At 37.1% G+C, this 248,464-nt stretch overlaps 1 protein-coding gene and 1 non-coding gene across 4 annotated transcripts; both read left to right on the plus strand.

Moving 5' to 3' along the window:
• The first annotated feature begins 26,075 nt into the window (after positions 1-26,075).
• Positions 26,076-161,641, plus strand: TRAPPC8 (trafficking protein particle complex subunit 8). 3 transcript variants are annotated; one of them, XM_020992550.2, is made up of 30 exons: positions 26,076-26,544; positions 48,264-48,458; positions 52,038-52,121; positions 57,212-57,301; positions 61,295-61,469; positions 62,259-62,412; positions 64,200-64,293; positions 64,896-65,152; positions 69,461-69,576; positions 76,302-76,452; positions 79,228-79,328; positions 80,646-80,751; positions 89,110-89,241; positions 98,226-98,450; positions 99,524-99,632; positions 99,878-100,072; positions 100,281-100,411; positions 103,138-103,212; positions 103,837-103,963; positions 105,700-105,857; positions 115,202-115,638; positions 122,202-122,349; positions 136,384-136,480; positions 139,701-139,769; positions 139,856-139,914; positions 148,782-148,967; positions 153,610-153,711; positions 157,094-157,239; positions 159,783-159,872; positions 160,570-161,641. In XM_020992550.2, exons 1-30 carry the CDS (start codon positions 26,388-26,390, stop codon positions 160,802-160,804), a joined length of 4,401 nt encoding a protein of 1,466 aa, XP_020848209.1. In that variant the 5' UTR covers positions 26,076-26,387; the 3' UTR covers positions 160,805-161,641. The 3 variants fall into 3 exon arrangements, with proteins under 3 accessions (XP_020848209.1, XP_020848210.1, XP_078009571.1); XM_078153445.1 differs by lacking the exon at positions 26,076-26,544 and adding an exon at positions 27,795-27,897; XM_020992551.2 differs by lacking the exon at positions 52,038-52,121 and having other exon boundaries at positions 26,077-26,544.
• On the plus strand, positions 71,311-71,443 carry LOC144457309 (small nucleolar RNA SNORA70). The gene has a single exon (XR_013486622.1). It is a non-coding gene; the product is annotated as a small nucleolar RNA SNORA70 (small nucleolar RNA).
• Positions 161,642-248,464: the final 86,823 nt, after the last annotated feature.

The raw sequence follows: 248,464 nt of genomic DNA on the forward strand, positions 1-248,464 counted from the left end.
GAAATGATGAAGGGGCCGCTAAGTGGCGCAGTGGATAGAGCACCAGCCCTGGATTCAGGAGGACCTGAGTTCAAATCCGGCCTCAGACATGTAACACTTACTAGCTGTGTGACCCTGGGCAAGTCACTTAATGCCATTGCCTAGCCAAAACAAAACAAAACAAAACAAAAAAAGAAATGATGAGCAGGCCAACTTCAAAAAGCCTGGAAAGACTTGTATGAACTGATGCTGAGTGAAGTGAGCAGAACCAGGAGAACATTGTACACAGTAACAGTCACGTTGTATGATAACTAACTTTCATGGACTTGGCTCTTCTCAGCAGTTTTGTTTCTTCTTTCTCATGGTTCCTCCCATTGGTTCTAATTCCTCTTTACAACATGTTTAATGTGAAAATATGTTTCATATGAATGTATAGGTAGAACCTATATCAGATTGCATACCATACTATTGGCTCTTTTTTTGTTGTTTTGTTTTGTTTCTTGTTTCTTGTGGTTCCTCCCATTGGTTCTAATTCTTCTTTACAATATGACTAACGTGAAAATATGTTTCATATGAATGTATAGGTAGAGCCTATATCAGATTGCATGCCATCTTGGGAAGGGGGAAGGGGAAGAAGGGAGAGGGAAAAATTTAAAACTCAAAAGCTTATGGAAGTGAATGTTGAAAACTAAAAATAAATAAAAGAAATTAAAAAAAGAAATTATAGAATGCTATTGTACTATAAGAAATGATGAAGATACTCTCAGAAAAACCTGGAAAGACTTCCATGGGCTAATGCAAAGTGAAATGTACTGTGTACAAAGGTACAGCAATACTGTAAGATGATCAATTGTGAATGACTTAGCTATTCTTAGCAATACAACAATCCAAGACAACTCTGAAGGACTTATGATGAAAAACACTATTTATCCCCAGAGAAAGAATTGATGGTGTCTGAATACAGATTGAAGCGTACTTTTTAAAAAAAACTTTCTTTGTTTTTCTTGAGGTTTTTTTGGTCTATGCTTTCTTTCACAACATGACTATTATGGATACGTTTTGCATGACTACATATGTATAACCTATATCGAATTGTTTGCCTTCTCAATGGGGGGGGTGGAGAGGAAAGAAGGGAAAAATTTTGGAACTCAAAGTTTTAAAAATGAATGTTAAAATTGTTTTTACATGTAACTGGGGAAAAATAAATACTAAATTTAAAAAAAAGGAACCATCATAAAATACATGAATTTATAAACATAACATCAGATTGAGAAAGCAGGAATAGACTACTATTGCTAAGAGTTAGTGAAGGCTCCTTTTTGGTAGCAAAGAATAACATATTGAAGTAAAATAGTGTTAGTTGCTTTGATTATATGTGTAATGGGACTGGCCAATGAGCCAAGGCCTTATGAGCATGTGCAGTGAACTTTGCTGATACTATCTTCATATGCACTTGATAATGTGTAGACATCTGAAACTGGTTCCAGTGCACTAACTATGTGTTGCCTCTTTGATGAATTATAAAGCTGGTACATTCAAAAAGCACCCATCAACTTTAAAGTACTATGTAAGCTAAACCTTTTGTATTAATATTATCACAATGAATAATGTTTGTTGATTGATTGAATTATTGATTGATGCCTTATTCAGGTAGTGTAGAGCCAATCAATAAACATTTATTAAGCATAAGTGTGCTAAGCACTGGGGATACAAAGAAAGGCATGAGATAGTCCCTTCTCTCAAAAAGTTCATATTCTAATGGGGGAGACAACATATAAAAATAATCTGAAAAGGAGGGGATAAGTTACCTGATACAGAGTGGAAAGGTATAATAAAGTCATGTGTCTGGGGGTGGTAAATGATCTGAGGAGGTGAGAGATTCAGAGTTGATTTCATCTTGCAGAATGATGAGTGGATATAGTTTTATCACTTGAAATGACATTAAAGGTACATTAGCATCTACTTTGCTAATATACTCAAAGGACCAGGTAGCATTTTTTGGAAAGAGGGTCAGCAGTAATCATGTGACTAGACTCAATCCCATTCTACAAGCTTTTAGTATGTATCTACTACATGACATAGTCTGTGGCGGGGTTAAGGAAGCAATTTTCTTTTCTTTTCTTTTCTTTTTTATTTAATTTAATTTAATTTAATTTTTAAATTTTTTTTTCCATATGCTTTTGAGTTGAAAATTTTTTCTCCCTTTTTCTCCCCCCCTCACCCTCCCCAAGACGGCGCACAATCTGACATAGGCTTTACATTTACATACCCATTAAACATATTTTCACATTAGTGAAGTTGTAAGTAAAAATTAAAACCAATAGGAGGAACCATCAGAAAGATGAAACAAAATTCAACTTAAGGTAAAAATAAGTGAGAGCAATTCGACTTCCATAGTTCTTTCTTTGGATGTGGACAGCATTTTCCATCCCGAGGCCTCTGGAGATGTCTTAGATCCTCGTAATGCTGAGAAGGGTTTAGTTTAACATTCTTAGTCACTGCATTACGAGGCTGCTATTGTATACAAAGTCCTCTGGGTTCTGCTCACAAGGAAGCAATTTTCTTTTGATAAAATGGCAGGACTTTTTCCTCTGAAAAACTAGCCCTAAATTTACAAACTCTGATCAATGTAATAACCAACCCATGATTCCTTGCTATTCATCTCCTGAGAGAGAGGTGATGGATTGAAGGTACAGAATGAAACATAGCCAATGTGAGAATTTGTTTTGATTGACTGTACATATTTGTTAACAAGAGCTTTGTTTTGGGGGCAGCTAGGTGGCGCAGTGGATAGAGCACTGGCCCTGAAGTCAGGAGGACCTGAGTTCAAATCCAGCCTCAGACCAAACACTTGACACTAGCTGTGACCCTGGACAAGTCACTTAACCCCAATTGCCTAAAAGTAAAACAAACAAACAAAGAAAACCCCCAAGAGCTTTGTTTTTCTTTTCTTTCAACCCTGGGTGGGGGGGAGATGGGGGGGGAGAAGAAAGGGCTGGTGATAGGGTTTCCAAAAAGGAAAAAACATATCCATAAAAGTAAAAGTTAGCTGTATACAATAGAGTTTCGCAGTTTTGTGTGCAATCCTCTTTTCTGTTCTACTTTGTATATGGAAACACTAATTTTATTTTATGTTTATTAAGTTCAAAACAAATACAAATAATTTTTTTAAAAAAAAACAGATTTTTAAAGTACATTATACCTGAGGACCTTGAAATTCTAAAGTTTATAAATCATTTTCTTCGTGGCAATCCTATGAGGTAGATCATGTGAATATTAGTATACCTTATTACAGATGAGGAATTAATATTCCTTTTTAAATGAGAAACCTTAGATTAAGTGAATTGTTTATGTTGACATAGTAGTCAGTAAGTTTCAGAGCTAGAGTCCAAATTAATGCCCTCTGACTCTAAACCCAGCAGAACATGTTGCTTCCAAGGACATAGTAGGAAGAGCATAGGAAAAGCAGACACAAACAAGACTTCCCCTCCATTTTCCTGTAACTAGACCAAAGGCTGCATCTTACCCTAACTTGTTTTTAATTTTTTTTTCTGGTAAGTGGAAAAACATGCTAGATGTAGTTTTTCTCCTTTCTTTCTGATTTCCTGCCAGATCTCAGGAAGGAAGAAAAAAACATTTATTAAGCACTTACTATGTGCAAAGCACTGTGCTTAGTGCTGGGAATAGAAATAGCAAAATAAGACACTGTTTTTCAAGAGCTCCTGTTACATTGCGGGGAGAGAACATATACAGAAGATTTCAGCTGAAGTCAGACAGAAAGCTCCCTGGTCCTTTGAGTACATCAGCAAAGTAGATGGTAATGCATCTTTAACGTCATTTCCACTGACAAAACCATATCCATTTCTGATGTTGAACCATTTGACTGTGCCAAGGATTTTGGTGAAGAGAACTCTCTTTCCTGGGCGTTCAGTAGCTGTGACTACTCCATTATAATATCTCAAGAGGGGTGGGGGTGGGCAACTGCTCAAAGACAAGGGCTACACAAAATATATACAAAATATAAATACAGCAATTTCTGGGAAGGAATGTGATAGGTCTCTTATAAAAAAATGACACAAGCTGAGCTTTGAAAGAAGCTAGGCATTCCAGGCATGGGGCATACTCTGTACAAAAGATGAGAGACAGAAGTCAAGTAAGAGAATAGCAAAGAGGTCACTTTGGCAGGAGTTTGAATTCATGAGGAGAATAATGTACGGGAATCCCGTAAAAGTAGACTGAAAGAAGATTGTGAAAGATTTGGAAAGCCAAACTAAGGAGATTATATTTTACCCTATAGGCAAGAGGGAGTCCCTGGAGCTTCTTGAGCAGAAGGGTAATATGACAGAGTGCTGCAGAATCAGTCTTTCTAGTCCTAGTCATTTTGTTTCTAAATGCAGCCTAAGGTTGCATTTTTTGGGGGGTGTTGCCATATCATGCTGTTGACTCATATTGACTTCTTGGTTAACTAGAACTCTCAGATATTGTTTCAAATAAACTTATATTTAGAGCTTAAGTTTTGATCCAAGCTTAAGATTTTATATTTACCTCTATTAGGTGTCATTTTATTTGTTTCATCCAAACCTTCCATCCTATCAAGATTTTTTGGATTCTAGTTTTGCTATCAATGTGTTAGCTCTCTCTTCTAGCTTTGTGTCATTTGATAAATTTGCCATATGTGCCCATGTGCAAGTCACTGACAAAAATGTTGAACAGTACAAGGCCAAGCCGAGGCTCCAGGAGCATACTACTAGAGACCCCCTCTAAGTGGACATTGAACCATTAATGACTATTTTTAGGTCCACTAATTTATTTAGTTCCAAATCCAACTAATTGTGCATAGTTAGTCCACATCTAGTCCACATCTCTCCATCTTTTACACAAGAAAACATAAGAGATTTTGTGAAATGTTTACTAAAATCTGGGTAAAGTGTATCTAAAACATTCTTAAGATCCACTTACTAAAAAAAAAAAGATCCACTATACTAATCCTGTCAAAAAAGGAAATGAGGGTAGTCTGGCATGGCCTGTAAGTTCAAAAAACAAAGTAGAAAGCTTTATTGATGCTGCTTATTTTTTTACATAACTCATTTCCCAATGTAGGCTAACCTTCACTGAACCTTCATTTGTAATAAGGAAAAACCTATGAAGAACATGACTGCAAGTGAGAGAATATGCAACATTCTGCCCCAGACGTCCACATCTCTTCCGTGGAAGATCATCAAGCTGATGAGCAATTATTAAACTCTTACTCTGTTCCAGATACTATTATGAGCTCTGGGAATATAAATTCTATATTTATATAATCTATATTTATATAAATATAAAATATAAATGAGCAAAAGGAAAGACCTGATCTTAAGAAGCTTAGATGATAATGAGGGAAGACAACATATAACAGAAAACTGAAAGGCAATGGAGTTGGGGGTGATGAGGGAGGGAGGCACTTACGTGAAGGAATGGTGGCAAAGTCTGAAAAGTCAGAAGATTGACTAGAAGAAAAAAGGAAGGCTATCCTGGGCCCTTCATTGAAATAATGGTTCTAGGTGGAACTTACCAATGGAAGAAGTGGGTCAAAGGTATGGAAGGATGTTCCACAGACCCCAGGTACCCCAGGTATATACAAAAGCTCTTCCTGGGTGAGAAGACAGCTGAGACATGGTGGTAAAGTTCAGAGAGTCAGAATCAGAGCTGGTGGAGGAAAAGAAATGAAAAGAGACTAAAGTCAACTCTTTCCTCCCTCTTTTAGAAATATTAAGAAAGATTTTTTAAAAAATTATCCTATTCTAAAAACCTAACTACTTTCTTTTCAGGAGGTAAATTAAAGATTAAGAATAAAAGATAAAGTCCAAGAAAATAAATTGTGTGGTAGCTAGGCTTTAAACAAGATATGCCTTATTCTAATTCCAGAAAAAACACCTACTTCTACTTCATTAACTACACTAAAGCCTTTAACTATGTGGATCACAACAAAATGTGGCAAGTCCTCAAAGAGATGTGAGTACCAGGTCATCATAATTGTCTCCTGAAGAATCTGTATGCAGATCAAGAAGCAACAATGAGAACTGAACATGAAACAATTGATTGGTTTAAGATTGGAAAAGGAGTACAACAAAGCTGCACATCATCATCTTTTTTATTTAACTTATGTGCAGAGTACATCATGTGAAATGCCAGACTGGATGGATCAAAAGCCAGAATTAAGGTTGCCTGGAGAAATGCAAACAATTTCAGATATGCAGACAATACTGTCCTGATAGCAGAGAGTGAAAAAGAATTAAGAAGCCTCTTGATGTGTGTAAAAGAGGAGAGTGTAAAAGCTGGCTTGAAGCTTAACATAAAAAAAAAAAACCAAACACCTAAGATCTTGACAACTGGTCCCATCACTCCCTGGCAAATAGTGGGAGAAGAAATGGAAGTAGTGTCAGATTTTATATTTCTAGTCTCAAAGATCACTGTAGATGGCAACTGCAGCCATGAAATTAAAAGACACTCCTTAAAAAGAAAGCTATGGCAAATTTGGACGGCATACTAAAAAGTAGAGACATCACCTTACCAACAAAGATCTAAATAGTCAAAGCTATGATTTTTCCAATAGCAATATATGGCTGTGAGAGTTGGACTCTTAAGGAAAGCTGAGTCCTGCAGAATTGACACTTCTGAATTGTAGCACTGGAGAAGACTTTTGACAGTCCCTTGGAGAGCAAGGAGATCAAATGAGTCAATACTTAAAAGAATTAATTTGGATTATTCACTGGAAGGCCAAATATTGAAACTGAAGCTTAAATACTTTGGCCACATAACGAGAACACAGGACTCATCGGAAAATGATGTTGGGAAATATTGAAGGTAAAAGGAAAAGGGGATAGCAGAGAATGAGATGGATATATAGTGTCTTAGAAACAATGAACACGAACTTAGATTCCAAGAGATAGTGGAGGATAGAAGGGCTTGGTGTGCTATGGTCCATAGGGTCAAGAAGAGCTGGACACAATTGAACAGCAACGAAAGTTGAGATTATTGCATATCCCTCAAGTCTTGACCAGAGATCAATTTAATGATTTAAGAAAAGGAAATAGTCTTAGATTACTTAATTAACGGAAATATCTGTGTAGTTCAAATGATTTTCCAGAGTTGTGACAAGTTAAATGGCTGTTGTTCTGTTAGAAAATTGACACTGACATAAACACTAAGAAACATTGATGTATGGATGAAGCAAAATGAATTTTATCTCGAGTGTTATAACTATGTTTTATTTCATGGTAGAATTTGGTTTATTAACTAGGATGTGCTGGAGCCAGATCTAACTAACTTGTGAGAGCCAGTTGTAAAATTTTCAGTGTAAGCGTTTATATCTCAGAAATCAGCAATAAGTACAAATCAGGGCTTGATTTATTGTTTTGCTGATTATTTAAACTTAAGAAAGTGTTAATAATGTAGACTGAACTTAAAAGTGTGTACACACACACCACATACACACACATTTTTCTAGCTAAGCCTGGTTGTTAAACATTTAGCAGCCCATCTCTGTATTGTTCTATAAACATTGCTTAAGTTCAGCAAGAGTGCAACAGAAGGCTCAGGGAATAAAATTTCATCAGACTGGAGAACTGGTTACTGGAAGCTAATAATGATGGTGATAACTGATCATTCTGGGGTGATTTCTGTCAAAGAGATTTGTCTTCATAGGGGAGGGGTAATCTGCCCACCACCACTCCCAAACAAATACTTAGATACGCATAATGAAAATGAATAAAAACTGTTCCTGGCAGGTTTGTACTTAAAAGATTTAAAGTACAGAACTTTCTTCCACATTACTGAAAACAAGGAAATAAATTTCATCTTCTATTTCCCAAGACAAGCATTGGTCAATACAAGTAACCTAGCTTTCTTTTATTGTTGCTTTTGTTTACATGGGTTTATTAATTCTTTCTCTTTCCCTTGTTCTTTTAAAATATTTATTTCACTTAAAATATATTTTTTTTGTTGTTTGGGACTTGACAAACACTAACAACATTAACCCATATACGAATAAGAACACAAAAAAGGATTACATGGGAAAACACAACTTTATTACATAAGGCTTCTTTTATTGAGTATGTGATAAATTTAATAAGTTTGTTTCAAAGCTGTCCTGCTTATTTGTGAGTCCTTCCAAACTTCCTTTCATTCTCTTATGTGCATCTTTTAAAAATGGTTTAATAGCCCTCTCTATTTTTCTTTTCTTCTTTTTCTTTACATCACTTTTACACTGCACCTTGACCTCAGCATAGTGATGTCATTTTGGTCTGCTTCCAGCTCAAAGTACAACAACCAACTACCATAGTCATTGTATAAATTGTTCTTCTGGGTCCACTTGTTCAATATTAGGTTCCTCAGAATCTGTCACTTTATCATTTTACATTGTACAATAATATTCCATTATATTTACATACCATAATTTGTTTATCCATTTCCCATCTGATTGGCACTTGTTAGTTTCTAGTTCTTTACTACAACAAAAAATGCTACTATGTGTATTTTTGTACATAAGGTTTGTTTTCATTTTTGTTATTGACCTCTTGGGGTATATGCCTAGCAGTGGATTCTCTGGGTCAAAGAGTTTAGATATTTTAGTTACTCTCTTCACAGAATTCTAAACTGTTTTCCACAATAGTTGTACTGACTCAGTTCCAGTAACAACGCATTAGTGTGTGTATTTTCACATTGCCCTTCCAATGTGGATTCTTCCCATTTTTTTGTCATCCTTTGTCTATTTGCTAAGTGCAGATGGAACTTCTGAGTTGTTTTGATTTGCATTCAACTATTAGTGATTTGGATAATCTTGTGGTTTTTTTTTAAATGAAAATGGACAGAAAATAGATTAAAGGGTATTTATAATATTGGCTATTGAACTTCCTATGAAGCCTAACAATGGAGCCTTGTCTTTCTTTGCTATAACTTCCAGGTTAAGCTCAGGTGAATCAATGTTTCATCTCAGAAAGGAAAACTCCCCTTTTATCTCTTATCTATATACCTGAGCACTAAGCAAAATATATCAAACTCAATTAACTCTAAGTTAAATATGAGTTTTTGTTGGCCAATAGTTTTTTTAATCACATTTAATGGTTTTGAAGAATAAGTGAATGTTTGCAAAAAAAAAAAAAAAGACTAAACTAACTCCCATCCTCACCCCATCTCAGCTGCTTTTCAAACAATTTTGCAGGGATGAAACGAAGCAGGGAGTCCATCAGTTGAAAATAGAAGTGTCAAGTTTGGAACAGTCTAGAAATCAACAAATTGTTATTAAGTGCCTATCATGTTAAGTGCTAGGAACTCAAGATAACTAAGATAAAAGTGAATTAGCTTTTGCCCTTGAAGAGCTTACAATTTAGCCAGGGGACATATATAGGAATAGACCTCCCCCAAAATACCATGGTAATTTTGCAGGGAGGGAAAAAAGGTGATTGCAGAGGCGGGAAGTCCAAGGTAAGGTATATTGCATATATGTTCAGATTTTTCTTTTCTTTTAGTTGGGCAATGGGGGTTAAATGATGACTTGCACAGGGTCACACAGCTGGTAAGTGTTATGTGTCCACCTGGCTGTCTCTAGACTTTTCTGATATAGTAATAAGTTTTGTGTGTTTTCTTGTCTCTATTTCCTCTCTTTCTTTTTTTTTTCCTTAAAAATGTTATTTGTTATATGGGATTCTTGTCTCTTTTTGTATCCCCATGAGTAGCATGGTGCCTGGCACATACTAGATGCTTACTAAATGTTTATTGATTGGTTGATTAGATAGTGCTCTGGGAAGGGAAGGGAAAGAATATGAGGAGAAATTCGGGTGATGCAAAAAAATCCATAACATATATATTTTTAAAAGGATGCTCTTGTGATAGTACCAGTGAAGGGTGTTGAAAGCCTGAACTAGTGTTATGGCTTTATGAGTAGAGAAGGCAACAGATGCTACAGTTGTTGTTGAAGTCAAAACAACAAGATTTGGCACCTAATTGGATATGTGGGATGAGTAAGAGTGAGGAGTCAAGGATGATGTTTAACATGAGTGATTAGAAAGTTGATGGTATCCTCTATAAAAAGATACATTGAGAAGAATGATGTGTTTGGGTGGAAAGATAATTAATTCTCTTTTGGACATTTTGAATTTGGGCATCAAGTTAAAAATGTGCCACATACAATTCATAATATGGTACTGGAGCTCAGGAGAGAGACCAAGGCTGGATAAATAGATCTGGGAAGCATCCAAATAGAGCTAATAATTGAATCTAGGCAAGCTGATGAGATCCAAAGGAGAGCCAAGAGGGAGGAGAAAAGAGGGTTTAGTACACAGTCTTAGAATTTGCCTGCAGTTAGGAGTTGGGATATGCATGATGAAACAATCAAAGAAAATGGAAAAGAAACAGGGGAAGATGGAGAAATAAGGCAGAAATAAGTGTCATTAACAACAACAACAAAAACCTCAAACATGGAAGAGAGAATACTGAGGAGCAGAAAGTATTTAATAGTGACTAATACTATAAAAAGGTAAAAAACAAGCATTGTGAAAAAGCCATCAGATTTGGCAAATTAGAGATCATTGGTAACTTCAGAAAGATGTTTTAGTTCAGTGATTAGTCTAGAACATGGGTGGGGAACCTGAGGTCTTGAGCCCACCTGTGGCCTTCTAGCTCCTTGGGTGCAGCCTTTTGACTGAGTCCAAGTTTTACAGAACAAATACTTTTATTAAGGGGATTTGTTCTGTAAAGTTTGGATTCAAAGGGCTGCACTTGAGGACCTAGAGGGCCACATGTGGCCTTGAGGCCACAGGTTCCTCACCCCTAGTCCAGCAGCTAGATTGCAATGAGTTGAAAAGTAAAAGGAAAGGAAATAGAGGCAATGAGTATAGATAGCTTTATCTCAGAGTTTGTCCAAGAAAAAGAGGTATAGGATGATAAGTTGAGGGGATGGTGGAGTCTCATGGTTGGTTTGTTTTTTTAAAGGATGAGGATGATTTGAGAATGTTAGGAGGTAGCAGGGGAAAGCCAAGAGAGAGGGAGAGATTGAAGATTTCAGAAGGGTAATGATGGTGGGGGCAATCTGAGAAAGAATGTAATAAAGCAGGGTTGGTCTTGGTGAATAGAAAGGCTAATTTCCTCAGAGACGAAAGAAGAAGATGAGGGACGGTGTGAAGAGGTTTTGAGAAGCAGAGAAATGGAGAAAGAGGTAACTAAGAGTGAATGATCATTTAACGTCTCTGAACTTATGTTTTGTTACCTATGAAAGGGGTATTGCCGGTCTATAGATACAATAGTTTCAAAACAAAAGCTGCTTCCCTGGTTGCTTTTGATAAGGAGGGTTGCCCCAAGCTTATATCACCTTGCCCCTTTCCACCAAACATAAGTTATTCAAAGGACCATCACAAATAGTGAATAGCCACTAAACCTATTTATATAAGCCAAACAACAAAGACAAATTGCAGATTATAAAGATTATAATAGATGATAAAATATACAGAGTGAATCAACGTTTCAAATGGGAGTAAGAGAACTCAGTTGAACCAAGAGAGAGGCTTCATTTCATATGAGGAGAAATTTCCCCAAATCTCCAGGGATGCAAGATGGAAATCAGGAATAGGTTGAGGAACCAATTAGCCCTTCAAGTTGGCAGCTTCTAAAGTCTGCCTCTCTCCTTCTCTCTTCATGTGTCTGGAGTTGGCCCTGAAGAGAGTCTACATCCATATGTGTTTCTCTCTTGAAAAATATTTTTAGTTTCGAAAGGTCTTGTAGCAACTCTGTTACATAGCATAAAGGAGCTCAGCATTCTCTCTACCAATCTAGTGTCATACATATTAAGCATATAATATGCCTTAGGCTTATTTGAAGCCCAGGTTGCATGTTAATGAACTACCTTATTGCCCTCTATTAAAATAAAACTTTAGTAAAGAAATATGACAATATAATCAATATAAATTACACTTGAATAAGTTAAAAATATCAACAGAAATAAAAGCCTGGGCGGGACCTTGTTAGTAGGAACACTGGCATATCTAAACCTCATTTCTGTCACACCACTTTCCAGTTTTCCATGCAGTTCTTGTCACATAGGGCATTATGCCCCTATCCCAGAGCGAAACTATGGGGGGAAATTTTCTCTTTTTAAAAAATTACTTTCTCTTAAACTCTGAATTTAATGAACACACATGTAATATTTCCAAATGTAATGTCCCAATTTAGGGCTCACTTGCCCAACTCATACCATCACCACTAGCAGAGTACTCCCAGGGTACTAGCAGTAACCCTGTGTGCTTCATGTTATCAAACTAGTGGACTAAGTTCTTTTGCAAAGGCATTTACTTACCTGACATAACAATAGTAGTAGTTACAAAGTACTTCCAAACATCAAGTGCACACTCTCCCACAAGGGCTCTTAGAGTCTAGGAGGAAGAAAAAGTGAGCATAAAGTAGAGGATATTTGTGCCCCAGCAACTTACAACTGTAGAACTACAGGGCCTCAATATCCTGTCTCTCTCCAGATGGTTTTCATGAAGTTCCTAAGTGTCCTCCACTATTCAGCTGGGCTGACCCTTTTCAAGGCAGAGTCTCTGCTAGACCAGTAATTGGGCTGGGGCTTGCTTCTCCTAGGGTGTGGTGTCTTAATTGGATAGGCCAATCTGCTGCCTGCTTACTTCAAGCTAACTGAGCATTTATTAAGCCTCTACTATGTTCTTACCTGCATTGTGCTAAGCACAGGACCTGAAAGAAACCAGGAGGTAGAAACAAGAAGGGAGAATTGCAGATAAAGGAGACAATCAGGAGAGAATGCCTCAAACTGGGAGATGGAGTGTCTTGTTTGAGAAAGTCTAGTGTCACTAGATTTAAGAGTATATAAGACTGAGTAAGGTATAAGAAGACTGGAAAGATGGGGAGGGGGATTTAAATGCCAATTTAATCCTGGTGATGATAGAGAGCCATAGAAGTTTGATGATTGGGGTGCAGTGGGGTTACATGGTCATACTTATGTTTTAGGATGATCAATCTGACAGCTGAATATCATATGTATTGCAGTGAGAAGAGACAAGGCAGAGAGATCAATCATCAAGCTATTGTAATAGTCCCAATTTAAGATGATGAAGGATTGTGCCAGAGTGATGGCAGTATCAGAAGAAAAAGGGATATACATGAGATACAGGAAGGTAGAAACAATAGACTTGGTGACTATATAAGAGTTGGGGGAATAGGAATGAGAGAGAAAAGTTGAGGATGACACCTAGATTTTGAGCCTGGGTGACTAGGAGAGGGTGGTGTAGTAGACACTAATGAGGAAGTTAGGAAGAGGAGAAGCGGGGGAAAGATAATGAGTTTAGTCTTGGACATGTTGAGTTTAAGATGTCTATGGGACAGCCAGTTCAGTTCAGCCAGATATCCTATAGGTCATGGAAATGGAAGGTTATGCTGTTGCTGCCCAGGCAGGCTGCTTCCTATGCTCTCTCAAAACATTCAGCTGCATTTTCAGTGGGTTGGAGTCGGTTAATAAACATCTATTAAGGGTCTTTAAGTGACTGAAAGTTAACAAAAGGTGGATTAAAGCAAGTTTTCTCTGAGCAATATAATAGTTTATTAACAAGGCATGAACTTATTAATAAAGCAGGTCTAATGACTGCCTCATTTTAGCCAAAAAACAAAGAATGGAAGATGCAATTCCTTTTTATAGGCAGAGAACAAAGAACAGAACAAAACAGGTGAGGAATCACAATTTGTCATGGGGTAGGCAGGATCATGGGAATGAGGTATCATAATTGGTTACATTAAGGGAAGGGGTTTACACACCCATGTTGGACCTCTCTTTGTCTTAGAGGAATGCTTTATGGATTTATGGGACCCAGCTGCATCCTGAGGCTATTGATAACGGACTAACGATAGTAGAGTCACTGGTGCCTGGGAATGAGATAAGACCACCTTTAACTGGATAAGGATAAGCAAAGATTAGGTCAGCTTGTGTGCTCCCAAGGATAACATACAAATGTCATGGAGTTCCTCAGGAGATGAAATTAGGAGGGATAACAAGCTTCCTCAGCACAAAATGACTTTCATGTGGTGCTGAGATAACGATTCCCTTAGAGTGAGAGTGTTTTTTGAGAGTGTTGAACTTCTAAACTTAGCTCAGAGTTTTTCTTTAACTAAAAGTGATCAATAAGAAGAATAAACTTTGGGATGTAACTGTGAGACAGAAAGAGTAAACTTTTGAGCTCACGAGCTTCTCTCAGAGACAAGAATTGACTTTGGTGTGTTACATAGAATACAGAATAAGGTTACAGAGTAGCATCCATTACAAGAGAAATAAAATATAAAATAAAGGACCAATATTTAATTTTCATACCTACTATGTGCCAGGTACTTGCTAAGCAATGTAGATACAAAAAAAAAAGGCAAAAGAGCCCCTGCCCTCAAGGGACTCATTATCTAAAGGGGAGAACATATAAAAAGAAGCTGAAAAGGGAGAGCAGAAAGAGGAGAGTGAGATACCTGGGGGAGAGGGAATGAAGTTCTATTGCCTGGTAGAGAATGATGAAATGTCTGCCCCCTTCCTTAAGTAAAGGATCTGGGATGTCTCAGGAATGTCCATTCTCCATCTTTTTCAATCAAAAGGAATGAATGGTCCCAGGAGCAGGAAGTACTGAGGAGATGTGTTTCTGATTTAATTCCACCTTGCAGGAAGATGAGTTTCTGGAGACAATGAGAGTAGCCAGGTGGAAAATGATGAGGTAGCTGACCTGGGGCCCCTACATAAACAAAGGATCTGGGAGGAAATTCTCCCATGTCAACTCTCCACCCTTTCTAGTCCTCTCTTCGGTTGGAATGCCACTGAGTTCTTCAGCTAGAGTGATGCCTCCTAGCTTTTCCATAAATTCTGGTGCTTGGTAACATAGCATATAGACCTGGAATCAGAAAGAGTCCAAATCTGGCCTCAGATGTACTAGCTGTGTGACTGCAGGCAAGTCACTTAACCTCTCTGTCTACCTCAGCTTCCTCAACTGTAAGATGGAGATAATAGTAGCACCTAACTTCCAAAGTTGGTATGAGGATCCAATGAGATATTTGTATAAGTTTTAGCATGGTATCTGGTATGTAGTAGGCCTTATTAAATGTTTGACTTTTTTTTTTTAACAAAGGAAACAACTTATATCCTTTACCTCCACAAGCACTCTATGTAGTCTCAGGGTGATTTGTTTATTTTTACCTCCTGGTGGGCAACCAGCACTCAATTCTGCAGCTCCCAAAAAAACTGAACTCATAAAGTAGCTGCTGTGTTCCAGGAAAGAAATGCGAAACAGAAAAAGGCATTCAAGGACTTGATGTCTAGGCAAAAATATGTAATTTCTGCCACATGCTTGTAGCTGCCACAGCCTTCTCTGGAGGAGGAGACAAATCCCCTTCCTCCCATCACCATAAATCTAAGGAATAGTTGTTGGAGTCCTAAGCCACAAGTTCAAAAGAGAAGTGATTGCAGAAGTTGTTTCTCCTTTAAAAGTCCATTAAGTGGATAGCTCTTACTGCTCATTGTGGTAGTATATTTAAATTTTCCTTCTCAAATTTTCTTTAGAATTATCAAGAAATATTTTCCCAGCCTAAACTTTTCTTTAGAAATAATAAGAAATAATATTTCTCCAGTCTAAAATTCTCTAGAGATTTTTCCCTTGAGGAAAGTGGGCAGAACAAAAGTTAAGGCCTTTCTCAATGAAACTGACTAAAGGCAGTGAGAAAAGAATGCTGGGCCTTAGGAATGCCTAAGTTTAAATTTGGCCTCAGACACTTGCTAGCTATTCAACTTTTGGGAAGTCACTTAACTTGTTTGCCTCAGTTTCTTCAACTCTAAAATGGGGATAATAATAGCACTTACCTCCCAGAGCTATTGTGAGGATCCAGTGATTGAGGGAGGAACGGAATAAGTACCTACAGTGTTCCAGGCACTGTGCTAAGTGCTTTTTACAAATATTATCTATTAGCTATTATACTATTAGCTTAGTATCTGGAACATAGTAGGCAATATATAAATGCTAGCTATTATCATTTTAGAAGTCTATATCAAATTGGTGCCTTCTCTTTCCTTGAAAAGACTGGCACTAGAACCTAGTCAAGGGTAGTAGCCTCTTCCATTGAAAGGGAGGCTCTCTCTCCACCTCCTATTTAGAAAAGATTCTGAATCTTTGAAAAAAGATACTAATCTCTGGCATAGTCCCTTTGATCTCTCAAGAGGAGTGGTCTACCACATGTACAAAAATATTTATAAGGGGCAGCTAGGTGGTGCAGTGGATAGAGCACCGGCCCTGGATTCAGGAGGACCTGAGTTCAAACCCATCCTCAGACACATAACACTTAACTAGCTGTGTGACCCTGGGCAAGTCACTTAACCCCATTGCCTAGCCAAAATATATATGTATATATATATATATATTTATAGCAGTTCTTTTTGTGGTGGCCAAGAATTGGAAATTGAGAGGATGCCCATCAACTGGGGAATGGCTGAACAAGTTGTGGTAAATGAATGTAACGGGATACTATTGTGCTATAAAAAATGATGGGAGCAGGTAGGTGGTACAGTGGATAGAGTGCTGGCCCTGGAATCAGGAGGACCTAAGTTCAAATCTGCCTCAGATACATACTAACTGTGTGATCTTGGGCAAGTCACTTAACTACCTCAAAAAAAAAACTAAAAAAAAAAAGAAAGAAAGAAATGATGAGCAGGCAGACTTCAGAAAAACCTGGAAAGCCTTACACAAACTGATGTTGAGTGAAGTGAGCAGAACCAGGAGAATGTTGTACATAGTAACATTGTCCGATGACTAACTTTGTAAGACAGTAATGCAAGGTTCTAAGACAACTCCAAAAGTCTCATGATGGAAAATGCTATCCACATCCAGAAAAAGAACTATGGAGTCTGAATGCAGAGTGAAGAGTACTATTTACTCTCTCTCTTTTTTGTTTTGTTTCTTCTTTCTCATGGTTCCTCCCATTGGTTCTAACTCTTCTTTATAATATGACTAATATGAAAAACAAAACAAAACAAGAGGAGTGGTCCAAGAGAAAATGGGATGGTGACTTGGTTTGACTATTATGGAATGTTAAGCCAAACTATGTTTTAACATACCTTTTCCTTGTTCAAGATTCCTATAAGAGATACCTCAAAAATTATCTTAGGATAAACAGTGACATAAAAAGGCATGGGAGTTTAGACATTTCTTTCTCCAAATGAGAAATACTTGAGTATCATATTATTGTTAAATTTAATAAAATTGTTTCTGGCAGACTTGAGCCTAAATGCAAAGTACATCATTAATATTAATTATTTTGTCTTTGACTTTAGTTTCCCCAAACAAGACTACCAGGAACTGCTGGGAAAATTGAAAAGCAGTTTGACCTGTTTTTGACACAGCCCTCAATTATAGGAGTGGGGAAAAGTATAAGGGGACCACCTAAAAGCTTCTTATTGTATATGTCCTTTAGCAAGGGGCTAAGCATATGTGTCATTGAAAATGGCCCCTGTATGTGCTTAGCTCCAGCACAACTCTTATCTTCTTCCCCAAAGGGTCCACCCCCATGGAGCCAGAGTGCATGCCCAGTATGCTCATTTCTTTTATGTATTGAATAATTTTGTGTCTAAAAGTGATGTTCTTTCTTCCTTACTGTTTTTTCACATTATTTCCTTTGAAATCCTAGACCTTTTGTGCCTCCAAATGAGTTTTGTTATCACATCTAGCTCTATAAAGTAATACTGGCAATTTAAATGATTGTTAGAAATTAAAAGTGAGAAGTTGAAGCTGATACCTAGGTTGTAAACTTTTTTTTTTGGTCAGGCAATAGGGGTTAAGTGACTTGTCCAGGGTCATACAGCCAGTAAGTATCAAGTACCTGAATCCAGATTTGAACTGGGGTCCTCCTGACTCCAAGTCTGGGGCTCTATCCACTGTGCCACCTAGCTGCCCCTAGGTTATAAACTTGAGTGACTGGGAGGATGGTGATAGCCTTGATAGTAGTTATGAAAATTTTGGAAAGAAAGGTGTTTTTGGGAGAAACAGAAACTACAGAAAGTTCAGAGGTTTTAGGAGAGATATAGATTGAAAGGGAAAAGAATATACCATCTTTTGAGGAAGCCTTCCTACCCAAAAGCTCAAACCAGTTTTTAATGATATGTTAGCTGCCATAGAGTTGCATTTAGTGCTGGCTCATTTCCCCATCCCATCTTCCCTCTGAGGAACTGCTTATCCCTTACAGCTTTTAGAGAACTTCTGAGTCATTCTAGCATTTGTTTGTGGACAGATTTCCCTCCCCAACCCTTGGACTTCATTAACCATATCAGGTAAATTTACTCAAATTGGAAGGTTTACCTTTATGCTTTCAGACATCCTGCAATTTGATCTTACAAAGACAGATTTGTACTGATACTTGGCCACAACAACAACAAAATCTTTACATATGGCTTGCTAAATTTAGACAGAACATTAGTAAAATTTTAGGGCTTGTTTTTAATTTTCTAATATTTTAGTATTAGTTGTAGTGCTTTTCATCTCTTATTGTTTTTGAAAATTCAAGTGTTTGACCCAGATTCTTGAGTTTTTATAACTTTGCATCTGGGACCATTTCTCCATCTTTAAAAGAACAAGACTTGAAATTCCCTGGACGAGTTCCACATCCTGAGTCTTTGTTGCCCGGCTGATGAAATCTTTTGTTCTGGTACTGAGGATAGCTTCTAGATAAAGTGTGACTTTACCTTGCCCTGAGTACTTCTGGGCCTACTGACACCATAATCACTGAATTTCAGATTTGTAAGATGTCTTGGCAGATGGCCAAAATCTATCTCCCTTCTCCCCCCCAACCAACACCCAACACACACACACACACACACACACACACACACACACACACACACACACACACACACACCCTTGGTCCATGTATTGGGTTCTAGGAATTTGTGATATTTGACTATTGGAACATACTTATGGTTGGCTTTCTTACATAGACTTTATTGAAGGATGGGTAGATACAAGGAGAAGTAAACAGTCTCTTGATGGCTCTAAATAGTCATAACTACTATCTTAAGTGCCATTTTGCCCAGGCTTTGGGCTGTAAGTCAACTAGCATTTAAATATCTATTATATTCCAGGCACTGTGCTAAGTACTAGGGATACAAAGAAGGGCAAAAAGCTAACAGTCCCTGCTCTCAAGGAGCTCACATTCTATTAGGGTCACAAAATTCAAACAGCTGTGTATAAACAAGACATTTTCAGGATAAATTGGGGGTAGTCTCAAGGGGAAGGCACTAAGATTAAGGATGACTAAGAAAGACTTCTTACGGTAGATGGAACATTAGCCGAGAAGGAAGCCAGGGAAACAAAAAGATGAGGAGAGAGAGAATTCTAGGTGTGGGGAACAGCCTGTGAAAATGCTTAGAGTAGGGAGATTGAGTGTTCTATGCCAAGATTAGCAAGGAGGACAGTTTCACTGGATCATAGACTATGTGGAGGGGTGTAAGGTGTAAGAAAACTGGAAAGGTAGGAAGGGACCAGGTTATACAGGGCTTCGAGAGCCTAAAAGAGGCAATATAGAGTCCCTGTGATGGGGTGAGCTCAAGCAGAGATCTCCCCCCCCTTTACTCCAAAGGGAATCTGGCTCCCATTTGTCTACAAACCCCAGCTCCTCTTCTCCCCTTGGAAGCCTTAGCCTTCACCTTTTGACCTTACTAAGATGCCTTCCAACTCCCTCCCTTACAGGTCCCATAAAACACTTAAACTACTCCCCTTATCTCCCTTTGACCTATGCCTTCCTGTTCCTTCCATTAGCTATTCCCATTGTCTATTCAATCTCTCAGACCTCCCCAATTAGAATTCTTACCTAGACCCTTTTCCTAGCCCTCTTCTCTGGCCACTCAAAGTTACTTTAGTATTTAAGATCCACCCCGGCCCCCGTTCAGATGCTGAGAATCTCATGCCCAAAAGGCTGAGACCTTCTCTTGGCTGCTTGTTCTTGTGGGCATCACCTGGCCTAAGTGTTTTATCACTAATAAACTTTTCTTCTGGCTGAAGAAGATTTGAGTTGAATTCATTCAGGCAGGGCCCAGTACCTCGATCTTGGGGTTGCAGCACCCCAAAAGTCCTAGACCTCTTCACCTGGAGTTTATTGAAGGGGGGGTTGATAGGATCAGACTTGCATTGTAAGAAAATAATTTTGTTATCTGAGTATAGAATGGATTACAGTGGGGAGAGACTTGAGGCAGGGAGACCAACCAGCTATTGCAATATTCAGATGTGAGGTGATGAGAGCTGCACCAGGATAATGGTTGTGTCAAAAGAGAGAAGAGGATATATGTGAGAGCTGTTACTGAGATGTAAATGAAGGTAGACAGGATAGAACTTGATAACTGATTGGATATGGGGAGTGAGAGTGAGGAAGTTAAAGCTGACACATAGGTTGTGAACCTGAGTGAGTAGTAGGATGGTGGTATCCTTTATAGTAACTAGGCAAGGTTTAGACATGGCAAGTTTAAGATGTTTATGGGACATCCAATTCAAAATGTCTAATAGGCAGCTGAAAATTCATTTCTGGAGGTTGGGAAAGAAGTTAGGGCTAGACAAGTAGATCTGAGAGTCATCTGCATATAGATGATGACTCTATACGTGGAAATGTATGAAATTACCAAGTGAAATAATATAGAAGGAGAATATAAGATGGTCTAGTATAGAATTTTGGGGGACCATCATGGTTAGTGGATGTGACCTAGGTCAAGACTGAGTAAAGGACACAGAAAAGGAGCAGACAGGTAGGAGAACCAGGAAAGAGCAGTGATACAAAAACCTAGAGAGAAGAGAGTATCAAGGAGAATAGGGTGACCAACAGTGTCAAAGGTTGCCGAGAAGTAAAGAAGGATGAATTCATTAGTAACTTCGAGAGAGTAGTTTCTGTTGAATGATGAGGTCAAAGTCAGATGGTAAAGAATTAAGAGAGAGGAAGAGAAGTGGGCATTTAATAGAAATAGCCTTTTCAAGGAGTTTCACTATAAAAGGCAGGAGATATAAATACTGATATCTATTGGGGATAGAGTTCAAGTGAGATTTTTTTGAAGATGGGGGAGACATAGGCATGTTTATAGATAGTAGAGAAGTAGTCAGCAGATAAGGTAAGAAGATTGAAAATTAGTGGGAGTATGGACCATAGAGGGGTAAATCTGCTAGAAAGAATGGGATGAAATGGGATTATTTGTGTATGTGGAGGGGTTTGTCTTGGCAAATTCAAGGGCCACTTCTTTGGGTGAAACAAGTGAAGGAGCAAATAGTGGCTGAAGACATCTAAGTGATATGAGATGAGGGACAGGGAAAAGAAGAGTTGATTAGGGCGGCATAGTGTTAATGACTTAAAGGACATGCTTAATCCTTCATTGTGGAGACTGGAACAATGGTAGGCTAAATGCCTTAAAGATGTGCTTCTTAGAGAACCTTATATAAACTAGTATCAAGAAGGGAAGGTAGCTCTGTGGGTTGGATGAAATGTTTATTCTGGAATGGGCTATCATTGTTAATGTCCTAGAAGCATCCCATTCATAAAAGTCCTATAAAGTTACATCTGTATTATCTTTAATGTGTATTTATATTTAGTAAAAGTGTTTTTTTTAATGTGAGTAATTGATCCAAACTCTCCAGACTGAGGACTGCTTTTGGGGCCAGCACCTAGTCTAGGATAGCTCCACAAAATTTAGCAGTTTTATTGTAGCTGAGGAGCCCAAACTTTCAGAGGCCTAGGGGAATTTTGGCTAAATTTGGATCTTCTCTCCAGGACTGACTAAAAACAAGACTTAATTTTGGGCTCAACCTGATCTTGGTTCCTCCACCCTGAAGTAACATATTGGGCATGTTCCCAAGCCTGGATGATATGTGCAGGTTGGTAGAAGCTTCTGGCTAGGACTAATTTACACAAAAGAAAGGACCTCAGTGACCATATCCCAAAAATAATCCCTTCCACACCATACCTAAAAAGGGGTCATCCAGCCTTTGCTTGAATGCCTCTAACAAAAGGGAACTCTCTACTTCTCATGACAATCTGTTCCATTTTTGGATTATTGTTGTTTGTCCTTCATTTTTGAAGAAGACCAATGACATCATGATATTGAGGTGACAAAATAGTGGATGATGAGTGATGTATTGACTAGCATATGAGTTGGATTTAAGTGAGGCAGGGTTGCTCAAAATTGACAGCCTCAATCTCTCTTCCAGAGTGGCAAGAAAAAGTCAGGATGACCAGTGACAGTTCAGGATGCAGTGGAAGAACTTGGCTTCTTTGATGTTTTACCAAGCCCTAAGTGGTCCACAGAGTTTGCTTCAGCTGCCTTCATGACCACTGGAACAAATTGTTCTTGTCTACCCATTCTGCCGGAAGAAGTCTACTTATGCTTGTTATCTCCCATAACTCACCAATGGGTTTGAAGCCTGTTAGCTGCTCTCAACCCTTCTGGTTTAGCCTTTCTGCCATGGTGGTTTTCTTGGGGTGTGGTCGATGAGCATGCTATGGCTTCTTGGAGTCACAGGTGAGAATTGGGTAACAGGAGGACAAGCAGCCCTAAAAAGGGCTTGGCTAGCCCTCTCACCAGAGGTGCTAGTCATCTCGAACTCCCCACATACCCCAATTTTTGGATAGCTCCCAAGTGAGTGGGAGTAGCTACTTTCCATTGGGTGCATAGATGAAAACAGGCTCTGTCTCTAAAACTATCAGACCAGGATATCTTTCTCTCTTTCCGGCAGTGTCCAAAATGTGAAAATCTTGTTCATCCAAAGCTTAGGCATCATACACTGAACCGGGCATGGAGGAAGAGCTACCTCTCCCCCGCACCCTGACTTTAGGCCATGTGGCCATAAAATTAGGTTTGGGGTCCTTTTTTGTTACAGGTATTGGTAGAATATTATACTTCTAGGTGTTGGGTATGTGTGTGTTTGTTCTTGGTATACTTTTTTAAAAAATTATTTATTTTGTTGGAGAAGATGTGGGAAAATTGGAACACTAATGCATTGTTGGTGGAGTTGTGAACTGATCCAACCATTCTGGAGAGCAATTTGGAACTATTCCCAAAGGGCTATAAAAATGTGCATACCCTTTGACCCATCAATAGCACTTCTAGGTCTGTATCCCAAAGAGATCATAAAAATGGGGAAAGGACCCACATGTAGAAAACTATTTATAGCAGCTCTTTTTGTGGTGGCAAAGACTTAGAAATTAAGGGGATGCCCATCAATTGGGGAATGGCTGAACAAGTTGTGGTATATGAATGTCATGGAATGCTATTGTGCTATAAGAAATGATGAGCAAGTAGACTTCAGAAAAACCTAGAAAGACTTGTACAGACTGATGCTGAGTGAAGTGAGCAGAACCAGGAGAATGTTGTATGCCACGTTGTATGATGACTAACTTTGATAGACTTAGCTCTTCTTAGCAATGCAAGGATCTAAGATATCTCCAAAAGTTGCATGATGGAAAATATTATCTATATCCAGAGAAAGAACTATGGAATTGGAATGCAGATCTAAGCATACTATTTGCTCTCTTTTCTTTTTTTCTCTTCTGTTTTGTTTTGTTTCTTCTTTCTTGTGGTTCCTCCTATTGGTTCTAATTCTTCTTTACATCATGACTAATGTGAAAATATGTTTAATAGGAATGCATATGTAGAACTTATATCAGATTGCATGACATCTTGGGAAGGGGGGAGGGGAGGACTGGGGGAGAAAATTTAAAACTCAAAAACTTATGGAAGTGAATATTGAAAATTAAAAATAAATTAATTAAAAAATAATTTTGCCATAGGTTGGGCACAAATAATCCATGTGAATATTTGGGGTAGATTTTCTAAATTTGAGCATCTCGAGTTTCTTTTGAACTGCTTCAGTTATGCTTTGCTCATAAGGATAAGCCATTCTGGGTGATACTGTACCAGTGTTTCCCATGTCCCACAATCAATTCCATACTTCTTATGACAAAGTTCCACTTTGCTCAGATACACATATGGCCAGTTCTGCTACAATGAGTGTTTTTAAAATGCAAATTTGTTCCAAAATAATTAATATATTAGCAAATATTCTGAACATAATGAGAATTTTGAATTTACTTCTGTGAGATTTCTTCTGAGAAATAGTGAGAATTCAGAAAACTACACCATTTCACAATAACTCATGAGCTACAAGCAACCCTTCTGAAGACCACTTCCATAAGTAAATTTCAGGTCTTTTTGAAGGTAAAGTGCCAGATTTACTGTATATCTCCTTATACAGGAGAAGCTATGACCAGAGAAGAGCTGGTCTTGATCACCTCCCACGCCTTTCCCCTTCTACCATGGTCCCAAAGCCTGGATACCTAGCTTGCAGCTACTATTTATTATAGTATTTATTAACCATTTAAAATTGTGCTGTTTTTAAAATTAGATTCTATCTTTTTTTTCAATGTATTCTTGATATTTTTGAGAGTCGTATCCCTAAGCTCTGTGGTTTTTAATTGAGTGATTTTGCACACCATCGATGCTATTGGGAACATATGTCAAGTTATGGCAGAACTGACTCAATAGAAAGCTAGTTCTGATCTGACTCTACAATGGATCTTCTCCACTAGGAATATTTCAGAAGGAGGCTGGAATCTTTCAGGTCTATCTTTGTCAGGACTACAACTCCCTCAGTGCTGGGCCAAAAACAACCTCTGTAGGTCCACATAATTATTATTTTATAGGGGTAAGGCAACATTTACCTGGGTTTTCACTTCAGTGAATTCATTGCTTCAACTGTTTATATTGGAATTGGAGCCAAAATATCTCCACTATTCTCACATTTTTTCAAATAGATGAGGGGGATGAGAATTCTTAATGTTCAGCTACCCTGATTAAAAAGTGGCAGCCATCAAGATTTTCTTCCTTCCAAGATTTCAGTCATTGCTGATGCAAATTCTATTCACAGCTCAAAATTATTATAATTTGAAAGTCTTGGTAAATTGAAATGCGTTGTGGGTTGGTCAGCAAGTATTCACCTTGTGTCTTTATGCCGTGTATTTAAGCTCCTTAAGGATAGAGACTGTCTTTTTTTTTTGCTTTTATTTTTATTCCCTGCACTTAGCACAGTGGTTGGCACATAGTAAGTGTTTAATAAATACTCTATATTTCCTTGTGTTATGGAGCATGCTCTTCAGCAGGGAGAATAACACAGTCTGAGAGTTGTTTTATCCTGTTCCCCAGAACCAGCCTTGCTTCAGTCTCGTTTTGGCATTTATGTCCCTATTTTGTAGAAATGTGAGAAGTGACTAATTTCCGTAAACTAAAAGCTCTTTGGAAACCAGAGATTTATATCCATTTCTAGCACTGTATCCTGCATATTACTAATCTCCAAAATACTAAATGGATGAATGAGACTTTATCATTAGGTAACCCCAAGCACAATCTTAAATGGAAAAGGAGGTAGGTATATCTGTGACTTTAAAACATTCTTCAGCTGTTGAAGAAAAGTTGAGCATCTCCGTTCAATACACTACTACCCTAAATACCTACTCTGTTCCAGTTCACCCTTGTATTTTAAGCAAACATCATAAATTCTCGCTCTCTGGTGGTCAGAGTGGAACTTGCCCTAGTTCCTCCTAAGCAAAACTCAAAGCTAGGTGAAATCTGCATAGCTTGGATCACTTTCAGATAAACTGGATCAAACTCTTTGTAAGTGACAGGCTGTAAACCGTGGGGCCACAGAGTAAGAAGTCAGGAAAGAATGCAAACAGTTGCAAAACAGCTGCAGAGGAAGAATGCAAGTAGCTGCCCCTGGGACGCTCGGTGCGTTTGCGTCACCAGACAGCTGGACCTCAAGGGAGCGCGCGCTCCTCCCCTTAAGCTCTCGCTCCTGGAGTCCAGCTGGGGCAGGTGTTCGAAGAACTCCGAATGTGACAGCCTCGCCACAAGGCGCATGCCCACACTGCTTTCTTCTCCTCTTCCCCCTCCCCACCTCACAACAGCCCCACCCGCCCGGCTCTCATTCTCCCCGGTCCCCACTCAGCTTCCGGCTCCCCTCCCAGTCCATCCCTCCCACTTCTCTTTCCTCCGTCTTTGACCCAGTCACGTGAGGGGCGAGCGCGGGGGCTGCCGGGACTGGTACTGCCGGTCGATCAGGGTTCGGCCTCAACATGGAGGCTCCTGTCGGGCGGTGACCGAGGGCCGCGGGGAGGAGGACTGAGCGGCGATTGTCGGGGTCCCGCTTGACCCGCGGGGGATGTGAGGGGCGGCGGCGCCGACGCGGGGGTCGCGACATTCTGGGCGGCGGCGGCGGAGGTCGGGGCGACTCCTTCCTCTCCGGGCTCGGGTGAGCGGCCCCGCCCGGCTGGGCCCGGGCGGAGGCGGTCGCGGGGATCGCTGTCAGCCGCAGCGGGGCGGCGCGGCCGCGATGGCCCAGTGCGTGCAGTCGGTGCAGGAGCTGATCCCGGACTCGTTCGTGCCGTGCGTGGCCGCGCTGTGCAGCGAGGAGGCCGAGCGGCTCACCCGGCGCAACCACCTCAGCTTCGCCGAGCTCCTCAAGCCTTTCTCCCGCCTTACCTCCGAGGGTACGTGTCCGCGGCGGCCGGGCCGAGGAGCCTGGGGGAGGCGGGGAGGCACTGTTTACATCTCGGGCCAAGGCCCCTCGGGGGTTGCCAGGCTTGGAGCTGTCCCGGCTCTCGGGGCCCCCTCGACCGCCTCAGCATCCTCATGAGGCTGCACTCTCCCCGTCCGCGTCGCGCTGAAGTGTCAGCTTCCTGGCTGTAGGAGAAACGTGAGCTCAGGAGAAGGGCTTTTGGGCTGTCATCTTTCCCCCTTGCGGGTCGCCAGCTGTGCAGGGAGGAGGAGGGCTGGAATGCAGCCATTGCACCTGAGAGGCGAACAGGAAGTTGCTAAGCGAATTTGGGGGCGGGGTGGGGGGGATTGGGGTGAGATAATGTCACCTGAGAGACCACGTTATTTGTCTCTAAGCTCTGGTAGTTTGGCTCCACTTAGAGGGGTATGGTAAAGAAGGTATTTGTTATCTTGAGCTTCCTATTTAAGCAAACTTTCGTGAGGTGTATGTAGTCCCGTACGTTTGTTTGGTTTTTATCTGTTTTAGTCCACTTCCTCCTTTAAGTCTACTGTTTTACATCTGTTATGCACTCTATCTTTTAAACTTTAATCTAGCAATTTTAAGAATTCCAGCATGAGTGATGAACCCTGCAATAAGCCCTTCTTGTCAGGGCTGAATTGCTTTATGTAATATGAATGAGCACAGCAAGTCAGTTGTCACATTGTTAGCCATTCTAAAACTTTTTTGATCTCAGGACCCCTTTACACGATTCAGAATTATTGAGGACCTCCCTCCCCAAGAGCTTTTGTTTGTATGGATTCTATTAATATTTACTATATTGGAAATTAAACCATCCTAGTAGTATGAAAATCATTTTGACCTTGTGAACCCTCTGAAAGGGCCTGGGGAGGAGTTGCACTTTAAGTACAGCTGTATAAAAACAACCATTGACTGATGTTAATCATGGGTTGACTAGGTTATCTAGAAATAAAGAATTGGAAGGGACCTAAAGAGCATCTAGTCCATCTTTCTCTCCTCAGGCAGGTAAATGACTTTACTGAACCATTCAGGAAAGTTAGAATCACCTTGTTGGAAGAGATCTCAGAGGCCAACTAGTCCAAGGAGTACCTAAGAAGAATTCCTTCTATACTGTATCTGACAATTGGTTATCCAGCCTAGCTGGATACCTAGCTGTCTCTTCTTTTACTGAAGAGACTGCATCTGTTCTCCAGTTTTAGGTACTTTAATTGGGAGGAGCAAAAGAACTGAATTTCAAGATTGTAGTTGCAAAAAATCCTAAAGGATAGAAGTTACAGATCACAACTCCAGGTATAATGTAACCAGCATCGTGCAACAGACTAACAAGGTACATGTGAAATCCTATTACAGTGTCTTTAAGCAACACTATTTCTGTGGCCAGAGAGTGGCCAAATGTTAGCTGTACCGTTTGATTTGTTTACCAGGAATTCAACACAACTGTGATCTATTAACAATGTGCACACCACATATGCATGCAATACTCTATGGTAAAATGTGCTAGAATGAAAGGGAAAAGGAGGAGAGCTGAGTTGTAGTTGGCCTCTTGGAAAATTACTGTTGTGCCATCAAGAAGCAACAGTCCTTCAACTTTTATTTTTCCCACTTTAAATTTGCCAATCTCATCCTTTCTTAAATTATTCTGGGGGGTAACCCAAATTAACCCCCCCCAAACATTGATCACTTTAACACATAAGATCTAAAAAGGGGAAGTGGAAACATTTGGTATATGTGTGACTTTTCCCACTTCTTCTAGATTTAAAGCTGTTTCATTGCAGAACAGTTGAACTTCAAATTTTTTTTGGTATTTGCCCCCTCCCCTTTTTTCTTTTGGTCCTGAATTCTGATTTAATTGGTGTGTGAATACACCTGATCTTGGGTAAAACAGATCTCTGGATGCAGATTGGCAACTCATACAATTGGAATGGTGCCTGGGGGAGGGGGGTGGTTACTCAGAGATTAAGTGATTTGCACATTTTCTTGATGCCAGTATGTGTCAGAGGTAGGACTTAAACACAACTCTCCCTGATTTCAAGGCTGACCCTTTATTTGTTATACCATGTTTTCAGTTTATGAAAACAAAGGCTGTAACAGTCCCAAATCAGGAAAATTTTGTGCCAGAATTCTATGACATTTCCAGATGGCTAGGCAGTGTACTTATTATAACAAAATCTCAATGCATATTAAATTTCTTTTAGAGTAAAATCCATCCTTCCTTCCTTCCTCCTTTCTTTCCTTCCTTCTTTGTTGAATATTTATTTAGCACTTGCTTTGTGTGAGATTCTGTGGATACAAAGACAAAAACAACAGTTCCTGTTCTCTGGGAATTTACCTTTTACTGGGAGGGATGAAACAGGTATACCACTAATAAATTCTTATGGCTTGATTTATTTAGGTGTCTGCTTTATGCTAGGCACCACTCTGTGAGGTACTGGGGATACAAACCAAAAATGAAACTCTCTTTGCTCTCAAGGAGCTTACATGTCTTTGAGGAAGACAATAGCTAGCATTTATACATGTACACTTTAAAGTTTGCAGAGGGCTTTATTTTAACTCATTTGATGCTCACAGCAATCCTGTGAAGTAAATACTATTATCCTTTTTCAAAAGAGGCAAGTAAGGCTGAGAGAGGTTAAATACTTGCCTAGTTTCACACAGCATAGCAAGTATCTAAAGCAGGATTTGAAGTCAGATCTTCCTGACTCCAGGTCCATGCTCTATCCACTAAACCACCTAGCTAGTATAATGTGTGCATAGGTTTATTTGACCATAGAAGAAATAGTGAACAACTGGGATTTATTGAGTAGTCAGATCTGTACTTTAAAAAAAAACATTTTAGCAGCCATGTGGGGAATGGAGTAGAGTGGGAAGAAACTAAAGACAGGGGAATCAGTTAGAATGTTGTTTCAGTAGTACTTTTGAGAGGTGATAAGGGTCTAAACTAGAGTGATGACCATGTGAGTAGAGTGAAGGGGATGGATATGAGAGATTTTGTGAAGCTAGAAACATCAAGATTTGGCAAGTGATTGGATATTAAAAATGAGGAAGAGTGAGGAGTTGAGGGTGAATTTGAATTTGGGAACCTGAGGAACTAGAATGATGATGTACCCTCAACAGAAATGGGAAAGTTTGGAAGAGGGGTAGGTTTGAAGGCAACGCTAAGTGACATATTGAAATCAAGAAGTATGTGGAATATTCATTTCAAAGTGTCCAATAAGGAACTGATGTTGTGAGAGTGGATTTAGGATCGACTGGGACGGGATATATATATACATACATACATACATACATACATACATACACACACACACAAACACATACATACATCTCCTTCCCCTCCCTCCAACTTATTTGTATAGATGTGATAATTCATTCCATCGGAGCTGATGAAATCACTGAGAAGGTAGAGAAGAGGGCTCAGCACTGAACCTTGGGGTACACATACAATTAGTTGGTAAGAGATGATGATCTAGCTCAAACTTGACAACTGGTTATTCTCTGAACTCTATATTCCATCTCTGCTTCCCGATATCTGTTGCCTTGAATATGCTTCTTCATCTTTAAGCCTTGAATCCTTATCTTCCAGTAAGGAGATTAAACCTCCTCATCCAGAAAGTGTTTTATGAACTCCCCCTCTTTTTTCTATTTTTCCATAGCATAATCACTTTTTATCACAATACCTTTTCTGCTTTCTTTAAATGTCTTACCGTATCCTTATCCCTTTCACTTATAGGAAATGACTTGGTCTTCTGTTTCACTAAGAAGATTGAGGCCATATGATAGGAACTCTTCTTCACTACTCAGTTTTTTTGCATTATAATTTGTCTTTGCTGAAGATGAAGTATCATTCTTTCATTTGGCTAATCTCACTATCTGAGCTCCTTATTCTGATTCTTCTCATTGTTTTTAGAACTTTGCACGAGCAGGCAACTCTTCTTTGTCTGATAGCTTCAGTTTCAATTTCTTCTTTGCCACTGGATCCTTTTCATCTGCCCACAAATATGTTTAGATCTTCCTAATTCTAAAAAAAAAAGCCTTCCCTCAAACCATCTACATCAACTAGATGCTGCTTTTCTCTTCACTTCACTGTCATATTCTTTGAAAAATTGCCTATATGTAGTGCTTTCCATTTCTTTAATGATTTATATTTAATTCATTGCAGTTCATCTTTTATTCTTCTGCTTGACTGAAACTTCTTCGTCAAAGATCACTGATAAACTCTTAGAAAAGGCTATCAATGTTTGTTGCCCCCTTCCCTCCCCTCCCCTCCTCTCTCTGGAGCCCTTGTACTTGCAGTATGACTTTTGACCTCACCATCGCTGAAACTGACCTCCCCAAGGTTATTAATGGTCCTTTAATTGTCTTATTTGATGTCCTTTTCTCAGTCTTTATCCTCTTGAACCCTCTGAAGCATTTGCCACACTCTCTGCTTCTACATTTTCCCATCTAATCGTCCTTGGAATCTTCATATTTTTCTCTCTTGGTTTTTTTCTATTTGTCTGCCCTGTTTCTTCTCAGTCACAGTTGCTGGATTATCATTTCTGTCCTACTCCCTATTTTCAGGTACATCCCTAAAGCATATACCTTGAGCCCTATACCTGGGCTTAGTTCTGGACCCTCTTTCTTTACACACACACTTTCTTTGTGATCTCATCAGCTCCCGTGGATTCAGCTTATCTCCTTTATGCCAATGGCTCCTAGATCTGTATATTTCAGAACTCTAGTCTTGCATACCCAACTGTCTGTTGGACATCTCCAACTAGATATTCCATAGGCATCTGAAAATCACCATGTCTAAAACAGAGCTCATTATCTCCACCAGCCAAACAAAACAAAACACCCTTTTCTCAATTATCATCACTATGCAGATGACTCTCAGATCTGCTGATCCAGCCCTAACCTCTCTCCTTTCCTCCTAGTCACCCAGACTGGAAACATAGCATTTTCAACTTCTCTCTCACCCTGCCATATCCAGTCAGTTGCCAAATCCTGTCCTTTCTACTTTCATTTCTACCTTTGAAGCATCTTTCATATACACTCCCTTCTTTCCTCTGACACTTCCTTCATCCTAGTGCAGGGCTTTATCACCTCATACCTAAAATTGAAGTTGTCTGCCAATTGATCTCCCTACATTAATTTCTCTTTGCTTCAATCTGTCCTCTACTCAGCTGTCAAATTGATCTTTCTAAAGTGGAACTAACTACGTCAACCCCTATTTAACAAACTCTATTGACTCCTGTCACCTCCAGGGTCAAATATAAAATTCTCTGTTTAGTGTTCAAAGCCCTTTAAAACTTGACCTCTACTCTACCCTTTCAGTTTTCTGGAAAGCTTGTACCTTACTGCCTTCTATGGATTCTGTGATCCAGTGACACTGGCCTCTTGCTATTCTGTGCATAGCATGCCTCATCTCCCTACTCTGAGCATTTTCACTGGCTATCCCTCATGCCTAGAGCTCTCTTACTTATCTTTATTTCCTAGCTTCCCTGGCTTTCTTTCTAGTCTCAACTCAACTTCTGCTTTCTGTAAGGAGACTTTCCTAGTCTTCCTTAATTTTAGTGCTTTTTCTCTGAGAGTACCTCCAGTTCATCTTCTGTCTAGCTTGTTTTTATATGATTCTTTTTATGTTTTCTCCCATTAGACTGTGGGCTCTTTGAGAGCAAGATCTACTGTTTGCTTTTCTTTGTATCTATGTTTAGCATAGAGAGTGGCAGATATTATGTGTTTGATAAATGCTAGATGACTTACTGTCTTGCTAACATCCTATTTCTTTTGAGAGCACCGCCATCCTGCCCCTTATCTATGTTTGTAACCTTAAAGTAAGTCATTCTTGACTCTTCCTTTACCACTCAAGACCACTGTATTCAGTTGCCCATTCTTGTTGATTCTGTTTCCACAATATCTCTTGCATCCAGCCCCTTCTCTCCACTTACACAGACATCATCCTAGTTCAAGCCCTCTTTACCTGTAGTATTACTCTGATAGCTCTCCCTGCCTCCCATTTCTCTCCTCTCCCGTTCAGCCTTCACTTAGCTGTTGATTATGTATACCCAAAGCACATATCTGACTATGTTGCTGTCCTGTTCAAGAGGTTCCAGTGCCTCCCTCTTACCATTAGGATCTGATATTTTTATTTTTAAAGCTATTTACAATTTAACTGTAGCCTGTCTTTCCTGGTTTATTTCATGTTACTAGCCTTTATTCACTCTTTTTTCCAGTCAAACTGGCATCTACTCGATATTCTTTTTACATGACATTATATCACTTGTACCTCTTCTTTTATACAAGATATTCATTCCTTCATCTATGCCTTATAGAATCCCTAGCTTCCTTCAAAGCTCAGCCCTGCCTCTATTACCCTGTTATGTGTATAGGTGTATATTCACATGCACGTGCGCGCGCACACACACGCAAAACAGCTATATAAAGACAAGCTATTGACAGGATAAATAGGAAATAATTAACAGAGGGATTTTTTTTAAGCTGGAATTTGAAGGAAACCAGGAGGCAGAGATGGGGAGGGAAAGCATTCTAAGAATTGGGCTGATAGCCACTAAAATGCTTGGAGTCAGGAGATGGAGTTTTTTGTTCTAGGAACATCAACAAGACCAATGTCTCTGGCTTAGAGTCCATAATAGGACTCTATGTAAAAGGACTGGAAAGGAGGGAGCAGGTTATGAAGAACTTTGAACCCCAAACAGTGTTTTATATCTGATCCTGGAGGTAATGGAGAGCCACTGAAGATTATTGAATTAGGGGGTGGGAGGAGAGGAAGGGAACATGATTGGACCTATACTTTAAGAATATCATTGACAGCAGAATGGAGGATAGATAGACTGAAGTGGAGAAAGACTTGAAAGAAGGGAGACAAATCAGCAGACTTTCCGTACTGGTGTGAGGTAAAGGCCTGCACCTGGGTAGTGGCAGTATCAGAGAGAAGGAAGCATTTTTGAGTGATGTTACAAAGATAACAATCAACAGGCCTTGGCAACAGATTGAATATGGGGGTGGTGGTAAGAGAGACTGAAGGATTGAAGATAACAGCTAGGTTGTAAGTGTGGGTAACTGGGAGGGTGGTAGTAGCCATGACAGTAATAAGGAAGTTAAGAAGAGGGGAGGGTTTGGGGGAAAAGATGATGAGTTCACTTTTGGACATGTTAAGTTTAAGATGTCTATGGGGCATCTAGTTCAAGATGTCTAATAGACAAGGAGATGCAAGTCAAGAGGTTGGAAAAGAGATTAAACCTGGCTAAGTAGATTTGAGAATCATCATCAGTAAAGAGATGATAACTACATCAATCCATGGAAACTGATGAGATCACCAAGTAAAATAGTATATTGAGAGAAAAGGGCCCAGGACAGATCCCTGGGGACACCAACTGTTAGCTGCAAGACCTAGATTAAGATCTTGCAAAGGAGACTGAGAAGGAGCAGTAAGTTTTTCTTTAAAACTACAAATCTAAATTTGTCTCATTGCAACTTTTACCCATTGCTTCTAGTTCTCTGTGGGGCTAAGCAGGACAAGTCTTTTCCATCTTCAGCATGTCATCCCTTTAAATACTTGACATAAATATCATGTCCCCCCTTTTCCAGGATAAATGTCTTAGTTCATTCAACTGGTCCTCATATTACATGATCTGAAGGCATTTCATTATCCTGGCTGCCTTCCTCTGAATGCTGTCCAGTTTATCAATATTATTCCTAAAATGTGGATTCAGTACTTCAGACGTAGTTTGACCAAGGCTAGAGTAAAGTGTCCTTCAGATGGTATGTGTTTAATGTTTTGTTTTCCTGATATTATATTTGAAGTATTTTCATTTTAGTTATGTTTTACCCTTTCTTGCTTTGTTTCCAGAAAATTGAAATCTGATTTTTTTCCCCTTTCCTCGGTTATTCCCCAGTTTGTTTTTAATACCGTGTTTAGTAGGAATTCAGTGAGATTTTGATTGCTCTGCATTGGTCTTAGAATTAGAAGTACTGAGTTTGACTTCTTTTATCAGCATTTAGTAACTTGGGAAACTCATTTAAATTATCTGAGCCTCAGTTCCTAAGCAGTAAAATAAGGATAATCACTAAAGTATGTATAACTCATGATGGTGTGAGGAAAGCACTCAAATATATTTTTATTTACAAAATTAAGAAAATACATATTCATGTAGAGAATGATAGTAAGCACTGAAAACAAAATAACCCATTAAAAGTAATTTAAAATCTTTATTTTACTAGTGGTAACTTGATAAGGGCAGCATAGTGTAAAGAGAGCCAATTTTGAACAATGAAGAGTTGGAATCAGGTCGTGCCTCTGACACATACTGGCCATATGGCCTTGGGCAAGTCATTTGACTTCTTAATGCTCTAAGTGAGTATTTAAGATGATAACTTACAGAGAAATTTCTAACCTACATTGTTAAAGGGAGTTTCCTCACTTGGGAATTTCCTATACTGATGAAATTATAGGTTTGGTCCCTGTCTAACTTGGAAAAAATGGATACTTGTAAGGGCATTTTTGTATGCTCCTGGGAATAGGAATAATACAACTACTTAATAGTGTTTGAAGTGGGTGATATAACTATAATTTAAAGATCACAGAACTGGGAGGGACTTTATACACCATATAAAATTAAGCACTCCCAAGCCTGACCACGTCATTTTTTTCCTCCCCCCCACCTGCCCCTCCCCTAAATTCCCTTTTTCTATTGAAGGTAAATACTAGCTTGTCAGTCATCCAAAATTAAAATTTTGGAGTCTTTTTTGACTTTTTCTTCTTTATCTGTCAATGCACAATTAGTTGCCAAGCTGAACTGACTACTGTTTGAACAGTCTACAAGTAACAGAGTGGGGATTTGAACTAAGTCCTTTGACTCCAAGTTTAGTGGTCTTTCCACTAAACTAAATTGTTCTTTCTGCCTTTAGTCTCTTGACCTCTCTGATCTGTCCTTAACAAAGTTTCATTCATATCTTAATATGATAAAAAATGCAACAAAGTTGCAGTAGGTACCTCTTGTCTATACATTTAAAGCCCTCCAGAATCAAGCTTCAACTTAACCTTTTCATCCTTAGCTCACTAGTGTTTTGAATGATTGCATATACTTTGAGCTTTAACCATACTGTTCTTCATGCCTGGAATGGACTCCTCTTTTCTAACTTCCCATTTTGCCTTTTGAAATCTCTTACTTTCTTTCAGGATCCAGTTGAGGTACCAGCTCCTCCATGAAGTCTTCCTAGGATTAATCTCTCTCTCTCATATTTCTCATACACTTTGGACCTCTCCTATGTATTTATCATAGGGTCATAGATTTAGAGCTGGAAGGAACCTCGGAGTCCAGCCAGTCGAATTTCTCATTTTATAAACGTGGTTAAGTGACATGTATACAAGTCATAAAACATCAGAGATGATGTTTAAACCCAGGTCTTTTGATTCCAGAGTCAGTGCTTTTTCCACCATATCACAATGCCTTAAGAGGGTGGTTCCCCCCCCCCCTTATATGTCTTCCCTTTTTTTCTGTTTTAGATTCAATTTCCTAAACATTTATTAAGCATGTACTATGTTGCAAGATGTGCTAGGGATACAAAAAAGAAAAACTCCCATCTCTCAAGTAATGGGCCTTCTACTTTTTTATGGCATGTACTCAGAAAAGTGGTTGGTGAAGGCATGAGAGAAAATTGAAAACTTTGAGGAGAGAGTAAGATATAAGCTTTTGGGATAAGAATTCACTATTTGGTAAAAATTGTTGGGAAAACTGGAAAGCAGCTGGCAGATGATAGGTATAGGCCAATATCTTACACCATTTACCAAGATAAGGTTAGAATGGACATATGACCTAGATATAAAGGGAGGTAACACAAGTAAATTAGAAGAACATGGAACATATTACCTAGCAGACTTGAATTTATAAATAAACAAGAGATAGCACTGTGAGATAGAAAATAGATAATTTTGATTCCATTAAATTAAAAATGGTTTTGTATAAATAAAACCAGTGTAGCCAAGATTAGAAGGAAAGCAGAAAGCTGAGGAAAATTTTATAGACAGTTTCTTGGATATAGGTCTCATCTCAGATATAAAGAGAAATTTGTCAAATTTATAAGAATATGAGTCATTCCCCAGTTGATAAATGGTCAAAAGATATGAACTGGAGTTTTTTGATGGAGAAATCAAAACTATATGTAGTCATATGAAAAAATGCTCCAAATCATTATTGATTAGGGAAAGGTAGATTAAGACTGTTTTGAGATATCATCTCACACCTATCAAAATGGCTAAAATGATAGAAAAGGAAAATGACAAATGTTGGCAGGGATTTGGAAAAATTGTGACACTCATGTTGTTGGTGGAACTGTGAACTCATCCAATCATTTTGGAGAGCAATGTGGAATTATGCCCCAAAAGTTATAAAACTGTGTATGTAACCTTTGGCCCAGCAATACCACTATTACATCTATTTCTCAAGGTGACCAGGGAAAAAGGAAAAGAACCTATATGTTCTAAAATATTTATATCATCCCTCTTTGCGGTGGCAAAGAACTGGAAATTGATAGGCTGACTGTAAGTTGGGGAATGGCTCAACAAATTGTGGTATATGATTATGATGGAATACTAATGTACTTTAAGAAATGATGAGCAAGTGTTTTTAGAAAAACATGGAAAACTTGCATGAAATAATAAAGAGTGAAATGAGGAAAACCAAGATAATGTTGTATACAGTAACAGCAATATTGTTTGAAGAACAGTGGTGAACAACCAAGCTCTTTTGAGTATTATGCATATTCAAATCAACTACAAAGGACCTATGAAGGAAGATGCTACCCGCCTCCAAAGAAAGAACTGATAAGTAGAAGTATGTATAGTCTGCTTTTACACATACACCCCCCATATATACATACGTGTGTGTGTATACACATACACATATGTGTGTGTGTGTGTGTGTGTGTATATATATATATATATATATATACACACACACACGCACACATACACATATCTGTCAAATGGTGGTCTTTTCTAGTGTAGGGTGGGGAGGGAGGGAGGGAGGGATTCAGTTCAGAATTTAAAATGTAACAAAAATAAATAAAATTTAATTAAAAAAATGTTTAAGTGGCTTGCCTACAGTCTTACCACTAGGAAGTGTCAGAATGAGGTCTTGAAAGCAAGTCTGAAGACATGCCAAGAGTAGTTTTTAAAATTCTGTAGCTATGGACAAGTAGGTTAGACAAAATACCCTGGAAACAACTAACTTACTCTGAGAAGTAGCTTTAAAAGTAGCCTAAAATATAACCAATTAACCCCATCTTCTGGTTTCCTTAATATGAGGAAGTCTTATGTCTGAAATTGGTGAGGTTCTTCTTGTAGTCATGAGATATGCTATTATTTGTGCCACTAAATGAGAGAGGGGTTTAGTAGGAAGATAGCTGGAATAGGAGTCAGATTCATTAACTAGCTGTATGACTATGTACAAATGATGGCTTTCAGAGTTTCGTTTCCACATCTGTGAAAGGAAGTTAGACTAAAGTGTTTCTTAAGGTTTCTTTCAGCTCTGAAAAACAAATCTCATCTTAAATCCATTCAGGAATTTTGTTATTTAGATTTCACTTACTAAGATGAAGTAGAAACTGAAGAACAATCATGGTAAAAGCATGGATTAAATCTGAAGAATGTGGTAAATGTAGTAAGGGATAAAATCTTACAGACCAGACCTCTCCTGCTTTACATATCCCTTTGCTACATGCAAAAAGAGACCTCTTCCTATGAGGAATAATGCTCCTGCATTTCTTCATATTTTGTATAATATTTGTATAATAATCTTATTACTCATTAGCCTGTGAATTTTTGGGAGAGAGGTAGAATAACAAGAGAGTGAGAAGAAAGTTGCAAAAGATTTATTGACTAGAGTTAATTCCTGTTGTTACGACAGTGAGGAACAAAGTTTACTAAGTTTCCAGAGTTCATCTTTAGGATTTACAGGTGGATGAGAATGCTTTTATAAAATATTGGTACTGAAGTAAGGTCTAAGGTAATGGATGGATGATAATGTATAGATGAGAATTTTTCCTTATTGATAGAATTGATAGAAAAATTTGGGATCCTGTTGATTTTTAAGAATGGGTTTGCGGTGGTCTGTGTTTCTTCCAGTCACGAACCATATGCACTTAGTGCATGTAAGGGAATTGGTTGGGACTTTTTTGTGACGAAGGGCTTAGTGATGAGAGGTAGGAAAAAACTGTCCAGTGACAGTTTCTGTTTCAGAAAGTTACTTGGCTAAACTATCCTTGGGGAGCCTGTTTGGCTCAGCAGAGCTGTGTCCTGAGAGAGCTACTTAGTACTTGAGAAGTAACATTGAGATTGACTCCCAAAACTTGAGGAACATGTGACTTGAGTCACAAGCCATTTGCAGATTTTTCTTTGTTCAACTTTTTGTGTTTTTTGTAGTCATGCTATTTTCTAATTTTAAAAAAGCAAAATCAAAATAACCTCTGGATAGCTTTCCCCTTTGTCAAATGTCTGCTTGTATTTAGACCCTCACTGCTTCCCCTGACCCAAGCGCCCAGTGTGTGGCTCAGAACCTTAAGGCCAAAACAAACCTTGGAGTAAACTAAGACAGAATTTCTCCTTTTACAGATGATGAAACTGGGACACAGAAATGTTAATTGCCCTGCCTAAGACCATATAGCTATTAAATTCTGGTATTATAAGAGTCCTGTGCTTCACATTGCCCATCTAGTTTTAAAAGGCTTTGGAAGGAATACTTCATTTGGAATGAAAGAACGTGAGTTCAGATTCGGCTGTTCCACTCTGTGGCCTGGTGCAAGTCATTTTACCTTTCTGGATCTCAGTCTGCATTTTATCCCCATGTTGCCCAGGAAGCAAGGCATAGTGGGGAGAGCACTGGACTTGGAGTAAGAGTTCTGGAGTTTGAATTTTGCCTCAGGCTTCTAATGCTGGGGAATCCTGATCAAGTCATGTAAGGTCTCTCAGCTTCAGCTTTCTGACTGCAGGGAAGGGAGGGAGACATGCCATTCCATTGTACTGACATTCTGTCTTGCACTGATCACCTCCTTCCCTTGCTTCTTCATGCCAGTTCTTTTCGTGCCTGCAGGGTAATGAGAAAAGTATCATTCTCCTACATCAATCTATCTCTTGGCTCAGCCTGACTTGTTTTGCCTGACTAGAAGGAGAGAAATGTCATCCTGTTGTGCTCTTTCCACTGGTCTCCCAGCCTGGTTTGCCTGTAGGAGGTGAAAAATACTATTCTATCACCTCTTCTTAGTCCCCTCCTTGAGCTGTCTAATGCCCTGAGAGGATGCCACCCTGAGACCAAATCCCTAGGGGTGCTGATAACTTAACTGAACTCATCCCTAAATGATTAACAGACTCCCACCTTTGAGTGTCATACCATATTCATCCCAGTGATTATAAACACACACAGATACAACCCCCCATCCCTCTCCCTCACACCACATTTCCTCATCCCCCACTTCTTCCTCCTTTATTCCCATCCTTATCAACTCAGTCCTACTTTGCAGTACCCCTCTCATCCATTCTTTACTCTTAAGCTACCCACCTCTTCTACTCTGCTTTTTGGAATTCCTTCTCCATAGGTAACAAACCTGCTTTCTGTCTTCAGTATTTTCTTTTTCCACTCCTTCCAACTTCTGGCTCCCACTGAGACTTGGCTCCCTCCTGATGACACAGCCTCCCTTTTCAATACTGGTTTTACTTTCACTTATTCCCCTTGATTCACTGGTCTAGGCAGGGGAATTGGAATATTCTTTGCTCTCTGTTGCCACTTCCAAGTTTTCTTTCTGCCATGATCCTTTAAGGTTCATTTATTCCATATGTATGAATAACTGAAATTCTGGTGGCTCTTTTTTTCTCCTTTTTCCTCAGGGAGTTCAGTGCTTGGCTTATAGTCTTTCTCTCTTCCCCACCTTCTGTCCTCATATTGTCTTTCTCTCTTCCCAACTCCTGCCTTCATTTTAAGAGTCTTTAGTGTACATATCAATATTCCCTCAAACATCCTAAGCTAGCAGTTTCTCAACGTACTCATTTCCCATGATTTATTCCTTCACCTCAACCTTAGCTATACACCTTTGATCTTATCACCTGTGAATGCACCACTTCTATGTTCTTGAACTTCACAGTTTCATTGTCTTATCACAATCTGTTGTCTTTTTATCTCACCTTCCTTGCAGCACCAAACCCTGTTCTTTGTCCTCCATGACCTCTAATTCTTCAACCTCTCAGTTCTTTTTTACTTTTTCACCCCTGCTTTAACTATATTTTCCTCTGTTCTTCATAGTGACCTTTTAGTCAACCAGTTCAATTCTAAATCATCCTCTTCTTTCAAGTTCTTTGCCTCTTATCCTAACATTATCTTGCTCTGCCAATCTTCAGCCTTGGATTACTCCCATCATCTGCTGCCTTTGTTCATATTCATATGCTACTGAATGAAGCTAGAGAAAATCATGGAACTGTGCGAATTGGGTCTGCTACAAATTTGTTACGTGGTCTCAACTGGGCTTTCGGTACCAAGATAATTCTTTTACACCTCCTTAATGGACTCACTCTCTTGTCTCTTATTTCACTGAAAGAATTGAGGCCATTCACTGAGAGCTACCTTTTCTCCCTTCTACCTTATCTCACATCCCTAAGATGCCTTATGCTATTATCTCCTTCACTCCTGTCTCACCTGAAAAGGTGGCTCTTCTCCTTTCCTGCTTAAACTCATTGTGTGCACAAGTGAACCTGTTCCATCCTGTCTTCTCCAGCAGATTATCCCCTTTATTATCCCCACTCATTTCACTAATAATATTAATCTTTCCCTATCTGCTGGCTGCTTCACCACTGCTTGTAAACATTCCCATGACTCTCCAGTTCTCAAAATCCCTAACTTGATCCATCTATCACTACTAGCTATCAACCTATATGTTGTTGTTCAGTCATTTTCAATCATGTCCGACTCTTCATGACCTTGTTGGGGGTTTTCTTGGCAAAGATACTGGAGTGGTTTGCCATTTCCTTCTCCAGCTTATTTTGTGGATGAGAAAACTAAGGCAAACAGGATTAAATGATTTGCCCAGGGTCACATACCTACTAAGTGTCTGAGGCTGGAATTGAACTCAGGCAGGGCTTCCTGACTGCAGGCCCAGTACTCTGTCCACTGTCCCTCATTAACCTATCTCTCTGTCTCTCTCTCTCTCTGTCTCTCTCTCCCCTTTTGTGACTAAATTCCTTGAGAAGGCTGCCTGTAATAGGTGCTTCCACTTCTCTTTCACTCTTTAACTCTCTACAGTCTAGTCTCTAATCTTTCAACTAAACCTGTTCTATCCATAGTGATCTTTTAATTGCCAAATCTTTTCTTTTGGGGGGGGGTTTAGGCAATTGGGTTAAGTGACTTGCCCAGAGTCACACAGTTGGTAAGTGTCAAGTGTTTGGTCTGAGGCTGGATTTGAACTCAGGTCCTGACTTCAGGGCCAGCACTCTATCCACTGCACTACCTAGCTGCCCCTTAATTGCCAAATCTTAATTACCAAATGCCCTTTTCTCAATCCCTAGCCTTCTTGACCGTACTTTCATTTACTTCTACCTGTCCTTTTTGTCTCCTTTGCTGGATCTTAATACCAGGTTACTCTAGTTAATAGTGGGTGTCCCCAGGGATCTGTTCTGGCCTCTCTTCTTTTGATTTCACTTGGTGATCTCATTAGCTCCTAAGGATTCAGTTGTCATCTCCTTGCTGATGATGATTCTCAAATCTTTTTATCCAACTTTAACACTTTTTTCTAACCTTCTGACCTGCATCTTTCTATTAGACATCTTGAATTAGATGCTCTATTGACATCTTAAACTCAACTCATTATCTTTTCCTCCCAAACCTCCCTTCTTCATAACTTCCCTGTTACTGTCAAGGCTACTGTCATCCTCCCAAGTCACCCAGGCTCACAACCTAGTTGTTATCCAGGACTCCTCAGTCTTTCTCACTGCCCCCCCCCCCAATATCCAGTCTGTTGCCAAAGCCTGTTGATTTTACCTAACATCACTCAAATGCACCCTCTTCACTCCTGATATTGCCACTACCCTGGTAGAGGCACCTCTTCTCACTGGGTCCAGTGCCTGCTGGTTGGTCTGCCTGCCTCAAGTCTTACTTCACTTTGGTCCATCCTTCACTCAGCTATCAAATTGATTTTCCTAAGTGCAGGTCCAACCATGTCACATACCTCTCTTCTTTCGCCCTCCATTTAACAAATTCCAGTGGCTCTCTGTGGCCTTCAGAATCAAATATAAAATCTTTTTTTGGAGTTCATAGCCCTTCATTACTTGGCCTGTCCCAACTTTCCAGTCTTCTTACACCTATTTTTTATCATGTACTGTATTCTCTAATCCAGTGACACTGGCCTCCTTGCTATTTTTTTTAACAAGATAATCTATCCCCTAACTCCAAGCATTTTCACTGGAATACCCCTGTGTCTGTAATTCTTTCTGCTTTTGGCTTCTCTGACTTGCAGCTAAATAGAATCTTACCTTTTACAGGAAGGCTTTTCTGATCTCTCTTAATTCTAGTGCTTTTGTTGCTTCTCTCCAACTTATCCTGTTAGCTAGCTTATTTGTACAGTTATTTGCTTTTTATCTCCCCTGTTAAATTGTGAGCTTCTTCAGGATAGGGATTGTCTTTTGTTTTTCTTTGTATCCCCAGTGCTTACCTCAGTCATGACATACAGTATGTGCTTAATAAATGTTGACTGAAAATAAGATAATAGCTCCTATCTTAAAGGGATATTTTAAGGATCAAGTGAGATAATATATATAAAGTGAATTGCAAATGTTAATGTGCTATATAAATGTAAGTTTTTAAAAAAAATTTCTTAGGGGTTTGAATAGAAGACCTTTTAAGGTCCCTTCTAGTGCTAAATCTATTATCCTGTGACTTGTTATAATTTGTTTTTAGCAGTTGTTCATTACCTTGACTTCATCTTTGATTACTTTATGTATTTTATAGATTTGTCTCTTTAACTGGACAAGACTGTGGTTCAAGGATCATTCAGCATGGTACAATGAAAAGAACATGGGATTTAAAGTCAAGGGACATGAATTTGAATACTAGCTTTACTAATTACATGACTATAAATGTTTAGGTCTCAATTTCTTCATCATTTTTGGTGAGGCAATTGGGGTTAAGTGATTTGCCCAGAGTCACACAGCTAGGGAGTGTTATTTATCTGAGACCAGATTTGAACTCAGGTCCTCCTGACTCCAGGGCTGGTGCTGTATCCACTGTGCTACCTAGCTGCCCCCAAGATGGTTTTTAAAGTTCCTTCTAGCTCACCAACTACTTTGAATTAGCATAGGATAGGAATTAGGAGATAGCAGATATTAAAACTAAGGAAGTGGCTTTGACATTTAATGATTGCACAACCAGGGGTGGGGAACCTGCCCCCTCATGGCCACATGTGACCCTCTAGGTCCTCAAATGGGGCCCTTTGACTGAATCCAAACTTCACATTACAAATTCCCTTAAACTGTAAAGCTTGGGCTCAGTCAAAAGGCTGCAGGTTCCCCACCCTTGGATAACCATTAGTAAATCAGTCTTTCTGAGTTTCAAGTCTCCTTGTGCAAGTGTTATCCCTATCTCACAGTGTTCTTGGGAGGAGAGTGCTTTGTAAACCTTGATGTACTACATAAATGTTTGTTGTTATTATTATTATTATTATTATTATTAGATCATCTGAGAAGGAAGAGAAAAGCAAGGACTTCAGGAGTCAGAAAAGACTTTGTGAAGAATATGGGATTTGATTTAGGCCTTGAAGAATGGCTATTGTTTTTAGAAGTAGAGAAGAGTTGAGGGAGTGAAGGCTATGAAAATGTGAAACATCATGGGCAAAGATAGAAAGTCTGGAATAAGCATGGCTTGAGCATGTTTGGAAACCATAAAGAGACTAGTTTGTTTCCAGCTGAACAGTATGTGTGTTGGGAGAATAGGAGAAAATATAGAATCAGATGGGACCAATTATGAGAGGTCATTTTAGTCCAATTGGATGTTAGCTCCTTGAGGGTAGGGACTGTTTTCATTTTTGTCTTTATATCTCAATGATCCCAGTACCTTAAACATAGTAGGTGCTTAGTGAGTGCTTGTTGAATTGAATTTTTAGAAAGAGAAGGATGCAAAGCTGTGACTAAAAATGTCTTCATTCTGTCCTTTTCCCTTCATTCCCCTATTCTTAAGTCTCCTCCTTCAAACTTTTGTATTGCTGTTGAGCACACGACTTTACCCTTAGTAACCCAGGTTTACAACCTTATAATCATCCTAAGATAGGCATTGTGGTATAGTGGAGTCACAGGAGCTGGGTTCGGGTCAAGCCTCTAAAATACTAGTTGTGTGATCTTGAACGAGTTACTTAACTTCTCAGTGCTGTAGGCAATACTCTAAAATTGTGCATTAAGACCAGTTGTGGATCTATGTTGTTCGAGAGAATTTCCTATCAAGAATTTACCCCTATCTTAAATCCAATTATTTGCCAAGCCATGTAGATTTTACCTGGTATAATATCTCACATTTCTCCCACATTTTCCCACTCATTGCTACTGTAATAGAGCAGCTTGGTGTACAAGGTTCTGGATTTTGTTTCAGAGGACTTAGGTTTGAATTCTGGCTCTACCACTTCCTAGGTATCTGACCTTAGATATATCTAATTCCTAGGGCTCGGTTTCCTCTTATGAAAATGATGGCATTGATTAGATGACCTTTCAGGTCCTTTTTACTTTTAAATCTGGATCCTGTTGGCCTCTCTAGCCTTATTTGACATTATCTCCATTGGTGTATGCTGTTCCAGCCAAATTGTATTACTAGCAGTTCCCTAAATTTGATATTCTGCTTCCTAACTCTTTGTTAATTGTACAAATTGTCCGTTCCCTTTGCCACTGAGGTATACCCTCATCTTTGCATTTCATAATCCTTAACTTGCTTCAAAGGCTCATTTCAGATGTGGAGCTTTTCCTTATCTCTTTGTCCATTGCCTTCAAAATACTTTGTATTTATTTGCCTCTATATGTAACATCCTCAATAGAATATAAGATCCTTGAGGTTAAGATCTGTCTAATTTTTGTCTTTTTTCCCATGACTACTCCAGTGTCCTTTGCATAATAGATACATATTAAGGTATTTCTTGACTTGATTCTTTGAATGAATGCATTTAGGAAGGGTAAATAATTAGACTTGGAAAATACCCTTACAATGCCATTTAGTACCTTTAGGTTTTCTGAAATCTGGTAATGATTAATAGTACTTCATTTTTCTTAATTGCGCTAGTGGTACATAGCTGAAAAAGTTTTCTCTAAGGGTTGCCAAACCTTAGACTTTGAAAATAAATCGCAACTCATAGGCAAATAATGTATTCTATTTGCCACACTTTTTTCTTAAGTAGGTTGTTGCATTCTTGTGTATATAAAGTTTACTTTTAGTAGAGAAGTTTTCATACGCTAGTCTAAAATAACATTCGCAGTATTAAAAAATCCAATTTTAAACTTTTTTTGATGTGAGAAGAGTATAAAAAAAGTCAAGTAATGGTAAATGTAAATATCATTTTTATTGAAAGTATCTTTATGAACTCATTCTTTTGGATAATATTTAAGCTACAGTCTAAGTTTAGGATTCTGTGCTGTGTCTAATTTAAAATGACTTACCATTTTAACAGTTCTTTGCTTTAATTTCCCTGTTTTTCTAAAGTCATTTAATTATCCAGTTATGCATTAATAATATGATGGATAAGCCCATCACATGGGTTTAATATCCCTATGTGATATTCTGTCAAGTATTTAAATGCTTTCTAGTTGTCAGGGCCCATGTTAGATCCTGTGTGGAGAGAGAGCCCTTACCAAAAAATGAGATAATCCTTATTCTCCATCACCTTATTTCTCTATTGGTGGGTGGGAATGGGGGGAAAGAAACACACACACACACATATATATATATATATATATATATATTTATGCAAATGCAAAATATATGTAATTTTGAGGGAAAAGTGCCAGTATCTTAGATGATGAGTAAGGGTGGGACTTAAGCTGTATCTTGAAGGGGAAGTTTGAGATCTCAGGAGATGGAGGTGAGGAGGATCTTGTGGGACAGCCTTCACAAAGACATGACGACAGAAGATGGAATGAATGCCGTGTACTGGGAAAAGCAAGTAGGCCAACTTGGCTGGAACATGGGATTGTAAAATCCATTTAGAATGATAGGTTGCAGTTAAATTGTGAAGGGCTTTAAATACCAGAGAAGCTTCTTTTTTTTTTTCCCCACTAAAGGTAATAGGGAACCATTGAAGATCTTAAACTTTGAGCTGGGGAATGATAAATTGAATGAAAATACCCCTTGGCCCTATATTCAATTCAGCATTTTCGGATGAGTTTTATCCATTAATAGGTACTTGGATTAGTTTATGGTGTTAGTACAAAGCATATAACTAGGTTGGTTTTTTTTTGACTATGCATATATGATACAGAGATTCTATATTTCTTTTCAGTGGGTAGGCAGAGGTGAGAGTTAGAAAAAATAATGCTTGATTTTTTTTAAATCCTAAGAGTAAAGTTATCATAAAGATGAGAAAATGACACTTATACACTATGTCCTTAATGATCACAAATCAACAAATGTCAGAAATGTTAAATCATATTTTTACAGCTCACAATTCCTATATTACATAGCAAGGCCAAGTGCTTCAGTTGAAAAATTTAAAAGGATCTGGAAAATGTATATATAGGGAAATGTAGTGGATAGAATCAGGCAGATTGCAAATCCTGTTACTAGCCATGGAACTCTGTGAAAGTCACTTAAATTTGGGATGCTGCAGAATAGGATTTATCTACCAAGTGGGTTATGATGTTTTAGTGAAATGAGTTCTCACATCTAATGCCCCAGCTACTCTACAGATCTTTTATTTTTTATTGTAAATTTAAAATACTTTCTGGCACACTCCTATAATTCCATCTACCAAGGAGGTTGAGCCTCCTGGATCTCTCGAGCTCAGGAATTATGGGCTTCAATTATCAGCTTCAGTGTGCCAGTTGGCTCTCTAGCCATATTGTTCAGCATCATTATGGTGAAACCCTGGGTTAGGGTTGATCGTACCAGGTTGTTTAAGGAGGGGCAAACTAGCCCTGCCCTGAAACACTTTTGCTCAGGTGTGATGGGGCTGTGAGTGGCCACTGTGCTTTCAGCCTGGGACAGATAGGGAAACCCAGTGCTTTAAAAAACAAAAAACAAGGGCAGCTAGATGGCACAGTGGATAGAGCACCAGCCCTGGAGTCTGAAGGACTGAGTTCAAATATGGCCTCAAACACTGGACACTTACTACCTGTGTGACCCTGGGCAAGTCAGTCACTTCACACCATTGCCTCGCTAAAAAAAATAAAATAAAAAAAAATATATATATATATGTACACACACATACTCACAAACATATGCAACATCTCCTCCCCTTCTGACACAGAGAATTAAAATACACAAATATTTGAACTGCTCCCATTTATACCAGGCTACCTTTTAGTCTAGCAAGTATTTAGAATTCTAAGAGGATCCTATTTGGAACTTTTACATTTTAGGTTTGAGCGCTTTATTTTGTGAAAAGTAATTTTTAACTTAATTTTAAATAAAAACATTGGGGTTTACACAGCACTTTTAAAGCATTTTTTGTTTTTTTCTTATATAGTTCATATGCGAGATCCTAATAATCAGCTTCACATAATTAAAAACTTGAAAATATCAGTAAGCAACATTGTCACCCAGCCACCTCTTCCTGGAGCCATTCGGAAGCATTTGAGTGATGTAGTGTCCATCAGCCAACCTGCAGAAGGATTAGTAGCTAATGTGATTACAGCTGGAGATTATGATCTCAATATCAGTGGTAAGTAACAAGATTTATTGTGTCATTTTTATTTATTTTTCATTTTTTTATTTTTATTTTTAAAATTTTTTTGCTTTTTAGGCAATTGGGATTAAGTGACTTGCTCAGGGTCACACAGCTAGTAAGTGTCAAGTATTTGGTCTGAGGCCGGATTTGAACTCAGGTCTTCCTGACGTCAGGGCCGGTGTTCTATCCACTGTGCCACCTAGCTGCCCCCCATTGTGTCATTTTTAAAAAGCACAAAACAACCTTAAACTAGTTCATTTAAAACTATTCAGTGGTTTAAAATTCATTGTTAATTATGTCATTAAAGACATCAATTGATATTTGGAAAAATATTGTCTTTCAGTACTAACTGAATATAAATAAAATATATTTTTTAGAACTGGCTTATCCAGATTTTTAGATTCCGTAGTTTTCTTATTAAGGGTAGTATTAAGTTAGCCTCTATACTGGGGAGGAGGGGGCATCAGCAGAAAAGCTGGTTCTGTTCAAAGCTTTGCCACTAACTTGCAAATGATATTTGGCAACTGACTGTTGTTTAGAGGTTTATATTTATTATTTGTATCAATCTAATCATTTAAAAATATTTAAAAGGTGAAGAGGCATTATTAAATATTTTATTATTTAAATCTCTCACATTAAAGATGAGAAAATTGAAGTTTAGAGGGGTTAAATGATAGTACAGAGGGGCAGCTAGGTGGCGCAATTAATAGAGCACTGGCCCTGGATTCAGGAGGACCTCAGTTCAAATCCAGCCTCAGACACATAACACTTACTGTGTGACCCTGGGCAAGTCACTTAACCCCATTGCCTAACCAAAAATAAACAAACAAACAAATAAATAAATAAAATACAGGGTGTCCCAAAAATGTCAGTGCAGTTTAAAATTACTAAAATTTGAGACAGCACTAAAAATTTTGGGACACTCTGTGCCTTAGATTTGTATTTTTTTTCAAAGTACTTTTATGTTGTGACTTGCTAACATTAACATACATAGTTTCATGCCCATGATTAAAAAATATATAGCTTTTAGTATTGTTAAATTATAAAGTTGAATGAAAACCTTCCAAACTTTAGAATCTTTTAAAATTTGCATTTCCATAATATTTAGTATACAAATATAGTATTAAGGTGACTGAATTAATTAGAGTGAGTGGAATCTAATTATGTTAAGTCTATTATCTAAAAGCTTTTAAATGCTAATAAGCTAGTTTATGAATTGTATTCCAGATTGTATACCCAATTTTTTATGTACATTGGTTAACAGATATTTATTAAGTGCATACTGTGTGCCAGACACTGTTTGAAACTTATTTTAATTACAGCTATGTTTAAATTGATGAATTTTAATTTTACGATGCTGCCAACATATTTTACATTTTCAGTTAGATGATGAGTTTTTGTGCATGTAGTTGTTTTTTTTTTTGTTTTTTGTTTTTTGTCAATGAACAGTAACTTCATAAAAGTTCGATGTCGTTGATTAGCATAGTAGTTGTTTTGACCTTTCCCTGAGGGAAATATACTTTTCATCTTCCCTAAATGCGTAGGAATATTGTGATACATAGATGGTGAAGGGGTAGATTTGGGATTTTGTGGCTACCACAACCATGGTGAGTTTAGGTAGTTTGGCTGGTGGACAAGCAATTGCAGGCCACATTCCCACTGGAAATGTTCATTTACTTTGGAGGGAGATTCTGACATTTCCACATCCTTGCTTCAGACATTATGAGATATAGGGAGGGTTGCTTTATGTTGGCTAATGCCTCCTTTGATGACTCGGCAAAATTTTCAAGATTTACTGGCTCTATGCAATTGATTATTGGAGAGTTCTGGGCTAGAATACTGGATTTTAGTTCTTTCAGTCAATCTCAGTACTATGATAGCATGTAGCTTTAAAGAATTGTTATTTTTAGACTGATGATAAAGTAAGATTTCTTTAGGGTTGAACATTTTTTTAAAGGAAAAAATTTCATTTTAAGGAGACTTCTATGTATCAAACTCATGTATATATTCCAGTTTGTTGCCAACTAGATGAGCTTATGTAGTGTTTTTAAAGTGGCTAATTTTAATAGAGATGAATTACAGTAAAATTTTTATATCTTTCTAATTTTTAAAAAGTTGAAGCTGAGATGGAGACAGTAGCAAGTCTGGAAATTAGCAAAGTTGTATAATGGGTAGTGTAATGTAAAGGATGTAGCAATTATGGAGATAATGGACATGTTGATATCTTATCCATGCACACTGCAGAAGTATCAGATTGGAATTGCTTTTGTTGTCTATGGTTTTTGTGTCAAGTCATATTTCTTAGCCATGGGGTACAGGTATGCTTAACCTACAGACCTGGGCCTAATGAGTCCTAACTTTAATATCTTCTTCACTACTTGACCCTAAGGGTCTGTTGACTGAGGTTTGGGGAGTGATAAAATGGCTGCTGACTGCTTTTGTTTGTGGAGAAATACTCTGGGGGGAAATGGTGGATTGTTCCAATATTGTCAGTGTGGTGAAAGCAAGGACAATCTTTGAAAGCAAGGACATTTCATTAAGGTCTGAAGGAAATAGCTTTGGAGTTGAAGAATATGAGGGATTTAAAAAATAAATTACTTGAACTGAATTTTGGTAGATCAAGTAAGCTACTTTAATGCTTTTTCTGATCTGAAAGGCACTTAAATGTTTAGTATCTGACTTTGATGTTAGGTTTTGTTTGTGGATATCTGAAGAGTAAAAGTTTAATTTTTTCATAGAGTTTTTTTTTAAATTTCAGCCTGACTGCCAAGTTAAGAAGGCCTAAAATTTTTTGTTCAATAGAAAAATAGTGATGCTTTTTTTTTAAATAAAGGTTTAAAACAAAAAAAGCCTTTTCAAGCTACTAGTGAAATACAGTTATGGCCAATTCTTTTATAAAGAATTCTTTATAACAAAGCTGTTCATTCTTTTGAATGAATGAACTAGTTGATAACCTATGGAAGCAGTGTGTTGCTGAGCTAATTATAATTAATTCTGTGATCTAATTATAGCAAATAATCTGGTATAATGTTTTTTTCTTTCATCCCTGACCTTGTAACAGTACTTTTTGCTAATGAGATAATTTGACATGGTGCTGTTCATATACAGGAAGCGAAAGGATTTAAGCTGTAGGTGAGTGCTTTATCCTGAAAACTTATCCAGACTCCCAGGCATTTCAACAAAACAATAAATAAAAATGTAAGAGCTAATAAAAGGAAAGAGACAAGGTCTGTATTGTAATATTCTGTTTTTCACTAGTATCACTACTTTTCACTGGTGATCTGATTTATTTCATTTTTGAATTCTGTAGACTGTAAATCTTTATCTTTCTAGGAGAATTATCAGACACAGAGTAGTCTATGGAGTTTGTTATGCGTTTTTGCCAGAACTAAATAATTTAATAATAATGCTGTGAATTAACAAGGCAAATTTCTTTTCTCTTCCACTGATATTGTTGGACACACATGTACCCTTCAGCCCCTTTACCCTACCCACCCACTCATTAAAAGGAAATAATTGGTATCTGTTCATGTAAATTGGCTTAGTTTAACAATGCCATATTTTTTCTATCAGATCGATCAGTTAAAGCTAGTGTTCCTTGGTACAATAATTGGAAAGACACACTGATGGAACTGAAAGAATCCACGTTATATTCAGGTATTTCTTGTGGTGGATTTGAGTTTTCCATATCGCCCTTAGTCTTCTTGTTGGTGTACTGCATCAACCTTGGCTTATTCTGCTCTTCTATTTAACCATCTCCCTTACTTGAAACACCCTTGCAATATTTCCAAAAATACGTAGCATTGGTGATGGCTGTTGGCTTCTTTCCTTTTAATTTTTTCTTTGGTCTTTAATTAGAACATTAATTTTACAAATTATAGACATTGCTCTTTAATAGAATAATTTGAACTTCACTTTATTCTGGATAGTAGAGAAACAGAATGACCATGTTGTTTCTAAATATATAATTTACTTTAAAAACATTTTAAATGTCTTCCATGTTATTATTGATTACATTGCTGTAAATGTCATAATACTGTATTTACACTAAAAAAATTTTCTGATGATAAATAGTATTTTAGGAGAGGGATGTCTAATGTGATTCATTAAATTGCTGTCATTTTCCTAAATGTAGGTTTTTCCAGTATAAAAGACCATGATTAACACTTCTTTATTTTGAAAGCTTTCTTTTAAGTGTTGCGTATAGGAAACTACAGGATTAACTTCTTATTTGAAATTTCTTAAGATACTTGTTAGTCTGTTGCTTTGTGTTAGCCACATGTAGTTATAAAATAACTTGTAACTTTTAAATGAAATATAACTTTTGGCAGTGACTAGAGTTATACATTTTGTACTCTTTGCAGTTTTATTACTTCATTGTATAGTGTACTAGTCAATGTGTATATAATGCTAAACACATATATACTTAATAGATAACTTGCTGGTTGATTAGAACAGGTTTTCTTTAACGTTTTGTGTCATGAACCCCTTAGGCAGTCAGGTGAAGCCTATGGATTCCTCAGAATGTTTTAAAATGCATAAAATACGTAGAATTACAAAAGAAACAAATAATATTGAAATACAGTTATAAATTTTTTTAAGAGTTTACAGACCCCTGGTTAAGAAGCCTTGATTTAGAAATTGATTTCATGTTGTTGGTTTTTTAAAAGTATATTTAATAATCAGGCAGCTCTAGTTTTTGTTAAATTTAAGTAAAATTAAACCTATTGTTTTTATATCATCTACATTTCCCAATATATCCCTCCACCCACTTCAGTCCCACTTTGTATCCTACTTCAGTCAGCCTTTATAAGGAAAAATTTTAAAAATTAAGCAAAATTAATTCATTGAGAATGCTTGACATTATCTGTAGTCTTGTACACCCAAACTTCCCCACCTCTGAAAAAAAAAAAGAAAAAAAGAGGGAGAGATGCCTTTTCTTGGGAGGGGCTTTCTGTCTCTGTCTCTTTGTCTTTGTCACAACTTTTATTGATAACTGTTTTGTGCATCACCTACATTTTTACAACGTGTCCCTACCCCTCCCAGAGAACCATTCTTTATAACAAAAAAAAAAGTAGTTCAGTGAAACTAACCAATAGAAGACGTGATATCTGCAGTGTTCCATGCCCATAATTATTCTCCTTCCTGCCCCCCCACCCCCACCCCGCCAAGAAATCAGGAAGTTGATTTCTTATATTTCTTCTTTGGAACCAAGCATGGTCATTACCATTTTATGTCATTCACTTTCAAATATTTTGTTACTATTCTGGTATAGTTATTGTGTATATTGTTTTGCAATTGTAGTTTGTTATAGCTAGTGGAATTTTTTAGGTGATATGTTTACAGAGCATTTTGTATACAGCATCTCATTTGATTTCTTAACAGTATTTCCTCACTAGTATATATAGTTATACCCCAAAGCAGTATCAACTGTGATTCCAGCATAAGGGGAATTATTTTATTTGGCAAGGAACTTTAGAGATGCTCAAGTCCAACCTCCAGTCCTACCTTTTAAACAGGCTCAGGAGATCCCATCAGGCTGGACCTGGCTGGTGGTGGGAGAAGTTTCTACATAAGAGAGGATGGATAGCAGCCAGGGGGTTGCCTAAGCCTGAGCCAGCTTTTACCAGCAGAAATGTACCAGGAGCTTTTAGGACAGTGCCTAGCCGAGGTGACATGTGAAATGTTTTAGTTAGCAGCAGTTTGGCAGACTGTTTTGTTCTTCTGAGGTTCAGTTCTACCCTACCAGCAGGTTGTAACAGTAGTTATGCTGCTGGATTCTGTTCAAATTGTTCCACTTATGTCTACTCTGGTTCTTTCATGCTTAGAATGCCTTTGTGTGTAGAAATAAACTGTTTGTTCCCTAAAAAAAAACAAACAAAACAGATGAGGCAAAGAGGTTGAAGGATTTGCTCAAAGATGCCTTGTCTTTGAATCCTGAAGTAAAAAGGAAGATACTTGAGGCCTGGTTGACTTTAGGACATTTATTACACTTTTTTATGTTTTACTGTTGAACAAGTATTCTGAAGTTTTAGTACTAAAATGAGAAGGATAGGTTGGAGCCAGTCTGTAGAAATCCTTTAAAGCAGATTAAAAAAAAAATCCTTGAATCACTGGAGTGTTTTGCAATATGAGTAAAAATAGTGCTTAGTAGTAACTTAAATATTTTACTATGGACTTTGGTTATAGATTTTCAGAAAAATAGAATTTCATGGAAGATTTTGAAGCTATATCCAAATCACAAGGTAGAAAGATTCACAAATCTTAGTCATTATGCTGGGAACAATTTTCTTAATATCATTAGATATAAACTATATGGTTTCCATTTAGTTTACTTCCTGACCTTAGAAGTTTTTTCTTTGTCACACTCAGGACTAGTTAATGTTATTGGGAAAAAAAATGCCACATTAACTACTGTTTAATTTTGGTAGGATTTTTAATTGAAAGGAAGTAGTTTGCTTTCTGGTACAAATCCCTGCTATTTCTAATTTCCTTTATACATTTTAACTGTATTATTATCATTAGTGGTAGTAGGGATATAAAAGAATGTAGGTTTTTAATTTATGTTAGAATTTTAAAGCAAGTGTTGGTATTTTGAATGTTCTACATCACTCATGACTATTGTGTTCAAAGTTCCAAAATATAATTGTGTACATCTACCATATAATTTAGTATTAGAAGCCTCTGGTACTCAAAATACAGAGACTTTTTTAGACTGAAAGTTAAGAAAATATTTAAATTTTCATTTATACTATTTTTGTTCATCAAATATATGGTCAGTTTTGGTGCTTAAATTATATTGTCAATAAAGTAAAATATATTCTTTATATTATTGGCCTTTAAAAAATATTTCTAGAAAATTTTTAGGTTAACCGCAGTGGGACATACCTATCTAAATGAGGTTCAGCAGTCTGTATAGGACTAAGTAAAGAATTTGTACTGTCTTCTCTTTCAGTTTTTCTTTAAGAACCACGATTGTCCCATGGATCCTTGCTTGAGTTTCCAGTTCTCTTCCACCGTAAATATTTAGAATCTAATGAGCTGAATTTAGGGACATGTATTTTCAAGTATCTTTTTTGTTCACTTTAGCCAGCATAGTTGATTATTTCTTTCCCCTTACTTTTTATGTTTTACTATATGCCTGGAAATGAAATGAAGAAACTGAATGAATTCTATAATTTTGAGATATATTGAAGGGGGAGGGGGAGGAGAAAGGGGAAGGGGAAGAAAAGATAATCAAAAGTAAAAATAAATTAACCCTTGGCTTTCTTCTTTGGATATCCTTTGTGTTCAACCAGATTTTTTTATTGCCCTTTTTTTTAATTTCATTACTAGGGATGCTAACTTTAAATGTGTACATATTATGAACATAGACTATAATTTCTTAGGCTCATGTGATATATATATATATATATATATGTTGGTTGAAGAGAAGATTACTGTGTCAATAGTTACTAGCCTATCATCTACTTTGCTTTCTTTTATTATCTTTTGAAAATAAATTGCAGAATATCTAAGATACTTTCTTTTCTGCTTTGTGGTAATAATGCTGTTGCTCAACTGTGTATAATTATTTATAGTTTGCCAAATATTTTCTCATCTATTATTTTATATAAGTATCAAGACAGCTTCATGAAGTAGTGGTAGTGCAAATACCATTCCCATTTTACCCTAAAGGTCAGAGAGAAAAGTAACTTGCTCAAGGTTATACAATTTGTGTATGGTAAAATTTAGGTCTCCTCACTCCAAGGCCATTGTTTATTATTTTTATTAGCTAGTTTCCTGACAGAATAATGGAATTTATGTACACAAAAGGCAAATTAGGGGAATTTTATCCTAATTTTAGTAGATTTGGTTAAATTACTCTTTGTTTCTTTTTAAAAATATATTTTTATTGATATCTTATGTCCTGGATTTACCCCTGTATTCTGCCCACCCCTCTGCAAGAAAGTCTGTTCTTTATTTCTTGTTAAGATAGATTATTATTCAGCTATTTAGGAGGCCTTTCCAGTATTTTGTGTAGTATTTTTTAAGTTGTAAGGGAATATTCAGCATGTTGTCATTGAGAAAAGTTTGTTTGATTATATTGTTAGATAAGACCAGATTCAGTTCTAGTGAATGTTTTGTGTTGTTTGTACAGAAAACCATGGCTTTTTTCTGGTTATTAGAACAAATTCAAATAAAAGAAAATAGTACAGTCAGCATGTAGTAGGTTTAATAATTGAGTTAGTTACTTTGATATTTTATGACTAGATACATATTCCCACAAGAGGAAATATATCTCTCACTAATATGTGATCTATTCTGTTATGATTCATTTTGAGATACATTCATCTTTGATTCTATTTGATAGATATTGTTTAATGGAATACTGTAAGATTATTGTTAATAATATAGTCTCATCTATAATTTAAAACCATGGTATGGTACTCTGTTTTAATTGTATAGTGCCTTTTTGTCTTATAGCTAAAATTTAGTGGTCTCTTATGTGGACTTGTGACAGGCAAGTTGAAAGAAATGTGGGTTTGTATGAGTTTCAGACAACTTACTTCCAGTTTTAATTTCTTAAAACATGCTTTTTTCTTTTAAGAAAAATATTTTGGGAGGTGGGGGAAACAACTCTTGTCACATTATTTTCTGAAGTTTGAATTTGCATGTTCTAATTACACCTTCTACATTTATTAATTTTAATTGTAAATATTTCCTTATGAAGAATTTTACCTTTGTAAATATTTTCTCAATTTCAGCTACTACTCCATGGTTTGAATCTTACCGAGAAAGTTTTCTTCAGTCCATGCCAGCATCAGATCATGAATTTCTAAACCACTATTTGGCATGTATCCTTTAAACTTAAAGATAGAGGTTATTAGTTTTGAAAGCATTTTCAGGCAGGAAAAATTATGGAAATTGCATGGAAATTTTCTTTAATGATTGTCTCAAGTGCTAATCTGTCATTGTTACCCTTTGTCTAGGTAACTCTTTAGCAAAAAGAAAACCAAAAGCATCTATTAAATGCTTGCTATATGCTAAGCACTGTGCTAAGTACTGGGGTTACAGAGAAAGGCAAAAACTAGTCCATGTTTTGGAGGAGCTTATAATCTAATGGGGGAGACAACCTGCAAACAACTATATAGAAACAAGATATAAACAGGATAAACTGGAGGTAATCTTAAGGGGGAAAGTACTACTAGCATTAAGGAAGTGGGAGGGTGCAACAGAAAAATAAAAACAGTCCCAGTCCTCAAGGAGCTTGCATTCTAAAGGTGGAGATAACATATAAATAACAGGTGTGTGTAAGATATATACAGAATATATAGAAAGTAATCTGAGAGGGAAAGGCATTATCAGCTAGGAACATCAAGAAAGGCCTCTTGCAGAAGGTGGAATTTGTGACTTAAAGGAAACCATAGAAACTAAGGTGAGGAGAGAAAGTGTACTAGGCGCAGGGATAGCCAATGCAAAGGCACAGAGACAGGAGAAAGGAGTGTTTTGTGGGAGCATAGCAAATAGAATATAATAATTATGTGGTAGAGTGTGGGGAGGAGAGTAAAGAAGTAAAGACTAAGTAAAGAAGTAAAGACAAAGGGGCCAGGTTTTGAAGAGCTTTAAATGCCAAACAGAGGAGTTTATCACTGATCCTGCAGGGAACCATTAGAATTTATTGAGTAGGGGAGTTGTATGGTCAGATTTTTGCTTTAGGGAAATCATTTTGACAGTTGAATAAAAGATAGATAATCGGGGAGACTTGAGTCAAGGAAACAAATTAAAAGGCTCTGCAATAGTCCAGGTGATATGTATTGAGGGTCTTACATAGGTTGGTGGTTTTATGAGAAAAGATGTATATGAAAGATGAATATAAGAGCAGGGAGAAAAGACAAGATTTGGCAGTAGATTTATTTATGTGAGGTGAGGAAGTTGAGGGTGACAAAAAGATTAGGAGACTAGGTAACTATGAGGATGATGGTACCCTTGACTGAAATAGTGAGGTTAAGAGGAAAGTATTGGGGGGGGGAATCATTTTTGAAAAAATATCTTGATTTTAAGATACCTATGGGAGCTCTCCAAAAAGCAGTTGTTGATGTAGAGCTGTAACTAAGGAGCAAGCCTAGTTCTCAATATAGATCTAGGAATCATCTATATAGAAATGATAATTGAATAAACCTACAGGAGATGATGAGATTACCAAGGGACAGATACTGTAGAGGAGAAAAAAAAAAGAAATGAGCTCAGGAAAGTCTTGGGGAACACTCAGATTTAGTGGGCATGACTTGGATAAAGACCTAGCAAAGAAGATTGAGAAAGCAGTGTTATGAAAACCTAGAGAAGAGATGGTGATTAATAGTGTCATAGGCTGAAGAGAGGTCAAGAAAGGTAAGGATGGAGAAAAGACCATTAGATTTGGTAATAGAGATCTTTGGTAGTTATGGAGAGAGCAGTCTCATTTGAATGATGAAGCTGAAGTCAAATTTCAGAGGGTTTAGAAAAGAATAAGAAGGGAGGTGGAAGCACCTACTGGAGATGGCCTTCTTAAGGAGTTTAGCTGAGAAGTAGAACGGAGATACAGTATAACAGCTAGTGGGGATAATTGGATCAAGTGAAGATCCTTCAAAGATGGAGGAAACATAAGCATGTTTGTAGGCAGCAAGGAAGGAGCCAATTCAGTCTCTCTAGTGGAGAGATTAAGAAAGAGAATGGGAATGATAGAGGCAGTTTGCTGGAAAAGACAAGAGGGGATAGGATGAAGAGTGCATTTAGAAGGGTTCCTTTGGCAAGGCAAAAGGCTACCACTTCATGTGAGATGGGTGCAAAGGGAAATAATTAGAAAAAATGTCTGAGTCACCTGAAATGAGGCAGAGGGGAGAAGAGGGAACTTTTGGCAAATGGGCCTCATTTTTCAGTGAAGTATGTGGTGAGGTCCTCAGACTAGTGAGAATGTCATAAAAGCTTAAGGAGAGACACAAAGGTTGGAAGTAGCTACTGTGGAAAGTGGGATAATGAATTGGTTAGGGAGGACTTTGAGAATTGAAAGAGTTCAGGAAAAAGTTGTCCATTCACCTTCCCTTCAAAAGATATGGTTTTCAAAAAAAGAAAACCCAAACTCATAATAGTAATTGTGATCTTGTTTTCATATGATCCTAATGCTTTAAAAATTAGAAATCCAAGAGAAATTATCCATAAATTAATTAGCCTTATGTTCTATTACAGGGGTGGGGAACCTGCAGCCTTGAGACCACATGTGGCCTTCTAGGTCCTTGAGTGTGGCCTTTAAAAAAAATGATTTTATTTCTTTCTTTCTAGTTTTTAGCATTCGAGTTCATAAGCTTTTGAGTTTTCAATTCTCCCCCCTCCCCAAGAAGGCATGCAAACTGATACAGGCTCTACATATACACTCATATTAAACATATGAACAGGCAGTTTTCAGAGGAAGAAATTAAAGATATCTATAGTCATGTGAAAAAATTGTCTAAATCACTATTGATAAGAGAAATGCAAATCAAAACAACTCTGAGGTCCCACATCATACCTATCAGGTTGATTAACATGACAAAACAGGAAAATGGTGTGTTGGAGAAGATGTGGGAAAATTGGAACACTAATGCATTATTGGTGGCATTGTGAACTGATCCAACCATTCTGGAGAGCAATTGGGAACTATGCCCAAAGGGCTATAAAACTGTGCATATCCTTTGATCTAGCAATAGCACTTCTAGGTCTGTATCCCAAAGAGATCATAAAAATGGGAAAAGGACCCACATGTACAAAAATATTTATAGCAGCTCTTTCTGTGGTGGCCAAGAATTGGAAATTGAGGGGATGCCCATAAATTGGGGCATGGCTGAACAAACTGTAATATATAAATGAAATGGAATACTGTTGTGCTATAAGAAACAGTGAGCAGGCCAACTTCAGAAAAACCTGGAACAACTTATATGAACTGATGCTGAGTAAAGTGATCAGAACCAGGAGAACATTGTACACAGTAACAGCTACACTGTGCAATGACTGACTTTGATAGACTTGGCTCTTCAAGCAATGCAAGGATCTAAGACAACTCCAAAGGACTCATGATGGAAAAAGCTGTCCACATCCAGAGAAAGACCTATGGAATCTGTTTTTTTTTGGTTTGTTTTTTGCTTTTTAGGCAGTTGGGGTTAAGTGACTTGCCCAGGGTCACACAGCTAGTAAGTGTCAAATGTTTTGGTCTAAGGCCGGATTTGAACTCAGGTCCTTCTGACTTCAGGGCCGGTGCTCTATCCACTGTGCCACCTAGCTGCCCTGAGACCTATGGAATCTGAATGCAGATGGAAGCATACTATTTGCTTTCCTTTTCTTTTGTTGTTTCGTTTTGATTCTTCTTTCTTGGGGCAGCTAGGTGGCACAGTGAATAGAACTCTGGCCTTGGAGTCAGGAGGACCTGAGTTCAAATCCAGCCCCAGACACTTAACACTTACTAGCTGTGTGACCCTGGACAAGCCACTTAACCCCAATCACCTCACCAAAAAGCAAAAAAAAAAAATTTCTTTCTCGTGGTTCCTCCCATTGGTTCTAATTCTTCTTTACATCATGACTAAGGCGAAAATGTTCTTAATGTGAACATATAGGTAGAGCCTATGGCAGATTCCATGCCGTCTTGGGGAGGGGAAAGGGGGGAGGGAAAGGAGGGAGGGGAAGAAAATTTAAAACTCAATCTTATGGAAGTGGATGTTGAAAACTAAAAATTAATAAAATTGTTTAATTAAAAAAACAAAAAAAGGAAATAATTTATTACAGTAAAATACTTAAGTGTCATTATGTATTGTGATAGTTACCTTAATAATATGCTTTGTAAGGTATGTTGGTAGCATCTTCTAGTGAACCTGAACCTGTGGAACAGTTTTTGAAATTGTCCCAAGAGCAGCATCGAATTCAGCATAGTAGTGACTATTCCTACCCCAAGTGGTTTATACCAAATACACTCAAGTATTACGTCCTGTTGCATGATGTAAGTGCAGGAGATGAACAAAGGTAGGCTTCTTGTTATGTTAGTTAAAATGTTGTTGATCTGAATTTTGAATTTTTATTTGATCTAAGAAAGTAAAATTCTTTGGTATCTTGAGTCTGTTAATAATCGCAGTCTTTTTACTCTGGTGTTTTTTTAAATTGCCAGATTTTATTACTTTGGCCAAGTAACATCATCCAAACCAACCCCTTCTGTTTTTACTATTAAAGATCCTTGTTTAATATATACTAGATTGTACTGAGAGTTTGTTTTTGAGGGTAACTTTTTATTTAGTAACTGGTCAGTTACGGTAACAAACAGTTTTAAATCTTTTTACCTAGTAGAAAGGATTGTGTATTTGATAAATTAGAGGTAGTTCAGATTACCACTCATTAAAGACTCTGCAACTGGAAGGGAACACGTTAACTTAAACAATTCCTTCTGCACCTTCAGTTTCTTCTTTCATCTTCCTTTCTTCTTTTCCTTCTCCTTCCAAACTTTTTGAAGGGAATGGTAGTAATAAACATAACTTTTGCAAATGCCAACCTGTTATATTCTTAATTATCCTGTGGTAGTCTGCTAGTACAGGTTCTTCAACCCTCATGAGATGTTCAAATTCAGATAAATTTTTAGTCAGGCTGGTGTGAGTTTTAATTATGCGTTGCTGTTAGATAAATTGCAGTATTTAATTTTTGGTTTGTCAGAAAGTTTAGTTTTTCAGGATTTGTTTTAAAGATATGAATAATCTCTTAACATTGCATGAAGATTGCCATTTGACATGTGGTTTTTCTTTTTCTTTTTAAAAAAAATTGCAGAGCTGATTCAATTTATGAGGAAATGAAGCAGAGATATGGAACTCAGGGTTGCTATTTACTTAAAATTAATTCTCGAACATCTAATCGATCATCAGATGAACAGATACCAGATCCTTGGAGTCAGTATCTTCAGAAAAATAGTATTCAAAACCAGGTATATGTAAAAATAAGTAAATAAAACACACACACAAATTCTCCAAACCTACTTATGATGATTTTAGAATAACTTTTTTTTCTTCTCTGTAGGACCTTGACCTAACTATAATGGTTCTACAGTAGTTAATTTGGAATGGGATTAATTAAACTGAGTCATCAGCAGACTAGCACTAGAACAAGTAGTTTGAATTTATTTTAACCACTGGTGACAAATCTTTCCTTATAAGTCTGTGCTGTTTCCAGATAAGAAAAATAAAAGTCAGCTGGTCATTTCTCGATGAACTGAAAAATTTGAACTGGTTGTAAGTTTATTAGGAATGTGGAAGATAGAATTTAGATTTTGTAAAATTATTGTCTTATGAATGATTATAGCAAATTCTTGATTAGCCACCCATTGTTGGTGGTAGTAGTCCCTTTCTCTGACAAGCTCATCCATCACCCTGCCACCTTCTCTAGCTTATATTATTTAGATTCATGGAATTTTCTTCCTGACCTATCATAATTTCTTTATTCGTTCTAAGATCTTGTTCATTTTTTTTTCTACTCCTTTCATTGTTCTCAAGTAGTAAAGGAGCCATTTTGCCGGGGGGAAAGCACTGAGGTGGGAGAGCAGTGAGAGTTTTTCCAAATCCTTCTCTGATTTGTAAGACTTACATTCCATTTTAGACTATACCAATGAGTGTTTTCCTTTTGGTATGTTAAATATTTTGGTATGTTGACTGTACTTTCCTGTTAGGAAAAGCTTCTTTTAAGGAAGCAAAAGATATTTTGATATGCTGTACAATATTACTTCATTAACCTTTTGTGTTAGTGTATTGCTTGTTTAAGATACTGAATATGACATGAAAATCTCAATTGTAGAGAATTTGTATTTTATTTCCTCTGAGTTTTTAATATGACTGCTAGTAACCAATTTATATATTTCTTTTTATGTACAAACTTATCCATACGTAGTGAATTTTCACTTATGTAGAAGTCATCTCAGAGCTGATATTTAAGTTAAACTAAGAGATTGTTCCAGATCTGTTTATTGCTAACTGTTCTTATATGGTGCTAAAGCAAAGACAGTGGGATAAAAAATTGATCATTTGGATGTGAGAGAATCTAAAACTTAAAAAAAAGAAAGCAAAACCAACTAAATATTCCCCTTCAGGGCTACATTTATATAGGAAGAATGCCAAGAACTTGAAAGAAGCTGGGGTGGGAAGGAGAACAGAAGGTAAGCTGTCCAGATTGAGAACCACTGGCAGACAGGACTCAACTAAGCATTCGCTAATATACCCACGATTCCACTGGACACTGATGTACATCTTGTGTGAAATGCCCTGATATACTTAACCTTCAGCATAGAGACCACTACAGTCTTTTTAAATATATCCTTCTTACTTGAACATATACACTTCAATTTTCTGTGACATTCTTCATCATGTTTTCCCCTCCATGCCTAATTAGCTGTTTAATGATTTGTTCTTTTTCTCAGACATCCTACTTTTTCATAGACATATGCATGAGCATCTCTAAATTTAAGGAAACATATGCAGAAATATACATACTTAGGTACAATGAATAAACATACAGGTGAAATAAATGCCATTTGAAACAATTAGCATAGCTGAGTTGTAAATAGGTAAGTAGATGAAATTTCTGGTTAGGTAGTAAATATTGTTTTGTTAGAAAGTACACTTGTCAGGAACAATCAGCAAAGCAACCGTACTGTGTTACTGGGTTTAGTGATTTTGTATTACTGTCTAAGTATAGTTTCTAATCTTTTTTTTCTTTTAATAGGAATTGTATGAAGATGGTTCTTACACCATAGCTTCAAATAAGAATGCTGATAGTAGCATGCTTTCATTGGATGGATTAGATAATGAAGTCAAAGGTCTTTATTCTTTAATTTTTTTGATTTTTGCCAATTTTTCCACTATGAAAGAGTATATTAAGTTGCTAAAATAGGTCCACTTTTATAAACAAAGATAATTCCATTTTGAACTGTTAATTTCTATTCCAGAGAATTAAATGAATATATTTGTTTTGTGTAAAAATAATTCTTTTTAATAGTCATATAAATTAATTTTAAAAAATTCTTTAGAGAGTAGTAACATCATTAAGAGTAATTTTAAATGCTATTTGAAATTTTTAATAATTTGAGAATTTCACTGTTAATGTATTTAATATGTTTTGGTTTTGGTAAGAACTTCATTATGACAATTTCTTTTAATTTAATTTTCAGTCTTTTAAAAATATTCTAATATCTCCCTAAGTAGATTTCAGTTTTAGATTTCTTAATTTAAGATGAATTTTGAGTCATTTTGCATTGCAAAATTTGAGATTTTGTGGGCATAAATCTTTATATTATCTCTAGATTTTACATCTTAAGGTTAATTACAAGTATAAATTTGAGAATTACAGTTTTCTGTCTAATCAAGACTATAATTTTCTGTTACATAATGTTAACAAAGAAAACTTCCATTTTTTAAATAGATGGTTTACCAAATAACTTCAAATCTCACCCACTTCAATTGGACCAATCCAGTGACCCTGCCAGCAACTTTGATGGAACTGATCACATAAAATCTGTGTTGTCATTACATGAAACAAAAAAAATGAACACAGGAATACTTCATGGTGCATGTTTAACCCTCACTGATCATGATCGAATTAGACAGTTCATACAAGAATTCACATTTCGAGGTCTTTTGCCACATATAGAGAAAACAATTCGGCAACTAAATGATCAGGTAAAATTTTAGTAAATTATAAATATTGAAAAAAGAATGTTCCAATTTGCTGTTTGCCAAAGAGGCAGTATGGTATAATAGAATGAAGTCTGTAGTTAGTAGACCTGGGTTCTAGTTCTGGCTCTGGCACTAGTTAATGTGAACATAGTTAAGTCACTTAAACTTTTAAAATTTCAATTTCCTCATCAGTTCAGTGAAAAGATTGATCTACAATAATCTTTTCACTGGATACCTCACAGGATCTTGGTTAAGACCCTTGTAAACTATTAAAGCACTGCAGAAAAATAACTTGTATTTGAAGGCATGTTAATGTTCTTCTAAAGCTAGCTCTGCCTAAGTCTTTGTTAATAGTGTATTAATATACAGGAAATAACCCCATAAGTATGTGTGAATAAATATGCATGACATTTACATAAAATATTATGCAACTGCCTGAAATTGGTGAGGTTTTATGCATTTCTAAACTTTAAATTTCATTATGGGCAGAGGAGTCTCCACATACAGACAGTTCTTTATGTAAATTCACTTTATGCAAATTTAACCTTATGTAAAGAATTCTGAAAGAAATCTTCACACCTATGTTAACTTTACATTACTGTGCATACTTTATTATTAACTTTACCTTTCATTTCATAATTTCGTTTATTTTCATGGTATAGTATTTAATATGACTGAATTTTAGAGGTATATTTTGTGAGGTATTATTTTGTGTATGCCTTTGTTATATTGGGGCAAATTCAAATTACGTAAAAATCACTTTATGTAGAAGTCTGTGGAATGGTCCACTTAAAGCAAGAATTGTTTGTAGGTACATACCCAAAGACAATATCCATGCATATGGAAAAGATAAGATTCTCAAAGGCACGTGTATTTGTATGATTGGACATACTTTCACTGAACAAACTGAATTGTTTAAATTCCCCAGGTTTCTACTTTGAAATATAGAAGAGTTTCTTGATAATATTTTCAAGCTATAACAAGCTTGGCCTTCCTTGTTAGTGAGAATTGATCTTTTTTTTTTTGGTTGTTATTGTTCCATTTTGGGAATAGTAAATCCCTCCAGTTTAATGTTCAGTCATTGAAACTATTATTTTAAAAATAATCTTTTGTTGGAATGGAATTGAACATTTGGCTCTTGCTCTATCAGGCTTTTTGAATTTTAGAATTCTGTTCGTAATAGTAGCAAGTATACAAATAATTATGTTTATGAGAGTATTAGGCTATGAACATAACTGTGTTATGAATAGATTTCTCAAATTTGCTGTTGTAAAAATTAAAAATTGCTATTGTAAAAATCTTACCAAAAATCAAATACTAGGAATATTATTACTTTTAACTCTATTAGAACTAGATTTTTTTTTTTGAGAATGTTTTTTGAGAAACTAAACTGAGATTCTGGTAGAAGAAAACTGCTCATTAGACTTGAGGCTTTTAATGGACTGTGAGCTCAATATGAGTTATCAGTGTAACATGGTAGCCAAAAAAAAAAAGATATTAGTATTCTAGATTTCCTTGAGAGATAAAGAATCCAGAATGAAGGTTGTGGTAATTCTACTATACTTTGCCCTGATCAGACCACATTAGAGTATTTTACATGGTTCTGGTCACTATATTTTAAGGAAGACTTTGACTCACTTTATTGCTTAAAGGGGTGGGAGGGAGGAGGGAGCACTGTACGTGGTTAAGAGACTAGAAGCTATACCAGATGAAGATGGGGTGGGAGTGGGGAGAGAAAGGAAAGCAAAATACAATAGTTATGTAGTTGTATAAGGAGGATTAGATTTGTTCAATCTTTTGACTAAGGGGGCAGAATTAGGAGAAACCAATGGAAGGTGATAAAGATTTAGGTTTTGTATTAAAAATCCAGATTTAGGCTTGATGTTGGGAAGTTTAAGTGGGAATGGTGACCTGTGGAAATAATCTGTCTTTCTTATGATAGAAGCCTTTAAACAAAACCTGAATGATTACTTATCAGGGATGTTATAAACATGCTATGTCAGGTTGGCCTCTGGCCTCTGAAGAGCCTCTTTTAAGCTTCTGTTACTGTGTGAAGAAAGTTTTCTACTTCTTTATTAAACCTGTACCTGTGCTTTCATTAGCTTGGAGAACTTTTGGTGTAAAAACTCCATCCATCTCGTCTATAATAAAGTCTTAGAGAGATTTCTAGGGTATGAAGAAGTTAAGTGACCTGCTCATAGGCACATTGCTAATATGTGTCAAAGGCAGAACTTGAATCCATGTCTTTCTTACTCCACAACTAGATTCTCTATCCACTGTGGACTACTATTGCTCTAATTATATAAATAAGACAGCTTTTAATACTGAGCTGCTTGGCTCATTTGTCACTATTCTTTAAGCATCCTGTAACTATTTCCTAAATGAGTGACTGTCATAGATGACAGCTGACTGATGAGCTGACTAATGCTTGCCTTCACTATTTCAGAGGAGCCCTAGTCATTTTTCATGGCCATCTTTTTACCAGCCACCCAGCTGGACCTCACCATGCTTTCCCCTTCGTAGTTCTAGAACCATAATCAAATAAGTTCTTCCATTTCTCCTGAAGAGAGTATGTCAGGCCACTCCTCTATAGTTCCATGCTGCATCCCTGTACACACACTTTACACAACACACACACACACACACACACACACACACACACACAGTCTCCCCTTTTCAAATGTAAGTTCTGTGAGGGCTGCCTTTGCTTTTGTATTTGTATCCCCAACATTTAGCACTGTGGTTGGCACATAGTAAGTGCTTAATAAATTTGTTTTGTTTCATTCATTCACCTATATATATAGAATATATACAAAATGAATAAGAGGTAATTTTTGGAGGAAGGAAATAAGAAGCTGGAGGTATTAGAAAAGGCTTCATGTAGGCACTTGAGCTGAGTTTTGAAGGATACTGGGAAAGTCTGGATAGCAGTAAGGAAGAACATTCCAGGCATGGAGATTGACAGTATAAAGTCACTATTATGGAAGAATGGAATGTTGTGTATGAAGAACAGCAAATGGCCAGTATGGTTGGACCATAAAGTAGGTGGAAGGGAGTAATGTCTTCAGAGGCCTAGAAAAACAGGGAGGGGCCAGATTGTAGAGTTTTAAATGACAGAGGAGTTTATATTTGATTCCAGAGGTAATAGCCACTGGAATTTGAGAGATGTATTTGGGTGACATGGTCAGACCTGTACTTTAGATGAATCACTTTGGCAGCTGTGTGGAGGTTGAATTAACCCTTAGGTGTTTATTGCAGTAGTCCAGGTGGAAGGTGATAAGGGCCTGAACTAGGCTAGGGCCTGTGTGGGTAGGTAGAAGGGAATGTGTAGGAGAGATGTTGTGGAGATAGAAATGATAAGATTTGAAAAATGGTTGGATAAATGGAGTGAGAGTGAGGAATTGTGTAAGGTGATAAGGTTGCAAACCTGAGTAACTAACTGGAAGAATGGTGACGCCCTTGACAGTGATAGGGAAGTTTAGGAGGTGAGTTTGGGCAGAAAGTTAATGTGTTTTGTTTTGGGACATGCTGTGTTTCAGATGTCTGTGGGACATCCATTTCAGAATGTCCAAAAGATATTTGTTGATGTGAGATTGGAGCTCAGATGACATATAAGTGGATAAATAGATAAATGGATCTGGGAGTCATTTCTGTAGAGAAGATAATTGATCAGGAGAAAGTTGCAGATTCAGTTTTCCTAAATTTTAACAAGCCCATTTGATAAAGTTTCATTTAATTCTATAAAAAAGATGGAGAAATATTGGGCTAGACAGTAGGAATTGGTTGAAGTAATTGAGGATTTTTAGTCTTTATTTTGTAGCAGAGAAGGCTTAATGGGTAACACCTGCAAGTATTTGAAATACTATTAATGTGAAATTTGGAATAGACTTATTCCTAGGATCATGAGATGGAAGGTATTTAAGTTTGAGATTCAGGAAAACTACCTAATATCTAGAGCTATTAAAAGCAAAATAGGCTGCCTTGAGAGGCTATGGGTTCCCCCTCATTAGAGGTCTTCAAACAAAAACTGATAGACGACTTGTTCAGTATGTTGTGGAGTTGATTGTCTTTCATGTATAGATTAAGTTCTGAGGTCTCTTCTTAACTCTTATTCTGGGAATAAGATTTTATTGCACATTACTGATATTTTTAGTATTTTTTTTGTCAGCACTTTTATAGTTCTGCACAGTTTTCCCACAAATGCCATGCTATTGGTTGAATACTTAATAACTAATATCAGATTTCTTAAATGTACAAGAAAAATACTAGTTTTATTCTCATTTATTCAGATGTTTAAACTTTGCTTTCTAGCTGATATCAAGAAAAGGATTGAGTCGATCATTATTTTCTGCAACTAAAAAATGGTTCAGTGGCAGTAAAGTTCCAGAAAAGAGCATCAATGAGCTAAAGAATACATCTGGACTGCTGTGAGTAAAATTTTAATCTCATATTGAATGACTATGTGTAACTTCATTGTCTCAAAAAAATCCTAGAATTTTGGTAGACAGATTTAAAATATTTCATTTAACAGCAAGCAACATGAATATTTAAATTCATGGTATATTTCAGAAAGCTTTTAAGTATGTTAATATCTAAAGATAGCTGGTGATGTGATTTTAGGTTAGCTGTTTGCTGTATTTATTCAAATACATGCTCTTCCTCTGAAATCTGACTTGTATAAAATGTTGTGTTTCACAATGTTATTTTTCGTGTGTGTGTGTGTGTGTGTGTGTGTGTGTGTAATTTCATTCTAAAAATATCTTGTTATAGAATCAGCCAGTAAACATTTATTAAGCACCTATTGTGTGCCAAGTACTGTGCTAAGCACTGGGGATACAAAAAGAGGCAAAAGACAGTTCCTGCTGTTAAACAGCTCATAATGCAATGGGGAAAGGGGAGGGGTTGAGAGATAGCATTTTTTCCCAGATTACCCAGCATACCTCTTCCAGAAGAATCTAGAAAACATGTCCGACCAAATTCTGAATGGGAAAGCTAAGAAAAAATCACAGTGAATCATTTTTCCAGCTCAGGGCAGTTTAGGAAGGCAGAGAGGCCTATGTGTACTAGGGTGGGGCTGCCCAGGATTTCAACACGGTGGAGATAGAGGTGGCATCTAGTGCATTCCAAGCCCTGAGATAGAGCACCAGAGCAGGAAGTACTGGGGCAGAAAGAGATCCCAGAGAACTCTTGAACTAGTGCTAGGAGCAGAAACAGATGACATCTGGCATCTTTGTCACCCATTCACCAGTTCCAGAGGAGTAGCCTCGACCAAGTGTAGATTCTTAGGTGAGCACTATCACAAGACAAATTCCAGAAATTTGGCATCTTTGTCACCCATTCACCAGTTCCAGAGGAGTAGCCTCGACCAAGTGTAGATTCTTAGGTGAGCACTATCACAAGACAAATTCCAGAAATTTAACCATGTGTCTCTGAGCACAGGAACAAAGTGGTGAATCAGTTCTAACCTTTAGCCCAGCACACAGGTCTACAGTGGAGAGCTAGTCATTCAGTTGCTATGAACCTGCAAAACTTTTAGCAAGCTAACAATGACTGATTTCAGCAACAGTATACAGAAACTCAATTACACACAAGCCAGCAGCCCCAAACCTGGGTCAGGAACTTTCAGAGCTCATACCAGGAGGGCAGCGTACAGACCTTTATCTGGATCAAATGACTTTGGAATCACTGAACACTTGAAATCTCCTAGACACCAAGCTTTTGAAAGCAGCAGAAGCCCAAGCTAGACATTTGACCCAGAAGCAAGCAGTGTCCAACACTAACATAAAGTAAAAACTCAAGACATAGGCTGAAAGAATGAGAAACAAAAAAAGCGCCTGATTATAAAGAGCTACTATGGTGACAGGGAAGCTCAAGAAGCAAACAGAAGAAAATAGTGACTTGAAAACATCTACAAGCAAAGCCTCAAAGAAAAATGCAGATTGAACACAAGCACAACAATTACCACAAGAGTTAAAGAGAGAGAGAAAAAAAAAAGTAACCAAAAAAGTTATTTTAGAAACCAAATAAGAGTTGTAGAGAAAAAAATGGGAAAAGAAATGAGAGGTATACATAAAGTTATGAAGAGAGAATTGACAGCTTGGTTAAAAACAGGAACAAAAGCTTACTGAAGAAAACAACTCATTAAAAATTAATGGAAGCTTCCGCAACCAATTAAGCCAACCAACCCAATTCTCTGTGTGGAGCTGGTGTGCAATGGTTGCAGACTACATTTCTGTGGTTGTGTATGTACATTGTCCTTAATACAGGGCATTCTAAGGGACCTCGGAGACATTTTGTATTAGCTAAAGCAACTTTGCTAAGAATAAGCAAGCACCTACTTCACAGAATTTGAAATGTGAGCTTCTTAATCCTTTATTTTTCCTAGGCTCCAGACTGGCATGTGGGGAGCCTTTGGGAAGCCCCAAGGCACTGTAGCCCATGTACACATTGGCCAAATTATCATGTCAATTTGAACCAGGATCCAGAATAAAGAACATGTGATTGAAGCTTTGCATAGAGCCAAGTTCAAGTTCCCTGGGCTGCCAGAAGATCCACATCGCCAAGAAATGGGGTTTCACCAAGTTCAGTGCTGATGAGTTTGAGGGTATGGTAGCTGAGAAGTGTCTCATTCCTGATGGTTGTAGGGTTAAGTACATCCCCAGCCAGGGCCCCTTGGACATATGGCAGGCACTGCACTCATGAGAGGTGTGTGCTGTGACATCTAACTTTCGCAGGCATAAATAAACTAGATACCGCTAAAAAAAAATTAACTGAAGCTAATGACTCCATAAGACGTCAGGAAATAATAAAATAAAGTCAAAAGGCTGAACAAAATAGAAGTAAATATGAAACATCTTGTAGATGGAATAATTGATTTGGAAAGTAGGTCAAGAAGAGATAATTTAAGAATCATTGGTCTCCTCGAAAGCCATGAGAAAAAAAAAAGAGCCTAAATATCGTATTTCAAGAATTTGTAAAAGAAGATTGCCCAGATATTTTAGAACCAGAAAACAAAGTAGAAATTGAAAGAATCCACTAGTCACCTCCTGAAAAATACCCCAAAATGGAAATTCCCAGGATTATTTTAGCCAAAATCCAGAACTCCCAAGTCAAAGAAGACAAATGTAAGCAGACAGAAAGAAAGAATTCAAGTGCCATAGACTAGCAGTAAAAATCACACACATAAATAGCCACCACTGTAAAAGAATGGAGGTTTGGGAATATCATATTCTGGAAGCCAAAGAATTGAGGATTGCAACCAAAAATAATATGCCCAGCAAAACTGAATGTATTCCTACAGTGGAAAAAGTAGATATTTAATGAAATAGAGAATTTTCAAGTAATGTACTAGGAAAGACAGCAAGAAAACAAACATGTACAACCAAGCTGTATACAAGATAAAAAGGAAATAATTACCAAAGAGAAGGCACTAGAATTAAGAGGGGTTGGGAAAGATTTTCTGTAGAAGATGGAATTTTAGTTCAAACTTAAAGTACTCCAGTATGCAGAGTTGAGAAGGGAGAGTATTCCAGGCATGAGGGCTGTTAGAGAAAATGCTCTGAAATGAAAGATGAAATACCTGGTACATGGAACATCAAGAAGGCCAGTGTCACTGGATCGAAGAGTATGTGATGGGGAGTAAGGTTCAAGAATACTTGAAAGGTAGGATGGGGCAGGTTTTGAAGGGCTTTGCCAAACAGAGCATTTTGTATTTGATCCTGATTGTGATTCAGGGAGCCATTGGAGCTTATTGAGTAGGGAAGTGACACAGCCAGACTTGCACTTTAGGAGAATTGTTTTGGTAGCTCAGTGAATGATAGGCTAGAACAAAGAGAGGCTTGAGGCAGGCCAGTCTACTAACAGGCAATTGTAATAGTTAAGGCATGAGATGATGGCAGCCTGCCCTATAGTGACGGCAACGTCAGAGGAAAGGGAATGTATTCAAGAAATGTTACAAAGGTGAAATCCACAGGTCTTGGCAACAGATTGGATATTGTGTGTGTGTTGGGGGGGGGGTTGGGGGAGAAGGGAAGTGAGAGATAATGAACAGTCCAGGATGAATTCTAGGTTGTGAGCATGAGGGGCTGGGAGAATGATATTGCCTTCTACAGTAATACGGAATGTAGGAGGAGGGAAGATTTAGGGGGAAAGGTCATGAGTTCAGTTTTAAGCATGTGGAGTTTAAGATGTCTAATGAAATTCCAGTCTGCAATATGTGAAAGGCAATGGAGATGCACGGTTGGAAGGTAAGTAGAGAAGTTATAGCAGAATAGATAGATTTGAGAATTATCAGTATAGAGATGGATGGTAATTAAATCCATGGGAGCTGATGAGATCACCAAGTGAAATGGTAGAGAGGGGAAAGAGAAGAGGGCTTTGGATAGAACCCTGTGGAACATCTCTGGAAAGAGGGTGGGATATATGTGAGCGTCTGACAAAGGAAAATGAAAAGGAGCTGTCTGATAGGTAAGAGTAGAACCAGGAGAGAGTAGTGTCCTAGAAACATAGAAGAGAGTATCAAGGAGAGGAGAGGTGATCAACAGTGTTGGAAGCTGCAGAGATGTTGAAAATGAGGATTTAGAAAAGGCCATTACCAATTAAGAGATCATTGGTAACTTTTGAGAGATGCATTATAGTGGAATGATAAGGTCAGAAGCTGGATTATAAAGGGTTAAGAAGAGAATGAGAAGAAAGAAAGTGGAGGCACCTATTGTAGACAACCTTTTCAAGAAGAAAGAGGTAGGCTACCCTTTCAAAGGTAGAAGAGACATAGGATGACCATTAACAGGGATGAAAGGATCAAGTGAGGATTTTTCAGGATTGAGGAGCCATGGGAATGTTAGAAGGTAGTAGGGAATGAATCAATAGAGAGGTTGAAAATGAGTGGTAGAATGGGGATAATGGTGAGCAATCTGTTAGAAAAGATGGGATGGAATGGGATCATTTGTGCAGGCAGAAGGGTCAGCTTTGGAAAAGAGTAAGGCCACTTCTTCATGTGAGACAAGAATAAAGAAGATAGAGGTAGAAGGTATCCAAATAATAGGAAATGAAGAAGAGGGGATAAGAGAGAACTCAGAGCAAATGACCTCAATTTTTTTTTTTTTGTAAAATGTGAGGCAAAAAGCTCAGTTGAATGGGTGGAGAAGAGGGGAAGCCATGAGAGGTTTGAGGAGAAATGAAAAGGTGTGAGAGAGCTTCTATGTAGAGTGGGATACTGAGTTAATAAATGAGACATTGTAGGGTTGTTTAGCAGCATTGAGGACACAGTTGAAGTTGTGTAACATAAATTTGTAGTAGACCCAGTCAGAACAATTGTGTCATTTTCTCTACCTTAGTTTAGCAGTATGTATATAGGAGCTAAGGCAGAGGATTGTGGGATTGATCCAAAGCTGAGGCTTGGGGAGGGTGCGATTGTCTGTGGGTTTTTTTGTTTTTGTTTTTGGTTTTTTTTTTTTTTTGGTTAGGCAGTGGTTTAAGTGACTTGCCCGGGGTCACACAACTAGTAAGTGTTATGTGTCTGTGGCCGGATTTGAAGTCAGGTCCTCCTGACTCTAGTCGGTGCTCTATCTGCTGTGTCACCTAGCTGCCCCCCTCCCTTTTTTTTTGTGATTGTCAATATGATAAAAGGGTAGTGACTTGAGAGGACAATGAAGAGTTGAACTAGTTCACCAAGAAATCAAGATGGGGAAAGAATAGAGTATGGCAAGTACAGGAGAGATGACCTGGAAGAGGACTGAAAGGCGGCTGGATTAGAAATGATGGGTATGGATGAAGAGTTTTGGTAAGGGATAGGGCGATAGTCAGATGAAGAGGTGGAAAGCTAATGGATTATGGTTAGCTAAAAGGATTTTAAAATTCTTGAACGTGGAAGTGGTACATTTGTGAGTGTTGGCAAGAAGGGTATGGTCTTCTTCATGTGTAGCTGAGGTCAGTTGCAGGAATAAATCATAGGAAGTGAGTAGGTTGAGGAACTGAGTGGTCAGAATGTTTGAGAAACAGTCAGTGTGTATGTTGAAGTTCTCAAGTGAGAAGCCAGGAATTGAGCAGAAGAGAAAAATTGTGAGCCAGCTACTGAACTTATTGAGAAAGGAAAGGAAATGTCTTACAGGTCTGTAGACAGCAGCTATCAGGATTTTGATTAGGTGGTAGATATGAGTGCATGAACCTCAAAGGAGGAGAGGTTGCTGGGTTGTGAAGGTAAGGGGAGAACCTTCTAATATGACTAAGTGTGATAATGTTCATCATTGAGTAGAAGGTGATACTCCTCTTCCCAGAGGGAACTGGAAATTGGGTTAGATACAAGTGCAACACGAGATAGAAGGCACAGAATCCGATATATTTTATTCTTGGTAGCATCCTATATTGGATCAGTGCCGTGACCTTTTTTTTTCTTTTGTTTTCTTTTTACTTTATTTTTAGTCAGTTGGGGTTAAGTGACTTGCCCTGAGTCACACAGCTAGTAATTGTCACGTATTTGGTCTGAGGCCACATTTGAACTCAGGTCCTCCTGACTTCAGGGTCGGTGCTTTATCCACTGTGCCATCTAGCTGCCCCTAGTGCTGTGACTTTTCATAGTCAACCTCCTCTTTTTGTAGCTGAGAAAAACTAAAGTACCTTCAAGCACTAGGATGCTATGGTTTATAAATATCATAAAAGTTCTTAAATGATCTCTGATATTTTAAAACCTAGAAATTGTTTGACATTTTTATGCTTACTGTGAAATTTTTGATCTAATATTTAAGAAGTTTACATGAAAAATAGAGTTAGTAATAATTTTTCAGTTTTATCAGTTGAATTTATTAATATAAAAATATAATCCCTTCTGGCTTTTCTCTGCAGTGTTTAAGATTATATAATACTTGAGTGTTCCTGAATTAAGCCAAGATTCCCAGATGCTCATAATTTGGCCACAGAGAAAACCCTCATGCTGTGGAGGAATTCCTAATGTGGGGCTATATACTAATTAAATATGGAATCAACCTTCTGTTTCTAACAGTCTTGGAGAAATGAGACTATCCCTTTGGTGGTGGGTGCCTTGTGACAGGAAGCATTTCAATGATATGAGTGACTTTATGAACATTTTGTGATGGTTTATATTTTGGAGGGAAGAGCATAAATGGTAAATATTTTTTCTTCATATATATATTTACAGATATCCACCAGAAGCACCAGAACTTCAAATCAGGAAAATGGCTGACCTGTGTTTTTTAGTGCAACATTATGATTTGGCATACAGTTGTTATCATACTGCGAAGAAAGATTTTCTGAATGATCAAGCAATGCTGTATGCAGCAGGTGCCTTGGTTGGTATATAATAGTGATAAAATTTATGATTCCTAGATCATTAAATTAAAGGCTTTAGGCTACAAAGTATAACAAAATACTTTAGGGACAGCAAAAGAAAATTCTTTAGGACTATAAAGGTATTAGTTAAATAGCTTCTTTTAATTTTGTGCTTTGTCCTGGCATGATGGAGCCTCACCTATAATTCTTGCTACTGGGGATGCTTCAGTTGGTAGATCACTTAAATTCAGGGGTTCTGAGCTTCAGTAGGACTAAAGGTGATGAAATATTACTTCTAAATTTGGCACCAACATGATGAACCTCCAGGGTCGAGGGTGAGGGAGGAAGGGGAGCAGCGTTTACCAGGCTGCCCAAGGCAAGGAGAGGTCGAGCCAGCCCAGGCTGGAAACAACAGGTCAAAGTTTCCATGCTGATCAGTAATAGGATTGGGTCTGTAAGTGGCTGCTACACTTCAGCATGGGTGAGATAGAGAGGAACAGTCTCATTTTTTTAAGAAAATAATGTAGTTGAACTTTATAGGCTTAAAGTTATCCAAGGATATTCCCTTTGTTGTTAAGTGGTAGAATTGTGAATTTAAAGTTGGTCGATATTTTAGATTTGATTTCCTAAAGTTTTTTATTTATCACATGATATCTGCTGTTTGTATTAATTTTGATCTTTTTTTTTTTTGTGAAGCAGTTGGGGTTAAGTGACTTGCCCAGTCACAGGGCTAGTAGTAAAGTGTTATGTGTCCGAGGCTGGATTTGAACTTGGGTCTTCCAGAATCCAGGAACGGTGCTCTATCTACTGTGCCATCTAGCCGCCCCAGTATTAATTTTAATGTTTAGTTGCTGAGTGCAAATAGAACTGCTCTGACTGAATTTTTCTATATGTTGATAATTTCTCAAGGGTTTTTTTCCCCCCTCTTTTTGAGGGGACTAGATTTCCCTCTTTCATTCAGGCTAGAAATGCAGTCTACTCATTGGGCTAAATTTCTGTACTGATCAGTGTAGGGTCTGTGACCTACCTAGTTTCTGACTTAAACTGGTTGGTCTCTCATTAGACAATATGGTGACCCCTGCTCCACAGGCTTACTATATTAATGCTGGACTTAGTTCAAAAATGTTTGTTCTGGGACTTAGTGCAGTCACTTGCACTAAGGTAGCTCACTGTAGATCAGACTCCCAAATTCAAGAAATCCCTAGAAGCAGGAGTTACTGGCATATACCACCAATCTCACTTCCCAAGTATTTTTTAAAAGATGTTTTTTATCTCCCAATTTTTGGATCATGGTAGATAAAAGGAAAATTCCTTTACTATTACTTTTCAGAAGTAGTAACATTTCAGGAAATATTATGTGAATATGTGAATACTGTTCTGATGGCCTGACACTGATTGTAAGAATATTGTTTCCACTTGGTGTTTTGACAGCTTAATTCACACAAAAGGATCCATTGTAAAGGCTTGTTGTTGTTCAGTTGTTTCAGTGATGCCTGACTCTTCCTGACCCATTTTGAGGGGTTTTCTTGGCAGAGATACTGGAGTAATTTCCTTCTCCAAATCATTTTACAGTTGAGGAACTGAGGCAAACAGGGTTAAGTGACTTTCCCAGGGTCACACAGCTACTAAATATCTGAGTCTGAATTTGAACTCATGAAGGTGAGTCTTTCTGATTTCAAGTCCAAGGCTCTATCCACTGCAACACCTAGCTGCCCTAGTGTGCAGTCTACATCCCTAAATACTTCAAATTGAATTCCATGATTATGTAGAATTATTTTGTTAGTGGATTAGATCTTAGTACTGTCGACTGGATTTGCTTTAGACTTGGCCATATATTTTTCCTTGAAAGACAATTAATTCATATAAACTCTAAGGTTCTTAGAGTATCTTCTTCTTGATGTTTGAATTCCATTTATTTTTAGTTTAAAATAAAGCTAATTTAATTTTTTATTTTCTATTGCATTTTTTTTGGGGGGGGGTCAGCTAATACTTTTTACTTCATTTAAAAAGTTAAATGAAGTTGATACTTAGACCAAAGATTGTTGAGCAGGATTAAGGTGGCATGTTTAAATTTTGTAGGTACTTTCCATGTCATGTGAGCCATTGACCATTAATCCTGTCTAGTTTTGGAAATTTTAGTTTATTAGGTATAATGTAGTATACCTTTCATGTTCATTATTTTCTCTAAAATTGTTATTTTGCAAAGGAAAAAATGGAGTCAAAGAGATGAAGTTCCCTATTTATGTACAGCAGAACTAAGACCAGAACTGATCTCCTGATTTCTAATCCAGTACTTTTTTTAAGTACTCCTCAAGCCTGATGCTTTTTATTTTCAGCCTCTTTTGGAAATCTTTCAAGAAATACTTAAAGCAAACAAACAACCTTTGTTTGAAAAATGAAATTCTCCCTTTTGTATGATACACAAAACGTAATTTACTGTTTTTTAACAATCATTCAAGGTGGGGCAGCTAGGTGGCACAGTGGATAGAGCACCGGCCCTGAAGTCATGAGGACTCGAGTTCAAATTTGGCCTCAGACCAAACACTTGACACTTACTAGCTGTATGACCCTGGGCAAGTCACTTAATCCCAGTTGCCTAAAAAAAAAAAAATCAGTGCTTTTTTTAAAGTTTTGCATTAAGCAAAGAAATTTTAAAGAAGTAGAAATTTGTGTAATTACATAGGTATACATCTGTGTACAATCTACTTCAAGTATTTAAAGTTTCTGATTTAGTAAATAACATGGGTATTTCCTCTGAAATAGCACAAAACCATATATATTCTTTTTTCCTTTAGGAAATGGCAGCAGTATCAGCTTTTCTTCAGCCTGGAGCACCTAGGCCTTACCCTGCTCATTACATGGATACAGCAATTCAAACATATAGGGATATATGCAAGTAGGTGACTTTGAAATTTCTTCTATCCATTTTTGGATAAAGATTATTTTTTATAATATTGCTGAATTTTAAAATGAAATATCTAAATGTTTTCTCATACCTAGAATGCTTGAGATAGTTACCTAAATCAGGTAACAGGAATGAAAGCTGGTTGAGACAGGTTTCCCACTAGTTTTGTATTTTAAATGAGATTTCTTGGGATATAATTTGCTCACTTAAGAAAATTACAGTATTTTTAAGAACTTACAACATTATAGTCAAATGAATGCTAAAATTAGGGGTGATTCTTAGAGTTTCATGAAAATAAACTTTTTCACTATTCTCCATATGAACTCCTCCTTTAAGTTGGTTTCAGGATACAATAGGTACCAAGAGGTAATAAACTATACTTATTAAGAATTAGTTAATAATAAAAAGTAGTGAAGGTTTTATAAATTTGAAATCATGGGATTCTTTCATGGTACTATTATAAAGTTTATGGTGTAATGGAAATTTAAAAATTATTATTGCTGTTTTCACATAAAATAATGCGATCTTGTAATTTGTTACTAAAAATAGGTAAAATTTTATAACAGAGAGTCAGAACTTAGTGTAATTGTGTTTGTGAGTATTTCATCAAGTTTTATTTTTTATATTTCAGTATTGAGGGGCAGTGTGGTACAGTGGGTAGAAAGCTAGCCTTGGAGCCCAAAAGACTTGAATTCAAGTCCTACCTCTAAAATACTAGCTTCTCTTAGTAGTCTTAGGCAGTTCTTTGAGACTACAAGTTTCAAGAAGGTACCAGTCTTCATTGGTAAAGACAGTATTCTCTAATTTTAATGAATATAGTAATTCCACAAAACCAATGATCACACACTGGTAACATAAGCAGTCCTCACTTGCTACTTCACTTTCAGTTCACTAGAGAGCCTAACTCTTAATGTCCTTTTTTCTAACTTCACCTCAAAATTCTAACCATGCTTGCCAGGAAAAAAAAAATTCAAACTCTTTTCAAACACTTAATCAAAATCAAACTCACACTTCTTAGAAGAGGAAGAAAAGTGAATGAACACAGATGATGCCACAGCAATTTTCATTTCCTCATTAGCTATTAACTTAGTTATCTGGGCTTACCCACTTTATGTAGATTGAAAATGTGATTTCTAGCAATGTATTATCACCACAAAATCTTTTTCCAGCAAAACATTTGTTTTCCCTGTGCAGTTCTTTGTGACATGTTTTTACTTGTATATACTTTATGCTAGAAAGCTAGAATTTAAAATTAGGTTATATTTGTGTTTTAATGTGATTTTTTAATATTTTTAATTTCCTTCTTAGGAATATGGTGTTAGCAGAAAGATGTGTATTGCTTAGTGCTGAAATATTAAAAAGCCAAAGCAAATATTCAGAGGCTGCTGCTCTTCTGATACGGTTGACCAGTGAGGTATTGACCATTTGACTTACGCTAGCTTTATTATATCTGACTAATTTACTTTTGTAAAAAGGAGCAATATCTTTGTAATGGAATTTGGTGTGGTCCATTTTATGCAAACATAATAAAATCTTACTATACAGCAAATTAGGTGGTATTTATCACAAAGAGATTACTCTTTCTTTAAGGAAATGTAACACAAGATTACTTAAGCCACTTGTAAATGAAGAAGATTTGGTTTACAACAATTAGATTTATATTCAGCTTTTCAGGAATGTACCTCATTATCTTTGATACTTTGGACTTATGATCTTAGAAATGTGGGTGCTTTCTACATTGCTGTAGATCAGATCTATCCGTGCCTTCTGATCTTGAGTGATTCTTTTTTTTTTTTATCTTAGTGATTCTTGTCCATGTTCCCTTAGAAATCTTCCACGGAGTATCCATGCCACATGCAGAGTACTACCTCATTCTCTTGACCTTGTGTGGGAGCCAGTAGTCATGAAAGCTATTCATTGGTTACCCTTTACTCTTACTACATGACTGACTCATTTTCTTTTCTGGTAGCAAATCTCTTTGAAGACGTTGATTTTTTAAAAATTCTGAATTTAGTGAGCCCCCTCACTAAATTCCCCCCAAGGTAACATTTCCATATAGAATGTAGAAAAGAAAAAGCATTATATTTGAAATTGAATTTTTTTTCCTACATACAGCTTAAAACACATACACACACATTCAACATGTTACTTTCTAGGCTGTCTTGCTTGTCTTTATTTCCTTCTGTTCTTTTCTGTGCACTTAAAAAATGTTTCAATGGCTATCTTTTGTACGTGGCAAATGTATGGATTTGTTTTTCTTGACTGTGCTTATTTGTTGGTAGGATTATTTTAGTTTTCTTTTTCTTTCACTGGGGGGTAGAATAGGGAGGGAGTTAAATCATTATTGAATAGTATTCAGCACCCATATGTTCAATATATCCAATTCTAGTTTCTAGACAAATTAGTCAAATATACATCCTTTGATTTTTAAAAGCACATATTCTAAACATTTCACTTCATAATTTGTTATATTTTTGTGTTGATAGTCTATACAATAAACAACCATACCTAAATTTTCTAATTTTACATTAATAAAAGCTTTCTAAAGGCTCAGTTTCTCAGACCTTCTGTTTCCCTAATTTTCACACTCTTTTTATCAGTTATTTACTTCTGTACTCTATATAAACATTCCTAGATCTTCCCTATCCTTTAAAAACCTTCACTTGATCTAATCATTCCCTCAAACTATCATCCTGTATATCCTCTTTTTGTAGCCAAACTCCTAGAAAAAAACAAAAGCTGTATTTTTTGCTGCCAATTTCTCATTTCCCACTCACTTCACACTCTTGTAATCTGAATTCTGTTTCCCTCACTCAAGTGAAACTGCTCTTTGAAAGGTCAAAGATCTCTTTATTGTTTATTCCAATCACTTTTTCTCAGTCTTTGTCCTTTTTGACCTCTCTGTAGCATTTGATATTGTTGGATAACCCCTCCTCTTCAATACCTCTGAAACACACGGGTATGTATCATAGGACTTTATCTTGGGACTTCATCAGTGTAATTCCTGGTAATGTACACAGTACTCTAGGTGTGTTATGGTCAGAGAAACTATGACTTTAAGACTTTCTGTTTCTTATAACACAGATTATTGGATGCCAGGATAAACTATTGACTCATTTGGTTTTTCTTGTTGTTGTTGTTGTTTTTTTTTGGCTAGGCAATGGGGTTGAGTGACTTGCCCAGGGTCATACAGCTAGTAAGTATCAAGTGTCTGAGGCCGGATTTGAACTCAGATGCTCCTGACTCCAGGGCCAGTGCTCTATCCACTTTGCCACCTAGCTGCCCCATCATATTTGGTTTACAACCAAACTCCCTAGATCTTTTTTTAGATGAATCACTTATGTAGCAGTGCCTTTCATATCTAATGTCTGGGAAGTTGGATTTTTTTTTTAATCTAAGTGTAAAACTTTACGTTTGTCTCTCTGAAATTTCATTTTAACCAACTTCAGCCGTTTTCTAGCTTGTCAAGATCTTTTTGAATCCTGAATGTGCTATCTAGTACAGTAGTTATTTTTCCCTGTTTTGTCTCATCTGAAAATTTGGTAAATATGCCATCCATTCATTTATCCAATTCACTGACAAAACAACTGTGTTAAACAACATAAGACTTAGCTGAAATCCCAGGGGCAATTTATTGGTGACATCCTTCCAACTCGGGATAGAAATATTAATGACTGCTTGAGTCCAATTATTTAATCACTTCTGAATCCGTATAATCATGCTATCATCTTTACCATCTCTCTTCATATTTTCTACAACAATAGCATAAGACCTTATCAAATGCTTTGCTAAAAGTGTAGTTAAGTCTGGCATGACCTATTCTTGAAGAAGCCATACTGGATTTTTGAGATTATTGCTTCTAGGTGAAAGAGCTGAAAAGGAAGAGTACAAGATAATGCTAATGGGATTAACAGAGAAAGAAGGAGTTAGCGTTTATTGGCTTCCTGACCTTTGAATCTTCTGGAACTCTGATGATCTTTAGTTTCATTTCAGTTTAATTCCTTTCAGTAAACATTTAAAAACTACCCACTTTGTTCCAGAAACTGTGGTAGCCAATAGGGGTGCAGAGACAGAAAATAAAAAACCCAATGTCTTTTCTTCTGTCTTACAACTTCAAAGCCTTCGTCCTCACTTCAATGTCTAATTCCTCCATCACGCCATTCTCTCCCAGGCCATCGCTCCTTCACTTGCTACACTGTCCTCCTTTCCCCATTTTGACCCCTTGAACTGGTTGAACCAGTTCAACTCTACACTGTTTTTTTGAATCCCTGGCTTGTTTATGTTATCGAAGATCTTGTTCATCCAAATCCCAGCTTTGTATTTTTCCCACCATCTATTGCCTTAATTTCTACTCATATGTTACTGAATGAAGCTGGGAGGAAATCATGAAACTGTGCTGACTGGATCCATTATAAGTTTATGTTACATAATCTCAACTGGGCCTTCACAGTGTCAAAACAATCCTTTTATGTGTCCCTAATTGATTCACTATTTCATACACCATAGCAGTTTCTCAAAACCTTTTCAAACCTCCCGCATCCTACCTCATCCCTTTCTGAGAAACTTGTCTCACCTAAAAAACTGAAGCCATTCACTGAGAGCTCCATCTGCTTTCCTTCACCTCATTTCATATCACTCAGATATTTTCTGCCACTATTTTCTCCTTCGTCCCTGTTTCACATGAAAAGGTGTCCCTTTTTTGTCAAGGCAAACTTCTCTTCATACACAAGTGATCCCATTCCGTCTCATCTCTGGAAGTTTGTTCCCTCCATCATCCCTACTCTCTTACTAATCTTCGTCTCTCTGTGTCTAGACTGTTTGCTTCCCTGTTGCCTATAAACATATCCATGTCTCCCCCATCCTCAAAAAACTTTCACTTGATCCATCCATCCCTCCTAGCTGTATCTTCCCTTTTGTTACTAAACTCCTTGAGAAGGCCATCCAATTCTTTTCCTGTTACCCACTGCGTAGCTCTTTGCAGTCTGATTTCTAGCCCCTTCATTCAACTGGAATATTTCTCTTCAAAGACATTAATGATTTCTTAATTTTTTAAATCCAATGGCCTTTCGTTCATAATTATCTTTCTTGACCTGAGTGCAGCCTTCACATTCTGGATCAGTGATGTCAGATTCAGTTAGAAAGCCCTGAGGCTGTCATATTGACTCAGAAAATTACAAATAACATTGTTTATATTGTATTATGTTTTTTATTTATTTTGTTAAACGTTTCCCAATTACATTTTAATCTGGTTTGGCCAAAAGTGGCCCGTGAATCTGAGTTTGGTACCTCTGCTGTGGATTACCCTTTTCACTTTGAAATTCTCTTCCCTCTAGGTTTTAATGACACTGCTCTTACTGGTTTTCCTCCTACCTGTTTGACCATCCTCTATCCTCTTTGTTGGATCTTTATTTCTATAGCTTCTCTTCAGGCCCTTTGCTGGGCCTTCTTTTCTTCTCCCAATTTTACTTGGTGATCTTATCAGCTCCGATGATTTCAGTTATCTCTATGGAGATGACTTTCAGATCTACTTATCCTGTCCTAACCTCCAGTCTTGCATTTTCTATTAGATATCTGAAACTTGATGTCCTGTAGATACCTAAATTCAGCATGACCAAAATTGAATTCATTATCTTTTCCCCTTTCTTCTCTTCTTAACTTCCTAGTACTGTGAAGGATACTGCCATTCTACCAGTCACCTGTGCTCCCAACCTAGGTGTCATCCTTGATCACTCATTCTGTCTCACCTCCCCCTTTACCCCAATCCAAATAGTTATTGAATCCATTTTTTCTACTTTCCTGTATGCTCCCTTTTCTCGTCTGATGGCCACGACCACCCTGGTAAAGGGAGGCCCTCATCTCCTCAGTCTTGGACTGTTCTGGTAGCCCACTGGTTGATCTCTCTGCCTGAAGTCTTTCCTCACTCCAATCCATCCAATCCTCAGCTGTCAAGTTGATCTTCCTAAAATGCAGGTCTGACCATGCTGACCACATTACACAATCCTTCCTGCTTTGGCTCACTCCATTATAAACTCCTGTGTCTACCTATTGCCTCCAGGATCAAATGTAGAATCTTCTCTTTAACTTATAAAGCCCTTCATTACCTGGCCACTTTCTACCTTTCCAGTCTTCTTATGCCTTAACCGCCTCTCACACCCCCAATATCCTAAGATCCAGTGACATTGGTCCCTTTGCTGTTTGTCATTCAAGACACTTCACCTCTGAACTTGGAATATTTTTGCTAGCTGTTTCTACACTTGGAACTCTCCCTTCTCATCTTCAGTTCCTAGCTTTTCTGGCTTCCTTCAAATTTTGAAGTCCCATCTCTTCCAAGAAACCTTTCTTAGTCTTCCTTAATCTTCCCTGTGAGACTACCACCATTTGTTCTGCATTTATCTTGTTTGTTCATAGTTGTTTATGGGTTGCCTCCCCTATTAGACAGTGACTACTCCTTGAGAGCAGGGATTGTTTTTTTTTTATTTTAAAAATATATTTATTCTGAACTTAAGAAATAAAACAAGCATTTCCATAACAAAGTGGGATAGAAAAACAGAGGATTGCACCTGAAATTGCAGATCTGTTATGTACAACTTTCTATTCCTTTCAGATATACAAGTTATTATGTGACATTTTTCTTCTTCCTCCCATCCCAAACTTTGAGATGGCTATTATTAGACACAAATCTGTGTATATACACATACACACACATACGTGGTGTGTGTGTGTGTGTGTGTGTGTGTGTGTGTGAAGGAATTCTTTTTCCGGATTTAAACAGCATCTTCCTTCGTAGGATCTTTGTGGTTAATTTGGGTATTTATAATAGTCTGAATGACTTGGTTGCTCCAAGTTGTTTTTAAAACCATACTGCTGTTACTATATACAATATTCTCTTGGTTCTCATTTCACTCTTCATTATTTCATGGAGGGCAGGGATTTTCTTTTGCCTTTTTTTTTTAATCCCCAGCACTTAGCACAGTGCCTGGCACATAGCAAGGGCTTAATAAATCCTATCTGACTGACTGTCAGTACCCACCCTCAACAAGTTTACTTTCTAGAGGAAAACAATATGTATGCAGATGTGTGAATACAAAATTGGTGCAAAATAAATACAGACTAATTGAGAGGGAGGTATGGGGAGCACTAACAGTTGGAAAAATTAAGAAAGCTCTTTTTAAGAAGTGGCACTTGAGTGAGCTAGAGATTCTAAAAAAGCAGAAAAGAGGAAGGAGGACATTTCAGGTCTGTGCAAGGTCACAGAGGTGAGAGGGAGTGTTATATGAAGCAGATAGGTCAATTTGTCTGGCATATAGGTTATGTAAGAGGATATTGTATAATCATACTGTAGAAATGGGCTAGAGATATTGCAAAGAACTTTGGATGACAAAGTGGTTTGTGTTTCATCCTACAGGCAAGAGTAGCCCCTGAATCTTGAGCAGGGGAATAATGTTGTCAGATCAAGCAGGGAAGTGACATAGTCAGACTCATACTTTAGGAATATCAATTTATCAGCTATGTGAAGGGTCAATTGAAGAGGTCTGGATGTAGGGACACCATTTAGGCTATTTGTAATAGCTTTGGCAAGAGGTGGTGAGGGCCTGAAGGGCGTTTATGTTATATATTATGGACATAAAATCAACAAAACTTTGAAACTGAGTGGATATGGGGAGTGAACACGAGTGAAAAGTCAAGGATGATGATCCCTTTTTTGTGAACCTGGACGATTGAAAGAATGGTAGTTCCCTTGGTAGAAATAAGGAAGCTAGGTAAATTCTGGTTTTAGTTTTTGACCTGAGGTTATTTTTTAACAGGGGGTATGTTCCAGATTGTTGTTTTACACCACCTGTTATCTTCAAAGTTAAGGAAAAAAGTTATGTACATGAAGTATATTTCATAATAAGCATATAATATAGTGAATCCTTACGACAAAGATGTGAAGGATCTGTGGTATTTTTGTCAAAATAGGGAACCTCTGGTGTGGTACTTTAGCAACTATGATCTCAACTCATCTGTGACTTAGTAGATCAAGTTCTAGGGAGTTGATTAAGTACATGGAAGTTGTGACTTGTCCAGAGTCACTAAGCTATTAAGTGTTCGAGGCAGTATTTCAGTATAAATCTTCTTGACTTCAAGTCCTGCATTCTATCTGTTTTGCCTTGCCAAACATGTTTGTGAGGAATATTATGAATCATGTTATTCAGTAGTATGATGCAATGTTTTTGGATTTTTTTTTAGTGTAGTTTGGATTTGTCCAGTTAGTATGTAACTATCCTGTCTTAGTGTCTTCTTTTAGATACTTTTTTTGAAAAGGTTATTTGAACCACAGAATATAGTGCATAAATTAGAGTGTGAAAAAATTAATTCTGCCTAATTGAGTCGAATATTCTATCTAGTTCAGTTGATTTTCAATATGTATTTCGGCATGCTACCTTAGTGTTCTCCTTCATCTTAAGATATTTTTATTGTAGGAGATGAAGATATTAGTACATTAAAGTACTCATTTGCAAATTTCATTTCTCTTTTGTGAAAGAAAAAAATGAATGGAATGTAGAGGCTTCTGTTCATAAAATACATAATTTGTCAAGCCTTGTTATTAACGTATGTAAATATATACCTACCCAGGTTAAAATAATTGGTGTTAATCTCTGATCTGTTAAACACTTACTAGTGTAAGATGCATAAAACATAAACTTAGTGCCTTTGAAGTTGATATTTTTTCTGTTTTTAACATCTTGGGAGAAAATGTTGGCAGCAGAACAGTTGGAAGGGTATATAAGTTCAGCTTACATATAGTTAAAGACCTAGAGAAAGTTTGAGAAAGAAGTTGCTGATGCTTAACCAGCAACCTTTAGTGCTTTCTCAGTAAATACTAATATGTGAGTGTTTCAAATGAAATGAATCTTGAAGGATGTTAAATTCACTTCTGTGATTATTAAAGAAATACCATTCATATTAGAGTGAGTTGAAGGGGCAAATAAATTTCGAGTTGTACTATTCTTTGCTTATTATCCTAGTAGCAGAGGAAAATAAAATCCTTTTATGATTTCACTCCTAAAATTTCTTATATCTAATAGTCATATCTGGCCTTTAAATCAGTACTTTGGTTGATTTTCTTGAAAAATGTAAAAATTGGGGCAGCTTGGTGGTGCAGTGGATAGAGCACCGGCCCTAAAGTCAGGAGGACCTAAGTTCAAATCCAGCCTCGGACACCTAAAACTCACTAGCTGTGTGCTTCTGGGCAAGTCACCTAACTCTAATTGCCTCACCAAAAAGAAAAAAAGAAATATGTAAAAATTATAATGAAAAATCTCTGAGTAAAATTTTCAAATAGCCAAGAAAGAAATGCATTGTAATATTTTTCAGGTTTTTTTAAGAGAAGGGAAATGAACCTAATTAGTCATAGGAGGAATTATACCACTGTGGAACCGTCAGTTTCACTTCCTCTTTTCAAATTTAGTTTTGCTGTCTACCTGTCTATACTAAATTTCTAGTCAAAGTAGTTATTTGCTATATGCAAAAATGGATCATATGATCTGTTCAGATTTCTTCAGAAATTTGTCATTGGATCAAAAAGTAATCAGATCAGTTATTTCATCAGATATACGTCTGAAATCACAAGCCAGTTGGATTTCCCCCTTCATCTCTGCTCAGTATAAACTAAGATTGGCTGTTGATATGGACTATTTAGTTTTTTTTAAGTTGATCATAACCAGTTCTTTTTTTTTGTTTTAGATTGTGATGACACTAATATTTTTATTTTTCTTTAAACATTAAATAGGATTCTGATCTTCGAAGTGCTCTTCTGTTAGAACAGGCAGCACATTGCTTTATAAACATGAAGAGCCCCATGGTTAGAAAATTTGCCTTTCACATGATATTGGCTGGCCATCGATTCAGTAAAGCAGGACAGGTAAGTGGATTTGCTTTATTTAAAAATATAGGTAGTCTAGGTTATTTCAAGCATTGTCTATTTCTGCACATATGCTGTTGTAACAAATCATTCAACTTCTTAAGGTTTAAAGAAATTGCCTTAAATGATTGATGATGTTTGCTTAGCACTCTAAGGTTTGGAAAGTCCTTTGAGTAAGTTACATTATTTGACTCATAACTTGTGAGGTAGATACTCCTTACTTCTCCCTGCTTTAAACCATCTCCCACAAACTTGACAGAATAGGCTTCCAAAAGCATAAGGATTACCGTATCATTTCTCTACTGTAAAACCTTCAGTGGCTTCCTTTTGCCTTCAGGGTAAAGTATAACTTTCTAATTTGGACCTTAAAGCCCATCAAAACTTGGCTTCTGCTTAACTTTTCAGGATTATTGCACATTATCCCACTTCATATACTTTCTATGCCAACTACACTGACCATCTTAGTGTTTTCCATCTCTCATCTCTGTGCTTTTGTGCAAGCTGTTCTCAGTGTGTGAAACACATCCTTTTCTGGACTCTTTCAGTTGTCTCCTAATTGGTCTCTCTGCCTCAGGTCTCTCCCCTTGCTAATCTGTGTAATACATGGCGACCAGAATGTTATTCCTAAAGCAGAAGGTTGTTCATATGACTCCCTTCTCAATGAGCTCCAATAGACTCCCTATTGCCTCTGTGCAGTTTTCTTTGGAATTTTAAGTTCACAATCTGGCTCTAGCCTACTTTTGCAGTTTTACTATATATTACTTTCTTCCATGTACTCTTTGGTCCTTGCCATATGATTTTTCTCACTTTTATTCACATACAACATTCCAACTCCCTTTTTCTTATATAGCCATTATTTTGTCTGTACCTATATGAATACACGTTGGAATGCAAGGTCCTCAAACCAAGGACTATTCCATTTCTGTCTCATATTCCTAGCAATTAGCATAGTCCCTTATGCATAATAGGTGGTTAATATGTGCTTGTTGATTGATGTTTCATTCCTTCTACTTTTTGGAATCTTTGGCTTAGATCTTGGTTTTGCTCATAGCTTGCTTCCGAAGGAAAGCCTTTCAAGATTCTTTCTAGTTTCTTATGCTCCTTTTCTTCCTCAAATTATCATGATTTTACTTTCGGTTAACATTTTGTGCCCCTATTATACTAAAAGCTCCTTGATTGACTGTTTTGTTTTCTTTTTGTATCCAAAGTGCCTTGTACATAGTAAGCATTTAGTAAATGGTTATTGGATTAGATTCTTACAGATGTGGAGACTGAGGCTCAGGGAAGTTATATCATTTATGATTGGTCTCATTATTGGGAAGTATAGAAAAAATGATCTAACACTTTAGAGATATTGTGTGTATTAAGGAATGGTGACAGAACTGGCAGAAAAATGTTTTTTTCCTTTTGGCATTTACAACTTTATAAGGACCCAAATGATTATATACCTCTCATATCAATATTAGGTTTGAATTTTTAATCTCAGTTAATAGAGATATGAGCCATAGTGCAATTGCATTATTTACCAAGTGGCAAATGAGGTAATGGTTTGGAGCTCACAAAACTCATATACTCTGAAGAATTAAACTCATTTCCAAAATTTTCAGTCCAAATTTTCAGAGAATTCCTTTATAGATGACTTTCCTGTGTTGAAAGTCTTTTACTATATCATGGTATTAGTGTAAGACTTGGGCCATCCATTTGTTATCCTTTGCTTTTGCTATATGACTGTCCTCTCTTTTCCAGTCTTATTTTGTTTATGTCTTTTATATCACTTCTTGCAAATAAGTCCTCATTGCCTACTTATCTACCATATTATCTCCATTGCCTTTTGTATGACCCACCATTTTAGGTCTTTATGGTTCATGGTATTCTGTGATTCATACATAACCTTATAGTGTTAATAGGGGATTTGGAGGTTAAAAGATGAGTTTTTTGTATCAAGAAACAACTGGAATCAATGAAAGCTTTGTATACAGCCTCCCAAATGGAACCCAATCTACTTGCTCCTTTTTGGTTTAGTTCTCAGCCTGTTGTCCATTTTCGGTGCCTTTTCAGGATATTTATACTGATGGACTAACTAATATTTGATCATCCAGTTGCATGTTGTAAATATGTCTTTATTCACTTAGTTCTCTGGTGTGGATTGCTAGGCTTATCTTTTTTTTTTTTAAGTGGCCTTACCCTGTTACAGTCTTTTGGCACCTGATAGAATCAGCACAATATTATCTGTAAGCAGAAGTATGTGGAGGATGTCATCATCTAAAGGCAATCTCTTTTCCATTTAGACTCCTATAGGTCATCCCTGAAGCATCCTCTAGGTTGTTCAGCACCTTTTAGGGAGCATTTGTTAGCTTCTTTTAAGTACCTTCGAAATGGAAATTTAGAACTCTTGAATTCTAATCTATCAGGGAATCTTGTATGATCTTGAAATATTCATGGAAGGAAATTTGTTAGAGAACCTTTAATACTCTGCTAAATTGAAGCCTTTTTTTCCCCCCATCCCAACTATCAAAAAACAACAGCTCTTTTATTCTCTTCAACTTTTTCAGATTTGTAAATTTGAAGGTGTAATCAGCTGTGAAAAATCATCTGCCAAAAGTTTCTCTTTTCTTTTCATATTTCTGTCAAGGATAGAATTCTCATAAATGTTTTATAGAGTTGAGAAATTAGAAATATGGTTTGGTAGTTTTTGATATCTTTTAAAGATCTAGCTTGGACCCAGATGCACCATGCTACTTCCTGGCCATTTTCAAATTGTAGTGCTCCTCCTCTCCACCCTCTACCCCAAAACTTAAGCTCCTACCTGGAATCCCATCATTCCAATGGGTAAATATTTACCATTTCTAACCCGGACCCAGAGCCACGACACAATTTCTGGAATATTTTTATGTTGCTATACTTCTCCTGTGCTCCAGGCTCTGTCTCTAACCCAGAACTCAACATTTCTAGCTTGGACTCAGACCCACCACACTATCTCTCAGCCGTCTTTATGCTAAAATATTTAAAATAGAAAGAAAAGAAAAGAAAACTTGGAAACTCTGATCAACACAATAATCAGCTGCAATTCCTGAGGACTCATGATGACACATACTGCCAGATTCCTAACAAGACGTGATAGACACAGAGTTCATATTGAGTATAATTTTTAGACCTAGGTTGTGTGAAAATTGTTTTGCTTGAACTATCTATGCATGTTTCTTAAAGGGTTTAGTCTTTTCTCTCCTTTTCTTTTTTTTTTCTTCCTTTCTCATTGGGGGCAGGGAGAAGAAAGAGGAGGATAATTTTTGTTTAAAAATAAAATAAAATTTAATTTAAAAAAAATAAGGTTCGTCTGATGTTCACTTCCCTTCATCCCTTTCTCTACATTTTTATATTCTTCTCATACTTTTCCCCAGTTATAAGAAATAGCAAATTCTATCCCTTCGTTTTTTTCTATACTAGTACATTTCTTTTGTTATTCTTTTGTTTTCTCTTTTCAAACCGTGACAACAGAACCAGTCTGCCTTTAGCTCCTTGGTTTTTCTTAGTACTCTTTGAAAACAGTAACATTCTGAAGGGATACTTGTTTCTTCGTCCCCTATTAGAATATTAGTATCACATCCTCATAGGGTGACCTTTCTTCCCTCACCCCACCTCGTAGGACTTTGCTTAGCTTTGAAGGGTAAATTGTTCTTGGTCATAAGCCTATAACTTTGCCTATAACTTTTGGTCTTGTGTGATTCTGAGGTCTGGTATTTTAATGGCTTCCTTCTGAGTGACTGCAGGATATTTCTTTCACATGGTAGCTCTGGATTTTGGCTGGTATTACTGGGATTTTCCTTTTTGGGGCTCCTTTCAGGAGGTGATTGGTAGATTCTGTCTTCACATAGCCCTTTGCTTTTAATAATCCAGGCAATTTTTCTTTGACTTCTTGAAATATACTGTGATGGTCATTTTTAAAATTTTCTTGGGGTGTAGTGTTACTTAAATATATCTACCTGACCTGTTTTCCAGTCCATTTGTTTTTAACATTAGGTATCTGACATTTCCTTGTATTTTTTCAGTCTTTTGATTTTTGTTCTGATACTTCTTATTGTCTCTATAAAGTCATTGATTCTCTTTTGGGAATCTGTTACTTCGGTAAGATTTACTACTTTCTCTTCTAAACTATTTTCCTTCCAATTCTTTGAGTATTTGCAGTTGTTATGGAATTTTTCTCCATTTTGGGGGACCTCTAGATTTGTAATAATTTTTAATACTAGACTTATGCTTCACTCATCTCTGCAGATTTAGTTCTTGAATTGGGACTTTATATCAGGGTCAGGCTATACCCCCTGCTGTGCTTTTGGATGAAAGTAGTTGGCCCTGCTTGTTCTCATCCTGGTTTTCTGGATTCCTTTATTGACCTTCTCCTGGGGTTAAGCCCACCCATATCTTTGAGGTTCAGAGTGCTGGATCTTCAGGGTCTTTCATCTATGGCATCTCAAAATAGGGTGCTAGTAATCTTGGAGTCCTGGGCTAGCCTAATCCAAACCATGCTCACACTGGTTGCTGCCATGCCCACAAAGATCATCACTGTTCCCCAAGACTTCTAAGTGTCTAGCTATGAATACGCAATCTTCTATGGACTTTTTTGAGGGACTCCATTCCTGTAGTCTCTGGACAGAGAGCCCTGCAGGCTACAAGCATCTCTGGCTTATCTCTGGTCATGATAGTAAGGTTATAGGCTTTTTTGCCCACATTGGCACTGGTATTCCTGTTGGCTCCCTTTCTTATTTCCCGTGGGTTATTGGCTGGGGTTTAAAAAGGCACTTACTGGGGCAGCTAGGTGGTGCAGTGGATAGAACACTGGCCCTGGATTCAGGAGGACCTGAGTTCAAATCTGGCCTCAAACACATAACACTTGCTAGCTGTGTGACCCTAGGCAAGTCACTTAACGTCATTGCCTAGCTAAAAAAAAAAAACTCATTCAAATTTCTCATTGAATTTATTGGTCATTATTTGGTCTAGTATGAATTTCGGGTTTTTGTTGGAGTACCCAGTATGAGGTAGCTGGCATTATACCTCTGTTCAAGCAAATATTGGCCAGAAAAGAATCTACAATTCTTGGAAATATTTCTTTAAGCTATCTATAAGCATTTGGTGTCTTTTACTTCTTCTTGAGCCATAATTTCAAATAGTACTCTTATTAGTCTTGGTATTGAATTCAGTGAGTACCAAGGTAAAAATTTCTGTACTTTTAAACCCTTACAACAGATGTTGGTTCACTAAATGTCTCATGAAATAATGTTCCTTAGTGAGTTTGTACTCACAATGATACTATTTCTACCACTTCTTTTATTTGCCTCTCTGAAGAAAAACTGGGAGCCATACTTTCATATGGCTGCAACTTCTTTGTTTTCAGTTTTTATTTATAGCAAGATGTCAATATTGATGTAATGAAGTTCTTTCAGTAGTGAATTACCTTATTTGTCATTGGACTGAGATCTCTTATCTAGAATATTCACTATTAAGTTAATGTTTATAAACTTTCTATAAACTTTGTGACTTGTAGCATTCTTTGCCCTCCTTTCTTATCATAACTGTGGAAAGTAGAAAGGGGCTGAATAAGATTGAGGGCTATATTTTATTTTTCATTGTTTTAGTAGTCTTTGTGGCCAAAGAATTCATCACCTAATGGCTGATGTATTAGCTGTATGCCTTTGCATATGTTGCTAGTCTGGTCTTTGGATAACAAACAGTCTTTCACTAGGATGGAACTCAAATACTTATCTGCATAATATAGAACCTGCCATCATATATACCCTCCTGGCATATGTATCCTGTCTTTGAGTACTGAGGTTCAGCTTCCATACCACAGTCAGGCATTGGAGTAGGACTTCTATGGAGGTGTAGAAATGGAACCTTAAAAAGAATTTCCTTTGTTATCCGAGTATTAATAGTAATAATTTACTAGTACTTTTTTGGGGGGGTGGGGATTAGGCAGCTGTCTCTTATACCATTTCATAAGAATGAGATTCAATATGACCTAGCTTTTTCCTTTGAAAATAAACTTTTACAAAATCACCATCCTCGTTGGTAGATATAAAGAACAAATGAACTCTAAAATAGCCTTAACTGGGGCAGCTAGGTGGTGCAGTGGATAGAGCACCAGCCCTGAAGTCAGGAGGACCTCATTTCAAATCTGGCCTCACACCAAACACTTGACACTTTATTAGCTGTGTGACCCTGGTCAAGTCACTTAACCCTAATTGCCTAAAAAATAAAGAAAAGGAAAAAAATAGCCTTTACTGATCAGTTTTGTACCATTTTAATGTGCCATGTGTAATTTATGTGTAATTTCATTGTCTGTGTATGTAGCCCATTCCTTTCTGTCCTTCAGATGTCAAGGACCATGCTTTATCAAAACTTTGTATCTTCTTTAGCACCCACATGCTTTATGCAATGAAGAGGGTTTATTGAATTGAGTGACAGATCTCATATTGACAAAAGAAGTTGGCTCACCTCTGCTGAGGTTAGGAATTGGAGACTATGCAGCTATTTTTTGGATATGTTATTGTGGGGATTACTTTTATGTATGGGTTGGACTATGTCTACTGAGGTCCCTTTCTAACTCTCCTTTTGTGATTTTGTGAGAAGCTTTGTCACAGTGTACTAGTTTTGGAGTCAGGAATATCTTGGTTCAAATTCTGCCTCTGACACTTGATATCTATGTGGCTATAGGCAAGTCGCTTAACCATTCCAAAACTTTTTCCTCACTTGTAAAATGGGGTTGGTAATATCTAACTCCCTTGCTCACAGGGCTCTATGATGGTTGAATATCCAAAGTGTTTTACAAACTAAAGTGTGCTATAAATGTCAGTTAATTATTAATCAACCTTTCATATTATGTATATTTTCTTAAGAATAATTTGAATCATGCAGTATATGAAGTATAACTTATTAGAGTCCATTTTTTCTGATAGCTTTGGTCTTATATCATAGTAAATTTGCAAATTGTATTGGTATACTGGACTCTTGATTTTTAATCATTCAGGTAGCAGTAACCTTCTGTTTTATTTTGCCAATACACATCAGGGGTCATGCCAGACACAATTAGGAAACAGCATTAGAAAAAGATATTACATTTGTAAATATTTAGGAAATCTTTCTGAAAAAGCATGCTTCTTACATTGCTCTTACCAAGCCATGCAAGTTTAAAAAGGGAAGGCTGGCTTCTTGCAGAAAATCATATTAACTGACATTTGTAGAGCACTTTATGGTTTGCAAAGCAATTTGCATTCATTATCTCATTTTATCCTTACAATAAGTCTTCTAGGTCAGGGCTATAGTTATTATTCTCTCTATTGTAAGTATTTATATAGTGCCTACTATGTGCCAGACACCGTGTTAAGCATTTTACAAATATATCATGTGACCCTGTGAGAAAGGTACTATTATTGTACCCATTGCTCACTTGAGGAAACTGAAGCAAACAGATGTTAAGTGACTTTCCCAGAGTCACATAGATTGTATGTGTCTGAGGTCACATTTGAACTCAGGTCTTCCTGACTATAGGCCAGCAATCTATTCACTGGCCCACCTAGCTGCTGAGATTAATTGGCTGTTGTTCAGACTATAGGCTTATCCTGTGCAGTGAAATTCTCTCATCTGTCAGACTGCAAGGCTGCCCCTCTTAAGGATTACTGTACTCTGAGGAGGCTGTGACTACGTAACTTGGTAGAGAGACAAGCAGGTCCTCCTAATAGATGCAGGTCCCCTGAGGATTGCTCTATTGTTAGCACATATATCCAATAATAGTTTTAAAATAAGCCTTAAAATTATAGTTACAAAATGTAAAATCAGATGGTCTCATATCCTTAATGTACTTATGTTGGGTAGTGCATTTCATTACTGAGATGGTTTTTATGTCTTCAGTGTATAGCAACATAGTGATAGATTACTATAACCATATTAATTTTGACATTTATTTAAAATAAATGACCATAATTCTAATGATGTCTTGTTTATATAGTTCTGGTATTTTCCACTCACAAATAAATATTTATCTCTTTTATTTAAGTCTAATAAAATATTTCTGTAAGCATATTTATGCCCCACTATCTTCTTTTTCCTGTAAAATTAAAGAAGATCTGAGCAAGTTCTGTTAAAATTATACAAATGATCACTAAGGCAACAAAAGTTTAGGTTATAAATTAGAAGAGTTAGAATAAATAATTTTTCCAAGGTCTCATTAAGGTTTATAAAAATATCATAGATTCAGGTCTGGAAGGAACCTTAGAGGCCATTCACTTCAACCCCCTCATTTTACAGATACAGAAACTGAGACCCAGAAAGGCTACATGCCTTTTACAAGGTCACACAGAGATTAAGTTTCAGGTCTGAGATTCTAGCCCAGATCCTTTGTGTCTACATCTCATCTTCTTTTTACTATACTGTATTGGAAATGGGCTTATCCTGTTTTACTTAAAAAGGTTTGTATGTATTTCCTGTGTTGAATTTTAGAAGTTTTTTGGATTAAAAAAAATAGAATTATTATTGAATGCAATCAGGGAAATTCTTTTTGTTTGGGGGACTAGGGAGAAAAACTTATGAATTATTATAGTAAATCTTAATTAGTAAATATTCTGAGGAACAAGGATCTGTAGATTGGATAACAATATTTGAATGCCTTTATTGTTGTAGATTACCTTAATGCTAATTCTTTTCTTTTCTTTGGTTAACTGGAACTTTTTTTGCTCTTTATGGATAAATATTATAATGAAAGGTAACATAATGGAAAGAACATTGTATTTAACATTGTAGGACCCAGATTCAGGCCCTGGTTCTGCCATTAACCATGTGACATAGGGTCAGTTATCTCTAAGATCCTTTTCTAACCTAACATTGCTATGATTTTATATTTTTCACACTATTGATTTTAAAACTTAAATCTATTTCAGTTTAAGAAAAACTTAGAAAAAGATATTACACTTGTAAAAATTAATGAAATTTTCTTTCAGAAAAAGCATGCTTTACGTTGCTATTGCCAAGCCATGCAAGTTTACAAAGGGAAAGGCTGGTCCCTTGCAGAGGATCACATTAATTTCACTATTGGTCGTCAGTCATTTACACTTCGACAGCTTGACAATGCAGTGTCTGCCTTTAAACACATTTTGATCAATGAGAGCAAACAACCTGCTGCTCAGCAAGGAGCCTTCCTCAGAGAATATCTTTATGTTTACAAGGTGAGTACTTCCTTATAGTAGGTGTTAAAAGAGTGTTGATACTTCGATTTAAGTTGAAACCAATTTTAATAATATATCCAAATAAAAAGCCCTTTATAACCATTTATAAGGTTGAATTTTAAGTGAAAGGAGGAAAATAAGTGTTCTTTTTCCACAGCTGTATTTCTTAATCATTTAACCTTTTACTTCATGCATATGGAAAAGGAACCTGCACTAGCCATGACTGTGGTTTTGACTGCCCCTATTTTAAATAGCTTGGTATCTTTGAATATTTCTGGGACATTCTTGTGCCAGCAAAATGCAAGCTTCCTGAATGATTTTTCTGGTGGTCATGGCTAACCTTCACAACTTCTACCTTGCTCTTGAGCTATCTACCTTTCTTTTCTCACACCTTTCTTCCCTCAATACTACTATTACACAAAAGCAAGGGAGGGTACATGTTAGTAGAAGAATGTACTCATTAGTGTTTCTCCTTATCCTCTGCTTGTGATTAGTTGTGGAATAACTCAGAAAAGCTTTTAGAAAGGGCAGCAATTTTGTTGAGGTTTATTGGTAGGAAAGTTATAATTTATTGTCATGCCTAAGTTGGTAGTTTCTGAAGTATGGTAAATGGAATTAATAATTAAATATAACAGTATTTAAACTGTCTATGATTTCATTGATATGGCTACTACTTTGACTGATATAGATTGAATCCTGTTCATATTTTAGTTTGAAGTGTGATGTTGCTCAAAAAACTCATTATCTGGTAAGCAGCTTTCTGATTATGAGCCAAATTGAACTTAGACAAGGTAACCTTCAGATCATGCAACCTTTTTTTTGACCTGCAGTCAAAGCCTTTCCAGCTCGGTAAGGACCTGCCAGAAATTATATTTGGTTCATATTAAGAACCCTGTGTTATCACTTTTACACAATGAGGCTTAGTGTAGGATCTGAGTGGTACAAGTATTTTAATATCCCTGTTTAATATGTATTTTATTTTCTTTAGTATTTTCAAGATAGTAATAGTAATGAGTGAACATGTTTTCTTAAAAGTTGTTCTTTTCCCCTTTTAAAATTTTTTCCTCTTCTAGAATGTAAGTCAGTTATCTCCAGATGGCCCTTTACCACAGCTTCCTTTACCATATATTAACAGCTTGGCAACACGGGTTTTCTTTGGCCATGACAGACGACCAGCAGAAGGTAAGTGGAATTATTATTTTTAACTATATTATATCTTAGATGTAACCTGAATATAAACACTTTGCACCAAATCTCGGCTTTTCTTGGATTGTCCCTAGTTTTCTTGCACAAACATGTTTAAGTCAATAAAAATCTCATAAAGTGATTAAAACTTTTTAAAAACAAAATCACATCAGCATCAGTCAACATTCATTTGTTTTGAGTAGTCATGTTCGTATGCTCAATTTGGGGTCTTTTTTTTTTAGGTGAAAAGCAAGCAGCTACTCATGTAAGTCTTGATCAGGAATATGATTCTGAGTCTTCTCAGCAGTGGAGGGAACTTGAAGAGCAAGTTGTAGCTGTAATTAACAAAGGAATAATTCCATCAAATTTCCATCCAACACAATACTGTTTGAACAGCTATACAGATAACTCAAGGTTTCCACTTGCAGTAGTAGAAGGTGATGTATTTGAATTTTGCATTCTATATTTTTTTAAACCTAAAGTTGACAAGTGGTTTTTTTCATATGTGGGATTAGGAAACTAGCAGTTTTGAGGGTAAAATTATTGCTTTATTTTAATGGTGAAGAATTGAACCAAATCAGACCTGAATTGGTAAACTATTCACTGTTTATTCACTGTTCTTCAATGTTGGCTTTTCTTTAATAGAACCAATAACTGTGGAAGTGGCTTTTAGAAACCCCTTGAAGGTTCCACTTTTGTTGACAGAATTGTCTTTGCTTTGGAAATTCCAACCTAAAGGTTCAAATTCAAAGGATAATGAAGAAACAAAAGAACTAGTAAGTTATTAAAAGGTATTTGTAGTGAATGTTTCCACAATTATAACTTAGTAGATAGTCTAATAATATTCAAAAGTTTGGATTTCTCATTGAATGGTACATATTTATTCTTAAGGGAAGTACTTAAAATATGTTGTTGTTGAGTTGTTTTTCAGTTGTATCTGACTCTTCGTGATCCCATTTGTGATTTTCTTGGCAAAGATGCGGGAATGTTTGCCATATCCTTCTCCTGCTCATTTTATAGATGAGGAACTGAGGCAAACAGGGTTAAGTGATGTACCCAGGGTCACACAGCTAGTAAGTGTCTGAGGCCAGATTTGAACTCAGGAAGATGAGTCTTCCTGACTCCAGGCCCAGTACTATATCCATTGTGCCACCTAGCTACACTTAAAATATGTTTTTGAGGATGATATTGTTACAGTGGCTACTCATTCTGATTTAAATGGTTTACTTAAATGCTTTCTGCTCAGTCTTTCATGCAAAATTATGCTCCATTCCAAACCTAAATATGTTAAAATAATGTAATAGAAGAAATTAGTTTCAATCAGAAAAGCATTCCACTTTTGTAATGCTGCCAGTGTTCAAGAAAAAGTTGAATTATTTTTCGTGTAATTCTCTTAAAAAGGTCAATAAGTTGCTAAACGATTTTGAAAAATTTCTGTATAGTTGAAATAAAAACATTGGTGTTTTTAAGAGATGAATTTAATTTAGTTGTATTATTAATTTATGTGAAACTCTTAATCAGCATTTATTAAGCATCAGGCACTATACTAAGCACTGGGAATATAAAGAAAGGTAAAAGGCAGTCCTTGCTCTCAGAATGCTTACTGTCTAATGAGAGAGACCATATGTAAACAACTATGTACAGACAAGATTTCAATCCCTCACAATAAGGGAGATTGGTAATGGCTTCCTGTAGAAGATGGGATTTTAGCTAGGATTTGAAGGAAGCCTAGAAAGCTAGTAAGCGGTGATGAGGAGAGTGACAGTTCCAGACATAAAGGATAGCCGGTGAAAAAGCTCTGACTTGAGAGATGGAGTGTCTTGGTCAAGAAACAGCAAGAAGGCCAGTGTCACTGTGTCTTTAAATGAATGGTGGCAGGAGTGGGGGCAGGGTGGTGGAGGAAGTGTAAAGTATAAGAAAACTGGGAAAGTACAAGGGACCAGGTTATGAAGTGCTTTATAATCCCCCAAAAGGATTTTACGTTTGATCCGGGATCTCTTGGAGTTTATTGAATTGAGGTGGGGGAGAGAGTTAAGAGGAGAGAGGGACATGAACAAACTTGTACTTTATTGAAAGATTACTTTGACAGCTGAGTGGAGGGGGTACTAGAGTGGGAAGAGACCAACCAGCTGACTATTGCAGTAGTGTAGGTATGAAGTGAAGAAGGTCTGCCCTATGTTGGTATAAGAGTCAGAGAAAAGTAGGGGGTGTATATGAGAGATGTTCCAAAGGCAGAATTGATAGTCTTTAGCAACTTATTAGATATGGGGTGATTGAGTGTGAAGAATTAAGGTTGACACCTGCGTTGGAAACCTGGGTGACTGGGAAGATGGTAGTACCTTAATAATAGGGAAGTTTGGAAGAGGAGAAGTTTTTTTGGGAAAGTTAATGAGTTCGGTTTTGGATATTTAAGATATCTGGAGTCATCTCTAATGATGACTGATTAAATGAAGCCATTTAGTAAGTCCTTTAAACATCCCGTAATAGAATTTTCTTTAGTCATGAAATACCATTAGTAATAGATTATAATTGTATATTTCCATGTTTTCTTATATTTCTTCAACTTTTCCACTGCATGCTAGACAGTTTTCCTACAGTGGCCTGTGTTCTTTCACACATATTGTTAAGGAAATTAGCATTCTGTCACATACTGACCACATTCTGAGAGGGTCAGAAGTCAGGTTCTACAGTGTCAGTGTCCTAATGTATGCTACTTTCACAAAAGCCTTTCATGCCTGTGATATTTTGTTTCATTAGAATGTTTCTATTAAATATTATGGTTGTCATTCTGGGGAACAGTTTGGAACTATGCCCAAAGAGCTATAAAGCTCTGCATACCCTTTGACCCAGCAATACCACTGTTTCCCAAAGAGATTTTTAAAAAGGTGATGGTGGGGTGGAGAGGGAGAGGACCTATTTGTACAAAAATATTTATATCAGCTTTTTTTGTGGTGGCAAAGAATTGGAAATTGAAGAGATGCCCCTCAATTTGGAATGGCTGAACAAGTTGTGGTATATGATTGTGATTAAGTACTATTGTGGTATAAGAAATGACAAGCAGGATGATTTCAGAAAAGCCTGTAAACACTTGCATGAAGTGATGCAAAGAGAAGTGAGCAGAATTAGGAGAACATTGTACACAGTAACAGCAATATTGTATGATGATCAACTGTGAGTGACGTAGCTCTTCTCAGCAATACAAAGATCCAAGAGAAATCTGAAGGACTTATGATGAAAAACACTGTCCACCTCCAGGGAATGAATGTAGGGAGTCTGAATGCAGATTGAAGCATCCTACTCTTCACTTTATTTGGGGGGGGTGTCCTGTTTTCTTTCACAACATGACTAATATGGAAATATGTTCTGCGTGATTACACATGTATAACCTATGTCAAATTGTTTGGAACTCAAATTAAAAAAAATTAATGTTAAAAATTGTTTTTATATGCAATTGGGAAAAATAAAATATCATTAAAAAATAAATATTATGGTTGTTTTTCAGGTGACCTGTGGACATGAAATGATTGGAACTGAAGTTATATCAGAATTCTTAATTAATAGTGAGGAAACAAAAGTGGTAAATATTTGTCACATTTTCTGACATTTTATATTTTGTGTCTTACTGAAAGTAAAACTGGATATAAAAATAATCTGAACAAAGTAGCTTATTTTGGATGGCTAATTTTTATGCTGTATTATATTTTCCTTATTTATACATGCTTATTGTTATAATTCCTCACTGCATTGCTAGTAATATGTTAAAACTGAAACTCTGGAGATAGAAAAAAAAAAGAATTCTGTCTTATAGTAGAACCAGAATTGCTGAAGAGAACAAGTTTGTGATATTTTTGTTTGATAATTTCAAAATTACCCAGGTAAAGGGAATTTTGGACTTTTTCTTGTGTGAATATATTTTCATGTCTGTATCTGATTATGGTTGAAGAAGATACGCTTCTTGTCTTGAATGAAAAGCAAAAATGAATTACAGAATGAAATTGCAGAAAATTATTATTAAGACAGTAAAAATTATGCTTTTCTATAGTAAAAATTATTTGGTCTTAGAGTTTGTTTTCTTTCTTACTCCCCCCAAATTAAACTGGCCAGCGTTGTATTTTTGCAGCATGATTATATATTTATTTGATAATTTTAACTGAGAAATTATAAGAGCAAACAATAATAATAACTTGACATATCTCCACAGGCAAGGCTAAAGCTCTTTCCCCATCATATAGGGGAACTTCATATTCTGGGAGTCGTTTATAATCTCGGCACTATTCAGAGTTCAGTGGGGCTGGATGGTATTGGCTCTATTCCTGGATGTCATACAGGTAATAAAACGTTATCCTAATGAAAATAGCCAAGTAAACATGTCTCATCTCATAGAATTTAGGTATGCCCCACATATCTTCCATTCATATCCAGATAAAGACATTTATTCAAATATGTGAAAAAAGGCAAATTGAATTTTAGTATATTCTAACCCTTTAGTATAATCCAACCTTAATTTTTATTATTTTTTTAAAAATACACATCATCTCTTTTTTAATTTTTTCCCTTCTTAGGTTTATTTTATCTCTTTTCAGAACTCTCATTTATCTTTATTTTATGTCCTTTTCGTTTACGTGGTCTACTACAGGCAAATTCTACTATTGAGCATTTCCATTGTTGTCAAATTCAGTTGATTCTGATTGAGAATTAAAACATGGTTTACTCTTTTTAACAAAAATAAAACATTCAATATAAAGGAGCAAATAGTTCTAGATGTGATTGTTTTTCAGCATTTCAAGTGGTGTGATTTCATCTCACTGTGGGTATTCCTTCTTCTAACACTTAATTTCTGCCTTTTTGTGCCTTAGCACCTGGGCAAGTTACTTTACTTGTCTCACTCTATTTCCTCATTTGTAGAATGGGAATAATAATAGAACCTGTCTTACTAGGTTGTTGTGAAGAACAAATGAGATAACATATAAAGCATTTTGCAAACCTTAAAGTTATATATAAATGCTCTGGGTTCCTCAGATATTTGCCTTCCACCTAACCTGGCTTGTCTTTGTTCATATCTTCCATAGGATTTTGGAAGGTGTTTTTTTTTGTGCAATCTTGGACTCTGTGGAAGACCTTATAGCTATTTTTCTTTGCTTTTCTTTAGCATTGTCCCTCCTAGGGTACTGTTAGAGCTTTACTGCTGTGTGAATGGGGATTCTGAACTCCTCTAGGTCCTATCATATGCTGCCATCTTCTCACAATTTCATGTATTTATATTTGATTTTAGCAGAAATCATCTGAATATTTAATTCAAATGTGATTTCATAATTTTTTGATAGGTTTTACTTCCAGGGAATCTGAAACTCACTACTTTGCCTTTTCTTTTGAAACCTTCTACACAATAAGGATATACTTAAAGGCTGACTCAAACAGAAAAAATATATACACATTACTGTATTACTGTATATACTGCGTCTTAACATCATGCTCTACAAAGATACTTTTTCCCCCTTAAGTATGATTTAAATATGTGGTTGTCAGAGGACTTCTAGTTAGAAGCTATAAGGAGTCAAGGATCTGAGTTCAGATTCCTGCTCTGATACTTACATAGATTTATGCTGGTAATTTAATTTCTGGGCCTCAGTTTTCTCATCTGTAAAATGAGGACAATCAGATTATGTGATTGCTGATGTCCCTTGTAGCTCCATAGTTATCAGTAATCCAAAGTAATCGAAGAGCAGTAGTGAAATATATAATCATTAAAATGTATTTTCCTTGATGTCCTTTGCCTTTGTTTCGTATTTGTTTTGTACGTATTTTCCTTCCCCTTTCCTTGTAGCAGATTAAAATAAAGAGAAAAATACAGTTTAAACAAAACTAACCAACACATTGACTGTATTTGACTGTTTCATAGAATAGTTCTCTCCCATTCTCCCTCCTAATCCCCATGAAGGCATATAAGACAAATAATTAAGCAGCATACTATTATTGGTAATAGTAGACTTAAAAATAAGACATGCTAAATGAATGCCAATTAATCTATACTCTTTGATTTCAGTGTTGATTTGTTTTTTTTCAGGGAAGCATCCTTCTAACATAATGTCAGTAAGAGGCCGGCAGGATTTAGAAATTCAAGGGCCTCGACTTAATAACACAAAAGAAGAGAAAACATCTATTAAATATGGTCCTGATCGCCGTTTAGATCCCATTATCACTGAGGAAATGCCATTATTGGAGGTATGGATTGATTATTCAGTGATGAGTATTAAAAACATTACTACTTACAAAGGGTTGATTTGTTAAAATAAGCATGCAGAATGACCCTAGTGATATCTGGGGCTCACAATGTTGTGTTTGAATTATTAACAGAAATTGAATATATAGCTAGTGGTAAGCTATTGATGTTCATGTCAGGTTTACCATTTCTTTGAGACAAATAAGTATGGGAAAAGCTGAGTTGAAGTTTTCTAGGTCAGTTAAAAAAGTTGATAAGTGATGTACAATTATTTTTCTTTTGGTCTTGAACCTTCCCACTGATTGCTTCGGTTTCTTTGGTTTTGATCCTTAGTTCTATCCATTCCTTTTTTGATTTCTCAGTTTTTCAACTTAGTTTATACAAGTGACTCAAACTGCATGTTTCTTTCAGTGAGTGATGAATCTCCATTATAGCTGAGTTGAGCTTTACTTTTGTTATCTGTAGAACAGAGTTTACTTTCTAGCCTAGCTGCATATCGTATCCATGTTCTGTGTAACATAAGCCTTGAAATAAGAACGTTGAAAAACTTTGTCTCCTAAGCTTTAATAAATTTGATTTTAAATGCCATTTATGGATTGTTTCTACCTTAACTGTGAAAGCTTGAATTCATGAAGAATATGTGAAGAATACCTTATGTAAAAATTAAGCATCCCTGATAGGTATTATATAGAATAGAATTCTAAAATTGTATGGACTTAATTTCCTCACTTAGAAGTTACATATGTAAATGAAATCACAGGCCTAGGCCTAATTTTTGTTCCTTATTAGGGTGTACAAATTCTAAGAAATTGGGTACTATATTGTGATTTATCATTTTGGCAAGTTAGCTATGGTAAAATGTACCTGATATGTAGAAGATAGAGATTGGGACTAGACTTCTAATTTCATGTGAAGAGAATGGCTAGATGAGGAAACTCTCTGCTAATGCAAGTTGGCACCTCTTCAACTTGTAGCTTTAGAGTGCTGCCTAGAGCATTAAAATGTTAAGTTACTTGTCCAGGGCTACTTGTCATAGGCAAAACTTGAAACTAGGACTCCTGGGCTCATGCTCTTTCTGGAATGCTGCACTGAGTATAAGCAAAGGATATATTTTTTTCCCCTCCATTTTTTTCTATATAACTTGTAATTGAGGAAACATCTATTCTTTTCAGTTATAACATAAAAAGAATCAAAAATCTTTAACTACAAAGCCATTTAAAGTATGGAAATACTGGTAAAAATGAAAGAAAGTAATTTTTGTATTAGAAGCAAATATTTTCTGCTAATACCTCCCAGTCCCCCCCCTTACTTACTTTATTTGTTAGATGAATGTAATGTTGATCTTTTCATCTCCATTTTAATTTGGATACTTTAAATTCTAAGTGTACTCTATATAGCTTCCCTATCAGAGACATTTAGAAACTTTGAAAAATTTGCAAATGTTGAAAGAGAGCTCAAGACACAGTGTATAGGAAAACATTCTTTTGTGTGGTTAATTTTAAGTTACATATCCATTAAGAGGATAGATTTTTTAAAAATCTCCCACATCTTAATTTTAAATTAAATCTTAAATTTTAGTCATCCAGATAATATTGAAAATAGAGGAAAAATTATTAAAACTGAAACTCAATATCTGTGAGAAACGGGGAGAGGAGTTTGCAGTGCCCCATTCCTGTCCCTATTTTGAAAACAATGAAAGATATAATGACACATTTCTGGATGAAATTGGTTCCTCCAGAGATTAGTATCCAGATTGACCTCATTTGTCATTGTGTTAAATGATTCTGGACAGTGATTACACAGGGAATTCTCTAAATTTGTTATCGTTAAATTATGGTAGTGAAATACCAAGCTTCTGAGAACAAACTGTAAGACAATCTAATAAAGTTTTGTGAGTAAACCAAAAAAAAAAGGCAGATGAACTATAGTTCAAGGTTAAGGAAATATGCTCAAAGAAAATAGTATGGAAGTGTAATTATTTAACAGTAGAATCTCTCTGAAAAGGGCTTCGTTTCAGGACCTTGATAAAAGCTATGAGAAATTTTATGGACTCTAAAAGACACTGATTCAATGACCATATGGGCCAGGAAGACCAAAATTCTGAGTACCATTAAACAGGGGTAATAAAATTCATATAGAAAAAATACATTGCATCTATATCTGAACTATTGTTATGGGCTTCTAGTTACTTTACATCTATAAAGGTCATAAAGCTATGAAAGTCCAGAGAAAGTTCACAAAAATAGTCAAGCTGAGGATCCTATATTAGCAGTCTCTAAGTCAGTATTCTTCAGGTTGTAAAGATTACATTTCAGATGGAATACAGATAAAATTTATAAACATGATGAGGAGCAGTGAAGCATAGGGAAGAGAATGCTGGCACAGCATCAGAAAGACCTGAGTATCTAGGCAAGTTACGTAACCTCTTGGTGACTCAACTTTATAGAAGACTCTAAGGTACAGACATTTATATCTGTGGTAAGAATATCCACATAGGAAGTTCTTAACACCAGTGAAATCACCAGACTGGACTACATCCATAAAAAAATCAGTGGGATAGGGTAAAAAGGTCTCATTCACCATATCTTAAAATACATGAGATTTGGTTCTTAAAAACAAAAAGGAAGCTGGGCTTGGGGGCACATGCCTGTAATCCCAGCTCCCAGGGAGGCTGAGAGATCTGTTGAGCTTGGGAGTTTCTAGCTGTATTGGGCTACTTCAGGAAAGAAATGCCCCCCCCCCATCCCCGGAATATGGGGCCACCAGGTTGCCTAAGGAGGGAGCCAGCCCAGGTCAGAAATAGAAAAGGTCAAAGCAATGGGGCTGTGAGTGGCCCCTGCCTTTCCAGTATGGGCAAGGTAGGCAAACATCCTGTTGGAAGGAAAGAGGGAAGAAGGATGAAAGGGAGAACTAAAGAAGGTCAGGAGGGAGGGGGTGAAAGAGGGAAGAAGAAAGGAGGTTCGTTTAAGACAAATCAAAGAAGTAGTTATGCAGAAGACCTTTTCTATCTGTAATTCAAGGTGTCACGACCATGTTATTGGAAGGCCTAGAATATTTCAGAATGAATTAGTTAAGAATAAATATGACACAGCTGTTAGTCTTTAAAGAGCAACATTTCTATAATTTGCTTAAGGTTGATAACTGATAACAAAGAGAATGCTGAGCTGCTCACTTGTTACTTTGCATGTTTTTTTCTGCCATGTAGAACAAATCTTGTACCAGAGACACAAAAGAAATAAATAGGGAGTTGATGACAAATGTGAGTAAGGGAATAGAAGTGAGCACCTAGCTGCCCATGATGAATTTAAGTCATTTGGCTCAGATGAATTACATCATTTGGTACTGCAAGATCTGAAAGCTGTGATCGTTGGGCGACTTGCAGTGATATTTGAAAGATCATGGAAAATGAGAGAGGCACCACAAGATTGGAGAAGGGCAAATATTGTCCTGATTTTCAAAAAGGGGAAGATAATACTTCTTGCTCTAGGCCAGTGACCTTGACTTCACTGTCTGGGCATATTGTAGAACTGATCATGAAAGAGATGGTTGGCAAACTTTGAGAAAAGAAAGTGGTGATTACAAAAAACCAGTTTGACTTTATCCAGAATGCAGATTGGCAGGCTAACCTCATTCCCTTTTTTGACAAGATTACTAAAATAGAAGATGAGGGAAATGCTGTGGTGTAGTTTACCTAGATTTTAGCAAAGCTTTTTAATAAAATAGGCCATACTACTCTTTTGGAGGTATAGATTAGACAAGAATACAGTTAATTCATGTAAGAACTGGTTAGATGGGCTCAAAAAATAGCTAATGGTTCAGTGCTAACCTGGCAGTTCTCCAGTAGAAGAGGCCATCTGTCTGTGGCACTGTGATATTCAACTTTTAAAAGCATTTTATCTGTTTTGTATTCTGCATTTAACAAACACCAAATAAAATGGGCATTTCCATATACCTGGTATAACAAAAAGATGCTTGTATATAAAATTGCAGATCTCTATTGTGTACAGTTTGCTTTTCTTTTAAATATGTAAATAAATTCAGTATGTAACTTTTAAGTCTCACTTATCTGTGATTCTTTCTGGCCTTCTCTTTCTCTTTTCCACCAATTATCAAGCATTTTCCCTCCCTCTTACCTCTCCCTATTCACTGAAAAGAAATATTGAAATAAAGAAGAAATACAGACTCCTTGGATCATAAGCAGGTTGTGACTAAATAAATTCTCACTTTGGCCATGTCCAAAAATGCGTTTTTTATTCTGCATATTATTCCATCAACTCTCCTTCATGAGGTAGGCAGCATTCTTTTCAGTTCTCTGCAGTTGTGGTTGATCATTGCATTGATCAAAATTCTTAAATCTTTCAGAACCATTCATTTTTACAATATTGATGTTCTCCAGTGTAAATTTTTCTTCTGGTTCTGCTCACTTCACACTGTATCAGTTCATAAAAGTCATTCCGGGTCTCTTTGAAACCATCCTTTTCTCTGTTTCTTACAGCATAATAATAATTTCATTATACTCACATACCACAATTTGTTCAGCCATTCTCCAATTAGTGTATACTCTATTAGTTTCCTTTTTTTTTTTGCCACTGCAAAAAGAGCTGCTATAAATATTTTTGTACGTATAGGACATTTTCTTCTTTATTTAATCTCTTTGGAATATAAGCCTAGCACTGGTTTTCCTGGATTAAAGGGCTTATTCTGTCTAGTAATTTTCTGGTCATGCTTCCAAATTGCTTTCCAGAATGTTTAGACTTATTGTGGCCACATCAATAGTGCACCAATGTGCCTATTTTCCCTTAGCTCTTCCAATATTTGAGGGGTTTTTGGTCAGCTTTGCCAGTTTGATGGGTGTGAGGTGGAACATCAGAATTAGTTTAATTTGCATTTCTCTGTTAGTGATTTGGAGCATTTTTATATAGCTGTAGTTTGAGTTTCTTTGTTTGAGAGCTGCCTGTTCAAATCTTTTGACCATTTATCAAGTGGGAAATGGCTCTTATACATTTAAATCAGTTCCTTATATATCTTGGGAATGAGACTTGCTGTATCAGAGAAACTTGCTGTAAACATTTTTCCCAGTTAAATATTTTCTTTTAATCTTAGCTATATTGAATTTATTTGTGCAAAAAACTTTTAAATTTTATTTAATCAGTCTTATACCAATTAAATTGGCTTTTTAGACTTCTGAGATCCTTTGTATTATTTTTTTGGTCATGAACTCTTCCCCTGTTCATAGATTGGAAAGGTAATTTCTTCCATGTTCCTCTAATTTATTTATGATGTAACTTTTTATATCTAGGTCATTTATCCATTTGGAGTTTATTTTGGAATAAGCTGTAAAGTGTTGGTTTAAGCCTAATTTCTGTCATACTGCTGTCTGGTTTTCCTAGAAGTATTTATCAAATGATGAGTCTTTATTCCAGTAGTTGGGTTCTTTTGGTTTCTTGAACATTAGGCTGCCTGGATAAAGGTATAAGTGGAATGCTCACCAATTTTTCAGGGGACAGATATAAAACTAAGACTGACAGATAGATAGCATGCTGTATGACAGTCAGTATCCAAAAGTATCTTGACAGGGTCAAGCAGGGGTGGGGAACCTGTGGTTTCATGTCCACGTGGGGCCCTTTAGGTCCTCAAGTGCGGCCCTTTGAATCCAAACTTCACAGAACAAATCCCCTTAATAAAAGGATTTGTTCTATAAAACTTGGATTCAGTCAAAAGGCTGAATCCCAAGGACCTAGAAGGTCACATGTGGTCTCAAGGTTGCAGGTTCCCCACCCCTGGGGTAGAACATTGGGCTGAATGTAATAAGTTGAAATTCAGTAGGTATAAATTTAAAGTCTTACACTTGGGTACCAAAAAATTCATCTTCACAGTCCTTTATGTGGGATATATTGTTAGACAGCAGTTAGGAAAAATATGCTGGGGACTCAGGTGACTTGGGAGCTTACATATTGGCAGTATAGTGTTGCCACCCAAAAAAATTATACTCTTTGGCTATATTAGGAGGGATAACAGGGGCAGCTAGATGGTGCAGTGGATAGAGCACCAGCCCTGAAGTCAGGAGGACCTGAGTTCAAATCCAGCCCCAGGCCAGACACTTGACACTTACTGGCTGTGTGATCCTGGGCAAGTCACTTAACCCCAATTGCCCCCCCCCAAAAAAAGGAGGCATAACTTCCAGGAATAGGAAATACTTATCTAGAGTATTGTTTTCAGTTTTGGGTGTCAGAAGGTTTATGATAAAAGTGGAAAATATCCAGAGGAGGGTAGTCATGCTGAAGGACCTTGAGTCCATGTCACATGAGGACCAGTTGAAGGAATTGGACGTGGTTAGCCTGGAGAAGAGAAGATGTAAGGGACAGGAAGGAGAAGACTGGAGGATATGAAAGCTATGGCTATAAGGCAGCTAGCTGGTGGCACAGTGGATAAGTACTGGGCCTGGAGTCAGGAAACCTGAGTTCATATTCATCCTCAGACACTTACTGTGTGACGCTGGGTAAGTCACTTGATTTCTCTTATCTTTAGTTTCCTTAGTTGTAAAATGGGAATAATGATAATAGTACCTACCTCACAGGGTTATTGTGAGGATCAAATGAGATATTTGTAAAAAGTGCTTAGTATAGAACCTCACATCTAATAGGTATTATAGAAATGTTTATTCTTCCCTCTGTTCAAGTATGTGGAGGCCTATCGTGTGGAGGTGGGATTTGATTTGTTCTGCTTGGCTACTGAGGGCTGAACTAGAAGCAAGGGGTAGAAGTTGTGAAGATGCCAATTTAGGCATGATAACAAGAAAAATTTCCTAACAATTAGAGCTGTCCATGCCTTGAGAAATAGTAGATTCCCCACTTTGGAGATATTCAGGTAGAGGTTGGATGACTATTTGCTGGTTGTATTGGAGTAGAGGCAGCCAGATAAACAATGGATAGAATACTGGGCCTGGAGTCCAAAAGATCTAGGTTCATATCCAGCCTCAGACTTTTAATAGCTGTGTGACCCTGGACAAGTCACTTAACCTCTGTCTTACTTTGCTTAATTGTAAAAGGGATAGCACCCTTCAGAACAAGAGTAGCACCTACCTCATGGAGTCATTGTGAAGATCAAGTGAGAACATTTGAAAAGTGCTTAGCACAATGCCTAGAAGTAGTAGACACTTAATAAATGCTTATCTCCCTACACACACCACACCCTCCCCCCACACCTCCCCCCCCCACCTCGAAGTAGGTGGGCCACTGAAGTCTCTTACCACTCCTCAAATTCTGTGATTTGATGACCTATTCACACCACCCCTGTCATCTTATCCTTCCCTCTTTTGTCTAACAATCCATTTCCTTAATGCTTGCCAAAGTGTCTTTATTTCTGATTTACTTTTGAGCCACCTCCATTTTAGTTGGTGCAGTTATTAAGAACACCCAGACTACTGAATTAGAGATCTTAATAAATATGTTGATTGATTGACAGGTTTACCTCATTTGGAGACTCATGAGGAGGATCTACTTTCTTGGAAGGAGCCTAATTACTTTATTTATTACTGATTTTTTGATGAGATTAATGGAGGGATCACTAGGGGGGGACATTGGAACTCTAGCTTTATAAATGTCCAGAATGGCTATTACACTAAATTATTGCATAACTGTGTTCTGTAATAATGCTGATCATTCTTAATTTTTAAAAAATGCAGTCTCAAACATAAAGGCATTTTAAAACTTTCAGGAGTAATTCCACTGGAGGTTTCAGAAATCATTCAAGAATAGAAGTGTCTACAGAGAGTTTTACCAAAACTACTTTTCCTTTTAACTTTGTTCCTCTGCTAGTTTTCCTCTTTGGTTCTCTGCCTTTCCTTGCTATAACAGTTGAGTACCTTCTGAAAGTCCCTTATTAGTAGGTCATTATGATATTCTGAGTTTTTACATACGTGTATACATATTCGTACACACAAACATATTCATATAAAAACATACTTTTCCCTTCTCCCTTGTGATAAAATAAAGGAAACATTATCTTGCCCACCATCTCCATATTACCAATGTGCAAATAATAAATATTTGAAGTATTTTTTTCTTTTCAGTTGAGGTGTGATATAGGATGAGAAATTGGAATTTGTTGAGTAAATACATCACTAGTTTTTACATACAGTGGAATAACTATTCTTGCACTGACTAGAGGTCAAGGTATTGATTATAATTTATAAAGTTCCAAAAAGACACATGGCCCATAGGCTGCATACTGCCTACCACACTCTGGAGGGAGGCCTGAACTGGATTAAAATGCATGTGGGAAATATTTAAGAAATAAAAATACAGTAAAACAAAGATGATGTTAAATACGTGGTTTTCTAAGATAATATGTGACCCACAGGGATCCTTATATATGGTTTAGTGGTTGTTGTTTCTATTTGGGTTAGGCACCACTGCTATAGAATTCCCTCTTATTATCCCTTTCTTGCCAGCCTGTCAGACTGTACCTGTTGTTAGGGTAGTCAGAATTATCATTTTCTTGAGACTTATCCTAAACAAAGTATCCCTAAATATGCCACTGAATTGTAGATATAACTTTATAATTAATTTGCCTGCAAAGACAGTTTCCTTGTTTTGATTATGATTAATGAACTGCTTATAAAAATGTCTTGCTAAACCTATTTTTGTTAAAGAGTACAGACTCAAAAAAAAAGTAGACTCAAACGAAAAACAGGAAAACTATTCTATATGTCAGCCATAGTAATCAATATTGTTTTAGACTATTTAAATAACTAGACAATATAAGGGTGGAATATTGTTATGGTGTAGGAAATGGTGAATTGATGGACTTAGAAAAATGTGGAAAGACTTGGATTTATGAAAGAAGATGTCGTCCATCCTCAGAGAAACAGAAGACAGACAAGTATAGTACAGTCTTATGTAGATGCATATGAATGCATGTGTCTATATATGAGTATGATTATAGATACTTCTGTGTGTGTGTGTGTGTGTGTGTGTGTGTGTGTGTGTGTGTGTGTTTAATTGTAGCCTTTGGGGTTGGGAGGGGAGAGAAAGGGGAGAAAAAGAACAAAGTAAAAAGTACACAGCAAAGAATAAAAGAAAATTTACAAGGAAGCAAAGGAGAGATGGACAGCTCTCAACACAATGTGTAGTATTTATAGGCTTTCTTGAAGTGGAAATTTATTGCTGTATATTTTGAATCCTCTCTTATGTTCTGCCATGCACATGGCGATGCTTTTTTTCTTTTCTTATTTTGTTTTTAAGTTTATATTTTTTTTTATTGTATACTTAAAAAAAGTAGAGACTCAGCTGTAGAAAGAAGTTCAAGATAGCCAAAATAATAATTTTTTCCTCCCCCAATGCAGGTGTTCTTTATAAATTTTCCTACAGGACTTCTTTGTGGGGAAATCCGAAAAGCATATGTTGAATTTGTCAACGTCAGCAAGTGTCCTCTTACTGGATTGAAGGTTGTTTCTAAACGTCCAGAGTTTTTTACTTTTGGTGGTAATACTGCGGCTCTAACACCTCTGAGCCCCTCGGCTTCTGAGAATTGTAGTGCTTACAAGACTGTTGTGGCAGATTCTACCTCTGGGGCTACTGCCCTCACATCATCAGCTTCCTCGGTAGACTTTGGCTTAGGAAGTCAGCCAGAAGTTATTCATGTGCCCCTTCCTGACTCTGTTCTTCTCCCTGGGGATTCAGTCCAGCTGCCTATGTGGTTACGTGGACCAGATGAAGAAGGCGTTCATGAAATAAACTTTTTGTTTTATTATGAAAGTATTAAAAAGCAGTCTAACATCTGGTGAGTATTTTTAAATTTTTCTAAGATAAACTTCCATTTTTAATGTGTTTTTTAAAATATGCACATTATTAATATACTACCATTTTCAAAAGGAAAACAATCACCCCTCTTCTTTACTGTACATAATGTTTATGCCTCAGGTTGTTCCTAATATCTCTGAACTGGCTGCAAGATTTGACAGAGGTGGACTCTAATCTCTAAGACCACTTCCAGCTCCAAAATGCAATGATTCTGATATGGCCAAAGGTTCCATAAATTTCCAGGTGACCACTGTGTCAACCCGGTGTAACTGGATATCGTTCATACTTGAAGAAGCTATCTAACCCATCATCAGGAGGGTGTGTGCTTTGACATTATTTTCTTCCTTTAGTGGATTTAATTATATGCCTGTCCATTCACTCTATTTCACACAGGACCCTTTGTAACCAGTATATACATTTCCAAAACTGCTGGCTTGTATTGCAGTTTAATTTATGTCATGGGACAGAATGAAACTAATTAATTAGCTCACGTGGAGGATTGCTTATCTTGGTCATAATTCAACATATGGCATAGCAGAATCCTATTTATGTAATGGTTGTTTCAGGAAAATAGTTGGAAATGACTTTCTTTTCTATGTTTACTTTAATAGAGCTTTTGAAATAGTTTGTAGGGCAGTTTCAGACCATAAAAAAAAAACTGGTTTGTTTTAGTCAACACTGCCAATTAAATGTCAAACAAGACACTTATTCAGTGGCCACTTTTTACCAGTGCTCATCATAAACACCTTAGCAAATTAGGGTAGGCAGTGTGTAGCATGAATGAAATTATAACAGATTTGGGGCAGAAATGATGGTCCAAATATCAGGATAATTCACAAAGCTGAATTAAAAATTGACTTTCTTGGGTTATTTCAAAATATAACCACATGACTCATAGAACTAATTTTTCAGTAGAAATAAACATCTGACATATAAGTGGACTTTTAGAATAGACCTAAAAGACATAACTTATTTGAACAATCAATTCCTGAAATGATAGTAATTTTTACATTTTACTAGTAAAAAATTTTTTTGGTCAAGAGTGTCACCATTTGAAAAAATTGACTCAGTTCTCCTTTTGGAAGTGAATGAGTTTAAATGTTAACAAGAAAACATAAGTCAGTCTACTTTTGAAATACCAAAACTTCTGTTTAAGAGCCATTAGTAGTATATGACTTTTTTAATTAGTTAGAAATAAGCAGAATTAAAAATTAAAATATAAACATATATTCCTCCAAAGTTTGCAAAGCACTTTTACATAAATCTCAGTTCTTCAGATAACTGTGTGAAATCAGTCCTGTTGGTGTCCCCCATTTTCCAAGGAGGAAATTGACAAGTAACTTGCTCAGAGGTCACAAAACTGTTTAGAGTCTGAGGTCATTCTTCTCTGCTCTACCATCTCAGTGAGCCTGTGTTACTTAGGGTTTTTTCAGGGTTTGGTGACCAAAGGGAATAGAAACTTTAATTAGCAACCAAGATTTCATTCATAAAGAATTTTTTAAAATTAATTTATTTTGAATTGTAAACAATCACTTCCATAAGCTTTTGAGTTTTAAATTTTTCTCTCCCTCCCTCCCCACCTCCTTCTCCAAGATGACATGAAATCTGATATAAGCTATACATATACATTCCTATTAAACGTATTTTCACATTAGTGATGTTGTAAATAAGAATTAGAACCGATAGGAGGAACCACCAGAAAGAGGAAACAAAACACAAGAGAAGAAAAAAAATAGCAAATAGTATGCTTCGATCTGCATTCAAACTCCATAGTTTTTTCTTCTTTGTGGATAGCATTTTCCATCACAAGGCCTGTGGAGATGTCTTAGATCCTTCTATTGCTGAGAAGGGTTAAGTTTATCACTATTAGTCATCGGACAATGTGGCTGTTATTGTATACAACATTCTCCTGGTTCTGCTCACTTCACTCAGAATCAGACCATACAAGTCTTTCCAGGTTTTTCTGAAGTCAGCCTGTTCATCATTTCTTATAAAGAATTTATTTAAAAAAAAAAGAATTTATATTTAAGGTTAACTATTCAGAACTGTAGTTAACCTGTCAATTTATACTGAGAAATATTCCTTCTATAATTTCTTCATCCTTCTTCAAAGAAACAAAACACTTGAAGTGATCTTAATTGCTGATTGTTGCCTTACCCTTATTTAGAAGTAAAAATAACTGTTTATTGTCAGCAGATTTACTCAGACCTAGGTGGGCAATTCTCTGGACCTCTGGAATATTTAGTTACCTGTTTTCAGGATGATTTAGGAACAAATCACATTTTCTGACTAAGATATGAATGATTATTAAATCATACATAGCATGTATTCATATATATTAAATTCATTTCTTCAAACATTTTTATGCCAGACACTGTACTAGGTTCTGGAGATTCAGAGAATAGTTTTTACGCTCAAGGAAGTTACATTCTTTTAAGGGAGATAGCATGTATATATGTAAATATAAACAGAGTGAATACTAACAAAATACAAGATATAATTAGGGGAGGGAGAGTGGTAGAGAGTTGAGATCAGGAATGTTTTATGTGGCAGGTTGTACTTGATCGGAGTCTTGAAGGAATTATAGAAAATTCTTTTGGGAAGCAATTAATTGTAATGGATAAAGAAGATAGTAGTTTTACATGAAGGAGAAAATACAGGTCAAGAATTTCAAAAGGAGAGGACTGCATGTGGGGAATTATTTTAAAAAAATTGGCTTCCTCCTAGCAAAAGGTATATAATTTTTTTGTATCTAGAGAGTTTAGAAGAGTGACAATTGGTGTGTAGGTCTCAAAAGCCATGCTTAGAAGTCTAAAGTTTGATGTGGTAGCCATTTTAGAATAAGGATTAATATGGGGGTGTGGGGAGATATAGATGATATTAGAACAATATATCTGAACAGGTATATGTGGATGCTAATTGTGTACAGGTTAGTTGTCTAAGCTAAAGGATTACAATAGGGAAGTTTTAAATGTATAGGAAGGAACCATCAACCACTGAGTTAAAATCCAGTTGTGAAAGGAAATCATCAGATGTAGGATCATACTTCTAGAACCCGTGGAGACCTCAGAGGCCACCAAGTTCAACTCTCTTATTTTTCAGATGAGGAAAATGAGACAGGAATTCAAAGTGATTTTCCCAAAGTTATACAGGTAATAGTGGAGGTGGGATTCAAAGTTGGCTTCTGACTGCAGAGCGTTGCTCACACCAGGAGGAGCTTTTTGGAATAGGTTGAACACTTGGTCTGAGAAGTCTTCTGGTATCATTATTTTCACCACTCATTTGGCGTTTGCTACATGCTGTTTTTATTTTATTTTATTTTTTATGTGACTGGATAATAGGACCCTAGATTTAGAGATGGAAGGGAACTTAGGGATCATGTAAGGCCCAGAAAGGGGACATGACTTGTGAAAGTTCACACAAATAGAAAAGGGCAGAGTAAGGAATTGATCTCACGTGTGTCTGACTCTAAATCCAGAACTCTTTATCCTCTCTGACTGTATTTATTTCAACCAGTATTGATTACATGACCTCCATATTACAAAGCATTGTGCTGGTTGCTGTAGCAGATGCAAGAATAACTAAGGCTTGTTTCCTATCCTCAAGGAGCTCATAATTTTATAAGGAAAATAATAAATCACATATTGCCTTATGTTAGTTATTTGTATATAAGCACCATACAAATAGAAAAAGAGAACTATAGAAAAAAGAGAGAGGATGGTATGATTAGGGAAGGCTTCCTGGAGGTGATATTTAATCTGGACTCTTAAGACTGAGTAGAGTTTCTCTGTCTCTCTCTTTTTAAAGTTTCATTGATGTCTTTTGTTTTACTGTCATAGTCATTTCTAGATTGGAAATATACCTTAAACTGAACCTTTAAACTAAAATTTAAAAATATATACATTAAACCCATACCCTCTTCAGTGAACTTTCCCTTAAGAAAAAGAAGTTAAGCAAAACTAACTGACCAGTTAATCAAGTAGACTTTCAATATATAGGGAGGGATACAAGGACAGCGCATTGCAGGTAAAGACACCTGCATGTGCTAAAGCTTAGAGAAGAAAAATCAGGGAAAGCCCATGGCATACTCGAGAGACTGATGGTTGTACTGTAGTGCTTAAGGAGAGAGGAATGGAATGAGACCTGTGGCCTGGCAGGGAGGTGAAGTCAAGATAACAGACAACCTTCAAGCCGGACTAATTTGGGTTTTATTCATTAAGCATTTGGTAGCCTTTAGATATTTGTTTTTTTAAGTAGGGAAGTGATATGATCAAAGCAGTGCTGTAGGAAAATGAATCTTGAGGTACTGCAATCAGAATTGATCAGAAGAAAAACAGGTGACTAGGAGACTAGTTAGAATGTTAGAGCATCATTATAATATTCTAGGTGCAAGGTAATAATAGCTGGCACTTGTATTTTAAGGTGTGCAAAATACTTTATATATCTGTGTGTGTATGTGTGTATCACTTTCTGAGGAAGGTGCTATTATTTGTGTTTCATACATGAGGAAACAGTTTCCTCAGTTTATAGATGAGGAAATAGTTAAGCGATGTGATAGGGTCAAAGAGTATCTGAGGCAGGATTCAAATGTATTTCTTTCTGACTGCAGTGCCACCTAGCTGCTTCTATTAATAAGGGTCTGAACTTTTGGCATTCAAGACTATAAACACACACACACACACACACACACACACACACACACACACGTCTTCCTATACCTTATATTACCTCCCACTCTACCCTCCCATCCCACTCCCTACTCCCTATCACTCTGTGATACAGTAACACTGACCTTGCTCTTCCTTGAGTTCATCTGCCAATTTGGGGCATATTCACTGTTCTCCAGGGCTCCTTCCTCATCTCTATTTCCTGGCTTGCTTCAGTTTGCTGCTAAAAATCCCACCTTCTGCATGAAGCTTTTTCTGCTTCCCTGTAATCTAGTGCCTTCCTCTATTTATTATCTTCAGTTTATTCAATATACATCTTGTTTGTACGTAGTTGTTTGCATGTTGTCTCCTCCATTAGATTGTAGCCTCCTTGAGAGTGGTGACTTTCTTTGACCTTTCTTTGTATCCCCCCAGTGGTGCCTGGCTCATGGTAGGTGGTTAATAGTGTATATTGGCTGTGGAGGAAAAAAACAAAGGAACCGAGTTGAGAGACTCTGAAGGAACAAGCCATAGAACTTGTAACTAGATGTGGGTGATACGGAAAAGGAACAGCCAGTAAAACGCTGAAGTTTTAAGCCAGAATGACTGAGATAGGGGGTAGGGGTGGGTAACACTAACAAAAATAGAAAAATCAGGAGAAGGTCCTCTTTTAAAAAGGGAGAAAAAAGGAAGATAAGTACAGTGTGACATTTCCATTTAAAAGTATTGGTAAATCCTTATGAGCATTTTTAGTAGGTAGTAGTAAATTCAGAACTGGGACAGGGTGGTGGTGGTAATGACATTTGGGAGTCATTCTTGGTGGTGATAATAGCTGAAACTTTGGGAATGAATGAGGTTGCTGAGGGTTTAGGAGGGTGAAATTTGATTTTTTCAGTTAAATCCTGTCCCTGTCCAATGTGGCTGAAAGATTAAGACCAATCTGTAAAGCTTTAAAAGCTAGACAGAAAAGTTTCATCATACTTGATTTTATAGTTCATATTTGAACCTAGACACACTAGGGAACCACTGATGCTGATTGATTAAGGAAGTGATTGTTATGTGCATAAGAAAAATCACTTTCTCAGCAGGGTTTAGGATGGACTGGAGTTGGGGTAAGTCTTGAGGCAGAGACATCAGTTAGGAGACTGTAACAATAATCTAGTCAAGAGCTGATGGGGGCCTGAACTGTGGTAGTGCATGTTGGCTATTAACCTGAAAGGCTGCTGGTTTTGATTTTCCTGCTCATGTGAAATACTTTGAGATCAATAGCTTACAGTGACTGGAGCAATATTAGGCCTTTCAAAGGATCAATCAAAATTGTATTAAACCAGTGGAAAGGTTTTTTTGTTTGTTTCCATGGGATGGCAAACCTCACTAGTCTAATTAAATATGAAATAATTGAATAAAGACTTAATTTTCGAGTGTTAAGCTGAAGTATTAGAAATATTTTTCTTTGTGATATTCTGATTATTGTCAAATATGTGGTACCAAGTAATAACCACTATTGCAACTTCATAATTTTCATTTTTGATATTTATTAATCTTTTATTTTTATATATGATTAATTTCCAAAGATATCCCTCCTTCTTCCATGCCTAGAAAGCAATCCTTTGTAACAAAGAATAAAAGAACAAGGAAAAAACTCAGCACATTAACCACATGTCACAGTATATGTAATGTTTCACATCTATAATTTACTAGTGGAGGGAAGTGACTTCTCTAAATTCTGGGCCCAAGCTTGTTCATTATAATTATATAGCATTCAATTTCAGTTTTTTATTTTTTCCATTTACATTGTTGCAGTCATTGCATATTTTTTTTTCTTGCTTCTGCTTATTTCACTTTGCATCAGTTCATGTGTTCCCATACTTTAGAGTTTACATTTATTTTTCTTCAGTCACAGGGTATTAAGACATACAGCAGTTATTTGTACTAGCCGATCTTTGAATGTTCGAGCTACAGTCTGCAGAAGTAATACTCTTGAAGGTGAAGAAGGCAGAGGAGGCAATATGCTTGTCTTTGTGGATGTGGAAAATATCAATACTGTAAGTTTTAGTTTTCTCTTGTAAAATTAGTTTTTTGTTTTAACTACACACTTAACTCAAGTTTCAGTTGAGTAGATTTTTTTCCTTTGTAGACTTTGTAATCTATTGGTATAATTGTAGAAATAATTATATAATAACTCATTATATTAACTATCCAGTGGAATGTAGGATACAGGAATCACTATACCCAGGTCTGGACCTCAAAGCTCTCTTAGCTTCTTAACGTTAATTAAGTGTTAATACCTCATTTAGCTACATAAATTTGACCCTGAGCATTCCTTCTTATTTTTTGGGTACATATGGCAAATTCATGTGTCATATAAACTGTTAATCTAAACAAAAAGAAACATCAGTAAATCTTGAAAAAGGAAACATCAGATAAAGAATGTTATAATTTGGTCATTAAGGGCAAGTTGATAAAGTTAAATTTGTAGAATTCTCATGGGTTTTCAGTAACTCTCAGTGTTGCAATGTTATTCCTTTCAGCAGACCTCCATGAGTTCTGAGGACGTAATCTTAATAGATTTGTAATAGTTTCACTTTTCCTGTTTAGAGTACTTGAGGATTTCTTGGTACGTTAGCCCCTTAATATAGAGGAAATTCTCTCTAGGCAAATTATGATCACATTAAGAAGACACAGATAGGGTTTTTAAAGGATTTATTCTTAGTTTAATCATTCATTGTAATGTAACTGGCTGTAGCATTTGAACACACCACTTTGTAGGATATTTTGAGAATTGATGCACTGATTTTTTTTTAAAGATTCCAAAACATGAAGTATCTTTATTTTTTTAATCAACAAAAGTTAGCCTTCTCTTCCTCTCCTTCCTTACTCCCAGTCCTCATCAGGTGAGAAGGAAAGAAAAACAAAATCCCTGTTGAAAACATGTACAGTCAGGCAAAACAAATTCCCACCTTGGCCATGTCCAAACAAAATATATCTTGGTTTGTAGTGAGTCTATCACTTTTCTGTTAGAAGGTAGGTAGCCTGCTTTATCATCTGGAATTGTGTTTGGTCATTATGTTGATCAGAGTTCCTAAGACTCTTCGTCAGTTCACGCAAGTCTTCTTAGGCCTCTCTCCAAAACCATGCTCTTCATCATTTCCTACAGTACAACAATATTCTATCACATTCATGTACTATAACTTGTTCCAACATTCCCCAGTTGGTGGAAACCCCATTAATTTCCAGTTCTTTGCCACTATAAAAGGAACTACTGTAAATATTTTTGCACAGCCTTAGAGTTTGCTTTGCTTAGGACTAATCCTTTCCTTAATATACCCTTGCTCTTATAACCCCCTTCTGTTTCCTACCCAGTTCCTTGTGAGCAAAATGTATTTCTGTACCCAACTCTGTGTGTGTGTGTGTGTGTGTCTGTGTCTGTGTGTGTGCGCGTGTGTGTATGTGTGTATGTGTTCTCTCCTTTCACCAGTTCAGATGAGATGGAGGTTCCAGCATCATTTGTTCCCCTCATCCTTTTTTCCTTGTTAGTATAAACTTGTACACCTGATTATGTGAATTTTCCTCATCCTTCCATTCTTTTTTTCTCCTAGTTAATTCCTCCTTCCTACTTCCCTTTCCATTCTTTTAGGATGACCAAAGCATAACAGAACCACTCCCAGATCCTCTGTTTAGACTCCTTTCCATGACCCCTAATGGTGATAGGGTTGTCAGAAATTCTGGGATGTCTTCTATTTCAGTAAAGGCTCATTTTTCCCCCTTGTAGTATTACATTCAGTTTTGCTGAATAAATTATTCTTGGTTGTAAATCTATGTCTCTTGCCTTCTGGAATTTCATTTCTCAAGCTCTCTGCTCCTTTATAGTGTTGGCTGCTAAATCATTTTTGATCCCGATTGTGGCTCCTCAGTGCTTGAATTCTTTCTTTCTGACTGCTTGCAATATTTTTTCTTTAACCTAGAACCTCTGGCTTTTGGCTATAATATCTTCATAGTTTTCCTTTTGGGGTTTCTTTCAGCAAATTGTTGGTGGATTCTTTCTGTTTCCACATTGCTCTCTGATTCCAAGAGATCTGGTCATTTTTCTTTTGTGATTTTTAAAATTATGATATTGAGGCTTTTTTATTTGGTTGTGGTTTTCAGGTAGTCCAGTGATTCTTAAATTATCTCTTTTTAATCTGTTTTCAAGTTGGTGCAGTAGATAGAACATTAGGCCTCAGGAAGACCTAAGTTCAAATTCAATCTCCAAATCTTAGTAGTTTTGTGACCCTAGGCAAGTCACTCAACCTTTGTTTACCTTGGTTTCCTCAGGGGTAAAATGGGCATAATCATAGTAAACCTACCTGCCAAGGTTGTCATAAGGATCAAATGAAATAATAATTTAAACTGCTTAGCACAGTCCCTGGCACATAGTAAACACTACATAAATGTAAGTTATCATCATCAGTAGTAGTAGTAGTAGTAGTAGTAGTAGTAGTAGTAGTAGTAGTAGTAGTAGTAGTAGTAGTAGTAGTAGTAATTTTTGCAAAGAGACAGCTGGGTGATGTAGTGCATAGGATGCTGGGCTTGGAGTCAGGGAGACCTGAGTTAAAATGTGGCCTCAGATATTAGCTTTGAAACTCTAGACAAGTCACTTTACCTCTGTCTGCCTCAGTTTCCTCTACTGCAAAATGGGGATAATAATAACATTTACCTCACAGGGTTATTGTGGGGATCGAATGAGATAATATTTGTAAATTTCTTAGCTCATTGCCTGGCACATAGTAGGTGCTTAACAAATGCTTATTCCCTTCCCTTACTGCCTCCCCATTTTCCTATTTTATATTAATTTCCCCTTACATTTTCTTCTTTTTTCTTAGTCATTTGAGTTTATTTTAATATTTCTTATTTTTTCATAAAATCATGTCATTAGCTTTTATTTGGTCCATTTTAATTTTCAGAGTTTTGTTCCTTGAGCAAAGTTTAGAACTTCTTGCACCAAACTTCACTCCTTTTCTAGTTCTTTCTTCCACAACTCTGACTTTTCTAATTTTTTCGTCTAGTGCTCTCATTTAATTTCATTTTTAAAAAGACTTTAAATTTTTTTCTTATTTCCTCTAGTAATCCTATTTGAACTTTTGCTCAAGGTGTTACTTTTGAGGCTTTGCTTGTAGATATTTTGGATTCTTTCACTTCTTTTAGATTTGTTTTCATGGAATTTTGAGGACACTTAAGGATCATTACTTACCAATTCATTATATACCAATTTGGGTTCTTGAGGTTGGAGTCAGATGACATCAGTAAAGAGTGAATTAAGAGTGAAGCAAGTAGCCATTTTATTCAGCTTGGTGGATAGCATCTACAATGGTCTAATATGAGAAGTTTCTAATATACAAATATTGGGGGCAACATTCATAAGCTAAACATTATTCCAAATAATATTGTATGAAGCAAAGAAAAGAAAGATAGCTATTCATAAAACACAGATGATTACACAAAAAAGAATAGTGTACTAGTTGAAGAAAAATTGATATTATTAGTAAAAAGAGATAGATAAGGGAATTATCCTCTCAGTAAAACTCGTTTCTCTAAATCCAAGGAATCTGATAGGTGGGCTAGACAGGGAGGAAAATGTTCCCAGGACTCTGGAAACCTCCTATAGCAACAAGTCGTTTTGAACCAATACGAGGTGAGGAGACACTGCTGCAGTTGGTACTGCAGTTCACTAGGGGTCATTTACAGCAAAATGGCTGTCTCAGAATAAGTAGAGGTAGCATGTCTTGAGGTGGGACTGTTTCTAAGGAGAGGAAGGTCTGTGTGTCACACAAACATGTCAGGGTAGTTCATGGTACAATAATAGGAGGTTTCGTAAAGGTATTAAGACAAGGGAGGAGAAGAAGGCTCATTGGAAGCTGCCAACCTTTGGAAACTTGTTGAAGACAGACTCTGAGCTTCATCTGGGAGTATAATTTTATCTACTTCCCCCACAGCATGTTGTTGCCAAAATAACTTTTTTGATTTGCTCATCTTTCTACCTTACTTCCTGGACTTGGACTTAATATCAGGGCCAGACTGCGTACTTATCAAGGGAATATCTAGGTAAAGCATGAAGGTTCCCTCTGGAATGGCTCAGGCTCAGAACTTACAAGTTGTACTGTTTCTCAGTGTTAGAATTGTAGGCTTTTCTTTGACCATTGGCCTTGGTTATTCCCTTTGCAGGCTTCAGAGTGGGCTGGAAACTGGAATGGGGACTCTGTTCCAGTCCTGGAGTCTGAACACATAGCTGCTATTTATTTCTGAGCTTACTGCTGCTTCCCCATCTTGACTCTGACCATTGATTATCTTTTTTGTTATAGCTGATATAGGGGTGTATATTTTCATATGACAAATAATGACCTCCACAGTATCCACCACAGGGGTGGTCACACCCTTGATCTCAGATATATAACTTATTCTACTTTCATAATCCGTATTAAGAGTCAGCCTGCTATAGCCCGCCAAAACCAGCTGCTGCTTCTTTTTGTATGACCAGTGAGCTAAGAACAGTTTTTTTTGCATTTTTAGTGAAGTTTTTATATTTAAAAATGTAAGAAACTGTTCTTAGCTCTTGGCCATGACAAAAAAGAAAAAGGCAACATGCATCAGACTACAGTTTGCCAACCCCTGATCTATATGACCAGGCTCAGGTTGGCAGGGTATGTAATTTAAAGTTACATCTTTGGGGCAGCTAGGTGGCGCAGTAGATAGAGCATCGGCCCTGAAGTCAGGAGGACCTGAGTTCAAATCTGGCCTCAGACGAAAAACTTGAGACTTACTAGCTGTGTGACCCTGGGCAAGTCACTTAACCCCTATAGCCTAAAAAAAAAAAGTTGCATCTTCAATTCCTTTGCTTTTGGGCATATATTACTTCCTTTCTGTGGTTTTAGTGGGTGAAGAATAGTCCTGCTTTATTTGAAATTTCCTTTCCTTTATATTTGAAGGCCTTTTCTGCTCTTTTGCAAAATTTATTGTTTTTTATTGGAATGGCATAATTTCACCACTGTCTTGGAATTTGAAACATTTATTTATTTTTCTAGGGCTGATGTGTGGATTTTTTTTCTTGGTAGTTTATTTTCTGTATTTAGAAGTTCTGGATAGTTTTTCTTGTATTATTTCTTGCATTGTAGCACTCAGAGGTTTCAACTTGTCATAATATTCTTCTGAGGTGCCTGTGATCCATAATTTGCTTCTACACAACTTGTTTTCAGGATCAGTTTATTTTGCTTGTACAGAAATCATATTGCTTTAGCATTACTGCTTTTTGCTTCTTCTCTTCTTCCATATTATTCTGTACTGTATTTGTATTCTCAAGTTCTTCTTTCACTTCTTTAGAAAAAACTCATCATCTTAGATTTAAGTTTTTCTGTTCTGCTAATTATTTCTCTTTTGCAAGCCATACACTTTACCAATATTACCATCAATTTAGAAATTTAGAAAATTTAGAAAATTTTTGTTCTATTCCAAATCCTTTTTTCAGAATTGTTTTGTCTCTAACAGTAACCATTCTGGAACATCCTGCAATAGTTCCATGCTTTCTTGGGAATCCATAAGACTGTTTCATTAGCAGTTCCTTCACTTTCATGTGTCTTAAAGTATTTAGAGACATTTCCAATCTTTACGAAGTCTTGATACTTATTTTCTGTTTTAATTTAATATCTTCCCTATTGATTTATCTGCTTGTGCTCATGGTTTTGAAGTTTCCATATTCCCAAGGTTTTAGTGGTTTTATTTTTTTTTTCTTTAATTTCCCTTGTATTTACTTTCTGACCCCATTCATTTTTGAATGTGGGTTTACCTCCAGGGCTGGACTTTAGTTGTCTTAGCCTCTTTTCACTTTGGCTACTTTGCTTTTTACTGGCTTTTGTCCCTTCCCCAGGTGACTTCTGGGAAGCCAGTACTGGCCTTAATTGGATGCTAGTCCCCTTCCCTTTAAGCTCTGTGAAGTTCCACATTCTAGTCCCTTGCCTCAATTTCCTACATTCTGTCTGGCCTGAGTCAATGTTGCTTTTTGCAGATTTTAGGGATAGAGGGGGTATTATCAGCAGAGTTTCTGCTAGTAGGGGCCTGCTCCAGGAAAAATGATTAATCAATTAACAAGCATTTTTTTTTCAATTTTACTTTATATTCAATTCTAAATCCTCCCCCTGCACCCTGCCCTGCCCCGCCCCAGAAGGCAAGGAAAACAAAACCTATTACAGATACGTAGTTATGCAAAACAAATTATCATATTAGCGATATAGAGAGAAAAGAAGAGAAAATATAATTTATTTTTCATTCAGTCTGTCAGCTCTCTATCTAAAGGTGGATAGCATATTTCATCATGACTCCTTTAAAATTGTGGCTGGTCATTCACCAAGCATTTATTAAGCGCCTACCATGTACAGACACTATAGGAAGCACTGAGGACACCAAAAAGGATAAAAAAATATCCCTGCTCTCACCTCTCACTTTAATGGAAAGCAAACATGTAGACAACCATGTAACAAACAAGATATATATAGGAAAGGCACTGGTATTAAGGGGGACTAGGAAAGACTCCTTGAAGAAGGTGGGCTTTTAGCTGGGATTTGAAGGAAACTAGGAGGTGGTAGTGAGGAGAGAGAAAATTCCAGAGATTAGAGACAACATTGAAAATGCCTGAAGTCAAGAGATGGAGTGACTTCTTCAAGGAACAGGAAGGAGGCCTGCAGAATATATGAAGGGAGGATGGGGTGGGAGTATAAGAATGCTGGAAAGGTAGGAAGGAGTCAGGTTGTGGAGGGCTTCCGCTGTTTGTCATTTTTCTTTTGATGAACTTTGTCGGTATGACAGGTTATGAGGTGAAGCGTCATAGTTGTTTTCATATGCATTTCTCTATTTGTGATTTGAAGCTTTTTTTTTTATATGGCTATTGATAACTTGGGTTTCTTCCTTAGAAAATGGCCTGTTTATTTCTTTGACCTTCATCAGTTGGGGAATGAATCTTAGTCTTATAAATTTAAGTCAGTTCTTTGTGTTTCTTAGAAATCAGACCTTTAGGGGCAGCTAGGTGGTGCAGTGAATAGAGCACCAACCCTGAAGTCAGGAGGACCTGAGTTCAAATCCGTCCTCAGACCAAAACACTTGAACACTAGCTGTGTGACCCTGGGCAAGTCACTTAACCCCAATTGCCAAAAAAAAAAAAAGAAAAGAGAAAAAAAAAGAAATCAGACCTTTATCAAGAAATCTGCTGTATATATTGAATTGGTTTTATTTGTAATAAAACTTTTAAATGTTATATAATCCAGTTGTCCATTTTGATCCTTTCTATCACTTGTTTGGTCATGAACTATTTTTCTTTCCATAGAGTGAGCTGAAAGGTAATTTCTTTCTTGTTCCTCTCATTAGTTCATCTGAGTCTTCCATGCTCATCCGTTTTCGTTGTGTTATTATTTCTTATAGCACAGTCATATTCCATTAGATTCATGTACCACAACTTATTGAGCCATTCCCCAGTTGACAGGCAACTTGTTTCCAATTCTTATATGCTACAAAAAAACGTTCTTATAAATACTTTGTTATATAAGGAGTCTTTCTTTTTGTCATTGACCTCCCTGTGGTATATGCTTAGCAGTGGGATCTCTGGATCAAAATGTCAGGACATTTGAATCACTCTATTTGAATCATTCCACGTTTCTTTCCAGAATGGTTAAACCAATTCAAAGCTCTATCAAGAGTGCATTAGTGTGTCCTTAGACAATCTCCCCAATATAGACTACTCCCATCTTTTGTCATCTTTGATAATTTGCTATGTATGAAATATATCCTCAAGAGTTGTTTAGATTTGCATTTCTCTTGTTTTAATGCTTTGGAGCATTCTTTCATATGGCTGTTAATAGTTTGTAATTCAAGAACTATTTTTCTTCTCCTTTGACCACTTATCTCTTCAAGAATGGCTTTTTATCCCCTTCATTTTTACTTTTTTTTTTATCAGTTCCTTTAAGATTTTTGACCTTTTGTTTCTTCGATGAGTTTTGTTATTTTGCATAATTCTATAAAATAACCCATTGGTAGTTTTGCATGGCTCTAAAACTGTAATTTAATTTAAGTAGTATCACCATAGCTCAGTTATGAAGTATTAAAAATTTTTTCAATTAAGTATCTTTTTAAAGAGTTATTATTGTTTGCTGCTTTCATCAGAGTTCTAAGGTCTTTCAAGATTGTTTTTCTTCTTCTTACTGTTATCATCATATAAATTTTTCTCCCAGTTCTGCACATTTCATTCTGCATCAGTTCATACAGATCTTTCCCTATTTCTCTGAAACTGTCAGTCATCATTTCTTATGGTCCAGTAATATTCTATTACATTCATATGCTACAATTTGTTCAGCCATTCTCCAATTGATGAACATCTATATTGTTCCCTTTTTAAACCTGTTCTCCATCCCTTACCATGATTGCTAGTCCCATCACTCTTTCCTGTTCTTCCTATTCTACTCTAGTTTCATTTTCCTACCTTCATATTCTTAATCATGTGTTGAACAATTTGCTTTCTTCTGTGCGTTAGTCATTTGCCTACTTCTTTTATTCTCACTCATGCTTTACCAAAATCCCAATTCTGGTTTATCTCAATCATCCTTCTCCACTTCTACTTATGTCCTGGAGAAAGTAACTAAATTATATTGACTGGGCTTACAACACATTGGTTATAAATTCTCACCTAGGTCTCCAATTCTGCACAGAACTCCTTTTATTCTTTTCTAATTGACCATTACATTCTTCATAACAATATTCCAAACCTTCTTCTTTTCTCTCAAGTGAAATTAAGTAAATTAGGATTTTTTTAAACATGTGCTAAACACTAGGGGTACAAAGAAAGGCAAATAGAGCCACTGTCCATAAGAGGTTCCTGTTCTAATAAGAAAGATAATATGTAAATAACAAAGTACTTGAAGTAATGTACATAACAAAGTACTTGAAGTAATCTCAAAGCAGAAAGCATTAGTAGCTAGCAACTGGGAAAAACCTGCAGAAGGTGAGATTTGAACTGAGACTTAAAAGAAGATAGAAAGATACGAAGAAGTAGAGATTATAAGGGTGAGCATTCCTGTGGACTCAAAATCAGGAAGACATGAGTTCAAATCCTGCCTCACTTACTAGCTGCGTGTTCTTGGGTCAGTTTCCTTATCTGCAAAAGTGGGATAATAATAGCACCTACCTCACAGGGTTGTCGCAAGGATCAAATGAGAAGATATATATAAAACTCTTAGACCAGTGCCAGGTATATAGTAGGTAATATGTAAGTGTTAGCTTTACTGTTGTTGTTATTCTTCACCAATATAGAGGACCCTGAGAAAGCATGTGGAATATTGTGTTTGAGGAAGAGCATTTAGACCAATGTCACTCAATAGTAGAGTGAAAGGAGAGAAGTAGAAGATTGGAAATATAGGAAGGAACCATATTATAAAGGTTTAATGCCAAGCCAAGGACTTTATAATTTATTTTGGAGGCAACAGTGAACCACTGTAACTTATTGAGTGACATGATCAAACCTAAGCTTTAGAAAAATCTCCTTGGTAAGCTAGTGAAGAATGGATTGGATGAGGGGAGACAGTGCAGGAAGAAGGATTTTATAATAGTCCAGATGACAAGGTGATGAGGGCCTGATCTATAGTGGTAGCCATAGATATGAAAAGAAAGGAAAATATGTTGTGAAGACTGAAACAATAAAGTTTGGCAACTAATTTGGATACATAGATAAGAGTGAAGAGTTGATGCTGACACCAAGGTTGGGAGCCTGGTGGGTACAGTGAGAGGAAATTCCTTGGAGGGGCAGGTTGGGGGGTGAGGAAAGATAATGAGCTCTGTTTGGGGCATTCCAAGTTTGAGGTGATTATGAGACATTTATCTCAAGATATCCAAAAGTCAGTTGGTGATATAGGACTGTAGCTCAGAAAAAAGAGTAGGACTAGATGTATAGAACTATAAATCATCTACATAGAAATAATAACTGAACCTATGAAAGTTGCTGAAATCAAATGAGATAATAGAGAAAAGAAAAGGCCCAGGACAGAGCATTAGGGTCTGAGGTTGGGGGAAGTGTGAGATATAGTTGTGCAAAAGAGATTCTTTAACAACAGTCAGAAAGATAGGAAGAGAACAAGAAAAGAACAGTATCCTGAAAACCTAGAGCAGGGTCAGAGGCAGCAGAGAAGTCAGGAAGGATGAAGATTGAGACAAGGCCATTATATTTGGCTGTTAAGAGCTCATTCACAATTTTGGATGGAGAAGTTTTATGATGAGGTCAGAAGCCAGGTTGGAGGGTGTTTAGAAGAGAGTGAAAAGAGAGGAAGTGAAGGCACCAAATGTCGATGGCTTTCTCAAGGAGTTTAGCCATGAAGGAAAGGAGAAATATAGAATGACTGCTGTCATGGATGGTAGGACCATTGAGGATTTTTAAAGGATGAGGAGGTAGTCATGGGCACATTTACAGAAGCAGGTAAGGTGCCAGTAGGATAGGGAAAGGCTAGAGCCAAGAGAGAGGAGATGATACTTAAGACAGTCTGCTGAGGAATACATGTAGAGAAGTTGGCAGGAAGGGCCACCTTTTCATATGAGTCTGGAGAAAAGGGAAGAAATAAGGAGAAGCTAGGTGGTGCAGTGGATAGAGCACCGGCCCTGAAGTCAGGAAGACCTAATTCAAGTCTGGCCTCAGACCAAACACTTGACACTTACTAGTCGTGTGACCCTGGGCAAGTCACTTAACCCCAATTGGCTAAAAAAAAAAGGGAAGAAATAATAGAGAAAGATTTGTGTGAGGAAGAGAGGGTAAGGGGAAATCATGATGAATGGCCTCAGTATTTTTTGGTGAAGTCTAAGGCAAGCATTTCAGCTGGCCTCTTACAGCATGTCCTTTCCCATTACTCTCAACAGAAAATAGCGTTCTATGTTACTGAGAAAAGGAGGCAATTATTGGAGAGCTCCTCTTGTCTCCTATTCCATGTCGCATAGCTCCTCTTCCTCACTCCCTGTTTGTTCCCTCTTTGCTCTTTTCTTGGATAATGATGCGGTCATCATCATTCTTTGCCAAGGCTAACCCCTCTTTGTGCATCCTTGATCATGTGCTCTTAGTCTCATTCCCTCCTTTCTTCTCTGGGAGCTTGCCTCCTCATTCTTTTTCTCATGTTCAGTCTGTCTTCATCCACTGGCTTCTTCCCTATCACATGCAAACATGCTAACTTCCTTGACTGTCATCCATTAAGCTCCATTTTCTTACGTTTCTGCCTTTTATAGCCAATATCATAGGCAGGATCATCTACATCCTTGTTAGCTGCTTTTTTATTTTTTTAATTTTATTTTTTTGGCAATTGGGGTTAAGTGACTTGCCCAGGGTCACACAGCTAGCAAGTGTCAAGTGATTGGTCTGAGGCCAGATTTGAACCCAGGTACTCCCGACTTCAGGGCCGATGCTCTATCCACTGCGCCACCTAGCTGTCCCTTGGCTGCTCCTTTTTTGGCCTCTTACAATTTGAAATTCATTTCTTCCCACTCATCTAAAACTGATCTAAGATTGCAATGTTGAAGCATGTGGAATAGGCCTCAAACTTTGGTCAGTCTTCATTGTATATATGGCTGTAGAGATTGGAAGAGAACTATTGAATAGAGACTAAAACTGTTAGCATGGAAAATAAGACCATTTCTTCAGAATTTGAAACTGCTGATGTCACAGAATATCCTTGAAATGATGTGCTATGTCTTGTTATAGTGACACTACAAAGTATCCTTGAGATAACAATTCTGTCTTGGTCTGTAGCAATTTATGCATAGTTATTTAACCAGAAATAAATGCCTCTGTTAATCTTGAGAGTATGTTAAAGCTGCTTCATCTAGTTTGTTTTTCAAAAGTTCTTGGGACTACTTGGGCTTCTTGTATTTGCATGGAAAAAAATGTGACTAGCAAATTTGGTTCTAAATAAAACATGAGCCTTTGTTTTTTCAACAGTAGTGTTCTCTTAACTAAATGTAGTGGCCTTTTCTCTGTCTTCATTTTCTTTTATCTTCAAGTAGCATTTGACACCATGGACCATCTCTTCCTACTGAATAATTTCTTATTCCTTGGCTTTCATGAAGCTGTTCTCACTTTGTTCCCCTTCTGCTTGTTTGGTCACCGATCATTGAACTTTGTTAGATCATCATCTGTCTCTCATCTAAACTCTGGTTAGGCATTCCTTAAACTTATGTCATCGTGAAAAGGGAGAGGGAAGAGAAATAATTTTTATAGTGCTTATCATGTACCAGAGCACTGTGTTAAGTGCTCTATAAATATTATTTCATTTGGTAATAATAATGGCTCTCTCCTCTTTCTCTCTTTTGTTGATCTCATCTCCCATGGGTTCAGTTAACATCTCTAGTAGATAGATGTCTGTCCAGCCTGATTTTTCTAATGAGCTCTCCAGACTTACTTATAACCATCAACTGCTGAATGCTGAACATCTCCACCTGGATATCCTCTTGGCATCTAAAACCTTACATGGCTAAAATGGAATTCATTATAATGCCTGAAAATCCACCTCCTTCAGGCTACCTGATTTATTTATTGAGAGTACAGTAATGTTCCTTTTTTCGTTCGTCTGGTCTCACCTTAGTGTAATTCTCAGTTCTTCCCTGTCCTTCTCTCCTCCTCATACAGTTGGTTGTCAAGTCTCATCATTCCGCTTCTGCAATATCTCTTACATATGTCCCCTTCTTTCCATTTGCACAGTGCAACCCTAGGTCCAGCCCTATTTATCTCTTGTCTGGACTAGTGTAGTAGATTTCTGATTGGTCTCTGCTACTGTTTTCTCCCCTATCCAAGCCAGTCATCACACAGCTGCCCCATCAGTATTCCTAAAGTATAGCTCTAACTATTTCACTTTCTTACTCATCTGCCTTTAGTAGTACCCCGCTGCCTCTGGGATAAAATAGAAAATCCTTAGCCTGGTGTTTAAAGCCCTATGCCTTTCTAATCTTGTTTCATGTTATTCCCCCTTGTGCACTCTACATTCAAGATAAATTGGCCTACTACCTGTTCTACATAGGAAGCTAGGAGGTGAAGTGAATAGAGCAGAATGCTGGGCCTGGAGTCAGGAAGATCTGAGTTCAAATCCAGCATCAGACACTTAATAGCTGTGTTACTCTGAGAAAGTCACTTAACTTCTGTCTGCCTCAATTTCCTCACCGCTAAAATGGAGATAATAATAGCACCTATTTTTGGTTGAAAAGAATTGTTGGAAAGTATTTAGCACAAGTACTTGGCCCATAGTAGACAATAAGTGCTTATTCCTTTCCCTTTTCCACATCTATGGCATTCTATCTACCACCTCTCTGCCTTTGCATAGACTTGCTTTCCACATTTCCTCACCTCATCTTTGCCTTTTAGAACCCCTAGTTTATTTCAAAGACCAGCTCCAATGCTACCTCCTTTTTCTGATCCTCCCAGTTAGAAAGGTAAAAGGTAATATGTTCTGCCTTTTAAAGTTACTTTGTATTTATTTATCTGCATGCATATTATGCTCCCTAATAGAATGCAGGACAGTAGAAAGCATGTGACCACTTATTGAATATGGGGGATGAAGGAGAATAAAAAGTCCAGGATGTCTTCAGGAATGTATTTTGGACATGTTGAGTTTGAAATACCTACTGGACATTCAGTTTAAAATGCCCAACAGACAGTTAATGATGCAGGGCACATGCTCAGGAAAGAAACTTTGGCTGGATATATTTTATCTAGGAGTCATCTGCATTAGAGCTGATAATTTAATCCAGTGAACCTAGAGAGGCAGGAGGAGAACCAGAAGAGGGTAGTTCATGGAAACCCAGAATGTCAAGAGTAACTAGTAAGAGGAGAAGGCTGTTAATAGTGTCAAATATTACAGAGAGATCAAGAAGGATGAGAATTGAGAAAAAGCAGTTGGATTGTACAAATACAGTCAATTGGTCTGGGCAAGAAGAGCCACCTATTCATCAACCAGTATCTCAGTATTTTTGTTCAGAACCAAATACTACAATTTGATACCCTGATTCTGAATGACTACATCTTCCCTCTTTTTTTTTTTTGACAGAGTGAAGCAGGTGTTAAGGAATTTCATATAGTGCAAGTTTCAAGTAATAGCAAGCATTGGAAGTTACAGAAATCTGTCAATCTCTCTGAAAACAAAGGTTTGTAATTTTTTTCCTTTATGGTAAATTCATTCATTTTTCCTGATTCTTTTTTTTAGAATCCTAAGAATTTATCGTTTTATAAAGGATTAAGTCATACTTTTATGGGGAATAAATGACTGCAAATGTCCCTAATCCCTCACCTTTATTTTGTCTAGATTCTCTCTTACTTCCCTACTTTTCACATATTTTTTCCATTTCCCTCATTTCTCTAACTTGTAGCTTTCCTTTTACTTTATATGTGCTGTTTTCTCATTGCCTTCCTGACTCCTCCTTCTGTTGCTCTAACTGGAGCTTGACATTGATTTTGGCTGTGGGTGCATTTAGGGAAATATGGTAGCCCTTTTCTCTGACCTGACACCCCTGGATAGTGTACAGGTGGAGGTGGGGATTGGGTAGGGAAAAGTTTTATGCTATAATGGAGGTGTCTTTCCAGGGACTACAGAGCAGGCCAACTACTATGAAGTAATGCAATTCAAACCAGACTTTGTGTTCTCACTATTAATGATGGGTGCAGGGAGCCTCAAACAAAATTACTTGGTCCCAGAGTTCAAATAGAACCAGAACCTTTGTGTAGCATGAAGAATTTAGTTACTAGGTGATGCAGTGGATAGAGCACTGGCCCTGGACTCAGGAGGACCTGAGTTCAAATCTGTCCTCAGACACATAATACTTCCTAGCCTTGTGACTCTGGGCAAGTCACTTAACCCCAATTGCCTCACTTTAAAAAAAAGAAGAATTTAATTACTAAAACCAGTGATCTTATTTTGGTTCATTGTAATAAATTCAGCAGCCATTCATTAAATGCCTGTTATATGCAAAGCTCATCATGGTTCTGGAAGATGGAGAATGAAAAATGGCCTGGTCCCCACCCTCTGAGACTATGGCCTGGGGGTGGGGAGTGTGCATAACATGTGTACAACAAGTGTAAGACAAGATAACATGTGATTGGGATAAAGGAAAAGTCAGGCAAAGTGCACTAGGAAAAATTAAGGGACAGAATATCTTAGCTGTGAGATTGGGTGTCCACAAAAATCAGGGAATCCTCCTAATGAAGGTGGAATTTGAGCTCAGCCTTGTAGGAAGAAGATTTTGACGTGTAGAGATGAGAATGGAAGATAATTCAGGAAATGAGAAAGATTTGCCGGAGTTGTGCAGATCTGTGGATGTGAAGGTACAACTACTTAGATTGGAACGTAGAATTTGTGAAGTGAGGCAATAAGAAATGAGCCTATTAGGTAGGTTGCAGCCAAGTTGTGGAGAGCCTTAAGTGCCTAGCTTGGAAGTTAGTGTTGTATCCTGTAGGCAATAGGAAACCACTGGAGTTTTAGGAAGTGGAGAACGACAGGAAAATTTTGTTTGGGATCACTTTGGCAGCTATTTGAAGGCTAGGTTGGTAAAAATGAAGACTGATGGTTAGGGGACCAATTAGGAGACTATAACAATAGTCCAGATCAGCAGTAAGAGGATGAGCTAGACTGGTGGCTGTATGAGTCAAGAGAGTAGAATAGCTATAAGAGATAGAGATAGCAGCTCTTTGGTTTGAAGGAGGAAAAAAGTCAAAGATGATAGTTTGGAACCCAAGCGCCTGGGAGGATACTGCCTTCCACTCAAGTTAGGGAGAAAGTTTAGAGTTAAAGTGGAGAAGGTGAAGAATTCAAGTTGGGAGTTTTGAATACACATTCAGTCATTGGAGAATGTTTTCTGTTGCCTCCTAAATCTACTTTCCTCCCTTGGCTTTTAAAATTTTGAAATCGGTATTTTTGATTCTCTTTCAGCCTCCCTAACCCTTTCTTCTTTCTCTTTTTCATTAATTCCTCATTTTTTTTTCTGACACTTTTAAGATGAGCTCCATGTCTTCAGTAGTTTGGCTATACATGGACCTACCCCGCCTCCCCCATACTTATGGTTTCACCTAATTAATTAATCATCTCTATGCAAGAGATTCTAAAATCTTTCTAATCTGGATGTCACTCCTGAATTGTATGCCTGCATTTCCAATTCATTGTAGGCGGTCACTGTTTTGGTGTTTTACCAGAAACTTAAATTCAAATATATATGTATAAAATTGTATGTATTTAACTTTTACCAAAGCTTGTTTCTCTTTTTTACCTTGCTAGCTCTATCAGAAGTGCCACTATTCTCTATCAGAAGTGCCACTATTCACCTGGGGTCCCATTGTCAAATTTCATACTGTTCCCCTCCATGTACTTGGTGTCCAATCAAAATGTGTGAATGATTTTTTTATCTGCTGAGTGCATCCTGTGTTTTCCTGTCTCTGCCTTTGCTTATACTATTTAAAATTCTTTGAATATTTTTAATTTCTACCTATATTTCTTTTACATACTTCCATTATCAATCCCACCAAGTGGTAATAATGACCCTTCTCCCAATTTAACTTTACATCACATTTTATTTTTCTGCTGTTCTACGCTTATATAGTATTTTCTGTTGCAGCTGCTTATCTGTCTCCCTCTAATAGACTTGTCAGTTTTGTGAGGGCTGTGTGGGTAGTGTCTGAATTTTGTCCCTTTAGTACCTTGCTGATAGTACTGTGCAGTGAGTAGCTAATGAATGCTGAATTACATTGAGCAAGCAAGATTGCTTAGATTAGAATAGCCTCTGAATTCCCACACTATCTGTGTAAATTGCGTGTATTGCCTAATATGAGAAGTAGAAATAAATTATTCTGTCACCCTTTCATTTCAGAGTTTATTGTTCCCATAAAAGGATTTTTTTGTCACCCTTTTTCTCTGGGTCTCTCTACTATATGTAACTATTGATTCAGTTAAAAAGTTTGGTTTTCAGACTTTTAATTCTTGAATATTAAAGTCCTTCCTTAAATGATTTTTCATGGCCTGGCACCAAAGAGATAATGTTTTAAGAATTAAATATTTTTTAAATGACTCGTGTTCCAAGGGGAAGCTAGGTGGCGCAGTGGATAGAGCACCAGCCCTGAAGTCAGGAGGACCTGAGTTCAAATCCAGCCTCAGACCAAACACTTGACACTTACTAGCTGTGTGACCCTGGGCAAGTCACTTAACCCCAACTGCCTAAAAAGAAAAAAAAAACTGCAAAAAAAAGAATGACTCATGTTCCAGTTCAGCCAAAGACATCTGAATACTAAAATAGACTTTTACCAAAAAGAGATTGTTGTATTTCTTTTTTTAGCAAAGCTGATATATATACCTTTGAAAAAAAAATTTCCTTTGTCTTCTAGATTCAAAACTTGCTAGTAGAGAGAAGGGAAAGTTGTGCTTTAAGGCAGTAAGATGTAAAAATTTTGAAGGTAAGTTAATTTTACTTAGTGGCACATTTTTCAAATGAGGCTTTATATTCATGGCTCTGAGATGATATTTGTCTTCTATTCTTCAGCTGCTGCACAGTCATCAGAAAAATACACATTTGCAGACATCATCTTTGGCAATGAGCAGGTAAGTAAAGTAACAATATAGAATTATTTGACTTTAAAACAGTCATTGTCAAAATATACTTTGTTATTCTGGCCTAGGCAAGCTATTTATTTAGTGCATTGATTTCTTTGCTGTTTGGAGTTCAAATACCCTATCATCATTTGATTTTTCAGAAACTTCCCTTCCCTACAAACTTCTCTACACCTTTCCCTCTCCCACATCCCTTTCCATTTGAGTAATTGTAAATGGATGGATAACAAAAAATAACATCTCATCCATTTGGTATGAATTAGCTTACATGAACTAATGGGGTTATGACCACAAGAAAAGTGGAAATGGTGAAATGCTTCTAATGTAGAATATTGAGGAGGACTTTGGTCTGAAGCTTCAGACCATTCTGAAGAATTGGGACCATGATTACATTTCCTGTTACGAAACAACAAAATAGCTAAACAAGAAGGCAGCACAGGAAAACTTAAACCTGACTTTCCTTATATAGGGTATCCCAAAAGTCTTCGTGTGGTTTATATCTTTAACAGCTTAAAACTGCACTGTATACACCCTGTATGCAAAATAAGAGGATTGGAAAATAGAGAACTAATAGAATCATTAGTTATTAACTAATTTAACTAATTAAATCAACACCATACATTTCTCTACTTTCCAAGCAGCCTGAAAAACAAAGAAAAGAACTGTGCAAAATGTAGGTGTGGTTTCCATGAGTTTTGGAGGATTGTTGTAAACTATTGAAGAACATCTTTTCAGTAGTTCATATGCCTAGGTTTTTAAAACAATAATACTTGACTTTGTGTATCCTGGCCTTTAAACAGGAAGGCATTATTAGAAATTTTGTAATTTTTAAATCACTGTGACTAACTAGTACAAAACAAGTATAGTCAGAGGAAAAAATAGTTTTGTTCATGTTTAAATGCATGTATAATGTCATTTCACTTTTTAATATATAAGATATTAAAATTGATTATAAGATTGTTTTAAATAGTAAAATACTTTTTAGAAATTTTAATTTTGAGGTTCATGCAATGATATAATTAAACCTAACAACAGACTAATTTGCTATACTGTCCCATTAGTTTGTCATCGGGGGTCAGTTGTTATATTGACTATTGACTTTATTATCCTATGTGAGAAGAACTTAATGAACTTAATTTTGCTAGGATTGAATCCTCATAATCTAAAAAATTTTCTTTGGGGAATTAAAAAAAAAGTGGGAAAACTTTAACATATACATGCAAAAAATATACATGTTCCGGGAGAAAGCATTCTTCCTGTTAAATGGCTTAGAAATGGAAGTAAGAATAACAGAGTTGGTTGGTAGTAGACAACAGTCCTGAGCTGGGAATGGAACTAAAACAAAGGTGAATAGATCATCTGAGTTACCCCAGACACTGGCTTTTTACCTATTTAGATGATTATTAGTCACAATCAATATGTATGTATGTATGTATTAAGTTCTGCTGTAATTCTAAATATGTGTTAGAGTATGAGTGATTTCTTTAATGTTGCACTTAGGTCTTTCTTACTTCTAAATTCCCACTTTGTCAATCCTGTTAATTCTTGTTTTACGGTAACCCCTAAGATCTAATTTCTTTTCTCCCTATTCTCTGATTATTCCTAGAAATCATGAAACGAAACTATTTCATTTACTAGAAGTTACCAAAGACCACATAGTTACCAAAAACAACATTCTCTTTTCTAGTCCTTATCCTTCTTTTCTTCTCTTCATCGTTTGATATTTTGCCACCCTTTCCTACTGGAAAATTTTTTTTCTTGGCTTCAGAGACACACTTCCTGAGTTTTCCTCCTAATCCCCCCCCCCCAAATTTTCTAACTACTTCTCTGTCAACTTTGCTGGATAATCTTCTTCCTGACCCTTTAAGATGCATGGTCTCCAACATTCTGTCCATGTCTATCTTCCTCCTTTTGATGACTTCCTTTCTTGGTGAGTTGGCACTGCCTTGGCCTCCACTAATGACTCTTAAATCTCTATGTCCAGGCCTGGCCTCCTGAGTTCCAAATCTGTATCTCCAACTGCCTATAGGACACACCTCCACCAGGATGTACTACCAGCATCACTAATTTAATACAGCCAAAATTGAATTTATTATCATCCTCTCTAAATATGCTTCCTCTTTGACTTCCCTGTATTTATCAATGGTACTACCATCCTGCTCCCATAGTACCTTGCAATAGAGATTCATATTTTTCAGGTTAGAGGTCACTAAAATTCTGAATTTGGCTGCCTTTAATGTTTTTGTCTATGTTTTTGTAGTCACTCTATATCATTCTGATTTTGCTTATATCACTCTTTATTAGTTCACAGAAGTATTGCTATGTTTCTCTGAATTCCTTATATTTGTAATTTCTTATGGCACAGTAGGTTTCCATTACATTGATAAACCATAGTTTGTTCAGCCCTTTGTCAATCAATAATACCTTGTTTTTAGTTTTTTGCTACTATAAAAAAGTGCTGCTCTGAATAGAGTATAGGAACTAAGCCTGTGATTCCATGGATTTTAGAGACCTCCCAGCTATGAAAACTCATTTCTGCCAATGTAGGTCAACACTTCCTCTGCAGCTTAGTTTTAGGGAGTTGCCTAGAACATTTGAGAGGTTAAGTGACTTGCCCCAGTGTCACATAGCCAGTAAGTGTAAGAAGTGGGACTTAAATCAAAATCCTCCTGGTTTGGAGGCTGGCTCTATCCATCTTGTCACACTGCCTTTATATACTCTGCCATGTTGCTTCTATTACTACATCATGCTTAATGGTTTGGTTTATGTTAGTCCTTTCTGTCTTTGATCTCTTTTGTGTATATTTCTAGTACTGGGATAATTAGGTCAAAGTGTTTAAATAGTTCAGTGACTTTTTCTTGCACAATTCCAAATTGCTTTCCAGAATAGTTTAACCAATTGATAGCTTTGCTACCAGTGTTTTATTGTGCTTGTCTCCTCACAGCTCCTCCCACATTAATCTCCATTTTCTATCACCCTTGTTAATTTTCAGGGTATGAAGTGAAGCCTCAGGGTAGTATTATATTTGCATTTCTTATTTTAGTAGCGATTTGGAGCATTTTTATGCGGTTGTTGATCATTTGCCTTTCTTCTTCTGAAAACTCTTTATTCATATATTTGAACACTTATCTCTTGAGTACTGGCACTTGTTCTTATATATTTTTTGATACAAATTTTTTTCCTCAGTTTCTCTTCTAACTGCATTGATTTTGCTTGTATAAAAGCTTTTGTATTTCATGTAATTTAAATGGTCTCATTTAACTTTTATGATCCCTTTTATTCCTTGTTTGGTAAGAAAGCTTACTCTAACAAATCTCCATTCTCCTCTAATGTTTTTTTAATTGATTTTTTTTGTAAAACTGGTTTTCCTAGTATTTGTTTTTGAATAGGAACTTCTTCCCCTTGTAGTTTGTGTACTTAGGTTTATCAAACACTAGGCTACTGAGTTTGATTGCTTCTGAGTATTACTTATTTAGTCTGTTCCACTGATCTACTTTTTATTTTGTAACTAGTTCCAAATAGTTTTGATGATTATAGCTTTGCAATATAGTTTGAGAACTGTTCATGCTATATCCCTTTATTCTTATTATTTTTGGTTATTTTTCTTGAGATTCTACACCTTTTGTTCTTCCAAATGAATGTTATTATTTGACTGGTTCTTTGGCCTCGTATTACTTTGCAAATTAATTTAGGTGGAGGGGTGTGTGTGTGTACAGCTCAAGCTTCAATCATGAACCATGAAAATCCATTCAATTAGGGGCAGCTAATTGGTGCAGTGGATAGAGCACTGACCCTGAAGTCAGGAGGACCTGAGTTCAAATCCAGCCTCAGATGCATAACACTTACTACCTGTGTGACTCTGAGCAAGTCACTTAACCCCAATTGCCTCACAGAGAAAAAAAAATCCCTTCAGTTAATTTTGTAATTGTATCTGTATAAGTCCCAGAAGTTCACCTTGGTAGGTTTATCTGTACTTTCTCCTGATTTCCCTCTGCTCTGGCTTTCTTACTGCTTTCAGAATAATGTTCCTTATGCGTTAATATGATGACTCCTCAACTCAAACTTTTCAGTGGTTCTCCATGGCCTCTTAAGTAAAAGTTCAAACTCCTTTGCCTGATGATGATACTATACTTTTTCACTTTTATTTCATATAATATTAACACACATTTTCCTTTCCAAGTTACCTATACTACTCTTTCACCCCTGAATAAACCCTGTACTTCAGTGCTTCTGTCCTTTGTACTTCAGTTGTTAAATTTCAGCCTGTCCTTCAAGGCCCTATTCACATGTGGCTGCCTCTGTGAATCCTCTGATTCCTATAGTTCTTACTAACCTTCTTGCACTCCAGCGACACTGGTGTTGTTGCTGTGCTGTTATTCACACAGGAAACTATCTCTAGTCTCCAGGCATTTTCACTGGGTATTTGCCATGCCTGGAATACTCTCCCTCTCCATCTCTGCCTCCTGTCTTTTCTGGCTTCCTTTAAGTCCCAGCTAAAATCCTATCCTCTGTGAGAATCCCTTTCTGATCCCCTTTCATCCTTCAGGCTAGTTCCTTCGTTCTGTTGATATCTCCATTTACCTTGGACATATCTTGTTTGTACATACTTGTTGTCTCCTCCATTAGACTGTGAGCTCTTTGAGAGCATAGACTGTCTTTGTATCCTCGGTTCTTAGCACATTGCCTGGCATGTAGTAGATGCTTAATAAATATTATTAACTAACTGAAACCTAAACCTCATATACACTTTGCTTTGTACTTCAGGTGTACTTATTATATTTTATTGTATATCATAGTTACCTTTGTGTGTCTTATTCTTGTACTGTAAGCCCCCCAAAAGAAACCGACTGCCCTTGCCTGAACTTTCTTCAATCTCTAGTACAATGCTGTGTACATGATAAGTGCTTAATAAGTTTTTGTTGAAGGGCAGCGAGGTGGCGCAGTGGATAGAGTACTGGCCCTCGAGTCAGGAGGATCTGAGTTCAAATTTGACCTCAGACCAAACACTTAATACTTAGTAGCTGTGTGGCCCTGGGCAAGTCATTTAACCCCAATTGCCAATAAATAAATGAATGAATGAATGAATGAATAAATAAATGTTTGTTGAATTTCAATTCGGATATTAGAGTTCATATAATTGTGGCTTATCATAAGTTCCCTAGCCATTATTTTCATTCTTCCTCCCTCAGTCTACTCTCTAATTCCTTACCATTATGTATCTCATCTCTCTTATTACCCATTTCCATCTGATTACCTCTGTACTGGCTTTCTTCTGGTTGTTCCAGGTGGCACGTAGATAATTTTTGTTTCTATAGCTTCAGAGCCCTGCCCTGGTAAATGGGAAGGAGGAAGAAATGAAGGAAACTATCATTTACTAAGTACCTATGTGCCAGGCACTGTGCTAAGCACTTTACAAACATTTTTTCATTTGATCTCATAATAACCCTAGGAGATAGATGCTGTTATTACCCCCATCTTACAGTTTAGGGAATTGAGGCAGAGATTAAGTGACTTGCCCAAAGTCACATAGCTAGTAAGTATCTTAGGCCAAATTTGAACTCAAGTCTTCCTGACTCCAGGCCTGATGCTTCATCTCCTGCTCTACTTAGCTGTCTCTATAAAGAATCAAACCTTTTAATTAGGCCTGCTTTACTGATTCTGAGGTTAACACTGAACTTGTTACTGTTTTTTAGGTATCTGAGATACTTTCAGCCCAGGAAGCTTAGAAATAGAAAGGTTAGGGGTCAGAATTGTTGCCCAGGACGCACAACTGTCATGTGTCTATAATTTCAATCCATTCGCTCAACAGAGGTATACATCCTAGGCATTACACTGAGCATTGGGGTTGCAAGTACAAAGTAAAAAATCAGTGTTCACAAGAAGCTTAGATTCTGATGGGGGAGACAACAAATACATATGCAGTATAAATATAAAATGAATAAATAAAATATATACATAGTAATTAAATACAGGATAATTTGCAAGGAAAAACATTAGTTGTTGGGAGAATTAAGAAAAACTTCCTTCAGAAAATGGTGTTGAGCTGTATCTTAAAGAAAGAGAGGAGCTATGGAAGGAGGGAGTGCATTCCATATATCTGGAACAGCCAATTCAAAGGCCTGGAGACAGGAAATAGAGTCTTGTGTAGAAACCCCCCCCCCATCAGATTTCACATTTAAAAGACAATTTAGAATAATTTCATTTGAGTGATGAAGTGGGAAGTCATTTGCACAGAATTGAGTTGTTAGAGAAGAGGAAGTGGAGGCAGCAGTTATAGACACCTTTTTCTAGGAGTTTGCCTAAGAAGAAGATAATAGGGAGATGGCTTGAGACTGTGATGAGGTCTAGTGAAGGTTGTTTTAGTTAATGATTGGGAAGACTTGGACGTGTTTGAAGACAGTAAGGAAGAAACCAGTAGATAGAGAGGCTTTGAAGATGACAGAGGTTAAAGGAGGATGATTGAGATTTCATTCATCTGGAGAAAGGGGCAGGATTAAATTTGCATGTAAGTTGGTTGGCCTTAGCAAGGAGAAAGACATTTTATTGTTATAGTCTGGGGGAAAGGAAGAGACAGTGGGAGATGTCAAGAGGTTTGAGATGAAAGTAAAAGGGAAAGAGAGAGCTCATGTTGATAGGCCTAAGTTTTCTCAATAAAGTAAGAGTTGAGCTCCTCAGCTTAACAGACGGAAGGGTGAGATGTGAGAGGCTTGGGGAGGGAAGAAAAGGTTTGTAGTATTTTCTGTGGGAGTAAAGGGATTGATTGCCTTGATGAAATTGAAGTCTAATTGAAGTTGGATAATATGTATTTGTAGTTATCCTCTCACACTGTTTATATGACTTTCACCAGCTCCACTTAGTGTTGGGGCTTGGCATGGGATGAATGGCATTAGGACAAGGGACCAATTGATTTGAAAGTAGCTGGCATTGTAAAAGGGGAACTGATTAATTAGAGGGTTAATATTGGGAAGAGAGAAAGTGACATGAGAGCAGGGGTTGGAACCTGAGAAAGTATTGAGGGGTAAAGGGATTAGAGCAGATCTAGGAAGAATTAGGTATAGGGGAAAAGTAAAAATGGTATTTTGAGAAAGGTTATACTAAAGTGTTACAGTTGTCTAGGCATGAGTTGATAAGGTGATATTGATAAGGTTATGAATTAGAGCGGAAATAGTGAAAATGGAAAGACAAGTTAAAAGTTAGAGCAAGGTAAATGAGAGAGAATGTTCAAAATTTTATATGGAAAGTGAATTGCATTTTTTATTTTTGGAACAAATCTCCCAACGATGTGAAACTGAGAGATTAAAGAGAATAGAAGAGCTGTTGATAGTAACAAGGAATTTCAGAAGAGGTATCAATTTTAAGGATTGGTAATAAAATCAGTTTGCAACCTGTTAGGCTATAAGTATAAGTAGAACATCTACGTACTTATAGCCTGTATTGATCTGGAAAGAGCTTAAAGCAGAAGACAGATTTAGAGTCACCTATCTAAGATGGAACTCAAAACTATATGAATATATAAGCTCACAGAAAACAGAGAAACTTAACCTTTTTTTGTGTGTGTCGTCCACTTTGGCAATCCGGTTTAATAGCTGGAGCTGGAGCCCTTCTCAGAATAATATTTTTAAATGCATAAAAGAAAATACATAGAATTATAAAGGAAACCAATGACATTTACCAGTTATCTACTTGTCTATCTATCTGTCTGTCTATCTGTCTATCTATCTATTTATCTGTTTTTTTTTTTTTGGTGAGACAGTTGGGATTAAGTAACTTGCCTAGGGTCACACAGCTAGTAAGTATCATGTGTCAGGTCAGATTTGAATTCAGGTCCTCCTGACTCCAGGGTTGGTGCTGTATCCACTGCACCACCTAGCTGCCCCATTATCAAAATATTTTTTTAAAAAAGGAAAGTTTACAGGCCTGCCAGGTTAAAAGCTCCTACTATAGAAGTTGCTAGACATAAATATTACATGGCTTTAGGGAAGGTAAGGGGTTAGAGGTTCAGTGAAACAGAACACACTAAGTTAAACCTTGTGCATTTTTAGTACACAAGAGTCAACATATCTGTCATTGTTAGTATATGATCTTTTTCTACTTTTTTAGTCAAAAGAATAAAAACACAATTAAACTATAATCTCATATGGGGAAAAAAGGAAATTTTAGGGATTTTAAAAATTGCCTAGATTTTTTTTATACGGAATAAGACTTGTAGAATGTTAACAAGAGAAACAGAACATTATTTAACATAGTTATTATTCATGAGTTTGTTCTTTCATGTCTAAAATAAATGACCTGTAGCTTCTTCCAGTTGTAGACCTATGATTGTGTAAAAAGATAAGATAAATGAATGGGCCTTTGTTCCATTTGTGTGCTATTCCATTAGCTGTTGCTTGATATTGTAATTATAATTGAACATTATTTGCCCCACATATAATATTAAGCAACACAAAACTATTCTATATATTGTTTTTGTTAATTGTCTTAAAAATACGTGTTTATCCTCCTTGGATACATGAAAATGGAGTAAGGTAGATGTGTGGAATTGGAGGGAAGAGTGAAGTTTAGGGATTGAAAGTAATTGGTTTCAAATCCACATGGAAGAATTCCATGTTGCTAGTTTCTTGGGCCTATGACTACCTACCAACTATACAGAGAGCTAGCATGTAGTGCCACCTATGAGATTTCCAGCCTCAGATTGCCTACCAGCATTCAAACTGTTTGTGATATTGTTTTCAAGAAGCTGTTTGTGAATGTTTTTCCTGTGTAAATATAAATTCTAAGAAATGTACATTTTTATTCCATTTAGATTTTAATAAATAAGTTAATAACATTTATTAAACTCTGTTGCTTTTTTAAAACAGATAATAAGTTCAGCAAGTCCATGTGCTGACTTCTTTTTTCGAAGTTTATCATCTGAATTGAAAAAAACACATGCCCAATCATCCATGTATAATTCTCTGGCAACTGAAAAACAGTCCTCTGATGATGCGGTGAGATTAATTCAAAAATGCAGTGAGGTGGATTTGAATATTGTTGTATTATGGAAGGTATGTGTCATTACTTTTCTTGAATAAGTATGTTTTTTAAATAAAATATGCTTATTTTTGTATTTTGTGCATTGGATATCTAAGTTGAATAACAAATATTGGCTTTTCTATGTATAATTTTCTAAAGAGTTCCAATTTTAACTTTTGTTTTGTTTTTTGATATAATGCCCCTCAGGGTGACTAGTTTGCTTTTTTCCTAAGCTCAGTAACCTATGTTGCTTCTTTTAGATGTGGGTGTTTTTTCCCCTTCCTCAATATTTAGAGGTAAACAGACAAGACAAAAGATTTTGAAACAGTTCACCTGAGGAGTGGACCACAAATGGTACCATCAAGAATGACAGAGGAGTGGGGGCAGCTAGGTGGCATGGTGAATAGAGCTCTGGTCTTGGAGTCAGGAGGACCTGAGTTCAAATCCAGCCTCAGACACTTTACACTTACTAGCTGTGTGACCCTGGGCAAGTCACTTAACCCTCATTGCCCAAACCGTCGTCCCCCCCCAAAAAAAACCCCAAGAAAAAAAAAAAAAGAAGAAAAAGAATGACAGAGGACTAAGGATCTTGCTTTCAGCAAGTAAGGAAGTCAACAGAAATTTTCCATTGACTTACATGCAGGTCTTTCTGCCATAACTGTGTTATTTCAGTTGGTTTAGAAAATACAGGCCAGTTGCCCTCCTAAAAGAAAGACATTTCAGGTCATCTTCAAGAATGAGGTTTTGCTTGAAAAACAAGCAAAAAAGAGACCCTGAAGAGTCATAGCAGAATTTGGCCCATGTCAGGTGCTAGGATATTTCACAGAAGAAAAAGGAACACAGAATACTTGAAGCAACTGGTGATGGGAACCTAGGCTTTATTAAAAGAAAGCAACTTCTGTGCTACAAAGAATGATGATGTGGATCTTCAGATAGGGTCACGAGAGAGATCATCCAGCAAGAATCAGAAGAGGATGAGACCAAGGAGTTGCTGGTAATCAACTTTTCCTTCTGAGGTATACCAAAATCGCTATTTTTTTTTTACCTAATGTTAACAATAAAGAAGTCTGTTGTTGTCACGTGTCCAGAACCTGCCTGAGAGCCTTCCAGGACTTGTTAAACCTGATGACTGTTGATGATCCGCTATTGACTTCTTCTGCATGAGGAAAAATAAACTTCCAAAAAGAGTCCTATACTCATTGCTAGGGTTTTCAGAGTTGACAAGGTGGGCCTAAGAGACCTAAAGAAAGAACTAAGGGAAAGCATAGGTCTTACTTTATTACTACTGCCAGTTGAAGGCAGTGTAAGTTACTCTTCTGGTTTTGCTTACCTCATTTTGCATCAATTTATACAAGTCTTGTCCAGTTTCTCCAAATTCTTCAGATTTGGCTTTTATTATAACATGGTAATAGTCCATTATAATTACATCACAGTTTGTTCAATCATTCTCAAATGACTGGACACCAATTTTTCTTCCAGTTCTTTGTTACTAAAACAAAAAACAAAAGTAACATAAAAAAACTTAGGTTTTTAAAGACATGATAGAAGATAAAAGCAAAGGCATGTAATAGAGGTTGAATACAAAAGGTTGTCGTCATTTTATAGGTATAATTCTAGGAGTGGCTGGACATAATTGCTAAGGACATCAACAAGAAGCCTTTTCAAAGCTATTTTGGGCTAACAACGTGGGAAAAACCAAGTGGATGGGAGCTTGAGCCAATATGGTGGAATAAGAGGAAACAGTGCAGCCCAGCTTCCCTAATAACTGCTCCAACAGTGATCTAAGAATTTCAAATCACTTAGTGATTGGAAAATAGATAATGGGTTCCTCTTCCAGCCCAAGATCATAAATGCAACCTACAAGCAAGTGCCTAGGGTAGAAAATATGTGGAACATGGGTAGGCTGTGATCATAGATTCTGCAACAACTTCAGAACAAGCAGGGTTGATCTTGGACTCAGCCCCTGGCCCAAACCAATAACTAGGGGTCTGCCAGCTGGCCTTGGATCACAGACTCAGCCCTCAGCAAGTTGCCCCAAGCAGGTTTCTGAAACAATGAATAAACAAAAAAGATTAAGAGCTATTATGATTCCAGAGATGGTTAAGACACAAAACCAGAAGAGGAAAATAACTCCAAAACAATGAAAAACAAAGCCTCAAAGAAAAACCTAATTTACTCACAACATCAATTAGAATTCTTAAATGATGTAAGAGTTAGAATTAAGTTTAAAAAGGATATGGAATGAGAATGAAAAATTGGAAAAGAAATGAGAGCTATGGAAGAGAGACTTGGAAAGAATATAAACAACGTAGCGCAAGAGTTACAAAACAAGTAACAGACTGAAAATTAGAACACACGTTAGTTAATGACAACACAAGACAACAAGAAACATGAAAAAAAAAAGGCCAAAGGTTGACGAAAAATAGAGGAAAATTTCAAGTATCTCATATCAAAAACTGATCTAGAAAGATTGAGGGGAGATTAATAGTTGTTGGACTACATTAAATCACAATCAAAGAAAGAGCCTAGACATCATATTTAAAGAAGACTGCCCAGATCTCTTAGAGCCAGAAGACAAAGTAGAAATAGAATCCACCAGTTACTGTCTAGGGGCGAGGGGAACAACTTTAAAGGAAAACTGCCATAAACTTTATAGCCAAAATCCAGAGACTCTGGGTCAAACTAAAAATACTACAAGTAGCCAAAAATAAAGAGTTCAACTGCTAAAGAACCAGAGTCAAGATCACACAAGATTTGACATCTACCAGTATAAAGGATCAGTTTGTCAACAACAGACAGCAGGCATAATAGGCATTTATTAAGTGCTTAGGTGCCACACACTGTGCTGGGAATGCAAAAACAAGCAATAAAAGAGATCATTCTTGCTCTTAAGGATCTTTCTAATTCTAATGGGAAGATAGTACAGAAGAAGCAGCTGAAAAGGGGTTGTAGGGAGGAAAGTGCCAAATGAACAAGTATGATGGAAGAGTTTAGTTTGCAGCCTGTTGAGAAATGAAGAGATGGCTGGCCTGGGCACCACCAGCCTGTTGAAAAATGAAGACATGACTGGCCTGCACAACCTCAAGGAAAGAAGGAAAAAGGAAAGAGCTCTTCCTAGTTGCCATGTACAAAGTACATATGTCCTAAGTGCTTGCTTGGGATGTTATCTCCAAAATGCAAAAATTGAAACAGTCCCTGTTCTGAAAGAGCTCATGGTCTAATGACAGGGCCAACATGCAAGCAACCATATTCAAACAAAATATATATTGGAAAAATGGGAAGTAATATCAGGGGGAAGGCAAGAATGCTAAAAGAGGACTATAAAAGACTTCTAAGACTTGTAGGGACAGAGGTGAAGGGGCATAAGGTTCCAGACATGGAGGCTAGCCAGTGAAAAGGTCTGGAGTCAGGAGATGCAGTATCCTATGAGGAACATCAAAGAAGCCATTGTCACTTGGTTGTAGATTTTGGAGGAGAATTAAGTCTGGAAATATAGAAAGAGAGAGGTTATGAAAAGCTTTAAAAGCCAAACAGAGGATTTTATGTTTAATCCTGGATGTAATAGGAAGCTGCTGGAATCAGTTGAAAGGAGGGATAATATGATCAGTCTTACACACTTTAGGAAGGTCAATTTGACAAATGAGTGACGCATGTAAAGTAGTAGGGAGAGATTTGAAGTAGGAAGACTAACCAGCATGACTTTGCAATTGCCCAGGCATGAAATGATGAGGGCCTGCTCCTGGGATCCTAGGTGATGGTAATGTCAGAGGAGAGAAGGGGGTATGCGTGAGAGAGGATATGAGGATAGAAGGAAGAGGATATAGCAGTTGAATGGATATAGGGTGAAGTGTGAGTGAGGAGTCAAGGATAATACTTAGGTTATGAATCTGGATGATATTACCTTCAATTATTTTAGGGAAATTTGGATGAGGGTAGGGCACAGGAGGAACGAAATTAGTTCAGTTTTAAATGTGTTAACTTTAAGATGTCTATGGGACCTCCAGTCCCAGATGTCCAATAGGAAGTTGGGGGTTAGAGGTCAACAGAGAGCTGGACAAATAGATCTGAGAATCCTCTACATAAAACTGATAGTAAAATAGCATAGAAAGAGAAGAGAAGAGGTACTGGAAAGAGCCTTGGGGGATACCCATGGTAGTAGGCTTGACCTGAATGAAGATACAGGAAAGGAGACTGAGGGGGAAGCAATCAGACAGGAGTAGAATGAGGAGAGAGCAGAGTCTTTAAAATGTAGAGAGAAACATAGTCCTATAATTGCTCTATAAACACTGCTTGAACTCATCAGGAATACAGTAGAAGGAAGGCTTGGGGAATGAAGTCATTACCAAACTGGAAGCTGATAACAATTGGCATTTATATAATGCTTTTAGATTTGCAAAGTGCTTTACATTCATTGTCTCATTTGAGACTTACAGCACCTCTAAACATATTTCTTTGCAAATTTCAACGACAATGTTTTGATCTTTTGACTGATAAGGATAGAAGTCTATCAGTTAAATTATTTTGAGAATAGAAATGCCAACACAGACACATTTTCTAGTTTTCTGATGATTGATGAAATTAGCTATAATGTCTTTGTCATTTTGTCAAGTATTTTGTCATTCTTGATCTTGTAAAAAAAATTTAGGGAGTTCTTTTGTGTGTTATGTCTTATAGGCCTATGTTGTGGAAGACAATAAACAGCTTATTTTGGAAGGCCAACATCATGTTATTCTTCGAACTCTTGGAAGAGAGGCTTTTTCATTTTCTCAAAAGCAGGTAATAATTTTTCAAGTGAACTGACCAGACTGACTTGACATAAGAATTTCTGGCTATTAGTTTCCAACCATACTTTTTCTATTTAAAAACATATAATCAGCATTCATTACATTTTGTCTTAAGCACAGATATAGTGTAAAATGATAAAATGTCTGTTTCTATGATGCATGAGCATACTGAATTAGGTGTCTTGCCAATAGGTTAAAAATGAAAGTTAACAGCCAACTTGTGTTTATCACACAAACTCACTAATTAATGCTTATTTCATCTTTGCCTAGCAGTACTTAAATTTTTTTGTTGGCAACAAGCTAAGAGAAAAATTTTTTTTTTTGCCATTGAAATGTACTTAGTTCACAACTAAATATTGTTGTATTTCAACAACAACAACAAAACAAAACTTCTAATAGATCCAGCTTAAATTATTTTTTTTTAATGTTTTAAACATGTAAGGGCATATGAAACCAGTTCAAGTTGGGCAGTAGCCACGAGCTGAAAATGATTCACATTCAGGAAAGATCTTGAGCCTCACAGAACCAGAGACACTAGAGGACCTAAACCATTTGAGACTCAGATCCGTTAAAGGTCATAAACAGATTCAGTAGAAGTCATGAGCCACAGTATGTCAAAGTGGGTTTACCCCCACCATCCAGTATTTTGCTCCTACTTGACTGCTGAATGTTACTAAGGAAGATCTTAGACGTATGCTAACTTTGTCCATCACAGATTTTTGTTAATTTCAACTAGCTTTCTTGTTGCATGGCATTCCATTTACTCGTTGAGTCTCTATCACATTCCCTTACAGTGATTATTTCAGACCTTCTCTTCTTTTCTCAGCCCCCATATACCCTTTGTTTCATCAGTGAGTAAAAAAAACATTTATTAAGCACCAACTATATTCTAGGCACTGTGCTAGACACTGGGGATAAAAGTACATACAAAGAATGAAACAATCCTTATTCTTGTCAACCCTATATTATCTCTAGGGAGAAAAGAGGTACATATATAAGTATATACAGGATAAATAAAAAACGTTAAATTCAAACTAGTTAAACACAAGGTAGTTTAGGAGGGATAGCATTAGGCATAGGGATGGTCAAGAAAGGCTTCGTATAGGAGGTAACATTTGAACTTCATTTTCAAGGAAGAGAGGAATCCTATGAACTAGAGGCGAGTAGGGATTACCCTTCTAGATGTGGGGCACAGTCAGTGCAAAGGCATGGAGATGGAGGTGGGAGTTTTATGTGAGGAACAGAGAGATCAATTTGGCTGAATCTTAGAATACAGGAAAAGGAATAATGTAAATGAAAGATAGGTTGGGCTTTTGTATATATGAAAGCTTAGGAACTTAGGAACTGTTCAGCAGGAAGGCAACTCATTCCTATACTTTTAATATATATGTTTGTTATAATGTCCATGTAAACATATGTCCTATGTTGTACCTTTTTAATTAGTTTGTCTCAATAAACAAAATGTAAAGAAAAGGAAAAAAAAAGAGATAGGTTGGAGCCAGGATGTGAAGGGTCTCAAAAGTCAATTAGTGGATTTCATATTTTATCCTAGACGCAATAGTGGCCTTTGGAATCAATTGAGTAGGGGATTGACAAAATCTGATCTACACTTAAGAGTCATACTGGCATACTGTGTTTAGGGTGCACTTGCGGTAAGGAAGTCATTGCAATCATACAGGTAAAAGGTAATGAGGATTTAAGCCAAATTCATGGTTGTATGGGTAGAAAAGTCAGATGTAAGACATATGGAAGGAGAAATGGCAAGATTTGACAGTTTATTGGATATGTAAGGCAAAGAAAACTTGAGGATATTACTAGGATTGTTGTTCAGTCATTTAATTCATATCTGACTCTTCATCACCCCATTTGGGATTTTCTTGGCAAAGACACTAGAGTGGTTTGTCTTTCCTTCTCCAATTCATTTTAAAGATGAAGAACTGAGGCAAACAAGGTTAAGTGACTTGCGAAGGGTCACACAGCTAGTAAGTGTCTGAGACCAGATTTGAACTCAGATGAATTTTGCTGACTTTGGGCCTGGCACTCTATCCACTGCATCACCTACCTGCCCCATTAATAGGGGTATGAACCTGGAAAACTGAAGGAAAAAATGATAGTTTCTTTGACAGATATAGGGAAATTTGGAAGAGGGATCAGCTTGATGAGAAAAATAATGAATGAGCTCTCTTCTGCCACTTGACCTTGAGATGCCTCTGGAATATCCAGTTTGAAAACTTCAATAGGTGTCTTGGTATTATGGAGATAAGGCTCAGTGTGAGTCTTGAGTATCGCTTGCTGAAAATACTTTCCCTTACGTGTGCCATCCCCTCAAACTCTTGCATCTCTGCTCAGTTCCAACTTATTCTCCAGTTCTCACTTTTATAGACAAACTCCTAGGAAAAATTTATCTGTAGTCATTACCTTCATTTCCTTACCCATTTTTCACTGCTCTACCAGTTGCAGTCTGGTCTCTGACCTCACCACACCACTTCAACTATGTTTTCCATTTTGCAGTGATGTTAGTCTCTCAACTGATGGCCTTTCTTAGTCCTCATCCCCTGTGTGCTCTGCAGTTTTTGGTGCTGTCTATCTTTCCTTTTCCCTTGAAGGCAGTGAGTTGGGATAATCTATGCTGGAGTAGAGAGAGGGCTAGACTTGGAGGCAATGATACCTCTGTTTAAATTCTCTGACACTTCATGTTGTGTGACTGGGGCCAAGTCACTTAACCTCTCTGATATTTGAAGTCCATTATAATCTGCCTGTCATCTGCCTTCCTAGACTTATTTCATATTACTCTTTAATGCACTCCTAAATTCTAGCCAAATTGCCATGCTAACTGTTTCCCAGACCAAACACTCCATCTTTCACTAATGTGTTTATTAGTAGCTCAGGTCCTACTTTCTACAGGACCCTTTCCTGAAATCATCCCAGGTGTTAATGCTTTCTCTTTCCTCAAACTATATCTTCTTTTTACTTAATCTGTGTATATACATGCTCTGTCCCTTCCACAGAATATCAGCTTGAGGACAAGAACTATTTTATTTTTTAATGTTATTTCAAACATTCCCTCTGCTAACTGGGAAATAAGATATACAGGCAATGGAGTATAGAAATCTGTCCCGCCCTACAGGAAAATAGAAGGGGAAGGGGATAAGAGAAGGAGAAGGGTGATAGAAAGGAGGGCAGATTATGGGAAGGGGGTATTCAGAATGCATGCTGTTTTGGGGTGGCGGGGGGAGAGATGGGGAGAAAATATAGAACTCAAAATCTTGTGGAAATGAATGTTGAAAACTAAAATAAATAATTTTGAAGAAAATTTCCCTCTGCTATTGGTATTTTTAATTAGCTAAAGGCTTTGTTTTGTTTTCCTTCCCTAGGAACCACCAGAGATGGGACTTTTAAAATTTACTCGGCCAGAAAACACTGTGGTTCCCACAAAACCTACAGTAGAACAACTGTCAAGTCTTATAAAAACTAGTCTTCAGTATCCAGAGTCCTTTAATCATCCATTTCATCAGAAAAGGTCTGAAATGTGTTCATTTTTGATAGTTGAAATTTTGCTACAGTTTTTTGTATTGTTTTTTAAATTTTTATTTACTGATTTTTGAAATGATGAAGTAATAAAGTTTGTCCAAACATCAATGAGAAATTTGAATATTTAAATATTTAAAACTTTATAAATAAATGTCTCAAAAGCATTTGACATTACCTACATTAATGTTATGGGTATGGTGCCTTACACAAAAATGCCACCCAGGGGGCAGCAAAGTGGCACAGTGGATAGAGCACTGGACCTGCAGTCAGGAGGACCTGAGTTCAAATGTGGCCTCAGACAGGTAACACTAGCTGTGTGATCCTGGGCAAGTCACTTAACCCTGTTGCCTAGCCAAAAAAAAAAAAAACATACTAAAATACCACCCAGAAGTCCCTACATTGAAAAGAGTAAAAAGAAAGCAAACTGTTTGACCTAGGGACTTATTTCATTTGTAGTTAGTAAAGAATAAGTAGAACCTTTAAATTTTGAGTTCTAAGAATCTTCCAACAGCTGAATTTAGAAAACCAGTGACATTTATTTAAGATATATTTAACAATAGTCAGCAAACATTTATTAAGCACCTACTATGTGCCAAGCACTGTGCTAAACTCTGGGGATACAAATAAGAAAACAGTCCCTGTCCTCAAAGAACTTATAATCTAGTGGGGAAAGATATTATACAAAAAGTAGCTGAAAGGGGAGCGGGGGTGGGGATGGAGTGGTAGTCAAGACCAGGCAGAGCAGCTGATGGATAATGAAGTTAGCTGGAAAATTCTGAGCTTCCCTTTATGGGAGCCTTTGGGAGGAGTTTATTACTGTTCCGTCCAGTCAGAGGGGAGAGGTCCCTGAGGGTGCTGAGCAGGTAGCGGAGTATCAAAGCTGAATTAGTCTCCACGATTAGGTTTCAGGGGATGACCTTTTCCTGGGGGAGGCATGATTTTTGTGGAGTCCAAACCAAGCAGAATTTCTGATGGGGAAACATTAAGAGTAACTAAAAGCAAATTTAGATTATGAATTTTTAGTTTTCCTTCTGTAGCTTATATCTAGAAGGTCAACAAAGGACTCCAAAGGTCAGAAATCAGATCCAAGAAAGTATCAGGTGTGATGTAAAAACGACAGTTGTATCAGATATCAAGATATTTGTTGTCATACCTTTATCTTTGTTGTCCCATGTAAACACTAATTATAAAATCATTAAAGCATGAGATCTTTAAGTTACTTTTTAACAAATTGGTTTTTGGTTTTGTTTTGTTTTTTTCAAATTGGTATGGTTTGTCTATATGCTGTCTGTATTTGTATTTTACTTATACTTTGTGAAAGTATTTAAAGATTTTATAAAATAATTTTAAAATTTTTTGAAGCTTTTTGCTCAATGAAATAATTCCTTGAAAAGAGTCTCAAGGGATGAGTGTTTATAGTCCTAAGGAAATGCTTTTTTATAAGATTAAGGAAAATGTTTATAATTGAGAGGTTATAAGACTCCTTAAAAACATAGGAATATAGTGTATTTAGCAGAATTTCAAACTTGATAAGACAACTTCACATAAAATGATTATTTTCCCCTCAGTACAACTTACTTTATTTAACAAACCCCTATTGAACATCTATTATGTTCAGAAAGCAACTTCAGGCCACCCTGCCTGACCTAGCAGTAACCTCATTCAGTCACCCAGAAATTTTCTTAGCCCTAGGCTTTGGGAAGACTTAACTCAGCCGTTAAGCATCAGATGATAAGTGGGTTTTTTTTTTTTTGGCTATTGCTACTCACTGTAAAGGAATTGGGATCTGCCTTTGTTAGTGAAAGGAAAATATCCCTGTGAATTACATTGTAGATTTTTGAGTAGGAAGAATCCTCCCACTGAGGGCTGGTTTTATTATGCCACAGTTGTATCTCTTATCTGAAAGGAACATAACTATTTGCACACAGTCTGTATTCACATATTCTCTTCATGATTAGGCTTTCCATAATTGAACATTTCATTTGTACCCTGCCCTCCCCCTCTTCCTCCTTCCCTCATTCCCTAATGACATTTAATTAGCCCCAAACCTTTTCTACCTGGCAAGGGTTTTGTAAATGTATATTGAACTGAATTAACAAAGAGAACAGAAATAGTTGTACATTCCCACAGAATTTTCCAGCTGAAGATTTTTTTCTTCTAAGCTTTTTGGGTAGTTATTGTTTACCTTTGTTCTGTTTTGGGGGTTTGGAGGTGGAGAAGAGCAGGAAATACCTTGGAAGTTCTTACATTTTTATTTTTAAGATTATTAAGTATAGCAATTAATTGAATGGACACATTCCATTAATTAGATGTACTAATGTATGTGTTGTTTTCTTCAGTAATATTTCTCATCAAAAAGGCTTGTTTTGAGTGACTTTACAGCTGACATTGTTTGAACATAGATTATTTTAAGATCTCTACCTATCTTTATAGTAGGTATTTTAAAAATACAAGTTCTTTTTTCAATTATTAAATACTACCTCTATTTCAAAAACAAAAACATGTTCAATCCTTTTTCTTCCTCTCTCACAGCCTTTGTTTAGTACCAGTTACCCTCTTACTTTCCAATTGTTCTCAGACGGATGTAGATGTAATAATCGATCTGCGACATAAAGCAACAAGGTAATGGTTTTGAAGTGTAGAAAGAGATAGCCTCTTTTATATAGGGTGTCCCAAAAGTCTTGGTGTAGTTTTAAATTAAAGCTAAGGGTGGTGGTGGAGTTGGGGGGGGGGTGGCAGAGCAGAACCACTCTATTACCCCTCCTTACTGTGCATTTCATTTTGGTTAAATAGTGTGGTAAGATAAAAAATACTGGACCTAGGAGTCAGGAAACTTCAGTTTCAGTTCTGGTCCTGGTATTTCCTAGCTGTTGCTTGAGACAGTACTTATAAAATCTCTGTTTCAGAAAATTTATAGAATCTATTTAACACTATCCTTATCTGTATAACGGCTGAGTTGTGAGTAATTCTGTGAAGGGTGCTTTAAAACACTGTATAAATGTGAGCTTCTCATAAGACTTCTTTAACTTCCATTGTTATAGAGCAATAAATGAGTTGTCCTCTAGACAGATGAATTTTAACAAAAGTCTCAAAAATGATAGACTTTTTTGTTAAAAATTATACTTTAAATAAAGCTATCATTCAAAGTACCTAGCCACTGGTATTTTCAGAAGTAAAGCTTGCTTTGCACTGTTGTGCTAAGCTTAAAAATGGAAAATTAGGAAACAAAAGATTTAGGATCAGTTGTTGAAACTTGCTGTTAATCTTTTAAAAACATAAAACAAATGGAGTTGTCAGCTCTCCTTTTCTTCTCTTTCAGCCCAGATGCACTGGAAGTCCATGGTTCATTCACATGGCTTGGGCAGACCCAATACAAACTACAGCTTAAGAGCCAGGAAATCTACAATTTGCAGCTGAAAGCTTGCTTTGTTCATGCAGGTGTCTATAATCTTGGAACTCCTAGGGTATTTGCCAAGTTATCGGACCAAGTGACATTGTTTGAAACAAGTCAGCAGAGCTCTATGCCAGCACTGATCATCATCAGTAATGTGTGACCACTTGCAAATTTGTACTGGAAACCAAAAGAATCACTTTTATCTTATTTTGCTGAATGAATCTTAACAGCAGTTTTGGGGACATCTACCATATTACAAAAGATGGTATAGGATCACAATAGCAAATATTCAAACCTCTTGTCAGTTTATGTTTATCGATGCAAAGCACGTTGGACTGAGAATGCATAGATTCTTTTTGTATTTTTTTTCAACTCTGGTAATAATTTAAATATTCAAAATACAGATTTTGAACATATCCATGCACCTTAGGCCCTGTCTCTAAAAAATTAATGATTGACTGCTGTAACAGCTTCCAGGATTGGTGCATATTAGTGGCCGTATTAGGAGATAATTTCAGAAAAATGGCCTTTGTTGGCTATGCTGTTCTTAAGCCATTAGTCCCTATAAATTCCAGCTTTACTGTGAAGTTTACTATAGAGTGTTAAATACAAATTCTGCTGTTCTCACTTTTCACAGTTCTCAAAAATCGGTTTTGGCCCTATGTTATAAAAGTCTTCATGTTTAAGTATCCAGTGGACCTTTTTACTTATACATAACTGTACAAATTAAGTTTCATCTGATACTTTGAGTATAATTTTAGAACCAATTTGACCTTTTTTTCGTCATTCATCTCAGTACAGAATGCACTATTTCACAACCATGAGATTTTTGTCATTTAAATTGTCATTCACTTTATTATGTAATTTAACAACCTGGGTTGATCTGTTTAAAATATAAATCTACTCAAGTTAATTAAAAGTAAGCTTTTCAAGAAATGTATTATATTTATAACAAATGTATTGTAAATAGAATAAAGCGTACATCATATTCACTGTATAGGCTCTATTGAGTTATTTTATTGTATTTATAGGAGGAATTACTGTGTGCTACATCTATATAAATGACATATGTATGTATAAGCCAGTCATTTTAGTATTGTCACCTCCTAGAGAGCCAATTTCATTGTAAGAGCAAGCACTATTCAATTAGATGTTCCAATATAGATTAGATGTTAGTCTTCAGGAAGAAGTAAACTCTTAAGAATAATTTCAGGTTGCCCTAGTATTTATAGTTTTTGAGCCTGAATATTTATTGAGAGACGTTCTTCTTTCTGTAGGATAGGAAAACACAATGTGTGCCTTAACAGTAATAAAAAAAAATAATAGTGATACTTTCTTTAACAAATATACTTAAATTCACACATCCAAATAATGGGTGTTGTCTCCTTTGAAGTATTCATTTTGAGAGACTTATTCCAGCAATTCTGACCTTGCCTAAGACATGGGCTGGGATTTTTTTAATTTCCTCTTTTGGAGTTATCTACGATACATTCTTTTAAGTTTTTTCAGTAGTGGCAAATGAATCCTTTTACAATGGATTTTATTTTTTGGGGGAGAAAAAAGCAAAAGGCATGAAGGGAATAATGTGGTCCAACTTGCACATTAGGAAGATCAATTTGACAACTCAGTAGAAAGTAGATTGAAGTGAGGAGAGACTGGATGGGAGTGGGGAACCTGCAGCCTTGAGGCCTATGTGGCCCTTTCCTCAAGTGCTGCATTTTGACAGAATCTAAACTTCACAAAACAAACTGCCTTAATAAAAGGATTTGTTCTGTAAAACTTGGACTTAGTCAAAAGGCCACACTTAAGGAGGTCACATGTGGCCTTAAGGCCACAGGTTCCCTGCCCGTGGTGTAGGAACTAGCAAGCTACTGCAACAGTCCATGTGTGAAATGATGAGGGCCAGCGTGCAGGTAATGGCAGTGTCAGAGGAGAGAAGGAGGTGTAAACGGCAATGAACAGATACAGGACAAAGTAAAGGAGTGATGAATTGAGGGTGACACCTAGGTTGGGAGCCTAGATGAGTGGGAAGATGGTGGTACCTTCTACAGCAATAGGAAAGTTAGGCAGTCAAGGGCAGAGGGGGAGGGGGAGATAATGAATTTTGTTTTGGACATGTTGAGTTTAAGATGTCTCAGACATCCAGTTTGAAATGTCCAATAGGCAGTTGGAGATAGAAAATTGGAGGTTGGGAAAGAGGGGAGTTTAGGGATTGCCAAATAGATTTGTCAGTCATCTGAACAAAGATAATAATTCAATCTATGAGAGCTGATGAGATCACCAATCAAAATAATATAGTGGGAGAAGATCCAAGACAGAGCCTTGGGAGCAGGGATATATTGGTAACTAACGACCAGTTCTCTGGGAAAAAATGATGTATATAGAACACTTAACATATAATCTGCATTATTAATATTATTACCATCATTTTCTTAAACCTAGATAATAAACCAATAAATGAATCCCCAATTTTGTAGCATGCCAATGTCCAAGGTGTAAATGCTCTCCTAAAAATGTAACAGTCCGTGGCTCAGCAGAGTGTTCTGGTGTTCCTTTCACCTGGATTGTCAGGGTGCTCTCTTTAGCTAGGGCAACAATACGTAGCCTGGGATTGGCAGAAGCCTCTACCCTCTGACTCCCTGAGAACACAGACTCTGAGGTTTCTTGTTAGGGCCCACTGTTCTGGGCTGGTCACGAATATGTCCATGGTGTGATACTCGCTCTCCTAACGGAATGAGGGTACGCATATTATATGGGTTGAGCAGACGTAGTCGAGGCGGTGGAGTACTGTACTCCAGCCACGTCTCCATCGACACGCCCACTCCGTGTCCCTTGAGGCGGCTAGACCTATGGGTTCTAGTCTAGTCATCAGCCGCCTATGCATTGTGATTGCTCTTCATTGGTATGGAGGCGGGATTGGACTATGGAGTATAAGTGGCTCGGTCTGGTTACAGTTTCTGACTTCCAGTCAGGAGGTGGGAGAGATTAAGCCTTTGTTGTTTGACAATTCATCCTGGTTCATCATAAGTTTGCAGCATGAATACCACTCCTACTTATCATGTTCAACCACTTACATTTCCGTTTTCTTGTGGAGCTTTATGCTGTGGAATAGAACTGCCTAGGTAAGCAGGCAGTTGATGCTCTAAGGTCTTTTAATATGCAGTTGAGCTATTCCAGCCGAGCCTCAGATCCTTTCTAAGGCTTGAAGTGCTTCCTTTACATTTGAAAAGGTTTCCCCCTTTTACCTCAATGACTCGCTTTTGTCCCTTCCAACCTTTAGTTTTGCTGAAGTCTAAAGCGTACCCCCTTAAATGCAATATAGAAAGTAGAATATGCAATAATTCTTTTCTCACTGTCGCATTAAACAACAAAATAATTTCTGTCCAGAGCATATTGGATTATCATGCTAAACCAACCTGAGATGGAACTTTACAGCTCAAATCAGGAAAGTAATATCTGATATTTATATAGTGCATTAAGGTTTACACGATCTCATTTGATCCTTAACACAATTCTGTGAAATAGGTGCTATTATTATCCCCATTTTACAGACAGGAAAATGAGGCTCAAAGAGGTTAAATAATCTACTACGGATCATACGGCTCATGTGTCTGAAGTATAAATTTAACCTGCATTTTTCCCCCAATCCCAAATCTAACTATCTATTGCTTCTCAAAATAAAATACAAAACTAATGCAGGGTTAGATTCTGGGAACATACGTTTTTGGTAAGCCTGCTCTGGAAGTCTGTGATGATGTGGAATAAAGGAGCCCAGCTCTTGGCTTCAGCGCATATAGGGGCATTTGGTAACTTTCTTTTCCACTTACCATTTGGTAAAGAAAAAGGATTTTGGCTTGGAAATAGTGCCTCAGCTGCTAGATATGAATAGCCATTGGACTATGTACCAAAGGTTACAATTATAACCAATTCCCAGCATAGATTCCTGTCACTGGACCTTTTAGTTATTCTGTGGCCCTTATGAGATCTTAACAAGATTTTGTTGTTCAGTTGTTTTTCAGTGTGTCTGACTCTTCCTGACCCTATTTGAGTTTTTCTTGGCAGAGATTCTTGAGGGGTTTGCCATTTCCATGTCCGGCTTATTTCATAGATGAAGCAACAGGGTTAAGGGACTTGTCCAGGGTCACACAGCTATATCTGAGGCCAAATTTGAACTCAGGAAGATGAATCATCCCGGCGCTCTGTCTACTGCACCACCTAGCTGTCCCAAATAAAGCCATAAGTCTAGTCCATTTGAAGAGGTCTAGAGGTTTGGGATACTGAAACCCCAAGATCACAACTCGGGCCCTGCCTGAATGAATTCAACTCAAATCTTCTTCCAGCCAGAGAAAAAGTTTATTAGAGAGAAACCGCACAGGCCAGACTCTTAAGGAATCTGAACATTAGTAATGCCCGTGGAGACAGGCATGAGAAAGTCTCAGCCTTTTGGGCATGAGAGAATCTCAGTCTTTGAATGGGGGCCAGGGTGGATCTTATATACACTGAAGTAACTTTGGGTGGCCAGAGGAGGGGGCTGGGAAAAGGGTCTAGGTAAGAATACCGATTGGAATGTCTAAGAGATTGAATAGACAATGGGAATAGATAATGAAAAGAACTGAGAGGCATCTGAATAAGATCAAAAGGTGGAGCTAGGGCTTTCACAGGGAGATAAGGGAGTTGATAAGGAACCATTTGAGACAAGAGTAAGGAAAGTTTAAGGGTTTTCTGGGGTCTGTGGACAAATGGGAGCCAGATTCTTTGCAGTGCAAGGGGCCAAGGCGCATCAGAATAAGATCAAAAAGTAGGGCTAAGGCTTTCAAAGGGAGGTGAGGAGCTGGGGCCATAGAGCCAGAATCCCTTTAGAGCAAGGGGCAAAGATCTCGGCTTGGGCCCATACCCCATCACATTCTATTTCCAGAACTCATTCACTTTGGAGCAGAAAAGAAAAAATGCAAAGAAACAATAGTGCCATATTCACAGCCATGTGTTAGGCCAGGGGTGGGGGTGGGATAGGAGCTGGCAGGAGGAGGCTCCTGCTGCTGCCATTGCTGCTACCATCCTCCTCACCTAGAAGCTTACGGTAATCCTTCCCTTGCTTATCGGTACAAAGAAAGGACCTATTTTGGCCAGCCAGTTGGTACCCTTTTGAATGCACACTCAGTTCTACCCCAGCAGCTGACCAAAAGTCTTTTTTTTCCCTTTTCTTCCAGGACAGGACCAAAATCAGTTATCAAATACCTAAAGTGGAGAGCCAGGACCCACTATTCCAAATCATCATACACCTCCAGAAACAGTTTCACCAAATACTTGTTCTGGACTGGGCCTGAGTCAGTCCAGTCCCTCCTGTAGTTTAGGTTTAATACTAGAGCAAAGTGAAGACACCTAGATGTCATTCAATAGTTAACAAAAGAAGGTTTACTTAGCTACATCAGGAGAAGATTATTTAACAAGGAGAGACATTGATTCAGCAGAGTGAAGCTCTCTTGCATGCCCTTAGTGATGCAGCAGCCACATTTCAGAGAGCCCACCCTCTCCTTGATGGGGGCGGGGCCCAAGCCAAGATCTTCGTGCTTTGCCCCAAAGGGAATCTGACTCACAGGCCCCAGACCCTCATCTCCCTTTGAAAGCCTGAGCCTTACCTTTTAATCTTATTCAGATGCACCCTAAAAGAATCTGGCTCCCTTTGGTCTATAGGTCCCAGAAAGGCCTTCCTTTATCTCCTTTTGAAAGTCCTAGCCCCACCTTGATTTTGTGCAGATGCCTTTCAAACTTCTGCCTTCCTGTTCCCTCCATTATCGATTCCCATTGTCTATTCAATCTCTCTGACTTCCCCAATTAGAATTCTTACCTAGACCCTTTTCCCAACCCCCTTCTCTGACCACCCAAAGTTACTTTAGTATTTGAGATCCACCTTGGCCCTCATTCAGATGCTGAGAATCTCAGGCCCACAAGGCTGAGAATCTCTCATGCCCGCTCGTCCTTACGGGTGTCACCCAGCCTATATGTTTTACCACTAATAAACTTTTCCTCTGGCTGAAGAAGATTTGAGTTGAATTCTTTCAGACAGGGCCTGGTACGGTGATCTTGGGGTCTCAGTACCCCAAAACCCCTAGACCTCTTCACCCTAACTTGTGGCTGCTTTGTATTCAAGTGGCGATTGGGTGTCCAACAGACTGAACCTTTAGTCCTCTGAGCTAAACAAGTATCTGGGAATGTCTCAATACCTTTTAAGGGAAAACCCAACAAATCTTCACGAAATGGAGGTAAAGACATTACATTCTTTTCTCTATGGACAAAGCCTTCGTTGTCCAGTCCTTCATTCCAGGTATATTCCACAAATACCATGTAACACCTGGTGGTACAAGTCACTGAATTTGGAATCAGGAGGTGGATTTGAGTGGTAACTACTGAAAACTCATTGTGTGACCTTGGGTAAGTTCTTTCTCTTCTGGGACTCACTTTCCTGGTGTGAATAACTAAGGAGTTGGGGGTTGGAATAGATGTCTTTAAGGTTCCTTGCAGCTCTAACAATTTCTGACTTATGTTTAGTCTTGTACTAAAGAGAAAATCAATTGATTTCTTATTCTTAGGTTCTTATTCCCCTATGTGGAGCTAAACTGATTTAACTATGTAGGAAGATTGGTTCTCTAGAAAGCACTCCAAGTGCTTTGATTATAGTATTATCTGCTCAAAATGTGGTCCAGGAATGAGGAAATATTGGTGTCTCTCAATTTCTCATGGCTCTGAATTTGTTTCAGTGAGCATGATTGAAGCAGCAAGGCAACCTGAGAGAAGCAGCATGTGCCAGCCAAGTAGGACCACCACCAACACCACCATGTGGATCACCATCTTCCCTCAAGCCTTGATGGAAACAGCCCAGGACCCTGAACCCAAGAGCCTTGGGACTAGTGATGCTTCCAGCCCAGTGCCCACAGCCATCATCTTGAGGCATCCACTGTGGAGATGCAGCCTGGCAGCTGCTTCTGCAGGTGCTGCAGCAGCAGCTAGTGAAGACTCAGAAAGGAGAGTTCTTGTCACCAAAGCCCTTGGCATTGTCAACTGGTTCAACATCAGAAACTGATGTGATTCGACCTGTGGAAATGACATCAAAGAACAGGCTACCATCTTCTTTGCTATTGCGCCCTAAGGACCATGGAAGCTTTCCATCTGAGTTGGAGCTGAAACTTCCATTATGTGTTGTTCCTATAGGAATGTGAGCTTCCTGAGAACAGGGTCTGTCTTTTCTATTTGTATCTCCAGTGTTTATCCCAGTGCTTTGCATATAATAAGTGCTTAATAGATGCTTCATTCATTCATTCATTCATATTTTGGAAAATGGAGGGGGATACATCATCATCTACAATCCAGAGGTTACCAAACTTATTTGGCCTAAAAAAATTACTCAGCATCCACCTGGAAATCTATTTTCTTTAACCCTTTAATGTTTTTTTTTTGAAATTTGCTTCATTTCAAAAAATATAAAATATATTTATTTTTTAAATGATGCATCTCGAATTTAATAATTTATTGTAAATTTGTGGTTTCTTTCCTGCATTAAAATTTTGATGATGCAATATTGCATCACGTATCACTATAGTATCATATTGTAAACAAGTCATTACACGCCCATATTCCTGCCTATGCATGCTGGACTTCCCGACAATGTTCAACAGGCTCACCTTCCAACACTTCCTTGTTAAGACCTGTTGGTGGGTTGGCCCGCTGATTGGTTATAACTTGCATTTTGTGTGTTTATTTGTAAAATAATGTAATCACTACAGCTTTAACTCTGTTATACAACAGATGAAATATGTACACATGGTTTTTCAGAATTATCTTCTCTTCTTTCCTTATGCTTCTACCACCCCCTTATTTTTATTCAATACCTCCCAATTGCACCCAAGGCTACTACTGCCCCCCTGGATCATTTCAGCACCCCCCATGGGGTGGTACCACCCACTTTGGGAACTTATGTACACTGTTAGTCCCTGAGTAAAGTTGGGGTTCCCTAAAGGACTGACTCAGGAAGGCAGATCAGCATTATTGGTGTAGATAATTCAGGAGATAATACATGCCCCGTTCGCAATTTTGTTTAACTGTGTCCATGTGGTTCATGTTCAGGTACCCTTGTCTAAATCCTATATAATGTAAACCTTTCAGAGCCTGGATGAAAGGGAGCCACACCTTATTTCTGGTTCACTCTCCCCTATCAAATAACCTAATAAATTTTAAAAAAAAATTATTTCAGATTTTGGGGTCTGTCTTTGAAAACCACAACATAAATGCTGTTGTTATTTATCTATCAACAAAGAAGTCCCAGAAGTTGGCAGTATGCATAGTTTCCTTTCCCAGGAAAACCCTTCCATTAACCATTTCAGTTACTCTGGGATATTTTTCATTTACTCTACTAGTTATCTGGTCTAATTATAAATGAATCAAACATAAAACATAAACTATAGAACTGGAAGGGGATTTAGTCCAATGCCCTGGTTTTATAAATATGTGATCATGGGCAAACCATGTAACATCTCAGATGTTCAGTCTCCTCATTTGTAAAATGGGGATAATAATACTTGTACTACCTACTTTATAGGGTTGTGATGAGATAAGTGCTTTGCAAACTTTAAAGTGTATGAGAGAGAGAAAGAGAGAGAGAGAGAGAGAGAGAAGAGAGAGAGAGAGAGAGAGAGAGAGAGAGAGAGAGAGAGAGAGAGAGAGAGAGAGAGAGAGTGTGTGATTAGAGAGCTCACTCAGGGTAAGAACTCCTGGTCTAGCCCTTCACTTCTACGCTAGTACCCTTTTAGCTCAGGGTGAGTGAGCAAGTAAGGAAAGATTTTGAGGATCCTGATATAACATGTGAACAGATTGGGCTAGGGAGAACTGGAAAGCCACAAACACTAAATTTTTTTCTACTTTACTTTTATTTAAAATAAATATTATTGATGTAATTTACTTTCATGTCACCTACATTTTTAAAAGTTATCCTTCCCATTCCCAGAGAGTCATTCCTTAAAACAAAGAATGGGGAGGGGAGAACGGGGAGGAATCAGTTCAGTGAAACTAACCAATATAGTGAAAAAAAAAATTTGACATTATATGCAATATTACACAACCATAGTCCCCCACTTCTGCAGAGAAGGTGAGGGGGGTAGATGAAAAGCAGCTGTCAAATCCCAATTTATTAAGGAATCTGTTCTAAGAAAGAGACAGATGAAATTAGGGTACATGTGTCCATAGTTTAATTTCTTTCAAGCTGACTTGACATGCCTGGGAGTTCAGTCCAAAACTGAGCCCCCTCCAGCCAGTTCAGAGCTGGTTTGATTTGGGATTTGGGGGCACAGGGTTATATGCCCTTCGAAGAGTAGGTGTTCCCAAGGGATACCAATCAATTCTGGGAGGTGGGCTATATTAAAATGAGAGTCCTGAGTGACTTAGGTCATTTAATCTTGGTCAAAGAAACAGCAATTTCTGTATCACCTGTCTTGACAATAGGGAGGAATCAACATTCTCCAGACCTGTCTGCACAACATAATGTGCAGGAATACACTCACTTAGATTAGATCTTTTTTTTCTCTTAAATTTTTAGGTGATTAGGGTTAAGTGACTTGCTCAGGGTCACACAGCTAGTAAGTGTCAAGTGTTTGGTCTGAGGCTGGATATGAACTCAGGTCCTCCTGACTTCACGGCCAGTGCTCTATCCACTGTGCCACCCAGCTGCCCTTTAGATTAGATCTTAATGTCCTGAAGGACTGAAAGAAAGGGGAATAGGGAAGCTCTGAGTCTCCAAGACAATGATTACTAAGAAAAATCATTTTTCACACAGTAAATTAATCTGTGCCTAAAAAAGAGATTGGCACAGATCTTAGGAAACTGAAAACTAATATCTTACCCTAATAACACTTTGCAAATATATGTATTGTCTTCTGAGTATGGCTTTAGTTAACACTGTTTCTCTCCTCTTTTTGCACTGTCAGCTGAATTTGGCTGTTTTTCTTGCCTTTTTTACCCCCTACTGTGGACCCCTTAAACCATAGATAAAAGGCATATAGGGCAATTTTTGGATCTGTGGAAAGGATTCTCCAATCTTGCGTTCACAGGCTCAGCCATTTTATCAAGTTTTCAATGCTCTATAATTCAGTTACATTTTTCTTCTTGAATAAGAATAAGCGATATGGAAAGGCCAGTTGAGTGGCAACAGTTTGAGACTTCTTTGATAGTTCAAAGAAAGTTTAAGCGTTTTCTGGAGCCATAGACAAATGGGACTCATTCTTTTTGGGGTGAAGGGCAAAGGTCTCAGCTTGGGTCCATACCCCATCACCTATAGCCAAGTCACTTATCTTCTCTGAGTCTCTAACATGGGATTAATAATAGCCAAAATATTTATTTAATAGGATTGTTGAAAGATTTAAAAGGGATATAAAGTGCTTTGTAAACTTTTAAATATTATATAATCATTTTATAGAATAATAATAATAATAATGGCTACTATTATTATTATCATTATCATCATTATTCTCCTTGATGTGTGCCTGAAGTCATTTATACAAGATGAGTCCAGCTATAGTCTGACAGACTATGGAAGGCAGTCCTTCCTTGTTGCTTTGTGAGACCAGAGAAGCATTTGAATGTTTTAAGAACTTTCTCAAATGCTTTAACCAAGTACTTTAGGATGGACTTCATGTGATGGAATATCTGAAAACAAAAGAAAAGAGTGGTCTACTGTGAATGCTGTTATCCAAGGTCTAATGAACTCTGAAAGTAAAAGCTTAAAGGCCACTCTTAGGAGCTTTTATTCCCCTTATTTTGTGGTAGGATGAGTGGTGTCTCTAAGTACCAAATTCATACAGGATTCTTGCAAAACCTTAAGCATCATAAACAGAAGACTGTAGCAAACACTAATTTCATGATGTTAGACTTCAGACTGCCTGATGGTGATTAGAAATCCCTTGCAGGTGAGTTTCATTATTCTGAGATCTATTGGTATGTTCTCAAATGACTTCTAAAAACATCTTGGGATTGGCAGGTTTTTGCCAAAATTCGTGCAAACATTTCTATTTTGGGAGACTGACACCTGATTCACAGCTTGATATTTCCCCTGATTTCTACTCACTTTCTCAGTTTGGCTGTCTGTACACCCACAACAGACCTCCCCCGCTTTCCCTCTCAGATTTTTTTTTTCCATATAGGCTTTTAAATTAAGTTCCCCAGGTTTCCTTGCAGTGATGGAAAAAAAAAATCACATCTGGGCACCAGGTATATTTGCTTATTCATTATGAATTGCTGCAGAGAAAGTGCTTTGTAAAGCTTAAAGTGGTATAGAAACATGAATTATTACCACTGTTGCTCCATTCATTTTAGACATCAGCTTTTTAATGCTTTCCTAAGAAAATGCTCTATTTACTACTAACAAAGAACTAATGTAATATTTATACTCTAATTTGTAACTTTTCCCAAATGTTGTGTTCAAAATGTTTAGCCTCACTCTTTTTAATGCTAGTATTCATATGTCAACACAGAAGAATCCTTTGAAAGATCATCTACTTCAACCATCTTATTTTGCCAATAAAGAAACAGAAGGTTAGAGAGAGGAAGTAACCTGCTCAAAGTTAACATGGTTGGATAATGGCAAAGCTGTGATTAAACCTGTTCTCCTGACTCCTGGTCCAGTGCCCTTTCCACAGTACTTTGCAGTCTCCTAATTTCCTCCTAGGGATGCAGTATATCTGTGAGTCACAGAATGTCACAACTTCAGATGAATCAGAATTCCAGGTGACCCAAAGCAATGGAGGGATTCATAGCAGGTGTTAAGTAGGTGACAGCATATCACCTACCATAGCTTACATGCAAGAAATGTATGCAAGCATAATTGATGGGGTATAGGGCCCAAGTCAAGACCTTTGCCCCTCAGCCCCGAAAGAATTTGGGTCCCCAGAAAACCCTTAAACTTTCCCTGAACTAAGAAGTCTCAAGCCATTGCTTGAGAATATAAACCACTCACCTGTCCTTTCCTTCTCTGTCTAGGCCCAATCTCAATTCTTTGTTATCCTAATTCCTTATCTGTCTAGGCCCAAACTCCCAATTCTTTGTTATCCTAATTAAGGCTAGCCTTCCATTGTCTATTCCCAGATGACCCCATTCAACCTCCCAGACACTCCCATCAGGATTCTCCCAGGACCCTTTCCCCAGCCCCCCTAGGTTTAAGATCCTCCCTAAACTCCTCCTGTAGTACTGGCCACTCCCATCAAGATGCCCCTTCTCCCAGCCCCCCACAGTCACCCCAAAACTACTTGACCACTCCCAGATCCCTCCCATAGGCTTTCTGTATATAAGATCCATCCTGGCCACCATTTAGGGGCAGAGACTTCCTCATGCCTGCTTCTCCTTACAGGCAACACAAATGGTCAGATTCCTTAAGAGTCTGGCCTATATGGCTCATCTTTAAAAAAAACTTGTCTTTGGCTGAAAGAAGGCTTGAGTCGAATTCTTTTGGACAGGACCCATGTGTCATGATTTTGGGGTCCCAGCACCCCTAACATCTACACTTCAACAATACAACAAAAAAAAGATGATAGTACATGAAACTACAAATCTATTATGTACAAATTATCGTGAAAATTCTTTTTTTTCTTTTTTTCTTCCTTTCATTTCTCTAATCAACAGTAATTTAGAGCATTTTTATATGACTATAAGTTGTTTTGATTTCTTCATTGGAAAACTGCCTGTTCATATTCTTTGACCATTTATCAATTGGGGAATGACTCATATTCTTATAGATTTGACAAAGTTCTTAATATATTTTAGATATGAAACCTTTATCTGATAAACTATATATAAATTTTTTTCCCCAAAATTTTCTGCTTTCCTTCTAATCTTGGCTACATTTGTTTTTGAATATTATTTTAAATGTACTTAAAAAGGAATTAAGGGGGGATGATTGTATAGTACAATAGATCCCATTTAAGGGGTTTGGAGCAATGGGCCGAGGAATTCCTACTAAAAATTCCTGAACAGATACCTTAAGCAGTAAATAATTGTTCGTTATGTTACAAATATATTTCTCCTCTGTGACAACAAGCATATGAATATTTGAACACTACCAGTTTGTTTCTGCAGAATCTGAAACTATCATGATCCTGTGCACAATGATTTTGGTGTTCAGGCATAATTACATCAAACTATGACCACTTCTGACTAAACACAACATTTTCATACATTTTCTCCACCTGTGATCAAATTGTTTAAAAACCACCACAAGAGTTTGACATTTGAGAGAAAACCAATCCCTAGTGAAGGGTCAGAAGCATACATGTTCTCTCATTTGTATTATTTACATTGCACCAGAATAGTTCCCTCATTCCCTTCTATATGGTTAAAAGGTGTGTAATCACAGGATAAAGATGTTGAGAATGTTCATGTTTCTGCAACACACACGTCAGGCTGTTTCAAAACCATAATTGGTGAGTACGTGCATTACAAGCCACCTTGAACACATCACATGCGATCATATGTGTTCTGCAGAAAAAACCTCATATTGTCTCTTGTAGTACTAAGGCTATTTTCCTATTTGAACTTATCACCCACTAATGCTGTTATTCTCCTTTCTGGCAGATTTCCAAATGAACTGGTTGGCAACAATGGTCAGTCATTCGATAAAGTTTCTGTGAGTATGCCAGCCATAGAAGAGAAGAGAGTTACATCTGAAGAGATTTTTTCCTTAAAAAGGTTAGTTTATACACAAGCAATATGAAATATGAAGCAATGTATGCAGTTGAACTTTAAGTACATTTTTCATCTCATATACTACTTGTCATTAGCCAGGAGAAAAGTAAATATTTTATATTGTAACTAGCTATCCATACCATTGATTGGCTAGATAGCCATATCTTCCTTATATGCTAAATAATGGCAGCGCCATTTTGTTTGTGCCAGAATGCCTGTTTGTTGCTATGCAACAAAGTTACTTGGAAGAATACATATTTGATCAATTATGCTGGTACAATATTGTTATGCATTTAACAAATGTTGAACATAAAAATGAAATTTTTATAAAAATCTTATTTTTAAAAAAATCACAAGAGTCCCAAAGACTTGGAAATGGACACAATAAAAATATTGAGGGGCAGCTAGGTGGTGCTGTGGATAGAGGACCAGCCCTGGATAGTTAGGAGGATCTAAGTTCAAATTTGCCTCAGATACTTACCAACTGCATGACCCTGGGCAAGTTGCTTACTCCCCATTGCCTCTACAAATTAAAAAAAAAAGATTATAATAATGTTGAAAAATGTGTTAATTAAGAATTTCAAAATATTCATTCAATTCAGTACACTGTGATCAGGAAATTAGTAAAAGTCATTCAATAGATCATAATTCTGAAAATTACACAGATATTCAAGACATCTGTATTATGACAGGCATAAAAAAGAGAGGATATAATGAAGAATAATTAAATTTGTTTTTTCATTTCCTGGAGATGATGAACATCCACTTCCACAAAGTGTAATTTGTGGAGAAATTCTTACAAATAACAGCTTAAAATCTTCTCTTTTAAATCCAATCATGAAAGCTATTTTGATAAGTCTGTTGACTTTTTTAAGTGGAAAGAAGAAAATTTGAAAATGTATAATATTGATTTATTTCTGTGAATTAATAAGAAAATTGAAAAGCAATTGAAGCTTCATATTTTAGTAAGTTATCAAACTGCCAAAAAAAATGGGAAAGCTCATACTATTGCAGAAAATTAATTTTTCTATGTGCCAAGCTATTGTCAAGTGCATATTTGAAGATGATTCTGTTAAGAAGTTAGAGATGATACCCATTTCTAAAAATTCAGTGGCTTGCCATATGTATATGATATGTCCGATTATGTTGAATCAGTTCTTGTAGAAAGAATTTTTAATTGACAATAATGCTTTGCAATTAAATGAGAACACTGATGCTTGTTAACCCAGAAGTTTAATTGTATTTGTAAGATATCTGCATGATGGTAAAGTGGAAGAGAATATGCTATTTCCTTGTTAGTTATTATTACATACAACAAAGGAAGGTATTTAAATCTAATTAATCTGTATGTTGAAGCAAAATAAATCAAATGGTAGAGGAAGCAAAATTGACAACTGGGAAATTTTTAGACATTGTTTAAAAAACTGATGTAAATGTAGTATGGACACTGCTGCATACACAAACAAATTTTGTCATCAAAGAAAATGCCAAAATAACTTAAAAGCATAGTAGATGATGCTGCCAAAATAATTTCATAGAATGAAGACCCACTAACTCTTAATTATTAATCTTTTTTCTGTAGAGAGATGAGCAGTGAGCATTTATTTTATACTTCTAGCACATGCAGATATTAAGTGGCTTTCCTATGGCAGTTATAGGACAAGCAACATTATGTTTCTATTTGAATTGAGAAGAATTGGTTGTCTTCTTTGCTGATGATCCTATTCACCTGAGTGAATGTATAAATTAGCATAGTTAGCAGATACCTTTTGAAAATCTTTGAATTTTTTTCTTTTTAAAAAAGTTCAATTGGGGCTAAATGACTTGCCCAGAGTCACATAGCCAGTGAGTGTTAAGTGTCTGAGGCCAGATTTGAACTCAAGTCCTCCTGACTCCAGGGCCAGTGCTCTATCCACTGCCCCACTTAGCTGCTCTGCAGATACCTTTTTAAAACTGAACAAACTCAACACATCATTGCAGGGTGCAAATATAAATTATGTTCAAAATACAAAAAAAAAATACATTCAATGTTCATGACAAAGGAAAAAGTATGATTGCAAAAGTATAATTTTGGAACCACACAATTGAGAACAGTACTGAGTGCTTTGTGAAATTATGTCATTTATTAGAAAAGGAACTCTCTTTGGATTAGGCTGTCAAGAAAAACACCAATGACCATTGGAAGTTTTTAGAAGTGATTTTCTTACTAGCTGTGTGACCCTGGGCAAGTCACTTAACCTTAATTGCCTAAAAAAAATAGTGAAAAAAAGAAGTGATTTTCAATGAATATCTTTCTAAAAATTTTTAACAAATTGGATTTACAACCCATTTATGATGTCATCTATGTCTATGGATAAAAAAAGAAAATTTAATTGACATATCAATGGATTTTGGACTAAAAACATCATTCTAAAACACTGGACTAAAAACAACAGTCTCATAAATTTTTGGCAAAAAATAAAGAACGAATTTAGATTTCTCAGTGAAATAGCTTGTCATATCATTATTACTATTTTGCCATTTTCTACCTTAGATTTGTATGAATGAACATTTTTACCTATTCTTGATTTAAATCAAAATACAGAAGGCAGGTAGGTGGCACAGTAGATAGAGTACTGGCCCTGAATTTGGGAAGACCTGGGTTCAGATTTGACCTCAGACATTTAACTTGACACTTACTAGCTGTGTGACTCTCGGCAAGTCACTTACCCCCAAATGCCCTGAAGAAAAAATCAAAATACAAGAGAAATAAGCTCAGTTCAGAATTAGATTTAAGACTGGTATTTAACAAAATATTGCAATCCTTTGTTTAAATAAAAAAGTTCAACATCAAAATTAAGTTTTTATATGTTTATATCTGCTACACATATTTCAAGTAGTAACTTCATTTAAAATGTTATTCATATTCAACAAAATTTGTAAAACATAGGAATTAAATATGGTCTTACTAGATTACATGTTTTAATTCATACAGATTGTGCCACATAAAATATCAATGATTATTTTACATTAGAGTTTTATCATTTTATACTTAGATTATTCATAATTATGGATTAAATAAAATTTTATGTTATAATTATAACCATATAACAAATTTCAATTGGAACTTTTGGGGGAAATCATCATTGTAGCTATCATAAGCACATGATGAATAAAACTAAAAGAAGTTAAAGAATAGCACATTAAATTACCCTGGGGATTCAGAACACTTTTTTTTTTCTTGAAAGCGTTTCACAGAACAAAAAAATGTATATACTACACACTGGTGTAGTGGATAGAGAGCTAGTACGAGAGTGAAGAAGACCATGATTCCAGTTCTGCCTTTGATACATATTGGCTGTGTGACCCTGGGCAAATCATTAAGTCCAGCAATAAGCTTTATTAAAACTCATACATACCTACTTCAACTCCCCCCTCCCCCAACACATTTTTTATCCATTAGAATGTAAACTTTTTTTTCTCCAGCATATAGTATGGTGTCAGGAATGCAGTATGTGCTTAATAAAAGCTTTTAAATTCATTCATTCATATTACAGGTCCAGACAAACAAGAAAACCCTGAAACAAATACTAATATAAGCAAAAAAAAAATTATCACAGAAAAAAACCCCATAAACTCCCTGTTATTTACAATTGTTTTAAAATGTGCATAGGACTTTTAACCAACTAATAGCAATATCATTGTTAACTTCCACATCCTTTTGATTCTCATTTATTTCCGTGTATTTTGTTCTTACTCAAACGCTGTTGCTGTTATTATTATTGTTTTACGTAGTCACCTGACTCAAAAGGACTTTTCTGATTCACCTTAAGTGAACAACTGATTTTCTTGCTATTTCCATTTTGTCATGGATAAAAGGGGAGTGATTTCAATTAAAAAATATTTGCTCTACCTAGTAGGATGCAGTTTCTTGGAGTACAGAAAAATTTTGCATGGCATGGTTTGGGGTTTTGCTAACATAAATGCGGTAACGTGCTTATTCACACCAGAGAATCAAAGTAGATTCTATAATAAAAAATACTTTAGATTCTGTTGTGAAGCCAAATTATAGAGCTGACACAGGGGCCAAGCAATTTTACCATTTAATGTTCTTCTTGCCACTGAGATTAATGGGTCCAAGTCTTATGGAACTCACTGCTGCTTGCTCAGCCTGCTGACTAGTGTACTTCAGTATTCAGCTGATTTCTCCAGCTCCTAGAGTGTTTGATAACAGAAAAAAGGCACATTAGATACTTGTACACAGAACAAGGCATGCAGCCCATAATCAAAGGAAACTAGCCTGGGGCTAAAATGGTCCCTTGGCAGTAATGGAGCCACTTCTAAAAAATGCCACAGTCATTTTCTGTGTTATGTCCAACAAAATGCTGAGAAGTTTCAAGAGAATAAATATGGCATGTCAGGAGTCAGTGAGGGAGAAGGCTCCTTGGAGGATGGGGGGGTAGGGAAGAGGAGTCAGTGGCTATACTTAATATTGGCCATCTTTTCTGAACCAAAAATCAAGATGCATTTGGTATTCCAAGAGATATGGCATTTGTGTGTGGGGATGGGGGTGGGGGAGAGGAAGCCTCATTAAAGTACACTTTCTTGAAATTTGGCCCTTCCCATCCAGGATGTTTGGTTGCCATATTGGTTATTGCAGCCATGGATGGATTCAGGTGTGTGAAAGAGGGTAGAAATAAAACATAAAAGGGACAAAAGTAAATGGGAGGAGAGTGTAGAAAGGAGAGGAGGGGAAAACTGAGTAAAAAAGTAGCTCTGTTATTGTGGCAGCATTGGCTATCAAGCCATATACAGATTTGGTTGGAATAAATAAATAAGGCAGGTTGGAAACATCATCTAGAATGAAGATCTGGGCCCTTTTATGTGTAAAGCAGCAAAGTATCAATTAAGTACCTATCTGTGACTGTGTTCTGTATTAGATGCTCAGCCAGGGACTGTTTCATGGAAAAAATAAGATTTTAAGTTTTCCTTAAGGTAGAGGAAGCAGGTTTCATTGGAAGCTCTGAAATATAGATATTCGGAGGGAAGGGAGACAACAGGAAAATTAAATAGAGAGTGGACGAAGAAGGGAGGTGGGGTGCATTCCTTTATGGTTTTGAGAAGAGAAGAGTAATGTCTTTGCTGCTTAGAAAAATGGTTGGGATTATAACATATAAGGATTTATTGCAAGAGGAAAGTCTTAGTTGTGAAGAGAACAATACAGAGGATGTTACAGTATTCCAAGGTGGGAGTAAGTGAATCGGTCATGTAAGTTTGTGCACACAGACCCAGGTAAGCAAGACCCATGAGTCCTTTGTGCACCTAAGCGGTTCGAGTCCGTAAGGTAGCCAAGGCCAAAATCGGTGAGTTCCTGAGTGACCAGACCCAACTCTGTTAGCCTAAGCAGTTTGAGTCTGTAAGAGCAGTCCCACGTTTTCCAGGCTGCCTAAGTGTTTCGAGTCCATAAGGTAGCCAACTCTAAGGTTAATGGGGGCAAGTTCTTGAAACAGGACAAGAACTAGTGAGCCTCCACCTCATGGCAAGATATGGTGAGCCTTAATGGGCAAGAACTGGTGAGCCATGGGGATGTCCAAAAGCGGGTGGTCAGCAACATAGTTCCTTTCCAGATGCTCCAGACAATAGCTAATTGGACTTTGCCAAAGTATAAAAGGGAAAGATAAAAAGAAATGCCTGTTTTGTGTTTGTGTCTGTGGTGTGAATGAGTGCTCCTGTGTATGAGAGTAAAAGATTTGGAAACTTTTGGGAAAAAAAAAATTCTCTCTCTTTCTCCATTCTGATTCTGGCCAAGTTTTGAATGTGGAGGGAAAGACAAGAAAAGAAAAGGGGAACCTTCTTCCCCTCAGATGAAAAAGAAAGGCAGATTGAGTAGCACCTAATATTTTCTGCCTCACATAAAAGAGAAAAGTTTTTGTGTACCAGAACACAAAAAAAAGGTAATTTACGGGAAGTCAGGGGCTATGCTGAGGGCTGCGGCTTGTTGGGGGTGGTTGGGTTCAGTGGCTGCCGAGGCCATGATGTTTCCCCAAAGGCCCCAACTCATTCAAATTGGTACATATTTTAAATGAAATGTGACGTTCAGAATTTATTACACCGTTTGGCACCAAGGTAAATTGGGAAAACGTATGGATCTGAAATTTGTTATTGGATGATTGGAAGGTGCCTAACACAAGGCCTGGCAGAGGGCAGACATTAAAAATGTTAACAACTATTATTATTAGTTCCTTAATTAGATGTGACCAGTATACAATGCCAATGGTGAAGAGTTGCCCAATTTTCTATGTAAGGAAATTTGGAAATACATTCAACAGAAATGGAGTCACCTGATTGGCAATGTGTTTGTTTCAAGTTTTAAACATTCAGTATTGTTTCCAATTGGTAAACTTTTGTATCATTATGTCAAGTAGCTTTTCATAATTTGGATGCTATTAAACTGAACTGAAAGAAACTAAAGGACAGTGGAAAAATTTTGTAAAATGAATTACATTACTTTGTCAGCCCTGCTAACCCTGTCTTACAATTTTTTTTCAATGTAACTGCCATTTAGAAAACCAGGTATTTCCACCTTTTCCTGTAATTAAAGAAGGGGTTATAGCTAAAACAGTTTGATTGTTAACTAAGTTATTTGAAGTTACTGTTTTAATGTTAAAACCTAGAATTGTTAATTGATTACTGTGTGAAATGGAGTAACTACCCATTCAAAACAGTCCTCCTTGGGATATGGGGGTCGGCAGGCAAGGACACCAAGATTAGCTCCTCCCTGGGAGGACCTGATTGAAGCCGAGGCACCACATGCCCCTCTCCGCAGAGAACTAAAGCAGTTAGTCAAAGATTAAGAGAACTTTCTGCTACCTACTTCTAGCACCACCAGGCAGTTCCCATTAGGAGAGGTTCCTTTAGCTCAAGGAGGAATTGGGTATGTGAATGCTCCCCTCAATGGTCTGGAGATTTGGAATTTCAAAAAGGATATGAAGAAACTTATACAAGACCCCTGTGGGGTCATGACACAGTTTAACCAGTTTTTGGGTCCAAATTTATATACTTGGGGAGAAATGGTAGTGATGTTAGATATCTTATTCACAGGGGAAGAACAAGATCAGATTTGGTGGGCGGCAATGAAGGCCTGGGATGCTGGCCACCCGAAAGCACAAGGGCAACCGAGGGGAGAAGAGAAGTTCCCCCTTGTAGACCTGAATTGGGACCATAATAACCAGGCCCACAGAAAGAACATGCAGGAATTACAACAGATGATAATACAGGGAATTAGAAAAGCTGTCCCTAAAAGCCAGAACCTGAATAAGGTGATGGGGATCAAACCGGAAAAAGAGCAAACTCCCTCCGCCACTCTAGACAGGCTGAAGGAGAACTTGAAGAAGTTTTCAGGGTTGGAACTTGATGATCCTACTGCACAAAGTTTATCAAGGGTGTATTTTGTGACTAACTCCTGGTCAGATATTAATAAAGAGTTGATGAGTCGCTGGAAACAGCCAGAGTAGAGGAAAGCAAGAAGGAACACAGACAAGGCAGAGTAGATATCCCTCCTGTAAAAAAATTAGACTAAGAGTTCCTGGCGTGATTAGGGTAAGACAGTATCCAATTTCCTTAGAAGGAAAACAAGGACTCAAAACTAGTGATTGCTTATTGCAACTCTATGAGAGTAAAATTAACTGTATCTGGCTTTAAGCTGTAATCAATGAAACTTTCTGTTTGAGGTAAAAGGCTCTTGGGACTATAACTAATTTTGTTTTGAGTTCAAATTTGGGTATAGTTGTCTGCATTAAATTAGTATCTGAAGGTAGATTTGATACTGCATGATTGAAAAACTGAATCCAAACAAAGCTAAGGATGTTTTATCCTCTCAAAGCTGGGCCCTAAATCTAGTCCCTGATTTATATCTGGGCCCAGCAGTTGTTTTTTTTTTCTTTTTTCTGTCAGATTTGTGTCTTCCAGACTATGGGCCATTCACCTACAGTTGGTAGCAAACAGTGAGTACCAGTCAATGTCCCCACATTGTTCCCTGGATGCAGCTTGTGCTCAGTTCCAGTCAACCTCCTCTTTGGGAACCCCCTGAGGCTGGGACAGCTCTATGCCCCTTGCCAGCAGGAAGCAGTTTCAGAAGCTGAGACCTTCGACCCTTACTCCAAAAGATTTTGGGTCCCATTTGTTTGCGGGGGGAATGACGGGGTTGGAAAAGGAAAAACCCTGGACTTTCCCACATGGCCAAATCTCTGGCATTCACCTGAGGCCGTAATCCCATCAACTTGTCTTTCCTTGTGGCTACATCCAATTCTCCCCTCCATTGTCTTACCTCCTTATGGCCCCTGGCCATTTCCCCTCCCATCCAGATCTGTTGGCTAGCATAGATAGGGGTGGGAGTGGCCCCAGGAGACTGTTGGACCTGGTGAAAGGGTTCAGGAAGAAAGAAAGATCTTTTTTGTTGGGTTTGTTTTAAGTTTTTTAATATACTGCTTCCATATTTCTGAATTTTCTTATATGATGTGATCTGATAAGCAATTGTATTAGTTATGTTGCTGGAAGGGCAATTTCTTTTATAACCTAGAATTTTGTCAAATTAATTGTGCCTTCAGAGAAAAGAGAAAAAAGAAATGAGTTGGGGCTGTTGGGGCATTCTATGTGGTCCTGTTTTATAACATTTCCTTTTAAGTATTGTAATTTAAGAAATGAGAACTTCCAAGTTTTGTCTATGTTTAAAGGGAAGTTTTAGCTGGGATTATCTGGCTTTCACTTTTGAAGTTTAAAATTGTTAACTAAGCTATTTGGAGTTATTGTTTAAGTCAAGCACTGGTAAAAGTATTTTGTCTGTGTGTATGAAAAGAAACTTGTTAATTATGCAAAAAAAAGATTTTGTGAAATCTCATAATTCTCATAGACACCTTTTAAGTAGAGAATTTAGACATTTAGGTAACTTGGAATTTTATGGTAATTAGGAAATCATAAGCTGTTTTTGAGAAAGGGAGATACTTTTATGAAGGAAAAAAATGTTTTGATAAAATCCTTGATATTCTTTTAGAGGGCCTACTAAATTTCTATTTGCAAGAAAATTATGTCCAAACCTACTATGAACTTAGAGTTTCATTCTTGGGTTTGTTGTGTCCTTGGACTGGACTTAACTGGGTGCTTTTCTGCATGGCTGAGGTAGGGTTCTCCTGACTCAATTTCCCCACTATGACACCTGGCAGACTTTAAACCTGGCTCAATGCCAATCATTATATAACTTCTACCTGGAATTGACTTGAATCTAGGGAAGAGTTGTTCCCTTACTTTAGTTCTTTCATGTCAAATTCCTATAATCGTAACTTTTGTGAGCATAAATATTGAATCTAAAAAAAAAATAATAAAATAGATTGATTCAGGATCATCTGAGGATATCATAGTAAGATGCAAGTATAAGATTGAGTTATTTGGCCTAGAATTTTGGAATTAAGTATTCAGTCTTGACATCTGTTACTAGTATATTCCTGTATAAGTCAGTGTCCTTTAATTTCTCATAATGGTTATGACGAGGTCTGATCACAAAACAAGGGTCCTATCTGAAGGAATTCAGCCCAGTTCTTTCATCTGGGGGGGAGTTTGTTGAAGATAAATCATATAGGCCAGGTGCCACCCATAAAGACAAGTGGGCATGGAAAAATCTCAGCGTTTAAATGGGGTTTCTGGTGGAAACAAGTACTATGGTTCTTACTTATTACTATAAGTGGGGTAATACTTCCTGTCTGCTTGCCTTGTAGGATGCAAATAATCACCTGAATAGTACAAAACTCAGTAAAAAAAAAGATGCTACATGTGTCATCAGGGAGATCAAAATCATGGTGGTGAAAGCTCAGGGGTGGTTCCTCTAGAGATTGTGGATGGAGTTGAACCTGAAGACCATATCAGCAGTGCTGTGAGGAAACTGCAAAGTACCAAAAGTACAGTTTCCTCAGGCTTAAGCCCTGAGTTGAGTTTCACCTTTCTCAAAAATCCATGTCAGCACAGGCAGTCCCTAGTCGCTCCAGCTCCCTGGCATACCCAAATATGGGTATGTTTGCTTCTATTGGGTATTAGCTGCCACGTTTAGATTGTATGCCTTGAGTCCCCAGCCAACGGGGGAAAGAGGTAAAAGAGTGGGAGGGGGCACGCATTAGGGTTATAAAACTTTGCTTCTCACAGTCAGCACACACACTCCCTTGCTGGCACCATCTTAAGTGACACTGGGTGTGTCCTTTCTCATGAGAAAACAATAAACACCTTTCTGCTTTCAAGGTATCAAAGTCTCTGTTTTTATTTTGAGTAAGTGGTCTCTGTCCCACAACTTGAAGGAAGCTAGGCAGAGATAATGAGAGAAAAGATTCCAGACACTGGGGACATCCAGAGAAAAGACCCAGGGCAGAGAAATAGTATCTGGTTTGTGGAATACCAAGAAGGCCAGTGTCACTGGATTGAAGTGTATGAGGCTGAGAGTAAGATGTAATAATGATGAGGTAGAAAGGAGTGCGTGAGTCAGACAGAGCAAGCAGAGCAAGCAGGATGAAGGATGTGAGCTATGAGATAAGGTGCAGGATGTGACCCGCCAGAAAAGTGATCAAAGAAGTCAGTGTATTGATGCACCCCCACTATGGACTTAACCTTTGTGCTTTCACAAAGTACCCCTAATTATCTGACATTCCAGAACAACTTTTTCCTCCCCTTTCCTGTTTCCTTTGCTTACCTGTATGATGAAGGCAGCTCCAGATTACCTGATATTTCAGGCATTCCAGAGCTGTGTTTGCCCCTTCTCCCATCCTCTTGTTCCCCTTCCCTCTATCTGGTAAAATTGTATTTAAGACCAGACAGCTAACCTGGCCAATTGCTCTGCCTCCCTTAGGGGAGCAGGTCTGCTGGGGCTCTGTCTTTCCCATGGGGAACATGACCCACTTGGGCACATCACCCCAATAAATGCCTGTCTTTAAATTGGAGAACTGTCTTAGTGAATTTCTTTCAGGGACTAGAACCTACTCATCTATTCTTCATCATTTCTGGTGGCACCCCAACATTCTTGGGGTGCACCCTAAACTCATCAATAAGATTGTAAAGGTGTGTTGGGGGGGTGAAGTAGGTATTTATAGGTTTTAAGAAAATCTCTTTAGTGGCTGAATGGAGGCTGGACTGGAGTGGGTGAGACCAGGCAGGCAGATGCAAAAGCATGCTATTGTAATAGTCTAAGGGTGAGCTGATAAGGGCTTACACCAGGGTGGTGGCTGTATCAGAGAAGGAAAGGGGTATCTATGAGTCCTTGGAAGATGAAAGTGACAGACCTTGGTAACAGATTGGATAAAGGAGGGGAGAGAGAGTGAAGAGCCAAGGATAATATCTAGGTTTTGAGCCTGAGGGCCTGGGAAGATGGTGTTGCCCTCAACAATAATAGGAGGGGAGAGGATTTAAGGGGAAAGATAATTCAGTTTTGGACATGTTGAGTTGAAAAACTGGTATTTATTAAGATTTTGGATTTTCTAGGATTAGCAATTATTTTTCTTTGTCAAGTAAACCCCAGTTTCCCTTTTGCCCTCCACTACGCCTTATTTTCAGGATCATTCTAAAAGTATGTCATTAAAGGTGACTTTGGCGGTCTTGTTCTCACTAAACCTACCCTTTACTAGTGTAATGTAAATATGTTTGCATTAAGCACTTTTTTTAAACCTAGAAACATTTGGCTTCAAAAAATAGTAGTAATTCTATAGATTTTGAGCCCTTGGCTGTAAAAATTTTCAAGTAGCTCTGATTTCTCCATTGGGCACTTTATACAACGGACTGGACTGAAGGTGTGGAATTCACAGGGCTGAGAGCAGATGGAGCCAGTATATTTACTACAAACCTATTAACCCAATGAGGGGGATAGAGTCACTTAATGGAGGAGAAAAATAGCTTTTATCTTGAAGTGTCACTTTTGTTCAGACAAAGTAATGGCAAGGCAACCACTGGTCCAGAAGAGCTAGCTGCGGGTAGACCCAAATGAATAGACCATTCTGGGGGAAATTCCTTTAAGTCCCAAACATTCACAAGTGAACAGTAGTGTGTCATTTATCTGCTCAGTAATTGTATGTTGAATTTGAGTATTTGTTGCATTAAAGTTTTGGAGTCATTTGATAATACACTGTTCAGAATTATTCTGAGAAAAAGTGGCTTCTGTCTTTACCTTCCATCCAGGACATTAATGGCTTACTTTATAATCTGAATTTTATTTTCATTATTGTAGCACATTCAAAGCAACTCAAAAGTATGTAAAGGCTGCTTCCCAAAATACAAGTTCATTTGTCTCTTGGTGTTCCATAGTCATGACTTTGTGTGGAATCCACTTTAGGGTGAACTATTGTGGAAACAGAGTGGAATGACAAGCTAATTTGTCTCTCACTTTGTAGCTCTAGATGAAACCCTGGCTTCTTTGACTGGATCAGAAGACAACAGATATTTAAAAAAAAAACTAGTGTCCACCATTCTGTTTCTGAAGTAACCAGGTATTTTTTGATATGTAACCCTTGAGTCAGAGACTCCTTCTGGACACGAAAGGCCAAAGTACAGTTTGGAGGATCTCTCATTTCGCTAGTTTGTTTACCTCAGATGATCTGAGAATGTTAATACCTGATAATCTCTCTTGCTGTTACAGCTAGTTTCTCTTATAAGCACATGGGTTCACAAAACATCAACAGTTTTATTTACCATTTAATGGAAAAAAATAAGAATATGAGCCCACATACAGTAAAACTGGAGAGGTCTCTCTTCCCACAGAGACCAGTACAGTTTTGGTCGTTTATAGTGTGACTCTGGATAGGGTTTCAGCCAAGGGCAGTTGGACAAGGGCAGTTCCTCCATCCTGGTGCTCCTGTCCCTGGCCTCTGTGTCTTGATTGGTTGCAGCTCCCTGCTTCTTTCAGCCGGGTCACTGGTCACTGCATCCTATTGCTATTTTTAGCTCCAAGGCAGCTTTCCTTAGCTCTCAGAAGGTGGTGGTCATTTGTCAATAGCCCCAACTGCTTTTCTCTGAAGGCTCTCTTTCCTGTGACTCTCCAGCAGGTCATCATTATTTTTTATTTTTGCTGGGCTTATTCATTGTCCTTCACAGTCCTGCTGTGCTCTCCAGATTCCAGAATAAGGCACTTATTTTCTTTCCCATGGGACTGTTGAGGTTTAGATGCTAGGGGTGCTGGGACCCCAAAATCACAACATCCTGGTCCTGCCTTAATGAATTCAACCCAAGCCTTCTTTCAGCCAAAGACAAAGTTTATTAGAACATCCCTTATATTAGGCAGACTCTTAAGGAATCTGAGCATTTGTTTCGCTAATGCAAGTGGGCCAGATCTTAAGAATCTGAGCAGTGGCTAGATTATAAGAATCTGTGCCCTTGGCTAGATTTTAAGAATCTGAGCACCTTAATAGAGACAAGACAGACCTTATATACAGAAAGACTGTGGGAGGGATCTAAGAGTGGCCAAGTAGTTTGGGGTGACTGAAGGAGGGGTCTAAGGAGGATCTGGATGGGAGTGTCCAGTAAACTGGGGCGAACAGAAGGCCAGGGACTTGGACCTTGGCCAAGGGAGAATGGAGTCTAGATAGAATTAAGGGTGGGAAGTGGCCAGGGGCAATTGAGAGGTAATAGAACACAATTGGGAGATTGGGCATAGCCACAGTGAAAGGCCAGTTGATAGGATTATAGCCTCAGTGAATGCCAGAGATTTGATCAGGTGGGAAAGTCCATGGTTTTTCCTTTTAGGGGTCCAGATACCAAAGACATGGTCTTTTCCTTTTAGGGGTTCAGATCCCATCCCCATCAGGACCAGTTCTTTAACAACTGGCTCATATGAGAAGGACCTCTGGGTGTATTCATAGCTCAGCAACAAACCTCCATTATTCTTAAGGCTTCTTTTGAAAGGAATTTCTTTTTCTATCTCCTGCTGGGTTTTGCTGGTAACATACAAAGGCTGATAATTTTTGTGTATTTAATTTTATATCCTGCCACTTTACTAAAATTATTTCAAGGAATTTTTATTTGAATCTCCAAGTAAACTATCATATCATCTGCAAACAGAGATAATTGTTGCCACCTTTAATCTTTAAAAAGCCCCAAACATTCCACATAGTCCTCAGTCTTCACATAAGACATCTCTTGGTGGGGGTTGGCACAACAGAAATACTTTTCCATTGAACCTCAAAACAAGTCTTGGTTTCAAACCCCATCTAGACATGCAGTGACTCATTGCCATTTCCTTCCTCTCTTTCCCCAGGATTTCAGGAGACACCTATCCTGCTCGTGCTAATGCCACCTACAGATTCCTCAACTATCCTTCTGTCTCCTGCCTTACCCTGAGGCAGCTGGGAAGGGCTGTTCCTGTAACCTGGGGCTACATCCTAAAATATCTAGTTTTTTGTTGTTTGCCATTAGTTCTGGAAGAGGACCAATGACATAAGGAGGGTGAAGTCTTAACTTGCAAGTGAATTGGATTTCAGTGAGGCAGGACTGTGTAAAAACATCAGCCTCACTTTTTCCTCCTGGGTCATTTGTTTCCAGTGGCAAGACATAGGTCAGGACGGCTGGAGATGACCCAGAATGCAGTGGGAGACCTTGGCTTTTTTAAGGAAGGTCTTTCCTAGGTCTCAGTCTGTCTGAGGCAATACCCATTCAGTTATTTAAGGCTAGGTAAGAAATGAGGCAAAAGTTAATTTAGTTTGCTTACCTCCTTCCCCCCTAAAAACAATCAGACTGGGAGGGAAAGACTCAGTGGGCAGAACAAAAACAATTGCTATTTATACTCACTCTAAGCCATCAAAACCCAAACAATGATCAAGTGAGGCTTGGGCTGGGATCTATTATTGGCTGATCTCTGAGAGCCAAAATGATTTGTGTGTAAGGCTTGGTCAAGTAACTCCATTTGAATCCCAATGGGCTTTATCAAAACCTGGTTTCCAGAGCTCAATTTCATGAAATCATGGGGTCTTCTCCAGTTGTCCTGATCTATGGCTTGCAACTGGACCCAGATGGCTTTGGAGGAGAAAGTGAGACTAGTGACTTTGCACAGACCTCCTGGCCCACTTAAATCTGATTCATGTGCAAGTCATAGCATCAGCTTCCTCATGTTATAATCTTCTTCCAGAATGAAGGACAATCAAGAAATCATAAATGAAACTGCATGGGACAAAAGAGTTTAGTTAATTGCCCCAGTTTTTAAAAGTGATAGAACAAGTAGGGAAGAGAAGAAAAAAAATAAAAATAAAAAATCTTGCTCCAAAATGCCAAGAAATTTTGCGAGGCTAAAATATCCAGAAAAAGGAGGAAGAATGACACTGCCTCCTTTTCTTGTGGGTACTCACAATTATAGGTAGAGAGATTTATAGTCTTTGCTACTAATGTAAGTACTGATATATTTCCAGTAGTAGAAAATGCAGACCTTTGAATATTGAAAAAGGGTATTTTTGTAACATTTGCTGGCATAAGAAGAGCCTCAGACCAACTGATACTAGCTCCTGGGGCAGGCTTATCCCTTCAGACACTGTTTTTACTAATTTCATTTACTTGTAAAGGAGGGTACTGCCCAATGAACCCAGTCCTTAGGAACATGGGTGTGCTCTGCTGATGCAATTCTCATATAGACTTGAGCATGCATAGGTATTGTTCCTGATAGACAACACAGGAAGAAGAACCTTTTGATTAGTTACTGAGGCAGAATCAAGAATGTATTTTTAAAGCACTAATTGGTCAAGGCTTACTCTCTTCCTTGCCTGGCTACATGAGGAGTCAAGGACTGCTGTAAGCCTCCCAGTGCGGAGAGAAGCCTCTCTATGTAGGGCAGTGCCACGTGGTGAGATCATGGCCCTGCTGTTGCTTATCTCTGATGTGTCTACTATTTCCTACTTTTTAGGGTGGAGTATTGGACTAGGACTAGGCTACATCCTTGTGAATTTCAACAGGTGGGAAGAATGAGCCACCAGAGATCCTAGAGCTAGAGTCTGAGGTGGAACTGGGAGTCAACTCAGCCATAGACTGACTCAGCCACCAAGATACCTGCACGTCCTACAACAGGGAGGGACTCATCCATTGGCCATGATGCATTTAGAAATGAACTTAGTGAGGCAAAGACTTTGTAGAAATTATTCTAATTTTGAGCCTACTCTTTCCAAGGACTGAAATGGTAAAGGGGGGTGTGGACACCAGGTATTAGAGACAAATGGCTATACTTCCATCCTTTCTATAGCTTCTTAGTAAATATCCTTTTGTAAAAGACAATTGATATTAATTGGTTAAATGATACTAGGGTGCTAATCACTGGTAACTGATATTGGAAGAACACCCTGGAATGAGAGCTCAAGTGGCTAGAATTAGAAAAAAATACTCCTACTCCCAGAGATATTTCTAAGACCCTAAGGGAGAGCCTTATTCTAGGGTACCTGATTCATCAAGAGGAGTACAAATTGGGATGAGAATCCTCAGAGCTTTATATGGGTTACATACACAAACAACTTTCTATATTAATTTTGTTTCCCAAGTAGGCTTGCCTTCAAGAAAGAGATATTTCCTATTGTAAATGATTTACACTGACTTCCAAGTACAAAGCAGTGAAAGAAATAATTATTTCTCTGTCTCTTGTATTAATAACTAATTATTGAATCAGAACCAAGGTTTTTCCCCTTTTCCTCTTTGTCATCCAGAAATCAACCAGTGTGGGAAATCTCACTCAGAGATTTACCCAGGCTAAGATCTAGTCAGACAGCAAAAAGAAATTCTAAGTTTAGACTAATGGGAGGATTCCTGCTTATTGTGTTTACTCACATAGGTCTAGGAAAATGTGGATTCTCACTTTTGTAAGACAGGTGACATGGAAATTGATGTCTTTTTGACCAAGACTTGGATGATCCAAGTCACATACCTCAAGAGCCTCATTGTAATATAGCCAGCCTCCCATTATAATATTAATTCTCTCATTAATTGTTAACCAATTGGAGTTGATTGTCACTCTGAGGAACACCTGGTCTTCCAAGGCTAACACTGTAAGCCCACCAACATGAGGGGTCTTTGGCATTCGAGAGTGCCATTGACCTCTTTTTATTAATGAGCATGCTTGTTTTATTAATAAAATACTTAAATTACCCAGAAATTATGTCTATTGAACTTTGTCTCTTGATCACCACAACAGGTTTGTATGAGTTTGAGGTGGCATTCACTGGCTTTTCATAGGGCCAGATGACTTCTAGAAAAAGCTGATCATTAAAATTACAAACATACAAAATTGGGAGACCAAACTCTCAGGGACTGAAAATTAACAGTAACCTTGAGGCCTCCTAATTAATCTACCTCCTAACATTCCAACAGCAGGTTGGGCAGCTAGGTGGCACAGTGGATAGAGCGCCAGGCCTGGAACCAGGAAGACCTGAGTTCAGATCCAGCCTCAGACACTTACTAGCTATGTAACCCTGGGCAAGTCACTTAGCTCTGTTTGCCTCAGTTTCCTATAAAATGAGTTGGAAAAGGAAATGACATTTTTGTGCAAAGAATTGAAAACTGAGGAGATGCCCATCAATTGGGGAATGGCTGAACAATTTTTGGTATATGAATGTAATGGAATAATATTGTGCTATAAGAAATGATAAGCAGGCAGACTTCAGAAAAACTTGGAAAGACTTACATGAACTGATGCAGAGTGAAATGAGCAGAACCAGGAGAACATTGTACATAGTAACAGCCACATTATGGGATGACTGACTTTGATAGCCTTGGCTCTTCATAGCAACACAAGAATCTAAGACAATTCCAAAAGATTCATGATGGAAACTGCTATCTACACACAGAGAAAGAAATATGGAGTGTGAATGCAGATGGAAGCACACTATTTGCTCTCCTTTTCCTTTGTTGTTTTGTTTTATTGCTGTATTCTCATGGTTCCTCCCATTAGTTCTAATTGTTCTTTACATCATGACTAATGGGAAAATATGCTTATACGTAGAAACTATATCAGATTATATGCTGTCTTGGGGGGAGAAGTGGGAGTGGGAGAAAATTTAAAACTCAAAATCTTATGGAAGTGAATGTTGAAAACTAAAAATAAATAAATTAAATTTAAAAAAGAAAAGAAAGAAAAGGAAATGACAAACCAGTCCAGTATCATGGCCAAGAAAATCCCAAATAGGCTCATGAAAAGTTTGACATGACTGAAAAATATATTAAAAATAAAAATTATCTTATTAATGCTCATTAAAAGTAGCCAATAATGATTTGGTAAGGGATTTATATTATTTCATACAAGAAATACTGCCTGATATTTATTGACAAATTAAAATTTTATAAATTGAATCACATTTTCCCACTGACATACTGCAATTTCTTTTTTTAAAAAGTTTTTATTGATGTCTTCTGTTTCTTACATCATCATAGTTATGCACTGTATCCCTCTAACTAGTTATATTTTTTAAAGAAGAAAAAAATCAGCAAAACCGACTGAAAATTTGAAAAATTCTAAAACACGTGAGATATGCAACACCTGTGAGCCTTCTACCTCCATTACAAGGTGAGTTGGGGGTGTCATTTAATTTCTTCATTGGAGTACTGCTTGACCTTTACAATTTAGTTACATTTGCTTTTGATCTTTTTTAGTGTGTAGTTGTTCCTCCCATTTACATTGTTACAGTTATTGTCCATTACTCGGCTCTGCTTACTTCACTCTACATCAGTTCATGTAGATCTTTTCATCTTTCTCTGTACTCATCATGTACATAATTTTTTTTTACAGCACAGTAATATTCTATTGCTTTCATGTACCAAAATTTGTTAAACCATTCCTTAATCAGTGGGTGTTTGCTTTGCTTCCAATTCTTTGCTATCACAAAAAGCCCTGCTGTAAATATTTTGGTTTGTATGGAGACTTTCTCCTTAGTGATGACTTCCTTGAGGTACAGGTCCAGTAATGAAATCTTTGGTTCAAAGGGTATGAATATTCTAGTAACTTTGTTTGAATAATTCCAAATTGCTTTTCAAAATGGTTGTATCATTTCATAACTTTACCAATAATGTGTTAGTTACATTTTCACAACCCCTCCAATATTTGGCTATTTTTTGTCATCTTTGCTGATGTGCAGGGTATAAGATGGAACCTCAGGGGTGTTTTTATTTGCATTTCTCTTGTTATTAGTGATTTGAAGCATTCGTTCATGGAGTTGTGAATACTTTGCAATTCTTCTTTTGTGAACTATTTATTTTATCCTTTGACCACTTATCTATTGGGGAATGGCTATTTTATATCACATATAATATATATAAGTTGGTTATATATCTTGAATATCAAACTCTTGTCAGAGACATTTGATACAAGGATTTTTTTTTCCATTTTATCTACTTCCTTTCTCATCCTAGACACATTTAAGTTATCTGTATAGAAGCTTTTTAGTTTCATGTAATCAAAGTTATCTATCTTTTGCAGTTGCTGTCATTTCTTGTTTGGTTAAGAATAATACATCTCCTAATCAAGCTGTGAGGGGTATATGACCTGGTTTAAATTTTAATAGTATGGTCTTTAATATTAGGGTATCCATTTAGAATGTATTATGGCTAAAGTATAAGATGCTGGTCATTGCCCAATTACTTCCAGATTGCTTTCCAGTTTTCCCATAAATTTTTTTAATCAAATAAGGAGTTTTTTTCCTAGGAAATATTTACATTTTACCAAACACTGGGTTATTGAGTTTCATTGTTTCTGATTTTTCCTTGTCTGGTTTGTTCCATTAATCTGTCAATCTATGTTTTGACCAATGCCAGATAGTTTTAATGACTGTTATAATATAGTTTGAAGTCTACCTGAAAGTGCTATTTCTCATTCATCCCTATCACTTTCCCCCTTGATCATCATTTCCCTTGATATTCTAGATCTTCTGGTTTTTTTGGATAAATTTTGTTATTATTTTATCGAGGTCTATAAAATATCCCTTTGGTAATTTGATTGGCATAGTATTAAAAGTACAAATTAAATTTGGTATATTGTCATTTTTGTTGTATTGGTACAGCCTAGCCATGAGTACTGAATATTCCTCCAGCTATTTAAGGTATTCTTTATTTCTTTAAGGAGGACTTTGTAATTAAATTTATAAAAGGCTTCTGTGTGCTGTGGTAGGTTATTCCTCAGATATTTTATGCATTTTGGAGTTATTTCAAATGAGATTTCCTTTTCTATTTTTGCTTCTTGGATTTTGTTATATTATACAGAAATGCTGTTGATTTTTGAGAGCTTATTTTGTGTTACGCTGTAATTTCAAAGACTGTCTTTAATTCTGATTGGCCAGCAATTGGAAGCTTCCTAACATTTAAGCTCTAAGTTTTTCTTTCCTTTAGTCTTTTTGTCAAGCAAATAATGATTGTAAAATCCTTATAGGCACCAGGATAAGCCACTTAAATCTATAAAACTGTGAGTACAAGCAGAAATTCACTTTAGAAGGCCTTTTGGGAAAAGTGTCTTCAATGTTATTCCAAGTTAACTCCCAAAGGGATATTTTATAAAACTTGTCAGATTGGAATTCTGATTTGTTTTGGAGAACAGGCCAAGATCATCAAACAGTGGATATTATCATATATTTCATCGTGGCTCTTCTAGAATCTTTTGTTACCACTAATCTTTTATTGTTCCCAACCTCAAATCTTTATCTCCTTATCCCATCATTCCCAATTCTACTCCAGGTCTACTGAGAATCACTGCAATTTTTTTTAAATTCAAAAAATTGAGCAGGTGCTATTTAGTGGTAATTGCTGACATTTATATAATTGTGAATGGCCCAAATACTCCACATTGAATCTGGGGTGGCAAGAGTTTCTAAACTTGAACAGGACCTTTATTACATGTGTGTTTCAAAGCATGCCCATCTCTATTACCTCCAGATGGGGATTATGGAAAAATCAACCAGGATTAAAAATCAAGTACATGTAACTAGTCCCCATCAGATCCTTTCTTTGTTTTTTTTTCCCCTAATGTGATAATTTATACTCATAGTAATTAATTTTAATGGAAGTCTTTGCCACCAAAGTCTTTCTCTTTGTACTAATGGCCAGAAGCTGCTTGCTACTACTGAAAAAAGGTTTGCAGCTTGTTTGTTTCTTCCTACAGATCAAGGAAAGCTTGAAGGTTCATATTACATATTCATAATTTTTAAAAAATTTATTTTATATTTTTGGTTGGGCAATGGGGTCAAGTGACTTGCCCAGGGTCACACAGCTAGTAAGTGTTATGTGTCTGAGTCTGGATTTGAATTCAGGTCCTCCTGAATCTAGGGCCAGTGCCCGATGGGATACACTGCACCACCTCGTTGTCCCTGCATATTCACAATTTGTAAGTTACTAAAGGAATATTTTAGGCTAGTTACTTGGAGCTCACTGCCATTGGATTTCACTCTATCATTGGACCCTATTCTGGGAAAAGATGAATGGAGATAAAAGGCCTTGATATAGTTCAATATTATGAACAACTTTAGGGCTGAAGTCTTCAAGTATTCCTAGGAGAGCAGTTATATTTGTTTGTTCCTTTGTGTATATGTAGGTTAAGTTCCATAATCTAAATCTTAACTCTCCAACTCTCTTCTGCAAGCATATACTATGCTTGTAGAACTGTTATCTCCTAATATACATTATATGTTTTCCATCTCTGTGTCACTTTTCAACCCATTCCCTGTGCCAGAAGTGTCTTCTCTGCAACCTCAGCTCTGCCCTTTAAAATCTTAGTCATTCTTCAAGGCTCAGCTCAAATGCCATTTCTAACAAGTTTTCCATGATATCCCCACAGATGGAAATGAGGCTTTTTTCGATCTCACATAAATTTTCACTTCTATTACACTCCTACAATCTATTCTATTATATATATATGTATAAAAATTATAAATACCTAAAAATGTAAACCTTATGATGTAGAAGGGCCACATTTCATCTAAACTTCATATAGTCATTTATTTAGCTATTATAAGCCTATTATTATTTATGTAGACCATGATACCCCCTACCCTTTCACTGAGGGTCATGCAATTAGCTACCCCAGGTTTTAGGTATCATGTGAATTAGAATCTTCTCTAAACCAGAGCTAACAAGCCCAATCTGATATAATTTCTTTTTTTTAACCAGTTAGCCAAATGATACACTTAGTTCATAAAAAGTCATTTGAATTAAATAACAATAAATAAACCACAAAAAATTTCATTTGCTCCCATAAACCTTAAACTTAACTTTTCCACAAGTATCTACATACTCACTGGGAAGAGTGAACCCATATAGGAATTATGTATGGGACATCCACACAGAGAATTCATTTGACTAAGTCACACATATAGAGGATAACATGCCTCTGACACTACAAATGCATCCTTTTCATGTCATGATGCAATAAAAAATACATTCAAGAAAGGGCAGTAGAAAGATAGATTAAAATTAATTAGAGATTAAATAATCTAATCCTGAAGAACAAATGCATCAAAGAACAAATAGAAATAATCAGTAATTTCATTAAAGAGAATGATAACAATGAGACAACATGCCAAAATATATGCTAAAGCAGTACTTTTGAGAATATTTATATCCTTAAATGCTTAAATTAATAAAATAAAGAAAGAATGGATCAATGAGTTGGACATGCAACTAAAAAAACTAGAAAAATAACAAATTAAAAATCCCCAATTAAACACCAAATTAGAAATCCTGAAAATTAAAGGAGAGGTAAATAAAACTGAAGGTAAGAAAACTATTCAACCAATAAATAAAACTATAAGCTGGTTTTATGGGGGGGAACAATAAAATAGAAAAACCATTAGTTAATTTGATTTTAAAAAAGGAAAGAAGAAAACTAAATTACCAGTATTAAAAATGAAAGGGGTGAATTCACCACCAATGAAGAGGAAATTAAAACAATTATTAAAAATTATTTCCCTCAATTACATGCCAATAAATCTGATAACCAAGTTAAATGGATGAATATTTACAAAAATGTAAATTGCCCAGATTAACAGAAGAGGAAACAGAATACTTAAATAACCAAATCTTAGGAAAAGAAATTAAACAAACCATCAACGAGCTCCTGAATTCTACCAAACATTAAAAGAACAATTAATGCCAATACCATACAAACTATTTGGAAAAATAGGCAGAGTCCTACCAAATTTCTTTTACAATACCCATATGGTGCTAATGCCTAAATCAGGAAGAGCTAAAATAGAAAAAGAAAACTATAGGCAATTCTCCTAATGAATATTGATGCTAAAATTTTAAATAAAATACGTGCAAGGAGCTTACAACAATATATCACAAAGATCATATACTATGACCAGGGGAAATTTATACCAGGAATGCAGGATGGGTTCAACATTAGGAAAACTAATCAATATCAGCATAATTAACCATATCAATAACAAAAACAACAGAAATCATATGATTATCTCAATAGATGGCATAAAAAGCTTCTGACAAAATAAAACACTCATTTCTATTAAAAATATTAGAAAGCATATGAATAAAGGGAGCTTACCTTAAAATGATAAGCAGTATCGATCTAAAACCATCAGCAAGCATTTAATGGGGATAAGCTAGAAGCCTTCCCAATAAGATCAGGAGTGAAGCAAGATATCAACACCAAAACCAAGAGAAACCAAATGATTAACTCAATAGATGCAGAAAAAGCTTTTGACAAAATACAACACCCATTCCTATTAAAAACACTATAAAGCATAAGTATAAATGGAGTCTTCCTTAAAATAATAAATAACATCTATCTAAAACCTTCAGCAAGCATAATATGTAATGGGGACAAACTAGAAGCATTTCCAATAAGATCGGGGGTGAAACAAGAATGTCCGTTATTACCACTGTTACTCAATATCGTACTGGAAACGTTAGCTTTAGCAATAAGAGAAGAAAAAGAAATTGAAGGTATTAGAATAGGCAAAGAAGAAACAAAGCGATCACTGTTTACAGATGACATGATGATATACTTAGAGAATCCTAGAGAATCAAGTAAAAAACTACTTGAAATAATAAACAACTTCAGCAAAGTTGCAGGCTATAAAATAAACCCACATAAATCATTGGCACTTCTATATATTACCAACAAAGCCCAACAGCAAGAGAAAGAGAAATTCCATTTAAAGTTACTGTAGACACTGTAAAATATTTAAGAGCCTACCTACCAAAACAAACCCAGGAACTCTATGAACACAATTACAAAACATTTTTCACACAAATAAAGTCAGATCTTAATAATTGGAAAAACATCAGTTGGTCATGGGTAGACCAAGCTAATATAATAAAAATGACAATTCCATCTAAGCTAATTTACTTATTCAGTGCCATACTAATCAAACTACCAAAAAATTATTTTATAGAGTTAGAAAAAATAATAAGAAGATTCATTTGGAAAAACAAAAGGTCCAGAATATCAAGGGAATTAATGAAAAGAAATGCAGGGGAAGCTGGCCTAGCAATTCCAGATCTTAAATTGTATCATAAAGCAGCATGGATCAGCGGAATAGGTTAAATATGCAAGACACAGTAGTCAATGACTATAGTAATCTATTATTTGATAAATCCAAAGACCCCAGCTTCTGGGATAAGAACTCACTCTTTGAAAAAAACTACTGGGAAAACTGGAAAAGAGTATGGCAGAAACTAGGCATAGAACAAAATCTCACACCATATACCAAAATAAAGTCAAAACGGGTTCATGATTTAGATATAAAGGCTGATACTATAAGCAAATTGGGAGAACAAGGAATAGTTTACCTATCAGATCTATGGAGAACAGAAGAATTCATAACCAAACAAGAGATACAGGACATTACGGAAAGCAAAATGGATAATTTTGATTACATTAAATTGAAAAGTTTTTGCACACTTTTCTAGTTTTCCCAGTAGTTTTTTTCAAAGAGTGAGGGGAGGGAACAAGGGAGAAAAATTTGGAATTCAAAATCTTATAAAAATCAATTTTGAAAACTATCTTTACAGGTAATTGGAAAAAATAAAATACTATTTTAAAAATAGATTTAATTAAAAGAGAAAATAAGGAAACTGTACTATGTGTCACCAATATTATTCAATATTGTTTAAGTCCGTTCAAAATAACTAGACAGTATAAAATACCTGAGTATACCTGCCAAAAAAGACACAGGAACTACATGAACATAAACACAAAATACTTTTTATACAAATAAAGTCAGATTTAAATAATTGGAATAATATTCTTTGTTGATGGATAGGTAAAGCCAGTATAATAAAAAAAGACAATCTAACTTATCTATTTTATTCAATGCCATCTCAATTAAATTATTAAAATTTATGCTATGAGTTAGAAAAAACAATAACAAAGTTCATTTGGAAGAACAAAAGGGATTTCAATGAAACTAGGGAAAAAAGATGCAAAGTAAGGAGATGCAGCTGCATTAGACCTTAAGTATGTTATAAGGCAAGAGCATTGCTGAAGTGTAAAATGCGTAATTTTGATTATTTTAAATTAAATTTTTTTTTGTACAAATAAAACCTATGTAGCCAAGAATAGAAGGAAAGCAGAAAATTGGGGGAAAAAAACTTTCATAGACAATTTCTCAGATAAGATGTAATTGTGTTGGAATATTGCTGTGGTGTAGGAAATGGTGAACTGGCTGATTTAGAAAAACAAGGGAAGAGTTGAGCCTAGGAATGAAGATTCTATCCACCACCAAAGAAAGAGATGGTAAATAGAAATATGCATAATATGCTCTTACATATATGTGTATGAGTGTATATGTGTTTGTTTATAGATATCTGTGTGTGCATGTGTGTGTATGTGTGTGTGTGTGTGTGTGTGTGTACACATATATCCATATTTAATTGTAGCCATCTTTAGGGTTGGAGGAGGGGAGAGAGAGAAAAAAATAAAGTAAAAAGTGCACAGCAGAAACAAAAGGAAACCTAGAAGGAAGCAAAGAAAACTGGGTAGCTTTGCAAACATCGTGTAGTATTTATTATGTTGCTTTTCTTGAAATGGAGATTTTTAAATTTTATATTGAAACTTCTCATGCTCTGCTGTGTACATGGAAATGTTCTCTTTTTTTTCTTTTCTCTTTTTATATTTAAGTTTAAAATGAACAAAAAATTTACAAAATTTAAAGAAAATGTGGTACATAAATGTAATGGAAAAATTACTGGGTCTTAAGAAATGTTGAATGTGATGAACACAGACAGGCATAGAAAGATTTACATGAACAGATGCAGTGAAGTAAATAGAGCCAAAAGAACAATGTACACAATGACTATGGCAATATAAACCAAAGGAATAACCAGAAAACAAATCAAAAGTGAGTGTTGCAAATTATGAAGAAAAAGCATGGCCTGAAAGAAAAGAAATGAAAAAAAAAAGAAATGCCCCTAACCCTGTGCAGAAGCAGGAGGTCTATAAATATTGTACAGTGAATATAAATTTATTATATAGGACTTGTATGGGGATAGCTTTCTAGGAGTGGAAGGTGAAGGGATACTGGTAGAAATTATGTAAAAAAAGATATTAATTAAAACTTATAAAAAAAGAACAACCCTTTCTACAGCCTAAAAGATATTTCTTTACAGTCTAGGAAAGTAGTCTAAGTTCTGTGTGTGTTTTTCAGTTCTTTTCAAGGACACCGATGATGATAAATACCAGGAACTGTGCTCAGTGCTGGGGACACAAAGGTTAAAAAATGTAACAATGCCTGTTCTCAAGGAACTTACAGTATGTTAGGGAAAACAACATGTATGTATATCTATCTATCTATCTATCTCTACATAGAGATAATTTTCAAAAGAGGGATGGGAAGATAATATACAGGCTATATAGGCAAATAAGCATGACTTTGATTCATGAGGAAATTCTAGAAAAGGTCATTAAAGAGATGGTTAGTGAAAATCTAGAAAGGGAAACAATGATTGATCGCGAAGGAACAGCATGGCTTTGTTGAGAATACATCATAGGTCATAGGTCATTCAACTTTATGTCCTTTTTTGATCTTAGCAAAATTTTGATACATAATTTTTGTGGAGAAAAAAAGAGAAATATGGACAAATAAATGGGTTCAGAACTTGTTGTACAGCCAGATGCAGAATAGCTAGTTTGTTGTTTTTTTTTTATCTTATGGAAAAAATTATTAAATAATTGATAAGAGAAATGGTGTGGATATAATTCCCCTAGATGTTATTACTAGTTTCTAGGGTTGGAGCTTCCAACCAATAGAAGTTAACACTCTTAAAAAAGTAACCTTAGCCCTTTCTGTCATTATTTTTCCTTTTTGACATAAGGATTAAAAGTGGTAATGGACTTTCATAGGCAAACTAATCATGCTAATGTGTTAGCCAACTAATAGGGTTATTTCTCTTTTCAGATAATTTAATACTTTGATCCAATAAAGCTGCCTATATATTAAGAAGGCTCACACCAGAAAAATTTAACTTCTAAATTTATAGGGAACTGACATGAACCTGGAAGGACAATATATTTTCTCTAAAGGACAAAGGATAAAAGGACATTAATAGACGATTCACATGAAATAAGGAAATATTTTTAAAATGTTCATCTTCATAAAAATGACAGAACTGCAAATTAAAACAACGGAGCTTCATCTCATGCTCACTAAACAAGTATAAATAAATAATAATAAAACTCAAAGTTGGCCATGCTTATGAGAATTAGGTACATTGTCATGTTGCTGATGGCAGTCTAAACTGGTGCAGTTTGGAAATGTGGAATAAGAATAATAAAATAGAACATCTCTCTGCCCTTTTCCCCCCACCCCAACAATAATTCCATTTTTTTTACTTCAATTATATCAAGAGACACAGTCTTATATTTCTGAGGGTATACTCTTCACCAATGCAGATAATAAACCACGAAATGCCATAGTAGATATTTTATGAATTCTTTTGGTGACAACAAATTTTCCACCTGACGATGATTATGATGACTAGCAAATAATTAAATTCACCTCATTATACTATCATTATAGTTACATTTCTCCATCTTATCCAAAAGGGTAAATTATATAGACAAAATTTCAATAATGTATCTAAATTGCAAGGCTATACCACAAATAGAAATAGTTTTTGAGTTTCAAGAAAGGGTCCCTGCCTTGTGTAAAGACAAAAGAGACAGATATTTACATTACTTCATTTGAGGGATATACCAAATATGTGGTTGGCCACAGTGCCTGAAATTCCCAATATTAAAATTACTCTGATGTAGTCAAGTACTGTTCCATTAATTTGTAAATGTGATAACTGGAAGAGATCACATATAACCATTAGTAACAATCAACATGGCTATATGGGTAAGTTAAAAGTGTAAATCAGGGCCTCAAGTGGAAATCAAGGCACAAAGAAGATACGTTTTGAGGAAGAGATGGTTTGGATGAGAGAAAGAAGAAAAGGTCTGGACCACTAGGCATTCACTGGCCAAGGATCTGGGGGTGGTGGTGGTGGTGGTGGCAGCATTACACTGTGGGGCCTGAGAGGTGAGGGCCAAAATGAGAGCACTGGGAACCTGTTGTGGGAATGCCCTGAAAGGAGATAGCAAAAAGTACAGTGGATGTTGAAGATGAGATGTCTTTAACATTTTTCTTAAGCCTGGTCTTAAATCCACAAGAAAAGTCAGCAATTTTCTTCCTGTTTTAATTCACCCCCAGGACTCTCTGCCCCTTAAAATGATGTCTTCTTTTTATAAGCTTTATTAACTAATGAAAATTAGTAAGACCACATTTTCCAAGAAATATGCAGTCTGAATTCAGTGACATGTCAATGTAAATTGTTACTGTGTGAGATAAGAACAGTGTTAATGGAGGAGCATTTACAATTATCATGCTATCTAACATTACCATTTCCTCTATAGCTTAATCATGAAATGTGGTAAGGCAATTATTGAGGGGACTGGTGATGAGATTAATTTACACTACAGAAATCACACAAACACATTAATTTGTATCAGTCAATCTTTCAATTATTTTAAAGAGTTGATGGGCCCTGAAATAACCTGGGAAGTTGCAGTGGCTCATTTTGGATATAAATGTTTCTCTTGCCTTTCACTTCTCCTCTTCCCCCATAACATAACTTGTAGGATTTTGTATTATATCAGCAAAATTGAACTATTATGTAAAATAAGTAATAGGTAGTTATTATAAGAAGACAGTCTTTGTCTTCTGCCCCCCCATCATCACCCAATCATGTAGCTTTAGAATTTGTGACATCAGTAGAGTGATAGTGCAATATCAATGCCAGCATGATACAATTTATCATAATTATAGGAATAAAATCCATGACCACAGATTTTATTCCTGCAAGTGGCACAAGAAGTTAGGAAATCTAAGGGTTATGTGCTATAGGAACATGGCATTTGGTAAAGAAAGGAGATAAACAAAGAACTACTGCCCTGTAGAAATAATACCTATAAAAAGATGTTGAGGGTTAGAAGGAGGTGAGTATAGAATAAGTTGTTAAGAACACGGTCAAAATATACTGATTAGCATTTTAGTGTTTGGTTTAAAGATGGGATTTTGACATTTACTCTATTTCATAAAAAAATTATTCTAACTCCATTGGGTTTTTTAAATTTTAAAACATTTCAACCCTGTCCCATTTGAATTGATTCTTTAACAGAATAAAAGTTCTCTGTGGGGCCACTGAAAACAGGCATCATAGTACCACGGAAAGAGCATTGGCTCTGGAGTGGAAAGACTTTGGTTAAAATTCTGCCCCAGACATAACTTGTGTGATCTTGAGCAGGTGATGCAACATCTTTGGGCTTCAGGATTAAATGTTATCTGAGGTTCCATCTAACCCTAAATTGATGATCTTATTTAACTTAGAAATGTATTTTAGTCTTGGCTCTGTCGCCATTATAATTCTAAGCAATTTATTTGTCTTTAATACTTACATATTGTGGCCTATCTATGAAGACTTGTCCATTTGTAAACTAACAGTCCAATCTCAGATTTTCAATTTAAGCTTATTCAAAACAAGCTATCAAGTCAATACACTTTCTTTTTTTGCGTGTTTTTTTTATTTAATTTTTTTTTTGTGAGGCAATTGGGGTTAAGTGACTTGCCCAGAGTCACACAGCTAGTAAGTGTTATGTGTCAGGCTGGATTTGAACTCAGGTCCTCCTGACTCCAAGGCCAGAGCTCTATACACTATGCTACCTAGCTGCCATAGGTCAATACACTTTCAAAGAGGGGGAAAAATACAAAGACCAAATAATCTCTGAATTGAACTAAGGAGAACAAATCAACCTCTACCCAAAGGTGACCTGTCTTTTTCTGTCTTTAAGAGTCCTTATAGCCAAGTATGCCAAACTGGAACGAGAGCTATATTCAAATATTTGAAGGATTCCATGCAGAAGAGCAGTTAGACTTCATCAGAGCTTCACCTGAGAAGGCTAGTGCAGGAAGGCAGATTTTGGTCCATTATAAAGACCTGTTTAAGGAGGAGAAATGTCCTGAAGTAGTAGATTGGACTGCCCTATGAGTTTTCTGATACTTGGAATTATCATGAGCATATTAAATGACTACCAAGAAGAACTGTTGTAGTAGGTTTTTTTGCATAAATGAATGAATGAATAAGTAATCAAGCATTTATTAGGTGCTAATTATGTGCCAGGCACTGTGCTAAGCACTGGGGATACAAATATGAAAAGCAAGACAGTTCTTATCCTCAAGATTTTTACCATTCTATTTGGGGAAGACAACACATAGAGGGGCATGATGACCCCAGAGGAGTGTTTGGGTGTAGGAAGCTGCAGGAATAAGGAGAGTCAGAGGGAAGTTGACCCACTTTTTCCAAGAAAGTGAGTATTGATTTGATTATTGTTTCCAGAGGCAGGAATTAGAAAATCAGCTAGGAGTAAGAACTCTCTCTAAAGACCCTTTCAACTCTAAGACACATACAACAATATTATTGCTTTTATGAATAAGAAACAGCGTGATATAATGGAAAGAGCACTGGAAAAAGTCAATAGACCTGAGATGGAGTTTTAACATTCCCTGGCTATGTGACTGTTCAAGTCATTGCATTGTGCTGAATCTTACTTTCCTAATCTAGAATGAGGATAGTAATACCTACTTACCTGATAGCATCACTTGGTAAGTGCTACATAAATGTGAGCTATTACTATTATATCTTAGTATATTAAAACAAAACAAAACATTTACCCTGGGGGAAAAACCAGAAGAAATGTATTCCCATTTTATATTTCAACCTCCTTAGTAGTGTCAAAAATAAGGTAAATATTAGAAGACCTCATTTGTTTCAAATTAAACTATCTGGCATTGTTGCTATTATTTCTGTGATAGTACTTCTTAGCAATCTTAAGACAGAGATTGAAAAAACACTTCAGAAATAGCAGTTCAAAGTGTCAGAATAGTGACATCTAGCGTTAGAATCAAATGCTCATTGTATGATTTAAAAGAGGACAGGACCTTGGTTATATTTTCTCCCCTTGGTCACCATTGATGGGCAAACATTGGATATAATTTGTAGTAGCCAGAGTCATTTGGGGACAATGGTACAATTTAAAGATTATAGACTCCCTGGTACACACCTTAAAGAACATGGGATTGGACTAATTGAGATGTGAGGTCTTTATTAGCTCTATCATTCTATGAAATAGACATTCTCAATGTAATTTATGAAAATAGAGATGCATTTGGTTTTATATATGTAAGGAAAATGGTCTTTTATAGACCTAATCACAGAAAAGGGATTCAGTAATGAGGTATTAAACTAATTATAAAGTACAGCCACACCAAGTGATCCCTTCATGAGGTTCAAATAATGCCCTCGAGTGAATCTGAAAGGCAACTCATAGGATGTAGACTGAGAGGCCATGCCTCCTGGTGGCCTTCAAAAGATATATAGAGCTGGAGGAAAGAAAGCCACAAGGAGCCACAAAGAGTAGGAGAGCAGCTACCATGCAAAAAGTGAGGCTAGAATTCTAGAAGTGAGGCTCTGTGGGGCACCACTCTGAAAGGGCACCAGGAATGTCAGATATTCTGTTGCTGAAACCACCCACAGGCCCCAGGGTGGTAATGTCTTTGTATCTCCTACTTCCTTTAGACTCCTTTATGAAAGCCTGAAGATATTCCTTCTGGGCATAGAAAGGTCTTTTTACCTTTCTTTGTTTTGAATATTTACTTTTTCTTCATTAACTTCCAGCTTTTGCTAGGTTACTAATGTACTTAATGTATTTAATGAAAGTTAGATGAGCAATTAAAAGATGGGGAGGGAGATCAATTGGGCAATTGGGGTTAAGTGACTTGCCCAGGGTCACACAGCTAGTAAGTGTCTGAGGCCGTATTTGAACTCATGAAGATGAGTCTTCCTGACTCTAGGGCTGGCACTCTATCCCCTGTGCCACCTAGCTGCTCCTTCCTACTTTTAATACAACTTTATGCTTTAATTTCTCTAATATTATGAACCACAATCAGATCAGATGCAGATACAGAATCAGATACAGAACACTGCAGTGTTTCCCAAGTTTCCTAGGTAGAGATGGGTATATGTGTGTTTGAGGGTGTTCAAGCCCTCTGGTATGAGGGCTTGCTGAGCCCTTTTCAGGGCTTCTCATCCACCTTTGTTGTCCACCTGTCACTCAACTCTTATCTGTAGTTCCAAGAAGAAATAGCATGCATAGCAGCTATACCTCAGTAAACAATCTTGGCAGATGGGCTAAACCAGGTTGGGGGTAACCAAACCCAACAGTGAGTTAAAGGTGGGTGTCTGCCCCAAGCATGTGAAGACTTCCTCCAATGGAATGGGAGGACGAGAACAATTTGTTCCAATGGCCATGATGGCAGCTGAAGTAGGCTCTGTGGAGCGCTTAGAGCTTGGTCAGACATTAAAGATGCCAAAGATGCCACAGCATCCCATGCCATCATCAGTCATCTTGACTTTTGTTTTGCCAGTGGACTTTGATGATTCTGGAAGAGAGAGTGAAGCTAAAGACTTTGTGTAGCTCTGCCTCACTTAAATCCAACTGCCAAAAAGTCAAGACATCAGCCTGTGCTGTCAGTGGTTCTCTTCAAAAACAAAGGACAAACAACAACAAGTGGAGACAGCCATCTTGAGCCCAAAAGTGAGAAAATTCCCCAAAGTACACCTGGACCTTTCAGGTCACAGAAACTTCTGACATAGAGAGTGTAAGTGATTCTAATGAATTATCTCAAATTCTAAGTGAATTGGTCTGAGACAACTTTGGATTGAGGTTAAACTTGGAAAATGGAATTATAAGGTTAATTTGTATATTCTGTATAACTTCCATGTGACAGATGTGGTATGAGGGATCTGGTGCTACATTTTTCTTTTTTGAGGGGAGGAGGCAAAGCAAAAGAAATATGATACAGAACTTTGAAATCCATACTATTGGGTAGCCCCATACTCTCCTGCTTGCAGGTATGCTGGTCCTGGGTTATGAAAGAGAAATATTTAATTACTGATAGACAATATTACTTGACCTGACTAATGACATCTTTTTGTGCTCCCAAAGTCATTTACACTTCCAATAGAAAGCCTTTATCTCAGAATCCTCTGTGTATGTTTAGGTAAAGGACCAGAGCATTATAAAACCTGAGGAATTCCCAGAAAGGAAATTATAAGCTTAGTGACTACCATGAGTCTTAGATGTTGTTTTTACATTTTATGTAGGGTGGCATAAGAGCTGCCCCATTCCCAATACATGCATAATAGTGCATATATGCAACCTTGAGTTCTTGTATGGGGGCTTCAGACCCATTTCTCTCACATCCATGAAGACCTAGTCCTCTATGGGGGAAAGTGAGCCCAATGGGCTGGTCACATTGTTTGAATGCAAAATGTACACTTGCCAAAAAAACAAACAAACAAACTATTTTATGGAGAACTCACACAGGCAAGCATTCACTTGGTGGTCAGAAGTGATACTCTCAAGGTCTCTATTAAGAACTTTGGAATTAATTGTGTGACATGGGACACATTGGCACTGGACCACCCAGCACAGCATGACATCATCAGAGAAGGTGTTCTGCTCTATGAGCAAAGCAGAACTGAAGTAGCTCAAAAGAAACATGAGATGCCCAAATTTAGAGAACTTCCCCCTCCCCAAAATGTTCACACAGACTATTTGTGCCCGACCTGCGGTAGAACATTCTGAACTTGTATTGGTCTGATCAGTCGCAGTTGGACATACTGTAATTTGACTCTAGCATAGTGATGTCATTTTGGTCCTCTTCAAGAATGAAGGACAACAACCAACCAACCAGTGATGCAGAGTGTTCAGAACAAAGTAAGATAAAATTACCAGCAGTTTAAAAAGCATTAAATTCCTAGTCAGTCTTTTCAAGGGCAGCTTGATCTGAGGGTGAGTTTAGGCTCATAGAAGTAGAACTGGAATAATGGTTTGTTGGCCATCTAGTGCAACCTTTGGATTATACAGATGAGGAAACTGAGGCTTACAGAGATTAAATAACTTGCCCTGTTCACATAGCTGGTAAATGTCAGAAGTGAGACTTAAATCCAAATATTCCTGATTCCAAGTAGGAAGACAAAAATGCAGAATCATTTTCAGACATTGGGGGAGGACATACAATCCAATGCCAAGTTTATTACTAATTTCATAGTTTAAAACTGAAAATCAAGACTGTAGAAAATCAGCTTTCCTGCCAAATCACAAAGGATGTCCTGTAGAGGGTACAAATAGAAGACTTCTCTATTTTATGCTGAGCTCATTCAAATGTTCCTCTTTTGCAGATGACATAGTATTAATGCCATCAAACTCAGGATTGCTACCAAGTAACTCATTTCACAAAGGATCATGGTACAGGGGAAAGAATCTAAATATGGAGTCATAGGAACTACATTGGAACCCAAGCTCTGATACTGAATAGCTGTGTGACCATGGCCAAGTCACACACTGAGCCTCAGTTTCCTCAGTTAAAAATGAGATGATTGGACTCCTTGGCCTCTATGGTATCTTGCAGCTCTATATTTATGATCTTATTATGGTATTTATTACAACTTTTAGTTAGTTCAATAATCCTTTGAAAGATCAAATTAATTATTTAAACTTAAAACAACCCAAAATGAATGAAAAACAAGTGCTCAGCCCATTGAGTTGGTTCAGCACTATATAAAATTTGGACAGGGCAGGACTAAATGGGCAATAAGATAGGTCAAGGATTTAGTAGGAGGAGTTGCTAGGTGGTGAATCACATTTGGAAAGTTATATAGTACTTTCAATGATTCCACACTACTGCAAAAGTCTAGCTCTTTAACACTTTTATTCTCCTAGTGAAACTGTATGTCATGATTTTAGAAGGATTAAGTTGTAAAATAAATAACAGAATAAAAAAGAAAGAAAAAGAAAAGATCCTTGATAGGTATAAGTTACCTATTGACATTGATGAGTGGCTTATGAAAAGGAGCATCAAAAACCATCATCAATGACATGTATGACCAGAAAAGGAGATGGGTCAGTCATGCAGTGAGAATGAGGAGAAAAGATAGCCTGAGTGCTGTACTGGTATCTCTAAAATATGAAAAGAATCATAGGATGGCCTCTAGCACATTAAGAAGATCATCTATGGAGGCCAAGATGGACAAGAATTCCATAGGATAAAGCAAGGAGAGGCCACAAAATACACCAGTGGAAGGAGTTCCTATAGAATGACATTTTGATCTATTTAAGTGTCAATTCAAGAAAAATTTATGAGCATTATTGGGAATATAAAGACAAAAGTGAAATAGTTTCTACCCTAATGGAGCTTATATCCTACTAAGAAGATACAACAGGAGGACTGGGATACACAAGTATTCTTTGATTGTTTCCTATCCACTTTCTGAATGTTCAAAAGCTTTTTCATTGGCTGCTCAGAGCAGGAACTGAGAATGCAAATCCAAAGAAATCCAAAGAATCCAAAGAAAAAATTCACTGCTGCTTTAAGACTCTCGGTAGGGAAAGAAGTAGCAGCAGCCTAATCTTTCCATCTGGGCTGTGATATAGCCATGAACACGTGGTGTTGACTAGTACATACAAAGCATATACAAAACTATTTCAAACGGGGGAGAGCACTAACAGTCCGGGCAATCAGGAAAGCTATCACCTAGAAAGTAACACCTGAGCCCTGAAAGCAGGGAGGAATTTCAAGAGCAGACGTGAGCAGGGAGAGCGTTTCAGGGAGAACATAGAAGGGGGAGACGAAATGTCATACACAAGGAACATCAAGAAGCCTAGTTTGTTCAGAATGTAGAGTGTGAATGGCAGTAATCTGGGAAGACGGACTGTAATTAACGTTCTGAAGGGCTTTATTTCTTTTTTCTTTTTTTTAAATTTTTTTTTCATATGCTTTTGAGTTGAAAATTTTTTCTCCCTTTTTCTCCCCCCCCACCCTCCCCAAGATGGCGCACAACCTGACATAGGCTTTACATTTACATACCCATTAAACATATTTTCACATTAGTGAAGTTGTAAGTAAAAATTAAAACCAATAGGAGGAACCAGCAGAAAGATGAAACAAAACTCAACAGAAGGTAAAAATAAGCGAGAGCGATTCGATTTCCATAGTTCTTTCTTTGGATGTGGACAGCATTTTCCATCCTGAGGCCTCTGGAGATGTCTTAGGTTCTCGTAATGCTGAGAAGGGTTCAGTTTAACAATCTTAGTCATTGCATAATGTGGCTGTTATTGTATACAAAGTCTTCTTGGTTCTGCTCACTTCACTCAGCATCAGACCATATAAGTCTTCCCAGGTTTTTCTGAAGTCAGCCTGTTCATCATTTCTTATAGAACAATAGTATTCCATTACATTCATATACCACAACTTGCTCAGCCATCCCCCAATTGATGGGCATCCTCTCAATTTCCAATTCTTTGCCACCACAAAAAGAGCTGCTATGAATATTTTTGTACATGTGGGTCCTTTTCCCATTTGTTTGATCTCTTTGGGATATAGCCCTAGAAGTGCTATTGCTGGATCAAAGGGTATGCACATTTTTGTAGCCCTTTGGGCATAGTTCCAAATTGTTCTCCAAAATGGTTGGATCCTTTCACAACTCCACCAACAATGTATTAGCGTTCCCATTTTCCCACATCCTCTCCAACATTTATCATTTTCCTGTTTTGTCATGTTGGCCAATCTGATAGGTGTGATGTGGTGGCTCAGAGTTGTTTTGATTTGCATTTCTCTAATCAATAATGATTTAGAGCATTTTTTCATGTGACTATAGATGGCTTTAATTTCTTCATCTGAGAACTGCCTGTTCATATCCTTTGACCATTTATCAACTGGGGAATGGCTTGTGTTCTTATAAATTTGTCTTAATTCTCTATATATTTTAGAAATGAGGCCTTTATCAGAAAGACTGGTTGTAAAAATTCTTTTGAAGGGCTTTATTTCTTTAAAAAAATCTTGTTTTCCCTAATTACATGCAAAAACAATTCTTAACATTCATTTACAATTTCTTGAGTTCCAAATTCTCTCCCTCTCTCCCTCCTTTCCCACTTCATTGAGAAAACAAAGCAATTTAGGTTATACATGTGGAGTCATACAAAACATATTTCCATATTAGTCATGTTGTAAAAGAAAAGAGACAAAAAAACCCAAGAAAAATAAAGTAAAAAAACAGTTTGCTTTGATCTGCATTCAGACTTCATTGGTCATTTCTCTAGAGGTGGAAAGCATTTTTCATCATGTCTTTGAAGGGTTTTAAATGACAAAGGATTTTATAATTGATTTTAAAATTTTGCAATTTTATACTCCAGCATCATCCATCAGTATGGGAATAGAAGAAGTGGAGAAAGCAGATAGTGGGTGTAATGCAGGGCTGGAGAATGGAGTAAGGAATAAATGGCAAGAAAGAAAAGACTTGATTTTGCAGTATAAAGTTAAACTGGTTAATTACAAGATTTTAAAGGATAGAAAATGGACCTATATCAAGGATTAGATAGAGGTAGAGAGAGGTGGAACACCTGAAGATCCCAACATGTACCCAAAAAATAGGCAAGGCAGAGGGAGATGTAGAAGGATAGGAACTTGTGGCCCAAGAGAAGAATATCAGAGTTCTACATCATGGAGGTAGAACAGTTATCAGTGATGGTGACAACAAGGGTATGCAGATCATGAGAGCTGAAGATACCAGTGAATGGAGAGTACGGGGAATGTTAGGGAACGCTAACATGTATACCTATATCCCCAAGGATGAGAACAAGGGTTGGGATATCTTTATATGGTTTAAAAGAACAAATAGGAAAGTACTGTTGTCATTTCAACTGAATGGCTGATGACCTACTGGGTGAATTTGTATGTACATGTGTATATACCTGTGGTGAGAGCAGCACAACAGTTACTGACATGCTGTGACTCACGTTTTGATTCTTCCCACCCTAAAAAGCAGCGATTGCAAGGATCCTTGGTCATCTGGAGTGATGGTATATACATAAGTCAATCCAGTTTAAAACAATCTGTTCTAGGGGGCTGCTAGATGGTGCAGTGGATAGAGCACCAGCCCTGTATTCAGAAGGACCTGAGTTCAAATCCGGCCTCAGACACATAACACATACTAGCTGTGTGACCCTGGGCAAGTCACTTAACCCCATCGCCTAGCCAAAAGAAAAAACAAACAAACGAAAAAAAAAACCCCAACCTGTTCTAAAACCCAGATCCTGTTTTAAACTAAGAAACATTCAACTAGACTTCAAGGATTACTAATGAGGCTGATTACAGGTTCTTCATAGAATATCCACTAGAGGGCAAAGATGTTACAAACATTTCAGTAATTCTGATGGAAATTGAGGGGTGTGGAGACATAAACAATCTATTTAGTATACTACATTACTAACAATAGAATGCAGCATACTTTTTTAAGGTATAGTATTATTAGATATTTCATGGAATCATGGTTTTAGAGCTAGCAGGGACTTTAGAGCCACTCTAATTCAGCCTCCTGGTTTTACAGTTCAGAGGCTCAAAGCATGCCCAGGGACACACACAGGACAAATAGAAACCCAATGTGGGATTCAAACCCTTAGCTTTGAGATGGCCTATATTATATTTTGAAAGATGTCTGATTGTTCCTAGACTACTTCATCATTTTGTGCAATTCTTGCCTGTGTTTTTCCACAAATCCTCCAATGAACATTTGCCTAAGCACTAGGATTTCCCCTCTAATTCTTTTAGAATAACAGGGGTAACAGTGTACTTCTACTCAATCTCACTATCTGGGACCATGTCCACTACATGGATATCACCTGATGGTCCAGTCATATATATTTTTTTGTTTTTTGCTAGGCAATGGGGTTAAGTGACTTGCCCAGGATCACATAGCTAGTAAGTGTCAAGTGTCTGAGGTCAAATTTGAGCTCTGGTCCTCCTGACTCCACGGCCAGTGCTTTAACTACTGCGTCACCTAGCTGCCCCAAGTCATATATATTTTTTAAGCCCTTCCTGACCCAGAGGCATGAAATCCTCAGATACCGAAAGAATTTGGAAAATGTGTTTGATGAGTCACTACCAATGATATTTGAAAGATCCTGGAGAAGGGGAAGGATGCTGCAGCATTGGAGAAGGCCAATTATTATTCTGATTTTCCAAAAAAAATGGAAGGGAATAAAATATTCAAGCTATAAGCCAGAGAGCTTGACTCCAATTCCTGGCAAAATGGTAGAATATATTAGTAAAAATATTGTTAGTTATTAAATGGAAAAGGAAATGAAAATCACAAGGAGTCACCATGGTTTCATTAACAACAGATTATAACAAACCTTTTTCTCTTTTTGACAAGGTTTCTAAACAGGCAGGTCAGTTGTAGCTATGATTTACCTTAATGTGAATGAGGCATTTATAAAGTATCTTATACTATTTTAATAGGTGAGATGGATAGAGGTCATCAGCTAAGTGGTACAAGGATATCTAGGCAGAACTGGTTGAATGTCTGGACCTAGAGATTAGTCACTAATGATCTGACGTCATTTCAGGAGATCTCCAGTGCTGTGTCTAACGGATCAGTCCTTGAGCCTGAGTAGTTTGACATTTTTTCATTGACTTAGATAAAGGGATGGATGGATGGCATGCTTATTAACTTTGCAGAAAACACAAAATCTGGTGGAATTGTTAACATACTGGCTGACAGGATGCAAAAAGATCTTAACAGGCAAAAACATGGAGTTGAATCTAATCAGATGAAATGTATTGAGGATAAATGTAAACCTCATGGGTTAAAAATAAACAACAAAAAAACCCTCTCCCACCTTCCCAAATAAAAGATGGAAACTGCTTAAATTGTAGTTTGTATGAAAAAGATTTGATGGTTTTAAAGGATTGCAAGTTCCATCTGAGCTCAATCAATCAATAAGCATTTATTAAATGTTAACTAGGTGCCATGGGCAGAACATGCTAATAAAAATCAAAATCAGTCCTAGCCCTTAATAAGAAGCTTACATTCTTTGAAACGGAAATTTATTGCTGTATATTTTGAATCCTCTCTTATGTTTCTGCTGTGCACATGGCAATACTTTTTTTTCTTTTCTTATTTTGTACTTAGGTTTTAAAATTTAAGTTTATAATGTTTCTTTTTCTTTTCTTATTGTATATTTAAGTTTCAGCATTTAAGTTTAAAATAAATTAATAAAATAAAAAAGAAGCTTATATCCCATTGGCAGAGATAACACCTGTATGTGTATATACATATACACACACATATATACGTGTATACACATATGTGTCTATATATGTGTATGTATATATATATCATAGATAGGTAGGTAAATAGAAGATACATACAGAATAGGTAACTTCAGAAGGGGAGGCATTAGCAGCTGGGGGACCAGGAAAGGCCTCCAGAAGAATGTGACATTTCATTTGAGTCTTGAAGGAAGCTAGGGATCTTATGAGACAGAAGAGAGGAGAAAAAGCATTCTAGTCAAAGTGGATAGCCAAAGCAAAGGCAAAGATATAGGAGATAGAGCATCATGTTTGAGGAACTGCACACAGACCAACATGGTTGAACTGTTATAATAATAATATTAGCTAACATCTGTATAGCATTCTAAGATTTGCAAAGATCTTTGCATATTATCTCTTTTTATCCTCATAGTAACTCTGTGAGGTAGGTGCTGTTATCATCTTCATTTTACAAATAAGGAAACTGATTCTGAGAGAAGTTAAATGACTTGCCCAGCCTCTCTTCTTCAGCAGTGAGGTTGAGCATCAGATGGAATACTGGATCTGGAGTCAAGGAGACTTGAGTTTAAATCAGGCCTGCACAACATTTGTCCTGCAGGTCACTTTTGGCCCACCAAAGGATTTTGGGCGGCCGGTGAAAAACGTAGGGTTGCCCCTGTGCACTCTCTCTTGTTTGTCACATGTCTCGCAGCCACCAAGCATTATCAGCCTGTCTCTAGTCTAACCCATCTGCGGCTGAAGTTTAGCCTATTTAAATTTTGGCCCCTACCTACTACCAAGTTGTGTAGGTCTGGTTTAAATCCTTCTTCAGACACTTCCTGGTTGTGTGACCCTGAGCAAATCATTGAACCTCTCTGTGTCTTAGCTTCCTTATCTGTAAAATGAGGGACTTGATCTCAATGGACTTCATAGTCCTTTTCAGTTCTATACCTACGATCCTCTGATCTTATAACTTCACTATTTTTTTAGATCATGGTTGCCTTGGGTAGTCTGGTGAAGACCATGTATTCCTTCTCAGCAATTCTTTTTTTTTTAGGCAATTGGGGTTAAGTGACTTGCCCAGGGTCATACATCTAGTAAGTTTTTAGCGTTTGATCTGAGGCTGGATTTGAACTCAGGTCCTCCTGACTTCACAGCTGGTGCTCTATCCACTGCGCCACCTAGTTGCCCCCTCAGAAGAATGTTTTTAAAGGCATAAAACAAAGCACAGAGGAAACCAATTCAATTGAAATAAGTTACTAAAGTAATTTTTTAAAAAATAAGTCCATGGAGGGGCAGCTAAGTGGAGCAGTGGCTAGAGTACCAGCCCTGGAGTCAGGAGGACCTGTGTTCAAATCTGGCCTTGGACACTTACTAGCTGTGTGACTCTAGGCAAGTCACTTAACCCTCCTAATTGCTTCCCCTTCCCCCCCAAAATGAAAAAAAGTTGATGGACCCCAAGTTAAGAACTTTTGTTCTAGGTCCAATGCCTTTTCCACCATATGATATTTTTTTTCTCCCTACCTTGTAACAAACTGGGTCCATAGACTCTATCATTCTGTCCCTGCAGATTTTCTCTTTGAAATTATTTTCTGAACTTTAGTTTCACATATCCTAAAAGGTAAAAAATTTTCCCCAGCTCAAAGTATGCAATACAGAAGTCAAGTCAACAAGAATTTATTAAGTGCTGATATGCCAGCAATATGCTAAGTGCTGGGGATACAAATACAAGCTAAAAAAGACAGTCCTGTCCTCAAGGAACTTACACTGGTGAAATCTGGAGAGTCAGAAGGGGAGCAAAGGAAGGAAGGAGGGCTGACCTCAAAATGGACGTTTGGGGAGGAACTCATCAATGGGAGAAAGAAGGGATGGGGATGGAAAGATGTTCCAGGGTAAGAAGGTTGAAGAGGCTAAGGGAACTTTTAGGTTGAGAAAGCAGCTGAGGCATTGTGTCAAAGACCAAGGAATCAGAATCAGAGCTGGGAAAAAACAATTTTAGTTAAACCGGTAACTTGACAATAAAAAAAATGCCATATATGGTGAGCCTAAAAATAGTTCTCGTAGTGGGAATTTAATTGAACAGGAGACTTTTGCCATGAAGTTGATTGGCAAGTGAGGGCATTTTGCTGCTTTATCTCAAGTTGTGTGCTTTTAGTTGTGAAAGCAAGGTTAGGGGGAATAGTTAGGAAACCTAAATGTTGATAAATACATCTAGAGTGCTACATTTCTTAGAGCTGAAAAAGACCCTAAAGATTTCTCATTTTACAGATGGAAAAAATGAGGACAGCAGTACTAGTTAACTAGGGAGAAAGAAATTTGGAAGACTATAGTATACAAATAATTTATTTTTAGGCATCAGCACTTCACATCCTGCAGATATAGAGTTGTTTGGTGTGCTCAAATAGTTCCAGGCTGGGTAGAAGGTCTAGACATGCCAGTTTCTCCAAAGATATAACTGCAATGATATGCTTCCATGGGTAAGATAAAGGAAATGGATGAGATTAAATGGCCAAAGAGTGGGCCAAAGATGGGAAGATTCTTCTTGCAAAGCAACAAAAACCACAGACACTGTATCCCAAAAACATCTTTCAAGCTTCTAATATCAAGAACCTCCATAGACAATTCTCCTGCCCAATCTTCAAAGAAAAACAGCAACAAAAAGAGATCTAGCCTCAAAGACCTTCACCTCTCTCAATCTATCCCACCTCCTAGAGGCTCCTAAGGCCATACCAAGGATCTAGGTCCAGTATCTGAAAATAGTGATAGTGGGTATTCAGTCTCAAATGAGTGTAGTTAGTTATGCAGCAGGCAAGGCTGAATTGTAAACCTGAGCTATTCCAGTACAAAAGGCAGCAAAATGTTGTCAACAGTTGTGGAAGTAATTGCTACTGGTAATTTACTCTAGTGTTGAGACTACAGGCTTCTGAAAGTATTGCTGCCTGTACCTGTCTGCCCCACTTCCTGACTTTGCACTGTGGGTTTACCAGTGGCTATCCTAAATTATAGACTAGGTCTCTTTGCTGTTGCCTCACTATCAAAAGACAACAACATTCTGACTTACCTGGTAGTTGGCAATGACCATAATGTCTTCCCACTGGTGATTTGAATAGCTGACCTTGAATTGGTCTGATCCCTGGCCAGTTGCATAACATATACTTGGCTCTGATGGCAAAGCCTGCTTGTCCTTTAACAAAACTGGAAAGCTTTTCCAACTATGGTGACTCACTTGCTGTAGTTTTTCATCTCTTGTTCACAAATCTTAAGTTAGGCATAAATGTCTACTGTTAAGCTGTATATTTTTAGAACCCTATATTGTACTACTGCCAATGCAGAATTATAGGACTGGAAGGGAACTTATGGGGTCATTTAGTTTTAGTCCCTTACTCTCAAAGAAGTAATATCTTTACCAATCTAGACATAAAATTGTCAACCCTATTCTTATCATCTCTGCTGTCTCATTATAGACAAGACCATGATGACATACGACTGGATTAGTGTCTCAGTCTTACGGCTGCATGAATTAGTCAGAGGGAGGGAGGAAGGTAATTATTAAAATGCAGAAGAACCCAGTTGACAGAAAACTAGAAGAAGAAAACTATTCCTAGAGAAAATAATTTCTCCCTTTCAGTTTCTTTGATCAAAGTGGAGTTACTGTCTCTTTCATCCATGGAATTCTGCTTGTTGATAATGAAAATATATTCTTTAAGGACAGCAATTCTTAACCGTGCGTGTGTGTGTGTGTGTGTGTGTGTGTGTGTGTGTGTGTATGTGGTTACAGATTCCTTTGGAAGACTGATGAAGCTTTATGGATCTCTTCTCAGAATAATGTTTTTTAAAAGCATAAAACAAAATACATAGAATTACAAAGTAACCAATTTGATCTCTAAATACAGTTATCAATTAAAAAACCTTCAAGTTCATGTACCTCAGGTTAAGAGTTTCTGCTCTAGACTATGGTACCCTAATGTCATATAGCATAATTCTTAGAGATTCTACCTGAAAGTAAAGTGAGGAAATTAGAGTGCCCAGTCTTATTATAAGGACCTGCTAAACTATGCTATGCCTTCTTCATAGCTAAGCTTTATGTCAGTTAATAATAAAATGTATTCTGCACAGTACAATAGGCTAGGAAAACATATAGGTGTATTGAGGTTAATAAAGGAATCCACTATAACATTTAAAATATTGATTAAAAATCTTTTTTTTACATTATCAACTACTACTAACAATAACAACATCCCATTTTCCAATACAACTGCTTCCTAATGGATCCTCCACCCTAACAAAAAATAAATTAAACAAAACTGTTGACAGTGATCTTGCCTGAAAGTATATGTACCACTCCCCACATGTAGTCATCCTTTCCCCTTCCTCTTCTAGTTTGTGGAAGAAAATATGCTTCCTCATTTGTTCTTTGGGAAGAAAGTTGGTCAATGCTATTAATCAATTGGGTTTTAAGGTGGTTTTCAATTTGCATTATAGTAGTCTCTGTATATTTTTCTGGGTTTTGTTGTCTTCCCTTTATATGAATTCACAGAAGTCTATGTTTACTTGGATTCGTCACATTCATAATTTTTATGTAGTAACAAGATTCCATAATATCCACATACCACAGTTTGTTTAGCTATTCTGACAGCTATGGCTCACTCTTTACTTCCAGTTTTTTACTACCATAAAGAGTGCTGGGTCAAAGGGTATGAACAGACTTTCCTTCACTGTATATTTATTTTAAATATTTATTCCAGGATTTGATATGCATTTTAGATGTAAATATCTACTATAACAATCACCTAGTAATCATGTAAACTTAGTGTGTAGTTCAATGTTGAGTTTGATCATAGATCATCATATTATCTACCACTCTAATAAAACACATATTGGACTTTACACATTTTAATAATATTCCCTTGAAAACAAACTATAGTGCTGATTAATATTTGAGATAAAAATTGATTATTTATCTAGCTTTTATATGAATGACTCATACTGTGATGTTGGGCACATAACATTAAAAGCCACTTTTTGTTTGCGTTTGGCTGTGATTTGCCTGTTCAATAGATAAAATATCTTTACAAATAAATTTATTTGCATTTTTTTCAGTCATGGGTCAGGATTCAGGAATATATTCCTGCTTCTGTTTTAATTGGAAAGGGAATATAGAGTGATTGGGTTCTCCAGCACTGAATTGATTCTAATGATACATTGTTTAATTCTAGAAGGCCCTGTAATGTGTGGTGAAGGAAAAACTCGATTGAACAGTCCCCAAAGAGTAGAGGATCCCATTGGGTTCCTGGTGCTGCTCACCTCAATCAATTTTCTGCTGTGCTCAGAGCCAAAAAAAAAAAAAAAGTAGAGAAACATCTGCTTCAGAATGGTGCCTGGGTTCATAATTTTTCCTTACTTCCTTTTCTCTAGCAGTAATCCATGACCCAATGCTGTTCACTGTAGTTCAACATACCAAGTCAGTTAAAATGCACAACAATGTATACAAACTAAATATAGTTGAGGTGAGCGTAGGTCCTCATTAGTCAATTACAAAGCATTGAACAGTCCCTTCCATGCATTCCCTACTATCATTCCTCTTTTGCCTCCTTTTTATTTTGATCCTTAAGAATGACATCTTTTTTTTTCTTTTTTGCCAATCTGTCATAGTTCTACCTCCCAGATATAAATTGAACTAACCCCTTGCAGCTATGTAACATAACAATGTGGACAGTTTCTGGCGATTTTTGCCCCAGGAATTATTTACTAGCTTTTACTGAGGCTCTGAGATTAGACTGACTTGCTTTTGAGTCAGGCCAGGGAGTTACTAAAGGGATACACACACACACACACACACACACACACACACACACACACACACACACACGGGAGACAGACTAAGAGGAAGGAGTGGGAACTTCACTGGCAATGGGTTCCTACCTAGGACTTAATAAGCTGGGCCAGAAAAAATTAGAGGAAGAACTATAATAGGAAAAAAGTAAAACTGAAAGAAGGACTGAAAGAGGGCCAAACTTCAGTGGAGAAGAGAGAAATCAAGGAGGGCCATCAGTTCCCTACATATTTCTCAAAGCAGATATCTCAGAGCAGAAGACCTGGGCTGAAGCCACCCATGATACCTACCTCTCTAAGGACTGAGGAAAGTTATTACAAAAGGTCTGTTCTTTCCCCAACTTCCCCTCCAGTTACCTGGGCAATAGCAGGTATACTGTTACTGTATAGTGTAATATACTTTGTCCCCTTCTTTTACCTAAGTGTTTCCTATACCCTGCTTTTTGCCTCAAACCTAAAGAGATCAGGAGTTAGCTGGAGAGAAATACATTTAAATTAGGGCAGAGAGAGCCAAATATCTGTATGAATTTTAGGAATTTTCCTAATCTGGGGTTCTGAGTTGTTGTGACTATACAACTAATTTTTCACCTGATTTGAACTCCATAAAACATCAAAGAAGGGAGCACTTGGATCTGAAGGGCTATCATATGACCACTAGGCTAACAGGAGAGCTAATTACTGTAAGGGTGTGGCTGATTAAATAACCACTGAGAAAAGGGGTAGAGAGGAGAGGGTCTAAGAAAAGACCATGGCCTAAACCATCACTCTTGAGAGGAGGCTGGAAAGGCTTGGGGACTCCTATCAAAGCAGGAAAGATGAAGCAGAAAATATCCAGGACGAGCTGGCCAGCTGCCTTCTTCACAGTGACACCAGTAATTCCCAGTTGTACAAATGAGACAGAAGCTTTTTTTCATATTTCTGTGGCAAATTAGTAGGCTTTGATCTATGAACTACAGAAAAAAAACACACACTATCACTTAGTACTTGTGTATAATATCAAGCTCCATAACCTCTCTAGGCCCATTTCCTCATCTGTAAAATGAGAGATTTAGACTAGAGGACCCCTAAGGTCCCTTCCAGCTCCAAAACTATCATCCTGTGTTGGAAATAACTACATTTTAAATAGGAAGAAGTAAAAAGGGCTGGTTCACACTTAAACCCTTGCTTGGCAACACTGCCGCATTTCAATAAGAAAGGACTTGGAAAAGAGGTTAACAATCAAATACAAAGCAAAGCAATTAAAAATACTGGAACCAAGGTTCTAATAGATACTCACCAAAATTTAAAGAAAAAATTAAATCAAAGAGTGAAAGCAGACTGCTAGAAAGCAAATACACAGGATAATGAAACAGGAAGGGGAGAGGTTGGTAGAAGATAGAAATAAAGGGGTATTCATAAAACCAACAAACTGATAATGACACAGTGGTTAGCTTCTATAGCTTTTGGTATCCTTACACTATCTCTCTTGGCATAGATATTCAGAATGCGTAGCTGAGATTTAAGGACAGGAGGGCTTGGAATATGATATTCTACAAGGCAAAAGAACTAGGATTATAATCAAGAATAACCTACCCAGCAAAATTGAGAATAATCCTTCAGGGGGAAAAATGGATATTTAACAAAATAGAGGACTTTCAAGCACTCCTGATGAGAAGACCAGAGCTAAATATAAAATTTGACTTTCAAATATAAGACTCAAGAGAAGCATGAAAAAGGTAAACATAAAAGAGAAATCATAAGGGACTCAGTAAAGTTAAATGGTTTACCTTTTTACATAAGAATATAACATGTAACTTTTAATAATTTCATCATTATTAGGACAGTTAGAAGAATTCTACATAGAAAGAGTGTTGAGAGTGAATAAATTAGGTTGGAATGATGCAAAAAAAAAATAGATAGGTGAGAAAGAGGGATAACCTGAGAGAAGGGGGAAGGAAAGGAAGAATGAAAAAATTATCTCACATAAAAGAGGAATACAAAAAAGAGGTTTTACAATGGAGGAGAAAATGGTGGTGGAGGGAATGGGCAGCACTTGACCCTTACTCACATCTAAATTAGTTCAAAGAGGGAATATACACACACACATACACACACACACACATATATGTGTGTATATACATATATACACACACACACACACACACACACACATATATACACTCAGTTGGTAATAGAAATCTATCTCACAACAGGTAAGTAGGAGGGCAAGGGGATAAGGCAAAAAGGAGGTGATAAAAGGGAGGGCAGATAAAAGAAGACAGTCAGAACCAAAACAAACTTTAGAAGAGGGACAGGATAAAAAAAAAGAGAGAGAGAAGGATAAACAGAAGAAAATAGGATAGAGTACAATGCACAGTAAGCAATCATAACTGACTGTGAATGGGATGAACTCACCCACAAAATGGAAGCAGGTAGCAGAATGGATTATAAACCAGAATCCAACAATAGATTGTTTACAAGAAACACATTTGAAAAAGAGAGAGAAACACAAAGTTAAAATAAGGGGCTAGAATAGAATCTGTTATGCTTTAGCTGAAGTTAAAAAGGCAGGGGTTGTTGTTATTATTCAGTTACATCTGACTCTTCATGACCCAATTTGGAATTTTCTTGGCAAAGATACTAGAGTGGTTTGCCACTTCCTTCTCCACTTCATTTTACAGATGAGGAAACTGCGGCAAACAGTTTAAATGACTTGCTCAGGATCACATTGTTAATGTCTGAGCTCAGATTTGAACTCAGAAAGATGAGTCTTTTGGACATAAGGCCTGGCACTCTATCCACCGTGCCATGATCTCAGGCAAAGACAAAGCAAAAGCCAAACCAAAAATAGACCTAATTAAAAGAGATAAGCAGGGAAACTAAATCTAACTAAAAGGAACCATAGAAAATGAAGTCACATCAATACTAAACATAAATTTACCAAAAGCAAGAGTATCCAAATTCTTAAAGGAAAAGTTAAATGAATTACAGGAGGAAATAGAAAGTAAAACTATACTAGTGGGGGACCTCAACTTTCCCTTTTCAGAGCTAGATAAATCTAACCATAAAATAATAAGAAAGTAATCAAAGAAATGAATAGAATTTTAGAAATTAGCTATGATAGACCTTTGGAGAAAATTGAATGGAAAAAGAAAAGCGTATACCTTTCTCTCTGTTATTCATGGCACCTTCACAAAAATTTTCCACATATATGGACATAAAAACCTCACAACCAAATGCAGAAAATAGAAATATTAAATGCACCCTTTGTAGACCATAATACAATAACATTACACTCAATAAAGGGCCTTGGAAGCAAAGACTAAAAATTAATTGGAAACTAAATAATAAAATCATAAAGAATGGGTGAAAGAAGAAATCATAGAAATTATCAATAATTTTATTAAAGAGAATGGCAACAATGACACAACATTCTGAAATTTGTGGGATGTAGCCGAAGTAGTACTTAGGGGGAAATTTATATCTATAAATATTTACAACAAAAGAGAGAAAAAGCAGATCAATGAATTGGGCATGTAACTAAAAAAAAAAAAACTAGAAAAAATTTTTAAATACTCAATTAAATACCAAAATGGAAATCCTGAAAATTAAAGAAGAGATTAATAAAATTGAAGGTACAAAACCATTGAGCCAATAAATAAAACTAGGAGCTGTTTTTATGACAACAAACAAACAAACAAACAAACAAACCAGATAAACCATTGGCTAATTTCAGAAAAAAGAAAGAACAAAAACAAATCAGTATAAAAAATGAAAAGTTTCAAAATGAAAAGGGTTAATGTACTACCCATGAAGATGAAATTAAAGCAACTATTAACATTATTTTGCCTAATTATATGCCAGTAAAATTGACAATCTAAGTGAAATGAATATTTACAAAAATACAAAATGCCTGGATTAAAAGAAAAGGAAATAGAATACTTAAATGACCCTATTTTAGAAAAATAAATTGAGTAAGCCACAATTGATCTTTCCAAGAAAAAATCCCTAAGACCAGATGGACTTACAAGTGAATTTTACAATTCTACCAAAACAATTAATTCCAATACTACATAAACTATGCAAAAAATTGGTAAAGAAGGATCACTACCAAAATCTCATTATTACACAAATATTGCTGTAATACCTCAACCAGAGAAAGAAAAAACAGAGAAAAAAACCTATAGACCAATTTTCTTAATGGACATTGATGCAAAAATTTAAATAAAATACTAGCAAGGAGATTGTAGGTATATGTATCACAAAAATCATACACTATGACCAGGTAGGATATGTATCTAGAATGTAGGACTGTTTTAATATTAGGGAAACTATCAGCATAATTGACCATATCAATAAAACTAATAAAAATAATATGATTATATCAATATGTGCAGAAAAAGTATTTGACAATAAATCATGAACCCATTTTGACTTTATCTTGGTATATGGTGTAAGATATTGGTCTATACCTAGTTTCTGCCAATTTTCCCAGCAATTTTTGTCAGATAGTGAGTTCTTATTCTAAAAGCTGGGTTCACTGTGTTTATCAAACATTATATTACAATGGTCTTTACTTACTGTGTACTGTATGCCTAATCTATCCCACTGATCCACTATCTATCTTTTAGTTTGTACCAGATTGTTTTTGATGATCAAGTTCTTCTTAAAATGATAAGTAGTATATCTCTAAAACCAAGAGCAAGCATTATCTGTAATGAAGCAAGGATGTCCATTATTGCCACTATTATTTAATATTGTATTGGAAATGCTAGCTATAGCAATAAAAAAGAAAAAGAAATAAAAGGAATAAAAATAGGAAATGAAAAAACAAAACTATCAGTCATTGCAGATAATATGATAGTATACTTAGAAAACCTTAGAGAACTAACTAAATAACTATTTGAAGCAATTAACAACCTTAGCAAAGTTATATAAATAAGGATATAAAATAATTGGGGAATGGATGAACAAATTGTGGTATGATTGTGATGGAATACTATTGTGCTATAAGAAATGATGAACAAGGTGGTTTCTGAAAAAACTGGGAAGACGTATATGAACTCATGCAAAGTGAAGTGAGCAGAACCAGGAGAATATTGTATACAGTAGTACTGTATTGTACAGACTACTGTAGATAGTAACAGCAATATTGTAAAGATGATTAACTGTGAAAAACCCTGCTACTCTGATCAAGAGAACAATCCAAGACAATTTCAAAGGTCTAATGACGAAAAATGTTATCTACTTCCAGAAAGAGAACTGATAAACTCTGAATACAGATAGAATACTTTTGAAACTTTCTTTATTTTTCTTTTTTTTTTGTCTGTCTTCCTTTGCTGCATGGTTAATATGGAAATATGTTTTGCATGACTTCAAATATATAATTGATATCAAATTGCTTGCCTTCTCAAGGAGGGGGGAGTGCTGGGAGGGAGGAAGAGAATTTGGAACTTAAAATTTTTAAAAATTATTTAAAATTGTTTTACATGTAACTGGGAAATATATAGTGAAATAAATAAAAATATATTTAAAAAAGAAACTTGATGTCATCCCCAGTGCCTAACACAATGCTCTGTACAGTGTTAACTCTTCATAATGTGGGAAAGAAATGAAAGGAGACAAAGTAATATTTTTTCTCTGAAATTATTTATTGACATATACATCTCTCTCTCTCCCCAATGTGTCTAAAAGCTGGGATAAAATGAGAAGGGACTATAAGAGTACTTGAGATAAAAATAAACGTGAGACATCCAGAGTGTCCCAAGGGTCTTAATGCAGCTAAGTTTTATATTCTAGTGGATATATTTAACCCTTTCATTATTTCCTAGTTCCATGTCATCTATCCTCTACTTAGGACCTTACATTTAACCCTGGTAAGTTTCATCTTGCTCCATTTAGCTCCACTGCTTCAGCAAGTTAAAATATTTTAAATTCCAAATATTTTATCTGACATATTAGCTATGCTCCCAGCTTTCTGTCACTATAAATTCAGTTGATATGCCATCTAAGTAATTAATTAAAAGACATTTGGTGATGTCCATGGTAGTATGCTACAAAACAGAGCTAAATCCAGAGCCCAGTGGCCTTCTGATAGAAACTTTTCTCCAGGTTGATATCCATCCAGTAATCACTACTCTTTGGTCTCAATCATTCAACAGTTCCATATCATCTAATCCATATCTCCGTGTTCACAAGGATATTGAGTGACAGACTTTTTCAAAAGCCTTTTTAAATCTAGATGTATAGTCAATTATATTCTCCTGACCTAATAATCTTATCAAAAAAGGAAATGAGGTTAGTTTGGAATGACTTCTCTTTAACCAATGTTAGTTTATAATGATAATCTCTGCCCCTTTTAAGTGGTCATGTAAACCCTTCCTTCAATAATTTGTTCTAGAAATTTTACCAGGAATCAAAGTCAATCTCACTGATGAATTAGTTTGAAAAAACACTTTCCTGTGATTTCTGACAAACTGGGAGTGGTTGCCTGGCTCCAATTCTGTGGGAACTCTCTCTTTCACTACAATTCCTCAAAAAAAAAAAATCACACAGATGAAGCTCTCATACCCACAAGTTCTTTCAGGATTTTGAAATTGCGTGTGTTTTCCCTCTGGGCCTTATGACTTGAACTCATTTAGATAGTTTTCCTTATAGAAAGAGTGTTGAATTAGATGTTAAAGAACAGACAAATAATTATCCTTCCCATTCTGAAGACAGTTGTTGGAAGAGAAAACTGAAGCAACAACTGATGGAGAACTCCAAATTTAATACAATCCTGCTGTGCCTCACTACCTAGCATTGTGGTTGCAGCAGAACTGAGCTCCTTTACCCTGGGTCCTTGCCCTTGGTATCACCTATGCTGACCACATTGAGCTTTCCAGAGGACCTAACTTGTGGGAAAATTGTTACATTCTTTCCACAACCACTCATGCTGTAACTGTGAATTACATTCTTAGAATCACACTGTTCATCAGTCAGTGATAGAGTCACTACTATTCAAATCACCTTCCTTTGGTTTGTTATTTGTGCCTAGCAAGTCTTTCCCTCTTTTAAATAGTGGAATTGTTTTTGGTCTCTACCAGGTACTCTCAGTAACAAAATTGGTATTTACATGTTTTCCTTAGCTCCAAAATAAGAAAGGTTTCTGAAACATATTTGTGGTGGATTTTCTCCTCCTTGATATTGTTAATGTTTTCCCCCAGTCGATAATAGTTTAGGATGGTCATTGAGTTTGAACCAAGCTTTTTATTTATTTATTTTCGCTAGAACATTTTTGTGAGGTAGTCATGTCCTGGAGCTATCATTATATTCTCTGTTAGGCTTTGCAGAACTAATTTCTGTTTGAAGTATGGAAATAATGCTATTATTGTAGACCATCCATGTTAAAGATTAATATATACTTGTGGAATGGTTGGGAAATATCTAACTAGGGCATATATTTTTAAGAGCTGCACAGTGTTTATGGGCACATTGATATCCTTCTCCCTCAAAGGCATTTGACTTTTAAAAGAACTAGGGAAAAGAATTCTCTTTCTAAAAGAAGTTAATCACAAAGTGCTTGCTTATTGAAACATAGAGCATTAGAACTGAAAGGGAACTCAGATATCATCTAAAGTACAAACATCTAATTTACTGAGGAGAAAAATGTGGCCTAGAGAGATCATGGAACTTGCCTAAGGTCACAGAGACATCAGTAGAACCAAAAACAGAACCCAGGTCTTTGGACCTTCACAAGTATTATGATGCTTAAAAACAAATTGGTAGATGTTGAAACAAGGAAATGTATAGGTCAAAGCTTTATTGCATTTAAACAATAATTTCTTTTCATTTTTTGAGATATCTGCATCATTCTTTTAGGCCCTTGACATTTGGTCTTTCAAGGTTCCCCATTTTTCTTTCTGCAACTTTTCTCCCTTTCTTAAATATCTCCTTTTTTTTTTCTTTTCCTTTCTTCAATTCCAAGCTGGAAGTTTCCTCCATCATATGCAGGGCTTATATGAGATTTAAAATGTCACTAGGAGCAACAAGAAGCTTTTCCTTGCTGGTTGTAATCAATGCCATAACTTGGCCTTTGGTCACTGAGTGAATAGGCTGATTTGGTAGAGTTACCCAACTACTAGCTTCCTCTCTTTTTAATCAGCTTGGGGTGACACTCTTCTGGGCATATGATTCTGTTGATCACCCCTCCTCTTGGACACTTTCTTCCCTTGGCTTCTCTGACATGACTGGTCTCCTGGTGTTTGTTTGTTTGTTTTTTTAATACAGGTATTGCTCCTTTTCAGTTTCACGTGCTGGATCTTTAGCCATATTCTACCTTTTAAGCCTCCAAAGCTCTGTCTTGGTCTCTTTTCTCTTCTCTCTCAATACTCTCTCCCTTAGTGATCTCATAAGTTTTCAAAGTTTAATTATCATCTCACCACAGGTAACTTTCAGAACTATTTATTCTGTCCTAATCTTTCTCCTAAACTAGCACTGCCTCAATATACATCTCCAAAATAGTAATAGCTACCATTTAAATAGCACTTTAAGGTTTGCAAAGTAATTTATACATATTATTTTGTTTTATCCTCACAACAACCCTGGGACGTTGGTGCTATTATTAGCCTCATTTTACAGATAAGGAAACTGAGACAGAGGTCAAGTGACTTGCCCAGGGTCACACACCTAGTAAGTGTCTGAGGCTGAATTTGAATTCAGTTCTTCCTGACTCCAGGCCCAGTGGTCTATCTACTATGCCACCTGGCTGCCTAGATGTCTCACTGGAAATGATCATTTTTCACCTTAAATACGCCTCTCCTTCCAATTTTCCTGTTTCTGCTGAGGACACCACCATCCTGGTCACTCAAGTTTATAACTTCAGAATTTAGTCCAGGCCCTCATTCCTCACACCTGGATTACTGTGCAGCCTCCCTGCTTCCTGCCTATGCCCTTTTCAATCCATTCTTTAAACAGGTGCTAAAATAGCATTCCTAAGACATATAGGTCTGACCATGCAATTGTTCTGCTGAAAAACTTTCAGTGGTTCCCTGTTGGCCCTAGGAAAAAATAACCTGGTGTTTAAAGCTCTCCACAATCTAACTTCCAGCTACCTTTCTTTTTCCTTGAAATGTTTTTTTCTTTATTGATGCTCTTATCTTTTATATCTATATATGTTCAGTCATCTCAGTCCTGTCTGACTCTTTGTAACCCCTTTTTTTCTTGGCAAAGATACTGAAGTAGTTTGCCATTTCCTTCTCCAGGATATTTTACAGATGACAAAACTGAGGGAAACAGGGTTAAGTGACTTGCTCAGGGTCACACAGATAGTAAGTATCTGAGGTCAGATTTGAACTGAGGAAGATGAGTCTTCCTGACTTCAGGGCCAGACTCTATCCACTTCGCCACCTAGCTATCTCAAAATTTATACAAAGTGCCTTTTTCCCCCCGTAAGAAGTAGCTGCATTGACTTAAAAGCCATTTTCCTATAGAACACAATTACATAGTATAGTTTTATACCAAAGTAGTAGAAAAGTACTGAACTTGAGAGTTAAAAGACCTAGATTCAATCATTTACTAGTTGTGTTATTTGTTCAATTCCCTTCCCTGAGTTTTGGCTTCCTTAACATGGAGAATATAATGTTTCCACAGCTCTACTTTGAAGATCAAATAAGATAATGTAAATGAAAGCTCTTTGAAATTGCAAAGCACTATATATACCATCACCTCCACCACCACTACCATCATCAATTAAGCACATACTATGAAAGAATACCTAGCATTTGTAGAGTGCTTTAAAATTTACAAAGCACTGTACATGGTATCTTATTTGATCCTACATGCCAGGCACTATGCTAAGAGCTTTGCACTGAGGATGAAAAAAAATAAAGACCAAACCAACCCCTGCCCTCAAGGAGCTCACATTCTAATGGGAGAAACAACATGCAAATGGCTATGTACATGCAAGACATATACAACGTAAATATAATGTTACCTAGGAGTGAAGGCACTAACAGTGACAGGAACTGGGAAGGGTCTCTTGCAGCTGGTAGGATTTGAGCTCAGTCTCGAAAGAAATCAGGGAAGCCAGGAGGCAAAGGTAAGGCTGGAGAGTATTCAGGCAGGTAAAGGAGGACCAGTAGACAAGAGTGTTATGATAAACTAGAAAAGAATATCCAGAAGAGAGTGATCGACACTGTCAAAAGTTGCAAAGCTTGAACATATTACCTTATCAGACTTATAGATAGGATAAAAATTTATGAATAAACAAGAGATAGAGACCATTGTGAGATGTAAAACAGGTAGTTTTGATTACATTAAGTTAAAAAGGTTTTGTGCAAATAAAACCAATGCAACCAAGGTTAGGAAGAAAGCAGAAAATTAGGAAAAACTTTAAAAGACAGTTTCTCAGATAAAAGTCTCTTATCTCAAATATATCACACGTGTAAGAATATAAGTCATTCCCCAATTGATAAATGGTCAAAGGATACGAATAGGTAAGTTTTGGATGAAGAAATCAAAGCTGTATATAATCACATAAAAATTCTCTATATCATTATTGATTAGAGAAATGCAAATTAAAATAACTTTGAGGCATCTCACACCTATCAGATCAGCTAAAATGGCACAAGAGGAAAATGACAAATGTTGGAGGGGATGTGGAAAAATTGGGACACTAACATCCTTTGGTAGAACTGTGAACTGATCCAATCATTTAAAAAAATTTTAAATAGTATTTTATTTTTTCCCAAATGTATGTCAAGACAATTTTTAGCATTCATTTTTACAAGATTTTGAATTCCAGATTCCCGCCCACCCATCCTAAAATGGTAGGCAATTTGATATAGGTTAAATATGTGAAATTGTGTAAAACATCTTTCCATATTAGTCACAGTTGTGAAAGAAGAAACAGATCAAAAGGAAAAAAAATCATGAAAAAAATAAAGTGAAAAAGGTATCCTTCAATCTGCATTCAGAGGTCATCAGTTCTTTTCTGGATGTGGATAGCATTTTCCATCATGGGTCCTTTGTACGTGTATTGGATTATTGTGTTACTGAGCTAAGTCATTCGTAGCTGATCATCATAGAATGTTGCTGATATTGTGTACAACGTTTTCCTAGTTCTGCTCATTTCACTTTGCATCAGTCTGTATAAGTCTTTCCAGGTTTTTCTGAAATCTTCCTGCTCATCATTTCTTATTGTACAATGTATTCATATACCACAACTTGTTCAGCCATTCCCCAATTGATGGGCATCCCTTCAGTTTCCAATATTTTGCTACCATGAAAAGGGCTGCTATAAATATTTTTGCACATGTAGGTCCTTTACCCTTTTTAAGATCTCTTTGGGATCCAGATTCAGTAGTGGTATTGCTGGATCACAGTTGTGGTGGCAAAGAACTAGAAATTGAGGGGATGCCCATCAATTGGGGAATGGCTACTGTGCTGTAAGAAATGATGAGCAGGTTGATTTTAGAAAAAACATGGAAATACCTGCATTAAATAATGAAGAATGAAATAAGCAGAACCTAGAGAATGCTGTATACAGTAACAGCAACACTGTTTGAAGAATACCTAAGCTATTCTGAGTGTTATAAATGTTCAAATCAACTAGAAAGGACCTACGAAGGAACCTATGAAAGGACCACCTCCATAGAGAGAACTGATAAACAGACATATGAATAGTATGGCTTTACATATACATGTATCTCTGTCATATTGGTGTTCTTCCTGAGTCGGGGTGGAGAGGAAGGAAGGAAGGGAGGGAAGGAAGGAGGGAGACAGTAACTTAAAATCTAACAAAAAATTAATTTAATTTAAAAAGAAAGGCTAGGTCTATACTGGTAAGACAAAGTGGAAAGCTGATCCAAATGCTACTACCACCTCCTGATGGCGAGGTCACAGACTCAAGAGGTAAAGGAGACAGATAATATAAGACATGTTCAGTTCAGGAATTTGTTTTGCTTAATTATGCATACATGTTACAAGGGTTTTTTTTCTTTTCCCCCAACTAAATGCTAGTTGTCTGACAATGGAGGGTGTGAGTGTGGAACTGAAAGAAAGCAGAGGCTTGTTAATTGAAACTTTAAACAATACAGCAACAAACCTAATATAACTAACTTGAAATTTCTTTCAAAAAATAAAAATTTGCTTCTGTCTGAAAAAAAAGTTGCAAAGGTCAAGAAAGATGTGGATCAAGAAAAGGCCATTATATCTTACAATTAAGAGATCACTGATAACTTTGGAGAGAATAGTATCAGCTGAATGGTGAGATTAAAAGCTGGACTGCAGAGAATCTAGAAGAGAGCGAGAAGAGATTGTAGATAGGTTTCTCAAGGAGTTTGGCCACAAGATGGAGGGATTTTGGACAATAGCAATGGTAGGATCTAGTGAGGGTTTTTTAAAGGTGGGGGAGAGATGGTCAAGTCTGTAGGTAGAAGGGAAGCAACCAGCTGGTACAGAGAAATTGAGTCTTTGTGAGAGTAAGGATGATACAGAGAGTAATCTGCTGGAGAAAGTGATATCATTTGTATGTGTTTGCCTTGAGGAGAAGCACCATCTCATTACATGAGACAAGTAAAGGAGAAGATAGTGGGGAAAGGCATCTAAGTGATGTGGAATGAGAGGAGGGAAGAAGAGAGAACTCTTAGAGAATGACTTCAATTTTTTTTCAGTAAAGTATGACACAAGGGTGAGGGAGTAGATGTCATGGAAGGCTTAAGGAGAGATGAAAAGGTTTGAAATAGGGATTCTCATGAGTGGGATATGTTGAATCAACTAGGAAGATGTAAAAGGATTGCCTTGCTGCAGTGAGGACTCAGTTACTCTTTTTTTTTTTTTAACATATTACTATTAATGATGATAATGAAATATAATAAAGTGAGGATCAGGAATTAATCTAAGAATATAAGCCTCATGTCTTTTTGAAAGACACTTTATATACCTTAAAATACCATATAAATATCAGCTATTATTTAGTCCAATAACAATATTAAAACGTACTTTGGCACAATACAGGATATCCCAGAAGTCTTAGTGTAGTTTTAAGCCATTAAAGCTTAATGTATATTGCTTGAACTATTCTTTGCTCTTTAAATCTTGGCATTCTTCAACCACATTAAAATTGATAATTTTGAGTTCACATACAAAATGTTATTTGTTTTATATTCACTTTCTAATTATTAACCATTGTTTAATGTATCTAGATAAAATTGTCCATTATTGGAAGTTGAAAGACAGAAAATAAAGTAACTGTGAAAGAAAAATACATAAAAATTTAGAGGGTTAAAACAATATTTCATATAAGAGTTTGTTGAAAGAACTAGGGTTGTTTAGCCCAGAGAAAGAAAGACTTTAAATATTTGATAAGCTGTTATGGGGAAGAGAGACAAGACTTGTCTTACTTAGGCCCAGAGGTCTGAATCAAGAAGCAAAGAGTGGAAATTTCAGAGAGACAGAATCAGCCTTAACGTAAGGAAAAAATTTCCTAACACTTAGAGCTAACAAAAAATGGAATGTGCTTTCTTAGGCAATAATGGAGGCAGGAAGATGGTGCAGGAAGGCTAGAGCATTGGACTTGAAGTCCTAAAGACGTATGTTAAAATTTGCCTTCAGACATATACTAGTTGTGTGACCCTGTACTAGTCTTTTAACATCTCTCTGCCTGTTTTCTCCTCTGTAAAATGGGTATAATAGCACCTACAGAGTATGGATCCATTCTCTGCCACTTGTATTAATTTGACTGACAACACCAAGAAAACAGGTTCTCCACCAGCCAGCACCACACCATCCATAGGTGAAACCATTGATTACAGCAAGCGGAGAAATTCTGAATGCTGTGGTAAGTTCACTTACCTTGGCAGTACACTTTCTAAAGATGTCCACATAGATGATGAGATTGCGTATCAATTGCCAGAGCTAGCTCAGCATTTGGGAGGCTCCAAAAGAAAAAGGAGAAAAGAGGAATTAGGCTGTCTATCAAACTGAAGATCTACATAGCCATTGTGCTGATTTCATCATTGCATGACTGTGAAACTTGGACAGTCTACTAGCACCACACCAGAAGTCTGAACTGCTTCCATTTGAATTGTTTTAGGAAGATTCTGAAGATTACCTGGCAAGATAAGGGACTGGACACTGAGGTCCTCTCTTGAGCTGAACTGCCAAGCATTCAAACTGTACTGCAGAGAGCATAACTTTGATAGACTGGCCCCATACCCTGAGTGCCAAACATTTGTTTACCTAAGACTATTTTATGGAGAATTCACACAAGGCAAGTGGCTCATATGGAGGTCAGAAGTAGTACAGTGATACTCTCAAGGTCTTGCTGAAGAACTTTACTATTGATTTTTAGACATAGGAGATCTTGGCATAGGACCACCCAGCATGGCATGTACATATCAAAGAAGGTGCAGTGCTCTGTAAGCAAAATGACTGCAGTAGCTCAAATAAAATGCAAGATTAGCAAATTTAGAGCCATTTCCACTCCAAACATTCATATGGACTAGTTGTGCTTGACCTGTGGTAGATCCTTCTGATCTCATACTGGACTGTTTAGCCACAGTCAAACACATTGTACCTTGACTCCAACATTGTGATGTCATTGGTTCTTTTTGAGTAGGAAAGTTGAACAACAATACCTCCCAGGGTTGTTGAGATGATCGAATGAAATAAAATACTTGTAAAAAGCTTTGCAAACCTTAAAGTGCTACACAAATGCTAGCTATTATTATTATTATCTATGGAAGTCTAAAATGGAAACTTGGGTGACCACTGCTCATTTGTTCATTGTTTTGTTCACGGTTTGTCCTTTGTTTTCAAAGAGGACCAATAAGGCTCTGGGAGGGAGGAATTATTAGTTGTACTGTTTAGCCTCTGAAGTCTTTCTATTTTAAAATTCTATGATTTCAGTTGCATTTCATGTAACAAATTTAAGATTAAAATGATTTGCTTATAGTTTCGAAGTGACAATGAGAAATAACACGAAAATCGGGAAAACAGCAGATGTAATTTTTATTGAATCTAACAGCTATAAATACAAATATTATTGAATTTTATTATTCTGGAGCATCCGTCCATTAGAAATACTATAGAAAACAAGCATAACCCGAACAGTGATCAACAAATATTGACAGTACCCAAAATGAGCTAAAGATGGTTTTAATTTTGATTAATGGGTCAGATTTTTATCATCTAGTGAATGTCATACTATATTGGAGACATATTATACTTTTGGAGGTGTATTGGTTCTTTCAGGCCTTTAGGGAATGTTTAATGAATGTGAACAATGAGTTTTGCATAGTAATCTTCCACTAGTCTGGAGAAGTTGGTGTGCTATGCAGCTGCCTAACTTTACCTTGGGAACATCATTGATACCTTGTTAGTATCTTGCCCATTATACTTAAGGCAAACAATACATTTCCTTGAGGACAAGCAAGGACTGTCTGTTTTTGTATGTGTATCCCTAGCACCTGGCACAATGCATGGAATATAGCAAGTGTTCAATAAATGCTTGTTGACTGAATATGTTTTTTATATTTCTTCATGAGTCAGATTAGCCTTTCGCCAGAATTTATTTTTGTTAACCTGGTTTCTTTTGGGGCAAGAGCATATGCCCATGAGAACCAAGCAAATTTTGGATCTGTCTTCTTGCCAGGAGCTGGTCTGATAGACCTGGTAACAAAAGACAAGTGAGAAATGTTAGGGTCCTAACTGGTAGAGATAGCAAATGCCATCTAGAACAGGCAAAGTACTGACACCCTCTTCCCTCCAGGAGATCCATTAACTGGGCCTCCTTCTCAAGGAATTATCTCTTGACACTTTAAACAACCTGCTCTGTTTCAACCTTTCCATTCCTAGGAAATATCTTGGAATTCTCTTTCCCTATTTTCCACAGTAGTGGCTACAGACAGCAAGCAATTTCTCAATAGTACTTTATCATCTGATTTAGACTATGTTGGAAAAGTGTGCAAGATGTACAGTGTGACTCTAATTGGGGCTAGCCCTTTGGTAACCAGTCTGAAGAGCTTTAAAAATATATATTTTAAAATAGAAAACTATCTTCAACATAATGTATTAGTAAAAATAATAGGGATAGAGATTAGACTAGTAATTTCTTTGTTATAAGGAACTCCTGGATGGAGAAGGACCCTCCTTCAATGCATATACACTTTCTCTGCTACTTCTAGTCTTTTTTTTTTAATTGGAGTGCAATAAAATTCATTGATTGCCTATGTCCAGGGCATAATCCCCAAGGGCTTATGGTCTGGTGGGAGAGATGAAACATAAATACACGAAAAGTTAACTATTGATAATTTTAAAAATAGCCTTAAACTGTATAATTCTGGACAAGAAACTGAATAACTCAGTGGGTAATGGGGCTTTGTACATCACTGTTTTTGACTGAAGAAAGTCCTTTGACAAGTTGGCGTCCAGAGTAAGTTCTTCAAAGTTTTGAGACAGACTCAAAACCATGACGTATGAGTATCCATTAAAGGAATGGGGGATGTCTAGTCCAGACAAGAGAAAACTTGTCCTTCTTTACTCTAGAAAGCAGAACCAGAAGCAGCAGGCAGAAACTGCAGAGCTATGCTGCCAGTTTTGCTAACTTTCAGGCTACTACCTCTACTTTTCTTGTCTCCAGCTGGGTTGCAACTTCTAGTCTTGCAGAGTTCCCTGGGGCAATGAGAGGATAAACAACTTCTCCAGGGTTGCACAGCCAGGAACTGTTTGGGTACAGGACTTGAATTCAGGTCTTCTTAGCTCCAATTCCAGGTCTTCATCTACTATGTCACATTACCTATGCTGTCTCCAAAAAGAGTAAACTATTGCATAACTGAATTGAATAGAAAGATTGCACAATAGGAAGAAATACGTAGAATTTTCAAAGAGCCACAAAAATATTTTTTAGCTTGGTCTGAGGCATTTCCTTTTTCTAGTTAATCTCTGTAACAATACCTGGACTTATTATGCTCCATAGTGGGTAGAAGAAATCATCTAGTTCAATGCACCCATTCTACAGGAGAGGAAATTGAGATCCATAAAGGAGACTGAGATCCTGAGATGTTAAGTGACTTGTCTAAAGTCAAACAAATAGTTACAGCTTAATTCAAACATACTTTGGACCCCAAATCTAATTACTTTTCTGTTATATCATGTTGTTTCTCATAAATAAGCTTGAAAAAACATTTATTAGATACCTATGTTCCAGGTGATATGTTAATTGTTAGAGGGATATATGAAGTTTAAGTGAACCTTACAGTCTAACGGGTAGATAAATAGATGAGACCTAAATTTCTAGAGCACTGAACTCAGAATCAGGAAGTCCTGAGTTCAAATCCAGCCTCAGGCACTTACTAGATGTGTGACTCTAGATATTTCATTTAACCTCTTTGTGCCTCAGCTTTCTTATTTGTAAAATGGGGATAATAATAGCACCTACATCCCAAAGTTGCTGTGAGGATCAAAAGACAATATTTGTAAAAAGCTTTCATTTGACCCTGTTTGCCTCACTTCCCTCATCTGTAAAATGAGCTAGAGAAGGAAATGCCAAATCACTCCAGTATTTCTGCCAAGAAAACCCCAAATGGGGTCACATAGAATTGGATACTACTAAAAAATAACTGAACAACAACAACAACAAAGAATTTCAGCAAGCAGGGGGTAGAAGCTTCTTAGTGCTGAGATTAACTCAAATATAACATCAAGAGCCCTGTCTTTGAGTTTAAAGAAGTCTTATTCAATCTTATCATTATCCAGATTATTATCTCAGAGAGTCTATATTCCTGGAACTAAGGAAACAGGGCTTTCCTGAATTAACTCTTTCCTTTCACTCAGAAATGAAGCATGAAGTCTGGAGGAATGGGTCAATTAAGAGGCAGCCAGGTGGTACTCAAGATAGAGCACTGGACTCAGATACAGTAAGACATGCGTTCATATACAGACTTGTACACCTACTAGCTGAACTAGGCAAGTTCAGTGTCCCTTTCTACAAAATGGGGAAAATTACAGCACCTACCTCCTAGGATTATTGCGAGGATAAAACAGAATATTTGTAAAGTGTTTTGCACACCTCAGAGCAGCTATATAATGCTAGCTACTATTAATTAAGTGCAACTGCCTCTTTTCTAGCTCAGAGCCATGGAAGGAATAAATTGTCTTTAAGGGCAGCAGGGATCATCTCATCCGATTTCAGTCCTCTAAACTCAAAGTTCACTAGTCCTAGTCATTCTTGCTCTATCTCATCTGAGTTGTAGCTACAGTTGATTCTTTCAGAGACTTTGAAAAGGATATCAGAATAGGTATAAATCTCAAGCTAAGAGCTTGACTCTGTAAAATCTACATGGCCTGAAGAGGGAGGCTATCTGATTTTCCACTTAGCATCATAGCTTCTTCCTCCTTCATCCCCTTTCCCAGGACAATGCCAATCATTTCACAAAGAAACTTCCAGAATTATCTGTTCCAAAATATCCTTTGCTGTATTTCCTGGGGTTGGTATACATTGCTTCATTTTAATATTACATTTATTTCTGCATATAACTCTTTTCTCCTTCCCTGCCTACACTGGCATTTATTTGAAATAAAGATTGAAAAAATGAAAGAATAACAAAGCAGTCAATAAAACCATCCAGACTTTATCTGATATTTATATCTGAATTTCTTTTTTTGAGAAAAGAATTGGTAAGAGTTGGCCACGGCAAACACCGACTAGCATCATAAAAATATGGAATTAATTATATTTTAATCAACAGTGGGGGAAAATTATCTCATTATTGATGTGGGAGTCATTCCTGAATCAGATGACTGATTTTTAAGAGCAAAAGATAAAAATTAGTCTGAAGCAAGAAGGATAATAACAGAAAAAATAGATATAGCATGCAATTGAAACAACTCAATCCTGATCTATTTAAATATCCAATTTTTCCCTCCAGTCCATCTTGTCATAGGCCTAGCCCTGCTGATCTACTTCTTCCCACCTGGACCAAGAACTTGGAGCTGGGACCTGAATGCAATGGAATACTACTGTGCTATAAGAAATGATGAGCAAGTAGACTTCTGAAAAACCTGGAAAGACTTATATGAACTGATGCTTAGTAAAGTGAGAAGAACCAGGAGAATGTTGTACACAGTAACAGCCATATTGAGGTATGCCTAATTTTGATAGACTTAACTCTTCTCAGCAATGCAAGGACCTAAGACATCTTCAAAAGCCTTATGATAAAAAATACTATCCACATCCAGAGAAAGAACTATGGAGTTTGAATGCAGATTAAAGCATACCATTTACTTTTTTTTCTTCTGTTTTGTTTCTTCTTTCTTGTGGTTCTTCCTATTGTTTCTAATTCTTCTTTATAACATGACTAATGTGAAAATATATTTAATAGGAATGTATACGTATAGCCTGTATCAGATTGCGTGCTGTCTTGGGGAGGGAAGTAAAGGGGGGGGGAATTTAAAACTCAAAAGCTTATGGAAGTGAATGTTGAAAACTAAAAATAAATAAATAAATTTAAAAAAAGAACAACAAAACACCGGGGGGAAAAAAGAACATAGGCTCTTTGATATCAGAGGCTGTCACTTAAAAAAAATGTTTATACCCCAAGTGTTTAGCATAATGCCTGCTACCAAGTAAACACGTAATGATTTTCATTTGTTGACAATGAAAAATGGGTAATGGATGGTAGAAATAACATTGACACTGCTTGGGATAATTCAGGAGTTTAATCAGTATAAATCACCTGTTAAAACAGAGAAAAATAGCATAAAAAGTTCCTTGTATTTAAATTATTATGAAGAAGGATGATCAAAGATTATGAGCAGCATTATACTATAATCAATCAATCACAAGTTATTAAGCATTTACTATATGCTTAATATAGAATATACTAGGCTGAATGCTGGGAAACAAAAGAAAAAAAAGGTAAAATAGCCCTTGTTCTCAAGGAACCTATATTCTGATGGGGAACACAGCCTATATGTCAGAACATATAAGATAAATAAAAGATTAGATGTGAGGTAACCTTACTGAGGGGTAGCTAGGAAGCACAGTGGATAGAGCACCAGGCCTGGAGTCAGGAAACTCATTTTCCTGAGTTCCTATCCAGTCTCAGACACTTACTAGCTGTGTGACCTTAGGCAAGTCACTTAACCCTGATTGCCTCAGTTTCTTCATCTGTAAAATGAACTGGAGAAGGAAATGACAAGCCACTGTGGTATCTCTGCCAAGAAAACCCCAAATGGGGTCATTATGAGTCAGACATGACTGAAAAATGACTGAACAACAACAAAAAATCTTATTGAGGAAGGCCCTAGTTTCTTAAGCTCTTTGAAGGCAGAGATTTTTTTTTTCTGTTTGTGGTGGTATTCCCAGGACTTAACACAGTGCAAGGTACACAGTAAGTGCTTAATAAATATTTGTTGACTGAGTAAGAGGACCAAGAAAGGACTCTTGGAGGAAGTGGCCCTTGAACTGAGTCTTAAAGAAAGGCAGAGATTCGAAGAGTTAGAGGCTGGAAACAAAAGCATTCCATGAATTGGAAATAATCACTGCAAAGGTTAGAAAATATAAGAAAGGGACTATTGTGTGTGAGGCACATAAAATGGACCAAAGGAGGTATAGAGTGGAGCAGAATATAAGAAGATTGGAAATGGAGGAAGAGGGAACTTGTAAAGAGCATTAGATGCCAAACGACTTTATATTTTATCTTAATAGACAACAGGGAACCACTGTAGTTTACTGATGGAGGGTGGGGTGGTGGTGGTGAGGTGGCCAGATCTATACTTTAGGAAAATCACTTATGCATCTGAGTAAAGGATGGATTAGAATGGGGAAAGACTTGAGGCAGGAAGGCCAACCAGAAGTTATTGCAGTAGTCTAAGCACGAAGTGATGAGGTCTTGAACTAGGTTGGTGCCAATGTGAGTGGAAAGAGGGGGAAGTATATGCGAGATGTTGTACAGAAAGAAATCATTAGATCTGGCAATAGATAGGCTATGTGGGACAAATGAGAGTGAGGCGTTGAGGATGACCCTGTGGTTGTAGGTCTGGGTGACTGGAAGGATAGTGTGCCTTTTATGATAATAGATAAGTTCAGAGGGTTTTGGGGGCAATTATGAGTTCTGCTTTGGGTATGTTCAGTTTTAGACATTCAGTTCTAAATGTCTAACTGCAACTTGGAGATGCATAATTGGAGCTAGGAGAGAGACTAGGGCTGGATAAATAGATCTGGAAATCTTCTGCATAGAAATGGTCATTGAAGCCCTGGGAGCTGATGATATCGCCGAGTAAAAGAATATATATAGAAAAGGTAAAAGGACCCAGGACAGAACCTTGGGAAATTATTATTGGGTGTGATGTGGTTAAAGATCCAGCAAAAGATATTGAGAAGGGTAGGTGGAGAACCAAGAGAGAGCAGTCATAAAAACCAAGAGAGGAGAGAGTATTTAAGAAGAGAAGGTAGTCAAAAACATCAAAGGTACCAAGAGGTAAAGAAGGATGAGTATAAAGAAGAGATCATATTTGTCAAGAGATTATTGACTAGTTTGGAGGGAGGAATTTCTGTTGAGTGATAAAGTCAGAAGCTAGATTGTAGAGGGTTTAGAAGAAAGTGAGAGGACAGAAAGAGGCATTGATTATAAATAACTTTTTAAAGCTCAGCTGAGAAGAGGAAGAGAGATAGAGAAAGGTGGCTGGTGATCATGGTAGGATCTAATGAGAAGTTTTCAAGGATAGGAGAGCCTTGGGTATGTTTTTATGCAGCAGGGAAGCAGACTGTTGATAGGAAGATATTGAATAATCAAGAGGGGGAATGAGGATGATATTGTGGGCTATCTGCTAGAGGAGATTAGAGGATGGAGTCAAGAATACATGGTAGGGGAGGGTTGGTCTTGGCAAGGAAAAGGGCCATATTATAAACAACTGCAGTGAAGGAGTGAGGTATTTGAGATGAGGAGGAGGGGAGAGGGAATTCTTGGTGAATACACTTTTTTTTCAGTAAAGAATGAGGCAAGGTCCTTAACAGAGAGATAGGTTGGAGGGAGTAGTGAGTGAGGCTTAAGGAGAGAAGAATTGGTTTGTGACAGCCGATGTGGTAAGGGAATCAATAATGGAGGAAGAGTAGGATTGTGTCACTATAGTGAGGGCCCACTTGAGATTAGATAACACGAATTTATAGTGGACCCAATAATGAAGCTTTCAGATTTCCTCCAGTATTGTTCAGCAGCATATGAATAGGAATAAAAGAGACAGATAGTGGGAGTCATCCAGGGTTGGGATTTGGCAAGACATGATCAGAGTTAGGATGGGGAAAAAGATTCACGAGTAGAGGATAATATAGAATTGACCAAGGGTGATGATCTGGGACAGCACTGAGGGGTTGGAAGTAATGGTGAGGACAAACAATAGGTTTAGGAGGAGTAAAACATAGGATAAGATGGAAAGAAAAGATTATTATCAGAAAAAGGAAAATTCTTGAAAATGGAAGCAAAATATTTGTGGGCTATGGCAAGATTAAGGGTATGATCATCCTTGTGTATAGCTGAGGTGTAGTAAAGGAATAGGTCATGGGAGCTGATTAAAGAACTGAGAAATTAAGAGTATTTGAAGAAACATATACCTGTATATTGGAGTCATGTAAAATAAAGCGAGAAAGGAGAATGTCCTGGTATATTTGTGACTGACAACTATTAGAACCTGTATTGGGGGATAAATTTTGTTTGAATGAAATTCAAAGGAGGAGAGATTGTTGAGTAATGGACAGTAAGGGGAGTATTTATTAGTGGGAATGGGGAGCAAGGAATATTTTTTCTCCACCACTATAACCAGTGAATTAGGAAGATGAAGTTGAAAGCAGTACTAGACAGGGTGGCAAGGGAAGTAAACAGTGTTATATGGAGGGAGACACAGTGAGTAGCAAAAGATGGAAGGAATGATAGAAAAAGAGGTTTGAAATAAAAGCAAGCTTGTTAAATTATGGAGTAATCCTTCCAGAGGGTGTCAAGTACAGGCAGAGCTGGAGTAGCAGGAAGAGGCAGGGTTGAGGGCGATGTGGCTGAAGGAGTAGACAGCTGGGATTAGAGAGAGTGGTTTGTTCTTCAGTAGCCAGGGGCTATTAAAGGGATGAAGAGTGAAAGAGAGTGAATAACAAGTTTAGGCAGAGTAACAATGCCAACAACTGATAAAGACAGTTGATCAGAAGGTTCAAGTTAAATGATTTGTGTTAGCACAGTGATCAAATGTTTGATAGGATGTGTTGTAGTACATTGTGGCACCAGCCCCGTTGGCCTAATCTATAAGTCTAGCGAAGGAAGGAGATAGAAGGAGTTTATTACTAATCTGGAAGCTCCCTGGGTGCAGTGACTGCTTGAGTTTTCATTAAGCAGAGAGTGTAGCATAAAACCAATTTAAAGAAAGTTTGGTTAGATACCTAACTAAGCAAAGCTATCCAGAGGGCATTTAAGGATGAAAATGGAAGGATAATAAACAGAAGAAAAATGGAAAAGATCTGCAAAATTTTTTTAATAACAAACTTTTTGACACCAAGGATGGAAGGCCCCATACTTCCCGCTCTAACATCACAGTCTTGGATATACTTTAAAAAGATACAGAAATAGCACTAAAGAAGAGAGAAGAAGCTGGATTAGACTAAGTATACCAGTCTAAGAAGAGATCTGTGCTGGAGGTAGCACAATTGTAAGGATGCTAAGGTGTCATTCACAAGGTATCTGAAGGAGTGAATAATACAGAGTTGGGAAAAAATCTTAGATGTCACTACCAAAAAGTTGTAACTAAGAGAACATTATCAACTACTATTTTATATGTCTTTTGCATATTTTATGTAATATTTTTCTATGAATCATATCCACAAACATTGAGTATATCCTTGAGGATATGCCAAAGGACATTATATTTTATCTTAATAGACAATAGAGAACCACTATAGTTTATTAATGGTGGTGGGTAGGTAGTAACATGAAGGCTTTTGCAAATGTTATTCTATAGTAGACCACATTTTTATCAACATATAATTGACTGAAAAATGTATATCCCACTGTGCTTGTTTATTTTTGTTTTATTATATTGTCTTTGATTTATTCTGTGTAAGGGAACTCGTAGTGAGAAAACTCTTTTCACAGACTTTGATCATTATTTGCTCTGCAATTTTGTCTAAGAGTTGTCTGAGATGAAAAATTGTGTGACTTGCCCTTGGTCATATGTTCAGAATATATCAGAGGCAGAAATTGAATCCAGATATTCCTAATTCTGAGTTTGGCTCTCTAGTCACTAGCCCCACTGTGCATTTGTGTTTATTGTCTGCTGAGGATACAAAATGGGATTGGTTCAGTACAGCATGCCACCTTAAAGGCTCTCTTCCAATGGAGGGTCTCCCATCAATACATTAAAATCATTAAAGATTCCTTGAAAGATCTAACCACAAAGATAACCTTGTTCGATCATAAATATCAAGTGAGGCATTAAACAGGGAAATGTATGCTTGCTTGCCAAAATATATTCATCATGGTGATGGGGAAAAGCCAGCAGAGTCCAAGCTGACAAGGTATTCCTGATATTTCTGTTTGTGGATGATATTGTACTGGTGATATCAAATATCAGAATTCTGTAGAGCCCCCTAGAAGAGATCTATAATCATTCAAAAGTGTTTCACTTGACCAACTACACAGAAAATGAAAGATAGTTGGAAACCTTGAAGACTCCACTGGTATTCTCACGGTTTCACTCAGTGGCTGCATGCTCTAGTAGAAAGCTAGCCTCAAAAGCTATGAAAGCCTGTGTTAAAGTCTTGCCTCTGACACATACTGGGTGTATGATCCTGGACAAGTCACTAAACTCAGTATTCTAGACCAGAGGTGTCAAACAAGCCGCCCACAGTAACTCTGGAGTACAGCTCAAACCAGATTAAAATGTAATTGGAAAACTTAACAAAATTAAAAATAGATTACATTAATAAGTCAATATGCTGCCTGTAGGGATCTTCATGTAAAGTTTAGTGGCCCCATTTCTTTTGAGTTTGATACCATCTATAAGATGATGGGTTTCAGAGAAGGTGCTGACCTGCATTGGTAGAAAAAATTTTCTCACCTGGGAGTTTTCTATATCACTGAAATCAAGGTCCAGTCTCTGCTTATCCCCTATCATTTTCTTTACAGTGGTCTTAATTTAGAGAATAACATTTTTTCCCCAGCCAAAAACATCATTATGTTTATAACAGAAATCAAAAGGAAGACTTCATTTAACAAATTTATTTATAGTAAATTTCACTGGGATGCTCTGATTTCATTATTTAATGCCTGCATTTTAAAATTTTACTTAGTTACATTAAAAATATACATAATAGCTAGCCTATAAAGTTGGTTTTTCAATCGGATATTTATTAAACACCTATTAAGGCACTAGCTAGGTTGAAACAAATATAAAAATGAAACAGTTTTTGCTTTCAAAGAGCTTATATTCTACTGTTCAAAGGAGGCAGCAATAATTAACATACCCTTTTTAACTGGAGCTCAGACATCTACCCAGAATCATTTAAAAAGTATAAAATGGTAATTTAAGTGAAATATAGCTATATTTGTATAGGTCTTTTTTGTTAATAAATCACAGTTCTAGTCCTTATCTCCTCTTTTATTTAATAAATTATTACAGATCATATTTAAAATATCCATACATAAAAGAATCTCAAAGCCAGTTACAAAATATCTCATCTATTTTCACAAGGTGCCTTTAAATAACGAGGGCATTATCCAGAGAGGTTAGGCAATTTAGTTAGATATTCATTCCACGGGGGTACAAAACAAACCTAAAAACGGACTTTAGTGAGTCTGTCTCGTGATCTACCCAAGAGACAACTCAAGAAATTTAGTACTTTGGTGACAAAGTAAGCAGATTGATTGCACAGAAGTGATATAGACTTTGAGGTGAAGGCACTGGCAGAAGGAAAATGGCAGCAACGTCCAAATAGCTCCTGAAAAGACCAGAGAGTGAATGACAGTACAGGAGAAAGAGTACTGGGAATCAGAAGCACTGGGTTCAATTTGGATTCTATTTGTTTTGTGCGAACAAAGCAAGGCAGATTCTTTCTGGATGGAAGCTTCCTTGTCTGGAGAATGAAGGCGTTGGACTTAAGGGCTCAAGGTCCCTGTCTAGGTCTAACTTTATGATCTCAAGTGTAACTTCAGTACCTTCACAACCTCTGCACCTCTCGAAAAAATCCCATCAAAACAAAACCCACCAAAACAATATCTAGCACAGCTCGAAACGATGTGATGTTCAGGGTTCCAGACTCGAGACAGTCTCCCCTGCAACTATCAGGAAAGGGTGCCTTTTAAACAAAAAGCTGACAGACCTTTAGGTGGCTTAGAAACAATTGGAGGCTTTGCAAATTGAAGGAATGCAGCACAGAAAGGCCTGCGGATGCACATGGATCTCTCCTGTGACGACTAAACTCAGTGCTACCGACCACTACTAGACTGTAACATCGTCTTCTTACCGACCTGTGGACCAAACATCTGCAGCCCTGCTAAGTCTAGTGTTAATCTGAGGTGTGTATGTGGAGAATGGGAGCCGGGTTTAGTTTGGGCCAGCTTGCCCAGTAGCTCCTGCAGCGAACTGTCCACTCCCATGGCATCACTTGTAACCCAGAACCTATCTGCACCATAATACCTTTATATACCCAAGATCCTACGCCTAGCTCTTTAAAGACCCGAAGGCAAGGCGGGGGCAGTTCCTCCCACAGGCCCCAAGAGGACTGACCAACCCCAAGGGCAGAGCGGGGAGGTGGCACAGGCAGCTGGGCGGTGACGCAAGGGGTGGACGCGGGTTCCTCCCCTCGGGCCCCGCTCCCTCCCGCGGAACAGACCAGAAACACGAATTGGGGGCGGAGATTGAGAGGTATGGGGAAGGTTGAAGAAAGAGCTGGTGTGTCTGGCTAATCAAAGGGCATTTTTTTTTTGGCTGGACACAGGTACGAGATCTCACTGGCCACGGTGTGGGTGCCAGACCTTTGTTTTTCCGCAGTTTCCAATGAGGAGCAAGTCCTCTCCTCCTCCCCCCTCCCTTTTCTACTGAGTGGTGCGCTCGGCCCTGATCCGCAGCAAATGCACTGCAGAGAGTCGCGGAGGGGAGGGGGCACGTGGGAAGTCCCACTGGGAGCCGCGAGCGTCCGCTAGTCTTCCCCCTTCCCCGCCCCAGCCGCTCGCCTCCCTCCTGCAGAGGCGGGGCTCAGGCGCAGCCCAGGCACCTCGCACCCCGCCCTCCTTCCCTCCTGCGAGCAGGAGCTCCACTCCTCGCAGCCCCAGTCTCTCTGTCACTTTCACGTCTCTCCCCCTACTTGCCAGAGCGCCGTGCGGGGGCGGCGCCGGGCCCTGCTGACTTACCCCGGGGCTGGGAAGTGGGGATGCTGCTGCTGCTGCTGTCGCCCCTGGGGCCCGGACAGCACCTGGAAGAGAAGGAGGCGGCCGCGGCGGCTGCAGGACCACGAGCTCCTGCGCCAGTCCCTGGAGGGATTCTCCCCGCAGCCTCGCTGCTTTCCGGGCTTTTCCCGCTGTCACTCGGCTCCTGCTGCCGCCGCTGAGCGCCGGGGCCTCCCCAGGCATGAGGAGACGCAGCACGGGCCAGCCGAGACCTCCCGGGCCCCTAGGGACGCCCCCGGCCACGGA

This window comes from Phascolarctos cinereus, unplaced genomic scaffold (assembly GCF_003287225.1).
Source record: "Phascolarctos cinereus isolate Bilbo 61053 unplaced genomic scaffold, phaCin_HiC Scaffold_4;HRSCAF=312, whole genome shotgun sequence".
Taxonomy (NCBI): Eukaryota; Metazoa; Chordata; class Mammalia; order Diprotodontia; family Phascolarctidae; genus Phascolarctos; species Phascolarctos cinereus.

What these genes read in the sequence shown, in the direction of transcription:
- TRAPPC8 (XM_020992550.2), top strand. Translation starts at nt 26,388, where the DNA reads ATGGCCCAGTGCGTGCAGTCGGTGCAGGAGCTGATCCCGGACTCGTTC. An exon ending in AAAATAGTATTCAAAACCAG is followed by an intron (nt 62,413 to 64,199) that starts GTATATGTAAAA and finishes TTCTTTTAATAG; the next exon opens with GAATTGTATGAAGATGGTTC. An exon ending in AGGAAATGCCATTATTGGAG is followed by an intron (nt 105,858 to 115,201) that starts GTATGGATTGAT and finishes CCCCCAATGCAG; the next exon opens with GTGTTCTTTATAAATTTTCC.